Genomic DNA, 211,412 nt, shown 5'->3' with positions numbered 1-211,412 from the left:
GGTTACTAGCCACTTGAAAAGCCTAAAGCGTGTTTAGAATGCTATAAGGTATTCTTGGCCTAAGGCAATTCGTATTTTATAGAATGCTATATAAATGTCTAGCTTTATAAGCTATTTCGCTTCTAATAATAATTACAGTATCTCCTTAATAAGGGGTAAAGGGTATTAGTCCTATTATATAACCTTATTAAATGCTTTATAGTCTATATAGAATTGCTATCCTCCCCCTGGTTTTTTTACTAGCAGGATAGGTACTGCAGCTAATAATAAACTAGCCCTGATTTATCCTTTATCTATAAGGTCTATAACTTGTTTATAGAGTTTAAGTAAGTAGTCTCTTGGCATATTATATAATAGTCCCTATAGTAGGTCTAGGGGCTCCCTATCTGGTCTAGGTTTAAGTTAAATATAGTAATCTTATATACCCTAAGATAGTAGTAAAGCAAGTGCCTTCTCGGGATTAAATAGGTCCTTATAGTCTAACAATTCTGGGGGTAATTGGGTCTAGGTAGGGTCTAGGTAAGGCCCTGGTATATATTCTATAGGCGCTATAAGATAGAGGATCTTAGTTATTTTATTAAGGCTAGTAGCAATAAGGGTTTCTGGTTATTATATACCTTTTGCTTATCGTTTTATAAGTGCTATAAAGATAGACCTTATAATAGGCATAACTAGTCCTGGCATTATTCTTATTTTAATACTTTGAATTACTATACTGTCTACAGCTCTAATAATAATCTCGCGCTTCTTAGCGTAAACTATAATATTGCAATATATTAACCATAGGAGTCCTAGTATTATATCCCGGGATAGGTTTAGGATAATATAGAAAGCTATAGGGGACTGCTAGCTATTTAGGTCTATTATAGTTTATGCAATATATATAATTCGTGGTATTATTATCTGTGCTAAGTGACCTTATAACTGTATTTCTATGGCCATTTTAACTTTACAGGGGTATATAAGTCTAGTTAGGTTTAGTTTAAGGCATTATACTAATTGTTTATTTATGGCTCCGTAGTAGTTATAGCCGCTGTTAACTTGCATATTAATAAATAAGTATAAATTTAAGAGGGTAGAGATTATAAGTAGGGGACTATCTATAATTATATCTATCTCTTAGAACTGAGTTCCCGTTCTAGTTTAATATATATTTATTAAGCTATTATAACTGACTATTAACTCTTGCGCAAGACTGCGCTTAAGGGTCTTTAGTTTCCCTGGTTATCCTCTGACTAGGTGCTATTGTTATCCTGGTCCCTAGCTTAGAGTACTTAGACTTGCATCTAGTTAGCTGGTCATTATGCCAGGCCTAGATAGCATAAAGCCGCTATATAGCCCTGGGAACTGCAGCAAAGGCATAATCCTAATGTGCATTGCTGTTAAAGTATCTCCGTTAAGACCCATTAGGCTCTAGGCCTAGTATCCATATTACGTCTAATGCAGGGGTTTCGCTTATTATAGGCGGCCCCGGTAGAGGCTAAGTTAACTCCTAATATAATAGTATCGCCATTCCCGTTAACCCCGGGTTAGGATAGCGTCTAGGTTAAAGCGTAACAGTTAAGGAACTTCTCCTTAAGCTTATATAATTCTAGCTCAGTAGCAATAGCCCGATATTAGGATACTGCTTTATTATAATTATTACAAGGGATGCCTTAGCCAATTAAGCAGTTATATAACTGCTTATTTAAGGCATAGTATAACTTCGCAAGCTTAATGCTATTATCCTAACTTAGTCCTCTTACCGTTATAAGCTTTTAGTTAAAGTAAATATAAAACTTAGTAAACTCCTTGTTAAGGCCCTATCGGATATATTTAAGTTCAGTTTATGCAATTTCTTATTGATACTGGTTACTATATATATTTTCTAAGTAGTTAAGAAACTTCTAGGGGTTATAGTATTAGGAAAGTCTGCCCTTAAAGAAGGCTACTACTTCCTATTATATCTTTTCCTTTAAGTTAAAGAAGATATAGAATTACTAATCCTTATAGTCTCCGATTTCATAAGCTAAAGTGCTAATTGCATACTTAACTATTATTCTCTATATAGGCTATATATTCCTATCTCCGTTAAAGGTATAGATTATAAGTAGTTGCTTTCGTTAGTAAGTCTTATTAGTTCAGGGTATTATTAGGACCGTTAGGTTTGCATATTAAGGCATTGGCATTAGCGGGTATAATAGTAGGAAGGCTTTAAGGCATGCCTCTAGGTTGCCTATATTATTATAGAAGGCTTTTTGCTAATCTTGTATTAACCTAGCTATAAGGGCTTAGATATCGTTAAATAGCTCTCTGTATTTAAGTTTAGCTTGGCTAGGTATTACATTTAGCGCTACCTCTGGTTATTATTCTTTCTCTATGTTAAAGTCTAGGGGTATTCTAGTTAGGGGGTTTTCTTAGCCTTAAACTAGAAGAAGCCAAATAATTATAATAGACTGGACCTAAGCGGCTACTTATAGGCATTAATAGATAGTATTATTTAGCTTAGAGAGAAAGAGGGATTTCTAGATAATTACCCCTCCTTCCTCCTTATATAGAGATAAGATAAGCCACCTAGATTCCTTATCGGACCAGGGCATAGGCATAGCCTAAGCCTATAATAATAGGTCTAGAAATATATTATAAAGAGTAAGAGAAGCTTATAGCTAAAGGCAATTAATCTAATAAGGCTATAGTTATTATTATTATACTAGGTCTCTTAGAGGTACCTAGCCTTATATTTTAGCTACTTTAGGCCTTTACTATTATTATTAAGTAAAATAGTATTAATAGTATCCTTTTTACTAAGGAAATAGCTATTAGAATAGTTATAAATATTACTATAGAGGCTTTTTCTTTTAGGAATAGGAGGTATAATACTATATAAGTCCTATAGATTAGTTAGCTATATAATACAGCTAGTAGCAGATAGACTAGGGATTAATTAACTGCCTTAGTATTTAGATAAGTAATTATTTAAAGGTACTTAGTAGGTTATAAGAGAAAGAAGCTATTATATATATAGAAGCTTTTTTTATTACCTTTTTATTATAGAGTTTAGGTTATATTAATTATCTTATTAGGAAAGTTAATTATTAAGAGATATTTAAGTTTAATATATTAAGTTCTTAATCTATATAAATCCTTTAGTTTTAAATTTATAAGAAAAACCTTAAGAAGACTTAGGCTCTAGAGAGTATAGAGTAAAAAATAAAATAAAAAAAGCAGCTAAGATTTTATTTACTATATAAGATTTAAAATTACTTCTATAAGAAATTAAAATATATAATAAATTAAAACTTAAATCCTATTACTATTAATATTAATCTCTATATATAAGAATTAATAAAGATAATCTCTTTTCTATATTTAACTTAGCTATTTAATAAGCTAAAGGTAGAAATTAAAACCTAATATTACTATAGGAATTAGAATAAAGATCTTTAGCGCTAAGGCCTAAAGCCTTAATACTAAAACTAGAATCTTTAAATTTAGAATATAAGTAAAATACTATACTATAGCTATAAACTTAAATATTTCTCTAGGAAATTATAAAATAAAAATATAAAATATAAAATTATTAGCTTAAACTCTTAAAGAGTATACTAATATTACTAAAGTAAACTATAGTATTAGCTATTAAACTAGCTAGCTAGATATTAATAATTAGTAAAACTAAGAAAAAGGCCTAAATATTAAACTTTAAATTAAATTAAAGAAATTAGCTATTAGTTAAAGTAATATAATAGAAAATACTAAATATTAGCTTATTACTAGAAACTCTAGAAATAAATAATAAATACTAAATATTACTTATTAAAAGTAATCTAATTAGCCTAGAGAACCTTATTATAAATAGGATATATTAAATACTAGATTTTAAGAATAAGTTTATAGATATAAAAATTTTCAGATTTTAATAAATATACTTAGCTAATTATAAAATAGCCTACCTAATAGCAGATAAATAAACTTAAATAGATAGTATTAAACCGGGAATTAATTCTTTAAGTTACCTTAATACTAATAGTATTAATTTAATAAAAACTTAAAAATTAAAAATTAAATTTCTAAATAGTAATAAGAACTTTAAACTTATAAAGCCTAATAAACCTTAGAACTTATTAGCCTAGAATATACTAATACTATATCTACTTAATATAGAAAATAATAAATATAAGTACTTAATCTAGTAAAGGCTAAATAGTAAATAAATAGACTAAGATATAAATAAACTTATTTAAAAATTTAAAAAATTTTTAATTTTAAGATCTTTAAGGTCTATTAATAAATTATAATACTAATATTAAGATATACCTAGAATAGACTTATTAGTATTTATTATAATAAATTTAAAAATTAAGGCTAATCCCTTAAGATTTTAAAAAATAGCCTATTTATATTAGCTTTCTATATTACCCTATAAAACTATTATTTCTTAGTTTACTAATAATTATATTAAGGCCCTCTTATTATAGAGTTTAGGTTGCATTAATTATCTTATTGGGAAAGTTAGTTATTAAGAGATATTTAAGTTTAATATATTAGGTTCTTAACCTATATAGATCCTTTAGTTTTAAATTTACAAGAAAAACCTTAAGAAGACTTAGGCTCTATAGAGCATAGAGTAAAAAAAATAAAATAACTATATTAAGATTAAGAATATAATTAAAATACTAGAATAGAAATTTAAGGTTATATAACTATATTATATATATAGGGATTATTTTATTACTAGTATTAAGGAATTAAAATAAATTAACCTTATTAAATATTATATATCCCTAAAGAATAATATATTATTATAATTAGTTTTTAATAAGAGGTATAGCTGCTAAGATATTAAGGCTACCTAGGAGTTCTTATTACTAATAGAGAGATATAATTTAATTACTAGAGGAGATAGCCTATAGGTAGTATCTATTACTTAAATACTAAAACCTAATATACTAAAGCTAGGATAATTAATTTCCTTATAAATAGTTTATAATTACTGCCTAATTAATAATAATACTATTAAATTAAATTACCTATATTATAATATAGATATTAATCTTAATTCTATTTACTATAATTATCTAAAAGTCTTCTTATAGATAGATATTTTATAAGGCTTCTAGGGAATCCTTATTATAAAATAAAATAAACTAAAAACTAGGTTCTATACTTTAAATAGCCTCTTTTATTATAATAATATACTAATAAGACTAATAGGTTTATTAAATACTTATACTTACTTTAAAGACCTTATATTTAGCTATCTTTACTTTAAAGATAATATAAAACTTTCCTCTATATTAAAATACCTTAATAAACTCTTTATTATATTCTTTATTTATATTAATAATTATAATATTACCTCTAAAACCTTTAATAAGCACTTTAAATTTCTCTAGAAATACTATTTCCGAAGAATTATATAAGCGCTAATTAGCCTATTAAAAAAGAAAATAATATTATTTAAGTTTAATATTAAAACTCTTAGATTTTCTATTAATATTAATAGTATATAACTATTATTAAAATACTAAGAGAAATTTAAATGCCTATAAAAATATTTTTAAGTAAATTTACCTTATACTTAGGAAAATATTTAATAACTTCTTTACCTTATACTATTTATCTATAAGTTTATTCTAGGTTATACTAATTTAATATATATTATTAAATTAGTATTCTTTAAATAAATTTTAAAGATAATAAAGATAGGTAAGACTTTATTATAAATAACTAAGGTTTTATAAAATAACTTAACTTAGACTACTAAGGTATAAATAATACTTAAGATAATCTATAATAGTATTTAGTAAAATATAACCTTAAATATAGATTCTTTAAAATAATTCTACTTAGCTATTAATACCTTTAAGATAGGTATAAGCGCTATACTCTATTAACTTAATAAGATATTACTAGGAGATAAAATCTCTATAGTAAACTTTAATAATATAAAAGTAATTATATAAATTAGTAATAAACTTAATAATATTAAATAATACTATATAATACTAAAAAAAGAGATATTTATTATTATTAAAATACTTAAAGAAGTAAAGTAAATAATCTTATATTTTACTTATCTAATAAAAGTTTATACTAATTATAAAGGTATTATTAACTTAATAGTAAATATTAGCTATCTTTATAATAAGGTTAGCTATTAAATTAAAATCCTTAGTAAATTTAACTTAGAGTTTATTTATTATTCTTATTAAGATAAATTACTGCGCTTAGCTAATAGAATATTATAGCTATTTAATATATTATATAATAAGGCTAAACTAATTAAATTAAAACTAGGCTTTAAGTAAGTATTAAAATAATTACTATCTATAAAACTTATAATCTAATCTATAGAATTTTATATAAATATAATTCTATTAAAAGGTAAACCGCTAGCCTTTTTACTAATTTTACTTTTATACTTATCTATAAGCTACTAGTAGAATAAATTATAATACTCTAAGATTATTTTTATATTATTTAGTAATCTAAATATTATAAAGAAAGGCCAGTAAAGACTTATAAAATAATATATCCTAAGATATAGGATTATTAATTAGATTTTATATTATATTAAGAGTAATAAAACTTTAGCAGTTTATATAATAAAGACTAAGGTATTACTTATTCTTTAATAAGTATATAATACTTATAGATACTTTATAATAAGCCTAATAATTAAAAAGCTCTAAGGATAATATTAATAGCTATTATAATCTAGTAATACTAAAAACTATTATTACTTTTATATAATATATTAATAAATAATACTATAAATTCCTAGAATACTACTATTAAATATCTTATACCTTAGGCTATAGGAATTAATAGGTATAAACTACTTAAATCTTATTAACCTACTATTATTTAAAGGATATTAATATATTCTTTTTACTATAAATTATATAATAAAGTTTATTAATAAAGCTTATTATTTTATTATTAATAAAACTAAAGTTCTTAAGACTTAAGAATTAAACTAAGGTATAATATTTAGCTAGCTATAAGTAATTTACTATAATAATAGCAGTTATTTTACTAATATAACTTTCTAGGCTATTATATTAAAATATAAAACTTAACTTAAGTTTAATTTAATATTATATCTATAGAATATAGGATTATTAAAATATATTATATAATTAATAAAAATATAATTATAAAAATAAGCTATAAAATAAAAAAAGATTTTATTAAATTAGTAATATTAAGCTTTACTATTAATCTTAATAAATATAAATTGCAGATATATTAAAAATCTAGGAATATCTCTAGCTATAGTAATATTTAGCTTTAAGCTATTCTTAAGATACCTAGGTATTTTAAATATACTTTTAAATAATAAATATATAGAAAAGATTAATTTAATATCTAGAGAGTTAAATTTAATATATATTAATATTAAAAAAAAACTAAGAATAGAAATTTAAAAGTATTAGAGTTTATAAGTAAATATTATATTATTAATATAATATTAATATCTTAGAGCTAATATAATAGTCTAAGAGAAGTAAAATAAGCTAAGTAAATTATATATAAAATTTTATAAAACCTAGGGAAACCTCTCTATAATTATTTAATAAAGTTTAAATATTACTTACTTAATATAAAATCTAATAAGACCTTTAAAGGTCTATAAAATCTATATTAATAATTTAAAACTATATATCTTAAGGCTAGATTATTTATATTTATTATTACTTAAAGATCTTATAAAGTATAATAATAATCTTAATAACTAATAAATAATAAAAGACTTATTATAAAATTACCCTAAGGATATTAATTAACTTAGAGTATTAAATTAATTATTAAACTAAGAGTTAATATATCTAGCTTTATAATATTTATATAATAATAATAAAATATACTAGGATTATTTAAGAAATTAAAATATATAAAAATAGTAATTAAAATTAAATTCTATAATTTAATACTATTAAATTAAGGTTTATAAATAAACTATAAGATATAAGGTATTATAATTAAGGAAAGTAATTAAGATATAAGAATATAAGATATTAAAATAGTTAATTAAGAATTAATATATTATAATTATAAAGGATAATAGCTAAGAGAATCTTAGTAAAGAATTAAAGCAGTTTATTTTATATTATAGTTAATACTATAAAGAAATAAAGGCAATATATTATAGGGGTTTCTTTATATTAGCTTAATTATAATTTTAGTAGGCTTAATATAGCGCCTTTAGGTGCTATACCCTGCTGCAGTAACTTAGCCTAATTAATAACCTTCATATGCACACGCAACCTTTGCATTTTCAGGTCCGTCCGGCCATGACACCATGGCAGGCTGCCCGTATCATTGGTGGGGCGAGCTATGTGGCCGTTTAAGCTAGGTCGTCAGCGGATGAATCGCTACCGACTCTGAGGAACTGGCCTGTAAATGTTAATTGATGCCTGCGACTTTAATCTTTACATGAAGCATCAACAATCAGCATTTATTACGAGCGGTTATATCAGCGGTTATTGTTCTCTAAACCTATAATCTTTTCATTCTATTACACCGCAGCATGGCGCTACTCACAATGACACCCTCCATCGTGGAGGCACTGTCGACTGTTCAACCACCAGAAACACCAGTCAGCGAAGATCACGACAACGAAAACGAGACCCAAGAATCACCACAACCTACAAACGAACCTTCTCTAGACGATCCTCAAATCGGAAAGCCCATATCTCATGGCCAAATTGTCCATCTATGGAAGCGCTCACAAGAACACGACGAAACAAATTACTCTCTCGAACAACTCCTTCGCGGCGCATTCGTCTACATCCCCCCACCACCTCCCAAACCTGAACCTGTATGCCCATCGATGCAGCTCTTATTTTGCAAAGCTAATCATACGCAAGTCTCCCGAATACAAAGCCCTTATGGCCCGTCTCCGCCGCCAAGAAGAAGCCCGCTCCTACGAACGAATGATGAATCCTGCCCCCAAATTCGAAACCTTCAAAGACCGCTTCCCTTCCAGCGCCGCTGCCTTTGCAGAAGCCAATCGTCCCACATCAGCTTCAGATATTGGCGACGAGGATATTGCGATGGAGGAAGTGCACAAGCAGGTAACGCTGATCATCAACTTTTTGGTCAGTATAGCTGGTGTTGCTGGAACACTATGGGTTACGGCGCGATGGTGGAGTTTACCCGCGAGATTATTCTTGACTCTGGGTGGGAGTATACTTGTTGCTATTGCGGAGGTGGTGGTTTATAATGCATATTTGTGGAAGATGGACGAAGGGAGGAAGAAGCATGGCAAGGTCAAGGAGGTGAGGGAAGTTGTAGAGAGTTGGACTGTGAGTAAGATTGATGATGAGGACGAGAAGACCATACTCCTTAAAGAAAAGGATGATACGGGGATCAGCAAGTCAGCGAGTGGAGGTTTGAACAAAAGGTCGAGACATCGACAAGATACAGAATCTTAATAATGATAATACAAGTAGTAATAGATATTGATGCTTGCTTTGGCAGTCTCAAACACACTGCATAACGGCGAGATGTATCAAGATGTAAAGCTTTGTATTGGTCACTAATGAATAGCGAAACCAGAAGCATAGGTATTTCGCAATTCTTTAACGGTGATATCATGGCTCAATTTAGAGTACAGTGACGGCATGTGACTGCGCGACAGACGCGTCTCGACGCGACTTCTTCTGGTGGGGGATCCTTGTCGCATTAAATGACTTTCTTTCTCTACTCTGTACGGATACCAAGACCCGAATTCTAGGTCGACCATTCTTCGCGTTCATTCTTCTGCTTCTTCTTTTAATATTGTAATTAATTACTCACCTCGTATATAATTATCCTTCTGTATACAGAATTTGTTCTGTTTGTTTACATTGGTATACTGCCACATACCGCAGCAGCAACGATATTGTCAACCTCTGGAATAAGGCTTGAGAACTTGTTGAAGCGCGAGTAGCTAAACATGTATGTCCAAATTGCCAATGTGCATTAGATAAGTAGAACTGACTGGCGCAGGTCTGAAACTACAACACCATCCACATCGCGACCACGCGCCAAACCACTTCGAACATATGGCAAACGAAGCACAAGGGACGACTCCCAACGCGAAACGAGTCTAAAGAAGCGACGCATCTCGGTAGAAACAAGTCCTACCGAAACATCGGCGTCCAAAGACGCAGATAAAGAAGCACAATCTTTGCCAAAGATAATCCCAGAGGGAACCAAGAACGCGGTAGAGTCTACGAGCAAACCCGTCAAGAAGGGCTCAATCTTGAGTTTCTTCAAGCCTCTTCCTTCTTCATCCACAGCGGCGTCAAGTCCAAAGAGCGACGAACCGCAACCCGAGTCACCTCCATCTTCACCACCACCAAGAATAGAAACACGAAAGAAACCACGACTGTTGCGCTTTCGAGGTACTTCACTACCTCTACTAGACGGCGAGAACACCGAAGATGATGATCAGACGGAAGGAACGGAAGGGGAGAGTGGCGCGAAACCTTCAACAACAGCTCCAAAGGAGAGCTCGTTGAATCGAGAGTCTAGCAACGAAATAAAAGCAGGCAAAAAGAGAAAGGCAAAATCATCGACTGTACAAACGACGCTCAATCTTTCATCCCAAGCGGCGTTTTCTGAGTGCAAGGTGTGCAATACAGTTTGGAATCCTCTGTATCCTGACGATGTTAAGTTTCATATGAAGCAGCATGCAGCGGTTTTGCGAGCGAGGAGAAAGGAAAAAGAGAATGAATTATAAGATTTGATACCCTATTTACGAATAATGACACAATATCCTACCTTCAGTTGTTTGTGTGACTTGATGTATCTGTATGCAAAGTAAGCCTGCATGGAAGGATCTATCTTGGGATGCTCTGAGTTGAGCCAAGTTGGCCGTCATTGGTGGAATTAGATCCCATTTGGCTTACTGAGAAGAACAGGACCCTGGTAATAGGGCTGAGCCGAGCAGGCTAATGTCGATCATGGTTGTCTTGTTCGTGGCACCCGAGAAGAATTGTTAAATATATTTTCCGACATTTCTTTTCCTGCATTTGAAAGACTTAGAAAGAATCGAGATCGATCTCTTGATAGCTATGATTCATGGCTAAAACTCAGGTAGCATCGAGTGATACTCAGCATATTACCCTGGCTATAAGGTGGCTGTGCTTATAGTGATAAGTGAGACTAAGGGCGCAGATGTTGCGATAGAGTCATTTCATCATCTGTCAATTTCTCAAGAAAACAATCTGCACTTTTAACATACTACGATATAATGGCGCGAAAAGCTGGTAACGGGTGCATCACCTGTCGGTAAGTCATGGTTCTTCTCGACCAGTGACACCCACTGATTCATCTCACCAGCATACGTCGTGTCAAATGCGACATGGCCAAGCCTGCGTGCCAACGCTGCTTATCTGGCAAACGAAAATGCGATGGATATCTCCCAGAGGACTCAACAATAACACGTCGTCAACTCGCCGAGGTAGCTTGTCGCATATCAGTCATAGGGCCCATTTCACAAGCTCTATGCCAGTATCCCATAAGTGCAGGCACCAAATCTGCGAACTTGACGCTTTTCGACGTGTTTCGTACACTTACGGCGCCTTCAACTGCTTCATTTATACCGTCGCAGTTTTGGACGAAAGAGATTTTGCAGTTGGCCCATAGTGAGCCTGCGGTGTGGCACGCTACGCTTGCGCTGGGAGCGATCCATCAAAGACATGAGTTGTACTTTCAAGGCTGCAATGACAAGAGCGAGGAGATGTGGCTTGAAGCGAACGACAGCTATGGACGCGCGATATCTTGTGCGCGACAAGTGAAGGATCCTGCCAAGCTATTATCGCTATGCCTTGCCCTCGTATCGATCGCGCATCTCATAGGGCGCTGGTCTGATAGTCAGGTGCATATTATGGCTGCTCATGGTTTATTGAACCAAGCAGGATACAGCGTTGAAACGTCGAGCGCAGCTGAGATGCTGACGCGGTTGGATCTACATGCCATGACATTCTCTGACTCGAGTGCGCCGTATCCTTACAAGAGCGTTCCTAGTAGAGTGTGGATCGATGAAGATATGCAGCGCATTGCTGGCTTCAAAAGTTACGCACAAGCAGGGACGGCACTGTTTGGGGTTATGAGGAGACTCATGATGATGGGCCAGAAAGGATACGATGAAGATCAAGAAACCATGGGTGAAAATCACGACATGTTGGCAGTTACGAAAAGGGATCTTGCATCTTGGGAGTACAAGATGGCAGAGTTTGAGAGGAACCACGCCAGTCCGCACGATCAGAGAGGAGCTATATCCATCAGGCTATACCACACTCTCATGCGTACGTTCCTGGCAGGAGGAGCATTCGGACCAGAAATGCGATGGGATAATCTTGTTGGTCTTTACGAAAGGATCCTCACACTTGCCGAGACACTATGCGCCGACACACAGAGCTTCCACGTCAATTCACCTTTATCCCTCGAACCAGGTGTTATCGTGCCAGTCTTTATGGTTGCTCAACGCTGTCGTCACCCATGGCTGCGTCGTCGCGCGATTACACTTCTCTACAAGCTCAAACGACAAGAAGGCATGTGGTTAAGCGACGGGGCAGCAGCAGTGAGCAAGAAGATAATGGAGCTTGAAGGGCAGACGTATTTTAGAAGCGATCTTGCTAACGATGACGAGAATGCATCATCAGCTCTTGCTTCTGGTGACATTCCATGGGAAGTGTGGGCGAATGTCGATATTGAGGATTTGCCTGCCAAGACGAGCTGGGCGGGTATCGAGAGAGTTCCTGAAGAGAAGAGAATGCGAGAGACGATGGTGATGGTTTTTACCGAGGAGAGAAGAATTGAATTATCGCTTATAATGAGTGCTGGAGATGAATTGGGGACTTATGGTGAAGTGAGGACAGAATCGATAACATATTAATTAGAAATCAGTAATTTGGCGTATTCGGTGATGGTTTGTCTAAGTGGTTGTTTTTCGCGTTCGTATTCGCATGCTCCAACAACAATATCATCAACAACGGAGCTCGGGACGTCCGAAACTCCAGATCAATAGGGCAAAAGGGTCCACCGCTTTATATACATTTTCCCTTTTGATCCAAATCATTGCTAAGCAGCCAATGGAATTACTTATTTTGTAGTGATTTCTTTGAATGGTACGACTCCGGATCTCAGATTTCCGATTGCCAAGGTCGTGCATTGAAGATGATGTGTAATTTGTGGTAATTACGATTGTCATGGAAGGAATAAGGCTGGCTTGTTGTGTCGTTGTTGTTCTGCTGAAAAAAGTACTTAACTCAACGTTGGTGCTCAGCTTTCGTCTTACACCAATCAACTCTACCACTCTATAATTCTCTTATTTGAACTTAACAACACGCATAATCAACGCCATGGATACTCTTGTAGAGGCTGTCAACGCAACTGCGAAAATCCCCCTTCATCCATACTCGCCTCTAAGCGCAGTTCTTCCAGAATATGCCACCAACACATTATCCTCTCGAACTCTCGTGGGTAGCTTTGTCCTTGGCTCTATTGCCATTTTCGCAGTGACGCTGCTGTTCATCAACTCGGCGCCGCGAAAGTTATCCAAGGGAGAGACCTTTGTGACATTATGGTTCGCTCTCTGTGGATGCATCCATTTCTTCTTTGAGGGTAAGTCCCATGTCTATGGATGTATGAATGATGCTGACTACAGCAGGTTACTATGTCGCCAACTTCACCGATCTGTCCAGCAGACTCAGCCTCTTTGCCCAGCTCTGGAAAGAGTACTCCCTCTCTGACTCGCGCTATTTGACCCAAGACTCATTCCTTGTCCCTATGGAGGCCATCACCGCTATTCTCTGGGGTCCAATGTCGTTCTTTTGCGCGTGGAGTATCGTCAAGGAGCACCCTCTGCGACACCCCATCCAGCTCATTATCAGCGTTGGTCAACTGTACGGCGACGTGCTGTACTTTGCGACTTGCTACTTTAACGAGGCGGTGTACAACGTTGTCTACTGCCGCCCGGAGCAGTTTTACTTTTACATGTATTATGTCTTTTGCAATGCCATCTGGATCGTTATTCCTTCCGTCTTGGTGGTGCACAGCGTCGTGGCTACCAAGAGGGCCTTTGCAAAGGTGCAGGCTGCTGAGATGCAGAAGAAGGCTTTGTGAATGAAGGCTGAGAAAGGCGTTCACAGGAGGGAATAGACGCGTGTCAGGTGGGTTCCGATTGAGTCGGCCGATTACAAGCGATAAAAGTCTTTGCACTTAAAGATGTATAGAAGAATCCAATTCAAGTTCTTCCAAGCGTATCACACTATCTACACATATGCCCTATGCCAATCGAGTCTCTTCTCAGTCGTATCGGTCGTCAGCACGATTCTCCCCACATCTGCATCCGGATCGACATCTCTTATTTGGACTCGAATTTTGTTCGTTGCCCGCAATCGATCCTTCGAACTAACTCCGCTTCCTGTTACCCAAGACTCTCTGGGGATCTTGACAAAGGGAGAATCCCGCGTTAGCCCGTCGACACTGTCTAGAAAGTCAGGGGCCAGGATCAGCTCCCGAATAACAGTATTGGCGATAGCGCAGCCTAATAGTATGATTGTTGATATAATAAAAGTGCAAAACCATGCTACATCTATGACATAGATGCTCTCTGTAAACTCGGTCCAAGTAGCAGTAGTATTCTGCCACATGTCGTTACCATATGTGCTTTCATTCGTGGGGTTTCCATATTCATCAATACCATCTTTAAAGCCACTCTCAGCACCTGTTAGAATAGTACTATCGTACGAGGCCATGAGGAACGTATTGAGAGCTGTGGCGAACCTGGCCTCGAAGAGTGCTGAAGATAAATTTGAATAACAGGCCGGGAAGGCAACTCCTTCACGAACATCAGCAGTACTGAACGTCGACGAAGGTTGACGAATGTATCGTTCAAGGAGACTAGGTCTGTTTGGCTGGTAAGGTGCGGTTGTGAATGGCATTTCGTATACGAGACGTTCAGAGACAGGCGAGTACGACAAGTCTGACAAGTATATCGAATATACTGGGTGAGGAGAACGTCGAATTCGATCAGCCTGACAATTGAGGTCATCTTTGCTGCTCAGCCGTTTGCAACCAACTTCAACATCTACATATGAAGTAGTGATGTTACAAACGCGAATCATCTGACCATTACCGCAGTCTCCACCTACTATCAACTGCAATGGAGACTCAAATGTTAAGTTAGTTTTGTTGTTGAAATGCGAATCTGTTGCATTGTTTAAGACAAGATCCATCCAAAGGCTTGGTTTGGTATCCAGTCCGTATTTGAGTTTCTGCTGTTCCAGTGGGCTAGAATCTGTGAAATTTGTGTTGTGATAAAATACCAATGACTCGTCATCTTTGAGTTTCAGCCAAGACGTCCCATTGAATGCATCGTCGCAGCTGAGAGTTTGATAACGGGTGTGTAAAACCATGCTCGAGTTCCCCGCCGCTTCAGGATGAGATCCTCTGCGGACTGGTACGCCGATAAACGATGAGTATGGCACAACAATTTCAGAAGGTATTTGAATCCATGACTCAGGAACACGGTGATCATATTCGGGTAGGAGTTCCATGAATGGAACACGGACGTTACGCCATATATCTTGCTTCCCAAGACGAGCTGCCGGAGAAACCCCTCCCAGCTGCTGTATCACGGTTTTATAATCATCAGCCGAAACATTGGGGTGCGATACCAGAACGTCCGGTCGCGCGAAAGCAGCGTTCACGGCTCTCCGAAAAGCGGGAAGCAATCCTGGTAGAGATGTATGTTGGGCAAATGCGCTTCCACACCCATAGTACTGATAGAAATCGGATTGGTTTATGTTATGGCATAATGTCCTGAGGGGTACTTGGGAAAAGTAATGCGTAGCGTCGATTGTCTCGTTGTGCGTAGGCGACTGGAGGTATAAAGACCGAACAGCGGCTTGACCGCCCAATGGACTGAAACACCATATCGCTATAACGCCAATGGTCCATATATGTATATGACGAAAAGCAAAGAGATTCTTGACAGCAGCAACGGTGGTCTGGCTGGTCAACAAGAACTCGAGAGACCCAAGAGTCGCCCCTCGTTCGGCGCAATAGAGAGCCAGGGTTCTGAGGAAAGGCCCGATGACTGCTGCGAATGAGATAGGCCAAAGAGTAGAAGCAAGTTGGAGGACCTCAAGAATGTTGTCACCGAAAGAACTCTGTTTCTTTCCATAAAGGTGGGCGACCAATTCAATAAGTACTAACAAATGATTAGCTTGGCGAGTAAATAGGTACATACAGAGGTTTATCAACTTACCCAAATACACCACAGGGACTGTTAACAACCCTACGGCCACGCCAACTCTCATCAACCATGAAGGGGAGACTTCTCCCAGAGTAGGACGTTCATTTCCATTTAAATCATGTTGGGAAATACACAAAGTGTGTTTCGATTCGGACGGAGTGGGTGCTAGAGGCTGTGCTTCAGAAATGGTCGGTGAAGTCATATCTGTATGCGGTGGTAGGAATCGAAATGAAACTGCCTGGGGTTTCAAAAGACCATGGAAACAGAATCAGAAGTCTCGGGCAAGATCAACTGAATGTTGTAAAAAAGAAAACCGTAGGAGAGCCTGATTATATTCAGTGGGGGCTGTGTTGGAGTATTGGTTGTACAACATCCAGCCACCAACACAAATAGTTGTTATGGCCAAAAGCTAATTACAGCCCAATTATTCTTCTTCCTCCTTCGGCACAAGGTCAGGAGCTAATATTATGCATGTCTAGGATTGCTCTACCATAGCAACTGCCACCGCCACCCTGAGATTGACAGACAGACAAGTAAGAGAATCTCAGAGCTGAAGGTTAACGGAGTACATCTTGGTGATGTTGTCCTTCAGAATGAGTTAATGCCCAGGCGTTTATGAGAACAGCACTGTTATAGGAACTTTATATTAGTGGTAGTGAGATATATGCCGAGAGTCCCTCTATTTTGTATGCTCTCTCGTTTGATAGCGACTTCCAAGAGGATCGATGCATAATGGTGTGTGTAGATGGACTCTTATTACAATGCTCCTCAATTCTGACCAAACTTCTAGTAAAAGGTCAGCGTACCTTAGGTTTTTACGTCCTTGTATATGAAATAAATAATAACTATTATACAGCTGTAAACCCGTTAGGAGATAGTTAACAAGTGGTGGATTTTTGTGACAGAAATGCTGTTCTGGTGGGCTCTTGACTTGGTTGTATGTGTCAGAATGCTAAAAGAGAATTCCAACCCGTTAGGGTGGCCTGCGCGAACCCGTTTTGGCGTTTTTCCTTCTTCAAAATAACCTTTTGGGTCATGGGGGGAAGTTATCGCGAAAGCCACAAACTAGATCGAACAGTCCAGACAACCTTGTGGGAGAGTTACTGCGAGTTAGCGGCTATAAGACTCAGCCTTAGCCTCACATTTTGAACTTAAAGCTTCAGAGCGAGGAAAAAAGTCGGTGTTAGACTTTATAAATAGAGTAAAACCTTCAAATAGGACTCAGCCTTATATGGATGGGAGTAACCTACTATGCTCCATTGGCCCAAAATTGCAAGTAGGGTGCCGTTAAGGTTCAACGGATTATGGCAACCTCGCATTAAAGAAAGTCACAAGCTTAATGGGTTTGGCTAAAGTATCATGACTTTTTCAGCGTGTAGTTTATTATAAAAGACAAGGAAATAAGTATAAAGGAAGGGCCCAGGCTCAAAGGGAAAAGAAAGCAGGAATAAATTATCATTACTGACTAGTACCTATTTGCAATATAATATCTGTAAGAACCTCTCTGCAAGCTAACGGCAACGATGCCACTCCTTTTGATTATCTTAGATTTAGCCCTGGACATGTTTACCTTATCTCAAGATTATGCCCTTATAAACGTTGATATCTGAAAGACTTGTACATACGACCAAAGCTCGTAGAGAACTCGGGATCCCGTCCGCTCTCCCATAGATAAGCTGCGAAGCGCTGGATTAGTAGTTGGGTCGGTGACGACCAGCGAATCCCCGGTGTTGTATGTTTTTTGCCTCTTACTACTTTTTATCTTATCCTTTTTTTTATCCATAACTAGATATTATAACCAAGTCACGAAAAGAATACATTATAGTATGAGATATGGGCAAGAACGAATGGAAATGAGGATGGGTTGCGGATGAAGCTTGGCTATTGTTTCGCTATGTCAACGAATTCATTACTCGGAGTATCCCACTAACTCCAATGTCCAATTGTAGAAAACTATTATGGAATCATCAAACTGGTAGCATTCTTCCTATTCCTCCTTACTTAAGCTCTCTCTTCAGGCTTTTTAGCATTAGAGTTACCAGCATCGCCAACAATCTCAAACTCATAGAGAGGTTCTTTGATAACATCCTTCTTGAAAAGCACCCACCGCTTAAACCAATACGGAATCGCGACTCGAAGCTGATACGAGGCAAACTTGCCCGTAGGCACAGCAAACACCCAATCCAGTTCCTCAAGAGTACGTTGTTTCGTCTCAGGGACCCAGAATAAAATCATGATGAAAGCGACCATGTTAAATGCTGCGTACAATCCGAATGCGCCAACAGTTTGTAGACGGTCTAGAATGAAAGGGAACGATATTCCGAGAACACTGGCCCAGAAGAAACAAGTTGCGACGGCGAACCCCATTCCTGTCTCGCGGTGGGACAGAGGGAAGACTTCGGCGGCGTATGTGAATGGGACGGGTCCTTCACCAGGAGAATAAAATGCCCCAAAGAGGAAGACGAAGAGACACACGAGAGCGGTACGAAGATCGCCCGTGTCCTTGGAAATGAGAGTGCAGAGACCGGCAGCAAGAAGTGTCCAAGTCATCTGAGGGAATGTAAAGAGTAGCAAACTCCGGCGACCGAACTAAAAGATGTCAGTAAGTATATCATGAAGAGGAACAAGGGTAGCAACTCACAGTATCAATAGTCCAAAAAGCAGGGAAAGAAAATAGCCAGTTGACCAGACCAAACCCAAAAGAACCCACCATAGCTTTAAAGTCAGACATACCAGCCTCTTTAAACACAGTAGTAGAGTAGAACGCGATGATATTGATACCACACATCTGCTGCGCAATCATAACTGTAAAAGCAGCAAGTGTCGCCCTTCTGACTCGTGGAACTGTAAACAACTGTGTAAAGCGCGTGGCATAATTCGTCTTTCCAGACAAGTGCTCCTCAATCTCAAGCTGGCAACTGATGTAGTACATGTCCCGCGCAACTTGTATAGGATCATGTCGAAGTTTCAACATTGCGTTCCAGGCTTCTGGGTACCTGTTCTTCTTCATGTACCAGCGCGGCGACTCAGGGCAGAGATAAATGAGAAGCATGAGGGGAACTGCAGGGATAAAGGGGGCGCCTAGCATAAGACGCCAGTTTAAGCCGCCCTCGAGGTGGAAGATTGCCAAGTTGAAAGCTGTTCCGAGGAAGATGCCAAAGGCTGTCCACATCTGCCAGGACATGACGAGTGCGCCGCGGACAGATGCTGGTGCATTTTCAGCGGCGTATATAGGGACCGTCGAACCTTTGACACCCATACCGATGCCCATGAGGATGCGGCAACCAAGGAACTGCTGCCATGTTTGACAAAAGGTAGAGCCGATGGTCGGCCATATGCAAAAGTGCGCTGCAACAAAAATGACACCTCGGCGACCTAAGAGGTTATTGATAGGATCGCATAACCAACATCCTATCAATGCAGAACCAAGGTATGGCCCCGCATTCACGAGACCAACGAGTAGTTTATCCCTCGTGCTCTCACTCCCTATCCCAAAGACTTTGGGGAAGAAGATGTTTGCGCCATTAGAACCGGTTTGGTCCCAGCCTTGGACAGCAGCACCGATGGAGCATGTTATTATTGTGAGGATAAGACGGCGCGGTAGATCCCATCGATGTGTAGTTTCGCGCTCGAGGCGATGTAATTCTTTTGCTGTGAGTGCGTATTCGCCGTCAAGAAGAGCTGCTCCGCTGGGGTTTTGGGCTACGAGGGCGCCTTTTTTGAGGAGGACAACGTGTTCTGTTAGGTTCTTTCGCTGAGCCCATTCTTCAACATCGGATAGGAGTTGGTCTCTTGGGATCCCGTGGAGGGGATTCTTGACCCTTGCAAGGACTGTTAGATCCTGCAGATTTGAATGGACAAACGGACGTACTTGGCTTCGAGGTTGATTTCGGTATTATCATTGGTGTCTATTCCTGTTATTTGACCTTGGGTTTTGTCTTTGTCTTGCGTGTGTTTCTTTGTAGAATTGGTAGGGGCCAAGTCTGCGTACTCGATCTCTTCAGCCATGATTGGCAACTTATCATGGGAGTTGTCTGAAGTATTCGTTCAAGGAAAGGGCATGTCAAAAAATCTGGACAACAAATTCCATAGATAATGGTGGCTAAAAAGAAGCTACAGAGGTCCATCCTTATATGCAATCATCCTCATCAGTACAGGGGCGCCTTTATCTTGAAGTCATCTACAATACTACTGGCTGACCCTTTCGTTATCACGCCATAGATCATCAGGAGGCTTCATAATGGCTCGCTTCATTGCAAGATCTTTTGACAGGGCTTGTTATCAGTAACAGGCTTGCGATGGTGTCGTTACCATTCGATGAGCAGTGGACTTCTACGCGTCCATCACTGCTCTAATTGGAGTTCATCAATCTCCATCTATAATTGAGTTATCAGGAACTGGGTGTATTCTACTTCGGTCCGATACCTCATGTATTGGAAGCCAATAACGGTTAATTTTATCTTTGAGCGAATGGTATATTTCGAGTGGTTATCAACTGCGGTATTTTGAGTCTCTCTCTCGACGGAACAGCGTAACTACCTTTCCAGCAGAAACGATGACAATATACTGTCCAACAATGTCGCGATTCCAGTGAATACTGTCTTCAGCCTTAAAAAGGGGGACCTATGTCTGATCGATTCGACGACAACTCATGCATAACAGCAGAGAACGCCTCAAATCTTAAGCAACAAAGTCGCAACAGAAAAGAACGTAACTAACATGTGATAATCATAAAGTAGCTGTATCGAGACTTATACGGCCCTGAGAGAAATAGCAGCTCCCGTCCTGGTCAATGCTTAGTGTCCCAGTGGTCGATTACCTTGTGGCTTTGTCGCACTGCATAGCTATTTGCAAGGCTATCGATGTCTCAGATGAGTGAACAAGACCCGGTATCTAATGCTGATCATTGTGGCACAAAGGGCGTGTAAGGGGCGGATTGAGGACATGCGACAAAGTATATATGCCCAAGACTCCATGCTAGATTAATAATTTCATCACGCCTGTTCGCACTTTTACTGAACCTTTTCTCATAAGCTTAAGTAAATACATTTGGGTCACTAGTTCGTGAGTCTTTTGCGTGCCGTAAACAAATAGTAGATCTCTCTTCATGTTAGTAACGCAATGTATGGAATAGCCAGCACAGAGGGATTCAACAGAATGTAACAGTGATATTAGAATAACTCCTGACTCCAGCTATCGAAAAATCAAGTTTGTCCTAGGCGCCATCCACGCCCAAATCTTCCTGATCCATGCACCACATTATGCATTGCTCGCAGAATCACTTCCAGTCCTCCAGAATAGTAAAATACAATCGAAGCAGTGTTCACCAGACCCAAAGTCAATTCAAGTCTCCATTTTACCAACCATCTTCAGCTCTTGCAGAACCAGAGGCAGACGACAGGCTTGCCATTGTCACTGCCAGTGCGATCAGAGGTCCATCCCACCTCATCCAGGCTCTTCTCCATCTCCTTCTCCTCGTCTCCGTTGAAGGAATATCCCTTGTACCACTTGCCATTTCCACCACTGTAGAGTTCGAAACACTTGTTCTTCTTAGGGTTTGGATTAGTGCAGCCGAAACCCTTGAGCAGATCTCCCAGCTTGGTGCTGGTGGGGACATGGGAGGCAATGAATGGGATTTGCGCGTTGGCATCGAGCTGCCAGGGCGGGGTCTCACTCTTGAAGACGTGGACTTTGGTGTGCTCGGCAGGGAAAAAGTAGTTATAGCCTGGTTCGCAGCCCACGCCGCCTGTAGAATTGGTCATCTGCGCGGCAGGCATTTGGGTATCGATCTGAGGGTAAGGCTGTGCCTGTCGCCCCAAGATGTTTCCGTTACCGTTAGGTTGGTTTGCATAGGTCAATGGGTTTTGAAACCCTGCAACCGGTCCTTGAGGGAGGACATAGGCGGGCTGGCCATATGCTGCACCGCCAGCATACATGACACCGTAAGGGGTAGGAACTAAACCAAAGTTATAGCCGGGCCCGCCGACATGAGGGATGTAGGGTTGACCTTGTGTAGGAATAGGAGCACCTGCAGGAGCACCATTGGGCCGAGTTCCTCTGGAATCACGGCCACTCAAAGGGTTCCATCCGCCAGACATGATGGATGTTCGTGAGATGGGGTATCGGGGAAAAGATTCAAAGTGATTGCCAGGTATGTACCCAGCGACGAACTTGGGGGTCGAAAGAAGCGTTCCAATAACCAGGAACTTGGCCTTGACGAGCTGGATCCCAAACGGGTGGAGCGCTGTATGCCAAAGTCTGGTTCCAATGAGGATAGAACTGTTGGGCTTGGAGTGTCTGGTTGTGGTATTGGTAGGCGAAGGCGTTATCACTACCGAAAGGGCTTGGTCGATATGGGAGATGGATGTCTAGAGGTAGTTAGAGAATGGGCGAGATGGCAAAGCTTATATAGACAAATTTGTAAATGAATAACTGCTACAAACAGCAGATCCTATACTTACTTGATGTACCGGTTGCCTCTTCAGATTCGCTTTCTGTCACTGAAACGCTGCCCTCGCTATCAGTGGTCTCGTCGTCAGAGTCCGTGTTGTCGCCCAGGTAGCCAAGAAAGATCTTGGTACTCCAAAGGGTGTTGCCGTGACGGTCGTAGAATGCTCCTACGATGATCCAGGCCCAGAAAGGAGAATCTCGAGATGCTGCGAGATGCTGCGTAATGATGAGCTTGGTTGCAGGTGCGGGAAGGTCGACGTCCTCGATTGTCCGACAATTGATGGGCCCGTTGTTAGACATGGAGGATCGTTCTGCAATACGACGTCCCTGACGACGAGCTAGGGAAGTTGGTAGACGGTTGGTTAACAAGCAGAAGGTCGTATGACAGCAACCTCTGTTATTTATGTCATTGGTTGGCTGAAGTCTTGACATGAACAACTGTATGTGCTTGGCTATGAATCAGATCCAAGGCATAGTCTACGGCATGTGACCGTTTAAACAGTCCTGATCAGACGTCTACAAACGATCAACAAACGGCAAACAGTCCCGTTTACTGAGACTGATTCACTAGACATGGCGTAAAATCTTGCAAGACAAACTGCGATGCAGGGTTTGTATAGATCAAAATGTCCGGGGAACAGAGCTGCCAGGAACAGCCACGACAATCAGCTGTGATGCGCCAAAGATGCAAACGGGACTTCATGACACTACACCCAGTTCGTGTGTCATGTGTCACACACGAACATGATACACAGTCTCAACTTCTGGCTGGTACCCAATCACTTGACTGGGATTTGGATGATTGTCAGCCTGCCAAAAACAGCGATTGTCTGATTCAACCAAACAGCTGAAGCAATGTATCAGATGGGCGAGTCATATCGCACGTGAACATACAACACCGACGAACTCAGCCAGCATCCTGGTTGTGAATAGCGTAGGTCCAATTGCTTTTCGGAAGTCAAGATGGAATAGTACTTCAATTCAGAAACTCCTTGCTGCTTCGCCAGTATAGTAATTTGGTAAAAATGACAAGAAATAGTCGGCTGAGGTAGACAAATTGTGGAGCATATCTGGTTCTGTAGAAACCCGTAGAGTTTTGCCCCTACTTCTTGTGCACTACCCCTTTTCGCATACTAGCCGAGATTATTATAATAACTTTAAAGTATAATATTATTATTAATTTATATATAAATTAAGTAATATAAAATAATATTATAATATACTTTTATTAGGGATTATAATAGTATTATTCTTTTTCTAGGATTTTAACTTTTTAATATCCTTTTTATACTTTTTCTTTAATTTCTCTAATTTAGCTTCCTTTAACTTATAGATCTCTTTAGCAGTTAGATAATAGGCTTATAGCTCCTAAATAACCTTATATTATTTCTATAGCTTAAGTAATTTTATTTTAGCTTTTAGATATATAGTTTTCTTATATTTAATAGTATTTTTAATAACTAATTAATCTAGCCTATTAGCTATCTTTATCCCTAGTCTCCGGAGATCCTTCTTATACTTATTTTACTAGGCTTTTATATTATTTAATTAGCTTAAAAGCTATATCTAATTCTATAGTATATATAGTATTTCCTTTAATATAACTCTTTAATATTAAGGTATTATAGGCCTAGGATTTTAACCTAATAACTTTATTAATATAATAATCTTAGAGAGTAGTTTTTCTATATTAATTAGCTATATTCCTATACTATAAAAACTACTAATAATATTCTCTAGTATAAAAGCTTTATCTTATACTTTTTTATATAGCTATAAGAAGTATTATTTTTTAATTATATTATTAATCTATATTAAGGAAAACCGCTATATAAGGTAATAAAAAGCTACCTTTAATAGTAAAAATATACCTATATTATAAGGTTATATAATATATAAAAAATATAGCAGTAAATATATAATTTATACTTTATAAAATAAAGTAAAAAAATAAAATTAAATTAATATATAACCTATAAAGCTATTAAAAATAAGAATTTACTAATCTATTAGATTTTCTAGCTTTATTTTTAATAAAAAAGTCTCTTTTAATTACTTTAAATATATAGCTTAAAAAGCCTAGCTATTCTTTATTATATTATATCCCTAGTTAAGAAAAATATTAAGAAATTACTATTCTTATAGATATTTTCTAGTAAATATTATAATAAGTAATAAAGCTACTCTTTATATATTTCCTAATTCTATTATTATTATTTAATTCCTATTATTACTCTTAGTAATAATAGATTTACTTATTAAAATATCCTTAAATACCTTACTTAATCTTAAATTAAGCTCTTAAAGGCTATATTTATTTATATTATATATTTAATTTAAATTAATTAAAAGGTCTAATATAGTCTAGGCTAGATTTTTATAGAATTTTTAAATTACTTTAAGAATAGTCTCTTTTAAATAAGTATATTTAAGAGGTTTAAAATTCTTTAACTTAATATCTTTATATTATTATAAGAATCTTAATAGCTAATAGCAGCTAACTTTAATATCTTCTAAATTAGAGTATATTATTATATTAATAAGATTATATAGCTTAAGCTTTAAAAAGGTATAGCCAGAGGCTTCTTTATACTTTATAAAAAAGGCAATTTCCTCTTTTTACTTTAGGGATAATAGCTATTAATTTTAATATATAATATTATATATTTAAATGCCTTTTAACCTATAATATAGGGTAGACTTAGGAATTTTAAATTCCTTTATATATTAGTAAATTAAGCTACTATTTTATAGGTAATTATAAATTTCCGTAATATTATTATATTCTTTAGGTTTAAGAGTATTTATATTAAAAATCTAGATTTTTTCTAATAATAATTAATATTATTTTAGGAAGAATAATTATATAGAGGATAGGAAATTACTGTCACGAAAAGTGCGCAAAAAGGGGTAATGCGCAGGAAGTGGGGACAAAACTCTATATCTTCTGCCAACTCGGGTCATGGTAACAAGGATGCCATACAATATGCAAAAGCCTCGGTATTGGGCGATTTTCCAATGGTAAATTCTGCCCGTCATCATTCCTCGTCGCTTGTGGATTCGACAACTCGAACTCCACCACCCTTCTTGGCCGATTCGATCTCTCGTTTCTGTTGCTGCTGTTGTAGCTTCCCAACCTCGTTGACCAAGCCCTTTAAATAGACTTCAGCCTGAACAGTAGCGCTGTATGCAGCTGGAGTCCAACTCCAAATGTTTCGTTTGTGTATGTCGGCGCCCGCTGCCAGCAGCGTTCGCAGTACCAGCAGGTTTCCATTTCCACTCGCAAAATGCAGTGCTGTGTTTCCTTCAATGTCCGCGCGACGGACTGCTTCATAAGGCCCACCGGGAACGTGAGTAAGGAGGAGTTGTAGTATAGTGTCGTGTCCTCCGAGACTAGCTTCCATAACGGCGTCGCGGCCTCTAACATCGCGACGAAGAATGCATGTTTTGTCGTGTTCGCAGATAATTTGGACGGCTTCGGTATGGCCACCAGCTGCAGCAAGCATCAAGGCAGTTTGGTGGCTTTCGTTGAGAGCAGGGCATGGATCTTCGTGGCCTAGCTTTAACAGTACTTCGCAGACTTCGTGGTGACCTAGGGAAGCTGCTAGGTGCATATTCGAGTTGGACTGGCCGGAAGGAGAGGAATCGGGGTTTAGGAGATAGTTCGGGTGTGTCTTAAGGATTCGGTGCAGTAGGGTCGCATCGTTGGCGTGAATTGCCCGACGGACACGAATAGATGGTTCAATCCTGAGGTTTGTTAGTCCAGTGCGATTAATATTCTTTCGGGTTGGTCTCACATGGTGGAGGATGACTGGTCATGACGGTTGCAGTTGGATCAAGAGCATATGGCGCTGTCGCGAAAAAACGAGATTCGCTATAGAAGAACAAAGGAAAAGAGTGTGTAGTGATTGAGTACAAAGGGAATAACTTTAGTATGAAACAAAACGCTGGATGAATTATATGAAAGAAGAATAAAAGAGGGGGAACGAAGCAACAAATTGTTGTTGATGATAAGTGAACGAAAGCTTAAAGCGTAGGCAAGTGCAAGTGCCCGCTTTCAGCTCCAGGAAGGAAGGCCTGCTGGGCAACTTCCTCATGAAACAGTGCACCCCACATGCTTTTGGTGCCACAGGAGCTCCAGGCCCAGGTCTAGGTAGGTTCTGTCTGATGTACATGACAAAGACCAGGTTCTTTCAAATCTTAACTGAGAGCAATCATGATAACTAGAAATTATCTAATTGAATATATCATTTTTTGTCATTACTGTAGCAATGTTCTCTATGATCTGCCTCATCATACCTAGTCATGATTGTCACTGTGGGTCTAGGGAACGATGAAGCTCATGGAAGCTAAACCCCACAATTCTAAGCGCTGTCACCTCCTGCTGCGCTTCGCATCTCACGATGGAGACCAAATGATGGGACCTTTACTCTCAGATCATGCATCAGCTCCTAGGTCTTGGAAATTCTTCCTTTCTTTTTTTGATCGATAGAAACGACCGATACCTTAGCAAAAGCTGCGATTTATCCAGACGTTGTTATTGCTCCTCATTTCACAACGCAACACGATTACGTAGCAACCAACGTCCTTATTTCCAGCCGCAAAACCTTAACAGCCCAGACTAGAGAATAAAAGGTAACCGTTGAACTAAAATAATGCTGACCAAACCCGAACTTTTCAGTACGCAAGCACGATCTCCCTTTGCATCGCTTCCCTCGTACGTGGCATCTCACCAGGGGGTATCATGATCTGTCAAGAGGAGAGGCGAATTGCTTGCTGAACATAATCCCAGCGTTGAACACCTTCTTTCAACAAATCGTAAGCACGCCCGGTTAGCTCAATCGGTAGAGCGTGAGACTCTTACGAGTACGCGATCTCAAGGTTGCGGGTTCGACCCCCGCATCGGGCTGTTCCTATACTACATATTCATTGATTGAGATGTGCTTTCTTTTTGACGTTTTAGCACATTCTTTTTGTGAAGGATCGATACATTTGATGTGAGACTGGGTGATCCAGACTGGTACAATGTCAAGTTCGAGGTTATGATATTGAGATATTAATGTTTAGGTACTAAATACAAAGGTATTACGGATACAGAAAAACCACAAATGAACTCTAGGTATTATCTAGTTCAACTCATGAGCCTTCTTGATGGCCTTGCTCTTGCCCGTATCCAACACAACCGCGGGATCCTCTTCATCTCCCTTTCTCGAAACCGTGTTACCATTCTTTGTTGTGATGGAGGTACTAGAATCGATGTTAGCACTTTGACCTATACGTACGTTTATAGCGAAACTTACTCTTCGGCCTTGACATCCAGGACCTTACCCTTTGGCTGTCCTTCACCCCAGTTCCAACTGACAGTCTCACCCTTCTTGGGGCCCTTCTTTGCACCAGAGTCATCACCACCCTCATCATCGTTCTGGTCGTCTTCAGCCTCTTGAGACTTCTTTGAAGCGCCATTGGTCTTCTTTCCGTTGGACTGCTTCTTCTGGGGCTTCTCCTCAGCATCATCACCGTCTTCTTCAGCATCCTCCTCCTCTTCTTCCTCATCATTGGACTTGGTAGACTCTCCCTTGCGAGTCTCTCGCTTCTTGTTTGAGCCAGTCTGGCTTCGTGTTGCTCTTCGCTTCTCGCCGGTGTGCTTCTCATCATCGCCATCTTCTTCTTGTTGCTCCTCAACATCATCGTCTGCTTCCCCTTCTTCCTTCTCTTCCTCCTGTTTCTTATCGCTGCCATTCTCCTTGCCCTGGGCCTTGAGGAAATCGTGACCCCAGTTCTTGAGCGAAGCATAAGATTTGGTCTTCTTGACCTCCTCGGGGGACTTGTCGTTGTTGGCCTTTGTCTCTTGGGCTAGATGGCGTTTGCTGTTTCTCATTAGTACCAAGTCGTGAACTGTGTATATATGTCGCATCGATTTCTTACCAGTAGGAGACGACTTTGCGCATGTGCTGAACCTGCTCATCGGTGTACTTGCTGGGCTCCTTCTTTGGGTTCTCCTTAAGGATCTCGACAATTTTGCGACCACTGTCGTGCCCGACAGTTTCACCATTCTCGTCCTCCTTTGGCCAACCTGCACTGTTGGAGTCGTCTGACTTGAGCCACTTTTCAAGCTCAGAGGCCGTCATGTTAACGACCTCGTTGAACTCTTGGATAACCTCGTCGTTGCCCTTCATGATTGTGATGGTGTTGGTTTACTTTAATTGTAGTTGAGAAGGTATAATGTTTTGCAATTTCGTTAGATGCGAAAACCAATTGATCAATTAGCAATCTACGCGATCCATCACCCGAGTTTATGTACATTGTTATTGCTTTTGGCTTGCGCCGTGTCGTCATGGCAGCCAGCTTACAGATGCTGTCTCAGCGTCATAGAAGAGCCCTGAGCTGTCGCGTTAAGATGGGCTGGAGAGCTCGGTCCTTTGGCGTAAAGTAGCTTGCAGTGATCGGTTTTGGCATTTAAGTGCCTGCAGGGGCTTAGCTGGACTAGAACAAAGCGCGATCTGGACTGGGCTGTCGTCCAAGGAACGCGATCCGATCTCATGAATGAACGCATCATTTTGCGGCGATCACCAAGATGGTGGTTGGGCGGCTGGGAAGTGGGCCAGGAACCCGATTTACGGCTGGTTTTATTCAAGCTAGAAATTAATTGATGCATCAATTTCATGGGAATTATGACGATATGCGTGGGTTGAAGAATCTGTCTGTTTCTTCGCTCTAATATTGGGATATCCACATTGAGTTACAAGACAGTTGAAGCTCCATAACCCACATCAGAGTTGCTGGGACTTAAACCTATGTATGGTATTATTCGTATGCGCTGTTGAGCTATCATGTTCTAGATATTCAATTGAAACAATTAGTGAGTCATTACAACACGTACATGGCTACCTTGGTTATTGGCAGCTATATGTAAGATTGAGTGCAAAGATTAGATAATTGTTAGTTCGAGCCTCCTACTCGCCATCTATACTCACATATACTTACACTCAGTCGCACAAACGTATATCTTTTCAACCGGCAGCAATGCAACACCAATCGGAATAAATAGTTCCCATGAAATAACCACGATGCCAGTGCCGGATCTATTTCCTGTACCTGGTCTGGTTTTTTTCTAGATGAGAAGGCCCAGGTACCCGTTCCCCTGCTATGTTTTGACCGATCGGAGCTTGTGAGTAATATGATAGAAGTGAGAATAAGTCCTTTGGGGAACTGAATACTGGTAGGTAGTCAGAGATCGAACATCTAACTAACTTTTTAAAATACTGCCATGTTCACTCTGGATGCATCTCAATAACTTGACTCAGACTGGCTGCCATCTTCTTCCTTATCCTCATGAGCTGACCTTTGAGACTGCAATGATGCAATCGAAAACTCCCCCTCGCTAAGCCTTAAAAAGAAGTCAACTTAGGTTTCTTCCCGTCCCCACCGCGGGGTTGTAGGGACTGTAATGCTGCTACTAGGTAACAGAAAAAATGGCCTCCTAAGTCTTAGAGTATAAAAATAAGTAGTCTAAGAACTATGTCCAAGCGGGCATAAAGTGATCTACTAATTTCGCTCCTTAGCTTCCAGCAGTCAATTTTTCTGATACCCTGGGGATGCTGCTGCGGGAGCGGGGCCATTTTTCGCCGGGGTTGCTTTCTTGACGCCGATGCAGGAGCAGGCGACATTCAGATCTTTACTTTTTTGTGACTCAGATTAAATATCATCCGATACTCTAAAAAGACAAAAGGTAAGTTCAATTCATCAGAAAAACTTTCATTGTATCCATATCCAAAATCAACAACTTTTGTTCTTGTACGTTTCTCGCCATGCAGTCATGATTGTGTTTCCGCCAGCGACCATTGGGTCGCGATTGAGTCTTTTCAGCCGTTGCACAGCTCTCCGCCATTTATACCCTGCATCTACAATTCAATCGCAATCGTCGAACCAATTCACTAATTCTTTTCGAAATTCCAGAATCGACAGCTCCAGAAGCTTCAGAACCGTCGCAATCATGTCTCAATACCCCCACATCCTTCTGCGCGCTGAGGAGAAGCCCCTCGAGCATCGATCTTTCTCTCCTTCAATTATCAAGACTCTTGTCGAAGCCGGATACCCCGTCTCTGTCGAGCGATCGTCTACAGACCCCAAGTTCAAGCGCATCTTTGAGGACTCCGAGTACGAGGCTGCTGGCGCCCGCCTTGTCGCTGAGGGCACCTGGCCCAACGCTGAGGCCGGAACTTTGATTCTTGGCCTCAAGGAGATTCCCGAGGACGACTTCCCTCTCAAGAACGACCACATTGTATGCACTACTCCCGCAAACAAGCTTTGACCGTATGCTAACCTATTTCAGTCTTTTGCCCATTGCTACAAGGTACAATGTTCGAGTCGAATATGCGAGATTTCCACTGACACATCCTAGAACCAAGGTGGATGGGAAAAGGTCCTCGGCCGCTTCCCTCAAGGAGGCAGCGTTCTATATGATTTGGAGTTCCTTGTCGATGAGCAGGGCCGCCGAGTTTCTGCGTGAGTAGATCACGAAGGCAAAAAGCTAGAACAGCATTTTCCTAACAAACTAAACAGTTTCGGTTTCCACGCTGGATTCGCTGGCGCTGCACTCGGTATCAAGACCCTTGCCCACCAGCTCCAGGACCCCTCCTCCAAGCTCCCCTCAGTGGAGACTTTCACCAACGGCCGTGGATACTACCTGAACGAAGAGGAGCTTGTCAACCAGATTCGGGAGGACCTTGCCAAGGCCGAGAAGTCTCTTGGACGTAAGCCCACTGCTCTCGTCCTCGGTGCCCTTGGACGATGTGGTAAGGGTGCTGTTGACCTGTTCCTCAAGGCTGGCATGCCTGATGAGAACATCACCCGCTGGGACTTGAACGAGACTAAGGACCGAGATGGTAGGCCCCCAATGTCTAATATTTGATAGCTTGAAACTAACAATTATAAGGTCCTTATGAGGAGATTGCCCAGGCTGATGTCTTCCTTAACGCCATCTACCTTTCCAAGCCCATTCCTCCTTTCATCAACGAGGAGCTCCTCGCCAAGTCCGGCCGTAACTTGGCTGTTGTTATCGACGTCTCCTGCGACACCACCAACCCTCACAACCCCATCCCCATCTATTCTATCAACACCACATTCGAGGAGCCTACCGTACCCGTCGAGATCAAGAACGACCAGAACTCCCTCCCTTTATCAGTTATCAGCATCGACCATCTCCCCTCAATGCTGCCCCGTGAGGCCAGTGAGGCCTTTAGCGAGGGTCTCAAGGAGTCTCTCCTCACACTTAAGGACCGCAAGACTTCACGAGTGTGGGCCGATGCTGAGAAGCTTTTCAACGAGAAGGTTGCTCTGCTTCCCGAGTCTCTGCGAACCAAGAGAGTTTAAAAGTGGAATTTATGATATAGTTGATTAGAACGGAATAGAATGCTGCAAAGAACAGCATGAGAACCACTCAGATATATGCCTCCGCTTGTGAACTTTGTGAAGTAGTGTTGTTTTTGTACCCGAGTTGATCTAAACAAGCTTCGTGTACCGTACCTATGATGTGATACCTAGTAAAATAGCTTAATGTTAGCGGCCTTGTTCACTAACACGATCTGGCTCATCAAGAACAATGAAATGCTGGGCTATCAACTGTTGATCTACGAGCCTTTAACGAAAACTTCTTCAACTAACGTAAATTCCGATAGAATATCCCAAAAAGCTGACATTCCATGAATTGGAAATATCACGTATTCATTCACTTAGTTGATAAAACTCAATAAACCCGGCCAGCTTAGCGTGAAGCTACCTTTCTCGGCTGACAAAAAGAGGAGATAAAGGTAGGCTATCTATGAGATTCTACCAATCAGCTTTATTAAAACTCTAAATTCAGCAGATTGTTACACAGGGAATGTCCATTTTTTACTGTTCAATTTCTCGATGTTTCCTCGAGGTGCTAGATATCGTTATCATTCAACCACGTCCCCTTCATTACAGCTACCTATATTAGACAATGACATCTCCAGAGGAAGAAGATACGCAGATGACTGAGGTCACCGAAGTTGATGACGCTCCAAGTAAGGATGAACAAGCTCAAGCTGCTGAGCAAACTAAAGCTGCTGAATCACCTCCCGTTGCTGAACCGTGTACAAGAGATCAAGGGACACAGACGATTCAAGATCTACCTCCACCGCCACACGCTGCTCGACATGTTCAAATAGCTCCTGCTCCTGGCCCCCATCAGGGCCACGCTCCTCCTTATCCTTACATGCCTCAGTGGCCGCACCATCCTATGGGATACGCACCTCATCCTCACATGGCACAACATCCGCCTCATCCTCATCAACAGCATCCGTATCACCCACAACATATGACCTACGCTCATCCTCACCAATTACCTCATCCACAGCATATGGCTCAATATCCTCATCCTCAGATGCCGCAGTATCCATATCATCCGATGACTCAGTGGCCTCATCCGCATATGGCACAAGCACCTCATCCACATGCATCTCCTTATGTGGGAACTCATGTTCAATATGCTCCCCCGCCGGGGTATGTTCCTCATCCTGGACATTTTCCTCAGGCTGGACAAGCTCCTCAAGCTGGACGTGGCCACCAGCCAAGACATGCTCCTCCTCAAGTAGGACATGCCCTTCCGAATGTTTCTCATCCTGGGCATGTACCTCAAGCCGGGCGTGGAAACCAGCCAGGTCGTGCTCAACCAAGCCATACTCCTCAACCAGGATATTCTCCTCAACCCATAAGTGTCCCTCAACCTAGGAACGTTCCTCAAACAGGCAATGCCACTCCTCAAGCAGGAGTTGCTCCTCAGGGAACTCCTTTACCCACACCACAATCTCCTCTATTTATACCAGTGACTACACCTCGATGGCCTCCTACGCCGGCTCCTGCGCCTCAGTCTGTTGCTCCTACTACGGCTCGTCAGTCTGGGTCTCCCACTCCGGTACCTGAGTCTGCTGCCTCAACCCCTGCACCCGGGTCTGCCCCATCTACTCCGACTCCCCTATCTGTCGTTTCAACTCCAGCTCCAGAGTCTGTTGCATCGGCTCCTGCTCCTGAACCTTCCTCCTCACGAACCACGACAACATGGGACATGGGACCTCCGCCCAAGAAGAAGAGAGGGCCGAAGCCCAAGCCGCTATCAGAACGCAAACCTCTCCGCACTACACCAATCGTCCGTAAAGAGAACAGCTACTCGAAGCAGAAAAGAAAGGAAGTCATTACGTGGATGGTTCATCACCGAGTTTCACGTCTAGGTGAAATGGTGCCTCCTTCTGCTCAGGATGCTGAGAACCACTTTAAGATCCCTCGAAGCACCATAGCTGGATGGAAGTTACAATTGTACGTATAATCTGTGATCTTGTGAATCGACACTGATACTTGACAGGCTGGGGAGTGGGCCTATTCCCAAGTAGGCGTTGGGTTGATCAAGAACTGGTTATTGGATATGATTAAGACAAAGAAACTAGAACGAATCTGCCTTGTATAAACCAAGTAATGATGCCGAATGAATGAAATGAAAATACAGCCGTGACATTAATAATCGCATACTGCTTTCATCAGATTTAAAAATATTTATCAGTATTTGACTCGTATATTTGACTCTATGTCTACTACTGCTTACTTATAATCAATCCTTCAATAGTGTTTACGTCACCTACCTATGTCCGTTAACCCCGCTGAAGCCACTCTTTAAGGCTGGACCATCCAGCGCCTTGAGTGAAAGTATTCAGTTCAACTCAGTCAAATCAACCGAGTATACAGAGTAACAACTTACATGATGGCATCAATCTCTAAAACAGTCGTGGCTACAGGCGTGTCTTCTGGAATTGTACCAATGTTCCTCTCTAATCTTAGCCGAACATGTGCTAATATGGACAGGGCCTGGAAGCTATCAAGCAGCTCCTCGACACAAGTCAACCATACAAAGTCATTCTTGGCGCGCGCAACACACAAAGAGCGCAAAAGTCATACGACGAGCTGAACTATGACCAGTCTGTCAGCGGCGTTACCATTCTTCCGCTTGAATTGAATGATCTCAAGGGTGTCAAGTCTTTCGCTGACCAGACCCTTGAGAAGCTTGGCCAGGGAAAGATTGATTACTTACTGCTTAATGCAGGACTCGGCGGTACCAGCGCCGATGGACCGGGACCTCACGGATCAAAGTGGTGCGAGCCGCATGTTGTGAACCACCTCTGTACGTTGAACCTGTGTGACAGGTAGTACAGTGTAGGGCTAATGTGTTACTGTTACAGCGCAGTTTTACCTTGTGCATCTCTTAAGGGAGAAGTTGGTCGAGTCCAAGTCTAGGATTGTCTTTGTATCTTCTGGTGCTGTGCGCAGGGTTCCGGATCCTAGTGAGTCTCCCCGTTCTTTCATCAACGACTGTTTATGAGGGGGTTGTTCTAATGGTGTATAGGCAAGCTTGATGAAGAGGTCAAGGCAGGCTCTGGAGCGGATGCCCCTACGACGTACTCCAACACCAAATTTACCGGTCTTCTCGGTGCGCATTGGTGGCGTCGTCAGCTAGCCGGTACCAACGACGTTGTCGCCGTGTCGCCTGGCCTGATTCCCGGCACGGGTCTTGCGAAGCAGATGGGTATTCAGAGCAGCATGCCTGATGCCAAGTCTATTCCTGAAGGTGGGTAGCTTTCATCCCTGGCTCCACGTTGATGTTGTTTTACTGAGAGGGGTATAGGTGCCTCGAGCGTGCTTGCTGCTCTCACCCGAAGTGACTTCCCTGAGGATCCCGATCGCATTTTCTTGACCAGTTGGGGTGAGTGGTGGGAGAAGGCCATGATTGAAAAGACTACGGATAAGGCGCTGCAAGATAAGTGGTGTCCCAGTAAGGAGGAGATTGAGAGGGAAGCAGGGATTTCCTCTTAAGTGTGGAAAGAAGATATTGATAGAATGATTGAATATAGGACATGGAATTTAGTTATGCCAGTATCAGGCAGTGACCGAGACTCACGATGGTGTGAATGCCCCTGACAGCCACACAAGATGGCGTAAACGGTCTCCGTCACTATTTGCGGCAGAGGCTGAAGCCGTCACAGTAGAGTAGAACCAGGATGACGCTGCCATTTGTGATTGGGGGGTTGGGCTCAGGTCAGTGCGATCGCATTTTACAATGTAACTGTTTTAGGATGATGCGTGGGAAGGAATGTATTGGTCGAGATAATCTACTCAAACTTGCTCGGATAGATAATCAGTCTTTTCGGACCCGAGATTGAGACTATGGATAGTCTACTATGAGATGATGCGTGCTGCCCCAGACTAGATACCAAGAAGATAGGATATCTCGATTCTGTGCTTGAACGCCATGACTGAATGATCTACAAACAATAGAAAAGTCAAGAGAATCGACGATGCAGTACTTCTACTCTCGGATGGTTTAGATACTGATAACATGTATTTGTCCACCACCTCAGCATAAATCTCTCGCACTCGCTCGCATCCATCAATATCAAGCTGTCATTACCACCCTTGGAATGACGATGCATCTCGAATAGGATTCCCCAAATAGTTCTAGCTCCAACATTCCTTCTCGAAAGGCTTCCTCGAACAAGCTTAGCCTTTGATCTGTCTACAGGGGTCGTTTAGTGTCCGAACAGCTAATTCACTGGAGCTGACACTGCTTGATTGGGCCCTTGACTCGCATTCGCTTTTGTCACAGGGCTGAAGGGGGAAGAGCTGAAGCTTGGCATTTGTTTAGCGAGTGCGACAGGAAGATCAGGTCAATTGTGAGTCTTGATATGACTACTAACTTGGAGTGCTGAGGAAAGGAACTAGAAAGCACCAGATAAATACTAGAGACAAGCCTCTTTTTGATCAGGTTAAATTCTGAGGTCAGACGGTTAAAGCAAACAACCTTGGCAAACAATATCTCAATAGGCTATTCCAGTCTGTCAGGTCGCATCATTGACTTTATATCAATCCCTCTTTATCCCCTTTAGTCCTTGTCAATCTCCCACAGACATCATCCTCAATAACACAATGTCGAGAGAACCGCCCAACAACCTCGTCATCTTTGGCCCAGATGCAAACTGCACCTTGGCCTTGTGCCCAGTAGAATGGAGCGTCTACCAATACCGACCTTCGCTCGCAGCGAACGGTACTTTTATCGCCCTCTACGCCTTCGCCATGATAACGCACATCATACTCGGCATTCGCTGGAGACAGTGGTTTTTCATGTCCTTCATGATACTCGGCTGCTTGTTTGAGATTATTGGATACATTGGCCGTATCATTCTGTATCATAACCCCTTCAACTTTGGAGGCTTCATGATACAGATTGTCTTTGTCACTAGTGGTCCTGTGTTTTACACGGCTGCTATATACGTGACTTTAGCCAAGACGTAAGTTGACTCTCCTCAAGATGATCATCACTTTCTAACTCACTCCTTCAGTATCAAGCACTTTGCCCCCGAAGTCTCTCGCTTTAGACCAGAATTCGTCTGGTGGATCTTTATTCCTGCCGATATCATCTGTCTCGCTCTGCAAGGTACCGGAGGCGCTCTGTCAACCATCAGCCAAGGCTCCAGCCAGATGGGCATCGATGTCGCCCTAGCTGGTCTCTCACTGCAAGTCGTCATCCTCGTTCTCTTCTGCGCTATGCTCGGCGACTACCTATGGAGATACTTCCGCAGCGGATCGGCGGGGGCACTAAGCAAACGTATGCGGCTCTTTTTTAGCTTTGTGAGCGCTTCTGTCATCCTGATCCTTGCGCGGTGCGCCTTTCGATGTTATGAGTTGAGTGAGGGATACCAGGACTCGGACCTCATTTCGGACGAGGGGTTGTTCATTGGTCTTGAGGGAGTGTAAGTTGTCTATTCTTTTGGATTGCTTGTGGATGATATACTAACTGTGATTTAGACTTATTGTCATTGCTGTCTTTTGTCTCTGCGTTGGACACCCAGGACTTGTCTTTAATGACAGGGCTACGAGAAAGATCTCTGCATCCTCGTCTAGTGATGTAGAGAAATAGTTTTTGGCGAAAAGTACTTGCTTGTTCACATAGAAGAGCAATTGTTGGTTTGGATATATGATCACTTATCTGGATATCACATTTAATAGAGGCATATCTTTCCCTTGAACTACCGACTTTGATTATAAATTCTGTGTGTCCTGATTCTCAGCATCCAGCCTCCTCGCTATATCTTATTGTGATGTTCATCTAATCTAGGTACGCAGTGTATTTTGATGTACCGTAGAGGCTTGAACAGGCACTTGAGACTTGTTCGCTACAAGCCAGAACTGAAATATGCATTGTTTATGAGCACGGCATTCATCATGTACAGAAATTGTGTGTTAATACGCTTTGTTAGGCGTTATTGGTCATCGACTTGCTAGCTATCTCTGCAGAAACAATTGATGCTCCAAAAGACCAAAGATTGGCAATCCTCAATGTCCAGATATAACCATTCCAATACCACCACCATGATTATCCAGCAATCCAGAAATGGATTCCAAACGCTCCATCAACCAAAGTGAGATGTTCAGATTGTTGCATGCCAAGTTGCGTTGTTCTTAGACCTTGGCGTCGCAGACGCACCAGCAGTTGGCGTCACAGTCCGGGTTCCAGCCGCGACGTCTGAAGTTACCGTGATCATCGCAGGTGTAGGCCCAGGGACGGAAGTAGCACTTCTTGTACCAAAGGCTGCAAGAGATGCTGCAGGATGCCTTGTCGTTGGCGTCGATGGCAGCCATCTCGGAAGCGGAAGCGGTCTTGTTGGCGGGGACAGCGGCGACAACACCGAGGAGGAAGAGGGCTGGGGGATGCATAGTCAGTGGACTGCTATCGTAGATGTAGGTATGAAGTGTTTATTTTTTACTTACCGATGGTAGCGATCTTCATGGTTGCGAGTGTTTGATGAAGGCAGGTAGCTTCAAGAGAGAAGGTTCAGTTCAGATGGATGTGTAAATGAAAGTGGAAGTGCAGAGTGGTTTGATGTTGATGGTGAGGAGAAAGGAAAGAATAAGAGAGAAGAAGGAGAGATGAAGGGAATTTATAGACTGTTTGGTTACTGCAGAGATGGTTGAGAGGCAGTGAAGAAGCATTGGCAGTTCTATGGCAGCTGGCAGGTGTTGCCGGCTGCCAGCACTGACGCAAACTGCTACTTTTCACATCAGAGAGACTAGCCAGTAAGGAATATTCAATTGCTGTTAGATAGATAATTTGATTTGGGGTGTAACACCTCCAATATCTCAAGTTGAGCGAACAATATGGTGCATGGTCTGAGAACAGCATCGAGTCAGGATTCATGCGTTGTACAACGTCGATATTGGGATTTAAGAACAAAGAACACTCGCTTCGAGTAGCTTTTCTCCTCTACCATTGGTATTTATTATTTAAATATAACTTGATCCTGTACATAGGCTGATGTGGCCAAGTGTTGTTGTAACGGCACAGAGAAAGTGTATATTTGGAACCAGCAACCTCCTACGAGAACCTGCATGACATTTGCAACAAATGAAGTCCTCCAATGATATGCTTCATCACCCGAAAGACTCAAACGAACTCAACCCGTGTGAAAGAAGAATAAAAGAGAGGCGACTTTATTTTAAGAGCTTTGAGACCAACAACCTACTCTTGAGAATAATTCCTTTGTGGTACATATGACATACACCTACCTAGTAAAGAACACGGACAGTTCGGAGTCGCGATACATATTCCAGGAACTGCCGTAATATAGGTTTCATGGAAAGTGGCTCCTCTAGAAACAGTTTATCTCATCCCGATCGCCAATGTAACTCTACGATCTTGCGCGACCTATCTCTTCAACTTTCTCTCCTTGAATTCTTCCGGCCTAGGTATTTTCAACAACCCATATCAAACCACCACTTCCCCAAAATGATAATACAACAACCCGATCAACACTCGATCATCAATTGGATCGAGCCACTAAACGGATCCCAGTTTCCTCTTTCGGCTTAACTGGCCAGTTGCTAACGTGGTTATCCCTGCAACCTCCCCCCAGTCTGACAAACCTGAAGTGAAATTAAAAGGATCATGAACCGTGTATCAGCCCTACCTAAATGGCCTCAATCTTGGAAGTTATCATATGTAAGACGAAATTGCGTGTGCCGGGGTGCCGAAAAATCTGCTCAACGAGGATTGTTTAAATAGGGATGGCCTCGCACTCTTGACTTTTTTTGTTTGAAGCTCAACACTCTTTTGTTTCAACTTTAACACATTCTTTATCGAGAATCTAGACGATCTCATCCATTCATTCAATTTATTAAACCCCTGTTGACTTTACTTCTTGGCAAGACCCAAGTTGACTCTATTCACACCCGTTTTTGAACATCTGAAACTCCTTACGTCGATCACTATGAAGTTTCTTCTTCCCGTTCTTCTGGCTGCTCCAGCTGTCATGGGTCGAGCTTGCAAGGCTCCGCAACCCAGTGCCGACGCTGTTGCCCCAGTCTACTCTGTTCCCAAGGATGCGTCTATCGTGCCCAAGCCTGTCGCTGACAGTGTTCCTGTTTATACCACCCTTGCGACCCATGTAGCTGCGTCCAGCAAGCCTACTGAAGTTGCTGTCAAGCCTCAGGCTGTGTCCAAGGTCCAGGCCGTTTCCAAGGCCGAGTCCAAATCGAAGCCCAAGTCTCAAACCAAGTCCAAGTCTGAGCCCAAGGCCAAATCTCAGACTACAGCCAAGTCCCAGTCCAAGGCTCTTGGTAATGGCGCGTCTGTCTCTGGTTCGTCCACCTTTTACGGCGGTAATCTGTCTGGCGGAAACTGCATGTTCACGACTTACACTCTACCCGCTGGTATCTTGGGAACTGCTTTCTCTGGCCAAAAGTGGGATAACGGCGCCAACTGTGGTGCTTGTATCGAAGTCACCGGCCCTTCCGGAACCGTCAAGGCCATGGTAAGTCTCATCCTCAGATATCGTTGGATGCAGTAACTAATGTTATCTAGATTGTCGACAAGTGTCCCGAGTGTGACGCCGGCCATCTCGATCTCTTCCCCGACGCGTTCAAGGCCGTTGGCGGTACCAACGGCATCGTCAAGACCTCCTACAAGTTCGTCGAGTGCGGCATCACTACTCCTCTTGTTCTTCACAACAAGTCGGGTACTTCTGCCAACTGGTTCTCTATTCAGGTAGTCAACGCCAACGAGCCTGTCAAGAGCGTCGAGGTCTCGGTCGATGGCGGCAAGACCTGGAAAACGACTGAGCGCAAGGACTACAACTTCTTTGAGAATCCTGCTGGTTTTGGCAAGGAATCTGTTGATGTTAGAGTTACTAGCAGCACTGGCAAGACTGTCGTTGTTAACAAGGTTGGGGTTACTGCTGATGCTCAGTACAAGGCCAAGTCTAACTTTTAGACTGGCTTCGGAATGTTTGTCTAATAAGATGGGATGACGGCTAACGGTTTTCAATTGTGATGCATGAGCTGAGCAGCTGGCTGCTTTGTTTAATGAACACGCTCAGGACTCACCGAAGAGTCATGCCATTTAACGACGACGAACGTAGAACTTCATATTCGTGTATATAGTTGACAGGAGATTTATATATATATAAGAGAAAATACGACTACTCAAGATCGAAAGTGACAAAATTCATTGGTTACCGAATATACCAGGCCCCAACACCAAGATTCTCTCGGCAACAGTAAGAGACCAGAGTCTCCTGAGCGTCATGTTCAATTTATCCATCAACAATGTTGGCCGTCTATGAGTGTGGAGTATTCGTATTTTGCCTAAATGCAAATGGAATTGTCATTTAAAACTCGACGCGGTAATTTGCCAAGTCGGGACTTTGACCCAAGGGGGATAAATGAGGTAATGATCAGAGGGACAAGCCTTGACTCAAAGGCTAGAAATGTCTCTTGTCATGCAAGATCAATCATGGAATTAAAGAGCGGGAGTATTTCTTCAAGAAGAACAAGCCAAGATGGACATAGTCTTGGTACATGCCAATTCAACGACATAATGTGATTCTTTACTGTTGGTTGCAATATGCGACACTCTAAGAGATAGAATCATGACTATCTCTTCTACTGCTAATCTATCCTCTGTGTTCATTGTTGATTGCCATCGTCACAGAGTCAACCCCATAAGATTGAGACTGGAACGCCCACATTTACCCCGAATAATTTGGGGATTTTGGAGGAAGAATTCGGGGAATGGAGGATCAATTTCGGTCCTTTCCCCGCAGCTGATGACATTCAACGCTCAAGTACTGTCACTGCCTTGGCCAATTGTTCCCAGTTACAGTGTGTTGCCATATGCGCTCCAATCAATTTTCAAGAAACCCTTCTAGAGGTATTCCAGGAATCGTATCGTGCGAGTAGATTCAGGTCGGTAATGGCGCTCCTCACCGGCAAACGAGGTACTCTAGGGTGACATTGCAGGGCCCCCTGTACATAAATGATATCATCATCGGGAATACCCTCTACTCTCGCGGAGCCGCTCAAACTTCCGTCGTCAAGAAAGTGTCTGTGATTTAGTCACAGTATATATCTTTTAAGAGCAAGTTGAAGTTTATAAACGGTTCAGCTCAAGGACTAGAAGGGTATGCTATACCGTACTCAATATACCATCATGAACTGACACTCACAAAGATATGATGAAATTAGATCAGAAGTTATCTACAATAAAACGAGCTAAACAAGCCATCCCAAGCCAAGACGCCCATCCCACAAACCCCAAGCAAGCCAAGAAGAAACCCCGGACAAAATCACCATCAACCGTTAGCTTCTGACGATCCTCCCCATGGGCAACCTAAAAGTTCCCTCCAGCAGAGTGAATGCATGACGTTGGGCCTCGGACCCATCCATTTCGCAAAACATCACTCGTGCGCTTCTAAAATGTTCTCCACGTCGATTCTTGTTTCAACCCCATGGAGTTGACAGTCAAGTTGAAGATCATCTTTATATAAAGACTATGTCTGAGACTCTCATGATCGTTGAGCTTCGATAGACAGACAGTTCTGTTTGCACTTCCTTACACAAGTTCGTCAAAATGTATCGAATTTGGAACATCTACGGTATGTTATCTCGTAATGAGTCCATGAAATGGCAGTCACTTACACATACCAGCCCTTGCCTCCTTTGGCACCATTGGAGGCATGCTCTTCGGTTTCGATATTAGCTCCATGAGTGCCTGGATCGGCTCAGATCAGTATCTCGACTACTTCAACCGTCCTGGCTCAACAGAACAAGGCGGTATCACAGCTTCCATGTCGGCAGGATCTTTCGTTGGAGCTCTTGTTGCAGGAGGTATCGCTGATCGTCTGGGTCGTCGCAAGGCCCTCATGATCGCTTGTCTCTTCTGGATCGCTGGTTCTGTTCTTCAGTGCTCCGCTCAGAATGTCGCCCATCTTATCGTTGGTCGTATCGTCAGCGGTGTCGCTGTCGGTATCACCAGTTCTCAGGTCTTGGTCTACCTCGCTGAGCTGGCGCCCTCGCAGATTCGAGGTCGTATTGTTGGCATTCAACAGTGGGCTATCGAATGGGGTAGGTTGCACACATTTCGGTACCGCTATCATTAGCTGACAGAGTCTAGGTATTCTCATCATGTATCTTGTCTCGTACGGTTGTTCCGTCGGTGTTGATGGCCCTGCTGCATTCCGAATCGCTTGGGGTGTCCAGGCTGTTCCTGGATTCATTCTTCTAGCATCTCTCTTCTTCTTCCCTGAGTCACCACGATGGCTTGCCCAACACGACCGCTGGGAGGAGGCTCACTTTAACCTTGCTCACCTTCACGCTGGCGGCGACCTTAATAGTCCTGTCGTCCTCGCTGAGATGGAAGAAGTTCGCGAAGCTGTTCGAATCGCCAATGAGTCCAAGGACATTGGCTACCTCGGTCTCTTTGCGCCTGGCGTCTGGAAGCGCACCGTTGTTGGTGTCAGTGTCCAGGTCTGGCAGCAGTTGCTGTAAGTTTGCTTATTGTTCGTTCTGTACATGATTGATACTAATGTGAAATTAGTGGTGGAAACGTCATGCTCTACTATCTCGTCTACATCTTCAACATGGCTGGTATGACTGGCAACACGGCTCTTACCTCTTCCATTATCCAATATGTCATCTTCCTCGTCACTACTGGTCTTGTCCTGCCTTATATCGATCGTCTTGGTCGCCGACCTCTTCTAATCGGCGGAGCTTTGATCTGTGGTGTTCTGCACTTTACCAGTGGAGCTGTCATGGCTGTCCACGGTTATCCCGTTGATGGCATCGAGGGTGAGTTGCCATTTACCCTTTTCTCTAATACGCAAAGACTAACTCTTTCAAGGCAACGATATCTTGACCTGGGCTATTCAAGGAGCTCCCGCAAAGGCCGTCATTGCCCTAGCATACATCTTTGTCGGGGTGTATGGCCTTACCTGGGCACCCGTCGCCTGGATCTATGCCAGTGAAGTCTTTCCTCTCAAATACCGAGCCAAGGGTGTCGGTCTGGCCGCCTCTGGTAACTGGATGTAAGCAGTTCTTTCTCCAACGACAAACCCAAAGATGCTAACATTGGCCCCTTAGCTTCAACCTCGCTCTGGCCTTCTTTGTGCCCCCATCCTTCACCAATATTCAATGGCAGACATACATGATCTTCGGTACCTTCTGTATTGCCATGACTGTACACGCCTTCTTCACGTATCCCGAGACGGCTCGCAAGACCCTCGAGGAGGTCGAGGCCCTATTCGATAGCGACGTTCCTGCTTGGCGAAGCGCCAAAGCTACTGGAGGCTTTGAGGAGAAGCTTGAAGCTGCTCGGCACGCAGATGGATTCAAGGGGACCGCCGATGGACTGGAGACGACACACACCGAGACTGCCTAGGCGGCGTGTTGGTAGTTTGATGTATTGTAGTGTATGGTTTAGAATGTATACCCAATTGTTTGTAGTATCTTCGGAATTAAAGTTTTGTTATATGGCTGAGGCGCGAAGTGGAAGGATTGGTGATTGGTTCAGGTACAAATGTTTCTCTCCAGTGATTTTTCGTTACTAACTTAGTGTTTAGATGATGTTCCCTCCCATGATTGACCTTTTCCTCCTACATTGTTCAATTGTTCAAAGTATGTTGTTCCTTCGCACTACATCATCGATATAGCTCGCATACCTCTTATTTGTCTTTTTAGTTTCGCTGTTCGCGGGAAGGTAAGTTGTGTCTTCCTCTTTTTTAGCGATATGCTTCTGCTATTACTTGGTCATAGAAACCTTTACTGGCAACACCGGTTTATTTCAATGAGGTGAGCGATATTCCCGGCCATCAAATTTGTTTTAACCAATAACGGCGACATTGATATATCAGATCACCAGCCTTTAGTCAAGGATATCAAATGCCGACCTTGCGAAACGACCCCTGCACATAATCTTCGGCCGAACGAGCCGGGTCCGGGTCAAGGAGTACGCAATCTACTCCAGAAGCAAAAGAAGCTTTTGTCAACGGTCGGCCGCGGAAAACTCTGGGGTCCCGAGGCCTACGGCTACTCCTATCATGGAAGGATCATGATGATACATGGCATGAATTCGACGACTCGTCCGACTTGGCGTGTTAAACTTCAACGCTCCGACGGAGTTCAAGGTTCCTGCTGCGTCAGCTTCGGGGCGACTATACCAATGGAGAAGATGCGAGACACGAATTGTCATAGACATTTATGACAAACCATAAAAAAGTTCCGCATCTGCGTCAACAGAATCCTACGTTGAGTCAAGAAAAGGCCCCAATTACCCCTCTGGTAAGCCAGGACCGAGCCTCGGCACTCTAAAGTTTGGTGATTACTACTGTCGGCCGGACACGTTTCCGTTTCCTCTGTTTGGAGCTGAAAGGCTCCCCCATCAAAGAAGGACGCCGGGGCCATAAACAATGTCGATCCCCGAGAACGCCGGTGCCGAATGACACCTTGGAGGGGCCGGGGATATATCCGTATGGGAATAGCGCCCGTCCCCGTGGCGGAATAGTGCCAGACCTAGTTTTGCTTTGAGAAGTCTTCATAGGTTTCATAGCCTTTTGGACCGGGTCTACAGACGGAGATAACAACCCCAGAGAGACAAGACAGACCGATTAATCATGGCATGCATGGCAAAGGGAGGGTCAAACTAACGTTAGTGAACCGAGTCTAGTCTAACGTTGGGGGAGAACAAGTACAAAAAGGCTGAGGCCCATCAGATAAATTAATAAGTTTCTCTATTATTCACACTAACATAGATCTTTGTTTATCCATTTAATCAGATTTATACTCTATTTCTTCACAAGTTATCGAGTGATAAGCTCCTTCCAAAACATCGTGAACAACAACACCCACCCCTTCAAACAGGTACAAAAAACCCACCTCCCCCCAGTGGAATAATCTGCTTTTGTCCCACAACAACCTCAGATCACAGAGACACAGCATAAGAATCTGTTGCTCAACACGACACAAACCAACTCAACCTTTAAAAAAAAAGACAAAAACTGACTCGACAAACAGCCCTTTTACCGTTTCACGATGACTCGCGACAACCTTGAGATCGTGCTCGCTGAGCGTCCTACCACAGACATCATCCCAGGCCACACCTTTACTCAGAAACTCGGCAAAGCGCCCACACCCGCTGATCTCCAAGATGGCCAAATCCTTGTTGAGACTCTCTACCTGTCTCTAGACCCCGCCATGCGAGGCTGGCTCCGAGGTAAACAGCCCCCTACTTCATAGTTCAGATCGTCAATAACTAACACAGTGTCTCAGATATGCGATCTTACCTCCCTCCTGTTCAGATTGGTGAGACCATGCGTGGATCATGCGCATGCCGCGTCCTTGCCTCCAAGAGCAAGCTTGCCAAGGAGGGCGATATCGTCGCTGCTACCCCCGGCTGGACCGAGTTCGCTATCGTCCCTGAGGGTCGTTTCGAGCCTGCCTCTTACTACCCTGGTGTCCAGGACCCCAAGGACATGCTCTCTGCCCTCGGCATGACCAGTCTCACTGCTTGGGTCGGCATGTCCAAGATTGCTGATCCCCAGCCCGGCGAACTTGTCGTTGTTTCTGGTGCTGCTGGCGCCACAGGCAGTGTTGCTGGCCAAATCGCCAAGCTCAAGGGTGCCACCGTCGTCGGTATCGCTGGTGGCGAGGATAAGTGCAAGTGGCTCACCGAGGAGCTCGGTTTCGACGTCGCGCTCAACTACAAGGCCGATGACTTCAAGGAGAAGTTCAACGAGGCTACAAAGAACTACATTGATGTCTACTACGACAACGGTAAGTCCTCCCCAAATCTTGCAAAAGTACGCACAACTAACATGTCTCAGTCGGTGGCGACATTCTCGACATGTGTCTCATGCGAGCAAAGGAGCACGCACGCTTCATCGAGTGCGGCCTTGTCAGCCAGTATAACGCCGCCAAGCCTCAGGGACCCCGAGCCTTCTCTCAGATCGTCACCATGCGCATCAAGATGCAGGGCTTCATCGTGCTCGACCACGTCAAGGACTTTGCCACCGCTCGTGCTGAGCTGGCCAAGTGGATGGCTGAGGGCAAGCTCAAGAAGACCGAGACTGTTGTCCGTGGTGGTCTCAAGGTTGCTGAGCAGGCTCTCGTTGACTTGTACAAGGGTATCAACACAGGCAAACTGATTGTCGAGATCAAGAACCACAACGACACACCTTCCAAGTTGTAAGGTGCTGTAGAGACGCAAAATTGAGGGACTGGGTTGTATAGATGGATTTCGGTTGCTGCTTATGATAGATACCTCACGTACATAATGATTATATCATGAAATTCCAAGAGAGTGTGCACTGGCTGCTGATTGTGGTATCAATCTGGTCTTCCAATGTTATCAACTTGGAGGCATATTGATTCGGATTGACATTTATCAAAGATGGCTTGCTTGAATTCTAATAACTTTTAGATCTGTCCCACTTGTCACTTCGTCATATATTAGTAAACATAGCGGAAGTAAGGGTTCTCCTTATCCGTCAAGTCCTGGAAAGCCAACTTGGCTCGCTCGCTCTCATCTCCCAGACCAAGCGCATCTCTCCTCCTGTTTTCATTACGAAGTACAAAGTAAAGTGTAGTTGAAGCGAGAATACAGATGATATAGCTAAATCAAGTCAGATGATGCAAGTAGAAAATATATGCAGAAGACTTACCAGATGATCAGACCCAACCACAGAGCAGGATAATGATCTTTCTTGGTCTGACTCCAAACAAGCTGAGGGCCAACAATGTTTCCAACACAGTATGCAACAAAGATCGTAGCCGCCATGAAACTCTTCTTGGTATGTCCAGCAACGTTGGACATTCCAATGGTGATGATTAGGCTGACCGTGCCACCAAAGAATCCCGTGATGGAATATCCCACCACAGGCGCAGCAGCCCGATATGACCACTCGCTCTTCCAAATAATGGCACAGCCTGCGATAACAGGTAGGCATGTAAAGATGAGCATGAAGATGCGGATGTTGTTGAACTTGGATCCCAGCCAGCCCGTCAGGAGAATAACGATAAAACATAATCCACCGAGGGGAAACTGGAACAGAATAGAGTGAAGCGTGCTCCAACCAAACGTTGACACGATGAGAGGCCCGAAACCACTAACTGCTCCGTTGACGGTGTATGCTGAAGCCATCATGAGAGCGATGAGCCAGATCTTGACATCAAGGAGAGCCTCTTTTAGCTGTGATCCTTTGAACTTTGTACATCGCACACCCGTCTGTCCATGCCTTAAGCGCTCCACGGCAGCGAATTTCTCCTCCGAAGTGAGAAACCATGCTGTAACAGGCGAATTTGGCATGACGAAGCAGAAAAGTCCAAACAGAAACGTTAATGATCCTGCGAGGAGGTAGATATACTGCCATCTCTTTAAACCACCGCCCGTGATCTGCGCAAAGCCATAGTTGAGCGCTCCGCCAATGATAGTAAATATTCCCGTCGATGAGAACCACCAGCTTTGTCGCAAAGACTGCTCTGCTTGGGTATAGTATCCAGAGACAATGCACATGAAACCAGTTGGAATAATACTCTCGACGAATCCGAGGAAGAAACGCTGTACGTAGAGACCTTGGTAGGACGTCACTGCGGCTGTGAGCATACATATAGTAGCCCAGACGACAACCACGCCGCCAAGTACACGACCGATATCGAAGCGCTGCAGGGCGAATGTCATGGGATATAATCCCGCCAACATGCCAAAGTAGAAGAGCGAGGTAGCCCAGCTGAGACGTCGCGTGTCTACGGTTGGGGGTGTAGTTGAGGCATCCACAACTGTGAGGTCCAGATCTGTTGTCATGCCGAAGAGGACGGCTGAGCCGAGAATAGCTTTGTCGTAGTATACGAGGCCATCTAGTTGTAGTGTGTCAGTAACTTGGCTAGAACATATGGTGTTGAGGAAAACGTACAGCCGACGATCATGGCGGGGATGAGAAATATGTCAATCTTTCTGACTGCGCGCGCGGCGACGATGGGATCAATGGCATGTTGCTGTTCGCCTACTATTGCGATAGCTTCATCTCTGTTTCCCGTTGGGGACGACGCATTTTCATCTGCTTGTCCCATTGTTGCGATATCGGAAAAGCGATCAAGATGTGGTGTTGCAACAAGAACAATGGTTAAAAGCTTTCACATGGGCTGTTTATTATTTTAGCGATGAATAACCCCAGCCAAGAGCTATTATCGTATAATGGCATCATCCCTAGTGAGCGAATTTTATTGCTATGAGCAACTCCAAGCTATCTCTGTACCCTTTGATAGCCGTTTTAAGCCTCAGGTGCATGTAGGAACCCTTGTAGTTCGTGAGCTAAAGTAAACTACAGAGTTTTTTTCTGCGGATGTGAACCGGGATTAATTAGAACTGGTTCGTGGATTGGCTGGTTAGCTGGATAATAGTGAGACTTTTCTTATATTAGCCATGCTCTGTTAAGCCAAGACAGTCCAGCCCATGAGACAGGATTTTCACCTTGTCGTATTGTTCATGATAGCAGACACGACGATAATGCTCAATTCAGCAAACTGGCTGACTGGGCCAGATGTAGCTATCATGCATACATATCTATAACCGAACCTGAATAAAAATGCCTGTCGCCCCAAACGCCTGGCTATGTCCTGCAATCCTCTCTTGGGATTGTTAAATGGTATCAGATCAAAAGATTCTCTTGATACTAGGTCCGACCCATTGCACTTCTGTGCAGTTCCTGTCCTGCCTCCACATCTCAATCCGGTCGGTCAACCATCCCGACTTGAAGTCTACCCATCGATCTTTTTGATCCGCTGGTGGAGGAATGATATTGCCCTTGTCATCTTTCGTAAAGGGCTCTACAATCTTCTCTGCTTGTCTTGGGTCGCCGACTCGGAAGGATCGTGAGAGGACGCATTTTTGCTCGTCTCGGCCTCGCCAGTTATACTGGAGACAGTCAATGTTGTCTCTGCAATACTTGTCGCATGCTTCGAAGGAATCGATTCTTGCTTCGGGTGGCGCAACCCAAAAGTCCCATTTTCCATTGTCCCAGTTCTCAGCAACTTCTCGATCGCCTGGGCGGTGGAATTTCCAGACATCGGAGTAGAGTAACGGACGCTGTTAAGGTTAATCAGTATACGAAACAGCTTCACTGGGAAGCAACTTACACCCAATTGTCGCTGGCCAAACTCCCATCGCCAGACACTAGTCATGTCTTCCGGCCGCGTCTTGTGTAGCGTCATGACAGGCTGACACCAGTACTTATCGCTGAACGGGATGCTATGGAGTGGATGCGGGTTGAACAACGGCCAGTATCCACGCAACGGCACGCTGACGTTCCACATAGCCCAACCCGTTACGCTGTCACCGCAGCAATCGTCCCGTAGCATGGGAAGCCACTTTTCCGCAACCGGAGGCTCGACGTACTGGCCGTACGAGTTGGTCTTACGAACCAGGAGTGCCCTCATTGCACCGCGGCTGAGTACAAAGCCCGGCCCGCCGTTTGCGAACCAAGTCTTGATGTCTTGTTTCACGTCATGTCTACCGGGTGACGGAGAACCCATGTACAACGGTGCGTCGGGGTCGAAGGTTTGGAGGAAGCGGAAAGCGTTGTCCCAAAAGACATATCTTTAGAAGTTTGTTAGTGGTGACGGGTGAAACCTTTAGATTGCTGCAAACTCACGTATCCGTCTCGAAGAAGAAGTAAAACTCCTTGTTGGGCTTCATCTTCCACGCTCTTTCAATCATAGGTAGGAACTTGAACTTGTCCATTCTCCAGCCTTGTATACGCGCAGTAGCTTCCTTGTCCACATCGAGAGTTCCATTCGCTCGCATCTCTTTCTGCCATAGGTAGTTGACGAAGTCGGGGTTATTGTGGTAGTAAATGGACGGCGAATCGGCGAGGACATCGATCGCTTGGTGGCCGTGGACAGTTTCGTCGAGATCCGAATAAACCAGCAACTCGTCCTTTTCGAAACACGCACTAACACTCTCGAACTGCGCGTCGAGTTTATCTTTTGTATCGGCGTGGCCCATCTTCAGAACAGGCTGGATCGTCTGGAGCATGTGTTTGGGAAAGGTAGCGCAGAGATCTTGGGTCGTCTTGCCGGTGGGATCGACGGATACGGGGTAAAAGGAGCTCGTCGTCGAGAAGGAATAGTATTCAGATACTCCATAACTACCGTGAATAACACTCCAAAAAACGAGGATGAGAAAGACGATGGTGCAAAGACCGCCGATGGCCATGCGACTGAAGCGTTTGTTGAGCATCAGTCGCCGGCTGGAGGAAGACCAGACTGGAGGCATCGCAGCTGGTTATCATGCATGGCACTCGGGGCCTTTTTGCTGCTAGAGATGCTCGTCCTGTCAATTAAGGAAAGATGTGGTGACGCAAGCTAGAAGGGACATTCATGATGGAGGAGAAGAGCAAGGATATTCCTTAGGGGTGACGCACTTGTCTTAGGGGTAGAGATCCACTAAAAGCATCCCCTGTCGCGGGAATGGACTCATGATGGGAGCTTCTGGGCTAGAAAGAGACAAGTCTCTTAGCGGCATTCTAATTCAGACGTTAATATCAAGACAATCGGGGTGTTCTAAGCTTATGAACAAGGTTCCTTATAGATCGTGTCCAGCTAGAACAAAACGTCACCGTTGAACCCTAAGATACACTACTCGGTTGAGAATAGGGTAGCCTTTGTAGTTTGAATGAATGTGCCATTATACTGGCCAGATAGAATTTCTTTATTAATAGTAGAATGTTTCTATTGACGAAATAAAACCCAATATACTTCTCTATCTATGTGGCTTTTGCTGAATGGTCGGAGTAAACGTCAGGACATACTACGTGGCTGACAAGGTGCATATTGAAGCTATCGAGAGGCAGCTCTCCAAGCCACTTTTCGTATTTTGTCTTTTCAAACAACTTTCACATGCGAACTGTTGATGATTTGTTCCTGCTTCAATATAAAATCAACTATATCAATGACATTTCTTCGCCAAGGAAGTTGCCGTCATTCGGCCCTTGGCCACTCCGTCTTGTGACGGGAACCTCTTGCTTCAGCCGTGTGACAGTAGACAGTGAAACATCAAAGCAGGTACTATATAAACCGTCATTGTAAAACTTTTCATCCTGTGATGATTGCAAAACAGTTCTAAATGCTGCAAGTCAAAATGCCTCACAGAACCGACACCGATGCAGACCTCCCCTACATCGAGCCTCCATCCCAAGAAGGTCTTAGAGCCATCAAGTTACCACCCCCATACACAGGAACACCCTCCAAGATCTTTATCTCCGACATAAAGCTCTTCTTCAAAAACTTCTTCTATCTTCCTTACCTCTTCATTCCTCTTTATCCTTGGCATTCAGGTGCACTGTGCGAGTTGTACCCTTCACGGGAGAATCTCACAGACATTGCACTCCATGTTATCCTTTCCATAACTCAACTGTGTTTTCTTGTCTCGCTTTTCGCCCTGGCATTCCTTCCGACTTTTACGTACATAGGTTATATCGCTGTGTACTTCACCCTGAATGAACTTGTTTGCTGGCATTTCAACAGAGGCATTCCCCGAAGTGGCCTGAAGTCGACTGAAGATGCCCTCTCTCAGAGTTGGCCTCGACATGATGATGAAGCTTGGATCTTTCTCAACGGTATCTGCGTCGGGTAAGGTATTCAGACCGTTTGATAATTCGGAACAACTAACAGGTGTTTAGCAAGAATTGGTTTCAGAAGAACATTGATCGCATTTCCAGGACCTTTCACAGACCAGTCATTGGTGTTCACAACAGAACGTAAGGACTCCAACCACACTATCGAAGCGACCTTCTAATGTCTCCAGCGCCGGCGTTGTTTTCGATCTCATCCAATGTCTTGTTCAGCGCGCTCTTCTTTACGCAACCCAAGACGTCAGAGAATGCTACGTCCTCGTCAAAAACGCCCTCCTAGACGACCAAAAGAAGAAAGTCATCTTCATCCTCCACTCTCAGGGAGGAATCGAAGGCGGTATGATCATAGACTGGCTCCTTGATGAAATGCCCTTCGATAAGCTTCAAAAGCTTGAAGTCTACACTTTCGGAAACATCGCCAACCACTTCAGCAATCCATGCCGCAGCAACGACCCAAGCACCCCTGTAATACCGCATATCGAGCACTACGTCAACGAGAAGGACTTCGCGTGCCGTTTTGGTGTTCTCAACTTTACGAGACACTACACGCAAAACGAAAACCGGTTCGCGGGCAAGGTGTTTATCAATCGAAGCGGTGGACATCAACTGAACCAGCACTACCTGGATGACATGTTCCCCCTGGACAAGACACTTCGTATGGCTCGGGATGCGAAACAGGGAGACTTTATGGACAGGAAAGTTCGGGTGAGAAAGAACGGTACAATCAAGGAGACTACACGGGCTGAACTCCCCTCGGGGTTCACAGTTACTTGGGATTCTGGTGCGAGGAATGGGTTCATTGCGACAGATGAGGTTCCAAAGATGAGGGATTTGAGCAGATTGTGGAAGTACCGCAATGGACAGCTTCCTGAAAGCTATAAGAGTGCTTTGGTCGATGGTATTGAGCATTGAAGGGTTGGCATGTGATGGCAAGAGCTGAGAATGAACGTAGCCTTATCAAACTGGTTGTATTACTATACATACACATAGATGAGCCCAGTATAGAAGTACTAGACTAGTCAATGTGCCAAAATTCTATCACTCAACATCCAGAGTATCACACCCCCTGGTGTTCCTCGCCCTTATACCCTCGTCTCTTGACGCAGTCCGAAACACCGAACTTGACGATACATTTTCACCCATCATGATTTCATTCCCTTCACGCTCCTCCCTCGTATCTCCTTCACACTCAACACCCTTGCCATCACCCCCAAACCTTGTCCTAACCCACGGCAACAGGTTATAATACCCACCACACGCAAAGACGCCACACCAGAGTACAAACTCGGTCGCATAGATGACAATACCCAGAATATCAATCTCAGGCTGGAAAAAGACGGATGCCAGAGAGAACACATCACCAGCCGCGTCAATGGCGACAAAGAGAAAAGAGATTCCGCGGACGGTTCGATGGGTCCAGATATCCCAGTAGTGTGTCAGCACGCCTGCTGCGAGAAGAGCTGCTGAAAGTGAAGCCATAAGAATCAAGGGCCATTCCAAATCTTTGGATTTCGCGATACGAAGGGCTATGATGAGAGAAGCTTGGATGCCGCCCATGACGATTGCGACAGGAACGACGAGGAGAAGAGAGCGCGAAACACTCCATTTCTATTCATCGTTAACATTCTTTCTTAGCACTTTGTCGGATACAACACGGACTCTTTCATAGTAATAACACTGAATCCACGTAACAAGACTCAAAAGTGTCAGAATCTGAGGCTGAATCCGCAACGCAACGTTGAACTCTTTGACGATGTTGTAGACACCTAATGGTACACCCGCCCACGCCCAGAGCATCATCATCGATGGTTGTAAGCCGGTGGCATTATGGCGGCGATAATTAACAATGATTTGAGGAATTAGCTACAGCGTGTTAGTTGTGTTTGCCTTGAGTATAGTCTTGATATAGGTGACCAACTTGAATTGACCAGCACACCTATTAATGTTAGTAATTTTTACTTTCCGTTGGAGACATGGAGACTTACAGCGCCTAATGTGCCGAGAATATTAGCAGCGACAGGAATATCCATCCTGTTGTTAAAAAGGTTGTACTAGAAGTTGTATGTTGAGTTGAGATATTGCTCAAAGCTCTGAATGGTGAAGCGAGATTAACGCGCGCCAAGAACTGTTAGGCTACACTAACAAACTTGGTGGCATGTCTATCAGCAACTCAAGATGCCATCCGGTTACCCGTCGACCCTTCTAGTATGGAAATCATTCAAGATCGTCAACAGTCAAAGTAACCAGTTCTACAAGGGCGCATCCTAGTCAGTAGCAGTAAAGTTGGCCTCCTAAGTTAGGGTATAGAATAAGTAGTCTAGAGAGCATAAAGTGACCTACTAATTTCATCTCTTATGCTTCCAGTGGTCAATTTTTCTAATACTCTGAGGGCATCATAAATAATTAAATTGTCTAATGACCTTGAGACAGGTCAGACCCTCGTCTATTTTATGTGATCGAACCATTACGTTGATCAAAGAACCCATTTCGCCACTTTTCCCATCTCAAATCATAACTCCTTAGAAAGTCGTCTGTAACTTAGGGTAATCCTTTGCGTGGACATGTAAGTCGGCATAGATAGCAGCTGACTGATCATCAGCAAGGTGCTTCATGCGCTTCACGTCATCATCCTCGAGGTGCTCAAGAACCGTCTCGGGCTCCTCCTTTCCATCCTTTTGATCCTTCTTCTGGGGTTCAACAGCTTTTTCAATACCCTCTGACTCTCCAATGAGAAGGATCTGGGCGTTGACATAGTCGAAGTGGGCTGGCTTGGAGGGTAGCCAACGAAGAGACCGGAACTCGTCAATAATTCTGGTCATGTCAGAATGGATCATCTGGAGAGAACGGGGTTGTACTTACTCCTTGGGGAAACCAGGTCCCTCGGGCAATTGGGCGTTCTGGGGTCCCGGAAATTGCGGGTTCTTGGTGCTGACAATGAAGCTTCCCTTCTCCTTGAGACCTAGTTCCTTTTGGACCTCACCCAGCTTCTCAGGCAGGGTAGTCAAGTAGGCCAAATGGCTCTCCCGGCCTGTTGATGTGATGGCGTAAACACCCTCGCCGACAGGCTTAGCAGGTGGTGTGCGACGTGTGCCGGCACTCTTGGTGTCATACTCGTCCGCAGCTAGGAACTCATTCTTGATCTCGTCAAATGAGGTACCGGACTTCTCGACAAACACCATGTATTTTTCTCTTCCGCTCTCGGGAAGGGTCTTCTTGGGAAGAGCGAGAATTCGGGTGTTACCAGCGTCGGCAATGGCACCATCGCCGAGACGAGCATCTTTGGCAATGGGACGTAGCATGATGAAGGACCGGGCGATGTCGTCGACGCTCTCAGGGTCTTCGAGGTTTACGCGGCCGCGGATGAAGAAGTAAATGATGCCCTTCTCTAGAATGCTGGAGGGAACATCTGGTTCCTCGGAAGGTTGCACGGCATCTTCGCCAGTCGAGTCTTGCTTGTTGGTGGACTTGGAAGTATCGTCCTCTTGCTTTTCAGCATCATTTGTCTCTTCTTTAGGTTCTTCCTTTGGTTCTTCCTTGGACTCGGACTCATCCTTGGACTCGGATTCATCCTTGGACTCGGCCTTCTTCTCGTCTTTGTCCAACCTGATCACCATATCATCAAGAGTGGTTTGACCATCATCCGTCTTAGGGCGCTTTGCATCGGGGGCTTCATGCTCGATTTGATGCTTCGCGCCTGTTTGTTGGTCGCCGTCGGTTTCACCAACGTTGTCGGGCTTAGAGTCAGTCATGTTGTGCAGTTGATGACAGTGTAAGAAATTTGATTGGAAAGTTTACAGACATCAAAAGTGAAAAAAGAAGCTGCACAAGTATAGGAATGTGCCTGAGACGTGGTGGACGCGTCGCGTGAATTGTCGCACAGGTGATGTCATAGACCAACCTCAACCCGACGTTAACTCATCATCGATATATTTCGTGCAGTTTTCGCGTCGTCTGGACAATCCGCACTCGGGTCGTCATTTGTCCCGGTTAGAACTAGACTAGCGTTTGGTTTGACGTCAATGTCTCTCGTGAAGCTTTTATGTAGTACCTTCTGTTGTCGACTTCACCATACCAAGACCACCAATGTCACGCTCCAAAAGCCGTAAAGCCTCTCTAGCGAATGGAGTCGCTGCACCACGAACTCTCAACGCCCATCTGAGTTCCTCAACTCGAGAAGCACACCATGCCATCTCCTCGAATGAGTCCGTGGTCGCCCATAGTAATCCTGCCAATGAACCAATCTGAGCTGCTTGGTATGCTGCAGCACTACCCCAGAAAGCAGCAGTATGCTCGGGACGTAGAGATCCCAGTAACTCAATGGCCGATTGTAGTTTGACTCGGGCGGTTGATCGTAAAAGTTCATACAAAGACGTAGGTGTGTCTGGTGTCGTAATCCGTACTAGAGCTCGATGTAGAGAAACCTCAATGGCTGCATGGGCCAGATGAAGAGCCCCATTGGCACATAGCTCTCTGAGCTGAGTACTCTGCAATTGAAGTCGGACAGGGAGATTGGCATGCCATTCCCTGAGACGAAACACCAAAGGCTTCGCAAGTTCAACAGCAGCAACAACTCCCATTTGGTCCAGGGTTCCACCGGCACGAGTAGCCTTAGCTCCGTAGAATGTGTTAATCACATCGCTCAAGATTTGACTCAACTCTATATGGCGTGTAAATAACTCCCACCCAATCACAACTGGCGAGTTATGCTCGGGATTGGTTTCCAGGTCGAATTGATCAAGCTCGGGGTAGTCTGGCGCCGTACATGGCCGAACGTCCCAATCGCTATCATGAATAAGGAATGGTCGTCCGTGAACGCAGGCGCCCCAGCGATCTTGCATATATAAAGCCCAAGCCAGTCGTCTTCGAAGGCCGACTTCCCATGCCGGGATCGACCAGTTACTGCAGTCGATATGGATGCCCAAATCCTGAGCCATGGCAATAATTTGGGCTGTGAATATCCGATTAGACGTAGGATGCGTATGAGACCTAGAGTCAACAACACGCCGGTTCCGTTGTAGCAAGAGTAAACCAGCCTCGAGTGTGCTGAGTTTGGGTCTTCGCATATCCTGGGCAATAGTACGCTCAGCCAATGCCTCGAGAGCTGTTGGGTCTGGTATTGACTCGACCTCACGACCGGCGAGTGAACTATCATAAATCTGCCAGTCAAGAGCTATCAGATAGACAGCAGCCAGCAGAGAAGGCGCAAAATGTCGATGTGATAAACGATGCTTGCTTATAAAGACATCTTTGTGTAATATGGGAAAACTGGGGTGAACTATTCGGAAATAGAGGTCGACTAGCGTGCGACCGAGTGGATGAACTGTCGCTTCAATAGCATCGAGGTCTGCGATGCGCATCTTTTCGGACGCGGTAGACTCATCGGGATGGACGAGGAAAACAGTCTGATAGTCCAAGTGTCGAGCAAAAGTGGAAGTTGTGGGAAAAGGCGAAGGTTCCTGGTTCGAAAGATTCGGAGGGTGTAAGCCGAGCAGGACTGGATCACGATAGTCGGTAGGCCCGATATACTCAGCATGAGTCTTCAAGTCTAAACCAAGAGTATTGCTAAGAATACCGGGTCGAGTTGATTCAGCAATGTTATTCTCAAAGCCCATCACTTGCTGCATCTGCGGATTGCTTTCCGCGCTGGCTGGAGTATAAGCGTCACCATGTCGACTTGAAGGAGAAACTCCCGTCTCTCCTCCTGCGAATGGAGGTGAGGTTGTAGAGTTGTTTTCATCCACGCCATCACGAGACTCATTTTGCTTTTCTCGATCTCTTTCTCGATTCTGTCTTCTTTGGCGAGGCGTTGGACCACGCAAGAATGTACAGGGTTGGTTGTGAAAGGTACATAGAACACATCTTGAATGGCCCTCTTCTTTTACACAGCGCGTCTTCCTAACACGGCATGTGTCACAGGGCCTTGCGCGGACGTTGGAGACAGAAGGGGCCGATGAGCCGGCGCCGCTACCGTTACCATCGCCTCTATCGTCCGGACCGATCGTCATGAAAGACTGGCCACTTCCGGAGCCGGCCCAGACTAGGTCAGATGAGCCGGCGTCGGTTTGAGGAGATTGAAGCTGAGGTAGCTGGGAAAACATGACCCCACACTGTCGGAGTCTGAGTCGGGTCAGCTTTGCTTTAGATCTGGGTCTGCATCTGCATCTGCACCACGATAAGGGACATGGGGTCCATTATCGACTGTGGGCCAACTTGATCTTGAACTTTTTGGTGAAACGAAAGAAGTTCTGCTATTGAAGAAGCGGGCGCAGAGAAGAGGGAGCGTGTTGCATGGCCGCCATCGGAGGGTATTCGTTATCACCAGTCCCATTGACGCTAAGATGCCAGGGCGATAAGGATCCATATCGGGGATAAATAACCGTGGGGTTCTTACTCTTCTTTCTACCAGGAGAATGTAAAACAATTCATCCTCTGCTATGCTCTCTGGTCTTATAATAAGTCATAATACCAGTATTATTCACCAAGTGGCCGGTCAAGCAAGAGAGTACCGGATACAGCCATATCAACAGTTCTGGTGCCAGTATCTACATCAGTAACATCAAGACAGCCACTGTGCCAACCAATTACTCAGACAAGAGTCCAAAATATGGCAGAAATATCGTTTTCTTTTACATTGAAGTAACTGGTGACTTCTGGAACTTTGACAATTCGATCCGTCCATTCTAGAGCACAAGGTCCTCTGATGCCCAGTTATATGCCTCTTACATGATAGGTCGATTGGAATCCTTCTTATCGTGGATTATCAAAAGACATCTCTAATTATCTCATGGAATGTATCAAGTTCGGTAAATGAAGAATTGGCTTACGAGGCGTTTATTCCCGCGCATAATAGCCAAACACAACGTAGTAGAAAAGACCGACTTATAAACGGTTTAGACCCGGCGATAGCTAGCGGGACTTTTCACTCATGGACTCTCGTTCCTCATGACTTATTCATCGTCTCCTTCCTCCATACGTGATTCAGACGACCAGGACTTGCCTTCACTGTCCAGACATATTTGTCTTCCATAGCCTGGTTCACGAGGGTTTGTTCCAATACTTATCAATCTTACCTACCTACACAATATGAACCCATTTCGCTTCTTGATTCGCCCAACCAAGCAAGTGCATATATCGCCGGACTTCAAATCAAATTGAGACGTATTGGACATTACATTCAGTTATATCTAATTCGGTCTGCCAAGCACCGTATAACCTTGTATCGACTGAGACATTGCCTTTGGCGGCATACCATTCTGTACGTTTCCGTCAGACGTCAATACAGCTAGACAAGCTTCACAGTGATATCAAACTTATTCCCCGTCCTGCCTTAATTTACCATGGCTGCAAATTTCGAACATACTGCTAGAGGGACTGATCCGCCAGCTCCTCTGACAATACCTCAGTGGAAGGCTGCCCAGGTCACGGCAGGTGGCCTCGAACGGCTTTTGTATATCGTCAAATCTGAGGGAGAAGCGAACTCTACTACTCATGCCTGGATCTCGTTAGCAACCTCAGAGCAAATCAAATTGCAGTGGGCGAACCTCGAAATACTTGGTCCACAGCCCACGTCACTTCCCTTATACGGCGTTCCGTTTGCCGTAAAAGACAACATTGACGCTGAAGGTTTCGTTACAACGGCAGCATGTCCAACATTTCGTTCTACCCCAGCCGTCTCAGATGCAACGGTTGTCGCCAAACTCAAAGCAGCTGGCGCAATCCTGATTGGAAAAACGAATCTTGACCAGTTCGCTACTGGACTTGTCGGAACCCGGTCACCTTATGGTACTGTTCCAAACTCGTTCGATCCTACCCGGGTCAGTGGTGGTTCTAGTTCTGGCAGTGCCGTCGTTGTTGCCCGTGGTATTGTACCCTTTTCACTTGGCACCGACACAGCTGGTTCCGGTCGAGTCCCAGCTGGATTAAACAACATCGTGGGCTTGAAACCAACTCGGGGTGCGATAAGTACCCACGGGGTTCTTCCTGCTTGCAGGACTCTTGATTGTATCTCCATCTTCAGTCTCAATGTCGCTGATGGGGAAACCATACTATCCATTGCCGAAGGGCATGATACCAGCGATGTATACTCGAGATCCCGCCCTAACCCGAGTAGTACCTCATTTCATGGATTTGGAGGCTCGGCTAATTTACTAAAACCACAGTTGGCGATTTGTGATTCTCCGAACTGGTTCAATCATGATGATCAACATACAGCATACGAAAAGTCTCTGGCAAAAGCAGAAGCTCTAGGCTGGTCCCTTGTCCCGATGGACTTCGAGTTCCTGTTCCAACTTGCACGGTTGCTGTATGACGGCCCGTGGGTTGCCGAGAGATACGAAGCCATTCGCGACTTTATAGAGGCGTGCTCTCCAGAAGACATGGACCCTGTTGTGCGAAACATCATTGTCAGAGCTAAATCCCTTTCCGCGGCGGATGTTTTCCGAGGTGAATACCTCCGTAAAGAACTTACACATAAAGTTGAACGCGCACTCGCCGATTTCGACGGTCTGCTTGTGCCAACTTCCCCAATATTTCCCACTCTGGACAAAGTCCATAAGAGCCCAGTGGAAGAGAACTCCATTCTGGGTACATATACCAACTTTGTCAACTTCCTCGACTGGTCTGCACTCGCCATCCCTGCTGGGTTTCGATCGGACGAGCTTCCGTTTGGTGTGACTCTCATTTCGAATCGTTGGAAGGAGCATTGCCTTTTTTCTTGGGCTAGGGTGTGGTTAGGTGAAGAGAAAAGATACTTGGGCGCAACTGGTGTTACAGCCCAGGAACCTCAGACCCTGGTACCTTCAGCTTGCCTAGACCTCATTCCTCTGGCCACCTTTGGTTCTCGGCTCTCTGGCTCTCCGCTCAACAAAGATCTTGTATCGTGTGGTGGAAAGTTTTGGAAGAGGGAGAGAACTTCCTCTTCATATCGTCTTTACGAATTGAGTACGCCGCAAGGCGTGAAGGAGCTTGGGTTGAAACAAGTGGCCGCCAACGATGGTGCAGAGATAGAGATTGAAGTCTGGCATCTCCCCAAATCTTCCCTCGTTGACTTCATTCTGAGGATTCCCTATCCTCTTGCGTTCGGCTCGATCGAGCTCAGCGATGGATTTTGGGTTCGGGGTTTCATTTTGGACCCTTGTGGCGTTGACAGCGCTATCGATATTACCAAACATGACAACTGGAGCGCAAGTCATGTATCATTGGAGACGCAGATAAAGTCGTTTTCGTTATCGGATGCCAACACAAATCGTTCTATCTCGACAATCCTCGTCGCCAATCGTGGTGAGATTGCGGTCCGAATTATCAAGACGATACACAGTATGGGTCTTCGGGCTGTTGCCATCTACTCTGATTCGGATGCGGATGCTGCCCACGTTAGCAAAGCTCATCTTGCTCTTAAGCTTCATGGGTCTTCGGTCTCTGACACGTACCTAAATATAAAACAAATACTGGAACTGGCTGTACAGTCGTCTGTCGATGCCATTATCCCGGGCTATGGCTTCCTCTCTGAAAATGCAGAGTTTGCTGCCGCTGTTGAAGATAGAGGCATGATCTGGATTGGTCCAACCCCACAACAGATGGCTGACCTTGGGCTCAAGCATCTCGCTCGCTCAATCGCAACCAAGGCTGGTGTTCCTGTCATTCCCGGTTGCGAGAGATTGCTCAGCTCCCTCCCCGAAGCCATTCTGGAAAGTAACAAGATTGGGTTTCCACTCATGCTGAAGAGTACCGCTGGAGGTGGTGGTATCGGTCTGAGTTACTGTGAAGACGTCGAAAGTCTATCAGCAACATTTGAGAGCGCCCAACGGCAAGCTGTTGCAAACTTCGGTCACGGGGGAGTGTTTCTTGAACGATATATCGCGCGAGCGCGGCATGTTGAAGTCCAAATTATTGGGGACGGCACTGGTCGTGTAATCTCAGCAGGGGAACGGGATTGCTCGCTACAACGCCGACACCAGAAGGTTATCGAGGAGAGCTCTGTGAGTTTCATCCAGAACAATGTCTTATTGGAGATGAGGGAATCTGCCATTCGTCTTGCGTCTTCAGTCAGGTATCGAAACGTTGGTACAGTCGAGTTCATGTATGACCTTGGAACGAACCAGTATTATTTTCTGGAAGTCAACACTCGATTGCAGGTCGAACATCCTGTGACCGAATTAGTAACTGGCTTAGATGTAGTTGAATGCATGATCAACATTGCAAAGAGGAATGCAACTCAGCTGTTCGAAACAAGCTCTCAGACCACAGGAGCGTCTATCGAGGTCCGTGTATACGCCGAGAGCCCTCTTCAAAACTTCCGCCCTTGCTCCGGTTGTATCACAGCGCTCGAGTTTCCCCCTGGCCTTCGGGTCGATACTTGGGTCCAAGTCGGCACTGGGATCACCACTTCCTTTGATCCATTGATAGCGAAGCTTATCTCGTTCGGTTCGGACCGTGACGAAGCTACCGATAACATGCTCAAAGGTCTCGCAGCTACTCGTGTAGAAGGTGTCCAAACCAACCTTGAGTATCTGTGTCAAGTCGTGTCATCTTCAATGTTCAGATCCGGCCAGTACACCACCAAGTCTCTAGATACTTTCTGGTACAGATCCTCCTCTCTCGAAGTCCTCGAGCCGGGTGCCTTGACCACAATTCAGGACTATCCTGGTCGCACCGGGTATTGGAATATTGGTGTTCCTCCTAGCGGCCCAATGGATTCTGTCTCGTTTCGACTAGCAAATCGAGTAGTGGGTAATCCTCCCAGCGCTGCCGGTCTTGAATGCACTATCAAAGGACCGACTCTCAAGTTCCATTGCGATACTGTCGTTACAGTTTCTGGTGGTGCTTCTCCTGTTACAGTCGACGGCGAACCCGTTCCTCAGAACCAAGCCCTGTGCATCGATGCATATCAGATTCTGAGTATAGGAACGGTCGAGAAGGGCCATCGTGTCTATCTTGCGATTCGGGGAGGAATCGATGTTCCAGTCGTGATGGGCAGTCGATCAACTTTTGAATTGGGTAAACTGGGGGGGTTTGAGGGCCGCAAACTTCAGCAGCGTGACATTCTTTCAATTGGTGTTAACGAACATCGGCATTCCACGTCCCCAATCCCCATTTCAGTTTTGTCTGACCCTCCCTGGGCATGCGACCCACAGAAACACCCTCGGGGGGTATATGAGAGGGAAGCAAAGCAGCCCGGCGCAACGGGCTCGTGGGCCACAAAAGGATCTTGGGTTGTAAGAGTTATCCCCGGTCCTCATGGTTCTCCCGACTGCTTCTCACCAGAGAGTACCAAGTCTCTGTACTTGAGCGACTGGAAAGTCCACCACAACAGCAACCGTCTTGGTGTTCGTCTCACTGGTCCCCAGCCTGAATGGTCACGCAAGACTGGCGGAAAGGCTGGCTTGCACCCTTCAAATATACACGATGCCCCTTACTCCATCGGTAGTGTCAGCTTCACAGGAGACGAAGCTGTTGTTTTGGGCTGTGATGGTCCTAGTCTCGGCGGCTTCGTGGTATTTTGTGTCGTGTGCTCCACAGACTTGTGGAAGATAGGGCAGGTTCGACCGGGCGATACAATTCGTTTCGTTCCTATCGAAGTTGGATTTGCTATTGAGTTGAAGAAGCAACTTGACCAAGCCATTGAGACTCTGTCCCCTCTTCCGGTCTTCGAAGGAGCGCTTCCTGATGGAAACTCAGTGGCACAGATATTAGAAACCATCCCGTCTGTCGTCGGTGTCATTGAGCACGATGGTGAAGTAATATCCGCACGCCAAGCTGGAGACCATGCTTTCCTGTTGGAATTTGGGAATGGTTCGATATTCAATCTTCGCCACAACTTTGCAATCTTTGCTTTCTGCGAGAGTCATCGGAAAGAGTCCATCGCCGGGGTTGTAGAACTTACCCCAGGAATGTTCAGTCTCCACGTCATCTATGGCCAAGGCCTTTCTCCGTCCCTCATACTGTCGCGTCTTCGGGAGCGTATGTGCTCGTACACAGTCTCATCCAAGATCTCTTCGAGGCAAATACGCTTCCCTATCGTTTTCGACGATAGTGTCAACCACGCAGCCATCGAACGATACACAGCGACGATCCGAAGTGATGCTCCCTGGCTTCCGAGCAACATAGACTTCCTAGAGAGATTGAATGGTATCAAAGACTTGAAAAAGGTCCTGACTGATGCAGAATTCATTGTTCTCGGCCTCGGAGACGTGTTCATGGGTTCCCCGTGCGCAATTCCTCTGGACCCGCGCCACCGTTTGTTTGGAACAAAGTACAATCCATCGCGCTCTTTCACGCCTCGTGGCGCTGTTGGCGTCGGTGGGCAGTACATGTGTATCTATGCCACAGATTCGCCTGGTGGTTACCAGCTCGTCGGACGCACAGTCGAGATCTGGGACTCCAGTCTTGTAGATGCTAAAGGCAACAATGCTTGGTTCTTCCGCCACTTTGATCGTATTTCCTTTTATCCTGTTAGCGAAGATGTTCTCAAGCACACACCGGGGTCCGATCTTGTTCAAATTATGGACGGTGCTTTTGACTTGCTAGAGTACGAGGCGTGGCTTGAGGAGAACAGAGAGGACATTTCGGTCATCGCATCTCGGCAAGAAAAGGCCATTTCTAGCGCATCGTTCTTGGAAGAGCTACTTCTGCCTTACCAAGTCGATTCTACTCCAAACAGCCAGAATCTCGGCCTTTCGGATGTCTCAGGTGAGCGAGTCAAGGCGACGATGCCCGGGCGTTGTTACAACGTGACGGTGAAGGAAGGCCAGACTGTTGAGAAGGGAGAAATCATTGTGAGTCTCTTTTCAAAACATCGGATATGAAGATTGCTTATTACTGACCTGTTTGAAGTTGTGTGTTGAGTCCAGCAAGATGGAAGTGGAAATTTGTAGCCCCATCGGTGGGAAATGTTTGGCGGTGATGGTGAAAGCGGGCGATCTTATCCTTGCGGGAGATGACTTGATCATCGTTGAACTATGATAGCAGGACTTGAGAGATCTGGTCATAGCTACTGTGAATCATAAGAGACGAAATTAGTAGGCCAGTTTATGATACTTGGGCCATAATCTTAGGCCATTTATTGTTTGTGGTCTAAAGATCACAGGTCATCGTTTCTGATACTTAGTCACTGAGAAGCATCATGTTTTGGTGTCAAGTGTTTGATTGGTTTCTAAGTATATATGAATAGGTAATGTCCAGTCTTCAACTTCCAGTCCATCCTAAACCTTTCCACCTCCACCTCCCGTGGACTCCGGAACCGGTCGTGAAAGGGCGCGTATTCGTTCAAGCTTATAATCGCAGGAATGCCCATCTTACCATGAACCAGAGATTCATAACAAGACGGCCAGCCCAGCAATTATAAACTTGAACGAAACGGGCCCTTCCACGCCCGGGACCAGGGGTCCACAATGGGAGAGAACTTGAACGGTCCCTCGCCAAGTAGGCCATTCATGTTGCCCACATGGGTCCTCGGGAACTGCGTTCATTCCATCCACAGTTCGAGGATCCAAGTCCCCCTTTGCCTGGATGAACAGTTAGTATTTTAATGGGAAGTTTCATGAAGGATAACTTACGTACTGAGGAGTCCATTGGTCGCTTGTATCGTGTGGACGCTCATCGGCGGGACCGGTGTCAATACGATAGACGTCGAAAGGGCCGTCCATCGTACGGGATGTTGAAATCCAAAAGAGAGGCGTAGGCATTCCGCACTTTGCTACCATCCCAACATTCTCAAGGTCATCTTGTCAATGTTGGGATGGTAGCAAAGTGCGGAATGCCTACGCCTCTCCTCCCACCGACCCGCTGATGACATGAGAAGGAACCTGTTGAAGGTAACCGACCCGATGTCCGGAGTCTTCTCGTGAGAATCCTATCTGTTCAAAATGTGGTCAGAGAAATGTTCAAGTCATGGTGCTGGAAGTGCATTCACAAGAGGAGATGGAAAGGAACTTACCTTGCAAAGGTACACGTGAGACCCGTCGGTCTCAACGTGATGCACCAAAGATCATTCCTCCGGATTGGAGATCCTGATTATATGTTAGAATGGACTCGAGATGTAGTATAGGTGTCAATAATTACCTCCATAAACGCCTGTACCTCCTCAATGTCGGGAGTGGGAGTGTCACAGAGCTCAAGTCGGCGAGAAATGCCCCTCTATATAAAGGTTAGTCAGGAAGCGGTGATGGAAAGAAAAGATGGAAAAGAACTAACCGTGTAAGCTTGCTCGAACACATCATGAACGTCGATGATGCCGCGGAGGTCCTCGAAGCAAACGTACACGTGAGACCCGTCGGTCTCAACGTGACGTGCACCAAAGAAGGACATGCCTTGTGATGTACTCATCCTCCGGCTCTGGAGTAGGAGTATCGCAGAGCTCCAGTCTGTGGGAAATATCCCTCTATAGGGGATAAGTCAGAAGGTGATGAAGGAAAAACAAGATGAAAAGAAACTAACATTATAAGCTTGAACGAAACGCACGTGGCCGAGTGGTTGAACGAACTAATTAGCCGTTAGCATCTTACAATAGACTTAGTATAGTGAGAACTTACATCAATGATGTACTCTGCTTTGACGAAATTGATAAAGGCATAGCCAATACTATCTAATAGTTAGTCAAGACCTTATAAGTGATCGGCGAATATACTTACTTGCAGTTATTGGCAAAGTCGATTCTCAGGTACATAAAATCGTACTTCCCGTAAGAGGAAGCATCAACAATACGCTTCAGGAGCGGCTGGCCAACCTTGTTCGGGATGTTTCGGAGCATGTCCGAAACCAAGAAGGCAAAGGACCAGTGGCCCATCTGTGCAACGTTGTCAGGAGAGCTCAGACTACTGCACAGGAAGTGCGGTTAGAATAAAGAAACAAAAAGAAACTAACATTATAAGCATGAACGAAACGCGACAATACGAAATTGATGTAACGAGCAACGAACTCGTAGATCTTCAAGTGATAAAGAAGTCTATCACCGGGATGGGCTAGATCCCGGTGGTGATAATGATGATGAATAAAGATATTTGATAATAATGATGTTGATGAGGAGGAGGAGGAGGAGTGGTAGGGTAGGGGGAGTGGATGGTTTGTAGGTGTTGAGGTATGAAGAAGGAAGAAGAAGAGAGAGACAGAGATTTGGAGGAGGAGAGAGGATATAGTAGGCAAAAAGTGGGGGCAGTTTTGCAGTGATTGTGTGTGCAATGGCCGAGTAACAAGGAGGGCTAGCTGACAGAAACCCTGACGCGTTGCCATGGACGCGGAGGGCGAGGAGGGCGAGAGACCGAACCAATGGGATCTGCATCGAAGATTCTAGATGCGAGTGTTTGTTGGAGATTGGATGCATGGATATCTGATTCACGGTTGTGATGTGGTGGTGGTGTTGCCTTGCTTGACGGCCAGACTGATCCGTTCCCCTGAATCGAGCCACAATGATATTGCTCGACAACCACAATTCCCAACCAAGAAGTAATTGATGTTGTAGCATTATTGACATGATTCAAACGTTCATAGAGTTCGTTTATTGTAGAATTGAAACTATAGTTAATACAACATTAAATCATAGATGCTCTGTCCATTATACATGGACACCCCAAACACTCATTAGTTTTTCAACATGCATCACTATTTGCACTCTCTTGTGTTGTTCCAAGTGTCTACCCACGATGCAGTTTACTTGGTGTTGTACTTGGCACTATTGAGGCATTCGTTGTATCAAAATACCTGGTGGACGCAGATGCGGCTCAAGCTGCCCCCGTTGAAAATCTCAGGGCAGCCACCACAACAATTAAAAATGACATTCCAGATATGCTTCGGAAGCTAAAAATCGACTCATCATTCTAAAAATGGTGATCGATTTTTCCTAGTGTTCTGGTTCGCAAGATCACAGCTGAGTGTCCGGAGCGGTCGTTGGTATAACGTCCATCCACCCCCACACTCCACCAAAGATACCCACCAACTCCCCTGGTCTGACAGCTGTCACTCCCCGTAGATCGATCCATGACTTGCAGAATCTCTCTGCACCCCTCGCTTGACAGGGGTGGAGGATCGACCGGCAGCTAGGAGGAGCGCGGAGGAGCTCAGAGCGGCAGATCAGCCAGAGGTTCACCGCCCTGGCCAGTCCGTCTATATAATACTCTTGCTCTCTCCCACCACCGGCTTTTTTCTTTTTCTTTCCTCATTCATGGACTGATTTCACCGGTGGTCCTTTGGAGATCAAAAAGTCCAAAGGACTGCGACGCATGTTGTCCCCTTTTATGGACTTCTGTGTTACCTGCCTTCTCGCCAGGCAGGCGGCTACCCAATTTTTGATTTCAAACCCCCTTTTTTTCATTGAGATCTTGGCCTTGTGCCGGGACTTGAAGAAGAAACTGCTCTGTGATACTTGTGATCTGTGGGTGTCGACCCGTCTTGGTGGGCTGGATCTAGTGGGGTGTTACGCTTGTTGACATTGCGATGGAGCAATGTGGTCTTTTTCAACGTGTGCTAAAGCATGTATTCTTTCCTCATATTATGTTGATTTTATTTTAGTTTTTATCCTATTGTAGTCAAGTCACGTATCTTGTGATGATCTTGTAGCATCCCATCCAGTGTGGGTACGGATGTTTGGTATTCTTTTCCCCCCTAGCGTTCATAGCACAGTCCAGAATCCCGATACAAGCGACAATCGTAGTATTTGACTGGCCAGAATTCGTCACGATAGCAAATCTTGGTGTTTCCACTCGACACGCCTCGCAATTCCTGGCAGTTGTTGCCCCCAGCTCCGCCATGGCTTCGCATGTCACTCCTTGATATTATTGCTACTAGACACTAATGACAAGTTTCGAATATTTTGTTTCTTTCGTTTCGGTCGTGTTTATTATTGTTCGTCGTTTTTCGTTCGCATCGTAATTCGAAGGTGGCACCGTCCGAGATGGTTCATAGCCCATGCGTTGTAGAATACAAACATACTCTTTATAATTATGATGCACATAATAATACATATTAAATTTAGTACATTCTCGAGTATTTCGTCCTGTAGAGCGTCGAACATCGTGCAGTCGTTTTAGATGTTTTCATTTCAGAGGGGCAGTTCTGGTGCTTCTGCGCGCGTTGACAGCTACCAAGGCTCCAGCAACATTCTCTGCTTTTCTGTTTTCTTCCCTCTCACCTTTTTAAACCAACACCAAAATACTGTATCGTTTTGATTTCTTTGTTACGCTCGTTTCGAACATATTTCTGTCTCTACTGTTCTCATCAGAATATCTGTTCGAGTTAGTTCTCCCATCTTGTTCGCATTCTGAACACTGAACAGTGCATTCTAACACCATCATTTGTTCTCAGTCTACACTCATTTTATCCTACAGTCTCTACCGGAACAATCTATGTTATTTACTCCAGTCCCTATCACAACGTTCGACCTCGAAATCAATATCCGCTATCCAACTGTCGCCATGTCTATCAGAATACTACTCCTCGTTGAGGAGGGTCGTGAAATCACCATGCATCTGGGAGGTTTCGAGGCCGTTATCGTCTACTGTATCTTGCTTGTCATCGCGCAACGCTGGGTCAAAACCATAGACTATCAAGAGGGTTGCGTCGTTCACAATGTCTGGCTCTATGGGCCCCAAGAAAGAACCCGACATCGTATTCCTACCGCAAGGATGCTTCACATTGGTCCTCGATTCTAATTCTCGTCGAATTCTCGTCAACCACCACCATTTTGACCGCTGACAGAAGCTGATATCGTTGGCCGGGGGTTTCGCAAGACTCTGTCATACCAGAGTCCTGCACCGCGCGGTGCTTCCAGATAGTTTTCCTTGCGACTTGAGGATGATTGAGTATTTGGAAGACTTCGTCGAAGTCATTGGATGCAGAGTTGTATCACTTTGCAAAATCGATTTTGGAGGACATGGCCATGTCTCCCTAGTAAGTACATTCTACAGCTTGTTCTATGGACAGTACAACTTACAAGGCTATTGTTCCGATCAGTCAGGATTCCCTCCACTTTCTTGGACCTGCGAGAGGATCGTCCCTGCAGTACAATCCTTAATTTGTATCCTCGCATTTATCTGGTACGTCGCGAGCAACAATAGATTCCATCACCTTATCCCTAACCGTATCCTAGGCCTTCTCTGCATCTTGAAGGGTGCAGAGCACATCTTGGCTCGTGGTGGACAAACACTCTTCCACTAAACTAACAGACGGACTCGAAACGAGTCAGGGCCAATCTTTTTTGTTATGTATCGCCGTCAAAGGGACAATCTCCACGGACTATTGTCAATGAAATTATGGCTTGATCTATTATGTACGGATTTGGAACGGGATAAGTAGCTGCTTAATTCTTATCAAGAATCAGACTCTGTTCTTCTATACAATATCGCTCGCTGTCCAATGTTTCCTTCCCAGTTCAGTCTGATCGTCTAAATGGCATAAATCGTTTCCAAGGTGGTATATGCATCTCCTCTTACAGTCATCCCCCAAGATAGCACTCTGCTAACCTATTGACTCTCTTTAGATTCTACGAGACCCTCCAGAAGCTCAGAAGCTTTATCCGCACCCCCAAGCTCGTTTAGTTCGTCGCCCAAGCGTCCCGCTCTCTCGACATATCCTTTATTGCATAATATCGCTCTCGCAGCCTTTCGAACCTGATCAGCCGAAGGCGTGTCTGTCTTCAAGTCGATGCCTGCCCCAGCCCAGTCGACACGGGCCGATGTGTCCTTCTTGTCCTCCGATTGTCCCGCACATATCAGGGGTACCTTATGGGAAAGCGCTTGCGTTATACTTCCATATCCGCCATTGGTGATGAGAAGACAGAGCTGCGGTAGGAAGAGGTGGTATGGAATCCACTTGACGTATCGTACGTTTGGTAGGTCTCCCACTCTGGATGTTACCTCTTCTACGTGAGGGGTCGCCACGACCAAAAGGAGTTGAGGATCGTTGGAGAGAGCCTCGATGGCTGGGATGATCAACGATGTAGGATCCATGGCCAGTGTTCCTTGTGTGATGCCGACAACACGAGGGTGAGCAACGATTTCGTCCCATTGAGGAGGCAGTTGGACATAGTCAGTCTGGATCTGGGTAACTGTCGGTCCAACGAATTTGGTGTGCTTCCTTTGCTCTTCTGGCTTGGGGAGCAGCTTGAACTCCAATGACGGAGACGACGCTTGAATGTGAAGAAAGGGGCTATAGGTGAAGGACTCGACGGGGTCGCCAAACGGCAAGTTCTCCAGCCCCAGCACTTGTCTTTGCGCATTTATCACGGGCCTCAGCAGAAATGGTAAGAGAATCCATTGGCTGATGAGATGATGCAGGTAATTCCAGATCAACCAGAGCAACGATGTCAAAGGGCTCTCTCCTGACACAGCCTGCGGCGCTCCCCAGCTCGACATGTACATTGGGATCACCCCGAGAGTCACATAGGCCGGGATCTCGCCCAAATCGTACAAAGCCCTCGCTCCGTATGGCATCACATCGACGAGCAGCAGATCTGGTTTGAAGCCGCCCCGCAATACCCGACGATAATCGCTCACTTGAGCGAGTAGTCGAATCTCCAGACGATGGTACATCTTGTCGAGGATGCCAGTCTCGTTGTTTTTGATTAGGGGCTCATCGACAATGGCAATAGCTTCTGTTGCGACAAAGGTGGCACCCACTGCTCGAACGCGGACTTCATTGTCGGCGCTGGTAAGCCATACTACTTGATGGCCTCGACGAATGAGGGATTGCGCCACAGCTTGCATTGGGTATGCATGGCCGGCTGGGAAATGAGAATGGAGAAGTATTTTCATAATTTATATAATAACAAATGTTGGACGACGTAGAGATTGTGTAATGTTGAGTCTGTAATTGGGGGTCTCTTGGTGAGGTGTTGCTTGCTTACATGGCATCTTTTAGTGACAGTGCACTCTCTACTACGTGGGGCCAGAAGAACATGGGGTAAATAGTAGCCGGAGTCCTGTCTAATTTTGGAGTAAATTGATGAACTAATTGGACGTTCAGAAGGATCTTGCCAACAGTTGATCATTAGGTCAGTTCAAAATCAAGTTTGAGGAAACTGATCCCTGTTTCTTTAGAGTTAGACTTAAGGTTCTGATACAGGATATTCAACACCTCTGAAACTACCCTATACTGTGCTACCTGTACTGGCTGAAGATCTATTACGATGTAGTCTATTCATGACTCGTATTTCCCAAATACAATTATTCAGATTACAAAATCTATTAAATATCTAATATTCTATAAGTTAAACTGAGTTGAACAACATGGTCTGTTCAATATGTTGTGGTTTTTGAGAACAACATTGAATTTCCGGAACACCGAGAAAAGACCCGTTTTGACGGCCTCAATTTCCTTTCATCCTTGACAACCATAAAGCGGGTAAAAGGACAACAACAAAGATAATGGGGTTTCATTACTGTGATGAATGTTGCAGGATGGTCACTTTAATCATCGTTCTGATGAGAATATCACCCGTTTGAGCATACAGATTATTTGGTTTATGCCTCTAGAAGTGGTCTTCTCTGAGGAAACCCAAGCTCTCTTCCACATTAAACATCTACAAAAGTTGGATCTACGGCAACCACCACGAAACATCAACACCGCTTTATTCTACTCTACCCAAGATTATTTCACTATTTACTCTCATACGTCCTTCCTATTTCTATTAACCGCCCCATACTTTACCCCGGCATCTCGCCGAAATATCTCCTTGTTCCCCTCCAGTGGCTTCGGCAACAGCCTTACGCGACGAACCAGTATGACGTGTGAAGTCCAGGGTCCGGGTCTGGAGTCCGCACTGAGTGCTCCTCTAATGTGTGTTGACACCGTGTTTACGGGGTTGACTCGTGTCAAGTTACCGTTAGTCTAGTCACTAGCATTACCGTTGAAAGTAATGGCGCTTACTGACCTTGGCCGCATAGACACGGAGCACAGGGGAGGACCGCCGCGGCGAAGTACGGTTGACGCACATCCAATACGAGACCGTTGATTTATTAGAGCGGTGTTCATGATCACTGCGACTGTACCGTAATGTAAGTAGCCTTGGACAAGTCAGTCGAGATCATACTGATCAGTGCCCAGTAATCAACAATGATCCGCAAATTGGATGGCCTAGCAAAGAGGGCAAGAAAAAATCTACAGGAACGTTTAAGGAAGTATCAACCACGTCCGCAGTTTCTTAACGACTACTATCGAGCAAGACCTCCTCGGAAAGCACAGCCTAGCGACCGAAGACGCTGGGGAGAGGATCAGGAGGCAATGCCCAGGAACAGATATGCCGACTCAACACTGGTCGGTTTACTTATATCTCAGCACCCTTCGTCGGCAAAGTCAGATTGGGTCCGAGAGACTGTGTAAGAAGAAGATACGAATGGTCAGCATCTTTCAGGAACAAGCAAGGAATTGCCCCAATGGGGCTAGCAGTGACAGCGAAAGGAAGCTCCCTTTGCCAAAGACAAGACAAGTTTGCTTAATCAAAGGGTCTAAATACTGATGCTGATCCGCTGCCATTAGACACATATACTTTGAACTGTCCGTTGTCGCCACTGAGCATTATCCCAGCCTTCCGTCAACTACCCCCAAGATGGGAGCGATGCTGATCAGCCTCTACCCAGGAGCGCCCGTGGTTCTTACGGAATACAGAAACTGTACGCTTAGGCCGCTGTTCACACTAAGACTCGACTACTAGCACATCAAAGCGACGCAGGGACATCTACAAGACGTAGAGATATCCTTTTGGTGATCTCCCCACCAGAAACTTCAGCTTGAACGCAATCGGCCTTTAAGCATCAACCAAAGATTTAAAATTGTAGAATTACCAAGCTAGGTTTGTGGCAAGCCTTGGGTCTTCTCGCTGACTCTGTTAGTAAACCGTGCTACTACATGACTGCCACCAAGCTCCTCCCATGCTAATATTCTAGTAACCTCTTCTTCTGGACTATTTGACAGGCGAGACTTTCCTCCACCTAGCCCAAAGCTGATTAGGGAGCCATGACTAGTATTGGGTGTGGAAGTTAAACCGCCTCCTCTCAACGCTACCTCCCGGTCAACATCCAGCCAGGTTACAAGCACTTGGTCAAAGAAGGGAGCCAGTTGCTGTAGGCCATTCCGCATCTATGCATTCGCATTTCTATCATAGACACCAGATAAGGTCTCCTCTGGTAGCTAGTTGTGATACACTGGCAGCAGGAGCGCGTGGTTTGTTCGACAATACCATGTGGACGTTTTTAAGTTGGATGTATTTCGCCGGTCGAGGGCTTCTTGAGCTGCTCTAAGGTGTCTTATTTGTCACCCTGAACCCGTCAAGTACAAATCTTCCTAGCAATACCGTGCGCTAACGTCAGATTAAACAGGACTCCAATATGCGATCAAGACGAACAAAGCGCCAATCTTGGCACCCCCGAGGCACGAGTTCTTATCGTTGACCCCTATCCAACACCCGCCTTCCAGAGTCATGCTTCAGCCGAACCAGACGATGTCCCGTTTTAACGTAGCAGAGGAGCTTGACCACATCGTCGCAAACAGTAGGGTTGACTATAGCCCATGATATGGTAAACAAGTAGTCTTTTGTTATTGAAAGCTTTCTTCTTTTCCTGATCTCGACCACAAGGTAACTCTACGTCATCCCAAGAAATACGACAGTATTCATGCGTGCTTTTGTTCTCCATCCCCAAAGATAGACATTGCACGATAATAATGTTTAAGATTCTTTGATATCTACCACGTCAGTAGCCAGTCAAGACGCCGTCCTTCTATAGCCATAATAAATACTCTTTTTCTTAGTCCTTCTTTTGTTCATCATTCTCTTCCTCATTCTTCTCCTTTCCATCTTCTCCAAACATCGTCTCCTGGGCTGAAGGAAGGTTAGCATAAGAAATCTTGGTCGGGGCGTATTTACTTACCACTCCACAACTCAGCATAAACGCCATCACGGTCAATCAACTCCCGGTGTGTACCCATCTCCGCCACATGGCCCTCCTTGAGGACAATAATAAGATCCGAATCAAAAATAGTACGCAGACGATGAGCGACAAAGACGCTTGTTCGTCCCTTTTCGCGAAGAATGCTGTTGATGTTCATCATGAGAGCTTGCTCGGTGTGGGTGTCCAAAGCACTGGTTGCCTCGTCGAAGAACAGCAGAGGAGGGTCCTTGAGTAGAATACGGCTGACAGCAAGGCGCTGCTTCTCACCACCAGAAATCATGAGTCCTCGCTCACCGACCTTAGTCTCGTAACCTTCAGGGAAAGACTGGATGGTGTTGTGGACATGGGCACGCTTGGCAACAGCAACGACTTCGTCATGAGTAGCATTGATGGATCCGTATCGGATGTTGTGCTCAACTGTATCGTTGAATAGAGGAGTATCCTGGGGAACAACACCGATAGAGCGACGCAGAGACTCGACGTTAACATCACGAATATCTTGGTCGTCAATCAAGACTCGACCACTCTGAACATCATAAGATCGGAACAAGAGGCGCAACAGAGTAGACTTTCCACATCCACTGGGACCGACAACAGCGACCTTTTTGCCAGCAGGGATGGTCAAGGACAAATCACGGAGAATAGGGCGGCTAGGATGGTAAGCAAAGTTAACGTTCTCAAACTTAATCTCGCCACCCTTGGAGAGAACCAAAGGCTTCGCATCGACCTTCTCTTTAATGTTGGTGTTGACTTTTTGGAGGTTGAACAGAGTCTCCATATCCAGTAGAGACTGTCGAAGCTCACGGTAGACGGATCCAAGGAAGTTGAGAGGGACTGAAAGTTGGAAAACAAGCTGGTTAACCATGACAAGGTCGCCGACCGTCAAAGTACCCTCAGCCACACCGCTGGCGGCAAGGTACATCATACCGGTGAGCGCCGACGAGAAGATGATGTTTTGTCCAGTGTTGAGAAAAGCCAGAGATGTCGCAACCTTGATGGAGTTCTTCTCATACTGTCCAAGAGCCTTGTCGTATCTCGCAACCTCGAATTTCTCGTTGTTGAAGTACTTGACAGCCTCGTAGTTGATGAGCGAGTCCACAGCCACAGTAGAAGCCTTGTTGTCCGCCGCATTGGCTTGTCTTCGGAACTTTGTTCGCCATGCAGTAGTCCAGATAGTAAATGCCGTGTAGCTAACCATTGTCAAAACGGTGAGAGCAGCAAATTTGGCGCCGTAGTTGTAAGTGAGAATTCCGCAAACCATGCTGATTTCAAGCGCAGTTGGCATGACATGAAAAACCATACTGGATAGAATAAAGCTGATTCCCTTGGTACCGCGATCGAGAGCCCTTGTCAACCCGCCGGTTTGCTTGGAGAGGTGGAATGTGAGATCGAGTCGCAAAAGATGATCAAAGACATTGCAAGCGACTTTACGAATAGCGTTCTGGGCGACGGAAGCAAAAACAGCGTTTCGAACTTCCTGGAATACTGTCGCGCCAATTCGAGATGCGCCATATGCTAGGATCATGGCTCCAGCAACCGTCGTCGCAGTACCTCCAGCAGCAGCAACATCGATGTTCATTGAATCAACAATGCTCTTGAAGTAGAATGGAACTTGAACATTGAGGACTTTGGCACCAATCAACAGGGAAACAGCAAGACTGACTCGGAGCTTGGTGCCCCAATCATCCTTGGGCCACAGATAGCGAGTCATCTCTTTCATGATAGCCCAGTCAGCCTTGCGCTGCTCCGGAGCAGACTTTTCGACCGTCACAAGAGGATCATTTTGTTTCGTGGGTTGCTTCTTTGCGGGAAACACGGCGGATGGCTTCGTAGTCGTGGATTTCGAGTCTGTGGGTGCCCGAGGTTGTTCGCGACGCGGGGCAGAGGTCCAGAAGGTCTGTGTTAGACCAGGTCTCTGGTGAGAGGCCGTGGATAGTCGGTAGAGCGCTGGGTTGTACCGGGGACATGCCCTCGATGAACGCTGCAGCAATTGAGGGATCATGTTGGCTTTTGGGCTCAACGCGAGCTCATCATGGGATGTCTTGGGGTTGGTGGGATGGCGGGGAGCTGTAGACAACAGAGAAGAGGGACAACAAGGTACCGGAGCTGCCAGGAACCTGCCCTTGGGAGGGAATGTCTGGCTGCAGTCCGGTAGGTTAATGTAGTTGACCAAAAAGGTGTCTGGCAACCTAAAGGGTTCATAATAAGCAATAGGGTAGACTAATGATGAAGCTCACATAATGTCCTACCTAAATGATGCAACCAATTGAGGCCTGAGGCAACAAATGATGATCAGGGGTGTGTCTATGGTGGCATTGCAAAACTATCAATCAAGTGAATACAACTAATATTGTGTAGACCTTTGGAATATATGTTGAACATTGTTTTCATGACTAGATACATTTTTAATATATATAAAAACTGATTGAAGTACGTAAAGATAGAGATTTGATGTCAGTGTTATAGGCTACAGCATACTAAGCCTACCTCTATACTCAAGCTGCCTTGGTATCTATCTAGTAGATACTGAGATTCAAGACAAGATAATAAAATATAACGATAGGATAACAAAAAAAATATAAAAAATATAAAAAATATATATAAAAAAAAGATAAAAAAAAAGATAAAAAAAAGCAATAACAACATGCAAGAGTCCACTTGAACTTCTTGTAAAGGGCTCAGTTTCTCTAACCCTGCAAAGTATGCAGGGTTCGGATATCATCATTGCGCTGCTGTAGTATGTACTTTTCATCGCTGTTATCCCACACGAATACAAGAGTTCAGTTGAACTTTCGCATTAGATATAAGTTGTATGGGCTCAGTGTCTCCAAACTCGCATAATATGCAGTCTAGATACCATCATTGCTGGTAGTGGTGTACAAAGTGATGGGTAAATCCTTATCCGCTGCTGCACTCAACGAATGTACGAGAGTGAACAAGTCTCGTACGCAGGATGTAAGTTAACAGGTCCATACCCTTTGGTGCGCCGGGAGGTGAATGCAAGCGTACCAACGAGTGAGGGCTCAGATCCCCTAAACCTACGGAGAGTGCAGTGCTTAGATATCATCATTGCGCTGCGTACTTTCATGGTTTCTGTTTCCCCCTGGTGCCCAAATAATCTCCTCACCGTAGGTACAAAGGGGAGACATCGAAGTTGACTTGGAATGTTGTGGGAAAGTTGGCAGGTTTTATACTCGTGTTATGCAGGCCTTTTCTTCACACAGCAAGCCCTGACTCTACAAATATTCCAAGATACACTTTCGATAGACAACGCTGAGTCAACATTAATCAACAGATAAGAGGAGGCCTCCAGGGTAGAATCGTGAACACTGTTTGAGGCTCAGGTACGATATCAGCGTAAAGTTTACCCCGTTACCGAGTGATCAAGTTCATTTGACGAAAATACAGTTTCCTTCATATCTATGAGTCAAATGTGAGCAACAATCTCTCAGAAACGCATGATCTAAGGTTCAGATTAAAGATAGAGAGTTGACATAACTCTCCAATGACTCAACTTCTAAAGCATTCTTTGGGTATTTTTTCTGGTTAGCCCTATACCATACGTGACCTTGATCAACTATATTTTGGCTACCAGCAACAGGAAATGGATTGTATTAGCCTTTCTTTGACATATACATTCACTTTGATACTCAATTTGGCTGTAATTGTTCCCCGAAGAGAGAGGGGCATCTACATGGCAGTTGACATCGCGGAGATACTATGTGGAAGCAACTTCTTAGGCAGGATATGTTTGATCAATTTAATTATGGTGAGATATTTCTTGTGTTTTTCCAACTTGAAGTTCCCGTTTATATTCCATCAGAATATGAATAGTTCAATGCCAAACCCATAGTGTAGAGCTGCACCAACCACTGTAACACTCCAGCTAGCACAGCCTTACAACGTACGCCAGTCAGCATAGGGCGGGTCTGGTCCATACAAGCTCGAGCTTTGCACTTGAACAACAAAATTGACAGATTACCTCAGCTTCATCACATACTTCATCCATATATTTCCAACATAAATCATTTCTATAGCTATTTCACTTACTGAAGCCCATCATGGACAGCCTCGAGGCTCTCCGGGCTTACCTCGATGAGAACCTCATTCCCCACGCCCAACGCTATCCCCTACAAGCCATCCTCGTCACAACAATAGTCCTCTTCATCACAACGAGACTCTTCACTGGCAGTCCTTCGTCAGTCAGAAAAGATGGATCAAAGACGCCTCCCCTTGCACCTTTCTGGATCCCTCTCTTTGGCCACGCTCCACGCATCTTTCTCAGTCCTTCTACAGCCTTGACGCGCTTCAGAAATCGATATGGCCAGGGTGTATTCTCTATTCGACTATTCCAGAGTATTCACTCTTTTGTCTTTCGTCCTTCTCTCGCTGCTCGTCTACTTGAGCAGCCAGAATTCGTTGCTGACAAGGAGTTTATCGCGAGGCACATTATGTTGACCAATTTTGGTCTCTCCAAGAAGGACCTAGCAGCTTATGACAAAGCTTCTGCTGAAGTTCGTCAGGTTACCAAGGAGTATCTGAGCGGTTCTCACTTGGATGATCTAGCCAAAGCTACCCTTCGAGATCTAGATGACAACGCTGCCGATGTAATCTCCTTCAACAGCTATTCTACCGACCAGATGGACTGGGAGAGACTGGCCAATGCTGAGCTTTTGGAGGACATCAAAGACGAAAACGTCATGGCTGTCGACTTTTTCGAGCTGATCAAGACCTTCATCGCCAGAACTGCCACAATCTCTGTCTTTGGTACAGACTTTGTCGAGATCTATCCCGACATCTGGCCTCATCTTTGGATCTTCAACAATGCATTCCACTCTTTGGCCATGGGTGTTCCTGTGTGGGCTCCTTTCCCCAGCTCCCAACGAGCTAGAATCGCTCTTGGAAGATTGCTCACCTTTATGAGAGAGTTTCACGACGAGTTGGAAAAGTTTCTCAGCGATGAAGAGCCCGGACAGAAATGGCAAGACTTCCATACAATCAGCCCTCTTGTCCGCGCCAGAACCGAAGTTTATCGAAAGCACGGCTTGTCTTCTAATGTACGGGCTGCATTCGACGTTGCCCTTCTCTGGAGCACGACTGTCCAAACTACTTCGCTCGTCTCATGGTCTCTGTTCGAATTGTATCAGGATCCCGTTCTTCTATCGCAAATCCGCGAACAAATCAGTCCACATGTCCAGATTGTTCAGCCCAATCACGATTTCGGAGGCGCCGTCTGGATTCCTCCTCAAATCAAGAAGCTCGAATTGGAAGGACTATTGTCCAAATGTCCTTTACTGGAAGGCGTGTACCTCGAGACACTGAGGCTCTATGGTGGAGGATGGTCTGCAAGGTATTTGAAGGAGGATATCACGCTCAAGGACAAGGAGGATAGTTTCGTCCTGAAGAAGGGAACGTTTGCTCATGTCATCAACGATATTCACCACTCTGATCCCAGAAGCTTTACCGACGCCAAGGTTTGGCAGGCTGGACGATATTTTGAGGACACCGACAAGAAGGGGGTCAAGACACAAAAGGTCAATCCGTACACTGTCCAACCATCAGGTATGTTCGTTTTCCTTCACCGACATCAAGTGCTAACAACCTGTTTTAGATGGAACATTGACCATGTGCGACGACTCGGCATTCACCTTGAGAAAGGTCCTCATGTATGTGTCGGTCTTTATTTCGCTCTACGATCTTGAGCCCGCAGGAAGTGAAAGATGGCCTTCGCCATCTATTGTTAAGGGTGTGGCTTCAGCACAGCCATGGAGGTCGGTTAGGTTATGGGTTAAGAGACGGACGCCTCCGAAAGACAATTGAGTCACTCAAGGCGAAGCAATAGGTGTACGATACGAGAACATTCTGATCTAATAAGATACATTTTGTCGGTTGTTCAAAGAGCTCCGGTATCAATTCGACCTTTCACCAAAACTATATCCAGATACCAAGGCCTCAAGTTTTCCGTATCCACAGCCTCCAGACTACTCATGTCTTCTCACCCACTGAAACCAATCTCACTCACTCGATGTCACTCAACCGGTTTCATGATCCCAGCCCACCAAGTGAGCCCTAGTGGGGCATAGTTCCAACCGTGTCTAGCAAAAAATATCCACAACATCAAAAAGATATCTCGGAGAGAATCTCTCCCCCGGGAAGGCTCGAACTTCCGATCTCCCGATTGTCTGCAAGTAACAGTCGGACGCTTTAGCCAACTAAGCCACAGGGGATGAGTTGATTTGATGATGGCCGCTGTCAAGTAGAGGTCTATGTTGATGTGCGTGATTTTTCACGACACTCGGGTGGTAAGACTGGCGATTGTAGCTAAAGCATTCGATACATCAAGTTGTCAAGAGGCAGAGTGAAGACCTAGCGAATAGTGGTGAAGTTCTATACAGTGGCAGCAGTCTTGAGGCAGATGTTATGAACATTGAGCCAACCAGCCTAAACAGACTTGTTGCAATCAAGCTGACCTAATATTCTTTCAAAGGTAGCTTTAATTGAATACTAGTCCAATGAGTCTTTAACTAAGTATGCATCTATTTATTAAAAGTTATGCGCTTGTGCTATGAATGCAGGTTGTCCACATATGGTAACTCCTCTAAATAACTCGAGAATAAAACCTCATAATCAAGGAAAGAGAAGAGCCTATAGTTACCTCCAGCCCTTTACTGGTATATAGCATGTAACAGAGCGAGCTACTTCAAGAATCAACAACTCAATGGCAGTCATAAGGAGAAAGGCAAGGCAAAAAGTCAGGTATGGAACTAAAGTGAGTAAAAGATCAGACTGGCAAAAGGTAACTCCCCCGGGAAGGCTCGAACTTCCGATCTCCCGATTGTCTATTCAATAACAGTCGGACGCTTTAGCCAACTAAGCCACAGGGGATGCTGTAGTTGCTGTTAAAATGCGAATCTCTAACAAGGCTCCTGTATCCTTGACAGTCGATTTTGCGAGCGTTGGAAACAAAAAGCATAGCTCTATCCTGGTTACATTAAAGAATTGGTAAGATATTTCGCAATTGTATCGAGTCTGTAGGCAAATAGAGGAGTGGTATCGTCCAATTCTGCAGGCAAAGCATGCTGGCTTCAAGCTTTGCCTCCAACACTTCGTTTCGGTGTCGACTACCCTGCACCTTTTTTGCTTTAATGCCGACATCGCTTTACCATGATGGCCATCCCTCAAAGTAGAATGCCTTGGGCTGTGAAAACCTAGCCTTTGTTTTCAGTTTCATAATAATATTTTTTAAATTCTGACATTCTTACCTGATGACTATCAGTGGAAACTTTTGAATCCTTCTCAGTGGCTGTGTTTATGGAAGGATGCGATCATCATTAATAGCGGCGGATGTGGCAGTCTTCTGGAAAAGTTCAGTGGACCTGCATGTAGAGTGCTCGGAGTTATTTCATCTGGAGAACTTCAATGATAATTTCGTCATTTCTGCAGTATCACGACGATCGCTTGCCCGAAATTGAGGAGACGTGATCAAAAAGATATGCACGGGGCCGAATATCTCGGCTCCGGGGCTTCTGTAGATTATGTTCGGGCTGTGTAGAGGCTGAGTCGTGAGGGTCTCGTAGAATTGTCATTTGTTGCCTTTGGTTTGATAACTCTATGAGATTAGCGGTCTGTCTTCTTCTGCCTTGTGGAGTAGAAAGCCTCGACTTTGAGGCCCAGTTACTTCTTACTGGGACGACCAATATTTCAATATCTGATCAGCCAATAGCTTGCTGATTTGCCCTCCTAGGTGGCAAGATGGATTGAGGCACTGTTGCAATGTCCAACACGCGATAGTTTAACAAGGCTGAGAAGCATTCTAGAACTCTGCCGATCCCAACAACATCATTGCTCGGCAGACAGCTCCCGGTCATTTCCAGATCCAGATAGAGCTTATGCATGGCTGACCATCAGTCGTGTCATATCATCTCGGCATACAGTATGGTACAGTACAGTACCCAAGTCAAAAGCCACGACCAACAATGACAAGTGGACATTTGTGAATTGACAAGAGGCAGTGCACTCAGGCACTCCAACAGGTCACATGTCCTCTAACCAATGACATAACATGTCTGCCATAACCCTGGAGCTCTGCTTTGTGTGAGAAGTATAATGCGCTCGAGTCCTCATTGGTCGAGATTATGCAGTAGCTCTGCCGAGTCTCCGTGAGCAACAAGTCCAAGGGTCATGGAAGCCAACTGCAATCGGGCGAAAAGACAGCTGCTAGCCAAAGTATCGTGACCCTTCCGGCGCCGTTACCGCCAAATAGGCTGAGTTGTACATACTATTTGCCTCTAGGTCCTGACCTAGTGCACCATCCCTGTGAAGCTTTCAATGGTGCCAGCGGTAATACGAGACGAGAAGAATCAAGAGACTGCGAGGCAGAAAAGCTGTAGTATCGCGATTCTGTCGAAGCCGCTAGAGTGCTCAGTGTTGTAACGCAGATGCTACACTGCTTGGCCAGCGCGCATCGTTACCGGGTTCGCGACATACCGAGCGACCAAAAGGCTTGGCCATATCATGGACTCGAGCTAAGCCGTGCTATTCCCACAGAAAGTGGTTGATGCTTAGCGAGGTAAGTTTGGTTGTAGACTCGTAGTGACAAAGATATGGGTACCAATCGAGGGTGCGAGTACGCGTTAGACAAGTCGCTGATCTGATACTTCATGTTGTGTCGTGTTGGCCGTATTTCCGTGGATTGGAAGTTTATCACAAAACCACTTTCTCGTGCAGATGCTTAGCGGCAAACCCAAGCCTTGCGCCCTGCAAGTCCCTGGTCTTTGTGACCAATTAATGATTGTAGCCAAGGGCATGGACCCCACAATTTGTGGGAGCAGATCACTCCTTCCCCAACTTACCCGTGTCACCTGCTGCTGCTGGTTGCTGGTTGCTGGTTGCTGGAGCGGTGCTGAAGGAAGGAAACTTAGGTTGTGTTGGGTCGGATGTTACTTGCCAACATGGTAAGACGTCACCTTAGGCCCTTGGCGTTTGTAAGAACCAATTCAATTCTAATTCAACGAAGGAGGGTGGCAGTGGTCACAAACAGATTAAATATCTCCCTTCCCCCCGCCCCAAATCTCGAAACACGTTGTCTCTGATCATACCAAATCATCAAAAACATCTGATCTTTCAAGTATCACCCAACCTTCTTGATCAGTAGCAAACAATCACTACCAACTATCAAACATTTTTCTCGACTAAACACAACAAAAATCATTCACAATGTCGTCCACTGAGGGCATGATCAATGGCGGAAGCTCATCCGCAAAGGCTCCCGCTCCCGCCTACGCTCCCGAGCATACACATGCACCTACCGACGGCAATGGAGGTTTCATCTCCCAGAACAAGATGTCCGTCGAGCCTCCCAAGAAGGAAGATCTCCAGCGCAAGTATGCGACTGTTGTTGAACACGAGGCCGGTACTAACGACTGGTACGGAGGCATGAGTAAGTACAACAGACTATTCCCATAGAGCCAGAAACTTACACAAATGCAGTGAGCGTTCTCGGAGGTATCGTCGGAACCATGGGCGCTATTCCCTGCTGCATCATTTGTCCCAACCCTTACAAGGAAGTCCACCAGGGCAACGTTGGTCTAGTCACCAAGTTCGGAAAGTTCTACAAGGCTGTTGACCCCGGTCTGGTCAAGATCAACCCTCTCAGCGAGAAACTTCTCCAGATCGATGTCAAGATTCAGACCACCGAAGTCCCAGAACAGATTTGCATGACCAAGGACAATGTTACCCTTCGCTTGACCTCCGTCATCTACTACCACATTGTCTCTCCTCACAAGGCCGCTTTCGGTATTAACAACGTCAAGCAAGCTCTCATGGAGCGTACTCAGACCACTCTCCGCCACGTCGTCGGTGCTCGCGTTCTTCAGGATGTTATCGAACGTCGTGAGGAGATTGCTCAGTCAATTGGAGAAATCATCGAGGATGTCGCTGCCGGATGGGGTGTTCAGGTTGAGAGCATGCTCATCAAGGATATTGTCTTCAGCCAGGAGTTGCAAGAGTCTCTCTCCATGGCTGCCCAGAGCAAGCGTATCGGTGAAAGCAAGATCATCGCCGCCAAGGCTGAGGTAACCACCCACGTCAAATTGAGCCTATTTCACATTGCTAACAAATATTCAGGTTGAATCTGCCAAGCTCATGCGACAGGCTGCCGACATCTTAAGCTCGGCTCCTGCCATGCAGATCCGATACCTCGAGGCCATGCAGGCGATGGCTAAGTCTGCCAACAGCAAGGTTATCTTCCTGCCTGGCGCCAACCAGACCATGGGCAACGCCCTCAATGCCGCCATGGCCAACGAAACTGGCGAGTCCAGTGGCAATGCCTTTGGCGGGCAGCAAGACTTTGGAGGTCAGGACCCAGGTTTCCAACAGGCCATGAACGCCCGCGTCGTGGAGAACATCTAGATGCTCTCCCCTCGTGCCTTTCAATCTTGATGTGAAGGTCGGCTAACGCTTGAGGGTTTCCCGTTTCGGGATTTAGCCTGGTCTACTTGATTTCGAAAGCAACTTCGACTGCTCTCTTCTGATCTTCATCAGTGCTATGCCCCGGCTTCGACCTTCCAACTCAGCTAGTTAGCCTGACACGTTTTTGCTTTTTTACCAACCCTACTCTCTGATACCCATCTCGATAACTCGCTACCACTTATTTGGTGATTTTAACCCCAGTGTATGTATTTTATTCTTTTCTTCTTCTTCTTTGGACAAAGTGGCGTGGAACGAGGTGGTGTAGCTTTGTGCTTGTTATTCAAGGATACCCTTTGTTTGCTCAGATGAGCGCTTAATGAGGACTGGAACTCTGGATGATGATGGATGGCTACAATACCCAATCGCTATGAATAAATCTTTTTTATCCGACTTCTTGACGTGCTGTGAAAGTGCTGTGTGGTGTAATGTGTTGGACGAACAGTAGCTAGTTGGCAGTAGGAAAGCTGCTTCCAAACCTTAGGCTACAAAAATAAACAGCGAAGTTGGATCTGAATGGCATAAGCTATCATAAGAATTTCGTCTCCTATGCTCCTAGCAGCAAAATTTTCTGGTACTAAGGAGTATTGTTTGGAATTGAAACCATCTCAAGACAGAATGTCAAAGCAGGGAAGAAGTCAGTATTGGACCTTGAGAATTGTCAAAAACCACTAAGTGCCAGTTTATGATATCTAGACCAGACTCTTAGGCTATTTATTTCTGTATCCTAAAAATGCCACCTAGCTCGTAGTTTATTTATTTATTTATCCTAAGTAGGGTCTCACTTCAGCAGTCACAATTTTGACGGAGCAAGGCAATCAGGATTAACTTTTAAACTTAACAAATTCTTTATCTTCTAGATCCCCTCTGTTCAGCCTCCCAAAAGATACATATAGGTAGTTCAGTACCCTAATCCAGCTCCTATAATCAGTGCGCACACCACCCAGAACAGAGGGTCAAGTAGAGAATACGAAAAATGAGTAAAACCAAATCACGCCAATATGCCCTCCGCCCAAACGCCAGCCAGCCAGGAAACAAGGTGCGGGCAGTAGCTGCCATGCCAGGAGTCTCTCAGGTATCACGAGTAAAGCAGGTAGGTTGAGAATTACTAATCTCGTAGCCCTACGATTGTGTCCAATTCAGCATCATCACGACTTGCGCCGTGATAAGGTACTCGGAACCATTTAGGCATCAGAGTGACGCTTCTTCTTCTTCTGCTTCTTCTCCTTCTTGGGCGTGGCCTCATCATCTGAGTCGTGCTTGCGCTTCTTCTTGCCTTCGGCCTCTTCAGGTTGAGACTTGGTAGGTGTAGCGGTAGCCTTCTCTGCGGACTCGGCAGCCTTGCGCAGCTTCTTGAGCTCCTTCTTGCTGACAACCTTGGGTGTACCATCGGCGTTCAGCTCGACATCGCCTCGCTCGTACTTGCGCTTGAACTTCTTGACAGAGATACCGGCCTCCTCGGCGAGGCGCTCGTAGTCGGCCTCGGAAAGCTTCTTGGGCTTGGCAGGAGTAGCAGCGTCGTCGCTATCGTCATCGCTGGCATCCTTCATCTCCTCGTCAACCTCCTCGATGAGCTTCTTGGCCTTCTTGATCTTTTTGGCAGGGGTGGCTGCGGCCTCGTCGTCGTCGGCAACACCATCAGCGTCACCGTTGTATCGGCGGGTCTCCTTGACAGTAAACTGTCCGGCACCAACGATCTCACCAGAGGGGGTAACATTGGCACCCTTGGGCAGGAGAGGCTTGCCCTCGAGCTTGCGAAGGTGGTTCTCGAGCTTAATACGGTTGCTGAGACCAAGGATGGCGCGCTCCTCCTCATCGGCATCATCCTCGATGTCACCAAGAGCATCAACACGGAGACCGAGAGCAGCCTTAGCAGACAGCATACGGGCGATCTTTCCCTTGTTTCGGCCGGTAGCCTGACCGATGAGCGAAGAGTGGTAGATAAGACCGTACTTGGGTGTGTCATGCTTGGTCTTGAGAGCACGGAAAAGAGCCTTCTCGGCACCGAGGATCTGGACAGTGGAACCAGGAGCCTTGGCCAAGCTGATGAGAGATCCAGCGTGGGCAATGAGGCGGGCACCAACGAGGTAGCCGACAAGGGCAGTCAGGTTGGGGGCGATGGCGCGCATGCGGCTCTCGAGGTAAGAAGAGAGCTGAGTTCGGTAGTTGGAGTAGACGATGACCTGGTCAGCCAGGAGCTTAATGTTCTCAAGATCCTCATCGGTAATCTCGGTACCCATGCTGATCTCGGCGGCAGCCTTCATGGAGACCTCAATCTCTTCGGGAAGGATCTCAGACAGGTCGCAGTCGGCAATGTTGGTACGCATGCCAACAGCGAGAATGACGCGGGCATAGGCCAAGTTGTCGTTGAGAATCTTGGCCATCTCAGGGAAGTGCCATCCGTACCACTCCTTGGTTCGCATAGCGTAAACGTTGAGCTCCTTGTCGAGATCGTCAAGAAGCTTGATAGCCTGGATGATCATGGAGTCGACCTTGTCGGCGGAGAACTTGAGCTTGTGACGCGACATAGAGTGAGAAAGACCCAGGGCCATGCGGTCAAAGTTTTCCTCAAGCAGACCGGGGATGAGGTTGGCCATCTGGCCTCGAATGCCTCGGAAAAGATCCATAGTGTTGGAACCAGAGACAGGGGAGATGTTAAGACCGGGCAAGTTGGAAATGGCTGTGCCCAGCTTCATGTCGGCAACAGCGAGCGAAGCCTTCTTCTCGGACTTAAGGTCGTCGAGGAGTTGGTTGAGAAGCTCAGGGACCTTGCCCTCCTTGAGCGAGGCAGCCTCTTCGAGAGCGGTGGCGGCACTGTCGAACTTGACAAACTTCTTGAGCTTGAGCCTGTAAGGTAAAGATGTCAGTAGATGTGACTTTGGCGTCGTGCCATGTTTGCGACCGTCCAATGTTTCTGAAAAAGACATTTTCGGATGCTCAATGGCTAAGTTTTCGCGAATGAAAAATGTTCAAAACTTACATCTCGACGACCTTCTCGGGTCGGCCAAGCTCAGCGGCGAGTTCCTCGTTCTTGAGCATCTTCTTGTCGGTAGCCTTGAACAGGCCATAGCTGCCAATTGTTAGCCAATGCCTTATTTGACTTGCACCTTCCTCTAGATCGAGGTCGAGGCTATCGGATCGCGACTTACCCTGCCGGCGTCTCGGCAAGCACAAAGAGCGACATTGTGAATTGTTTAGTTCCTTCCTTCCTGATAGTCTCTCTTTAATCGGTTGGCGTCGTGGCTTCCTCGCGAGGCACAGTCGGTTCGTTGAGCGCGGCTGCGGAAGGAAAGATCGAAGATAAATAAATTGGCGATGGAAAAATTTCAGAGGAAGCTTAGGAAGGACCCACTCAACTTTTTTCGGTCCAAGTTAGACTGGCACAGAAAGTGTGATGCATGCTCATCGGCTTCCGGCAGAAGGAAAGTCCGGTCCTCGTCCATCCATCCTAGCCACACATACTCCAACGCATAAAAACCGGCACAGACTTTGGTTGACGGAAACACTAGATCACAATTAGTGTATAAAAAAACTAAAGCTACACTAATAAATTAGTCTAGCTCTCCTGAGTCCCCATTCTTTTGTGACCAGCCTGCTACAACAGAACAGACTCCTAGCCACTCACGTGTGGGCCTCGATACTCGCGACGTCTAGCTTGCGTTGCGGCTTGGGAATGTTAGGCGGCCAACTTTGTTTGAGGATAGACCTAATTCATCTCCTCAACCACCAAAACTTCCGCTTATTTATCAAGACCTCGAATACGATACAATAGTGCCGAACGAAACGCGACGATCCATACTACAAGATGGAAGGCCTTTACTACAACGTCAACAACGGGTGCGTCTTAGCCTGGATTGGAGATGGGAGCTTCATGCGAGTTAGTTATGGAGACTAACCCCAGTGAACAGTTACGTCGAGGGCATTGTCCGAGGCTACCGCAACAGCCTTCTCACAGGCGCAGCCTACAACAACTTGACCCAATGCGAAACCATTGATGGTACGCGACCTGACTTCATCGTCGACCTCTCATGCTAACGACGTCTAGATCTCAAGCTTCAGCTTGGTCCTTCCTACGGCGACTTCCTTGCTTCTCTACCTCCTAACCCCTCGACCTCGGCTCTTGCGGCTAAGACGACCGACAAGCTCATCTCAGAATTCCGATATGTTCGTGCCCAGGCTGTTGGCTCCCTCGCTACATTTATGGACTACGTCACATACGGCTACATGATCGACAATGTTGCTCTTCTCATCACAGGCACCCTTCACGAGCGCGATACCCGCGAGCTGCTTGATCGATGCCACCCCCTGGGCTGGTTTGAAACCATGCCTGTACTTTGCGTTGCCACAAACATCGAGGAGCTCTACAACAGTGTACTTATCGAGACCCCTCTTGCCCAATACTTCAAGGGTAGTCTGAGCCATCAGGACCTCGACGAGTTGAATATTGAGATTGTCCGAAACACACTTTACAAGAACTATCTTGAGGACTTTTACAACTTTGTTAACACCCATCCTGAGATGGCTGGCACCCCCACTGCTGAGGTTATGTCTGAGATCCTTGAGTTTGAGGCTGACCGCCGCGCCATCAACATCACACTTAACTCTTTCGGCACGGATCTGTCCAAGCAGGACCGCAACAAGCTCTATCCCAGCTTTGGCAAGCTTTACCCCGAGGGAACTCTCATGCTTTCTCGTGCTGACGACCCTGATGGTGTTCGTCTGGCCGTCGACGGTGTTCATGACTACAAGTCTTTCTTCGATGCCATCAATGTTGGCGGCGGCCCATCGGGACCTGGAAACATGGGCGGTGGCGCTGGTGAGACCAAAACCTTGGAAGATATGTTTTACCAGAAGGAGATGGAGATTTCCAAGAACGCATTCACTAGACAATTCACGCACGGTATTGTCTACGCGTGGGTAAAGTTGCGAGAGCAGGTTAGTCACTCCTTTTGCCCCAGTGTTTTGCATCAACTAACCTATAGATAGGAAATCCGCAACATCACTTGGATTGCCGAATGCATAGCTCAGAACCAGAAGGAGCGCATCGGCAACTACATCAGCGTCTTTTGATTTGAGTTCGTCCGGCTTTCCTTTTCAGCAGAGTTTTGTGTTAGTATAGCAAATGCGAGATCGTAATGGCAAGGAATTGTTTCCACACTGGCGCAAAGGGAAAGATGTGTTGGTGCAAAAGGCGGCATCATCGCTCATCTTTCAGGTGGCTTGTATTGTACATAAAGAGAAACAAGTTATTCTACAAAAACAGCTCCCGCCTCCTCTTACAACGAGATCTGATCCTTCCAGGTTGCAGGTGTAAGGCCTAGCGTCTCAACCATGTGAGCCCATCGCTGACTCCCTCTCTCCTTACGATCCATGTATTTCATGAGCTTCTGTCGGCGATGCAACAGCAATCTTAGGTTACGCTTGTTGTGTTTGTCCTTATAACCTCGGTTGATTTGTAGGGCATTTGAGAGGTTATGGATTTTGGCTGTCAAGATGGCAATCTGGACCTCAGAGCTGCCAGTATCAGGACCAAGTCGTCCAGGCATTTCCTCTCCGAGCATAGTTTTGGGGGGCTTGTTGGGCATAAAGATGGAGTCGGTGCGGTGACGACCAAACTCGTTGATGATGCGCTGCACGTTGGCGTGGAAGCGGTCCTTTGAACTACCGTTCTCAAGCGACGTAATTCGGCTTAAAGCTTCGATAACCTTCTCGTGGTTCTCGTTGTGCCGCTTCATCGCATCCTCCTTGGTCTCAGGTTCTATCTGCGACTCAACAGCACCAATCATGGGCTCGGTGAGTTGGTAGGCATGCTTGGTGGCTGCCTCGACCTCGGTATCCGAAAGGAAATAGTTGCGGATTCCATTATCCGTCACAGATTGGCCCTCAGTATCTCGCACGCCAGCTGTTGCAAGAGATTCGATGAAGGGGGTCTTCTTTCCTAGGACGGCATCACCCCATGACTCGTCTCTCTCACGAGATAGCTCTTCACGCCGTTGAACATTGGCGGCCTTTCGTTGCTGTGCTTGAGCCCATCGATACGGGTCTTGCTTTGCCTTGCGCTTCTTCTCGCGCTGGGAAAGGTTGGCCGTCTGGACGATGGGTAGGAAGTTGGGAGTTACGGACTTCGATGCGGGTCGGAGGCAGACTGAACAATTGATTAGCATTGAGGAAGTGCACAATTACAGCAAAAACATACGGTTCAATGAGCCTAGGCTCGGCAGCGCCGGTATTCTGGGGGGCATGATTAAAGCATCAATATGTTTCTGCTTCTACACCAGAGAACGGATTGTCGTCCAATGCCCGCCCCAAATTTTCCATGACCCGGCCGCCGATACCGTGACGGGCCACAAGATGACCCCAAATTGGTCTAGCTCATCCGTCACGTGCTGATAGTCTTATCCCCGCACTAACCCTGAAGCGGACAAGCGTATCGAATCAGGGCTTCCCACCACACACATTTTGGCAAAATTCCGTCGCGAACTTTCGGTTTTGTGACTCTTTGTACGCAACACCACAATCCTCTTCGCCGTCACTCTCCCAAGCCATCCCTTCGTCAATCCAGACAAGAGAACATATCCGTCAAGATGGCTCCCTCCAACCTGCCCTCCGTCATGAACGCCACCAGCCAGGACATCGAGACCCTGCTGGCCGCTCAGTGCCACCTCGGCTCCAAGAACCTCCAGGTTCACATGGAGAACTACCTCTGGAAGACCCGTCAGGATGGTGTCAACGTCATCAACGTCGGCAAGACCTGGTATGTTTAAAACGGTTGTTTTTTGGTGAATTATGAGCTTCAATATGTGTCGAGACCGGGTCCAACAAGCGCATCTTCAAATCTGCAAATATGAAGCTATTCGGAAGAGGGGTCGAGACACTTGAGCCAGGACACCACATTTTCGTCTGCAGATTCACTAACAATGCATTTATAGGGAGAAGATTGTCCTGGCTGCCCGTGTCATCGCTGCCATTGACAACCCCGCCGACATCTGTGTCATCTCTGCCCGTCCCTACGGTCAGCGTGCCGTCCTCAAGTTCGCCGCCCACACTGGTGCTACCGCCATTGCTGGTCGCTTCACCCCCGGTTCTTTCACCAACTACATCACCCGATCTTTCAAGGAGCCCCGTCTGATCATCGTCACCGACCCCCGAACCGACGCCCAGGCTATCAAGGAGGCTTCTTACGTCAACATCCCCGTCATTGCCCTCGCCGACACTGACTCTCCCACCGAGTACGTCGATATTGCCATCCCCACCAACAACAAGGGTCGCCACGCTATCGGTGCCGTCTGGTGGATGCTCGCCCGTGAGGTCCTCCGCCTCCGTGGTACCATCTACAACCGCGAGACCCCCTGGGACGTCATGGTCGATCTTTACTTCTGTAAGTTTTGTATCCAAGCTAACATAAAAACGCCCACTGACTATCTACAGACCGTGACCCCGAGGCTGAGGCCGAGGACAAGGTCGAGGAGGAGAAGCTCCCCGGTGCTGACGAGGAGGGCCCTGCCGCCATCGAGTCCGGTTTCCAGGCCTCTGCTGGTGCCGACTGGGAGGCTCCCGCCTCTGGCTTCGCCGGTGCCTCTGGCACTGCTGCCGCTCCTGGCTGGGACGGCGCTGCCGGTGAGGAGTGGGGTGCTGCCCCCGCCAACACCGAGTGGGCTGCTTCCGCCGAGGCCCCCAAGGAGTCTCAGTGGTAGGGTACTGAGGCCCAGGAGGGTTCTGGCGCTCAAGCTTCCCTGGAGATTGAATGGTAAAGAAATCAAAAAAGAGGATACCAAAAAAATTCAAACAAGTGAATTTGACACAAGGTCCTGGAATGGGAGAGCAGAAAAAGCATTGAAGGATGTGTGGATGTTGTGGTTCAATCAAACTATTCGACAAACATGTCCTGTTTCTTCTACTATCCCCCTCACCATCTTACGACAAAACACAATAACTTGCTGACCTTTTCTTACTACGAACTTTGCATGGGGATGAAAGGTTTTTGTTTTCAAAACTTGGCGGTGCTAATGAGGGAAAGATACTCGCCTCCTTTTCTCACTGGAAAGGATGGAGAGGGAAAGCCCTGCGCTGCTGAGGGGATGGACTTGATCGTTATCCCGCCTTTGTTTCTGTGGAAATTTGTATTGATGCGAGCAGAAGTCAAAATATGAGTCGTCTAAGCTGGGTTTACCCAATCAAGTGTGCCGTAAATAATTGTTGACCGTGATGTATCATGTCTGCGTGTCGAAGGTTGTGTAGTCAAGTCGTCGTAACATTGTGAGGGTCTGTCTGGCATGCACGCGTATCTTAAGTCAAACCTGTATAAGTATCATAGACATTATGGCAGCAGTACTCGTCCCGTTAGACTTGACTTCAATCGTGTTCATACTTACATGCAACTCAGTCATGCTACATCATTCAACATGATTGAGCATCGCCGTCGTTACTTGGAAACCATTCGACACATAGCACCAGAACCAAAAGGCAACAGTTGTTCATCGTAGACGTGGTATCAATTGTGTAAATTCTTTACTACATCTGCTCGTTTCACTAATCCTCCAGTTTGTCAACTCCATTGCTCCCAACCATCAGTAACCACTTATATATCAAGTGAATCCAAATAGCCCATCCATCTGGTTACTCGTTTGCCATCACCCTCCTTCCATCCCGCTCTATGAATTTAAGAAACCAAGAGTAAAAAAGGAACAGACGCAAGTTTGACACCCGCGCTGTGCGGGTATGATTGAAATTAGACCTAGAAACCCCAATGAATTTCCTGTGAAAATGGAAACGAAAAGTAAAAAAAAGAAAGTTTCCCAACTCCTTGCTGCAGTCCCAGATGCTTTGATGATGATTATGTTGTATGTAGTAGTTGAAGAATGAAATGGCTTTGTTGTATAGCCAGGTGATGATTATACGATGTAGGAGATGGGGTATAATGCAGAGACATGCTGGGTATGCTCTTGTGATGATTTTGAGACATAGGAGATGAAACGCCGTCGAGTCGGTGTGTCATAAATCGTAATTATCGTTCCCATATGTGTGATGTGTTGTGAAAATGTGGGTGATCGACATGTTTGTGTAGGTTTATTCAAGCATCTCCGAGTGGCGTCGAATATCCTCGTCGCTCAAGGCGCTCATCCAGAGACAGCGCTCTGTGATGCCCTCGATGGGCTGGAACTTGTATCGAGTGCTGGCTTCCAACAGTCTGAGAAGTGTCTTGACAACAGAGGCGGCGATACGGCACCGCTCAAAGTTGATCAGAGGGGGTGTAGTAGGCGAGCCAGCCATCTCGGATGGACGCTGAGCGTTGTAAAGAAGGTCATGGGTGTAAATACCAACGAAAGGGATGCAGCCTTGATCTGAGCCAGTCTCCATCGCAGCGCGAAGGTTGTAAAAGTTGCGCATGGGAGTGACCAGTTGCTCAAGATCTTGCAGCGTCTTCAGATCCTGAGGAGAAACGTGTCGCCAGGTCTCAGTCAGGCGGGCAACCTCATTGCTGGACAGAGCGATGGTAAGTTGTCCAAGGGTGGCAAAGTTGCGGTATCGGCGGCAGTGGGTTGCGATGTGGATGAACTTGGTGGTGCATCGCACTCTCTCTTCAAGGCCCTGAGTCAGAACAATCTCAGAAATGGCCCATTTGACCATGATATTGAAGCGAGCGATGACAACCTCGACACCATGGGCATCGGAGTTGCGGAGGAAATCAACCCATGAGCGAGAATCGCTGTGAGCGGCGTCTTTCCAGTTCATGTCAATAAGCTCCTTCCAGTCAATTTCATTTAGGGCGTCCTTCTCGATGAGAGTAAACTGCTGTGCAAGAATCTCCGAGTCAAAGGCCAGGATGAACGGCAAATGAGCCGAGTACTTATTACTTTCGATGGACTCGGGCTTAGCAGCTTGGCGGTACCCATCGATAGTTGCTCGTTCCGGTACTTGAACATAAGGGGCAGTCGGTGTTGTCTCGGGGGTTGGAGGGAGTGGTTTCTGTCCCCAGACCTGTTCTTCATGCAATGAAGGAACATGGACGCAAGAAGTTGGGGACATCTCAAGAGCTTGTACCAAAGTCATAGGAGGCGAGGGAGGTTTGCGATTGGGAGGGGGCGCTGGAGATCCGAGAGGATGAGCAGGAAGTTTAACTCGAGGAACCACACTTTCGCCAAAGTCAGACTCTTCGTATTCAAGAGCATCGGCAGACATCTCAGACGAGAGATCGCTGTCGTCGTCGAGGAACGACTGGTCTTCTTCAACTGTTGGAGAGGTATCGCCCGGTTTGATACCCTCGATGCTCTGTGTCTTCTCCACGAAATTGAATGATGCGTACTCAGGGTCACCCTCACCACCAACATATGGAAGCGTTTTCCGTGGACGAGGTGTAGTTTCTTCGTCTGGGCCTTCCAAGATTGATATGTTGGTCCATGGGCGACCCTTAACCGAATCCCGTTCGAGAATTGGCACAGACGAGTAAGAGTTGTGGGAAGAACCAGTCAAGAACGATATAGCTTCAGTAACCGGTCGTTGAGGTGTGAGATGCTGGTCCTGCGACTCGATCATAGGTTCAGGTTCGCTATCCTCGGCATCAAACATGAACGTCCCCCTAGCCCCAACCTGCTGCTCGTGGTGGTCTCTCCTGTGCTCAGCATCCAATATATGTGAGGCAACACTGTCACTGACCGCTCGGTTCATCGGAGGAGGCCCAACAGCTGAGTTGTGGGCTCTTCTCTCGGGGAATTTACCTTCCAGCTTGGCCAGTGCGGACTCAATACCGCCGTCATCATCATCGTCTGGAATTTGTGCCAGCTTCTGTGCCTCTTTTTCGAAAGAAGGACGCATCGCTGGTTTAGATGAATGGGTACTGAATAGGGAAAGGCCTCGTCTCGGTTTGTCGGCAAGTTGTCCAACAGAAAAGGCTTCGCTCTTAGGCTGTGTGTAATCGATGGAAACAACTTCGCCATTACCGTAAGAACCGCGGGTGTAGGAGCCTCGGCCGAAAGAACCATGGCCAAACGAATTCATGCGGGGACTTTGAATGAAAGAGCTGCGAATTGACTCAGAGTATGTTGTCAGTGACCCAACGGAATGCGACCTTCTCAATGTGTTGACAGGATCCAACTCTCCAACGTTCGTAGCGGCTCGAAGATCTCCTCCTGGACGTCGTCGAAGGATTCGTAGGGGCTTCGGCATGGGCTCCTCAGGCTCATGTTCCGCAACGGACGGGGCGGAGATTGTAGTGGCGTCGAAGCTCTGGACGGTAGACCGACGAACGAGGGCATTGGTAGCTGAACTACGGCGACGCAGTAGAGAATTTAGAGATCGGTGTGTTCTGCCCGACTTCAGACGTCGATGGTTCTGTAACGATACTGGGGGGTGGTTGCGTGAGCTTCGGGCTGCATTCGAGTACGAAACACGATTACCATCTTCGGAGATGGGAGCGCTGGTAACGGGAGCGAGGGTGGCAAAGTCGGGAATGAATGGCGGCAGAGGCTCCTCATCCAATGAAGGACGCACAAGATGCTGGTTGAGCAGGTATGAAGAACGTCTGGGTGTACCTGTGCTGTGGCCGGCCGGGGGGGTAGATGGAGGTGTTGGGTCAGCACCGGTCAGCTTAAAAGCATCGGCAAACGCTTCAACAGAAGCATTGCTGGTTGGAGCTCGGTGTAATAGGGATGGATCGAAGGGGGTCGTATCATCCACGATCACGATAGATTTGCTGCCTGTAGTAATTGCCATGTCACTAGTAGGTCGGTGCCTGTGATCATGGGGCAGGTGCTCAAAGGCGGTTGGATCCATATAAACAGCCGCCGAGCATTGGAAATCACGGGTAGGCGTTAGAGATGGGTTAGGAGACATCGGCGGTGGCAGTCCACGACGGTCAGCCTCAGCGGCGGCCTCGTCCCGTACCGCCTTCTTGAAATCTTCGACCACCTCCGCACCAAGCAAGTCGATTCTGACAGGCGGTCGAGGGAGGCTAGGCCTTTGTCGGCTCTGGGGCACAACAGCTGTTCCGGGAATTCGATTCGTCGTGGCACCTCGGGGACCAATATTGTTGAGACTAACAAGACTTCCTTGAGTCGATGACGTTCCCTGTCCTCTAGTACTGAGGGCTCTTCGCACACTGCCCAGAAGCTTCTTCATACCATGGCCAGACATAGCACTTCCAGGCGTTCTCTGCTTGATGAGGCTCTGGCTGTCGTGACTCATGCTGGTGATTGGCAACAAGCCGTTCGTGAACTCTTCTGGGTCGATATCGACAAACGCCTGGCCTGGAGGTAGCAGGTTTCCACGAACAAGGCTACCCGCATAAGGGGCAGTCATCATGAACTCCTGGTCCTTAAATGACAACTTGTCCGTACTATGCTCCCGCAGAGAATCAGTCAAGCTGTTGTTGCGTTTGTGAGCGCCCTGGGGTCGGACTCGCTTGCCAACGAGTGCGCGAGGGGTTGTTGCTACAGGTCCTGAGTGAGGATTTGAAGTGGCTGTAACGGGATGAGCAGCTAGGGGGTTTGTCTGGTGATTTCGGGCTGTTGGCTGGGTGGTAGATTTGACCTTGGTGGGAAACGAACAAGAAACAATATCCATGCTGGCCATGCTGATCATGCTAACTGGTGAGGTTTGTTGTCCCTCCATAGAATCTCTTGTGATCTGCCCATCCGGTGTGCTCGGCCGAGGCTCCACTACGACGGAATCTCTAGCACGACCGGCTCGAGAAATATCTGCGATGAAACTAGTTCGCTCGGCGAGACTCTTCCGGAGTGGTAATAGACTCTCAATTCGGGGTGTTTCGACTCCATCTTGCTCCCAAAATGACGGGTCCAGACTGGCATCTCGGTGGCCTGCAATGCCACCAGGCGTAACAGGCACGCTGGAATCGAGAGTGTCATCAAAATCAGGGCTATCCCAATAAAGTGCGCAAACCCTTCGCCAACACTTCTTGAGCTCTCCAAGAATCTTAAGCTGGACTTTTTGGGCTCGTTTGCATTGTGAGAGTTCGTCCACAAAGTCGTTAAGGAGCTCGCAGAAAACAAGTCGGAGATTATAATCCACAACGAAATCATCCATGAAGTAGTTGAGAATCCAGTGTCGAAGAGCAACGAACGTGCGCACGCGAACAACCATTCCTGTTTCATCGTCGCGAGCTAGAGCCCACCGCAATCTCGCTATGAGCATACGACACAGATCCACGGGCTCGAGAAAAGCTCGGAAGGTCAGGAAAAAGTCCGAGATGAGTTCGTAGTCGAGGAAACTTGGTGAGGTGATTTCGGCAACGAGGCGTGGGGGCGTGGCAGCTACGACAGCACCAGTCGCTGCAGAATATTTTACTAATGTTCGATCATCGCAGGCTGGTTTGAATGTGAGGTCGTCGAACATGGCAGGTTCAACTTTTGAGTTTGATCGCCAACTAGGGCGGACGGGTTTGGAGAACTGTGCACTTGAGGGAGTCTGAGTCAAGGCGGACATTGTTCGTGAAAGTCGTAGCATAGGTATAGTCATGGAATTCGGTCGTCTTGGAGATGCAATATCAGGATGAGAGCTGTTGAGCACACCCTGAGGTCGGCTCAGCAGCGAAGCGCTGCTGGAGCGGAACTCCTCGGTGGGAGCGTACGAAGATCCTCGAATCATTGGCGTGCCTCTTCCAGTAAAACGTGGGACACCGATACGCCAGGAAGGAATAGAAATGTCGAGAAGAGGGTCGTTGGAATCCAAATCTTCCATAGTCCGGGGCCGATGTTCCTCCAACGGTTTAGATATAACGATTTTGAAGGCACCCGGCTCCGACTCCTTCGTTACGGTTACTTCGTGGACCGTGCTGTCGGAAAGGGCGCGTCTGTGCCTTATAGGACGGAGCGGATAAGACTCGTGCTCGAAATAGGTTCGGTTGCTGGTGTCATAAGGCGATGGTTCGGTCGGGGTCCACTGACTGACGTGAAGCTCGCTGGTCTCGTCTTGAACCTGCTTATTTTGATAAATTGCATCCAAGCCTGCAGTACTAGGTGGTGTGATGGGAAAGACAAATTGAGGCTGAGGACATCGCTGGTACGCAGGGCGAACGGTCGGCCTAAAGAATGAGAGTCAGTGGTTTGTGGCACACAATTAACAATACGAGCAAGTGTCGTGTCTTGTGCCAGCCACGTTGCGATATCCCCAAGGCGACGTAAGATGAGATCGCAGTATGGAAGCCACTAAGACATCTCCCTACAAGGCGCGAGCAAAGACTGCAGAGTGAAGGGAGAGTAGTAGTGTGGCAGGAGGTTTCCCAAGGGAGACCCGGGTTGACAACAGGAAACATGAGATGATTCAGATCTCAACCTACCTCAGATATATGCGACCATTGTTCCCCACGTTGGCAACAGTGAATTGACGTCCCTCTCGGCCTGCCGATCCACCATCGGGGGCAATTTCCCATCGAGCCTGGTAATCAGCGCTGGAATCTGAGTCCTTGAGACTTCGAGCCGTGTGCTTGGTTTGGTGAATTCGTCGTTCTGAGAGAGGAAGCAAAGGTTTCGCAATAGCTGTAATGGTCGTAGGCATGCGCGCGGCGGTGGTAGTGGACCTCACAGAAGGCCACTTGGTGGGCGTTGAGAAGCTGGGGCTGGTGTTTTCCCTTTTCCTGAGTCCAGTGACGATTGCTGTAGGGGCTGCGACAAGGCCTGACCCTGAACGAGACCTTGACTGATGGGTTGTTTTGGTCGACGTCGGATCCTTGACAGTGGTTGCAGCTGGGGGCGCAGTGCTGAGACCAGATGCTGGGGGCAGCGGGTCTGCAGACGCAGACGCAGACGAAGCCTCCAGGGCCTCCATGGCACGTCCTCTTGCAGGCGCGTTGCCTGTTCGTCAGGAGAGTGCAGAGCTGACGGTGCTCAAAGCGATAGAGGAACTGTCAATCAAGGCATTGAGTTAGCAGCGAGTAATTTGGAAGCTGTCGCGCATGTCGTGGTTTGTGCTGTAACTGATGGACCCTGGTGCGGTGCGCGCGGGCTACAGTGGGGTAAGGCAGTCCAGAGATGGAAGAAGGGAAGGAAAGAGATTCAAGAAGAAAGACGGCGAGTCCGATACGAATATGATGGGATATGGGATGAAGGAAAAGATGAAAGTAGAAGTGTTGGCTTGGACCAAGCACCATTAGCAACGTTAGATTGCCTTGTTATGCTATGCTAGTTCCAGCCTGGTTGCAGCGTAGTCTAGGTAATTAATTAACCACCCAGACCAACCTGAGGCCTGGCGAGACGACCAGCATGGGATAACCTGGTTGATTTTCCACCACGGACAATCTTGAAGTGTGGAGCTGATGTCATGATGAGAGAAAAGCAATTAAATAAAGAGACTTACATGATAAAGACATAAAGTAGAGAGAGGTTAAATTGTTAGCAGAGTATTGTTGTTGACATTGGAGTTGGTTATGTCGGAGATATGTTCGTTCAACTGCTGAGTGATCGTCGGCAACGGGACAGACAAACACTGAGACAGGGACAGAGGGGTCATAAATAAAAGAGTCACGCTGTATGCGAAAGAAAAAAAAAAGAAGAAAAAAACAGACGTGTAGTTTTCTCAGCAGAATAACGGCACGCGATACGACAATAGGACCCTGGCCAAGCCCATTCGATCTGTCTCATACAGAAAAAGCAAAGAGAGGGAAAGGTCAAGGTCAAGAAAGAAGGACACTTTCAAAAGCAATTGGGGGAGACTATCTTTTTTTTTTTTTCGAGCCGAACCTCTCTCGAACTCTCGAGGCCAGACCAAGAAAGCCGCTTGCTCGCGGGACCGGGTTCTGGCTCTGGACTTGGGGGCTTGTTTGCGGTTGGGTTGGCACATGGGATCGTGGGAGAAGAAGAGGGTGTGTGGGTCATTTGTCAACCTAGCACTTAAGAATAGCACTTATCGATTCAGGTCGATTATGTAGCTATACTTATCTATACACCAATTGAGGATACGGTGTCGCAGTTCCTGTACCTTGGACGCTGTATCGTGTGCCCCAAGTTGACCCAGCAGAAGGGTCAATGGCGGGCTAGTTCCAGCTCTCTCCCAGCTCTCAAAGTCCTGTTCGGCAATCTGATTGGCAATGCATTTACAGCTCGGCTTGACACGAACTGTTTGCCTCCCGTACTAAGAAGAGGATGGGAGTCATGAATAGTGATCGAGTACTAGCAATCATCAATTCATCATGTTTCCATTTCCTTACAAAACTCATACATACGCACATAATGAATAAAGTGAGGTAATTCATACACAAAAGTTCAAAGCACATTACAGGGATGGCCTTGGTATTAGCACCTACAAATTGAGGTCAATTGGTGCGTTAGAGGTGAGATATGTACTGAGTACCTGCAGCTGGACCTCCGACGGTTCCCAGTTCTGCCCGTTCTCGCATACCAACATATCCCTGTACTAACCAACCATTGGACTAAAGTCAGGTACTCTCTACTTTGCTCCTCCGCCATGCTTCGATGTTGCATCCAACAGACTTTAGAAGAGAGAGAGGCACACACTTTAGGTCAAGTCCGGGACGGGACATTAGAGAGAGCGAGTCTAGAATTCATGCCCAGTTCTGTCGATCTTTTGTGTAACTGACTACAGTATGTCATTTTGGGTATCAATGGGTTCTGATAAAGAAAAAAGCTTGTACGTACTCAAAATCCCCTCACAGCACACCTTAAGTACCTAGGTATATACTATGCAATAAGTGATTGCTTCGGAAGCGGGGGGTTAAGGTCCTGTCCTGTCCTTAATCGTTCCAGAAAGAGAATCCCATGACCAACAATGCAGCGTAACTAATGCACCATGCATGATCCATCACGTTTTTCCCTCTTGGCAAAAGGTATCCTCACTTTCTCACTACCACAATTTTCTCAACATCTTCTCTTTTCTCTGTATATCTCATTCATCTTTCAAATGTCACTCGCAGCCTGGAGATGTCAACCACCCTCCACGTGCTGACCTACAGTAGCAAACCCAAAAGGATCCATGGCACCCGCCAAGAACGACGTAGTATCAGAACCTTTTAGACTCAAAAACTGGGTCAAGATTTGAGACGTGATTCGACACCAGTTAGTCGGGTGCCGGGGAACCATCCGTGGTCTTTTCCTGTCTCGGTAGTCTAGGTACCTACTCCTCGTCTGTGTCCAGGGTAAGAAGCAGAAAAATCCATGGTTATGGTCAACCCTAGATAGACGGGCAGACGGGACACAGATACGAGAAATCTTGTATCATAGTTGCATGTGCTTATCCAAAGTTCATGTAAACAATCCTGCAGCCCTGTTCTGGCCATCCCACAGTAAGCCTCATCTTACTTGCTTGGCTTGCAGTGATCAAGCCTCATAACTCTCAGTGACCTCTATTCATGCTATGGCTAGTATTATGAACTACATACTCGAACGAGACAAGGCCTGGCTCAAGTGATGGCCTTGCATAAGTGTATCAATCGATGTGTCCATCCCTCAAAAATTCATATCATCGGACTGTACAGAGGCTGTGTGGTTTTCGGCACCGAATCCAACAGTTGTTGCGCCAGATCAACACAAACTCCAACCATTCAGATCCTCAACATCACCACAAAGAACCCAATGACCTTTCCCTTGACTCACTAAAAACGCCTTTAAATGGAGAATTTATAGCGTGACGTTGGCCGGGATCCCCGCTGGAGGGGAAATGGTTGGGCGGCAAAGGTATAACTGACTCGTTATGATGGATTCTTTCTCAACTTCTTCTGTTGACCGCCTATCGGTTCGACAAAGATTCTTGCCCTACTACTACTACTCTTTGTCGCTGCCCCGGTCGAGTCAAGTTAAGCTAGACAAGATCAGATCTGGAAAGTCGTTCGTGACAGGCAAAAAAAGGCCCGCGCCGATGAACCACTCCAACAGCAAGCCCGTGCTTCCAGCCACTCTGTTTTTGATCTGGTAGTTTATGTTGCCCGCACAAAATCTAAACATGGACGGATCCATTCTCGCGTATTCTCTCTCATGGTTATCCTAGGAACCTCACTAAAAACGCGTTTTTTAAACGCTTGCAGCGATGGGCATGTAATCAGCCTAGCTCATGATATCCATGTTCTCCACGATTACACGCTGTCGTACATAATCCAAGACGATCAGAAGACGATCAAGACGATCATGATGCCCAATGGTAATGTTACAGTGAGAGTAACGTTGAGCATGTTGCATGAGAAAACCTTGTAGTTCCACAGATACTGATACGGTCCCGAAGAACCAGTCCCAACTGATCCACGACATTGATGGATGAATTCGTTTAGCACTGTGATTATGGTATTCGTCTCGACGAGCCTACCCTATATTGGTATGCTGTACACGCTTTTGTGATATATTTACGAAGACATCTGAGTATTGTGACTGGAATCAGAAAATTGTTGACTCGGGGCAATCAGTAATCGTAACGAGCTTGGTTGCTGTAATATAAAACTTGTTTGAAAGATCTCGTTATGTTCATGGCTATTTCTTCAAGTACTACCATGGTGACTCCAACGCAGTAAACCCTGAGACAACATAAAGACATATATAACAGCATGCGAGCACAAAGATCATGTACAGTAAATGTTCGTGTGGGCAATATAAGACTCTATTTGGTGACCATAAGGAGCAATCTACATCCTCAATTCCTGAATCTTGCCAACAACCAACTCTACAAAGGCCTCAACGACCTGTCCATTAGGGTCTCTCTTGGACTCAAAAATACAATCCAAAATTGTCTTAATACCCACTCCAACGCTGTCCGATCCTGTTTGTCGACCGATTTCGTTGACTGCGGCATTGACATCATGTTCGAATTCGGGTGACTCCTGCAGGACTGCCGCCAGCTCACGCAGGTTGGACACGCCAGGAACGGCGACCTTCTTTGCGAAATCGCCGTCGATCTCGAGCATCTTCAGTACCGAAGCCTTGGAAGTGGTGACGAAAACCAAAAGGCGGTGGTCCTTGGGAGGCCGAGAGACAATCAGAGTCGTCAATGCTTCCAGCATGGTGTTGGAGAAGCGAGGTCCAATAGGGTTCCATCCGATGAGACGTTCAAAGTCGTCCAGAATTAGAATACTGGCGGGGGACTTGTAGGCATCTGTAAAGGCCTTGTGAATATAGTCCTTCTTGGCAAAGTCATCACGGTATCCGACCAGGTCTGATGGCGTGATCATCTTGACAAAGGGGAAACCTGATTGCATAGCGATGTGCGCAGCCAGAGCAGTCTTGCCAGATCCCTGAGGGCCGTGAAAAAGAACTGATGTGCTGAACTTGTTCGGGTCCTCCTTGACCATGCCCACGACACGCATCATTTGTTGAATGTTCATGTCGATATGAGGTGCGTAATGATAGATACCCAAGCGGATAGCCTCCATCAACTCAGCCTCCGAGACACCATAAGCAGGTCGCACCTCGGTGAGAGCTACCATGAAATCCTCACGTTTCACGTTCATGCTGGCAACATCCTGCTTCACAGCAGCAAGCTGACCGACTTCAGTGTGTCGTGAAAATGCACAGGATGCAGCTGCCTTGACCAGACCACTGATCTCGGCCCCTGAAAAGTTCTTGGTCAAGCCAGCCAATTCATCCAAATCAATGCTGGAGTCCAACAGTCCGTTCGCGGCCATTTTGGCAGTGTGAATCTTGAGAATATCGAGTCGGCCTGCTTCATCAGGAAGCGAGATCTCGAGGTGCACCTCAAGACGACCGGGTCGCAGCAAAGCATCATCGATCATGTCCTTTCGGTTGGTCATTCCGATCAAAAGAATGTTGTTAAGCTGGTCCACACCATCCAGCTTGGCGAGAAGCTGGTTCACCACGCTGTCACCAACACCAGTACCTCCACCAGATCCGGAGCCTCGCTGCTTACAGACAGCGTCAAGCTCGTCAAAGATAATAATGTGCAGACTACTCTCGTCTCCCTTCTCTTTGTATTCCTTCTCTGCATCTGCGAACAGCTTTCGGATGTTCTCTTCAGACTGACCAACGTATTTGTTGAGAACCTCGGGACCGTTGATGACCTTGGGTGGGTTGGCGTTCAACATCTTACCAATCTGTCGAGCAATCAAGGTCTTTCCGGTACCTGGAGGACCGTACAACAGCAATCCCTTGACGTGAGTAATACCCATCTTGGCGATCAAGCCAGGGGGGAAAATACGGGATGCAAATGCACGACGGAAAATGGTAGCGAACTCATCGTCCAGACCACCAATGCCCATATCCTCGAACTTGAAGTCCGGAGCGAGAATGGCGTTGGAGTTGGGTTTGTGCATTGAGGGCTTGAGGTTGAAATCACCCTTTGCATCACGATGGAAGACGACTTGACTCTGAGTCGTCAGGATACCCCTGGCATGGGATTCTCGCTGGGCCTTTTTGGAGTTGTCTGAACTCATGGCCAAATCTGTCAAAGAGACCGTCTTGACGACGACAAGAAGAGGAACATTTCGGACGTCCATAAGGATGCGCTGTCCAGGAGAAAGCACCTGATTTTGATATGTGTCGATAAACATCTTAGATAGCTCGTCCTCGTCATAAGGAACGTCTGTCTTCTTGTTGGGGGAAGCGAAGCCGATTTCCAGGTCGACTGAGCCCAAGTACGCCTTTCCTCCGGCCGCAAAAGGGTCATAGATTTCTCCTCTAAACACGTCGCGCATAGTGATACCGGCCCATGACCGCTGGGGGTCTGATAAACTGATACAGCCCGAGGGAAACCCATCTACGGGCTTTGCGGTGACAACGTATTCGCCCATGGGCTGGCCTGCTTGAAGCAGAATATAAAGATCGGATCCATCGCGGTTAGGAGGGAAGTCATCGGGAGAAACAGCGCACCTGGTAAGACGTCAGCCAGGGTTCAATGATACAGGAAGACGAACACATACAGGTTGCCGTAGATCAGTCTTGACTGAAGGGACTTGTCTGTGACCTTCTCGACTCGAAGGTTAACCTGGCGCCCGCCAGATCGCGAGGGCTTCTCCGCATAGCCACTACCACCACCACCGCCTTGATGACTTTGATAGTTCTGAGGAGGCTGCTGCTGATGCTGTCGAGGGTCGTTGTATCGAGGGCCGCCGTAGCCTTGCTGTTGCTGAGGTGGAGGAGGCTGTTGGCCTCGAGAGCCACCCATGAATCCGCCGAAAGGTGTTCTAGACATTTTGGTGATGTATATATGAGGTTGCAAAGTCCAGATTCAGTGGGTGAACTTGGGTTGGTTGCCTTATATACTGGATGGGTAAGTACAAGTGTCTTTGTCAAAGTTATGGCTTGGAACTGCGCCAGGTACAAGTTTATGCTGACACTGTAGGTGTAGCAGTGTTGAATCAGCCAGGAAGCTCTAGGCCAATAAGAGAAGCGTATGTAAGCTCGGGACCCATAATATACCTAATTCGGTAGACTATCAGGACAACTCAACAACAGTGTCTTCTACAGTTGAAAGAGCTATAGTGGTTCTTAAAGAACAGATTGAGCTATATGGCTTCTGAGTCACGTATGGGATGTGAAAAAATTGTTATCACGCGCATGGGAGCTTCTAGTCATTGCTCTACCAATCTTTAAACTAACCTCATGATTAGGTAGACATGGAGAACTTGAGTGAGAAGCTGACGACTGGAGGGGCAACATGCATCCATTTTCCAGGGGCTTAGTAGCGCCTATGTCATCTTTCGGCCCCGCATTCCGGCGACGGAGAGCTTTTGCGCAGGGTCAATGTCCTAGGTACTTAACTCATTCCGACCAACTTTCAAGATGCCACTGTAAGTTCAAGATGCCAACAACTGTGGCGCATAAATCTAACTTATGATAGTCATCTTCTAGGCAAGAAGTCGTGGAACGTCTACAATGCCGATAACATCGCTCGCGTTCGTCGCGATGAGGCTGCCGCGAAGGCCACCGAAGAAGGGGAAGAACAGCGCATGCAGGAAATTGATGCGCAACGTCGATTAGCCATTCTACGCGGCGAGGAGCCTCCTTCTATTGAAGAACCCGAATCGCCCCAACCAAACGAGACAGCCATTGGTGATCGCGATGTTTCGCATAAAGGCACGCGACGAAAGCGAAAGCGACCAGGCGAGGATGACACCGATTTCGAAATGCGAATAGCCAGAGAGAATGATAACTCAGCCCTCGTGAAAGTCGAACCTGAGCGCAAGAGTACAAGTTCTGCGCCTATAGTGGACCACAATGGACACATTGATTTGCTCGGCGATGAGAAGTCAAGGGCACATGCAGAGAAGAATGACGAGGCCGAGAAAGAGGCGAAGAAAAAGAAGCAGAGCTATGAAGACCAATACATGATGCGCTTTTCGAGCGCTGTAGGGAAAGATGGTGTTCTGCGACCATGGTATTCGCAAGCTGATGCTGCGGCGCCTGATGCTTCGTCCAAGGACGTATGGGGCAATCAAGACCCGAACCGTAAAGACCGGGATGCTAAACGCATATCATCCAACGATCCCCTTGCCATGATGAAGCAGGGAGCTTCCAAAGTTCGTGAGCTTAAACAGGACAGGAAGCGCTTCCAAGAGAAAAGAGAGCAGGAGTTGAAGGACATGCGTCGCGAAGAGCGACATCGCGAAAAGAAACGGCGACGACATGAAGGTAGGGACAGAAGTAGGGACCGTAATCGTGACCGGGAGAGATCATCGGATCGCCATGAGCGAAGACAACGGTCCAAAGACCGGAGGCATGATCGTGACCGACAACGTGATTTATCGAGTGGAAGACGTGAGCGTCATGAAAGAGAAAGGTCCCGGCATGAGAGAAGGCGCCATGACGAGGACGAGCCACGAAGAGAAAGGATCAAGAGGGATGAAAAATATCGCGAGAAACAAGATCTGCGATCTGGAGAAAGAGGGGATGAAGAACCACAGAGTCGACGTGAACTATGATAGCGACCAACATGATGCCCTTTTGGGCTACCTTTTATTTCATGCTTCATGAAGCAGCTTTAAACAAGTTTCTCTTTAGTAATCATTAAAATAGATATGGATATTATGACGGCACAAACATGAAAGAGCTTACCAGCAGATTGAAGACAAGTAGATGACTGACCCTGTAAACAACTTTCACGGCGGTTCTCCGGGAGCCTTCTTTTCTCAAATCACAGGGTATATCGCATTCAAACTATCAAATATCCTACCCAACCTATTAATCCTCCACTCTGATATCCAAAAACAACATACAGCAATATTAGTTCTCAATCCATGGTAGTCTAATCTCAACAGGCTGCATATTAGCCTCGACCAAGTCAGCAACCTTCTTTGCCTCTGATCCCTTCAGCCCCTTCAGAGCCTCCAGAATTCTCGCATACGTCTCCTCACTCAAACCCTCTCTTCGATCACAGTAAACATCCAATCCCTCCTTGCTAAACACCGTAGGAGCAAACCATGTAACCGCCCACCGCTCCTTGACGCCCTCGGAAGTGACGACCTCGCCCCAGCCGAGTATCTCCCAGTGCGAGTGAACAAGGGTCAACCATCCCTTGCCGCGCCAGTCCCAGCCGATGGAGGACGCTTGCGTGTCGACGCCCTCGACGGTCTTGCGAGTACCGTCCTTGTTCAAAGGCTCGTACTCGACTAGGTCATCCATGCGGGGACGGCCGTCTGCAGTTCCCGGAATCATCTTGTATGTGATGCGCACGTTACGGGCGTCGCGCCACATAGAAAGCGTAGAGTGCGTAACAGTCCATGTTGTCGTGATCCAGTCCAGAGTGGGGGGATCTACGGGAGGAGATTTCTTGGTGGATGGGCAGTATTTAGTCGGAGTGTTGAGTTTGATGGGTTGTTGTTCCGCCATGGTGATGATGTCGATGGCTTTAGTTGGGTTTCAATAGGTATCCCTCAAGGGTTTATCTCTCAAGTCCGTAATAACAAGGCTTGTTAAATGTGATGTAAAATGTTTAGATCAAGAAGGTGATAAAGAAGAAGAGAAAGAAAAAGAAAAAAAGAGCAAGGAAACTTCACATGAAAATTCAAGCCCTTGACAATAAAGGGCCCTGTCTGGTACTGGTACTACTTAATTTTATCCCGCCCGAAGAATGAAACACGCCAGGCCTCAGAAGCCGCAGATCCGTCACGCAAACACTAGGGAAAGGTTAATATCATTCGCTGAATTTCGTCCAATGCTCCGAAGGCTCCTTGTACTGCATAAACTATCCGGGCCATTTTATGTTTTGACCGATACCCTTGATATTGGTCTGATGTCATTGATTTCATGGATGCATTAAATATCATTAAGAGTTAAAGCATAGTAGTTTCGGAATATTGAAGTACTGAAGCATATTCTGACGAAACAATGAATACTTCCATCACTTCATCGGATATCGAGAATCTTTAATTATGCTACTGAGCATAAAACCCATGCCAATTTTTGTAATCCTTGCTGCTCTTCAATTGCCGTTGCTTGGCTAATTGCGATTACGAGCTTTCAGCCACAATCGATGCCCAACCGCCACAACTCCACAGTCTCAACCCCAGATTCTATTTACGCTCGAGCCTCAGTCATTCTTTTCATCCCATCGCAGTTTCATCCAACTTCATCTCATCCACCTCAAACATTGCTTTTAGCAAACCATCCTAGTGCTATTAAGCTATCTCATTATATACCGCCACTTCTATCGAGAACAGCCAGTCTCACTTCTCTGCGATGGACCCCTCAGATAACGACGTCGAAGCTGTCGACGAAGACCTCATGGCTCAGATGGGCTTCTCATCCTTTGGCGCTGCTTCACCACCCTCAAAGCGTCGTCGCTATAATCCAAACGCAGACGCATCACTGCCCTCAAAGTCCTCCGCTACTGGCGCAAACTCCACAGCCCTGGGCACTGGTTCCAACACTGATGAGATCGCCCTTGATGATGATGACAACGAGGACGAAAAGGAGAAATCTGGACAGAAAGCTTCAGCTCAAGCACGCCCGGCTAGTCTCCCTCAACGGCCTGCTCCGGCGTTTGTACCACGACAGGGGCAACACTCGGTGCCACATGAGCGCAGGGATGATTGGTACATTGGGTACTATGACAGTCTGTCTAATGCAAATCCCTGGGAGAGGATTGAGAAGGCCCGCGGCCTGACGACACGAGGAATGTGGGTGCCCCTGGAAAAAGCCAATGCTACGACGACAGCTGTTGCACCAGCTTGAGATATCAATATTGGAAGATACGACATCGAGGGATAAGGGAGACGAACGGAGCATATCTACTGAATCAACAGCTCACTTCAAACACCCAGCATGGTGTTTTAGAGCACGACCACTGTATCCTCCCTCACCTTTATGTTTGATCATCGAGATGGATGAGTGTTGATATACGAGGTTATATCACGTGTAAGATCACGTGATATTGAAAAGAAACAAGGGTCTTCCAACCTCCTCAAGCATTACGGCGACAGCACAGCGACTCACTACGCCAACATACCTCAGACCACACGTGCTCCCTCACTTAGACTGGCTCAGAAATAGCCTGGAGGGGTGTGGGAAGCATATCAATCACATCTACGGGGGGGTTATCACATCAGTTACGGAGACACGCCATCAGTCAAAGAGGGGAAAAGAGATGTTGCTTGCTATGAGAACTGGTAGACTCCATACTCCGGTTGAGATACCCACAAAGAAAACCTTCTTACAGACCCTTGCCTTGCCCAATACGGCTCCATCAGCTCTCCAGCTCCCAGTGTTACCCAATGGAGCAGTTTTCACATTGCTGCCTCCCCTGATTAGGGCAAGCGTCCCAAATACACTGCAATGCGAGCCCGCTACTATTTTCCAAACCGTCATCGTCTTTGTAGTGGTTCCCTGGATATATCACTCAATACACACCCCTCAATGAACCCGACAAGTCGGTCGACTTTGCAATCCTCGGCTGTTCCCGCGTCACCCATACTCCAGAGATGCTGCCAACCCTGCTGCCCTTGCAGCAATCGGTGCAGACACATCATGTTTTGTTGCCAACCTGCTGACGCTATTCCCTAACACCCCCACAGACGCTTGGGAGGAGGTGTACTTTTAACAATCGCCCCTAAATCGTTCAGTTCATCCAATCATAAGCCGTAAGTCGTGAAACAGCCGCCCATTCTCGCTTCCTCTGCGTGTTTCCCCCACACTGGCCCCAGTGGCCACGAGGTTGGCGTTCCTGGCTAAATGCCACCCGCATAATTGCCCTGCTGCTTTTAATAAAAGTAACAAGAACCTCGCGCCAGGCGGCTCAATTTGCCGCGCTTAGTGCCCCTGATTCCAACGTCACCTCATATTCCCCTTGCATGAACGAGTAGTTCATGCACGTTGAATATGTGGGTGTCTTGGGACGCTCGTAAAATTAAATAGTAAATAAGATCTCAATTGAGATATCAGAAATCCGATCGTCTCGCGTTCCGCATTCTCTGCGGAAACGTGTTTTATGTGCGAAACTTTGGTGAGTTGATTGCGAATAAAAAGTTGCTCGCTGGAAGGAAATTTTGTTGTAAAAGTAAAGATGCCGCTCCAAAGAAAGTGAAATCTAGAAGATTCTAGTTCTCAGGAGATGGGTATCGGGCGCGAGCCTTGCTGTACTCCTTGCCATGTTTGCGAGAAGCCTTGGTCTTGAGTGAGCTATGGAAATGGGTTAGTCGCCAGATCACAAATCTGTAAGTGATGCATTTCAAATTCGTTGCAATAAAAAGCTGCGCTTGTATTTGCAATAAATGCCCGAAAATGCATCGGTTCAGTTTTGACTTACCTGACTTTCTTTTGTGTCCATTCAAGGTCGCTGCGGACCTCATGAGCATCGCGCATACCCTCCTGGAAGCGCTCTCGTGTCTTTGCAAGACGAGCCTGCGCCTTCTTCTGCAGCTCCATGAGCTCTCGGTGCTTAGCGTTCATCTTTCCGGATCTGTTCAGGAGTCAGTACTGCATCAATGGAATCCCGTAGACCATTTGCGGTGAGCTAGTGTATTTCACATGCAGCTACCGATAGCCAAACAAGGATTTGCTGTGGGATTGATGGTGGGATAGGTCCACTTACGTCTGAGCCTGCATAGCCATGCTGCGGTCAAGAGGGATTGGGTCGAAGGAGTTGGCAAAGCGGTCCTGCATGTACTCCTGGAAGTCCACGCCGCTAGCAGAGCGAGTGCTCTCATAGTCGTTATATCCGCCAGAGTATGTGTAGCCGGACGAGGTAGCCGAGTACCCACCATTGCTGTAAGAGGGGATGCCAGAGGCGGAGCTAACCGAGTCATCACATTCCGGAGGCGAGACGGAATATTGACTGTAGGTGGGGTATTGCGAGCCCTTGGAGGGGACGGGAAGAGGCATAGAGTAGCCCACAGAAGTGTAATGAGAAGACATGATGATGATTGAGAATAGAAGAAGATGTGGTTATGCCAATTGGATGTTTTGAGAATTGGTTCTGGTGATTGCTCAACGTTGAGTAGGTTGATCGTGAAGAAGTGAAGCACAGTTGAGGTAGAGAGTTGTGTATCAAGACAACAAGTCAAGGGGATTGTGTATGAGAACCGGGCAAGTTGGGACTTCAGTTTGAAAGTTGATTGAAGAGTGATGAGAAAGGAAGAAGAAGAATAAACCTTCAACTCGATCAACTCTCGCCCTTTTATACTTTTCCTGGGACCCTCAACAGCCAGACCGGAACAACTTGAGGATAACTCATCCTGACACCATTCGTCAACAGACGATGAGCAACCCCGCCCATGAGGGCGTGTAATGGGATGTTACAGGATAATGGCATGGTTGAGAGGTGATCGAGGGGCTAGACGAGACGATCACGACGAGATGCAGAGGTGTGGGCCATTACGGACAGCAACGACAAGGTCGTGAAGGTAACAAACCTTCAAAGCTAGGACTAATAGGAGGGTGACTAGGGAGGCTAGGAGCGGCAAAGGAGTCTTGGAAGGGTCATGAAATGGTACAGAGACTTATCCGAGATGAATGGCTGTTTGACAACTGGGCCAACGAAAGAGAAGAGTAAGGAAACATGGTCGAGATAGGGCTTTACGGGGAGGGTGAAGTTAGAGAAAGGAAAGCGGTTGAATATGATAAAAAGCGTAAGAAATGAAAAGGAAAGTGTGTGGCTTCAACATGCTTCGGGGTCTCTGCTTTAGCAATGCAGTGACGTTGAAATTGTAAACGTTTTAAGCTACGCCGTTGGCTGAGTGTAACAAGGCCAGCCCAGGATGAGCAAGGGCATGTGCATATGCCGAAAGCAAAGACCGCAATCATAGATGTAAGATGTAACAATTAAAAAACTGGAAAAATGGAGACCGCCTTGAGGCCAAATCGACATATACCGGAAAGATTTAGGAACAAGACTGGGATATTGCTCGAAAAGGCAATAGCTCTGTGTCAAAGACATCAGGCAGGTACATGACGATGGCATGGTGGACAGTTAACGGAAAGAGAAAATACATCTGTGTGCTGGAGCGGAGACCGACAAAAGACCCGAAGTGAAAGGGAACGACCTAGACCGTATGCTATACCAGTAGAAAGGCTCAAGAAAGTAAGATGCTACTAATATGCCATGCATATCCGGGTCCATCAATGGACACAAGTGGCTGCACTAGCCCTTGGACCCAGGTGTTGAGAAGGGATAAGAGCCATGTATAGAACTTGTCTGGGGGCAAAAAAAACGATCGGTGCGTTTTCCCACCGATATTTGCTTGACGGGCTCGTTTAAACCCGGCGTGTTGGTCGTCTGAGCGTAGAGGTACAATAAGTCGGTAGTTGGGCAGCGGAAGATGCAAGTCGAGGCCAGGCATGGATTGGGTTCGTGACCGAGTGACGTGAGGGACCTGGCCGGCGTAAACTAGGCTGGCTCGCTTTTTTGGTGATAATTAGTACATACATACAGTACTGTAGCGTGCTGGAAGCAGGTAGACGGATCGTGGTGAGAACGAGCCAAACGGACAGCGCAATGGATGATGGGACTGACGCTGACTGGCTGAGTGTTAGGCTAGATGGACCCAGGTAAGTTGAGTAGACACCAATGCCCACACCCTCACCATACATATATCTGTACCATATAGAACACATCTGAATCGGCCGGCTTCCGGTACCGTTTGGAGTAGCGGGTAATATTGGTGGTGGGCGCTGAAAGAAAAAATACATTGGTTGCCTCACCGTGTAGATGGACATCCGTGAGAGATCACCAACCGCCCACAAGACTCTTGGCATTCCACCGCCATATCAGATTTCAGCTTGTGAGCGACGATGGACTGAGCAGAAACATTGCGGATACCGAGAACTGCAAATTTCCTGATTGTATCCGCTGTGTAATTTTGGCATGCACTGAAACTGCGCGTCTTGTACCCTGTTACAGGGGAACAGGCAACACCGTGGATGGAGACGAGATAGAGCGGAGAGAGTCGCAAACAAGCGCGCTGACGCTAAGGAAAGCCAAAAAGACCAAGTTGAAGGAAAAGCAGCCTTGGATTTCCATGTTGAAGCGCAAAGTTGCCCACACCCCCCATCCAGTTGCATTTTCCCTCATGGTTCGGCGTTTTTACCAGAAAAGCTCGGGCGGCCATGTCGACAAGAGGAGAAGAGGCGATGACCTGCGATGGTCAAGATAGACACCATGCAATGGACTAGGCGAGGATTGGTCCACGAGAAGTAGTTTACATGGTGTGGGTTGAGAAGCGAACGCAAGGCGGCGGGTCGGGTAGAGCTGCAGCAAGTCGGGCAATTTTTGGCATTGTCCTTCTCTACAATTATACAAAGGAAGTACAGTAAGGAGTTGATGCGTTGTCAAGATAATTACCAGACGTTGCTGTGACGGTGGGAAGGATTAATGGATTGACTGACATTTGACAAGGGACGGTACTGAATTCCAGGGACCCGATCGAGGGGTCAGGGTAGGTACATAATGGTGGATGTCAAGTCAATTGACGGGGGGCCCTGCCTCCTGCCCTGTTTGAGGGAAGGTGCTTCCTGGAAATGGTGTGCCATTTTGCTGGCAGGAGCAATCTGTACGTAGTGGAAGCCTTTAGAGAACCTTTAGCTAAGGCGGGATTGAAGATGAAGGGTGGGGGAAGGTACGTATGAGCAACGTACCTACCGTGTGAGAACAAGTATCTCTTTGATGCTGATGCTGATGACAGAATGAGCAGGCATTCCTTCCATCTGTCACCATTTTTGGCTTGACTTGCTTTTTCTTTATTGCTACTCCAATATGTTCCACGTGCCTTGTAAAATTTTCAATTAAGCAGAGCCTCATTGACCTTTCATTCTATTGTTTGACATGACTCTGCTCAACAATTGATGTAATTACTAGAATTTGTACAACTGCGAAATCCATTGCTCAAAAACACAACTCCAAGGATCCACTATCACGACTGCAACACGACCTTCAACATGCTTCATATTCTGAATTCTGTTGTTTCTGTCCTTCTCGCCTCTGTCTCGTATGTTTTTGCGCCGAGTATCTTCTACTCCAATTGTGGAAAAGACCGGTCAAGTCTTTCTGTTCTAATTGGACAATGCTCAGGCAAATATCATGATTGCATCCAGTGCAAATTACAATGGTTCTTTTATCTTTCTCTGCTCTTACTCGCCCCTCCCCCGCTTCGTCACTAACAACCACTCACCACAAGGCAGCAAGGCGAGATCCACCATCCACCACCTCAATTAAGTTGGTGAGCAATGACCCGGCTGATTTAGGACTTCTGTGACAGGGTACATGCCTGGAGGTTTCTCCAAGCTGTGTCTATTAGCTTCAAACCTGTGGGCAGTAGAGTACGGACGGACTCTATGACCGACTTTTCGTACACTTATGAAAGGGATAATGTTTATCGAGGTGTTCCGAGGGTCAGCACCGGGCACTATGACTACCAGATATTCCCAGTCTCTTATCCGATAACGAGACCTTGACGGCTTGTGATGGCAGATACTTAGGTATCTAACGCTCGATTGACGTCTTCAGATGTCTCATGATAACCTACAACATAAGACATGCAAACAGCCACTGTAGCACTTGATGTCGGCATCTTGGAGCAGTGGTATCATTGACCATGTATCAGGGAGCAGATAGCTTCCTGCAACGGACCCGAGCCCTGCAACAAAACCAACATCCTGCGCAAGGTTGGAGCTCCACGGCCTGTCCGTCTAGTTGACTGACACCTACGAATGGAGACGATGCCCCGTTTCTGTGCAGCTTCAAGGCTGCAACTCAACGGTGGCAGTTCTGGACTCTGCAGCAGCGGCACCTCCTGCCTTTGTCCATTCCCACGGTACTTGAAGCCACCGTGACACGTCTTCCAACGGTTCCTGTGGCCACCCGCTCTTGACAATATGAAGCCATCACTAAGCTCTCAGAAGCTGTCACGGCTTATGCACACCCGATGCGGGTTGCTGCTTTAATCGCGAAACACAGCGACTCGCTCTCCTGTCTCACCATTACTGCGTCCCCGGACTTGGAATCCTTTTGCGCTACAGCCGATAATCATCGGTACCAAACGAGCATCATCCCAGTTCCAACATCTCGTGATCTTATTAGCTGTGTGCGCTTCTGATGATCGCGTCTCGATACTCTTTGGAAAGCCAGTCCTACCATCAAGCTCGGGAGCCCATCACCCAGGTGGCATGACTTGCGAGCCCTGTGCTGGAAGCTGTATGTCAGATCGAGCTCAAGATGCTGTGCTTTGATGACTTGCTTTCCCGGAATCCACTGAAGTCGTCTGATCTGCCCGCCTTAAACTGATCGATTTGAGGTAATGGCCACGAGATGAACCTGTAGACGAGACTGGAGCCGAATACTGATGCGAGATTCGTTGAGATTGGAAAGAATCGAAGCACGGGTGGCTCGTTCCTCCACAAGAAGCCGAGTGCTTTTGTCCTGCAGTGCATCGCATTGCATTTGCATTGCATGGCAGGGCGGGTGTTGTTCCTATGTACTTTAACAACGCATCCACAATCTCCGCTTGAGGAAGCCATTGGTAGTTGATCATGTCACTTACTCTTTTTTGTTCTTGGTCTGGAAATACTCGACAGAAAGTAAACAAGTTACAGAGAGCTTTATTGCAACATAGCTGTCCAAGCGTATCTGTACATGTCCTGAGATATTATAAATCTACACGCCTCCCCTGCTTTGATACCCTCCATCACGCACGGACAACTCAGCGCCGTTGTGTGCGGCAAGGCGTGGCCCAGGCACACGGAGGGGAAGATGCAACACTGTACAGGGGGGTTTGATGATGGGGCACCATCTTATAGGATGATAGTTTAAAGAGAGAAGCAAACTAGATGGATTTTTCTTCTCATTAAAAAGATGGTGTGAACGGATGTGAGGCTTTGCCGCCGGAGGAATTAATATCCAATCTACCTACTCTTAACTACTGTCAACGACAAGCATTTCTATCTACACATGCCCAGCTACATAGGTAGTATTCACTTAATGCATAAGGGGTTTGGTTAAAGAAATCACTCAAAATCATCTTGCATCTCGTCTGATAATTCGTGACGTAGGCAACCATCTTGTAAGCAGAGCTCGCCCCCTGCCATCATTGAGAGAGACTTCTCATGCTCCCATGCTCCCGTTCTCCCTCCCCCCCGTCATGATCAATGTCGTGTAAGTCAACTCTCAACGACCGGACTTAACCGAGAGACAAAATACCATGCCCAGGGTAATTCTCCCGAAATGCCAAAAAAGAAACCTTTTTAAACATTCCTGTGCAACTCAACCCAATCTCGGATGATTGGCATCCCGAACTCTTTTGTCCATCCTGTTGAGCCTTGGACGCATGCGGTGAAACGTACTCCCAGCCTAGGCGGTTGTAACTATCACCGGAATCCTTTGCTTGGATACCTCGTGGTACCAACGTATCAGTCAGACCGTTGAGCAGGGAGAGACTGAGAAGAAATACGAAATGTCGTACGGCGTTCGTACAACAGACGTCAAATGTGGCAGAACCTGACCGTTCATCACAGGATTGTCATGATGCCTGACCTTTGCAGAAAAAAAAAAAAATGAGATGCGTTTCGTCTTCATTATTTAAACAAGATACCTATGTAGTTCCGTTCGATCTACCTGTACCTAGGATATCACACCAGACCATGCCCGTTCCGTTCCCGCTCCAGTTTCTATTCCAAAGGTTTCCCACCGTTGCTCCAAGGAATATATGTAGTATATATATATTCTCCCGATGTAACACCGCATGCAAGCCCCAAAACCAAGGTTTGCGACCACGTACCCAAAGCGGATAACAATGATGAATGTTCTTGTGTACGGGGGATTAGCTTCCCCTTTCTCTTCCGCGCATCATCCTCATCTCGCAAGCTTAGCTCAGAAAGTACAAAGAAAAACAAAGTTCCGAAAGACCGATGTAAACTCCATCTCCAGCAGACCCATGCTAGAATGATCATCGTTTCCACAGGGAAGAAGGAGCAAGAAAAAAACGGATGGGGAAACGAGGGGAGAGAGTAGAGTATATGCGTATGCCCCTGATGCATGCACAATGTCAGACTAATGCGCTCCATGTATGCGTTTGTCAATGTCTCATATGCGCCGTCATCTGATAAGAGAGAGAGAACGACTTGTGTATGCCCATAAGATGCTGTCGTGCCCTCTATTGGCAAGACTTGATAGTCTATGAGAAAACTTTGAGGAATCCCCAGATACCAATACCACTAAGGACGGGGATCGTGAGGTTGTCATCCCAGCCGAAGATGTCTACGACTTCGCTGGCAGAAGCCACGAAGCCAGACCAAATGCTCATAACGCCAAGGGCGACTGCGCCAGAGATGGTGGTTTGCTCCTGCGAAACGCCGACAGCCTCGCAGATGGTCTTGGGCAACGAGAGAATGCCCTTGAACATGAAGTTCTCGTCGCCAGGGAAAGGGCCGATGGTGGGCACGAGCCAGCCGTAAAAGAAGTACGATGTAGCGACGCCAACGAGGAACGCAGCGGTAGAGCCAGCGAGAGACTTGCCCTTGCGAAGGCGAGGAGTGTATCGGCCCCAAAGTCGACCAAAGGTGCTAGCAGCAGTATCGCACCAACTGAGAAGGAGAACACTCATTATACCAATATCCTTGGGGAATCCGTAGAGAACGATCCAGGCACCCAAAAGGTAGAAGATGACACCGTTCCAGCCGGAGTACTCGCTCTCACGCATCAGAGCACCCAAAGCCTTGACGTAAAAGCGGTTGAAAGAAGCGTATCGGTGTCTGAGCCAGTCGACCGTTGTGATAGGAATGAGCGCTGACATGAGCCATGGAGTCACTGAGATTGTCTGGGTGCCAGTCACGTAAAGCCAAATGACGAAGAATCCAATCGATACGTGCAGCACCTTGCGGGGTACCTCGTGCTTGTGCACAAATGTTCTCCAGTGTCGGTGGATGGGAATCAAACCGAGTGGACTGGGACTGCGACTGAAGTCGCGCCAGGACCATCCTATTGGCGTTGTGGGTTGAGGAGGCGCAAGATGACCGTTTGATGTGGAAGCCTTCCCATTGCCGTTGCCGTTCAGGGCGCCGTTTGAATCCTGCTCTTCTGGAATGGCATCCTTGGATATCTTGCCCGCCTTTGCAGCAGTGCTTGTCCGCTTTGTCAAGCGCGTCACGGCGTTTGTATCGATCGGCGAGCGGCTGCGGGTTCGGGCCCGTCGAAACTCGGGAGGCTCGGGCAGATCCTCATCGGGGTCTTCTTCAAGCAGCTGGGGAGTAGGTGTCCGTCTCCGGGCTGCGGAACGTGTGACAGGGCCCATGTAGTCGGAGGCGTCGCGCTCGGAGGGGGTGGGACTTGGCGAGATGACACGGGGCGTCTCCGGGATTTTAGATCGGGACGACATGGTGAGTGAGAAGGGCGGGAGCGCGGAGCAGTAGATGGCACCGACAACTATACGTCGGAGACTGTTGAAGCCAGGAGGCCAGAAAGTATTGGGTATTGTAGAGTGGAGATATTTATCACGGCGCGATGAGCGCTCCGTCGTAATGGGTTCTGATGGGGAGGAAATGGTGAAGGTGTTTGGGGTGTCGTAGTGGGAGGATCCGTGAGCGGGACGATTATGTTGTCGCTTTCCAGGGTCCAGAATGTGATCGTCCGTGTCGTCGTGGCTATGTCGACGCTGGTTGTGGCGTAGTGACTGGCCGTTATGCTCAGTACCAAGATTGTCTTGTTGTTGTTGTTGTTGTTGTTGTTGCTGCTGCGAAGGATGATGCTGATGATGTAGTTGGTCTTGGTAGCCGTAACCCTGACTCGGGCTCAGGCTCTGACTCGAATTCCTATTCCGCTTCGGGGGACTCGGACTACGTTTTGGCCGAGATTTTGATTTGGGAGATTGAATATTTATTGAATCCAGATTGATTAACAAGGGTGCAACGGAGGTTGGATCCCCCGCCGCATGATGGGTTCGGAGGTATAAGACGTCGATGACCGGGGCACGCACACATGTACAGTACCGTCAAAATAGTACAGTAGAGTACTAACGTGGTGGGCGTGCGTGTGAGAATGACGGCTGATTCCAGGTGACGGGGGCGCTGAGACAAGCAGGAAATGAGAGTCGGAGAGGGTAAAGATAAGTCGCGTGACACTGGAAATGGGTTAAAAGAGGATACTGGAACTAACGCAGAAGGGCGAGGTTTCTGTTGGATAGTATTCGTCTGTATCGATCAAGTTTGGCTTTGGCTACAACGGTTGGAGATTTTTCCTTCATTCTGGGTCTCGAGAGATACGTATCTGTGGCGTCCAATTCCGTATCCCGTTCATAGGTACATACTAGGTAGGTAGTAGTGGGACACCGCCTTTTACAAGGTATAGTAGCACATGTATACAGATAGATTTAAGCATGTGATGGTCTACGAGAGGGTCCCCTTTTTGAAAGATCACCTCGGTTTTGAAGTTATACTCATGTAAAGATTTGGTAAAGTATTGATTTACAAGTCTCGCCAGCTTCCATGTGAAAAAAGCAAGCATATGAAATTAAAAACAAGATTAACTGTTTCCACCACGCATTCAAGTTGTATCCCGTCCCGGCTCTTCCGTCATCTTGTCTGGCTTGACTTTTATCCAATACTAATTCAGATGTCAAGCCAAGTCACGCCACCTGTCTCCTGCCAAATCTTCACCCTAGATTAAATCATTCATTTTCAGGTACCGTGTCAAATCCCACGTCATCTGAGCTGTAACGCTTCTCTAAATAAGCACGTGCTGTGACAGGGAGATGGCAAAAACGCCACAGCTTGACCCCGCCTGCGCCACAGACATACTCGCATTGAGATCACGTGGCGATAAGATAAGATAAAGATTTCAAGAAATGTTTCGCGCAAAAGATGAATGTTAAAGATGGTCCCTCGATGCGCCTTGGATTTGTGATATACAATCCAACTGATAATCTTCTACAGTAACCATATATTGGTCTTGTTGAATCTCGGCTAATTATGGCTACCGAAAAACCCAAGAAGAGAAGCCTCAGAGCTTGGGATAATCTCAATCCTCCTCTTTCAGAATGGATTCGAGATGCTGTCGCAACTATGGGCTTCGACCAGATGACGCCCGTCCAAGCTGCAACAATGCCACATTTCATGGGAAACAAGGATGTTGTAGTCGAGGTATGACCAATGCGGTCTTTTCAGGGTGTAATTGACATTCTGACATCTTTATAGGCTGTCACTGGTAGTGGAAAAACCCTTGCCTTCCTCATTCCTCTCGTTCAAAAACTTCTCCGACTTAGCGAACCTACGAAAAAGCATCACGTCGCCGCTATAATTGTATCTCCTACACGAGAATTAGCTGCCCAGATACATACTGTTCTTCTCAACCTCTTGAAGTTCCACGAGGCCTCTGCCGAAATCCTTCCCCATCTCAAAGACGACGAGGAAAAGCGACCTTCAACTACTGTACCTGCGATTGTGCCCCAATTGTTGGTTGGTGGTACAACGACTACCGCACAAGATCTTAGGTTTTTCATTCGGCACAGTCCCAACGTTCTTATTTCCTCGCCTGGTCGACTTGTCGAGCTCCTATCTTCGCCTCACGTCCATTGTCCCCAATCCTCTTTTGAGGTGCTCGTCCTCGATGAAGCCGACCGTCTCCTTGATCTTGGCTTCAAGCCTGACCTGCAAAAGATTCTGTCGCATTTGCCGAAACAGCGAAGAACTGGTCTCTTCAGCGCTAGTGTAAGCGAAGCTGTTGGGGAGATTATTCGAGTTGGTCTGCGAAACCCTGTCAAGATCGAGGTCAAGGTTAAGATGAAGGGCGGTGGTATTCTCGAGGACAGAAAAACGCCAGCCAGTCTCCAGATGACATATATGGTTAAACCTGCCAGCCAGAAACTTCCTGCTCTTGCTGAGCTTTTGCGACAATTACCTGTACGACCCCAGCGGAGTATCGTGTTCCTATCCACTTGCGCCGCCGTCGACTACTTCCAGCATGTTCTGCCTCTGATACTACCTGAGGGTTTTGCGCTGGTACCCTTGCACGGAAAGCATGCATCTAAAGTACGAGAGAAGAACTTCAACAAATTCCTCAACTCTGTTTCTCCTACGATATTACTTACTACCGATCTGGCTGCTCGTGGTCTGGATATTCCTCAGGTTGACCTGGTCGTTCAAATCGATGCTCCTTCAGATCCCAAGGTCTTTATTCATCGCAGTGGACGAGCTGGTCGCGCCGGCCGAAAAGGATTGGCGGTGGTGATGTTGCACCCTGGAAGGGAAGAAGACTACGTTCAGTTTCTGGAAATCCGCAAAACACCAATCGCACCATTGGAAAAACCTGCCATCACCACATCAGAAGATGATGCCGTCGAAGCTGCCAAGAAGATGAGAGACCTCGTATTAACCGACAGAGGTCTGTTCGACAAGGCTCAAAAAGCATTCGTGAGCTGGGCTCGAAGTTATGGCGCTCACCAGGCTACATCTATCTTCCGTGCGGCTGATCTCGACTGGGCTGATCTCGGCAATGCGTGGGGATTGCTACGTATGCCTCGAATGCCTGAACTTAAGGGCTGGACAGGCGACAAGATGTGTGGTCTTGAGATCGACTGGGACAACTACGCTTACAAGGAGAAGATTCGCGAACAACAGCGAAAGGCTACCCTCGAGGAGGAGAAGTCTGGCGCAAAGAAACAAGATAAGAGCGAGGAGATTAAACGTAAGCGCAAGAACAACGAGGCTTGGAGCGCTAAGCATGAGAAGGAAGACGAGCGAGTGGAGCGAAGGGAGAAGCGACGCAAGCGTCGTGAGGCTGAAGCAACATCTAAGATGACTGATGACGAAAAAGTCAAGCAGACAGAGCTGAACGATCTGATCGCTGAGGTTCGGAGACAAACTCGTGAAAAGGCTGCTGCTGAGGCTGCGGCAGCCAAGGAAGGCAAAGACGATGAGTTTAAAGGGTTCGACGATTAGACAGAATATACCCCGAATTTTGGAACAATAATGTCATTTGGTTACCTGAAGGCGGAATGCATTGGAAGTGTCTTTGTGATTGTGGGCAACATAAGCATGCTAGATATTACACCGTGTTAGCACAGCTATACGCGTATAGGATGAATTGTTGAATACGAAAATTCGAGCTGAATCCGACAAACGCGTATTCGCTTTTCCTGTGTAAGTGATGGCTGTGCTACCTGCAGATATATTTAACAGCAGATAAGAGCCTGATCAAGTGAATGACTACACAAACAATGGGTGATCAATCCCTTCATGATGCTTCCTAATGTGTTCACACGAAGTTGATGGCCAATGTGTAAGTTCTAGATAAAGCAACGACTTCGAGAGCTTGGGTCTTTCTGACAATGCTCCGAAGAGTATGAAATGGCAGGAAATAACAGGGATGTTTTGGTTGTTTTGTGTTTATATCCTAAAGAGGCTCTGCTACTACCAGTAACTGAACTTTAGTCAATGCTGGCTCACAGGCATACGTGGTACTATTGCGCCTCACTCAAAATGGGTATCTGCTAACTAGATCCCTGATCGCTAGCACCATCGTTTTCAAGCGAAAAAAAATAGAAAACCTAAACCTGGACAAAACAATCAGAACGCTTCATTTATACTGATCAGCGAATCTATACAAATTTTCCGAGAGAGTCGTTGACCAATCACAACACACAATTCAAGGTTGAACTACTAGTCATGATACTACCGATCTGATCTGATCTAAACAACCAATTCTCACTCTAGACCACATCTCATACTCAAACTGTTTTCTTTCCGATGCATCCGAATCCCCATTCTAATCCCGCCACCGAGGACAAGACCTCGGTGGCCAAGCTCCGAAGACGCCATCGCAAGTCCCGCAATGGTTGTTTGGAGTGTAAGAGGCGGCACATCAAATGCGATGAAAAGCGCCCTGTTTGCGGTAATTGTACCGTTAGTGAGAGGAGTTGTTCATTCCCTCCTTCGGCCGCACCGGGATCTACTTCCGCGCAGCCTGAACCGTCTGTATCTGCTGCCACTCCATCCTTCAACGAGGCTTTGACCAGTACGAGTAATAGCGGTAGTCGGCTGCAGAGTCCTGTTGATAGTGTCTCGAGTACAGGGGCTTTACATCCTCCCTCGTTAATACCGCTCCCATCGTATATCGGATATGGCCTAAACGCCACTGAACGGGCCCCTTCGACGATATTGCCTTCTTTCACAGAATCTTTTGCCCCGGATTTTGCTGAGTCACCTATATCAACACCGCAACCAGATAGTACCCAAGGTTCTTCTGCTTTTCCTCGGCTCGTCTTCACCAACGAGCATCTTATCCTTCTACATCACTTCCGCAAGGCGGCACTTCTCGGCACTGATACTATAGACACTATTCTCGATATTGCTCTTGAATGGTCCTCACAAGCTCCTTATGCATTGGACCAGGTACTCGCCCTATCAGCAGACCATCTGGCTGTGCTTCACCCCGAAAGTGCAGCTTCATATCGTCGGATGGCCACGGAGCTTCAAACACGTGCCCTCACATATTTCAACAAGGATGCTCAAGAGCTAGCTAGCCATGACACATACTACATCCCCCGGTTCCTCTTCTCCTCTCTACTAAGCTTGCATATGCTATACGACACACTCACTCAATATCGCTCCTCCTTCCACATCTTTATAGAGAGGTTCTGCGAGTCGGTTTACCTACATCGTGGCGTTCGGTCCACAACCTCGGACCGTTACAACGACCTCCTTGGAACCCCCTTGGCAAAGTTCTTTCTTGAAGTCAGAGACGCAGCAGACGGTTACAAGGGAGATGAGTGCACTCCATTGATAGACCTCATCCAGCACTCTGATCTAAGCCCTGCGACAGTGGAAGCATGCAATAATGCCGCCAACTCATTGCAATGGGCTTACAACGTATATCGTAACCTACCGCCAAATAGGAATGTGCAAGCAGTGTCAGCATTTCCTGTCGTCTTGCGCGAAGACTTTGTAGAAGTTATTCGCAAACATCGACCGGAGGCATTATTGGTATTGGCATACTACGGTGTCTTACTCCATCGGTGCCGTCACGTCTGGATAGTTGGAGATTCGGGTGCATTTTTGATACATCTCATTGCTGGCCATCTTGGAAGTTACTGGCAAGAAGCTTTGCGGTGGCCGCTACAGGAGTTAGAGAACGATCAAGTGTGAGAGGATCCAACAAGGTTACGGTATTTATTGTATATACACGTACGCAGAAGCGTACACTTGAACTCGTATGGATCCTGCGCTTTCTACCTGGGCTGGATGACCACTACGATGGATGCAGAATTGAAACAGCACCAACACAGCTAAATGTCTGGGATCGACTTGAGAGACACATCCTATTGAGCAAAGACAGATTACTTCATAAGCTTCACAGTAGACAGTGATTTGGGATGAACAGCTCAAATCAGTGGGCGAGACATTCGTAAACACAATTAACAAAACACTCTCGCCCTTTTTCTTTCTCTTTGACAAGATAGTTATCCATAGTATAAGCTATAACAATATCTACATGTGCCATCGTCTTTTTTCCGCCTGCAGACACCGTATTCTGGATCTGTATCAGTATATCATTTCTCTTTATTCGATTCACAACAGAGCGCAGGTGACAACTTCGTCGGGCGCTGAAATCATCGGATCGTGGACTCAAACAACTATCGCCAACGAGAAACTCAAACACGGCCCATTGATCTTTTCTCTTTTTTTTTCTCTTTAATTCTCCCCCTCGAGACTTTCAAGGGGGTGCCGATTTAGACTAGGGCGTCGCGCTGGGCATGGGCAGGCGGCTGGCCACTCTTCTATGGAAAGAATATGGTATCATAACAGGAAAGAAATTCGCTTGGACGAGGTGCTTCGACGTGCGTAGGGTGGATGAATCAGCTGAAGGGCCGCGACTCTAGCAAAGTCTTCAAAGTCCATAAAACTCCCATCCATCGCCAGCTGCATCCGTCGACCCCGCTTCATCAGCAATTTGGGGCGCAAACTCAGTCCGTAGTTCTTCGTTGAGTCATAGCTCCTCGTCGTCCAGCTCTGAGGGCTTGAGGAGACCTCCAACCTTCTGTCGTCGTTCCATATCGGCATTCTTAGCCTCCTGCTCTTGTTGCTCCTTCTCGACAACGAACAGCTCGGCATTGTCGCCGGCGAACTCCTTGAGGGAGACGAGGAAGTCACGAAGGTTGAGACGAAACTTATCGTACTGCGTGTTGAGCGTGAACAGGCCCTCGACAAAGCTTTGAATCTGGTTTCTGTTCAAGTGTTAGCATTGCAATATGTCATGATGGAAATAGAAAGATGAAACGTACGCTTGCAAGTTGCGGAAGGCATTTTGCAAGAGGTTAGCAACGAAGTTGGCAACAAACTCTCGGTTATCAGTTCCGGCTTGTGCCTGATCAGGGCTGTAGATGGGTCCCTGAATCTTAGGCTGGGTGCCGTCGGCAGGGTTGATGTAGTAGAATAGCTTCATCAGCAACATGGATTGTGTCTTAAAACCGGCCTTGTGGTCGTTGTCGGTCACGACGAAGAACACATCCTGAAGGATGGTGATGAAGAATCGCTGGAAGAAAGCGTTGGCGGTCTGAACGTCGGTCTTCTCGGCAATGTTGTTAATGAGCTCCAGAGCCATGTTGAGACCGGCAGCCTCGACATCTCGGTTGTCGTGCTTGAAAGCCCACGAGCAAGAGTCGATGACAAACTTGAACTGGTTGTTATCGAGCTTAAGAAGCGCCGGGAAGCAGTGCAAGTTGATGGCGCGGAGGAGGTTGAAGAACTCCACTCGGTGCTCAGGGAACTCTGAAAAGTCCTTGTTAATCATTTCCAGGGTACACTCAAAGACGTTCTGCATGATGGTAGGAACCTGGTCTTCCATCAAAGCGGAGAGCTTAGTGATGATGGTGGAGCAAGCCTTGAGCACCTCGGCATCTCGAGCACCAGCAACATTGCGGTTGTAGTCGACTAGAACAGAGTCCAGCAGAGGGGGGACCATCTGGGCACGGACAGCCTGGAGGTCTTCCGCCTTGTCAACATACACCTCAATGAGCTTGAGAATCTCCTTCTTGATAGTTCGGAGACCTCGGACCTTGGGCATCTTGGTAGCCAGTTCACCATCGCGAGCCACAGCCTCGGAAATCAGTGTACTTGTAGCATTGTACATCTGGAGCATGTCGTGGTAGATACGGCCGATTTGGGGATAGAAGTAGGATCCCACAGATGAACAAGCCGAAACGTTGGTCTTCATGATGTTTCCGATAACCTTGATAGTCTCTGCATCCTGAAGGATAGAGGGGTTAACTGTTGCTTGCTTGATAATTTCGTCCCAAGCGGCATTAGGAATGGCCATGAGGTCGGACAAAAGTCGCTCCTGCTGATGCTTGTTACCCTGAGCAGCAACCATGTAACCACAAGCCTCGTAGAATGTGTGGACTTGCTGAGGGGTCAAATCGCAGGTAATCTTGCCCATGTTACGGACAATCTCCTCAATGAAGGGCTCCTGCTCGCTAGGCTGGAGAGCAACAAAGTGTCGTCGACACTGCCGGGCAATCTTGATAAAAGTATCACAAGCCATGTCTTGTACACCTGTAGTATTTTATTAGCGTGCTTCAAATGACGCTGACCCAAGGTCAACAACGTACCTTCATGCGATTCGTGCATGAACTCGAACAGCTTATTGACAACTGTCTTGAGGAACTTCCAGTGCGCCTTGAGGAAACGAGGATACTGGCCGACAATATACATGATGTTACTGGCGACAACAGCCTTGTTGTCCTTGCCACGTTTCATCTCAGTGAGGCCTAGCAAGTCCTTGATAACCGTGACCAAGAATCTCTTCTCGGTCTCCTCGTTCATGGCCAGAGAAATGGATCCGATAGCCCAGCAAAGAACGTTGCAGTTGTGCCAAGACCACTCGCTGCCATCAACCTGTCTAGCAAGCTTTTCGGTCATAATGTTCTCTGTGTCGACGACGTCCAAATGCGTCAGGTACACCAGACACTCTCGGATCGTCTTGTAAAGCTGCACGGTGTCGCTCTCCTTGACGAATTCTCGGACAATTTCACCCTCGTCGTTCTCGACAATCAAGACTTCCTCGGGTCGGACCATCTTCTCAATCATAACAACTCGTAGGTTTGAGAGAACCTCGTTATATTTATGCTTTCGGAGAGGGTAGTTGTTGAGCATGGTAGGATTGGGGGCACCGCCACCAGACATGCCTGCGCCGACAGCCATGAGGGGGTTTAGATCCGTAATAGGGAGCGCTTGCATCTCCTCGTAAAGCTCCTGGACAAGCTTGAGCCAGTAGTCGAGGGTAATCTTGAAGATTTCTCGATCATCGATCTGCGATATCCTAATAAGATAGTAGTGACCGTGAATAAGGAAATCTCTGTTAGGGAGTTTCTCGACAAGCTATTTCATACATGTTAGAATCACAAAAGCAGCAAAAATAGCGTGTAACCTACGTTCAAGTGCATTCCGAAGAAGTTGCAGAGGAAGAGTGCCAGATTTTGAATAAACTCCTGGTCCCTTGAGTTACTGCTGGGATATGTGCTCTTCAGATCGAGAGAGACCGGAATGATGTTAGCAATGGTGGTCAAAGTCTCTGTGAACATCTTGACCAGCTCCTCATCATAGGAGTTGGGTTGCCCGGGGCCTCCAGTCTGAAGACCTCCAATCTCAGTAAGGCACTGCATGGTGACGTTGCGGAACTCGGGGGTCGAGAGGAATCGGGTTCGCAGTGTGTCGATAAGTGGTGTCTCGAAGATGTATCCTAGGGGGATCCAGTTGCAGAATCGCAGGAGGGTCTCGAGAGTCGCCTTGACCAAGCTGGGCTGCGTGGCCGTGTTGAGGACCTCTTGGCAGAGGTTGAAAATTTGTGAGAACTCGGCGCACATAGTCTGCTTCAGGCTGCGTGTCTTTGTCGATGTCATTTGCTCAGCTGAGTAGTCGAAAACTTCCTCCGAAAGGAGGCGAAGAATGATCATGTTGTTCTCGCAGATGGCCAAGTTGGAATGGCACGACTGAATGATTTCGTTGATAAAGGTAGGCCAGTTGTGAGGCCACTCCTGCTTGAGGACGGAAACGAGAACGAGGTTGAGCTTGTTGAGTAAGGTCTTTTGCTGGCGCAAAGACTCTTCGGTGCTTGAGCACTGGATGATGAACTGGACAATGAAGTTTCGGATTCCTACATGAAGAAACTGGTGAGACAGGGTAATTGTGTTGTCATCATAAGCAAGACGAACCTTGGCACTGTTCCCGAGGGAGTACCTTCCACCTCGTCATGATCACATTATCCAGGACCTGCAGACCCAAGTCTGTCAAAAATTTGTTAGTCAAGTGGATTCAGAATTCATGTATTCGCAAAGATCGAAGGGAACAAAGCTAGCTTGAGTGCAGCACAGCGTGGAAAGTGGCGCAAAGCCGAGGCAACGCACATTTGGTTTGCGGGTACTGCGCATCCGAGAGGATCTTGTCGACCATAAGCCAAGCATCGGGGTCTTCTTTGAACTGCGGTTGGGTTAGTGAAAAAAGTTCTGTACGAGCCAGGAGTTCAAGAAATGCACGAACCTGGTTGAGAGCAGCTTGGGCGGCTTTTTGCTATACGATTGACGAGGTTAGATTAGCTCTTGTTTCCCATATAGACGCGCGGGGTCCGCGGTTGGTGAAAACCGAGAGTCAAAAGATAGCCTACCTGCTCACCGCGCCCCTCGTAGAAGGAGCGGACGAGGACGTCCAGCTCTTCAATGGAGGCGGCCATTTTGTGTTTGTATGTCGGGTGTTCACGAGGGGTTCGTTACGTGGGAGAGATGGAGATGTTGGTGGTTGGAGAAGGTAGTTTGTGGTGGGCGAACGAAGACGAGGCGAGGCGGGGGGATAGAGAGAGAATATACAAGCAAATGCTAACCCCAGGCAGATAAAGCAGTAGCGTAGCGTAGCTCAGCTCAGCTCGGCTCTACAGTAGAAGGGATATGGTGGATGTATGGTGACCGGGAGGGAAATGCGTCGCAAAGGAAGCAGTGAAAAATGAAAAGAGGAGAAATGCAAAGTTCGGCTTTGGCGAAGCAAACTAAGGTAAAGTGGACGACGTCGGTGAGGTGAGGTGAAGCGTGAAGAGATCCATGAATGGACTGGACCTATGCGGGCGGCTCAGGACGAAGTGGACCTAAACGCCAGCGCTGTGAATACAGTACAACGGACCCGACACCTTTAGTGGAGTTCCATACCCAGAAAATGCCCCGCAGTGTACCTAGGCTGCGTCACTTGTAACCACCAGTAACCAGACCTATACCTAAGAGCTTCAATTCTCAGATCTTACCTACCTACCTATGCTCAGGTACCTTAGCCAGGTTTGTCAGCAGCGGGGCACGACACGCCACGACACAGGCAAAAGAAAGGATGAATATCATGTCAATATCACATAAAGAAACATCACAAGTATCTCTACTTATTCCGTCACAACGGTCGATGCTGTCATCGTGAATAAGCCATTCAAAAATGCAGTGCACCTGCCATCCATCAGACCCATGACGCTGGGATTTTTGTAGTGGTACTTCAATTCCCAGCCTCCTGGGCGCAACATAACCGTAACCGATCGATCTCATGATTCGCTGTGATTTCACAACGGCGCATGTTGGTCACTCTTGTCAGTTATGCACCGTTGATTAATGTTACCGGATGCAGCAGTCCGAATATTGGGATCGTGTTTGAGTTGTTCTTAATCACGACAAACTCGTCGTAATCTTTCTCAGCTGAATGTGTTCACTTAATACCAATATAGCCTACCGTATAACCATAGCTTTTTAGTATGGTTGACTCTAGCTGCATTCACAGTTGACACGATGTGATATCACATTTCCCTCTCGGCTGAAAACAGCGCCGAGGGGTTATTTTGATAGTCTGGTCTTCTTATTCATCACCTGAGGGGACAAGCTCATATTCAAAGTGACAAAACAGTCTGGAATCTTTGTTCTTATTGACCACATACAATTTAGGCATGATAACTTTCGATAGGAACAAGACCGAAAGACATAAATGTGTAAACTGATAATTCACGTAGCACTACCGAACAAGGGTCAAAGGGTATTTATCAAAGTATCATATTTTTTAAGCTCGCTTTATCAATAAAAGACAATACAAGCCAACCCTCTATAGTTGGTTCCATCGTCTATCCAAATACCAATCAATATGGCCAGACATTGCTTTCATTATATACTGTTGACTTCAGCACGGCCCAGAGCTTTCGCTAGGTCGTTAATAAGTTATGTTGACGATGTTTTCTATTTTTCTTTATGTCTCATGTTTAAGGCTTGTAGCCGGCCTCGAACAGGCTCTCCTTAAGAGCATTAATAGCCTTCTCCATGTGGTTTCGGCTAGGGTCCAGCTACAAAACAAATTAGTCACAAATTTTGCAAAAGATAGCATAAATTAAACTTACAGCGCTGACACCCATGTGACCGAATCGGATGTACTTGGAGGCAATAGCCTTGTGAATACCACCAGCAAAGATGACACCTCTGCCAGCCAGCTTGGGCAGAACATCAGGAGCACCAACGCCCTCAGGCAGGTAGATAGCAGTCATGGCGTGAGCCTGATCCTCAGGCTTGGCGGCAACGATCTTGAGACCGAGGTCGGTGACGGCCTTCTTGACCTTGTTAGAGACCTCGATGTGGCCCTGGAATCGCTCGGACAAGGGTTTGGAGAGGATCTGGCTCAGACTGGTGTGAAGGGCGTGGACGAGCTGAGGAGAGGGAGTGGCGAAGTAAGAGGGCTTCTTGGCCTCGTAGTTCTTCATGACTGCGCAATGTTAGCAAGATATACGTATTTCGATGACGTGCGTTACTAACTGGGAGTCCAGTTCTTCATGGAAGCAAAGTAGGCGGGGATAGGAGTCTTGCGGTTCTCAAGAGCGGCAGCAACAGCTCGGCCACTGAAGAAAGAGATAGAGAGACCAGCAGGAACACCAATGGCCTTTTGACTGGCAGTAACAACACCGTCCAGACCCCACTCATCAAAAGCGATCTCCTCACAGGCAACACTGCAAACTCCATCGACAATAACAAGAGTTTCAGGTGAGACTCGCTTGACAGTAGCAGCGAGGTTCTTGAGCTCACTCAGGACACCAGTTGATGTGTCGACGTGCGTAACTGTAAGGATCTTGTACTTCTTCTCGGAAAGTGCCTTCTCAATCTCGGGGAGCTGAGGACGGCCACCAACCTCACCGTCGATCTTGGTGACGTTGGCACCGTAGGCGCGCAGGCAGTCGGCGAAGCCATCGCCAAAGTAACCAGTGCTAAGAACAAGGGCGTCCTCACCAGCCTCGACAAGGTTGGCAGCGACGATATCCCATCCTAGAGTACCGGAACCGGAAATGATATAAGGCTGGGCGGAGGGGTCGGTCGATTGGAAGAGCTTGCGGGTCATGGAGAGGGTCTCGCCGAAGGTGTTGACGAAGCCAGGGCCGACGTGGCTCTCACTGGAGGATAGGTATTAGCAATTGATTTATCATGAATGATATATTTCGCATACCTGTAGTGGCCCATAGACTTGAGGACATCATCGTCGAACTCAATGGGTCCGGGAATGAGCAGAGTAGCGTGTTCAGGTTGAGAAGACATGTTGGCTGTGGTTGTCGATAGAGGTCGAGCTTGGGTGAATGACGAAAGAGCAGGGGAAGCTGCGTTATAAGAAGAGGTCTGATGCGATAGATGGCCCGAGAAGAGAGAGATCCTATCGGCCGACGTAGCGGCCGAATACGTAGTGAAGGCCGCCGATGAGGGGCCTTCGGCGGACAGCTCCGGAACGCGGGGCACTTTCTTTCCCTCCATTATGAACGCCGAACCAAGCAAGAGCGACCGACTGCGACTGGCTCCTACCCCCACTGGCAACGACAACCGCTGGAACCGCTGAAGGGTCGCCAGGTTGGCTGTTATGGACTGATGACTGCCTGAGGCAACCTAAAAAGAGCAGAAAGACACGGAAGAAGCCCGAGGTTTACTGCAAGACAGTAAAGATCGGTAGGGCCTCCGAATGTGGGATTCAAAGCCGGTCTTTTCGGGTCTTTGAAGTACCGATATCGAATCTTGGTAACCAACAAGTCTCGGAGGTTATTTTCCTTTTGTTTGATGATGATGAATTGAAGTGATGAATTGCCTCAGGGGAAGAGACAAAAGAGACACCGCCTGACGAACGCCCTGTCGAACTCGCTTTAGCACCGGAGTCCCCTGTCTCTTCGTCCGGGCCCTCTTTTTTCTTCTTCCAGTACAGCTAACGAGATTCACCGGCACATTTAGAGGCCGCTACCGGACCGGGAGTTGAATAATTTAGTGGAGGTTCTATCGGGACGCGAACCGATTATCTACGATGTCCTTGGTAGCGGCAGATGTTGACGGGTATTGGACCGAAGGTCTTGCAGTACAACTTTATCACCGAGTCGATTGAAGAAGAGATGAAACGAATAGTATACAGTGGAGTCGTGAGCGCCAAACATATCCACCTACACACAGGTACTCAAGCAATACCTTTGTAAAAGTCAAATAACTTCTCAGCACCATCTTCCCACTGCACATCATTCTGCAAGTGATGTCCAGCACCTTCAACAAAGAGCAATCTCACACCGTCACGCTTCCCAGTCCCGGCTTTACGGTAATAACTAGCTGTCTCTCGAGACACTGACTCTGTCATCAGCTTATCCTGAGTACCTGCCATGACGAGAACCTTTTCATTACTTGTCCCGTCGTTGCGGATGTGTTTTAGAATAGTCGATGCAGATGTGAATGAGTACATCATGCTGAAAGGCCATAAGTAGGCCTCGTAGCGATTCATATGACGCTGGAAGTCGACAACAGCCGAGAGAGGGTATTTGTCGCCAAAGAAGGCGCGTTGGGTGAGTTTTGGATGTGAGAGAGGTGAGTTGGAGTGCCAGAGATGGAAAATCATTCGAATGGTGAACCAAGGATCCATTTTCCACCAATTCATGTATACGCCCATTCTGCGAAGTGGTGTTAGTGTCTCGAATGGAGGCCAAGATATGATGGATCGACTTACGACCCGAACCCTGGAACAGCACCGAGCAACGCAAGGGCCTTGATATTAGCCAGGCCATCACTGAGAATACCCTGGCTTAACCCTCCACCGCTCGAGTGTCCAACAAGCATCACCTCATCCTTTTCACGGATCTCCACCCAGTCAATCACTGCAACTAGATCAGACGCCAAAGCACTTCGAGGTGTTGCAAAGACCATACGGAAGTATGACGGATGCCATGACTCTCCATGGCCGCGTAGCGAGACTGCATAGCATGGAACTCCACGAGCGGCTAGATGTTGCATGTATTCTGTCCACACCCATGCACAGCCCATTCCGCCATGGCAGAATACTATGGGAGGGCCATCTGTTCTGTCAGTGATCGAGGGATAGTTGGATAGGACTTCAATTTGGCCTTGAGGTGTGTCTACCCAGTGGCGTTCGAGACCATCTGGAACAGGAGACGGAGGACCTGAAGGTCGGGTAAAGTAAAGCCACTGATAGCTAAGGTTGAAACCAAACATTGGTGTTTGTATTGATCAAGGTATGTTGAGGTGTAGAGGTGTAGGTGGTTCTTTTATCAGATGAGAAAGGTAGTCCGCAACAGTATGGGCATTGCTTTCCTCTTATACGTGACAAAGCGATAACACAATAATCAGCTGGGGCCTCAGAAATTACCACAAATAGCGAAAAGTCCTCTCATTCCGGCAAATGGTCGTGTTTGTCACACATGAATATTCCATCCAGATTCAGCCAGCTTACTACAAGCCACCAAAGAGTCATAAGCTTCAGCCGCACTAGCCCAGAGTCTTGGACCATCCACAACCAGTTGCATTCACAAACTCGGAAGAATCGGGAACGAGAACACTAGTACCTATGAAGTATCTATTTCGAGCTTTACAGCATTTGCTCTTGCTGAGTGGCTTCCTAGGTGAGGCCAAGAGCCCAATATGATGGGTTTTGCGACTGGTACAGTCTGATGAATGCACCTGAATCCAAAATGGTTTGTTTCTACAGAATGGGAGAGGGGTTTGCAGATGCCTCTTTGCAACGTTGTAGCATGTGGCTTGCATTAATCAAGCTGAAAGGCCAATGTCTATCTCTGTTGAAATTGTCTGTTCTGATGTCGTATCAAGAAGGTTGTGTTATTATTGGCAATAAACGGACTTTTGATGGTGCTTCAAACTCAAGACTTTCTAACGCAATCGGGCAGGGTAGACGATCAAACATGCAAAACTCTCCGCCATCAACTAAAGTCAAGAACAATACCCACACCTTCTATCTAGTTAGAGCCCTTCTATCCTTTGTCTTCGGCTTTGGATCCCTATCTTTCCCCAATCTACCCCGCTCTTTGCGCGGACACTTGCTCGCTAGACACGTCTTGAGACTGGGCACGGATAGTTACTGGCGTGTTACTCATTCACAACAAGATACACAATTTACTATCAATCAATGGTATCCAACTTAACTACAGCGTATCTCTCGAACTGATGTCAATGTCTACGCGCTCTAGCTCTACACGTCCAAACAATGCCAGAAAGCGTGCTCCCAAGGCGTATGTTATTACTGGATGGCACTCAAGTTGAACATCACTAACGAGGGCTGATTAGTTGTGTAAGATGTCGCGATCAAAAGATCAAATGTTCGGGTTGTCAACCCTGCCAACAATGCGATAAAAGAGGGTTGCCGTGTCGTTTCGACGACGAATCTCGCAAAGTAGTTGTTTCAAGAGGGTGAGTTTGACAACAAGTACAGTTCACGATGACTAGCTCAAGTCCTTCAGGTATATCAACAATCTTCAAGAAAGGCTCGCGTTGTTGGAGAGAAAGGCAAACCAGCAAGATGTAGCTGGTCAACCGAGAAGCCCACAGCTAGGTGAGTACATGTGATCCTTTTATAATGCGTGTTCCTATACTGGGTAAATAAGGTGAATCAATATGGGTATCTGATGCAATCAACGACATTCCAGATCTTGTCAAGGTTCCAAGTTCAATATCACCGTATGCATCAGCCCATACACAAACTCATCAGTCTAATAGCCAAGGCCAGGCTCCTCTGATAAATCCTCTGGCCTTCCATACCTACGACTTTGTCCCAGGTATCAAAAGCCATCTTCTCTTCATGGGAACATCTTCAAACTGGTCTTTCAACAGAAGAGTCTTGACCATGACACATGAGCGCATCAAGGGAACAGCATTGCCTACCCACAACCTTCATTTCTCAGGGCTTGAGGGGAAACTGTTCGACTTCAAATGGGATGGCACAAGGAGGGTGGCACCAGGAGATGCACTCGACATGACCGCGCTACCAGCCAAGGATTTTGCTCTGTATCTCATCAATTCAGTCAAGTTTCACTGTGGATGGCTATATACTCTGTTCGACGAGGACAACTTTATGGAACGATTCTACCGTTTCCATGATAATCCTACAGAGTACTCGCGAGCCGAACCTCTCTGGTTTGTTCATTATCTTATTGTTGTAGCACTTGGAAAAGCGTTTGTGGTTCAATCTGCCAAATCTAGACGTCCTCCTGGCGGCGACTTATTCATACAGGCTATGAAACTTATGCCAGACTTTAGCTTCTTCGAGTGCGATATCATAGATGAGATGCAAGTCCTTTGTTGCGCTGCTATTTACCTACATTCTGTCGATCACATTCAACAAGCACACCGTCTGGTAAGATCTGTCCAAGTACACAGAGGCATAATGGCCACTGACAGAACTAGGTCTGCAATGCTCTTCGTCATGGTTTAGAACACGGAATACACACCGAGATGCATTCCAGTGCTCTAGACAAGTCTTATATAGATAAATGCCGACATATGTTCTGGACCATCTACACCCTCGAACGACAAATGGGTTCTTTAATGGGTCTCCCGTTGAGTATATCCGACGATGTCATAAGCGCGCGTTTTCCTGCCTTTCCAGGACAACCAGAAAAGCTGGAGGCTCTCAAGATACATGTCGACTTTTGTAGGGTGCTTGCCCAGATAGACCAAAGTAGGTGTATTTCACCCAGATATGAAGATGTGCTAATTATATGCGTGTAGCTGTGTATGGGCTCGAAGGAAAACTCGACAGTCGGTATCTAGAAGCCACTCAATCAGTGCTCAAGAGTATTGCTGTCGTTACTGAACGGTTGAATAAATCGTTTGAGATTCAATCGAGCGAAGGAATGGCTGGCATCTCACGAATATCAGCCCACCTTCATCTTCTACAGCACCAAGTGAGCTCTCCCTCTACACTCTTGTTCGACGGACAATTCTGACATGTTAAGTGCATTATTCTCACCACACGACCATTGCTTTATACATTTCTTCTTTCCAGGCTAGGCCATTTAGAGGTTGCTTTGATGCATTGGCTGCAATCCGAGAGCGTCATGGGTCTTGTCCAAATGTGTACCGAGTCTGCTCAGCAGATTCTCAGAATTCTTTCGAGCCTGTCTGACCAGGGGCTATTGGGTATGTTGTTCACTCACTGATAAGACTTGTTCAGACTAACGCCTGAAAGAAACGTTTTTGCGCTTCGATCATGATGCAAATTTTACAGCTACCATCGCACTACTCATGGCGGCTGCGATAGACTCATCATTATTACCAGATCATACTCCATGGACACAACGTGCCTACGCCCTCTTTGACGAGATGTGCTCTCGCGGTAACCCCGTGGCTACCATGGTTGCGTCCGAACTACAACAGCTGGAAGGATTATTACAAGAGTTTCTTGTTAACAACGAGTCAAGAACTTTGGTCGTAACACAGAGTCACGACACTCCACGAGAAGGGCTAGCTGATGATATAGATACAACCGCAGCAACTATTTCTGGATATGCCGATCCATTCAACCTTGATTCAGGTGATGATTTTGGGCTGGGGTTGAGCTATGAGCTCAGTGCAGAACAACTGCTCAATATTGCAAATTCCCTAGATATAGATAGTTTGACATGGCCATGGCCTGAAGCCCCAACGGCAGAGGATATGGAGGCGTCGTAGATGCATGGAAAGACGTATAATATTGACATTGGAAAGGCTTGAGATTGTTGACAGGCAGGATTATACGAGTGCAACTGGCTAATCCACCTAAGCATTTCTACAGAGGTGTCGGCCGAGGGAGGGCCCCATGGGAAACAAATTGGACCAAGAGGTAAAGAAACGTTCATAATATTTTGGGAGTACTTTAGCAAAACCTATAAAATGCATCCGTACCCAAAGTATCGCAGCTACCAGGCCTTGTAAAATAGATTCGGCACGATGGATATCAACATTAACAGACTATTACCAGAGGTCAAGTATTTGATCTCCATACATAAGTCCCCGAGAGTACCTGATTGTTCTGTGCTTTAAGAGCGACGTGAACACGAGGATTGGTGGAGGAAATGATGATCATTGCTAAAGAACGACCAGTTCAGAGCATTCGAACCATCAATTTTACCATGAACTAATGGTATTCTCAACAATCGCCAGGTCATGTTCCCCAGACAACTAAATTTAGGACAGCAGATTAGCAACCATAGAAGTAATTATTAGAGCAATTCTAGATTGTCCATCAACATCAACCTTGGCGAGAGGAGTCGAGGCGAGGCCTTAATGAGAAGTTGTTTCAACACTCTTGAGGGGAGATAGATAGACTCGTCAGCAGCCTTTGGAGCTAAAAGCATATGGTTTAATGTCAGTTTCAAATAAGAGACAAGCGAAAAGAAACCTAAAGTTGCAGAAACATCGTCAACTGTAGCCACGTTCTTGACTACCACAAGTCTACTTAGGTTACTCCAGATTATGACCCTGATTTCGGCTTGACCCAAACTTGCTAGAGAGTCAGATCCTGTCAATTCGAGGCTTGTTGGGGATTTGTATCACAGACTAGACAAGGTTGCTGGTGGTCGTACTTGGATGATCTCTAGCATATCGTTGCCTCCGTTGGTTGTACTATGCTGTTGGTATTTCATGAATACTGGATAGAGTAGCGACCAGTCAAGATTGGCAGGTCTTTGGTCGCTTCTTGTGAACTGATATCGGGATATACGTTTCAGAGTTATCTTTCACAATATACTATAAGTACATTTGGATAAGGATGGGACAGAATACAGCTGCTTAAATATGGTAAGCATGTTATCAAGTAGTGTTTATTTCAGAGTGCGCCGAAGATGGGCAGTCTCAACTGTTGAAAGTTAAAAGTCCGTTGTTAGCATTGTAGTAGAGTTGACGACTAGTCGAAATTGCGTCCGAATAGAACATTCCATCCTTCTAAATATCTCGGCGTTCTGGGCATCCAGATGTGGCTGAAATCAAATCCCTACCCTGCAGTACCAAGAATTGATCTTGATTCTCTTGCACCAACATCCCGTCTTGGCCTGCAAAGTGCCGAGGCCAAGCCACTAGATTCGGTAGACAAGGTGACGAGTCTCTCGAAGGCAAAGAATGATATAAGTCAATCAACAGTAGAAACATAGAATCTTGTCTCCGATACCAATTCTCAAATGCCTCAGAGACGATTTGTAGCATCACTCGAGCTATGGGTAACATAACGGGGCAAACTGTCAATGTGAGGTTACCATGACACTGGACCCTACTTTCAAGAACCTTGTTACGCCCGCAATGCTCAAGGTCAACAGTAATGAACCACAAGAATGGACCCTCTTATGGCTCGTGCCGTCTGACCGTTATGAATTGAATACACCCATCAAAGACCCTGGAATAAAGATCCCGTACGATAAAGGACTCGTTTAGATAAGCTCAGAATGTCGATGCAATGCATAGACTCGGCACGAGCATCGTTGAAAGGTACAGCACGGTACAGCTGCAAGCTGTGGGATCGATGAGGCCAGATACAAGAGGCGAGTGATGGGGGCAACCAGATCGACGGGAAAGACTGGAGGTCGAGTGGCCGGGGTAAAAAATAGGATGAGTCTCTCGAGTTTCCTGAAACGAAGCACTAATAAAATTCATGTTGTCAACATTCTTGACAAAAGTCTTGGCGGAACGGGGGGGTTTTATATGCGACGGCCCAGTCTCGACAAGTAATAGTCCTCTATTGCTCTCTGCCAAGTGATAAGGTCTCAAAGCGCGGCGTATCGGAAGACAGAAGCGCAGAATAGCCCCCAGAATGGAAGGTCAGAAAGTTCCGTTGTCCAACTGCCGCATTGAGTATTTTGTGAATGAGCGTGTGCCAGACTCGGATTGAAGATCGGGTTTGTATATATCCCGTGACAATTGTTTTTCTGCATCGACGTCTTCTCGAACAATGGCCAAGGCTGACTTGCATCGTATCCATTGCGTCGGAATCTTGATGGTGGTTGCAGTGACCTTCTTGGTGGGATAAAAAACACCACTCTTGTTGTAACTCGGATCTCATGATACTTGGTGAATCAAGTAATGACTTGTCACTGTTATTATTCCTCAATTTGGCCTGTCTTCTCTCACTCTATTTTGGTGTGGCTCGTTGCTCTAAGCTTAACAGAAACCTTAGTAGACTGTCCAGTCAGGTAAGAATGTGCCGCAGGCCATTCATTAGAGACCTAGGCTTCCTCATCGGCCCGTAGAATATGGCTGACGGTGCCGTGCTTCCAAGGTCAGGGGCAACAATTGATAACGCTTCAACTGGCTTTGCGGGGGCTGCAAGGGGGCCTAGTCGGTCATGTCCGAGCCCGTCGATTAACTTGGGGCCATGCCCTGTCCTGCTTGTTGCACGATGTCAAAATAACGGGTCCCAAGATGAAGTGAATTGTATTACGTACAAACGTTTGGGGAATTTCCTCAATTGACTGTTGCTCGATCCCAAAGAACGGGCCAATTTGTAGGTATGGAGACGTGCCCCAGATTGTCGGCGATTCGCCCACGGGGTAATGGCAGTCGAGAGCAAACTGTTACGTATTACCCCGTAGTTGAGATTCAACGTCTGCGGATCTCAGCATCTCAACATTGAAGCGTTTTGTACTGAACGTATATAATGGCACGAATTCTAATGGAAGTTTTCTAGAACAAAACCATAGCCGCGGCGGCAAAAAAAAAAAACTAACGCGGACCGTAATCAGTTGCTCGCCTTTGATTGTAATCGTTCGGCCTTTCTGTTATCTCAGTCCCTCCCCATAAGATAACCGTCGCACCATGGCGAAAATAGATAGGGTGCGTAAGCTGTGACCAACATACTCAAGAATTCAGCTGGGCCTCATTAATTGGCGCTTGTTTGATACGCCAAGAACAGCCAAATTGCAATGCAACACACACCTTTGCCGTGCGCCACTCTTCTAGAAGAAAGCTGTTTTCTAGGCATGTCTTTTCCCCTGTCACAACCTGCAAGATGGTGTGCGAGGCGCCAAATGAGCCGCCATGCCGTACTATGCTGTGAAAGGATGGCTCGTAAATTCGCGGGTGACTATTTCCGAGTAGTCTATGAATGGCACCACGAAACGCCTCGGAACCACACCAGGTGCGCAATATGATGTTGTTGGTGCCTCAAGGAGGCTGTAATCAGATACGGCGAGAAAGTTGGTGGGTCGACATACGCAAGACAAGATGGGAAATCTTGCAGTTGTGGTATCATCGACACAGATTGCCAAGGTCCCTGAAAACCTGGTATGATATCGAGCCACAGTTTCGGTATCAGCACTGAGATGTGGCCAGAATGCTATCTGACCGATGTGGCAATGCGGGCACTGACTTGACTGAAGACTAATTTCTCTGACTTTTGCTCCGCAACGTTTACCACCTAGTGTTGGTTGGTTGCCTTATGGGGGCCCCATTCTCAAGCATAGTAATAGTCTTTGAGCGTGGGATGTGGGAGTAGGAGTAGGAGTAGGAGTAGCGACAAAAGTTCGCCTTTTGCGCACGAGTCGTTGCATGTTTCGGGGTCTCTGCTTACTGGGAGATAACCAATGCTTGGCAACTGAAGAATTGTAGCATGAATGGAAGCACGGGCAGGAGAATACCGTGAATGCGCTGATGTTTTCGTACGAGGACCGTCTCGTTGGTATTGACCTCCTCGAATAAGACTAGACAGAAAGCCAAATGGGATTAACTCTGTTATTAACCTTAGTGCCTAAGTGTGTACAGAGTAGGCTGAGGGAAAATGGAAGGAGAAAAGAAGCGCGTTCCTGCCTTGAGCAACCATGATGAACGAGTCCATGACGGAAGGAAGGAAGTACCTCTTCCATGTATCGGTACCTGTACCTTCCTCGAGTGGAGTAAGTATTAGCGTTGGACCAGGATTAGAGTCCTCTCTCCAAATTCTCCACTTTGCCTGCAATTAGGTTGATCGTCCTGTAATGGGCTTGAGCTTGTTGTTACCTAGTTTCCCTTGTTACACATTGGAAATGTCGCAGATGTTTCGCGTGTTCCAATGAGATGGGATCGTTGAACCTCTCAATGACCGACCGCTGAGCAGGAACCGGAAGGTCGCAGGCTGTAGCGAATGCAATGCATGCGTGATGCAAGGCAATTCATCCATACGCTTTGTCCAAAGACACGGCACGGAAAGCACAGGTATCTGCAAGTCCTCCAGTCCCTTCACCTCTTTCTAATGCTCATCTCATTGTAGCTCTCGAGGGTCCAACCTTTGGTCCCACGAAACAAGCAAGGGGTGCGCATAACCAACCGCGACATCGACAGCACTAAATCTGTCGAATCGGCTTCCTCGTCCTGCTTCCTGTCCATCGCCTGGTCCTAGTCCCATGTCCGTGATAGACTCCGCTCCGCCATCTCAGACTTTGGACCTACCCCAATTATCCATGTTCCTCCGTCCGTATCGCGCTTCTTGGCATCCAAGCCCTCTCGTTCCTCGTTGATATCCACACGCTTACTTGCCCCAAGCTTGACAGCTTCTTGTTGATCGGCAACACAACGGGAAACTAGGGGCCTCACAATGATCGAGTTGACCGAATTGTTCCCGCAATGGCGGCCCTCTTGCCTCTAGCCCGTCAAGTCGAGTGCGACCCCAGTCCTCTTTGACTCCTGTCCTCCCCTCCTGGACTCATACTTAAGAACCGTTGTTCCCCTCCTCGTTCGCCCTTGGTTTCGATCATCACCGCTCCTTCTTTATCCTTCTTTAATCCCTACAACTCTTCAAGAGTTACCCAGCAAGGGAACATCCAACATGGAAAAGAGTTCCAGCGATAACCCGACTAATGTCAGCCAGGAGAAGGGCAACACGGTCACTGAGCAGTCTGGAGATGTCCAGACTGGCGGCGGCTTCGCCTTCAAGGAGGAGTCCTACTGGACCCGAAATGGTCTCACCCTCGAGTCTTTCCAGCGACGCAGGGACACCACCAACGTTGAACTTGATCGTCGTATGAAGCCTCGCCATCTTCAAATGATTGCTATCGGTGGTTCCATCGGTGCAGGTTTCTTCGTCGGCTCTGGAAAGGCTCTTTACAATGGCGTAGGTCGATCCTATATCTTCTCAATCGTCGTCATAAGTTGCTAATCGTGTGTTGTAGGGTCCTGGTTCTGTTCTTATTGATTTCCTTCTGATCGGTGCTATGATCTTTAACGTCGGTATGTTAATATCATCCTGACTGGGTATATGGGAACGATACTAACGTGGTGTGATTTTTAGTCTTCGCTCTTGGTGAACTTGCCGTCATGTACCCCGTGAACGGTGGTTTCTACATCTACTCGTCTCGCTTCATCGATCCCTCTTGGGGTTTCGCCATGGGTTGGAACTATGTCGCACAATGGGCTACCGTTCTGCCACTCGAATTGACCGTCTGCGCTGTCTGTATCAAATATTGGAATGAAGACCTTTCAGCCGGAATCTTCATTGCCATCTTCCTCGTTGCCATCATCATCATCAACATCTTCGGTGGTATTGGTTATGCTGAGGAAGAGTTTTGGTCGTCCTGCCTGAAGCTTGGAGCTACTGTCGCCTTCATGTTCATTTGTGTTGTTCTCGTTTGTGGTGGTGGTCCCGACAACGGCCGCTACAATGAATACTGGGGTGGTAGGCTTTGGAACGAGGACCCCGGTGCTTTCAAGAACGGCTTCAAGGGGTTCTGTTCAGTCTTCGTTACTGCCGCTTTCTCCTTTGCTGGTACTGAGTTGGTTGGCCTTGCCGCTGCCGAGTCTGAGAACCCTACCAAGGCCCTCCCCGGTGCCATCAAGCAGGTTTTCTGGCGTATTACCCTCTTCTACGTTCTCGGTCTTACCTTCATCGGTCTCCTCATCAAGTCCACCGATGAGCGACTTAACATTTCCGGTTACGCTAACGCCAAGGCTTCACCTTTTGTCCTTGTTGGCGAGTACGCTGGTCTCAACGGTCTCAACCACTTCATGAACGTCATCATTCTCGTGTCGGTTCTGTCTCTCGGTGTGTCGTGTGTTTATGGTGGTTCCCGTACCCTGACTGCCATGGCTCAGAACGGATATGCTCCCAAGATTTTCTCCTACATTGACCGTGGTGGTCGTCCCCTTATCTCCGTCTGCGTCCACATCCTCATGGGTTTCATCGCCTTTGTGAACCTCGACCCCAAGGGTGGAGAGATCTTTGACTGGCTCCTTGCTCTTTCTGGTCTTTCAACCCTCTTCACTTGGGGCTCCATCTGCGTTGCCCACATTCGGTTCCGTAAGGCTTGGGCCCGACAGGGTCACACTTTGGACGAGATTCCTTTCAGGGCTGCCTTTGGTGTCGCTGGCTCCTATTTCAGTCTCGGTCTGATCATTCTCGTCCTCATCGCTCAGTTCTATATTGCCATTGTTGCCCCTCCTGGTTCCGATGGTATGGGAACTGTCGAGGGCTTCTTCATCTCTTACCTTGCTTTCCCTGTTGTTCTGGCCTTCTGGGCTGTTGGATACCTCTGGAAGCGCGAGGGATGGATCTCGATCGACAAGATCGATGTCGACACTGGCCGACGTGAGCACAATTGGGATGAGATCAACGCTCACCGTGCCAAGATCGCTACTTGGCCCGCTTGGCGACGTTTCCTCAACAAGATCATGTAAACATATGATTTCTTGTTGAGGCCTGTTCTTTTAGTTTGTGTTTGAGTTGGAATATGGCATATTGTACATCCGCTCTTGTATATCTTTTATAGTACAACATGACAATAGTATATATTGTGCATATCCTAAGTAGCCTTTTTGTCGTGAATCGTGTCATGTTTTTGAGTGATGATTTGGTTGAGTAAGCGAGCACCCTGGTCCTTAGTGATTCGATTGGGATTACGTGCAGCCGATGTTTTCTTTCGTAACTTTCGGTGATGGAGCTGAGACAGACAATGAAAATAGTTGCAAGCGTGTAGTAACGTCCTTGAAAGCCTTTTTATCTAGTCTTGAGAACATTTTGACATGTAGTCAACCGCGCCCTGCAACGACTTGAATTTGTCATTTGTGGAGATGATCACGCCCTTCAGGTGCGCCCTACAAGTCAATTCAGGTTCATGGTGGAGTTTAGGAGATTGGACAAATATTGATGATAGGAGTCGCTAGGTTTTATTACTGCCGGAGCTATAAATTCGAGCTGAAGAGAATATACATATAAGACAGGAAAGCCAACACTGAGACAATGTAATATGGTGTTGAGTCAAAAGAAGGTTAATTGCCAGCCTACATGTAACCTCGGCCGGGCCCAGTGTTCACAGAGGAACGTGAGTCTTCTGTTTAGACTTTACTGCTTCGTTCCAGGAGCCAATGGTAGAGTATGGGGTTCTTATTACGCTCTCCAGGCTGAAGCGGATCTTTTTACGTACAAAGCCAGATTCGACATGAGAGAGAGTAAGGCAGGATCGGCAACCGCGGATATCTGGGGTAAAGCAGGAGAGTCCACTCAACACGGATACTGTCTATCCAGACTCATCAGTGTACGCGTCTTTGTGTGTCTATTACGAGAGAGAAAGACGGTAGAAGTGGAATCATGATACCATTGCGGCTGTGCCTTGTTTCTCCAACTCGCGCCAGAGCAGAAGGAAGACACGACGGCGTGTCTCCTCCAGCCAAGACTGTCCAAAAGTCACTCAAGTTACAGTACTTGTGCTCCGGAGCATGCACCCCAGAAACAGTCTAGACTCAGGAGTTCCACACGATAAACTATCAAACCTGGATAATAAAGATACGGGTCCTGGGAAAGAGAGGATAAGTTTATTCCGTGGTAGGCCATTGAGAGGAATTACTCGTACGTATTTTTTACATGATGGAAATTGGAGATTTGTGCGGGGAAGCAGGGGGGTAGGACGTTATCATTTTTGGAGACATGCGGAGAATGCAGAGAGAGGGAGTGAAGAATGAAAAGAAAAGGAGAAGTGTCTACACCTTCCTCTTGGGTAATTCTCGATCGCTTCCCCGGTTCTCTTGATTTCAACTGCATTGCATTTACGAAGTCTCGACTGGGTTTCAGAAGCTTTGACACGGTGAGGCTTTAATTGCGCGGCCAAGTCCCGAGGTTTGTATGGCGTGAGATGTTCTGCTCACATGCCATGCCTTCATATGGCAATTGTACGGTACACAAGACTTTGCCTTGCCTAGGTAACTAAATTCTCGGCGTTTGTCTCCAACTGACTGACCCCAACCGTAAGTGTGGCTGAAGTTCTCTCATTCTTCTGGAACTCCTCACCAAAGTTGACCATCTGGATATACTTCAAAACACCAGATACATTCTTTTATACAAATCTCGCCAAGGAAAAGCAATACCGATACAAGATTTAAACTATCATCCACTTCCCCAGACTTTCGAATCTGTAAATTACGAGATCTAATAGAGGGACCTTTTCTTTTCAGCTAGTTATTACTCAACGGTTTGAACATCCCCTGCTTTCAGCCGGCGCAACCCGTCTATGCCGACGCTTTCCACCTCTAATCGAACCATTTTACGTCTTGCGATCTGATTCAAACTCGTGGGCCTTTGCTTTTCTCTAATGCGGCTTGTTTATCCCTAGAGGATGATCATTCTGGAGACGGAGGGCCCGTTTGTAGGGCTGCTGGGATGATGTCGTGATCTAATAGAAACTATGGGTTGTAAGTGTATCATAAGTTTTGTGGAGTGTGATACTATTGTGAGATAGACATCGTGGATTTTGTCCTTGATAAGCTGGCAGTTGTTGCTTTTATACAACGGCATCTATAGGGATGTGAAGAGTAATTACAGATGTCATGTCAAGTGTTGCAAACAGACGCTGCAAATTTGGCCTTTGCTTGGTGACTTATTTGCAGAGTTCATCGCTCGAAAGACTGCTCTTCTACCATTCCGGAGTCATCTATGCAACCATGTTTCATATTTTTAAATACATAATTGTGTCTATTCTTGACATGAATCATTAATACTTGCTGGAGGATATATAATTCGAGAGACTTCAAGTACTCTAATACATATTTAACCATATATTTACTAGATCCTTAGTCGCATTAGAAAGAATATAGGGGTCACCGAGAACGACATACAGCAAGTCAAGCGAGACCATCTCCTGTCCCTACTGATGAAGAAGACGAGAGTGATAGACGCAGCGACAGAGAGCTAAACAAGTACACTAACCCGAGAGCTATCAGCAAGACTGACTCGTCTCGAATAAATAAAATGCGATGAAACAAGACCTGGATGTCCAAGATGTGTATGGACGCAGTATCCGTCGAAGGAGATGAATGGACTGATGTAACCGGTGCAGCGATCCTCAAGATCCATGGCTACATGCTTAACCACCAAAATTGGCGAAACTCGCCAGAAATGTACGGGATTAACACGATGAAGACGGATCTTCAGTTGTCGACGAATCTGAAAATCGATACCGGATTACGGGGTAGTCATGACGACAAGGCGCTCACAGGAGTATAGCAGCCAGAGTGCCTTTGAGGATGTTGCTGTGCAATATCTCAGCAATGGCTTGCCTCCTCGGAAGTCCAAAGTAAAAGGATTCTACTACTTGCTATCAAAATATCCGTCTATCGCACTTTTCACAATTTACCAAACGACAATGCATTGAAAACTGTATCAGCCCAGGATGGATCCCTAACTTTTATGATAAAAAATGGACCACGTAGACTAAGAGTTTGGTCAAATAGCATAAACTTACCTGCCAGTTTCGTCTCTTATGCCTAGAAAACTCCGATAGGCGCCTTCGAAAACAAAAGCTGCGCTTGTTGTGAGATGCCTCCCGAGATGAGTCTTTGCTTTCTTAAAGACTATCAATGTAACCAAGTTTCCTGCTGTGTTGTAATTGATCCATAGGCATCGCCGTGTTATCAACCATTGCCCGAGACCCAAACACTCCAAGGGTCTCAATAGTACATTGTCCTTCAGAGATGCTTCATTGACATGAGAGTCCCTAACTGGTCGTACGGTTCTCAAGTTCCAATTATCGTCAGAATCTTCAACAACAAGAACCAGCGTAATTGGTTTAGTGGTAAAATTCTCCGTTGCCATTCAGCAATCATCGGGGAGCCCTGGGTTCGATTCCCAGATTACGCATCAAATCGGGCTCGACGTCCGACATCTTCTTTTGCTCGTTGAATCTTTTTTGTCGTGGTTGTGTATCGTATAGTGGTTGTGTGTGGTGTTGAGGCATTGGTAGTGACTTGCCGAGGCAGGAAGCGGATGAGGGGAGGGCACTGTCGAGTGTTGGCAAATTGTCTTCACTAATTGAAAATCCACTTGTAATATGATTAGCTGGCTGTAGTAGATTGGCAAGTGTGTTTTCACCCATCTCCGAGGAGAAACGTATGTGTTGTTGTCGAGTTACACTCTGGTAGAACTCCCATGCCGAAAGCTATTCTGGTATCTCCCGTATATGCTGCAATGCTTCGACCAGCTCTCTCTCCTTCCTGGGATTTCTCCCAATTGACTGGAACGACATGAAAGGATCCCTGAGGCTTAGTAAGTACCATGGCAAAGAAAGACTCGGGCTTGAGCAGTATGACAATGTGTTCGAATGAGTTGTGGCCCTGATATTTGAAGGAAGCCTGATTGCAGTTGAGAAGTGATTTAGTAGTTCTTTGATGCAGCAATATTTAATTTCACTTTGGCATCAGGTCAGGTCCGAGTTACTTTCAATGGTCTCAAGTGTTGGGATCCCTCTTCCACCAACCAATGTCCCAAAGGCTGCTGTCTTGCAATATTGTACCTGAAACCTAGTTTCTGTGCCTATCAATCTGCTAAGAGGAAGACAGAGCTCAAAATTCTACTTACTTCAGCAGGTAATAGAAAAACTACCTTTTGGTTATCTAAGAACAAAAGCAACACATTACGACACGCTCAGACGAGCACTCAAAATTACACTCTTGTGTTTCTCAGCATCGAGACTCTCCAACAAGATCTTTGGCTCACTGTTAGTATTGGAGTAGTCTTCCTGTTATTTCTGTTTACTATCGCATGCGTATTCTGAGGGGTGCCATGGTTGCTCTCTATGTGCTTCAAAACGTTTATCCAACATGACACTTGCGAAATATCTCTCTAATCAATTTCGATTCTGGCTACAAGTTCCTGATACTCTCTTTAGATTAAGTCAATAAAGGGAAATTTTGGTCGTCACTTCTTACTTGGGCCGTCTTTAATCTGTTTCGTCTTTATGCCCCATCACAACGCACACGGCACTGTCGCTCGAGTTTACCAATGATGTGAGAGGCCAGTATCTTTAGAAGCGGGCTTTAACACTGTTTCAAACATGAATCAAGGGTCTGATATGCCATGATGTACTGTCACTTGATGGCTCTTTCCAGACAAGTCCATGTAGCACCTTGGGGTCGATGTTGGTGGTTTATGTAGATGCAATATTCCACTTCAACCAGTGGCTTTATAGTTTCTTTCTTTTTTGGCGGGCAAGCATGAGTTTTGAATTAAAAATGGGCAGTTTCTTATGTAGTATTATCTCACAGCCGTATGGTTGGTAGTAATCGAAAGAATTAAACTGCTTCTGGGTTGATAGTTTCTTCGTACACAGCTCACCCATTACTTACACTGAGTCTGTCATCAGAGTATATCAACCATAACCCTAAGCCTGACACATATGATCTCCCCTCTCTCTATCAGTAAAACAACTGATGATTTTTCAGTAGAAATAAAATGTTTGTTCAAAACATTGTGGTGGACCAACTTAAACGCCATGCGTCTTGTATAAGTGTTGGCCACCCTGGAGACATACCACCAAGATAGCCTCTCTTTGACATGTCGCAAACCTTTGGAAGTTTAGAAAATAACTGTAGGATGCAACCTCAAGTTTCAATCAATGCTCATCGTAATACGACACTCGTAATTAAAGTACTTCGTAAAACAGCGATTACGCAAGCCACAGTCTCGTAACGAACACTTGTCCCTGGAATGCATTGTGAGACCTTTATTGGGGGAAACAATTTCATCGTCTCAAAAAGACTTTACACCTTTTTCAATTGAGAACAAAGAATAATTCAAGTTATAATAACCACTTTCGGTGTTGAATTGCTCTATTGTTTACAGTTTCGGGATATCAATAGAAACTACACCTCCAACTTCTTGTTAACCTACAGCGCGCACGTGATAAAAGCGAACATGGCCCAGTTCTCTATCGCAACTCGGTCTCCTCTCAAACTATCGCAGCTCGTAACATTCAGCTCCCATCCCATGGAAGCGTCACCGCTCACTCGTCAGCCTCAGCCCGAGGTCTTTACCCCGAAGGTCATACAACTGTATGATTCTCTCTTCAAGGTAAGCCACCTCTGTCCAGCTCCTCGCCTCATCATGAACTAAATTAGCTTCCTTTAGGTAGATATCCGTACAACCTCCAACTATGCGCCCGCCCCTCGACTGATCCGCCCTTGTTCCGAATTAGGATGACTACGATGACGAAGAGAAGACCGACGGCTTCTGGACCGAGTTTTTTCTCCTCAGACCCGATCGTGCTGCCCTGAAACGTATCCTCAACGACCTGAGTCCGAGCCATGTATTGTCCCTCGATGTTCGCACGCAGGAGCTCTTTGCGAGAGCTGTAGCTACTGTCAAGGGCGCGCATAGCCTTGCGCAGCTTCACGCGTTGGACGTGAGTAACATATCAACCGATTGCAACACATATATTGGTCCTGACACCTGCTAGACACTCAGTGTGTTTCTATCATGCCTCCTCTCCAAGAGGTACCCTCAACCTAGTTCCGACATCATGGTACTGCTCGCAGGACTCGACCATATCGATTCCGTCTTTACCGAGTTCGTCAGTGCTTTGGAGGCTATAATAAGGAACAGCAAGGACTGTAAGAACTCAGCATCTTACAATACGGTGACACAGCTGACCCTGGTGTAGTGGACGTTCGCTACAAAGCAGTCGAAGTACTGTTGGCGGTTACAGCTGGAGCATACCAAACAACACTATTGACATACCTCATCCAAAGAGATCTCTTCCCTGCAGTTATGAAGGTACGGCAGCATACCGCAAGACGACATGTCCCAAACTAACAACATTCAAGTTCATCCAAGACTCAGACACGCCGGACAAAGTACTCCAACCGTTCACATTAGTCGGCCTGTTGGCCAATTACAACAAATTCGAGTTCCAGAATCCTTACCAACAACGACTGAACGACTTTGTCAACGAGGCTGTCATTCAAAAGATAGTTGGTGCCGTGGGACAAGCTTGTTCAACAGTTCGATCTCGGTACATCACCATCCAGGATGATCTTCCAGAAGGCTGGACCTTCAGCGCTACCCTGAACATGATCGGACTCGGTGCAATCGCACCTGGACCAAAGCCTGTGAACAATCCAGTATACGATGTTGAGACCGCTAAAGCTCTCTTCACGCAGCTGTAAGTCTCATCATCTCGGCTTATACCGCAACTCAACTAACCTATGCTAGGCCTGAGGAAGAAGCTGCTGTTCTACTAGCCACATACGATTTCACTCATGCTAACAAGCTCTTTTGCTTCAACCTGGTCACAATGGCAGCAGAACCAGGTGCTGAGCAGCCTATCGCCAGCTACCTCTCTCTTAGCTCATACCTTCTTCAGCACGCCTACCTCTCACCTAGAGCTACCTACTACGCCCATCTCAACCTCATGGTATTCCGCCTCCTTATTGAAGACCCTGCGATTTGCAAACGTATCTGTAGCGACGATTCCCGCGTAGCAGTCCGTCTATGTCGTCAACGTCAACCTTACCTTCCCCTTATCAAAGGCGAGCGAGTTCTCGCCATCTCTCTCCTCGACACCATGATCGATGCCGTGAACCATAATCTCCGACGTCGTCTTGATGTCAGCCTTTACACACTCTGCTTCGGTATCATGCTTCGCATCATCTCGTATCTCTCTCGCACACGTACACGCTTGGAGTATCACTGGCCTGAGTTCTTCCGCTCCCTGCTCTCTATTGTCCGCTTCCTCGCCACATATACCGCCGACCTCAAGGACCTACCGCACATCGACACCCTCCTCGACCACGTCGTCAACCTCATCGCTCTGTCCCTCTCCGCCGGCGAGGCCTTCCTCCCTACGCCCGCTGACTACGACGACCTTTTCTACAAGGTCGTTGAGTCAGGCGAGGTGCTTACAAAGTTCAAGGAGAACTACCGCTTGGCTAACCGCCACAGCAACTCCATCGACACTCTCATCAACGTCAGCGCGCACTACAACCAGATGCTCTCTGAGGGCGGTGCCAGCCGTCGCAAGCCCAGTCTTTTGACGACGCAGGAGGTCACAGAGGTCATTCGTCAGGGATACGAGACGTTGAGTATTCAGGCCAAGGAGGGCTTGGACTCATGGGAGCGGTACAGGGAGGCAGATGAGAGAACCCTGCTCAAGAAAATGGCGAGAGCAGCAGTTGGTGACGTTCGTGTTATGATTGAACGGTAGTGCAGGTAGCCGAGTGGTCTAATGACATGATGAGACTAGTTCAGGGATAGAATTCTAATGACCACATACGTTCCTCGTGTGATTACGGAGGCCATTCTGTTCATACTTCTTTGTGAACCGCATCAACACTCTACCTTCGGGTTGTACCTCGATCCGAGGCACGACTTGTACCATCATGGTTGTCGTCGTCATTGTCATCATATCAATATAGCCACGACTCATGACTCAAAGATTCCAGCATCTGCCGTCTCACCTGAACCCAGATCATCTCGCCTAGTTATAATAAGATCCACGTATACTATTTTCTGCCCTGCATCATGCCTGCAAAGCCTGCCACGAGACCAACGTGCCTCTGTATACATACAGTGTTCATGCGTCATGTCAGCGGCTCTAATTACATTGTCGTCAAAGAGAGTTTCGGCTACACCGGGTCTATGGGTCGAATAGTGTTAATGGAACATGAAACATTGATTATCCGTAGCATCGTGCTGTCTTCTAACTAAAAGCCATGTCCAAGTCTGAGCCTCATCAAACTAGCCACAACAAGAAAGCAAATCGTAAAGCATAAGAAGGTTGAACCTTGTTAATTAGTTGAGATTAAAAGGCCGAGATAGCCTATGTAACGCAGCCTTGGGAAATAAGTCAGATAGTTGTGTGTCGTGTGACGCTCGTGGTGTAGATATTCGACGTCGACGTTCCAGTGTATGGTATCCATGATCTGCTACAAGATGTCCCTGTACGGCGATATTCAATGAAGATCATGTTCGACGCATTCGTCGAGTCACCGTTGGACTTGAGACACAGTTTCACCGCACGAACCAAATGACGAACCAACCGTCCCGCAAAAAACGTCCCACTAACAACATTTTGACAGCAGACAAGGGTATTGTACACACATACATAAAACCACGTGGGCGGCATTGCAAGCACTGCAACGTTGTTTTGGCCTCAGTAATGCGCCAGACTACTAAACAAATGACTGCTAGTTTGCGAGATGGTCATATCCAACTTCCAAACTGACTTAGTGATGTGACTGTTTATCACACATAGCTGGTACATAGTAGCAATTGTTATCGTAGTATTGCATTGTGACACCGGAGACGCCGCTGTATGTACACCCTGTGACTGGAAAGTCTTGGTTCCGGTTCCGTGGGAAGGGCACAGTTAGGGTGTGTACTATTATGATATCTCTCATTTCTCCTCATTCGCTTCGCCTGAGGTTCCGACAATATGGTGACGAGACGAGGCTCCCATGCTTAGCCTGGAATCACAAGCCAAGTTAAGGCATCCGGAAGTGTGTGTCTGATCACAATAACGTGAAACCCATCTCTTTCTTCAAGTTTCGGCCATGTTCTTTGCCGAAGTTTATCTATGCGACAACGTCTCATTTCAATGGTAATCTCTCCATGTGCAAAACGGGAAGAAGGGTTTTCTCCATCACCAGCCAAGATCAAAAGGTCTTCAAGTTACAGCCCAATCCAACCTAATCTGCCCAAAATGTACCACTAAGTGGCCCTGCCCAATTGAGCGATCTACCTAGCTACCCCAATTGCTGTAACGACATCCCAATTCGAGGGTTTTCAAAGGCCGATCGTCATGTAACTCAAATCGTCAAACAGGGTGTAGGCTGATTGCCAGGCATCAGCTTATCCTCGTCGAGGTGACATGGGATAGCGGTCGAGACGGTCGTCGCTTATGAGCCGAGAGGAACCATGCCCAAGTTGGAGCGGTCATTTGGCTGGATATGGCCCCGGGTTCAGCGGATAGATTCCCGCCAAGTTTGACAGGCCCACCAAGTATGTAGGAAAAGAAGAAAGTATCAATGAGACCCAACATAACTGAAGGTTTGTATCGATCCAACTGTGGGTAAGGACAGGCCTTGATGGGTGCTCTTGAATTGAGGCACGGATCATCGAGCAAGGTTAAGCATTTATGTAAGGTGATAATCAGGACGTGCGTGATGGCAAACTGGGTAATAAGCTCTCGCTCTCTTCTTGAGTATCCATCTCATCCCTCGTGGGTCTTTTCTCTTGTCTCTCGCTTCGCGTTAATTACCTTGTCGCAACCTGGTAGTTATAAGTAGGGACCGGCGTGCGTCCGGGGTGCTGCAACGGTGAAGACGAGGCGTTACTAGCGCCGGCATGTCTGCATGTCTCTTTTCACCCATGCCCACGTCTTTTTTTTCTTCTCTTTCTTTTTCACCCAGCAATGCTGAAGCAGCTTGAGTATACGAAGCCAAGACTTAGCCCGTACGCAGAAATTGTGACAAATGATAACTAGAAATCCTAGTATACTTGCAGTCGAATTGATATGTGAGCCGAAGATATAGCCTCAAAGATCAGTCCTCAAGAGTTGAGTAAAGGGAAAAGTACTAGGTCGTGGTCAGCATCGCAATGTAGAGTAGATTAATCAATCGTGCAATACTCAAACAATTGGTTAATCGACGGGTATCCCATGCAGTGCAATGTGATAAGACGTACAGTCTATAGGGCCTCATCACCTTAGCCTCCGTATTTCCTGTATGGTGGCTTACCTGATCTTGATCTGCAGATATTGCACTTTGCTATGCTTCAGCTCCATACCGGCGTGTGAAGCGTATGCAACCCAAGGTACTCTGTACAGTATCAGAGTATAGGAAGAGGGATTGCTCGATCTAGTCATGAATCCACGGAGCACCTGATATACAGAGTATGCCTCAAGGATTAGACTATGTTTCCAGCATTTGTGTATCTCCGCAGTCTTGGTTTTTGCCCAGGTATCAAATGACGTGATTCTTGTCTTGAAACGAAGCACAGCCTATCCGTTCGTAATGCCGATAACGGGCTGTTCAGTCAAGCAAGGGAAAGATCCGAGCTGGCGTAGACAGATGATCCCTTATACGATGCAACGTGATGTGATGCGATGCAGGGAAACCCTTAACATGCTGTGTGTCAGTGAGTGAGGCCATTGCATATCCACCGAATGGGGAAAATGCCACCTCGCTCGCTCTCTTTCTTCTTTTCCGTCGATCAATCACACCACAATTACGTGACTGAAAATCACATGCGATTGGATTGTCGTTGAGAAAGCGACAGCTCCCCTGCATCTTACTTAGATCAATGCAGGAACCCGACCAAGTCTGCAATGCGTCAATAGCCTCTCGGGCCATAAGTCAACAAACCCGTGTCCTCTGATTGAAACCGCGCTTAACGCGTTGACACATAATAGACCTGGCGTTCGAATGCGAGGCCGTTGAGCGTCATGATACCAGGCAGGTCCGCGCGTCTCCCTTGTTGGACGAACACTGTCGCGTTGGTAATTGGCACGCTGATTACCGTAATCATTAATAATCCCCCGCTTGTACGCTTGTACTCTGTGGAATACAACGGTCTGTCAGAGATCCTTGCTCTTTCACAATTAGGCTGTCACCCTCGTCTGCTAGCGACGTCGTATTAATAGCCGCTGCTCCCCGTCAAGTCTGGATCCTGGGTCGAAAAAAGCTGTATACAGAGCGTTCCAGAGGGTTTTCTAGAAACCGTAAGAATAAAGTCGTAAAAATCACTACCCGGCCTGTTACACATTGTTTGGAGGATTGATAAAATCTAGAGCAACTTTGTGTTGGTTAGTGTTGCCAAGTCTCGGCACGGATTGAGGCCGATATTCGCTGACGATAGGCGTTGCAAGACCTTAACCTCGCATGGTAGCCTGCGCATCATTCATGAAACGCACTTAGAAACAAGAAGAACGGACTTCTTGGCTACCTCTCAAGATTCGTTGATGCATTCGAAGATAGTTGATGACTGGTTGAAAAAGTTCAAACTGCTCGTCGGCGGGTCATCTAATCACCTCATCATGAGCCGGCACTAGCATTTATGTGCTCGGGCCATACTAAAGTAGACTGTGTCTACCCGTGTCGTTTTGAAATGGTTCACCTACTGGGAATCACCAGTGCTGAAGTTCCTAGCAGCTAATAGAGTTCAGCTACACAGCTTGGATCGTAGCGAAGCATGCCAGCGCTCTCTTGTGATAACACAGACTAGTTATGCAGTGGCCATGACCCTTTAGTTTCCTTTTGTGGAAAATGAGCTGAGTGGCATGGATTCACTGTTCAGTCTGTCGATCACAACAACATGCCGCCCGAGGCCCAAGTAAACCTCGGCAGTTGAACAGACACTTCTGCCAGCCCTATGTTTCCAAAGAGCCCCGTAATACCTGTCCTCTCTGTTACATTTGCGGACCGACTCGGATTTTGACACGCTTATAACTGTGCCGGAAGAGTTCCTCGCTAGGCGATGATTGGCACTGTACCTGATGCCAGGCCATTGATCTCCAATCTGATATCATAGACACGGGACAAAACGCCGACTGGGTGTCTGCCATAGACAAACTTGGATCCGTGCGTTGTCAAGCACAGTGATGGAGCATACTTGTTGTGCGAATGCTACTAGTAGTGGTTATGCTATCCTGGCAAGTAGATTGATTGCGATGTTGGAAAAGACCGTCAGGTAGGCGGAACTGTTGAACAGGAATCGAGCCGCAACCGTTTGGGCTAACCTCAAGCCCTCAATCACCATGAACGGCCTCCTTTAGCGGCTCTGGGAGCTGTTCCCCGGCCGGCCGTGCCCTGAGAGTTCAAATAATAGCACCAGCCAGCGAGCGGATAAATTCCACGATGTCTTGGAGGCTATAAAAACGCTCTACCGTACCAGGTTCCTGGTGTATGTTGATAGTGTACTGTACTGTACTAACTAGCTGAGGCAGTATCCGCAGGTCGGTATTATTCTTGTCGGGGCTGGGAAATGCCGTATTAGACTCATTGCTAGGTAGTGCACTAGTGCGCGAGTTTTGCTTTTGATTCTCTTCCACCCGCTGTCTGTCTTTATTACTCGTAACTGGCACGGCCCTCTTCGAGGATTGTGCGCGGCTGGCATTTCGAGACTGGAGTTCCTATCCGCAATATGCAATGCTACGCTGCCATTGCGTGTAGATCAGGCAAATAACCATAACTTTCGCAAAGACTGCAGAACGAACAAAGCCATGTTGTCCATTGCCGAGGTTCGTATAAGTGATCCCGCCAGATTCGCTGATCGCAACGATCCCCAACAGGATCCTAAATTCTTTTTCATAAACTCCACTACAGAGTGGTTAACATATTGATGATCGAGCGCCATGGGCGGCGCCTCCAAGTTTCAGGTACCATCACCAAATCCATCCAATGGGCGTGGTTCCCGTTCTCTAGATTGGCAATCAGTGTCAAAGATGGCGCACTACCGCATGAACTAAGACGCTGCCTGCATGGGTAGCATAGCAAACTTCAGATCCGCGTCGTGTTCCTTTGCTCAGCTTCACCATCATTGTATCCGTAGATTGCTTCCATTCACACCCAGAGTTGGTAACCCACTCAATATTTGTTCGTGCAGAGTGGCGGAACATCAATCTCTCGTCACGCCCCAGATCTAGATCCGTCTCTACCAGCCGCACCAGGCCAAGTTTACCGAACGGTATGAGAAGAAAAGCACTGGATTCCTTGATTGATTGTACACAAACCAACCTTGTGCCGAACTGTTGAACAAAACGGCTCACCGAAGCTAATGCACAATGGTCGTATAGCAGGCGAAGTAATGCTAGTAGGAGACGAAATGCTGTGACGTACTTGCTTACGGCTTGAACGACTGTATTTGCTTTTTTCTCTTCAGCAGAGTTAGCGTGCCGTGGGGGTAGGGCACTATCCCTGTTGGGCAGTCGATAGGGACCTCGCGGGCCAATTCTTTTCTCGGGCATGGGAAGCGGCCCGGTGCAACTAGAAACCACCATAACTGGTTGATTCAAGCATCATTATCGTGACAGACAAGAATATTGTAGATCAACGTGGGTTACGGAGACTAGCGTAAAGCTTAGTACGTATCCCCTGCGTTGAGAGATGAGAATCGGAAGCGTCCAAAGCGTTTTGCACCTGGCTCATTTGGTGAACCGTCACTAACAAACTCTTATTCTCGTATGGTGCTTGTATATCCGTAGACGGAAGAGTAACAAATTGGACGGCCCGTTCACTATCAGCGCCATATGTTTGTCAGTGTCCTGTAACGTTACTTGTATAACGGTTAATCAAATATTATCCTTGCTGGAAGATCATATCCATTTGCTTCGGTTTGATCTGACGAGAAGAGAGAAAGTCTTCGGATAATGATGAGAACATTAGGCAATTCAGATCCTGCCAGCCCAAGTTCATCGTGTATTTTGGGTCGAGGCACGTAGTTTTCTCACCATGATGTGCGGGTCCGGATAGACACTAGTGGAGTCTTTTTATCCCCAATGGAGCGCTTTTGATATGCCGGTTGTCCGGTAACTCAGAGTTCCATGTGGCTCAAATAGACACGAGCTTGATGCACTGGAATAGTTGGATAGCTAATCAACCTGAAAAATCTTTAGTAAGAAGCTTTGGGCTTGCATTTCAGACTCCGCAATGATACGCACAAGCATGCAGCGTTGTGGAACCGTTCTTCAAGAGTGCAGGAGTGAGCAATCAGCCAAGGCTTTGCTGGAACTAGATTTGAATCTGTAACTAGCGAATCAGATACCACTGCTCAGAAATGAGAATGCAGTTCACGAAAGGCGAGTATCGATGCAAAGAGCCCGTTGTTATTCCATGCCGTAAAAGAGTCACAGTGACGAGATGACTGTTGGCTGGGTAAAGGAAAGAAGAAGAGCCTGAAGATAAAAGCTGGGTTGGGTGGAGGCACCTTCAGGGCGGAATCCCTGTGGCTTGCTTGAAGTAAAGCAAACTACTCCCAAAGATGCCTGCCTCTGCATTCGTTGCACAATCAACCAACAAAATACCCAGGCAAACATATGCGCGTTGGTGGTACGTATGGCCTTGGCCTCGGTTACAAGCAGTTGATGGTGATAACGTGATCTCGACCTTCTGCAAGGAGATCTGCGGACGTCGATTTACGTCCATTTGCAAGAGCTGGGGTCAACCAACTGCTGCTTCTTCACTCCCCCTGTTAGTGTCCAGACAAGCATGGAGAAACCTCGGGGGTCAGCCGAAAGATGTAGGTGAAGATGGGTTTCGGTTTTCGCCTGTTATTTCGCCTAGACTAAACCACCAGATTTTGAAACCGAGACTCGGTGTAATCAACAGGCCAACGGTAGCTGGTTAAATCAGAGGTCTGGCTGGTTCTGGATTGCCAGGCGAGAGAACGTCGGCAACCTGCGAGGTGAAGCATGATACAATAATGTTCGTTTTGTTGAGTGGGGCTGGATGCGGAATTGCTTGCTCAGGATAGTATCATAGACTAAGTAGACTGTGAAGAAGGATTCACAATCTCGATATACCGGAGGCACCCCATCCGTAGATCGCTCTATGCATCGAATATCGAATTTGTGTAGAGGGTGTGTTTTGTTCCTGTCGTTTGTTATAGTTTCGACTTTTGATCGGTTGTTGGATAGCGTATATCAACCGAAGGCATTGCTACGCCGCGAATCGACAGGCCACAAGGGCTATGTTTGCGGGGCGTTAGCAACAGATAGACGGGCGATCCATTCGTTAAGTTACGCTATGTAATGTTGATAGTCAAGGTACGACATCGACGCCTTGTGCTTGAGTGCCAAGATGATACAGGTCTTTGGTGGATACAGACGATGTGCCTCGCAAACAAGCACAGCAATGGCAAGGCGTTCGGCCGGAAATACCAATGGAAGTGCATGGGAGGCTGAGAGGTTTAAAGGTAAGGCTGGATTTAATTGTTGAAATAAGGACGCACAGCCGCAAACCGACAGTGTGATTGGACTGGCGGAAGTTCCGTTCCAATCCGTGATTGACAATGAGATCACTAGTCTAGTTGACGATTGATCTGGTGCTCTTGCAATCTGCAAACAAGACATCTAGACGATATAACAGGGTCGGGTATAGACAGGGGTAAAGCCGTCGTTGGTACCGGGGAGGCTTCGCGGAAGCATGGTCGGTACCCAGGAGTCAGGGATCGGGTCAACCCCTGGCCTGGCAGTTCTGGCAATGGCAGTTGGCTTGGACATCAACCGGTCCCTGTCAGAATATTTGAAAGGGGTTGATGTCACTAGTCAATCTCTAGTGCAAAGATCAAGGTTAAGGTCCGACTTCCAATAGTGTTGGAGCTGTAAATTGAAAACATGGAATTGCGACAAGCGAAAGTGAAGTAAAGAAGCAATGACGATACAGTACTGGGTCTTATGGGTCTGCAGCGTAATAACCTTGGAGATGATCTGAGAGGACTCCGTGTCGGCCCATTCGACGAGACAAGTGAGAATCAGGGTCCTTTGTCGATCCATGCTCCGTTGTCAATGACCCATTGACGGCGAGAAAAAGAAAGGTTTTGCGGAGAATATTGGATGAACCGCTGCAGCACGGGTCGTGCCATGGTGATGCTTGGGAGTAAGCCAAGCCAATCACTCAATAAAACAGTCAAAGCCATCAGCTTACAGGAGCAAAAAGTCAAAGCGAGGGGGGAAGCAAAAGTGAGGCTTAACTCAAGTGCAAGGCAAGCGGCAGGAGGTGGTGTCTGCTTCCTACCATAATGATTCATGTGACTAGTAGTGACTTAGTACTCTGTAGCAGGCGCAGATTTGGTGACATTTGACAGAAGGTGCACTCCGGGCTCTTTCCATTTGCGTTCATCTGGCCGACCTACCTACTAGGTTACCTAAATTTGGCAGACACTTGGAAAATCTAGAAGCCTCTCCCCCGTTCTTTCCCCATGGACCCTGCATTTTCAGGAAATACGCATACGATATTTTGTGCCGATTAATTGACGTTGACAGTCTTGCGCAACAAGAACACCCATCGCCAGACGCCACATCGTGTGGTTTATCGTTCTCCGCGGGGATTCCAGAGCATTTAGAACCATTTTCGAAACGCCAGATTATCTACTATCGCTGCAATGGCGCCGCCTCAAACAAGAGTCTGCAATGTCAAGATGTTGATCGCTTCATACGAGTAATTACTCCATGTATGCATACTGGTTACACCATCATCGCGTGTCCAATGAGCTACCTACCTATGGAGTGATAGTGTCATTCTGGCATCCTAGCGAGAACCCTGGATTTTTTCTTTTCATTTTCCTAATCTATCTTGTTTCTTCTTTCGACGCAATGATCAGCAGCTAGTGGATGACGAAAGCATGACAGGAGACAGATCGTCCTCCGGGAGAGGCTGTGTCGTGAGATGAGCAAGCAAACTTGGCTGTACTTAATGTCACGAATGACATCGAGTTCTCGGGGACCAATCGCTTTCGAACTAGAAGAACAGGAGAAAGGGGCGCAACGTCTGCCAGCAAGCATTGTCTACGCCATAACCGAACCATGGAAACGCCGTCTTGTTCGAATTGTGCGCCGAGTGGCAGACTAATTTGGAGCCGGCTCTTAAGTTGAAGCAATTGGGGTGTTTTTGGTGAATCTAGACGCTCGACGGCGCCGACGTAGTCACGAGGTGTGCGGTGATCCTATTTTGGTGCAAACAAAGTACTTGCTAGGTTTACAGGCGGAAACATTCAACATGCCGTAATTATTGGTCCATCTCGTTCCGACGTTGGATTTCAACGGGGAATTATCAGACACGGATTGATGAATTCAAGAATTGGCAGTAAAAACACAATAGTAGATCTACCATGGTATAGCATGTCATCAGAGACTATGCCCGCTTTTGATGAGGCAGCCTCTGCTCTGTGCGCGCTCTACTATCCAGGCTTTCCAGGCATTGTGGCCCAAGCTGTACTATCAGCTCGTTCGGCGGTTTCGTGGGGAGTCGGTGACAGCAATAGCTTGCGGCTGAGACGGTCTCGTGGACCCAGAACAAATCGCTGCCCGTCGTTGAAGATCCAAAAAGGGGACTGGGATATCTCCACAGAGGTTTGTTTCTATTGAGTCATTGCGGCAATTGCTAAGTCGGTAGATTCCTCGCTCCAGGCCTGGCTGACTGGCCAGGTAGGCTGGTCGAACTGTAGCTCCATTGTGATGCTGAAGCGAGACGCAGGAGAATGCATTGGCTCGCCCATCTTGCATATCGCCTGCAGCCCAGCTCAGGAACAAGTGAACTAGGGCTCGACTAACATTAGAAGAGGAGGCACAAAACAGGGTCGAGGGAGCCAATCGCACCAAATGGTTGAATAATAAGTTCGTCAGCTGTTTCTTGCGTTGTCGCCCTTTCCGCTGCTGTCGCGACCTACCCGGCACTGCTGATATTTTACACACATATACGCTTAGCATGAGTGATAGACTCCCTGATGTTGGGATCGTGGCTGGACCGTTTACGACTCTGCTTCGGAGTCAACGTAATAAGCATGCATTTTGCCATTATCGTATGGCTAAAAACATTGTTTATACTATAGCTGCAGTATAACTACTTTACCGCAACAACAGCAACGGTGGCATCCAATCCGAAAATCTGTCACGCTAAACTAGAAAACGAAACCGGCAATAGTTCGTGTGATGAGGGCTCCCATTATCATTATGCCAACCCGCCAGAGAGGTTACGTATTCTGACTCGTGATCAATTCTCCGTCCAAGATAGTACTTCTGTGTTGCAAATTCTCATGTAGAGTCCGGTACGATAACAACCCCTCTTCTCTCTTCCGAGGCCAGTTATTTTACGAGCTCAACACGACGCGACACGATATGCACAGACGATGCATGAGAGAGGAGAGGGAACTTGTGGAGCGGAACCAAGGCCGTTGATATCTAACGTTATTCGATAATAACTGAAAGTATATTCCAAGGTTATCGTATTTTTACTTTTCTTAGAAAATTCACTTTTCTTTCTTTCTTAGTTATTAATAATTATTATTCTTATTTTGTACCACAATCTGGCCTAACTTGACAAAGTGCTGATGTTGGTACTTGACACGAAGCCCTTGATCTCAGAGACACCTCTCTCCCTTGGTGATGATGGATGGCCTCGATGATTTACAGCACACACACGCAGGCTCACGTATGTACTGTAACAGGAACTCATTGTGAAAACGGGTCCCTTGACTCTCTCTCCCCAAGCCAAGCTCAAGGGGTCTCTCTCTTTCACCCTAGAGTACTTGCTCCTAAAAGCTTCGTCGTGGCCTGGTCGAGTCTAACTCACCTGCCGGACCACCGGGCCCTTGACATCGGCTCAGAAGCATTTTTTTCTTAGCTGCCCAGACAACAGGGGATGTGGGCAGATATCTCTCTGGCTCAATCGAGCGAGAGGCCCCCCAAGCCCCTGGCAGCTGTACCGAAGTGGGAAAAACCCCACTGTCTACTACGGTGATATGTGTGTATAGGTGCAGCATAATCATAAAGTCGGGTAGATAAAAGTTATGCCAGGTTATAGAGCGAAGCCCCCACTGAGACCGGGCACAATGCCTCCCGTACCTGCGTAGTTGCTCTTACTTTAGTAGGTATGTATGTACAAATGTACAGTAAAACGCCACTCGTCACTTACGGCGCCTTTTACTCCACTTCTCTTTTGAGTGATTGTGACTGTTGCTCTGTACATACAGATGTACCTTGAGAGGTCTTTGCCCCCTGATCAGTTTCACTGGGGACCTGACCTGGGATTGGGCTTGGGGGCGTGGGATTATCTTCCCGTCGACCTTGCCCTGGCTCCTTCAACACCAAAAAGCCCACTTCGACCCGTACGCTATCTCCTCCACCCCTGGAACTTGGGACAGACCGGGGGGCCCCTGAGCCGAAAAAGAATCCTAGACATAGAGAGAGAGAGAGAGAGAGAGAGAGCAGAGCCAGAGAACAGAAAAGAGGTATCCACTTGACTGACGAAAGACGTGGGTGTGGTGTGGCCAACAGACCTAGGAACTGAGAGAAGAGAGTCTCGCCAAAAGACTAGGAAGAGGAAGAGTAAGAGTAGGTACTAAGACTACCAGGTCTAATAAAGTGAATGTGATAATACCGCCGCGTTCCCCAGACCCCGACGTTTTGTTCCCATCTCTTCCTCCTCGACTTTTGACTCGATTCGATTCGACTTATACCTATTTCAACTTTGTCTCTTCTCATTGTTTGTTGCTAGTGTGTGCTTGGGTTCGGTTTACGGTCTTTTGATTTTACGTATTGCTTCTATCATTGCTTCCGACAAAACTCTCCAGCACAAGCCATATATAATTCGTCATCGCCTGTTTTGGTATCGAGCTCTCTGTCTCTTACTCACGCACTACCTCGACGACAGCGACAACAAAACCCCTGCCGGTCCGCCTCAACCACTTCATTCCATCAAACTCTTGGTCAACTCGACGAACGACCGCACTCAATACCAAACGACGATATCTCGACGACATTGAAAATTGATTGCGATTGGCCAGTTGGACTGAACAAATCCACACATCCATCACTCAGTGTCAGGATAAGGTAAGCTTATACGAGGAAAAACCCCAGCGCGCAACAGCAATTTGTCTCTTACACCACACTGTCATTATCTTGTTTTTGTCGTTTTTCTTTTTCCACCGTTGGTACGCAGGTACCGAGTGTTGTCCGCAGCGAGGCATATGCACAGGCATGTTTTGGACGACGGGTAAGCAAGTATGCATCACAGGCTACATACAGCCTGCATATGGGCGGATCGTGCCGTATGTATGCATGTATGTATGCTTCAGGCGAGCGAGAGGAGCGGGTTTGCGTCTGTGTCGTATCGTGTTGGCTTGATCTGATCTGACCTGATCTTACGCGACACAATACGAGACGAGGCCAGAGGAAAGACTGTATTGTTATATGATATGTGACAGTATAGGATCAGATGAGGAAGGGCATGTAACTGTCCTGGGCAGTCCACCAGGATTGGATGGCTGGACTTCCAGTGGTTCCCTTCCCTATCCCTACCCTCTCCGCACTGGAACGACCTACCTGCCCGGCCTCAACGTCTTGGGTCCTTCTCCGCCATAAGCCCCTCCATTTTCCAACGTCTATCTACCCGACGCCTCGCTGCGGAGCAGGTCCCCCCCTGCCATCGCGAGCATTCCTTGACACTCTCCATCTTGTCTCCCTTCATTCCATTTCTGTTCTTGTTACAAACAATCAACTCACTCATATCCTCCCATGTGACTTAATTGACTTGACCGACTGACATTCTTCCTCTTTTCCCCAGCCAACCGATTTTCCCTTCCTCGATTCTTTTGTTGCCGTGGTGCAATCCCATCAGACCTGATCCGAACATCAGCACGACTTACACCATTGACATCGACATTCAGCAAAGTACATCAACTTTCGGCTCGCACGAATTGTTCTCTTGGATATTCGACACAATTGATTGTTGAGAAAAGGTTAGAAAGGAACCGGAATAGGAACAGAAAGGGACGGATCGATACTCGGATCGAGTGGTTGTGTAGACCAACCCGGCCGAAGTGTCCAATGATCTAAACGACAACATCGATTGTCAAAGGCAATCGCACGCAATGCTAAGCAATCAATCCATGCGAGCCAGTCTCAAGGTGGCCCCTCTCATTATCACCAAATCTCGAACCGATTTATCTGGAGATGCTTCATCGACCTCAGAGAACGACACCAGCCTTTACTCACAATCACAAATGACACCACCCGCTACTCCAAACGGCTCGCAGGAAGACCTTTCACCCGCCCCTTCACCTCAGTACACTCCACCTCCAGTCTTCCACAATTTCCTGCGAGCCTTTTATCCTTTCAACCCCAGCTATGTTATGACCGACTCGAGCGTGACATTGCCTCTTAACGAGGGTGATGTCGTGTTAGTGCACTCTATCCATACCAATGGATGGGCTGATGGTACATTACTCGTCTCTGGTGCCCGAGGATGGCTACCAACCAACTACTGCGAGGCCTACGAGCCTGATGATATGTGCAGCCTGCTGAAGGCTCTTTTGAACTTTTGGGATTTGCTTAGAAGCACATCCGTCAACGACAAGGAGATCTTCGGTAACCAGGAGTTTATGAAGGGTATTATTGCTGGTGTTCGATTTTTGTTGGTAAGTTCATCCGAAACACAATAATTAATTATTCTCTAATAAAGTTTACAGGAACGAACAAACTGCCTTAGCAGAGATTCCTTGTGCATTACAAGGAGCGATGCATTGCGCAAGTGCCGCAAATCTCTTCTGTCAGAGCTTTCATCACTAGTCAAGACTGCCAAGCGTCTACAGGAAACACAACGTCTAGAAATCACTCCCGTTGAAGATGTAAATGACATAATCGACGAGATGATTCTCAAGGCGTTTAGAATCGTGACAAAAGGTGTTCGCTTTTTGGATGTGCTTGAAGAGGATCGAAGGGCACGTGCACCTGCAGCTGTAACTGTAATGGATACAGTTCAAGAAGAATCATGCGTTCCCCCAACACCACCCGCGGATCAATCGTCCTTTGATGAACAAGGCCAACGAAGCCCCATCGATAGTGATTCTCAGACTGCCGCTAGTGTCGCTGCTTCTGAGTCGAGCGATGCCACACAGATATCAACATCAATCTTCTCGAAACGACTGTCGTCACTCAGCTCTCGTACAGGCCCAAGCTCGCATAGATTATCTCAAGGAAGTCTTGCACAAGCGCACCGCTTATCAGCCACAATTTCCCACAGAGTTTCGCTCGCTGGACCTTCATCGGTATCGCGAGCTCATCATCTTGTCACTGAACGTCTTAACCGCAGCCACGATACCTTCCTTTCCCATTTGGGCTCCTTCATCGGGCGCCTGCATCTTCAATCCCAATCCCGCCCCGAACTAGCTTCAGCTATCCGCCAGTCTGCATTATCCGGTGGAGAATTACTTGCAGTAGTCGACGGGGTTTATGACCACATCAACTCAAGCTCAGAGGCTCTCGCCCAAGCTCGATCCACCATGTTTGCACGAATCCAAGATCTCGTCTTTTCAGGCCGCGATACCCTGGTCAGCGCTTCCTCCGAGGATGCCGATTTGATCATGCCCCATGACAACACGATGCTTCTCGCATCCGCTACGGGCTGTGTTAGAGCCGCTGGTGACTGCGTTGCCAAGGCAAAGTCAGCGATTGAGCGCATTGGCGATTTCGAATTCGAGCTCGAGTCTAGTAGCCTCGGAATTGACCTTAGTATCTTGGACATCGATATCGATGAGCGAGCGAGGACACCGTCTGTCTCGGAGCCCAATGCAGAGCAAAGCGCATCCGACACAGCCAGCGTCGCTGGATCAAACCGAACCTCGAACTCCTCCCGACGCCTCACTGTTGTCGCAATCGACAAGCCCCTCCCCGAGGTCCCCCAGGTAACGACACCTACCGACGAACAGCCCATTCATCAATCACCTGGCTCTTCTCGACGCTCTTCAGTTGTCGATGACAACATCTCTAGCGTTGCATCCTCTATTTCCTCACTCCGACCCTCTCTTCCTCCTCTCCCCAAGCTTTCCACCACTATCCTAGCAAACGAGGATTACAGTCCTGTCGATAACCATGACAGCGACTTCAACTCGTCTTCCCGATTCGACAGTATGGTTGCCTCCAGTGCCGGCAGCAGCGCCACTTACCTTAGCCGCGACTCTGAAGTCAGCATCGTCTCGCAGTCATCAACACGGGCTACTACGCCTGACCACAGTCTTGCTCCCCAAAAGCAACCGTCATTGTCCAACTTGAGCAATGGCGGCGGTTCATCGCACGCGGAGGAAGTTGACGTTGAGTCAAGACTCATGGAGAAGACCTTTGCTCACGAGCTCATGTTCAACAAGGAGGGTCAAGTCACTGGCGGTTCCCTGCCAGCTCTTGTCGAACGCCTCACCACTCACGAATCTACTCCTGATGCCATGTTCGTCTCTACCTTCTACCTTACCTTCCGCCTTTTCTGCACACCAATCCGATTCGCCGAGGCTCTTATTGAGCGATACGACTATGTCGACGACTCTCCTCATGTGGCCGGGCCCGTCCGCCTGAGAGTATACAATGCTTTCAAGGGCTGGCTTGAATCCCACTGGAGGGATGAGACCGACCGCCACGCCCTCGATTTGATCATGCCATTTGCCGAGTTCAAGCTGGCCTCTTCTCTGCCTTCTGCTGGTCGACGTCTTTTCGAGCTCGCTCAGCGTGTGTCCGGCGAAGGCTCTCTGGTGCCTCGTCTTGTCTCCTCAATCGGCAAGACCAACACATCTGCTACTTCGTACGTCCCCGCTGAGACCCCTCTACCTATTCCTGCGATCACCAAGGGACAACTCAGCCTTCTTGCTTCTTTCAAGATGGGCAACGCTCAGCCCAGTATCCTTGACTTTGACCCTCTGGAGCTGGCCCGTCAGTTGACTATCAAACAAATGAACATCTTCTCTTCTATCCTCCCCGAGGAGCTTTTGGCTTCACAGTGGATGAAGAAGGGTGGAGTCGACGCCCCCAACGTCAAGGCCATGTCGTCTCTGTCTACAGACCTGTCCAACCTTGTCGCTGAGACCATTCTTCAGCAGCAAGAGGTCAAGAAGCGTGCACAGGTCATCAAGCAGTGGATCAAGATCGCACACCAGTGCCTTGAACTCCACAACTACGACGGTCTCATGGCCATCATCTGCAGTCTTAACAGCAGCACTATCAGTCGCCTTAGAAAGACATGGGACACCATCTCTTCCAAGCGAAAGGATATGCTTCAAACCCTCCAGGATCTGGTCGAGCCTTCCCAGAACAATAAGGTCCTGCGAACCAGACTTCATGACCACGTTCCACCCTGCTTGCCCTTCCTCGGCATGTATCTGACCGACTTGACATTTGTCGACATTGGCAACCCTGCTACCAAGCAGATGTGCCTCGGTCCCGAATCTGAGGAAGATGGCGCTGGTGGCATCACTGTCGTGAACTTTGACAAGCATGCCCGCACAGCCAAGATCATCGGAGAGCTCCAACGATTCCAGATCCCCTACCGGCTTACTGAGGTCCCTGACATGCAGGATTGGATGTCCTCGCAGATCAGCCACCTCCACAACAACGAGGAGGGTAATGGTAACGTCCAAGTCAAGTACTACCGCAAGAGTCTGCTTCTGGAACCCCGCGAGACTGCCAGCCGACCTGCGGTCGAGTCATCAGCTGCCTCCATCGTCGGCGTTGCAGGTACTCGTGCCGATCTGTTCAGCTGGATTTCCCGCGATCGGGGCACCTCTACACCCACTCCTACCCACACATAAGACTTCATGCCTACCACTTCCGACCCAATCCGGGCCATCACTATTTACCGTCATCATCACCACATGCACATACTACCTCCCATCAGTAACTACTTCATCTTTGATACCCCCCATTTTGTTTGAACTTTCAGCAGATGGGAAACATCGTCATGTTTCTTATGATCTCTACATCCATCAGCACAACGGCGTTATCTACATTTTGGGTTCCACATTTATGTTTTACGGTATTCAGTCCCCATCGGCGGGAATTGATAAGAGAGATCTTATCACCAAGCGCGAGCACTCAGTCCTTTGTGGCTCGAAGCATCCATCGAAATTGCGTTCATGCCAAACGCCTCTGTTATTCCTACAACAACTTTCAGGGTACAATTTCACGATGCAACAACTTGCACCTTTATCTTCTATTTCTCAACCTTCTTTCACTTCCAGTTTTCATGGCACAGGTGCATTCGGAAACGTCCAATAACGATGGGAAAATTCGCGGGGTGCCTGCTGATTTTCGGGCTCTTTTTTTTTAATGTATTCTCAATGACGGAGGGCTGGAACTGTTTAGTCCGCCTACGCAAAAACGAGTGTATTTGATTCTCACTGTATGATCAGGGATGGCCTGCCGCCTATGGTTTTTCTTCATTTTTCTAAATCCATCATTGTACTTCTGGCAAAGGAGTCTGGTGATACAGGACAGGACTGGAGATGGACGGAAAAGAAAGACAAAAAGGGTGTATTCTGCAACAGAATAGGAAGAACAAAAGAATAATAAGGATTCATTTTCCTTCAACTTGGGTTCCTTTGCGTAATGTGACTTGGCTAAAAACTGTCTATCTTGATGTGATTGTGTAAACATATCCGAGCTTATGTGTAGTCTTGAAATGCAACACTATAAGACGATTGTCCTGTATACCACACACCTACAGCTTCCATCACCACCATGATTGGCATTACGGAACAAGTTTCAATAACCAGACGCCAAAGGCCATGTGTGATAATCCATATCCATCAAACCTAATTGACAAAACTGTCCGTGTCATGTAATGCCATAAATCATCACAAGTCAAACATAGCCCCCTCTAACTCCACTGATCCAATGCCCACACCTCAAAACGCCATGCATAGTTACAATATTAATTAAGTATTCTTATATATAGTGTTTTAGCTTTTGGTTCAAGATTCAATGTCTGTGGTCTTCTGGGTCGTCGGCGCCACGACAACGTCCTCGATCTTCTCGTCGCTGAACTCAAGGTCCTCCTCCATGGAGATGGAATCTTGAATCTTCATGAAAATCACTGGTGCGGCGATGACGAGCGAGACGCCGAGACAGGCCCATGTTGCGGCAAAGATGGTGTCGAATGGCTTGCCGAGACCATCCATACGCCAGAAGATGGCAGCGCCGGCGGATTGAATTCCCTTGTAGAAACCTAAAATGCCGAGTTAGCGATCTGACTTGGAGTGAGAAAAGGAGGCGGAACTTACCAGCAAAGTTGGCGGTCTTGCGGCCAGAGTTGGAGAGAGCGCCCATGTACCAGTAGATGCAAGTTTGCCAAGCGGCATCAAAGAAGCCGTAGAAAAAGTAGAGGAACATGGGAGCGACGAATCGCTTGGCACCGTCGTCCCAGTCGATCTTGTCATCTTCATTGGCGGGGTTCATAGCGATCTCGCGAGGTCGCTGATCCTTTTGCCAAGCGTAGCCGCCACCCCAGATGGCGAAAGTCAGAACAAACAGGACGACGAGCGAGATCTTTGCGCGGACGCTGCGACGAACGCTCGAGATGTCGAGGGCATAGCCAATAATGAGAGCACCGAAGATCTGGGCTAGCCAGTAGAGCAGGTTGTTGAGAGCGCGGGTGCGGACGTTGAACTGGGCGAGATTCATGTTGACGTTCTGGTACGTGTAAAAGATGTTGGAGGAGAAGAACATGGGGAAGAGGAGGACGACCCAGGGTGCGCTGTAGAGAGTCTCCCAGAGGCCCTTGATCTCTGTGCTCCACGAGGGGTTCTTCATGACGATGACCTTTGTGTTGTCCTCCCGGACGATCTTGTCGGCGTCGCAGATCATGAGAGCGAGGATGGCACCGATGGCCATGAGGGCGATGAAAGCGGCATAAGTGCCATCGGACACGGGGCCTGCCTTCTTGTTGATGTTTTGGGCAAGGGGGATCTGTAGCGTTTATTAGAAAGTTGAAGTGGATAGGTTTTAGTGAAACTTACAAGAGAACCAATAACGGCGCCCATGTTAAAGATAACCCAGAACCAGGAGATGTATCGTCCCTTGCTCTGCTCAGGAGGATAAGACATCATGATAGAGCCCTGAGCAGCCCACAAGAGTCCAGCACAAACACCAAGCAGGGCACCAGCAAAGACGACAAAGGGCATGTTCTGAGTATGTGTGTAACACAGGAATGAAGCAGCGTAAACACAATAACCCAGACCTCCAATGGATAGAGTGAGTCTCAGTCCCAGTCTATTGGCAAAAGTTCCGGCAAAGAAACCAACGACAGCAAATGTGCTGTAAAGAGCTGTGTTGGCGTGATCTTGGGCCTCGTTAGAGACCTGGCCGCCACCACCGAGACCCGTCAAGGCGTTGAACATGCCGGGACATAGGAAGCAGACGATGGAGACCATGAAGAGCTGGACTTTGGGCGAGGCGTACCAGAGCTCTAGACGGCCGAGGCGAACAGTCTTGTACATCCATCCTTTGGGACGAAAGCCGGGAGCAGGTGAGTCTGAGTCTGCGGTTTCTGAAGACGCCTGAGCGACGTTGTTTTCTTTTTCGTGTGTAGACATTGTGCGTGATGTGAAATTGAAGTGACCAAGGGTCAATTTCCTATGTATGCGAGAGTGGTGAACCCCAATTGAAGACGAAACGAGGAATGACTATAAACAGATAGAGTAGAAAGAAAGAGAGATTGTCGAGATGAACGGACGTCGCGGAATTAAAGTAGGGAAAAAAAGATGGAGAGATTCAATCCGTCAAGGCACGCGACAAATGGTTATCCGTGTTCCCCAAAAATAAATCAACCCCTGTTTCTTTTCTGTTGAAGTTTATCACGAGAAGGCGAAGCAGTTGGACTGATGGAACGAATTGTCCAGGGGTCTAAAGCTCGTGAGATCAAAAAGTTGGGTGGTGGGACTGCGACTGGAGAGAGAGATGGGGGAAGAGTAACGCTAAGAGTAGAGGGTGGTGCGGGTTAGTTACAGGGGGTGGTGAATGCAACAATGGCATGCCGATCTGCTTATTACAGTTAAAGACGGTGGCGTTTAGTCAAGATTGCTGCCAACTCTAGGTACTACTACTACGTAGTAAATGCGAGTATCTCTTGTGCTTGAGGTTATGACAACATTGTGGCTATCAAGTAGATGTCACTCACTACCTACATGTACTCTATGCAGAGTAACAGTGTAATGAAACAACTGTTCTCGGCCGAGTATAACTGGAAACAAAATTCAACGTATTTGCCAAGGACAAGTGCCGCTTAAACGAGAAGCTTTGTTACCCAGAATCAGACCGAATAGAAGATATCCAATCTCAAACGTTTCCATTATCCCCAGATTCAAAAACCAAATCAAGCCTCCTCATCCTGGGGTAACAATCATCGTCGATGAGAGGCTGTTCACAGCATCAAACTTTAGTGGCGGCCCTTCTAACGGTAACGTCCGCCGATGGGTATGCCCTAAATGGTAACGTTCAAGTAAATTTAGCTCCGGATGGACCCAAGAAGAGAAGGACCCGAGACGTTGTATGGATGCTACAATAGCGAGGTGTCACGGAAGGGAATGAGACACCGAAGCACTCGGTTTCTGTTGCATAGAATGAATGGTTTTCTGTCAAGGTCATTCATCGCATTGTATAATCCTGTCTCAGCTCCAGGTAATCAGTAATCAGCCTCTTTTGATATTGGTTTCATGCAATGTAACAGACGCTACAAGTCAACTGCTTGGGCCCCGAACCCCAGATCATTTCTAGAGCTTCTTTCAGGGGAAAGGCCCGAATATTAAGCTCCGTGATTGGTTAACTGGTTCCAGAACTCGGGACCCTACAGAAGGGAACGAGTTGAACGGATGATTTTTTGCATCTCGCCAATGATCAAGCCTTATTGTCTGACAGATCACAGCATCTTCTATAGATAGAATTAAGATGGCAATACGAAGATGCACGTTTAAGTACGAGAATTATATCATGTTCATATGTTCCTCATTCTTGTCATGTTACCAACCCGGGTTACTTTTGGGTCTCCTCTCCTCTCTTTTCTTTTCCCCCTCTGAAGACCCGTAATTCCCGGCATGCCTTCTTGTTCTCGTAACATCCGATATTACTGTTTGAGTATTGATAAGTCTCTCAGTCTAACGCTATTCTAGGTAGGTAACTTGCAGGCAGTCCAGTTGAATAGCTCAGCTTTCTTTATCTCCATCTCCATCTCCATCTTCAGAGCTATGACCATACCCAGTTTAAATTTCACCCACATGTAACGTTTCTTCCCAACTGCGGATACCAAGATACTACATAGACTACAGTCAATATCTTGTCTTGCTCTCCTATTATCAACTGGTTACGGATCATCCGTCATTGTTACCAACCGTCTGAAACATGCATGTTTAACTCAGCCTTGGCTTCCGTCAGCTGCCATTTGTCCAGGCCAGGCACCAAGATAAAGCTGCTGGTTATTTTAACTGTAATGTTGTGATTGCAGTGGATCATAGATATAGGAATGGAGCACTTTTTATCCATTGCCCTGATTGTAAATACTGCATGTTGCATTATCTTTCGCGATTATGATCTGATTGTTTATGGCTCTGTCTCCAAGATACTGCATAAACAGCTGGGGGCATGCATGTTCCTGCCATCATGACATATGTATTCCGAGACATTTAATGGTAGTCATGATCAAAATTCTTTGCTTGCATCTTGGATTTTCCCTACTCTAGTCTTCATTCTGCTTATGGGTCTAAGGTAAACAGATTGACAAGATTGAAAGGACAAAGATAACTTGACGTGCCTGATAGAACCCGCGCTTATGTTCTTAAAGCTTTCTTTTCTTTGTTGTCATGATACCAGAATCGGTACTGACCAATTGAGGTAAGACTTGGCCAGAGTTCTCTTGCGACAGCTCAGACATCATGATACTCTTTTCCAACCTTTATTTAGTTTTGTATGGTTGTCAAAACTTGCTTTATATAAACGAAAAGCATGCATATATCATAAGCAAGATCTTGATGAATTATACGTAACAGTCAAGGCATTATAAGTGAGTTTGTGAACCCGCCTTGTAAACCGCCCTGTAAACTCTGTTGGAAGTAGGATTTCATGTCAACATAGTGTGTCAAGGCATTCCTGATAGTTGTTAGGAAAAACCAGAAAGAAAGAAATAAGTATAACTATAGAGGCATAAGAAATGTCATCTATATATATAATGGATGAGAACGACATTTTCCTAATGCCGTCTTCTGTCATGATTTCTTGTCATGCTTGAATGGTCATATAATTACATGTCCATCACGTGTACCTGACAAATTCTTGCGTTCTGATTGGCTAGGACAAGACCGGGCGCCACCCTGACGTACCAGCGGTTTCCGGGAGCAATCGCCTTTAGCACCGAAGAACCGGGGCACTGGGTTAGAAATCATACTTACTGGCCTTAGCCTGTGTAGTCACCAATTTACTTCTTCTCAACACTACAACCTCATATGCGCCAACCATGTTCACTTCAAGATCGGTAGCAAGACTCGTCCTACGACGAGCATGCTCTCATCTCCCTCTGACCTCCTCTCCTCTGAGGCAATTCTCCACATCGAGACCTCTCGCCGTTAGCTACCACTCCTACACTCTTCCCACCCACACCTCTACGCCTCCCAGAAACGACGATGTTCCCGAAACATCAATAACACAACCTGATCCTCTTCCCAAAGTCCACGAGACTCGTCCTCCCCCTCAACAGCCTCAGCACCCCCAGCCCCCGAAGCAACAAGAAGCTGCGACGACAACAACGACGACGCAGAATGACGTTCCCGCCACCTCGGCATCAGCGCCGAAGCTAAACGAGAAGGAAGCCCAGAAGCCGAAGGCCGCCCGGCCACGATCCAAGCTACGCCCACGCAAGGCCGCTATGAAATTGACGCCCTCTGCAGTGGAGCAATTAAGAGAGCTGCTCGATCAGCCCGAGCCGAAGCTCATCAAGGTCGGCGTAAGGAACCGAGGATGCAGTGGACTAGCGTATCACCTCGAATATGTCGACAAGCCTGGCGCTTTCGATGAGACGGTTGAGCAAGATGGCGTCAAGGTCTTGATTGATAGCAAGGCTCTTTTCAGTATTATTGGAAGCGAAATGGACTATGTCGAGGACAAGCTCAATCAGCGCTTCGTGTTCAAGAACCCCAATATCAGTAAGTTGTTACTTTATTCAAAGACCTCGCCAAGATACTAACGGGTGTCTCAGAGGAGGAATGCGGCTGTGGAGAATCATTCATGGTCTAGAATGGAATTGGCGTAAAGACATCACATATCATTGATACATCATGAGATGAAAGCATCATTACTCACGAGACGACATCATTTGTGCTCAGACGCGGCATCACTCGATGCTTGTGTCAGGATTACCCTGCCACAATCAGTGCTGTGTCGGAAGTAGGGCAATGAGCAGCATGCGTCTGCATGTCTCTGTCTCGTAACAACCGAAACATCAGCCGGCGGGCAGAAGGCACAGGAGCCAGTACCTCGAATTGGCATAATCAACGGCGTTGGGTTAGACTGGAGGGAGGCATCATCTCCCCTTGTTTTGAGAAAACACATTATATATATACCATTGTACTTCTTGGGTACAGTATTGAAGATACAAGTCATGGCGTAATGACATAAATAAATGAGAAATATGTTACTGGTACATTATAACAACGATATACCATGGAATATTTGATTTGAAATATAGCCTTGCTTGCTGAATTTTTGGCGATAGCTCGGTGACAGCAACGACGGTTCTCAATATACTTAGTTGAAGGCAGTGTGAAGGCATGGAACTATGGCATTTAGTTTCTCATGTAGGTGTTATGCTGCAATTTTAATATCAGTTGGTGGCCACCAGGAGATTAACCTTTCCTATCTAAAAGACGTGTATCTTGTTCACTTTTTTCTTCATAATGTTTACCTACCTAAGTGTCGACGTACAAGAGGATTGATAGGAAATCACATGACTTCGTGATGTGTGTTGCTCTAGATGTTGGCGTCGACCGCGCCCTTTGACGCATCGCTCTCGCACATTTAATAGACTTCCATTTCTTTCAATCCTTGTGTTTTATGATCCAAAAACACATTGTGACATCCCTAATTCACTACATCTTATCATAAACTTACCGAAAGCGCATCAATCACAAGTTTATACTCTCACCCTTACTGCACGCTCTCCTATACAGCCATGGTGACTGTCGCAAAAAGACCCCTTGAGGAACCACAAAGTGACCGAAAGGCTAAAACTTTAAAGACTAAAAAAGAAACATCACCTACCTCATCCACAACCGACTTCACTACAATCATGGCTTCACAACTCGCGCTCATTGAGTCGTCTACACGCACAACATTTGAGAAGCAAGTGTGGTCGCTACTATGTCAGATCCCGCGGGGCAGTTTCTCAACATACGGCATCATGGCTGCACATCTCAAGTCTTCCCCGCGGGCTGTTGGTAACGCGCTGCGTCGAAACCCATTCGCGCCAGAGGTGCCGTGTCATCGTGTTGTGGCTACGGGTGGTGCGCTGGGCGGGTTCAAGGGGAAGTGGCCTAAAAATGGAGAGGGTATTACTCTTGATGAGAAGAGGAAGTTGTTGAAGGGTGAGGGAGTGAGATGGGATGATAAGGGTAAGGTTATTGGGACACCATTTGGAGGGTTCGTTTGATAGAGGGATGAACTGAGAGAGGATGAGATGTGTGTGTCTGGAGGTTGATGTGTAATATGTATTGTGCAATAATTTAAATAAATATCAAGTTGGAATTGAGTTACATAGACAGACAGTAATGAGACAAAGTCCGTATTGCCTATCATTGCATCACTGGATGTCCATCTCCATGAAAGGATGTGGGGTGGAATACTCGGTCAACGATTGAGCACCTTGGAAGTTGAAGATGCCTGTTGTAGCCGAAACCCGGAGACGATGGAGTACCAGCATGAAGTGACAGAAACGGCTCCCATTCGTTGCTTCACCTTGCAAGTTCAAAACCACTCCCGACGCGGATTTACATCACCGGTTTACGATGCTCGGTGGTCTTGTGCCGGGGTTGAGTGGCTCGAATAGGTTTGGCGGTTAGTCAAACAGTGGATCTGTAAAGCCCTGAGACGAGACAAGGCAAAGCTGGATCGTGTCGACCGCGGGAAGGATGTTGCAATGTGACTGATGAGGTCGCGGGAACAGAAGGAGGTGGTGAGTGTTTTGTATGGATTTCAGTCATGCGCGCTTATGGGTATTTGCATTTGTAGACGAGTAGCTACATAGTAAACGTCTAATAAACAAGAATAAAGTAGATTAATAATTTGATTTATTTACTATCTAACGGGTAAAAAAGGCTTTACTGCTACAGTTTGTCATGATCCAGTTCATTCGGTCAATATCTTTTTCCGTGATAATAAAGCCTCTACCAAAATTAGCCCGACAAATCCCGTGGCCAAAAACAAAATAGTGGACCTCAACAACCACAGAACAGACGGGATAGGCCCTGGTCAACTGTGGTCAGTTTGGCTGATTTGATACGGTAGCGTACCTTAGCTTCTCGTCATCCGAAAACCTCTTTTTCTACCTCCTGTGACGAACGATACAAGTTTATACTCTCTCCCCTCCCTCCTTCCCCCATACTCTCGATCTTTGAATCCCCTCATATTCTTCTTTTCCTCCCCCCCTCCTCACAATCACAATGTTCAAGCTCGGCCGTAGTCGCGCTGTGGCTTCGGCCCTCAACGCCTCAAAGGTACTTTTTTATCTATTCGCTATCAATCAAATCAAGCTTGGTTTGCTTGGTTGGTTCAATCCACAAGAAACCCGTTGCTAACGTTGTTCGTTTCTATAGTTCGCTGCCCCCGCTGCTCGATTCCCTGGCGTTCAACAACGACGAGCTCTCAGCATTCACGAGTACCTCTCTGCCGACCTCCTCCGACAGGTAAGGTTTTATCTACTCAACCCCCCCTTTTAGCGATCATCAATCGATATTGCGAACGAAACCAAAAAAATAATGGGACCGGTGTTATCACGATTCTCATCACCAAGTTGCTAACCACGATTCGCTTCAACAGTACGGTATCGGTGTCCCCAAGGGTTCCGTCGCAAAGTCCGCCAAGGAGGCCAAGGAGATCGCCGAGAAGATTGGCAACGATGATATGGTTATCAAGGCTCAGGTCCTTGCCGGTGGCCGAGGAAAGGGTACCTTCGACAACGGTCTCAAGGGTGGTGTCCGTGTCATCTACTCTCCTCACGAGGCTGAGATGTTCGCCGAGCAGATGATCGGCCACAAGCTTGTTACCAAGCAGACGGGTGCTGGCGGCCGTCTCTGCAACTCTGTCTACATCTGCGAGCGCAAGTTTGCTCGTCGTGAGTTCTACCTCGCCATCCTCATGGACCGTCAGAACCAGTGCCCCGTCATTGTCTCTTCTTCCCAGGGTGGTATGGACATTGAGGCCGTTGCTAAGGACACCCCTGACGCCATCAACACCAACTACATCGACATCAACGTCGGTGTCACTGACGAGACTGCCCGCGAGATCGCCACCAAGCTCGGCTTCAGCGAGCAGTGCATCGAGGATGCCAAGGACACCATCCAGAAGCTCTACAAGATCTTCCGCGAGAAGGACTCTACCCAGATTGAGATCAACCCCCTGTCTGAGACCTCTGACCACCAGGTTCTCTGCATGGACGCCAAGTTCGGCTTCGACGACAACGCCGACTTCCGACAGAAGGAGGTCTTTGAATGGCGCGACACCACCCAGGAGGACCCCGATGAGGTCCGCGCCGCCGAGTCCAACCTCAACTTCATCAAGCTTGACGGTGATATCGGCTGCCTCGTCAACGGTGCCGGTCTTGCCATGGCCACCATGGACATCATCAAGCTGAACGGTGGCCAGCCCGCCAACTTCCTTGACGTTGGTGGTGGTGCCACCCCTGCTGCCATCAAGGAGGCTTTCGAGCTCATCACCAGCGACGCCAAGGTCACTGCCATCTTTGTCAACATCTTTGGTGGTATCGTCCGATGTGACGCCATCGCCACTGGTCTTATCAAGACCGTCGAGAGCTTGAACCTCAAGATCCCCATCATTGCCCGTCTCCAGGGTACCAACGTTGAGAAGGCTCACCAGCTCATCAACGACTCTGGTCTTAAGATCTTCTCCATTGATGACCTACAAACCGCTGCTGAGAAGTCTGTCCAGCTCTCCAAGGTCGTCAAGATGGGTAAGTCGCATTGAAACACTATTCTCTGTCAATTCTGATCGCTAACATATCTGTAGCCCGTGACATCGATGTCGGTGTCGAGTTCACCCTCGGAATCTAAGCAAACCTAACTGCGATCCCCCATTGCCAAATGAGCATGGGTGAGGATATGATATAATAAACAAACAAACATGTGAGACTTAGCTCTAGAGAGGCTACGGTTCCAAACAAAACCGGGAGTGGGAATCAAACACTCATGGAAGAGTGGGAGATGTGGGTGGATATTCCTGTTTTTAATTTAGCATGCATCGGTCTAGGAGCCCATGGCTCTTGAGGCGTATGATTTCCAGATGCACTCGAATATGTCCGAATGGTTCGATAGAAAGGACGGATGGTTCAAAGGATGAACGGGCGATATGGTCTCCAACAAGATGATTTTTCGCGTATCCACGCCCTGCAACTTTGTGCTTGTTTCCTACTGGTTCTGTGCTGTGTGTGAACATTTCTAGTCCATTGAAGTGTAGATTTGGGATCTGTCAGAAATCGTTGGGTTGAACGTAGAGCAAGTCCAGATAGTATGATGAGTGATGGTTGACCATACAGGTTCGAGTGTAGCAGAAGAGTTGAGGTTGTAAAAAGAAGAAAATCTCCTTTATTAATCATGTTCCAGGATCAGTATTGAGTCAGACAATGGGCTGATAAAAGGCTTCTATAAACACGATTCGATTCTTCGGTCCAGACTCGGCTAATCAACATCTCGGATGTAAGGGTCCCATTTCATGCATCGTCTCAAAACCGTTGACCAGCCTTGAGCGGGTATCATGCGTTGATTTGCCAACTACTGCGTATGGTGTGATTAGAAGCTACAGGTGCTGGTGTAATCCGAATTCTATGAGAAAGAATAAGTTTTAGTGACGAGGTAAACTTAGACTAGGTATGTTAGATATAAATGAAGCTGGTAGGCACACATCGAGAGCAAGGCTTGGCGATCTCTTGTGTGCATCATCGGCCTATGTAGAATCTCAAAGTCTGACCCCCTTTTACAACTCTTGCAATTCACTTTTACTCAATAGCGCCCACAATAATATGTATGATATAATCATGAACAAACTATCAGATCAGACAAGAGCCTGCTTTATCATATCACAATCTCACTTTTATCCTCGGTTATTGCTCCCAGACGGTCATGACCCATCAATATGACGGATACAAAGGAAAAAGAGAGAATTTTTACATGTACCTGTACCTGTACTTGTACCTTTTAATGAGTTGAGCCGCAAAGTGGCGAGCCAATAGGTTGTCATTCCGATGTTTGGGTCGGGAATTGCGTCGACGTGTGTCCCATTTCCAAGATCCACTGCGGAAGAGCCGCATGCAAGTTATAGAAGTGAAGGGAGACAAGGGTTAGAAGGAGTTGCGAATGCCGACGGAAGACCGATCGATGGTGAGCCGTATCTGAGATGGGGGTTTGTAGATGGAGGCGAGTCTCGTGATTTTTGCAGACAGGAGAAACCAGGGAGTTGAGATCGTGAATGATAATGAGATAAACGGGAGTTGATCAAGAGATTTATATCTGATGATTCCTTGCATTGTTTGTTCGGCGTGATTGTGTCATGAGTTGCAAGTTGACGATGGCTGAAGACTACTAATATTTGATATCATCACTATACCCAATAGACAACCCATGATTGTGATAGACCGGAATGGTGTTATGATAGAAAGCAATTAAATACTACTGCATATATCACTTATCAATGTAGGGGTTTAATCGTCCGTTTCTCACATGTGCTCCCATCATCACTAACACGCAGCCATAACAAGAATAAGCTGCCTCATGTGAAGCCAATCCTTTCCCAACTAAAATAACTTTAATAAGACCACTCTTTATTCACGTGTCCCCTTGCATATCCCCCCCCTTCCAAGCCATTGGTAGAAACCCCTTCCTCTTCTCACAGAAAACGCGGGGAAATGGGGATTTTTTCCTCGGTGAGGGGAAGGACTAGACTACCTTATCCTCATTAGAGTGCGCCATTATTGACCCCAAAAGTCTTGGCTCTGGGGAAAAGGAAGGACGAGAGAGACAGAGAAGAAGACGCATAAAACGAGTTGGAGCAAGCGGTAAAAAGTGAGGGCATCGCCATGTACAGCGCAGATTTCCGAACCCACTTCTTTTCCGGACGTCTCTCGGTGTCGAGCAGAGAAGGCTGCGGGAAGTGGGACAGGGGGTCATGGTTGCAGGGATGAGAGTCTTGGATGGCTTCTTCTTCTTTTCAGGTCCACATGCTTATTGCGAAATGTTAGGATCAAGTCGGAATGTCCAAGGGCATAAATACCCAAGAGACCGCTCCTTTGTTTTATTTCTTTTGGTCTGTCATTATTGCAGTTCAGTTCTCAGCTCTCAGTTATTACCCAGAAAACAAGTCGATCAAGACACTCACTCAGTCTCGTCTATATCTATTATAAATACTTCTACAACTCATCATGCCTTCTTCTGTCAAGAGCTGGTTTGCCCGCCATTGCGCTCCTCCACCACCTCTCAACAACAACTCTCAATGTCCCTGCACAACCTGTTTCAACGGAGGCTCTCACTCCAACAACTCAGCCGCATTCTCTGTGTCTTCGACAAGACCTTCAGGACTGTCAAGAGTTGACTCGGACAATGCTTCTCTCAGCAGCGCTACAACCGTCGCTGCTTCATCATATATCGAGACACCCACCAAGCAATGATCGCAACCAACTAGTCATCATGACTGATCGATTGACCCCTGGTTCTTTGACGAATTACTACCGGAACGAATAGCGAGTTTTGTGCTTATCTTTTTTGCCCTTTCTTCATCCTTAATCTATACCCACATCATCTTTACGTTTGGCGTCTGTCGGGAAACAAACAAGGATAGATAGTCAAGTATCTATACTTGAGACACGCATCCTCATCACAGCTGAAATCTTACGGGGCCGAAGTGGGGAGTTTGTCGATTCGGTTCGGTTCCGAGGCGGAGACAAACCCATCATTAAAACTGGATGGACATGGTCCTTATCAGTTCAGTTGCATGACAGTATTGGACAGTTTAAATTCAAGCTCAATTTTTCAAATTTGATGGCTTCTTTCGTGTTGTGTTTGATTTGTAGACTCATAAGATACATGAATGAGTGGGAAGTGGTGACATCCGACTCTTGTTATTGCGTTTCAAGCCAAGTTCATTCTCTATTCTTTCAAACTGCTTTACATATACTTTTCGTCGTTATGTGCTATTGTCTAGCTGCTACTTGACGCCTTGCATATTGCTTTAGACGTGCTCCCTCGCACTTAAAGTACATGATCGCATTACTATTACGTCTAATTGTATCGTATGACCTGTCTGGCTGTGACGATTTGTCCAAACTTATTCATATCATTTTCTAGTTCTAATACAACGGTGTCATAGTATACCCATCATCGACCACGCCGAGATCTAGTCGACATAAAACATTTTCATGATCTCCGGCGCCGAAAATAACGGACTTGCTCCTGTCCCGTGCGGCCCCACTCGACTCCGGGCCGGGAGTTAATTCAGTCTCAGCATCAGATCATGGAGAGCGTGAGCTGTCATGACAAACCAATGTGATACTATTAGAGCTATATCAAGCCTTCTATAACCACTGATCTTGTTTCACCCAAAGAATTATGAAACAGAAGTCTTTTTCGTAGGTCCTTTAATCCGATGCTTGATGTATACAATCTGGACACGGGAGTTTAGCATTATCTCTCAGACATGCAAAACGATGAAAACATAACATCATATGTCCTCTCTCTCATACTCCTTTTGGCACCCATGTTATGACCTCTACAGTGCCTTGGGTTGCAATAATCTATCTGACCGTGCATAGATACTGTAGCTCTGCATTACTAACACGCTCAACATCCCCCAGTTTTTGACGTCACCCCATCTCGTCCCCGTCTCATGACATCCTGACCATCCTCTTTTATCAGCCACATCAACTAAGAAACCATCATCAGCGACCTCTATTCTCTTGTTCTGTGTCTCTTAATATCCTTCTCTCATATTCATCTCATTCTACGTAATCATGCCACATACCAAAGTTGACCCCGCCATCATCGAGGCACTTGGCCTTGACCCCACCAATGCTGTTATTCACTCCCATGGCGGATCAGGCTTTGCGGGCACGTTCAAGATAAAGGCCGAGAAGGATGGAAACCCAGTCAACTATTTTGTCAAGACGGGTGTGGGGAAAGAAGCAGAGGTCATGTTCAGAGGTAAGCCACTGCTACTGTATCATGATGATAATCTAACACGACTCAACTCAGGTGAACATGCCTCTTTGAACGCCATAGCTGACACGGTACCTAACTTTTGTCCGCGATCTCACGCTCACGGCGCCTTATCCGATCGTCCAGGCCATTACTTCATGGCGACTGACTTTCTAGATCTGGGTTCTTCAGCTCCTGGTGGTTCAGGCAAGACTCTCGCATCAAAGGTTGCGCAAATGCACACAACGTCCGCGCCTATCCCAGAAGGTCATGATAAGCCCATGTTCGGATTTCCAGTGCCGACTTGTTGCGGTTCTACAGAACAAGACAACTCCTGGCGAGCATCGTGGGCCGAGTTCTATGCTGATAACCGTCTAAGACATATCACTCGTCAAGCAGTGCGCAACAATGGTGCTGACCCCGAACTGGAAGAGGCTGTAGAGCAAGTTGCTGCAAAGGTGGTGCCGCGACTGATTGGTGATGGTGTTGTAAAAGACATAAAGCCTGTGGTCATTCATGGTGACTTGTGGAGTGGAAACCACTCCAAGGGGCAGATTGCAGGACAAGGCGGTTGCGAAGAAGTTGTTTATGACCCCTCGGCTGTGTATGGTCACTCCGAATTCGAACTTGGCATCATGTCGATGTTTGGCGGTTTCAGCAATCACTTCTGGAAAGAGTATCACGAGTTCATACCAAAATCTGAACCTGTGGATGAATGGCCAGACCGAGTAAGGCTGTATGAACTGTAAGATCACCCCTTGCCTCCAACATCACAGCACGCTGACTGACTCATCCTAGATACCACCATCTCAACCACTTTGCCATGTTCGGCGGAGGCTACAGAGGAGGCGCAATGTCCATCATGAGGAAACTCATCAGCAAGTACGCATAAATTAAAACAATATAGAGCAATGGCAAAGATAGTGTGTTGATGATCTAAATGCAAAAATGCCGCAACGCCTTGTTGTGCCCGCTGTATAAACTCCCCAAGTCTAAGTATAGAAAAATCCCTTGCAAAATGCAAATGCTCTCTATCCAAAATGCTTTAGAAAATAAGATATCTGGTCTGCATCCATCGCTCATGCTGCAAGCATGGCTGGCTGCTTTGCCCTTTCGGCCTGTGCTTCGATCTTCTGTTGTTCTGGCAGATCGCTGATGGGGACATCAGGTAGTCGCTCTGCAGGTGCTGGGCCAGCAAGTTCGGCTTCGAGAGCTTCCAGCTCGTCTTCCACTTCTTGCTCGTCCTGGTTTGTCATACGCCCACCGAGCAAATCGCTAACTTCCTAGAAGCGTGTAAGCAAGATATATTCCATCTCACAACATGATCATGGAAACGTACCTGTTGGTATGCAATAGCATCTGCCGTTTCGCCCATCAACTTCTCAACATTCTCTATACCACCCATCTCTGCATGAATCTCCTTAAGTACCTTGGTACCCTGCTGCAATCCAAACACAACATCCTTCTGTATAAGCGCAAACTCGACGTCCGATGTTAACTTTTCGAGCTGGGCTAGTTGCGCATCCGTTTTGGCTAACAGGGATTCTTGATACTTCTTGCGCCGCAGAGCCAGCAGAGCGCGCTTCTTGTCGCCCTTTGCTAGCATCTGCCTTGCGATATCGGTCTCCTTATCTGTCAAGACTGTTATCTTTCGCTGGTACTGATGGAGTCTATCGCGCTGATTTTTCATATCCAGGATCGCCCTGAGAGGGTGTGTTAGCCAGACTGGTAGTGGACGAGCGGTCACGAGCGCGATCGCGGGGAGGTAAGAGATGTAATTGACAGGAGGGACTTACTTATCCTGGGCTGTGACTTTACTCGCATTTCCGCCCATTGTGATGACCGCGATGGTAATATTCGCCGTAAACTCAACTTATTGGGATTATTGGAGAGTCCACGCGACAATTGTGTTATTGTAAAGATCGAGGTTGGCTTAGTATGTCACTTCAACGATAACGTCGGTAGCGATTGTCACGAGGAAGACCATCGTCATCGGCGCGGGACCGGGGTTCAGGGTCTTATCGATAAGCGAGACCTTTCTAAGTGGACAAAATTCAACCTCCAATTCTGTTTTTGGGATGACGACCTAAAACAAGACTCTCAAGACAATTTCACGGTACGGAGGTCTATGGCATACAGTATTTATATATGTTGTAATTACATACCTCTTGAATTCGATTGTGTTCCAAATCTCGGATAAATATATAACTAGCCAAATGCAGGCCTCAGGGGATTAGAAAAGTTGCTGGAAGTAAAAGAGACGGAATTAGTGGGTCAGTTCATGCTTAGTACTTAGACCATATTCCTTGGGCTGTTTATTTTTGTATCCTAAGACTTATGATGATATTTCTGTGCATGATTGACAGCTGTAGGTAGCTACTGTGTTAGTCACGTATGTCTCTAGGTCATAGTCGAATATTGTTCATGCAGCAACTTTAATCTCACAAATATGTACAAAAGAGCTGTGACCTGCTCAGCAGCCAGCTTCCACTTCTATCTCTTGCGGCCATGAGATCGTCTTCTGACCCACTATTTCTGTCACCTAACAGTTAGTAAACTCAGCTTTTTTTTGCCGATCATGGCATCGAATCTTGAACCTGACATTCGCCTTGACTCAACACCAGTCATGACAATCGGGGCCAAAAGGCCACGGCCGGCCCTCCAAAAGGGTCTGGACCGTGATGTCTATCTCGTATTGAAAAAGCTCGAAGACACCAGCAACGACGGCAAGCCTTTCAAGACGACAACAGCCGTGTACGAAGCCATCAAAAGGTCAAATTCAAGCCTTAGCCGACAGAAGAAGCGCCCTCTCGAAGATTCGATCGATCGCGCGCTTCAATACCGCAAAGATGAACTAGGGAACGATTCGAGCGATTCAGAAGCTGATCTCGAAGAGCCGCCTAAGCCCGACGATGACCGCTTCCTTCTTAATAGGCAGATGACGAAGCATTGGCACCAAAACTCCACCACAGCAGTCAGCACAGTGGTAAGCACTTCAGCTTCTCAAGATGCCGCGCCTCCGAGCGAGGTAGCACGCGCAGTCAAGAAGCGCCGTGTGCAAGAAGATGGGGAGGAACGCGCAAAGGACGGCGCTGTTACACCCAAGGGCGCATTGACGGATACCGATGCGCCGGCAGCGGAAAAACAAGACAAAACGCCCTTGAAAAAGACGCAAAAGTCGAGCCGCTACAAGATCGAGCATCCCTCCAATGCGCTACAAATCGGGGGTGTGAGAGATATCTACACAGCACTCTGCAAGCAAACGCACTTTCTCCTAAAAAAGCCGGAGTACTATGTTCACCACAACCTGCGCAATGTGCCGGGTATTCTTCTTTCAGGTCCTCCAGGAATAGGAAAGAGGTCTTTGGTTAGATACCTCGCATCAAAGATCGAAGTGCCAATCGTGTCACTCACCGGATGCTTTGAAGATCCTGAGCGCATGGAACGAAGCCTGAATGATGCGATCGAAGAAGCTATGAGGTTGGCTCCTTGCATTATTTTCATTAGAAAATTAGACTGGTTCATATCAAACCCCGGAAGCAAAAGCCATAGCGACAGCCATCGCCGAAACTTGATTCAGTTTGAGCGACAGATGGAACGAATCCAAGCGGAACATGACAAGGATAGACCCATTCTTGCCATGGCTACGACATCACGAGTCACTGATGTCGACCCTGACGTTTTGAGGGCAGGTTTATTTGAACGCACAGTTCAAATGAGAATACCAGACCCCGAGGGCCGCGAAGATATCCTTAGACTGCTTACGAAAGACAAGAACCTGTCTGAAGACGTCGACTTCAAAGAGTTGGCCAAAATAACACATGGGTTTGTCGGGGCTGATATCCTCAATGTTTTGACCCTCGCAGAACAAGAGGCGACAGAGCGCGATATGGATCTCAGCCTGTACCAGCGACATCTCGACGAAAGGTTTTCTATGGACCAACCGCTCCCGGACCTTATGGAGCTTGAGGATACGCAACCCTCTGGCATCGACCCAGAGCTAAGCATTAATCATATCACACAGCAAGATTTTAAGGCAGCTATCAAAAACTTTGTGCCTTCTCTACGAAAGGACGGTTTCACCGTTGTGCCCAACATCACCTGGGATCAAGTCGGTGCCCTTCAAGCTGCCCGCAGACAGCTCGAATTGTCTATCATCGGCCCCATTCGAGACCCTGACCGTTACCGCCGTCACGGTCTTCGCCGCCCGGCAGGCTGCCTTCTCTGGGGTCCTCCAGGATGCGGAAAAACACTTGTCGCCCAAGCTGTTGCCAACGAAGCTCAAGCTAGTTTCATTCTGATTAACGGACCGGAGCTTCTCAATAAGTACGTTGGTGAATCAGAGCGCGCTGTGCGTGAGCTATTCAACCGCGCACGCTCGTCCACTCCCTGCATCCTCTTCTTCGACGAGATGGATTCCCTCGTCCCTAAGCGTGACAACGCCTCCACCGAGGCTGGCACCCGCGTTGTCAATGCTCTTCTCACTGAACTCGACGGTGTTCAAGACCGCACAGGTGTGTACGTTATCGGCACAACCAATCGCCCGGATATGATTGACCCTGCTATGCTCCGCCCTGGTCGCCTCAACGTTCGACTCTTCCTCGATTTGCCCTCCCCCGACGAGCGAGTCGATATCCTGCGTGCCATCTACCGCACAAGCCACCCCGATGCAAAGCCCATTGAATTTGAGAGACTCGAGGCTGTAGCTCGTGACCCTCGGTGTACTGACTTTAGCGGTGCCGATTTGGGAGGGCTGCACGACAAGGCAGCCGAGAGCTCACTTGAGCGAGAAGAAGAAAAGCCCGAGTCGGGTATTGACGAGAAAGACTGGGAGTATGCACTGTCAACGACTTATAGAAGTGTGACAAATCCAGAGACGTACAGGAAATTAGAAGCCAAGATGAGGAAGTCATAATAGTCTAGTACTTGGGCAAAATTACCTATTTTATGAGCCACTTTATGATACTTAGACCACACTTCTTAGACCGTTTATTTTTATATCCTAAGACTTAGGAAACCAACTCAGCCATCAGAATTTCAGAAAAGATGGCTAGCCATCAGAAGCACAAGAGACGAAATTAATAGGCCAGTTTAGGCTACTTAAACCACACTTCTTAGACTATTTGTTTTTGTACCCTTAGACTTTGGATGCCAATCTGCCACTCGGTCCGACCCCACCATCTTATGTGGCTCAACTTCTCCAACTGTCAACCCAAACCGTTGCATGGCAAACCAGGGGTAAAAGCAAGATCTCCAAAAGATGAGACAATATTTCCAGTATATTCTTAGACAAGGAATAAATCAAGAAAGAAAACGACCACACCGCCCGCCGATCGCCGCAGGTCCCGCATACGCCGCCCGGAGCAACGGAGTGATGCGGAAATAGCTCGGCAACCACATTCATGATAAAACTTGCAAAATAAACCTGCTCATGCGAAGAGAAGGTGTCCGGCTGGTAGGGAAGAGGAAGTTGGTCCTAAGCTTTAGGTTATTAAGTGAAGTCTGATCTAAGTAGCATAAGCTGGCCTACTGATTTCATCCCTTATGATTCCTGCGACCAATTTTTCAATCCTGAGCACCGACTTGAACTTGAAGGACCCATTTTGTATATGGACCGCTCGGCTATCGGAGGGGAAAATTAAAGGGCTAGTGGGATTGGAATTGAGCAACCAATCTTAGGAGCGTCAATTACCAAGACAGATCAGATACTTGTCATGGCGGTCACAATTGCATATCTATGAGAGTAAAATGCGGTAAGAGGTGGGAATTCGAGAAGCTTTTAATCTCTGTCTAATCATAATAAAACATAATCTCTGAATGCAAAGAGGCGGACATCTCATGTTCATTCCCGTTTGCCTCATCCAACGCCGGGCTTTCTTTTAAAAAGTGTATCGGACGGAGACGCATAAAGAGGAGGGAGATAGGAATGGGTAAGCACGTGGCATGTCTTAACAAGTGCTGTGTAAAAATCTATAGTACAGTCGCCCCTTGGCGGTTCCCATCTATCGAAAGTCGTAACATTACACGCGATTTGTAGTCGCTTATTTGGTAGATTCCTTGAGGTAGCTGTTGAGAGAGTTAGTAACTGTTTAGAGATGTGCTGATTGCAGCTCGGGGTTGCAGAAACTTACGCAATGAGGTCGTTGCGGTCCTTCTCCTTCTTCAGGCCACCGAAAGCCATCTTGGTACCGGGGATGTACTTCTTGGGGTTCTCGAGGTAGTCGAAGAGGGTCTTGTCGTTCCACTCAACACCCTTCTGCTTGTTGGCATCGGTGTAAGAGTAACCATCGACGGTACCACTCTTGCGGCCGAAGAGACCGTGCAGAGCAGGTCCAATCTTGTTGCCACCGTCCTTCTCAACGGTGTGGCACTGAGCACATCGGGTCTTGAAGAGGTTGGCACCCTTCTTGAGATCGCCTGAAAATCTTGAGTCAGTACATGAATCGTGTGGTTGAGTGGGTTGACGAGGCCGACGCAGGCAGTGCTTGAGAGCAAAAGAAGACGTAGAGAAAACCGATATGGTGATTGGAGATGTCGCACAAGGGTGGTAGTGAGCCTTGGTTGCGAATCATGATCGCAGGAAAACCTGTTATGGGTAAATGACGCAGGCAACTGGGTCAGCTGGCAGACGGCTGAAAGGTGACCACTGCAGTAATCGTTGCCATTGTCATGAAACCAAAATTCCTCAACAGACGAACTCAAGTCGTGATACCGTATCGGCGAATTGCTTCTTTCTCCTGTTCTTCAATTGACCCCCCGAAAGCCGTGCGATGCCGTCGGGCGCAAAGCAAGGAAGTGTGCTGTGAGAAAAACTTACCGCCAGCCATTGTGAATGTGGGTTATTGATTAAGAAGTTAAAGGTAGTAGTGATTACAACGAGGGGCGTTAGCCAAAGACGTGGAATAGATCGTTTGGTAGCTGAAAGTGTGGATGAGGAAGGAAGAGAGAAAGAGAGAGAAAAAAAAGTCCAAGACAAGACAAGAAAATAAAACTTTATGACAGCATGACAAGACCGGGTGAGGATCGCTGGGTTTGTTGGAACGCCACAAGTGGCTGAACTTGATTACAGCCAATCACAAGCGAAACGTAAGTAAGCCGTCATTCTTACCCCTGCACTGAGCGATTGTGGCTCCGGGTAAAGTCGGACCACAACTCTAAAGTGGATCTCAATCGGCGATGCTCATTGTTCCGGGGTGTCTATTCCATGACAGCCAACGTGCAAGGACCCGCGGGTGACCAAAAAAAAATTGAATCCTCTGCTGGGATAGAATCTGGGTTCAGGTCTTTCACCAAGTCCTGCTTTTTCAGGCTAAGAACAAGCTATACCGACAAAGGCTTAGTCTCCCCCGTCAAAAGAATCGGAGTGGAACCTACGTAACGGCTTCGGAAAAAAGATTCTTCTTTGAGGAGCAAACGTGAGGGCATCACGATACTGTCACCACAAAGAAGCTCCAAAGTTGTAGGAGGAGAGAAACAAGGGCAATTCTTTTCCTTTCTTTCTATGAAGCTGTATATATCGACAACATGACATCCCGAGCTGTCATTCCTCGCTTCCTACTCCCTCTTCAGGGTCCCCTCTGGCGCGGTATCAGCATCCCACTTTCTCAGAACAGCATTCGAATTCGCTTTGCTTCTTCTTCCTCAAAGGACAAGCCTATTGTTCTCGAGAAGCCCGCTCGCTTCAATCCTCCCTCCCATGGCTCTCGTCTCAAGAAGGGCAATGTTCCCAGGCACTATGGTCCTGAACTGTCTGCCTCCGAGATCGCTGTCCAGAGCAGGAAGCACTATCCTGGCATGATGGCCCCAGAGGGAACATGGGAGCACTTTTTCTGGCACAGCAAAATGCTACATACCTTTATTACCATGGTACGTTTACAGTCTACAACCTGATTGGTCTACCCACCATCAATGCGCTTTGATTATATCGCCAACTAACTCTTGATAGGGAACCCTCTTCGCCCTAGGTATTTTCACATTCTTCATGAACTACGCCTACAACTCCCCTTACAAGGAGCTCGTACCTCCCATCTCGGACCTCTGGACACAACCCGTTCACTTCTTTGTCGCCTGGAAGCACGTAATTACGCTCCACGAACAGGACAAGGCCGTGAAGGCCAAGGAGCACCGCACCAACCACCTCGACGATGTCGCCAAGCGCCGTATGTTTATGAAGATGCATGGAATCGAGACAAAGGACCCTGTGACTGTCATGTTTGGCAAGGGCGAGGAAGAACCCAAGCCTGAGCAGGAGGCTGCTGTGGAAGCAGAGCCTACACCCAAGATTGAGGCTCAGGAAAAGGTTGAGGAGCCCAAGAAGAAGTGGTTTGGTGTTTTCTGAAATCTGTAAAACAAAGAACAAAAATCTACATGTACCATATATATCTATACCATAACGCTCACCATTTTACGAGAATCGTGGGTTGTAAAATGACGTGGAATATACAGCCCCGCAGGCCTCGACGTTTTCTATCATGCCCTTATCCTGACCATACAAAGTATTATGAGAGCTCAACACCCTCCAAGCCATCCAGAACCTCGTCTACAACGCCGCCTTTTTCCAGCACAGACTGTATTATACCATCCATTACTCCAAACTTGGTTCCACCTAGTGGTGCCTTCCAGACGCCCTCAGTCGTTTGGGCTTCACCCTTCTGAGCCGAGTTATTTGTGATATGCGGTACTCCAGGTGGGGTCAATCTCGATGGGGGATCGACAGTTCGAATAGACAACAACTTGAGCTCGCGGCCCTTCTTGTCAACATCCATTTCACCATCTGCCTTGATTTTGCGGACTTCTGCCACGGATACAGCCAGCGCACTCTCTGCGACAGCGAGTTCCTCCTTGGCAGGGTCGAAAATAGTGTTGTCGCCAATCGCAACGACAAGTAGCGTGATAGGTGGTCGTGAGCCCTCTGCTTCAGCACCATCGCGAGGGTACAAAAAGGCTGATGACTCCCAGTCATCATCAAACATGGGGTCTTCGTCACCCTCAGACTTGAGTCGGGGCAGGCGCGTAGCCAAAAGGGCGAGATGTGTTGTGAGGGAGAGTAGCGGAAGAGGGTATGACAGCGGAGGGGATATTAGAAGGACCTGCAATATCAGTTAGTAAGTTTCCCCCCATCATATCGCGATTCCACATACATCAAGGTATAGTCTCCAGTGAAACCGCCTGTTGATCCTCAGTTTCTTGGCAAACTCATTATCAGCCAAGAGCGCCTCTCTCAACATCTCGGCCAAGAACACTGTGGAAGAGTCATCGTCCCTCTGGCCCGGAATCTCCACTGCTAGCTCAAGCCAATCGTTCCTTGATCTGTCCTGTTCATCTTGCTGCTCCTCGCTTCCTCCTGTCTTTTCGATCTCAGCCTTGACTCCTACAATGGCCTCCGTGCCGTCCGCAAAATGCACGCGCGCACTGCCATTTGTGCCGGGAAGCACGCCTGTCTCGGCTGTCAAAGGGCGAAATTGCGTAGGACTGCGTCCATCGGGTCGGATTGGGGGTCGTAGAGAGAGCGACTGATGCAGATACGCGAGTTCGGCGGGCGAGAAGAGGTTTTGTTGCGACGCCATGGTGATAACAATGGCAACGTATGCCCAGTGATTCAGCTATACGATGCGATACTCTTACAATAATAGTGCGACGGCTCGCTAAGTCACTAAATAAGAAGTGCGACGCGAAAACGGCAATGACGCAGGTTTTTGGTGTTGAAAAGGCTGGTTGCTCACCGAGGTGAATGATAAGATAAAGCAGAAAAAAGTGTGGTGGGCTTGCTGGTTGGAGATGGCGGGGTGATAGCTAGTAAAGCATAGCTCTGCGTCCAATCACAGAATCGCATCTGACTATACCCAAATACTACAGCGTTTATATAAGTCAAGCGTCGTAGGGTGTTTAATTGATACGCATCTTTCAGTCAATAAGCATTCCCTATTCTCTTCCTAAGTGACTGCATGACTCAGAATATGACACATGATGAACCTTTGTATTGAGGCGTTGGAGCAGTTGTCATAAGCCAGCATAAAGATAAAAGCAACACCAGAACACTGTGAGTTGTAATCTTCTCCCATTTGATATCCGTCTCTATCGTTTCGGAGCGAAATCTATACAAATTCGATCCATCAGGTCTGGTCCTGTTGCAGCGACAAGCTCAGCCACTGCAGACTTCAGTCCTGGGTGTTCTTTGACACCACGTTCGTCCCAGCTGACAAGGTCCGAAGTTTCATATAACGGACCTTCAGGAGCGATCTTTAAAGCAATGTGATCCATATCCCAAGTCGCCGCCAAAGTGACCGGAGGAATGCCAGGCATCCCAGAGGTAAACAGCCAGTCGCCGTCCTCTTCGTCGCCAGAAAGCGAAGAGTCGGATCCTTTAGCCTCAGAACTGTCGCTCATCTTTATCTCCTCGCTGAGCACCGGAAGCTTATTATCTCCACTTTCAACGGCCTTTTTCTTCTCGAGTGAGAGGCTCACAAAAGGCTTCTTATCGAGAAGGTCCAACATGTCTCGATCCAATGGGTCCCAAGTCAACGACTCGGGATCAAGAACAAACTGTGGCGAGTAGTCGATCTTATACCTCATCTTGGGGCAACTGTGTATATAGAAGCCAGGATACCACCAACCGTAGCCCTCTTCGATAGCCAAGGCAATTTCGTACAGCGCACCGAGTTTACCTGGTGCATGCTGATGTATGCTTTCGTGGTAGAGAAAGTAGACAGAGCTCACACACTCTGGCAAAAGGTCGAGAACACCAATAGCGACCAGCTTACCATCCAATCTATAGCAGTGATGGTAAGAACCCAGGCGACGTTCGCGTCCATCTAGTGCTACCATCGTCTCTCTCCTCAAGGGGGAGCTACATAGAAATCGTTTGAATCCGCTTTTACTTATTTCACTCGGAGAGTCCTTGTGAACCACCCGCTGGTAGTTTTCGTAGACGGAAAACTTCTCTTCTGTGAAGTCATCGTGTTCCAGGGTCACAACAAGTTTGTGCGCAGCCTCAGGAGGCTTTTGCACGTTAGCATCCTCAGCTTCGTGGATTCTTTCAACAAGGTCGAAGTGGTTATCGCGCTTCTTAGCCTCATCGCGCGACCTGGGGTACAGCCGGGAAGCTTCCTTCATATACGAACCTCCCAAAACAAATTTGTTGAACCTGTTGATGGTTTGCCGCTGATCTCTAGATGGTTTGAACTGGGTAGAATCGAGACGGATAGTATAATGAGGGCAGCAAGATCGACGTTGGTCAGGTCGGTACATGAGTGTACCTGAGCGTCTCCAGCATCTGTCCAGGAGAGTCTGATAGAATTCCGGACCCAGCGATGATGTTGAAGCATAGTAAGAGTAACCTGTTACCCATGTACGAGTCAGCCTTCCGTTTGTAGAATGGGGTCATTTGATATAGCTTGTTGATGGTGGGCAGAGTGAGAGACCAGTTGTGCACCTGTGTTATTGCAAATGTCTCATGATGTAAATGAAGACAACTTGGGTGTCATCGGAGGATTTGGGAGAGATGCAGGGGTTTTGTTCACGTTTTGACTGACTCTTGCCACGACTTCCACAGTAGCCACATCTTGATGATTTCGAGTATCCTAGACGATAGTTAGCTTCCATTGGAGAAAACGTTGTGAACAGCGATCGCGTGGGGGTGAGTGATCAGATTGGATGGCTGTTGTCAGATGTCATCTGCTGGGCGATGAGGCGTGCGTGGGGGGGATGGCATGTCTAAGTGGGAGGAGAAGGGTCAAAATAGGACGCTTTGTATAGCACAAGAACCATCCACTTTGGACAACATCCGTGATAAGCCTCATCATATGATGATATCATCCCAATATCATGTCAAGTCCTGACGGGCCTTACTCGGGGATGCGTCAGTGTGCCTCGCCATCAACTTGTCGTGCAGACTTGAGCTAATGAATGGCACAAAGATACAAGTGATGGGAAAGATAGAACTGATGAATCACATGTTGCTGGTTGAAAGTGGACAAATCAATGCACGATGACAACGTCTAGTTAACCAGTACCAACAACAAACCCATGACTACATGGAATGTGAAGCGAGAACCCATGTAAACGAGACAAAGTACCCAAGGAACTTGTACTTGTGAGCAGGTATAAGCGTAGGTTCTATCAATATTGACACTTGACAGTAAGATTAATCCCTAGCGTAGAGCATTGACATGCGGGACCGTAGGACATGGCTGTGATCAACTATTAAGGACGGGATTGGCAGCCGTTACCAGCCTAAATTGAGGGTCGATATTGACGTGGGAGTTGATATGGATATGGGTATGGGCATTGGGCGACTTGGCCCGGACGGGGAAAACGGGGGCGCCACGGGGACCGGCCGCAGCGGAGCTCAAACGCAGGCGCCGGCAACCAACGACAAGCCGGCATTGGACCACGGGGACGATCGGTTGGAGAAGAACGTGGGAATAAGCACTCACCAATTGGCGAAAGAAATTCGTACTGCAACGACGCATCTCCAGGGATGCGCATACCATAGGGTTCCATCGCGGAACTCGAAGCTGCACAACTGACTGGTGCTGTGTTGCTGAAACTGCGTTTGGTCAAAGTGCTTGTGTTCTCACAGCGAATTGTCAGAGACGGGAGGACAACGGTAGTGGACGGACGAGAAGCGCCGGAGCCTTTTTAAGCTGTGACAAATTGGAGAGGCGGTTTGTCCACCAGACTTGCTCAGTGTAGTCCAAGTTGGGCAAGTGAATGCGTGAGGTAGATAGTTGCCGCGTACGGATGTCAATTCAAGCTCAAACGAGATGGGGACAGAGAGGGGCGGATTCCCAAGACCTGGAGAATGGAGGGGGCGTGCGAGTTTGTCGAGGCGAGGTGCGATCGCGTGCCTACTGATTCCCCTTTTGAAAGCAAGGGCAGGCAGACGTAAAAGAGAGGTGCGTAGCGTGGGATGTTGTGTCGTGTCTGACAGTTGATGAATTGGCGATTAGTTCAACTGTTTTTTGGCTGTACACGAATGATGATGAGACGTTGGCTGCGGGTGATATCCAAGGATTGGCGCTGAAGGACAGTGATCGTGTGCGCGCATGTGCAACAGAGTCGACCAAAATCGAACGGCTTCGATCTAACTTTAGATGACTAGACCAGGGTGATCAAGCAGGGGGTTAGAGGCTACTCCCAAGGGACCTGATGGGTAAGGGCGTGTAATGGCAATGGCGTAGAATAGATCAGACCGTTCTGTAGGTAGTCGAGCAACGGTTGCAAGGCGAATAGTCAGCGACTGCACGGCTATGTTCCGACGTCGAAGGCCTGAATGATGGGAAGCAATGTCATGAGCGTGTTGTCGAGATGTGGTCCAGCAACTGGTCGAGAGACGAGCAATGCACGCTGACGATTCTGAAGGAAGATGAAAAGGAAAGAGAAATATCGGAGCTTTAATGGTGATGAAGGAGATCTGCCAGCTCCAACCAAGGCAGCAACCACGGGGAGTTGCAACTTCCAACCTAATGGCGGGGTTGACCCTCTACGCTGCCTGACTGGACTCTGAACTGCATGCCACCTCACTCAAGCCATTCACCTACAATTCGAACTCATGATGAGGAGTCTTTTTACTTTTTTTGTTTCTCTCTTTAAATGACATCTTGTAGATTGTGTATGGTTTTATATAAATCGCTATACAAGTCCAAGTAGCACGAGGGCGTATAGATACACGTTGTGGCTCCTTCTGTTGTGTAAATCAAGAGTCTGTTATCTCTATCTCTAATGACACGCTACTAAGCTATTTGGATCACTGGATATACAGAAACTGAAGAGGGAAATAATGGCTAGTAGTAGCAAATATATTTGTCCGATTCGTTGCTTCCTATGTATCGAGGGTTTGCACACGTATCTCTATGACACGGTATAGTACCTGGGATAAGACATCAGATTGTTCGAGACCCGGTTCGATATCCAGTAGGAAACGTTCCGATCTCTCCAGTATTTACAGAGCCAGACTTATAACAAGGCTGAGTTTGTGTTACCAACCTTGACAGAAGTCATCTCATCTGGTTTTGGCAGTCTGGCAAAAGCACCTGTCTATTCGAGACAGAGGAAACAGAATGAGATTGGAGGAAATAGTTGCCCTGACTCTTGTTGGCCAGTCCATCTACGCTGATAATTTTAGTCTGCCAAGTCGGTAAAGCAAAGTACATGTTCCATTATTCCTTGCATGCTGCAGCTCAACTTGTGTGTAACGAATGGGATGAAACGAAAGGAAAGAAACCTACAGGACTAACCTCGAGCCGACGGGTTCCAGGCCGGGATAACGAATCGAGGTGTCGTACGAAAATCAGTGCAGGCATTTCTGCACGTTTACTGTATCTTATAACTGGCCCGGAGGAGACTCCATTACTCTGCAGATTTTTTGCATTTTTTTTACCTCGTCTGGAGGATCACGACACCAATCTTTTTATCATCCGACTTGCGGGCCTTTTCTCGGTGTCGTCTCCGAAATCTGGTTGTGGAAGAGAAGCTACACCAAAGACGCTACGGCTCAACCAGTATAAGGCCAAGTATTTATTGTTGAGGATATGGAACAGTCCACTGTTAAAAAGAACGGGCTAATAACTAAAGCAATGCGATATTCGAGTTAGAATCGGCCAACTAACATGACGTCTGTCGAGATAGTCACTGCAGGTTGAAAATGTTGAAACGAATGCTAAAAAGGAAGCTTGTCAATTAGACTCGAGTCCAATTGGATGTTTTCATGGGTTATCCGCACTGCACTTCTGCCACTAATACTTCAACAGAAAAGATCGAGGGCTCACGCCTCGCTTTCACGATGCTCCATCCCACGGATGGATCCAATAGTTAACTAATGCTTGTTTGCTTGCCTGTCTGCTTGAGCTACTGCTGTAAAGGTATTCTACCCCTCCCCCTCACACTATTATGTCCGTCCCCCTCCGATGAGATGCGGTACTACTGTTACTTATTGTTACTGTTGCTTCATGCATTGTACGTCAGGGTTGATGTGTTACAGCGTGGGAGCTATTCTGTCCGTGGGCGACGATGAACCTATCATTGTGGACATGTGAATTAAGAAGAGGTCCAAGTTGAAGCTGTCGCGAGTATGAAGCTACACCCTATGTCGATTAACCCAATTATCAAGGCCATGGGGGACTCCGTGCTACGAGTAAAGAAACGCGCGTGCTTATATATCAACCGGATACTGTTAAATAGGTGTGTGATAATAATGTATCACGTTTCTTCTAGAGGCTCAATTGCTGTATAGTGCTGTACAACGCAACGAAAGGCTCTCTTACATTGCAGTAATCCAGGGCAATCCTTCATTACCTGCCAAGTGCGAGACTATAATAATTACTCGTCCAGGCTCTTTCGTTCTGGGTATTCGATTACACGATTTTGTGTTTTTCTTCAGTGCTGTCGAGCACAATAGCTTTGAGGCTTGAACCTAGTGTCTTATCCCGGATACTGCTGCATCAAGGATTCCATTGGAACGTTTGTTGGTGGCACCATTCTGCATCTCACTCCATCACAATCCACAAGCTGGGTCTATAGATATGTAGTTTTCTATTCAGAAATTCGAGTATAACAATATTTGCTATTGGGTCCATGTTGTGCACTACAACGGGAACACGATCTCCCTCTATATTACCAAACACCAGTAGTCCTACATATTCACCCGTCATTCTTCTCCATCCCCAAGCCTTTTCTGATTGGAAACTCAAAGAAGCGTGAGCCTGCCGCGAAGGGGAGAGAAAAGGCAGGCAAAAGCCTCCCAGTGATACATATCCAATTCCGTCACTGATACATGAGCAGCCGGCCACCCCTGTTGCCTTTCTACAAAGTACATTGTGGTGATACAACAGGTCAACCTTGCGCCGTCTTGCAGAAAATGGATAAAGAAGCATTTTTGGTCTGGCATTAAGCTAATTAGGTCATTATTGGTACCAAAGGGAGATGATCAGCTCATCTCAATTGACAGGCCTTCACTTATACAACTAATTTACCTTGCCCGTATTCTTTCAACCCCCGGACTATGGAAGACAGTTTAACGAGTTAATCAATGCTACTTTGAAACCGGCTTGAAGGTTATGCATTATGTGCACTGTTAAGCACAGAGGTAAACTCCCCTGAATATCACTGGGCAGCATCAACATCACCAGTCCGGCCCTTACCCTGTACTCTTGACGCTCAATCAGCAACCTCTTAATCACTTAACAAATATTCACACAGATCGGAAATCTGGCTCGTGGTTAGTCAGAGGTGACTCTTTCCCGCCGATTGCCTGGCGATAGTTCCGCCTGTGTCTCCGCATCACCATCGATTTAAGCTCCTGCGCAAGCTTTTTATGCATATGAGTAGTCGCTGCAAAGACATAGGCGTCAGACGCCCAACCATTCGAGTCAAGCCTCTCCTATTACAACTCGGCCACAGTCAGCCAACATATTAATGCAGCAATCAGATAGGGGGGTAACCTTCGTATCTCCCATCTCTTCTCATCAAAGTTTGCCTCGCATCGGTTGACCCAGAGAAACAAACCCTCGGTTCCACACTCTTCCACCGCCCGCTCAATAGTAGACAGGCACATAACGAAAGCGAAAGCTGTCCGCTGCGTTGCCGAGTACAATTCCGACAGTCTAGGCCTAAAGCCCACTACAAGCACAACCTTCATCTGAGTACAGTGACTGTCCGTACCTTTGGCACGCTACGCATGCTCCATTAGATCAGATCCAAGCAAGGCCTGGCCAGGAAAGACGAGGATCCAACTTTCACATCCGCCTCCAGTCCCTGCTTGCTGTCACTAGCTCGTTGAAGGCCTGTCCGCCGAGCGCCCAGTGCATCCGGTACCTACACGCCCCCCATCCTCTCTGCATTCTGCACATACATTAGTACATGCCCACGTACAGTGCAGTGCTACGGTACGTACTTTACTAACCCAGCAACTTACCTGCTCTGTGGGTTCCGCCAGAGACAGAGATCCGCCGAGTCGCCCGCTGCCCCCTCGAGCTAAACTTGGGACGTTTTGCGCGTGCGCGCCCACACCTCCATCATCTCGCAGTTTATATCACATCGCCAGCCCAGCTCTCTGGAGCGTCTGGGCTCTCCCCGACCAAAAACCAAGCACCAGCACCTTCTGGCGCAGGCCACGGCCATTTCTCTTCTCGATTTCCCCTTCACATAATAACCAGACCTCAACTACCACTCACATTATTCAACAATGATGGCTCTCAAGGCTCTTTGAAAGTCACCCATCCGCCCGTCGCAAGTTCTCTCTTTCTCAACCCAGGGGTGAACATCCGTTCTATTCCGCTACCTCCGAGGACCTTGAAGCTTTCGTGTCCGCATCATCGCTATCTAAGACTTGCGAAATTCCTTGTTCTTGTTGTCGCCCGACCAAATTCCCCGACATTACTCTCAATTCCCGTTTTCCGTCACCCGACTTACCACTAACATGTCGAGTTCTGCCTCTGGCGACTCAGGCGGTGGCCGTTCGATGGAGTCACGAGTGGGTAGAACCAAGCAACGTGAGTCTTTTACCCTATGCGCCATGCATGGATTATTGTCTGAACATGTTTGTTCGGCATGCCCGTTCGTCATTCATGTTTCTATGATGGTTTTTGTCTTGGCGTCGTCTATTCCAGCTCCATTTATTGCCTGTTACATGGTGTGATGGCCACTCCCATGACTTACCACCACGGCGAGCAACAACCTATTTATAAATACCACATGGCTTCATCAACGCACTTAGGGCTTTCTTACTGATATGGTTCTCGTCACAGGCTACAACACCAAGGGTGAACGACTCGTCGCTGGCATTGTGCCTCTTACCTCCGATCAGAATTATGTGCTATTAATCCAATCTACACGACGAAAAGGTTGGGTTTTGCCCAAGGGCGGCTGGGAGTCGGACGAGACTTGCCAAGAGGCTGCCGAACGAGAGGCTTGGGAAGAAGCTGGCATCACTGTGCAAATAAGTTACGACCTTGGTGACATTGATGAAAAGCGTGCACCAAAATCGTCAAAAGATCGGTCAAGATACCATTTCTTTGAAGGCACAGTAACCGGCGAGTTTGACGATTGGCCCGAATCCCATAAACGAGAACGCCAGTGGTTCACGTTTACACAAGCGTGGGAGGCATTGTCGACGAGACCAGAGCTTCAGGAAGCACTGCAGCGGTCAACTGTGAACCGTCTATAACCGGCGGGTCATTCTTTCACAAAACAAGCGGACTTGGTGGCATTATCGAGGCTGTACAGATTTCGGTCTGTGGTAAACCTCGCATAGCAGAATCCTCCGAAATTTGACGAGGATGCCGGCCACCAAGACTCCGCCGTTCTCTTTTATGAGAGGAAAACACGCGCTCGATTTGCGAAACCATGGTCGTGGGTTTTGATGCTCTATTTCTCAATCTCCTCTTTTACAGTTCTCTACACAGAGACTTTACATCATGCATCCATCCAAAGGCGTTTAGGCTGGACTATGATAGAGTATTTGCTTTCTTTCTTACACTACTAAGAATTCGGACGGGATAGGGTATCTGAGCGGCGTACTTAGGTGTATGCATTGAGACCAGAGGGTTATCGTATTGCAATATCACGGTTGGGACCGAAAAAGCGTCACAGAAAGGCTGGTTGCTATCTGAATCTTGCTTTTTTTTTTTAATCTGGCACAGCCCCAAAACCAACACAATGGGGAGGCGATTATGCACGCAATTTATCCCTTAGAATGGAACGAAATCTTAGTAACTCGCCTGGTCATGGTGGAGTTGAATAGACTTGGCGAATTCCCTCACTCAGACGCATCAAAAAGACTTCAATTCAAGCCTTGATGTGAGAAGGGAGTCCAGATAATGATCGAAGCACAGAAAAAAAAGAGAGAACCCTTTTGCCGGACGGCATATAATGACGCACAGTCTAAGTCACTGCTGCAACCTCAGGCGTACACTAATGTACTAAACCGTAGTAGACCGTGGCCAAGACCTTGTCATGAGTGCTTATTTCTTTCCTTTCCTGCGCCCTGTCTTCTGTCCGACATTTTTATGTCTGCCCCGCCAAGAGTATGTACATGTAAACATGCCCCTCCTTTCTCATTCGCCCCTCCATACTTTACCTGGCTTGTGCCTCAGAATCTGCCCCGCATTGAGGTCAGAAAATTGATTTGCGTTTTGCTGAATCATGCTGTGTATAGCGATATGTGGCTATCAGCTGTGAATCGCTGTAGCGCTGTTTTGCCGTAATGGGATCCGCAACACCTTAGATCAACGTCAAAGCATCAACGACTCAGCTCAATATACCATCATTCCAGACCGACGCATAGCATTTCACGCGATGTTTATGTCATGAGCCATACCACACAACACTCCATGGATCAATAGACTTCACTTTAATCACAGACTGCACGACCTTCCACAAAATATCCTCCTCCGAACGATATAATGGAGAACCTATCCATCAACGATTCCCCTCCACAGGGCCGTGGTGCGCCGCAACCGCTACCTCAGCTGCCGCCGCAAATGTTCACGACTGCCGCGCAGCTTTTGGACCTCACAGACAGTACGACTCCGCCTCGGTACCAGTCCATTTCTGTTCCCGGTTCCACATGCAGATGAGACGGATTGGATCGTAAACCAGGAGACGGGAGGGATTGTTTGCTGACGACTGTAAAACTGCAGAGAAGCTCATGGTCGCTTTGCGCGATGGGAGAAAACTCATCGGAGTACTAAGAAGCTGGGATCAATTCGGTGCGTTCTAAAAGAAAGACAATGCCCTTAGACACGCCCTTTTCTCACCCTCTACTGCAGCAAATCTTGTTCTCCAATCCACGATCGAACGTATCTTTGCGCCCTCTCCCGACTCAGCAGGTAGCGACCGGCCAACTGGTCTCTACGCAGACATAAACCACGGCACATTCCTTGTCCGAGGCGAGAACGTACTACTCCTTGGTGAAATCGACCTCGACAGAGACGACGATCCCCCGCCTGGTTTCGAGCTGGCCGACTTGAAAGTCGTCAAGGAGATCGCAGAGGAGAAAAAAGCGGCTGACAAGGCTCGGGATAAGGTGCGAGTGAAGAAACTCGCGAAGCACGGTTTCGAGGGGGAGAACATTGGCGAGATTGTGCTGTAGGCGAATATTTGGATATACAGCAGAAATTACATACGGCCTGAGACAGAGCGAGGGCTTGTGTTTCTCGTTTCGGCGTTCAAAGAGCCCTGGCCAGGGTAGCGGTCTCTTGGGCAGAATATTGTGAAATGCCCATTTGCCGTCAATAGAAGGAGCCGGTTCTGGGTAGAACGAGATGGCTTCGCTGGAAAATCAGTTTCGATCCTGTGGGTTGAGAGATGAACAGTGTGCAAAAATACACAAATTTCACGACGCTGCACATAACAATTTGCTATCACGAGTGTGTAATTTGTTTATTGTGTCACTTGGCTTGCGGTGGAGCTACTTACACAGTCATGCTGTTCCAAAACCATGGATCTATGCTTTATCTATCTATTGGTAAGGACTTTTCGGGATCAGGGTACCTTTATATATCAAGCTAACTCTATATACCTTTTATAAGGAGTGGTCGAGTGGTATCCGTCCTAAAAACTTATAATACTTACAAACTCTCTAAACTGCGAACCTAAAAAACCCCTTCACCCATTCGACTGCTCCTTATCTTTTGCAATTTTGGAGCTCGAAATCTGTTATTGATGGATATCCACTTACTTCGTTACAAAACCGAGATTGTTAATCTCAACATACTGGTCGACCCTAATTTGACGCCCTCACTTGACCCTTGCTCACAATAGTGCGAGGTTTATGGAAAGAACGAGCTTTTGATAACTGCTATTTTACAATGCTATACATAGTCAGGATTTGTGTGGAGTCTTTCGTCGTTGTTTTTGTTTTACATTGCCGTTATGAATATCCCAAACGACTCAACCCAGCTCAACCTGGCGGATGATGATCAAATGCAACCGAAAACGCCTCTTATAATGCCATACCGTGTATCTGCATGAAACTCTCTGGTATAGAGGGTATTGCCCGACCCTATTCCATTGTCTTTCCTTCTTTTACGGATAGTGTCGACTTAGATGGACCGTCGTCTTCGTACTCGCTCAAACATTGGTATGGGAGTACCGGGATCCTTGCATCCCCCAAGAAGCCAATCAGTTAGGCCAACGACCTTTGCACCAACTCCAGCTTCCCAATCGCCACCTGCTTGCGCCTGTTCAATCGTGTGGCTCAGAATTCGTCCCTCAGAATCGAAATCGAAGACAAATAGTCCCGTGAAGGCCTTGTCTGGATCGACTCCTCGACCAAACGGTAGCGAGCGTGCAATGACGCCACGATTCGAAGGGCTGGAAGTGTAAGAGCCCTTTCGCTTCTCGCACCAGCGGACAACAAGCTGCTCTGGTATAGCTCCAGCACGGCGGGGTAGGAACGTGAGAGGCTCGGTTGTCATGCGCTCTGCAAGAACCTCGATACAAACGTTGCCGAGGATGGGAACACGGTTCCAAGCTAGAGGTGATGTCCAGAGAGCGGCATTGTAGGCGACTCGACCGGAGACGGTCGGTAAGTGAGGGTGTGTCGAAGGGAAGAGATGAAGGGCGATGTTTGGCGCAAGGATGTCGTGCGGTAGAGGGTGCAGAAGTAGGGTCGGTAATCTTTCCTGAAGAACTCGCAAAGCTGTAATGAATCAGTATTGTGCTACTCCAGAACTCTTGTAAATTTCCCCAGTGACGTACTTTTACCTAGCTTTGCCTTGTTGGGGTCCTTTGACCCGTCATTGCCAGATCCAACAAATCGGATGCCTGTCGCATCAAAATATGTTGTTGACAAGGCATCTCGCCTTATGTAATTCGTGAGTTGGCTAGCATCGGAAGTTGGCGAAGAAGTGTTTGGCTCGCGAACAGTTATGGGCTGGACCTGTGCCTTTGCTGGATGGGCGTTGGAGAGGTTGCGAATAGAGGCAACACAAGGCCGGCCGGAGCGGCCTATAGTGGATCGAATTGGAGCGGCCATTGGGGTGGTCACCGCAGCAGGACGAAGAAATTCATTGATCAAGAATGTGTTTAGCTGGAATAGTTGATGCGCATTAAATATTAGAGGTAGGATCGTATAGAGTTAAAGTTGGTTGGAGAAGCGCACTTGCAACCCGAATGCTCAAGAAAGTATGCCCACTTCTGGGACTTTCTTTTGCAGGATCTCCAATGATGGGGTGTGAATATGGGTAAACTCGGAAGTATCTTGCAATAGAAAAAAAGCGTAAAGATACAAGATTAAGAAACATATTTAGTGATTGGCTGAGCTCTCAGGACTCCACCGCCACAGGCACAGGCTTGACAGCGGAGCGGGATGTGGCGGGGCGGGTCTCATCCGTTGCGATGGGACAAGAAGTAAAGAAGAGAATGGGAATCTGGAGAGAATGGCTCAAAGTGGGAAAAGATCCACTCATAAGATTAATCAATTAACAACTGTCGTATAGATTATACGGGATATGCAGAGCACAACATTACACTGTCTGTTTGTCCAAACCAGCAATCCGTGACTGTTTGTCCAGGCGGTGAAGCTAATCTACGGGTTAGAAGTCATTGCTTAAACTTGTGACGTGCAAAGTCACTTGAATGGTGTTAATAATGGCACAAGACCAGGACTTGGTCGATCCTAACTGCCTTGTGATAAAAATAGAGAACAACTGGTCAACTCCTTATATCTGTCTAGCAAATACAGTGCATCGGATTCAAGGACAGGCATTCTTGTACATTCCAATCTTTATACTTCCAGTACCAAATATTAAAGACATACTGCTATTCGACTTTCAACTGGCAAATATTGACCCGCTTTGGGATAGGTTAACTTTACCAACGTTTTCCAAAGTAATAGCAGCATTACAGGCAGGCTAATAGGCGATACATCGCCATAACTCACATCACTATCACAATCACAAGGACAGTACCACACTGTGTTACTTTACCTCGTTTCACATGAGAGCAACCCGAATAACAGATGAAATTTGATCCAGGCAACAGACCAGAAGATGCAGGACTTGAATTAACACTTTGGGTCCTTTCATTTAGTTTACTTGATACCCAATGTACCATCTAACTTAGCTAAATTAATTACCGCCAAACATTTCACCCAATCTTACCCAAAGTTTGGTCTTTGTTCGTCCTTCTTCAAAGTATCACTCACGTGACTTGCACTGTCAGCTGCCCCATTCCCTCCTCCTAGGCGGTGCTGGCGTTGCCTGGCGTTACGTTTCTTCCCTGACGTACTTGAGCCTCTCTCTCAACTCTCTACATCTCATTCCCAACCAAATCTCCACGTCTTTTGCAGCCTCCTATTCCATCACGCCCGACGACCCATTTCTACCGATCTTATTGACTTGTCTCACCGCGACATAACGAGCAGCCGCCATCATGAACCCCGAGTAGTACGCCACTCTCCGCTTCTTTGCGATAACCTCCTGATGGAAATGTTGCCCATGCTGACTATCGCTCCAGAGTTGCACCTTCCATCGCTATCGCCTACACTCACCCCCGCGCTCGCTCCCTCTTTCTTTCGGCGTTGAGAGACGATTGCAGGATCACTTTTCTGACTCAAACCCTCCAGATACGACTATCTCTTCAAGCTCCTCCTCATCGGAGATTCCGGTGTTGGAAAGTCTTGTCTGCTTCTGCGATTTGCCGACGACACCTACACTGAATCCTACATCTCCACCATCGGTGTCGACTTTGTGCGTTCCTTACAGACACTTTTCCACGATATCCTCTAATTCTTGTTAGAAAATCCGAACGATAGAACTCGATGGCAAGACCGTCAAGCTTCAGATTGTATGTGCCCCCGTTGCGCGGGCATCGGCTTTGCCATCAAAATACTGACTCGTACTCTAGTGGGATACCGCCGGCCAGGAGCGTTTCCGAACTATCACCTCTTCCTACTACCGTGGTGCCCACGGCATCTGCGTCGTCTACGATGTTACCGACATGGACTCTTTCAACAACGTCAAGCAATGGCTCCAGGAGATTGACCGATATGCCACAGAGGGTGTCAACAAGCTGCTGGTCGGTAACAAGAGCGATATGTCAGACAAGAAGGTCGTCGAGTACAGCGTAGCCAAGGTAAGTTTATTCATACCTGGGATATCGCATTTCTGGAATCGCGGTCACATGCATTTAAGCGCCTGAGCTCCCAAGTGCCCCTGTCACCAAATTTCTCCCTCGGCTGCGATATCCACCCACAACAACCCAGTCACTGACACAAATTACAGGAGTTCGCCGACAGCCTCGGAATCCCATTCCTCGAGACTTCCGCCAAGAACGCCAGCAACGTCGAGCAGGCTTTCTTGACCATGGCCCGTCAGATCAAGGAGCGCATGGGCACCACCACAGCCAACAACACCAAGCCTAGTGTGCAAGTCGGTCAAGGCCAGGGTGTTGGCTCTTCTTCCAACAACAGCTGCTGCTAAACGCATTTGCGCTCTCCTTTCTCAGTGAAGCAGGATGACGGAGTACAGCCGGAAAGATGGATCATGCTAGGGATACGACCGGACAAATTCAATTACGATGTTTGCTTTCTACCTTTTCTCTCGTCGTTCCGCATAGACCAGATCATAATCGCTCGGATTATGTATTTCGTTACTGCAATTACGACTCTTGTTGCCTTCAGTACCTGGAAGAACGGCTCTTTCCCTCTCTACGCCTGCCACGGACCCTGACGCTAAACGAGGTGGAGAATAGACGGAGCGATATTGATTGTGGGGATGGACTTGAAGAGGGAGGTTGTAGATACGGAGGCAGGTCCTATGTTCCTGGGCGGGTGGCTGTGGAAGGTTTTGCGCACGCGCAAGCTGTATTTTCTTGCTTTCTTCCTTTGCCGTGCCTTCTATCACGGAACGCAAACATCGAAGGGCATCTTGTCGGTTCTTGTTCTTTTTAACCTGCCATTCATTCGCTGGAAACACCATCAAGCACCTCGTTCTCCCTTTTGCCATCTTGCTCTTCCGTTATTTTGTAGTCTCTTGAGCCAACAAGAGTTACAAGAGAAGGTTGTGCTTACCGTCTTCTCTTACCTGGGCTCTGATATCGGTTGTTATGTTGTTTCTTCTCGTTTACCATCCTGATTCGCCTGTGGTTTTCATTTTTGGTAGCTGAGATCAATTTTATGTATGCGAGAAAGGGTATTCTTAATAAAGGCGGAATATTCTTTTTTTGATCTATGTCCCTAACAGAGCTTGCATGACTATGTTCATGTTCCCGTTGGCCAGCATCAAGGTACTAGGAAAGTTGCCTGCTGGAAGCATAAGAGACGAAATTAGCAGGCAAGTTTATGCTACCTAGGACTTCTTAGACTACTTAGTATTTTGATGCCCTAAGACTTGCGATAATATTCTATGGTGTTGGGTTTGATGATGGGATAGGCACTGGTGTTTTGCGCTAGAGGGCCAACTCAAGCTGTCTCCGACCAACAAGCCGGTTAGAGCGTCACCTACGGCAAGCAAAGAGAGAAGGGCCTGTTTACAATGCATTGTAAATTGGAGTACAGCTACGTTTAAGTTACTATGTGTTCAAGTCAAGGCTTTTGATCAAAGTGCCTGGTCAAAATGCCGTTATGGGTTGTTGAGTCCGACATAGGTTCAGGCTTAACCACCCTCAACTTCATGGTCGTCACTGA

The 211,412-nt window shown here is 46.9% G+C and overlaps 67 protein-coding genes across 67 annotated transcripts; 35 read left to right on the top strand and 32 right to left on the bottom strand.

Moving 5' to 3' along the window:
- Positions 1 to 8,515: 8,515 nt before the first annotated feature.
- Positions 8,516 to 9,422, top strand: FSST1_012324 (endoplasmic reticulum-based factor for assembly of V-ATPase-domain-containing protein; the record flags this gene model as incomplete). The annotated part of the gene is made up of 2 exons (XM_083235538.1): positions 8,516 to 8,806; positions 8,856 to 9,422. 2 exons carry the CDS (start codon positions 8,516 to 8,518, stop codon positions 9,420 to 9,422), a joined length of 858 nt encoding a protein of 285 aa, XP_083082020.1.
- A 72-nt stretch (positions 9,423 to 9,494) lies between these two features.
- FSST1_012323 (C2H2-type zinc finger protein) lies at positions 9,495 to 10,714 on the top strand (the record flags this gene model as incomplete). Its single annotated transcript, XM_083235537.1, has 2 exons — positions 9,495 to 9,506; positions 9,956 to 10,714. 2 exons carry the CDS (start codon positions 9,495 to 9,497, stop codon positions 10,712 to 10,714), a joined length of 771 nt encoding a protein of 256 aa, XP_083082019.1.
- Positions 10,715 to 11,227: 513 nt separating this feature from the next.
- On the top strand, positions 11,228 to 12,874 carry FSST1_012322 (Zn(II)2Cys6 transcription factor; the record flags this gene model as incomplete). Its single annotated transcript, XM_083235536.1, has 2 exons — positions 11,228 to 11,265; positions 11,317 to 12,874. The coding sequence occupies 2 exons, from the start codon at positions 11,228 to 11,230 to the stop codon at positions 12,872 to 12,874; spliced, it is 1,596 nt and encodes a 531-aa protein (XP_083082018.1).
- Positions 12,875 to 13,340: 466 nt separating this feature from the next.
- FSST1_012321 (EXPERA domain-containing protein) lies at positions 13,341 to 14,103 on the top strand (the record flags this gene model as incomplete). The annotated part of the gene is made up of 2 exons (XM_083235535.1): positions 13,341 to 13,602; positions 13,649 to 14,103. The coding sequence occupies 2 exons, from the start codon at positions 13,341 to 13,343 to the stop codon at positions 14,101 to 14,103; spliced, it is 717 nt and encodes a 238-aa protein (XP_083082017.1).
- A 149-nt stretch (positions 14,104 to 14,252) lies between these two features.
- FSST1_012320 (uncharacterized protein) lies at positions 14,253 to 16,442 on the bottom strand (the record flags this gene model as incomplete). Its single annotated transcript, XM_083235534.1, has 2 exons — positions 14,253 to 16,195; positions 16,253 to 16,442. 2 exons carry the CDS (start codon positions 16,440 to 16,442, stop codon positions 14,253 to 14,255), a joined length of 2,133 nt encoding a protein of 710 aa, XP_083082016.1.
- Positions 16,443 to 18,241: 1,799 nt separating this feature from the next.
- On the bottom strand, positions 18,242 to 20,248 carry FSST1_012319 (sugar porter family MFS transporter; the record flags this gene model as incomplete). The annotated part of the gene is made up of 3 exons (XM_083235533.1): positions 18,242 to 18,829; positions 18,882 to 20,061; positions 20,112 to 20,248. The coding sequence occupies 3 exons, from the start codon at positions 20,246 to 20,248 to the stop codon at positions 18,242 to 18,244; spliced, it is 1,905 nt and encodes a 634-aa protein (XP_083082015.1).
- A 1,361-nt stretch (positions 20,249 to 21,609) lies between these two features.
- FSST1_012318 (uncharacterized protein) lies at positions 21,610 to 22,990 on the bottom strand (the record flags this gene model as incomplete). The annotated part of the gene is made up of 2 exons (XM_083235532.1): positions 21,610 to 22,571; positions 22,702 to 22,990. The coding sequence occupies 2 exons, from the start codon at positions 22,988 to 22,990 to the stop codon at positions 21,610 to 21,612; spliced, it is 1,251 nt and encodes a 416-aa protein (XP_083082014.1).
- A 2,738-nt stretch (positions 22,991 to 25,728) lies between these two features.
- FSST1_012317 (ankyrin repeat-containing domain protein) lies at positions 25,729 to 26,997 on the bottom strand (the record flags this gene model as incomplete). Its single annotated transcript, XM_083235529.1, has 2 exons — positions 25,729 to 26,437; positions 26,990 to 26,997. The coding sequence occupies 2 exons, from the start codon at positions 26,995 to 26,997 to the stop codon at positions 25,729 to 25,731; spliced, it is 717 nt and encodes a 238-aa protein (XP_083082013.1).
- Positions 26,998 to 27,816: 819 nt separating this feature from the next.
- FSST1_012316 (uncharacterized protein) lies at positions 27,817 to 28,866 on the bottom strand (the record flags this gene model as incomplete). Its single annotated transcript, XM_083235528.1, has 3 exons — positions 27,817 to 27,937; positions 27,991 to 28,557; positions 28,616 to 28,866. The coding sequence occupies 3 exons, from the start codon at positions 28,864 to 28,866 to the stop codon at positions 27,817 to 27,819; spliced, it is 939 nt and encodes a 312-aa protein (XP_083082012.1).
- A 1,817-nt stretch (positions 28,867 to 30,683) lies between these two features.
- Positions 30,684 to 32,062, top strand: FSST1_012315 (saccharopine dehydrogenase (NAD+, L-lysine-forming); the record flags this gene model as incomplete). Its single annotated transcript, XM_083235527.1, has 5 exons — positions 30,684 to 30,971; positions 31,023 to 31,043; positions 31,092 to 31,195; positions 31,253 to 31,575; positions 31,626 to 32,062. 5 exons carry the CDS (start codon positions 30,684 to 30,686, stop codon positions 32,060 to 32,062), a joined length of 1,173 nt encoding a protein of 390 aa, XP_083082011.1.
- Positions 32,063 to 32,672: 610 nt separating this feature from the next.
- On the top strand, positions 32,673 to 34,098 carry FSST1_012314 (uncharacterized protein; the record flags this gene model as incomplete). Its single annotated transcript, XM_083235526.1, has 2 exons — positions 32,673 to 34,024; positions 34,071 to 34,098. The coding sequence occupies 2 exons, from the start codon at positions 32,673 to 32,675 to the stop codon at positions 34,096 to 34,098; spliced, it is 1,380 nt and encodes a 459-aa protein (XP_083082010.1).
- Positions 34,099 to 34,463: 365 nt separating this feature from the next.
- FSST1_012313 (sepiapterin reductase family protein IRC24) lies at positions 34,464 to 35,569 on the top strand (the record flags this gene model as incomplete). The annotated part of the gene is made up of 5 exons (XM_083235525.1): positions 34,464 to 34,514; positions 34,565 to 34,880; positions 34,939 to 35,040; positions 35,103 to 35,324; positions 35,382 to 35,569. The coding sequence occupies 5 exons, from the start codon at positions 34,464 to 34,466 to the stop codon at positions 35,567 to 35,569; spliced, it is 879 nt and encodes a 292-aa protein (XP_083082009.1).
- A 1,110-nt stretch (positions 35,570 to 36,679) lies between these two features.
- FSST1_012312 (RTA1 like protein-domain-containing protein) lies at positions 36,680 to 37,670 on the top strand (the record flags this gene model as incomplete). The annotated part of the gene is made up of 3 exons (XM_083235524.1): positions 36,680 to 37,041; positions 37,093 to 37,503; positions 37,559 to 37,670. The coding sequence occupies 3 exons, from the start codon at positions 36,680 to 36,682 to the stop codon at positions 37,668 to 37,670; spliced, it is 885 nt and encodes a 294-aa protein (XP_083082008.1).
- A 542-nt stretch (positions 37,671 to 38,212) lies between these two features.
- On the bottom strand, positions 38,213 to 38,540 carry FSST1_012311 (uncharacterized protein; the record flags this gene model as incomplete). Its single annotated transcript, XM_083235523.1, has 2 exons — positions 38,213 to 38,454; positions 38,522 to 38,540. 2 exons carry the CDS (start codon positions 38,538 to 38,540, stop codon positions 38,213 to 38,215), a joined length of 261 nt encoding a protein of 86 aa, XP_083082007.1.
- Positions 38,541 to 40,017: 1,477 nt separating this feature from the next.
- On the top strand, positions 40,018 to 41,018 carry FSST1_012310 (RlpA-like double-psi beta-barrel-protein domain-containing protein-containing protein; the record flags this gene model as incomplete). Its single annotated transcript, XM_083235522.1, has 2 exons — positions 40,018 to 40,560; positions 40,611 to 41,018. The coding sequence occupies 2 exons, from the start codon at positions 40,018 to 40,020 to the stop codon at positions 41,016 to 41,018; spliced, it is 951 nt and encodes a 316-aa protein (XP_083082006.1).
- Positions 41,019 to 42,656: 1,638 nt separating this feature from the next.
- On the top strand, positions 42,657 to 44,462 carry FSST1_012309 (general substrate transporter; the record flags this gene model as incomplete). The annotated part of the gene is made up of 6 exons (XM_083235521.1): positions 42,657 to 42,681; positions 42,734 to 43,150; positions 43,200 to 43,569; positions 43,623 to 43,873; positions 43,926 to 44,109; positions 44,165 to 44,462. 6 exons carry the CDS (start codon positions 42,657 to 42,659, stop codon positions 44,460 to 44,462), a joined length of 1,545 nt encoding a protein of 514 aa, XP_083082005.1.
- A 1,649-nt stretch (positions 44,463 to 46,111) lies between these two features.
- Positions 46,112 to 47,267, top strand: FSST1_012308 (MDR family NADP-dependent oxidoreductase; the record flags this gene model as incomplete). Its single annotated transcript, XM_083235520.1, has 3 exons — positions 46,112 to 46,292; positions 46,349 to 46,852; positions 46,903 to 47,267. 3 exons carry the CDS (start codon positions 46,112 to 46,114, stop codon positions 47,265 to 47,267), a joined length of 1,050 nt encoding a protein of 349 aa, XP_083082004.1.
- Positions 47,268 to 47,527: 260 nt separating this feature from the next.
- On the bottom strand, positions 47,528 to 49,144 carry FSST1_012307 (major facilitator superfamily domain-containing protein; the record flags this gene model as incomplete). The annotated part of the gene is made up of 3 exons (XM_083235518.1): positions 47,528 to 47,690; positions 47,740 to 48,931; positions 48,988 to 49,144. 3 exons carry the CDS (start codon positions 49,142 to 49,144, stop codon positions 47,528 to 47,530), a joined length of 1,512 nt encoding a protein of 503 aa, XP_083082003.1.
- A 583-nt stretch (positions 49,145 to 49,727) lies between these two features.
- Positions 49,728 to 51,347, bottom strand: FSST1_012306 (uncharacterized protein; the record flags this gene model as incomplete). Its single annotated transcript, XM_083235517.1, has 3 exons — positions 49,728 to 50,159; positions 50,210 to 50,669; positions 50,725 to 51,347. The coding sequence occupies 3 exons, from the start codon at positions 51,345 to 51,347 to the stop codon at positions 49,728 to 49,730; spliced, it is 1,515 nt and encodes a 504-aa protein (XP_083082002.1).
- Positions 51,348 to 52,211: 864 nt separating this feature from the next.
- FSST1_012305 (uncharacterized protein) lies at positions 52,212 to 53,616 on the top strand (the record flags this gene model as incomplete). Its single annotated transcript, XM_083235516.1, has 3 exons — positions 52,212 to 52,702; positions 52,753 to 52,830; positions 52,878 to 53,616. The coding sequence occupies 3 exons, from the start codon at positions 52,212 to 52,214 to the stop codon at positions 53,614 to 53,616; spliced, it is 1,308 nt and encodes a 435-aa protein (XP_083082001.1).
- A 126-nt stretch (positions 53,617 to 53,742) lies between these two features.
- On the bottom strand, positions 53,743 to 54,734 carry FSST1_012304 (PQ loop repeat-domain-containing protein; the record flags this gene model as incomplete). The annotated part of the gene is made up of 4 exons (XM_083235515.1): positions 53,743 to 54,312; positions 54,364 to 54,567; positions 54,623 to 54,640; positions 54,690 to 54,734. The coding sequence occupies 4 exons, from the start codon at positions 54,732 to 54,734 to the stop codon at positions 53,743 to 53,745; spliced, it is 837 nt and encodes a 278-aa protein (XP_083082000.1).
- Positions 54,735 to 55,223: 489 nt separating this feature from the next.
- Positions 55,224 to 56,453, bottom strand: FSST1_012303 (uncharacterized protein; the record flags this gene model as incomplete). Its single annotated transcript, XM_083235514.1, has 2 exons — positions 55,224 to 55,515; positions 55,564 to 56,453. The coding sequence occupies 2 exons, from the start codon at positions 56,451 to 56,453 to the stop codon at positions 55,224 to 55,226; spliced, it is 1,182 nt and encodes a 393-aa protein (XP_083081999.1).
- Positions 56,454 to 56,741: 288 nt separating this feature from the next.
- FSST1_012302 (transcription factor domain-containing protein) lies at positions 56,742 to 58,802 on the bottom strand (the record flags this gene model as incomplete). The annotated part of the gene is made up of 1 exon (XM_083235513.1): positions 56,742 to 58,802. One exon carries the CDS (start codon positions 58,800 to 58,802, stop codon positions 56,742 to 56,744), a length of 2,061 nt encoding a protein of 686 aa, XP_083081998.1.
- Positions 58,803 to 60,041: 1,239 nt separating this feature from the next.
- Positions 60,042 to 65,664, top strand: FSST1_012301 (bifunctional urea carboxylase/allophanate hydrolase; the record flags this gene model as incomplete). Its single annotated transcript, XM_083235512.1, has 2 exons — positions 60,042 to 65,477; positions 65,536 to 65,664. The coding sequence occupies 2 exons, from the start codon at positions 60,042 to 60,044 to the stop codon at positions 65,662 to 65,664; spliced, it is 5,565 nt and encodes a 1,854-aa protein (XP_083081997.1).
- A 350-nt stretch (positions 65,665 to 66,014) lies between these two features.
- Positions 66,015 to 66,347, bottom strand: FSST1_012300 (uncharacterized protein; the record flags this gene model as incomplete). The annotated part of the gene is made up of 2 exons (XM_083235511.1): positions 66,015 to 66,206; positions 66,258 to 66,347. 2 exons carry the CDS (start codon positions 66,345 to 66,347, stop codon positions 66,015 to 66,017), a joined length of 282 nt encoding a protein of 93 aa, XP_083081996.1.
- Positions 66,348 to 66,461: 114 nt separating this feature from the next.
- FSST1_012299 (uncharacterized protein) lies at positions 66,462 to 67,486 on the bottom strand (the record flags this gene model as incomplete). The annotated part of the gene is made up of 5 exons (XM_083235510.1): positions 66,462 to 66,553; positions 66,683 to 66,710; positions 66,763 to 66,837; positions 66,895 to 67,081; positions 67,332 to 67,486. 5 exons carry the CDS (start codon positions 67,484 to 67,486, stop codon positions 66,462 to 66,464), a joined length of 537 nt encoding a protein of 178 aa, XP_083081995.1.
- Positions 67,487 to 70,106: 2,620 nt separating this feature from the next.
- Positions 70,107 to 70,343, top strand: FSST1_012298 (uncharacterized protein; the record flags this gene model as incomplete). Its single annotated transcript, XM_083235509.1, has 1 exon — positions 70,107 to 70,343. The coding sequence occupies one exon, from the start codon at positions 70,107 to 70,109 to the stop codon at positions 70,341 to 70,343; it is 237 nt and encodes a 78-aa protein (XP_083081994.1).
- An 810-nt stretch (positions 70,344 to 71,153) lies between these two features.
- Positions 71,154 to 72,395, bottom strand: FSST1_012297 (uncharacterized protein; the record flags this gene model as incomplete). The annotated part of the gene is made up of 1 exon (XM_083235507.1): positions 71,154 to 72,395. The coding sequence occupies one exon, from the start codon at positions 72,393 to 72,395 to the stop codon at positions 71,154 to 71,156; it is 1,242 nt and encodes a 413-aa protein (XP_083081993.1).
- Positions 72,396 to 75,431: 3,036 nt separating this feature from the next.
- FSST1_012296 (ATP-binding cassette Fe/S cluster precursor transporter ATM1) lies at positions 75,432 to 77,577 on the bottom strand (the record flags this gene model as incomplete). The annotated part of the gene is made up of 2 exons (XM_083235506.1): positions 75,432 to 75,505; positions 75,555 to 77,577. The coding sequence occupies 2 exons, from the start codon at positions 77,575 to 77,577 to the stop codon at positions 75,432 to 75,434; spliced, it is 2,097 nt and encodes a 698-aa protein (XP_083081992.1).
- Positions 77,578 to 79,636: 2,059 nt separating this feature from the next.
- Positions 79,637 to 81,395, top strand: FSST1_012295 (cytochrome P450; the record flags this gene model as incomplete). Its single annotated transcript, XM_083235505.1, has 2 exons — positions 79,637 to 81,137; positions 81,187 to 81,395. 2 exons carry the CDS (start codon positions 79,637 to 79,639, stop codon positions 81,393 to 81,395), a joined length of 1,710 nt encoding a protein of 569 aa, XP_083081991.1.
- Positions 81,396 to 84,791: 3,396 nt separating this feature from the next.
- Positions 84,792 to 85,985, top strand: FSST1_012294 (slipin family protein; the record flags this gene model as incomplete). The annotated part of the gene is made up of 3 exons (XM_083235504.1): positions 84,792 to 85,014; positions 85,065 to 85,648; positions 85,701 to 85,985. The coding sequence occupies 3 exons, from the start codon at positions 84,792 to 84,794 to the stop codon at positions 85,983 to 85,985; spliced, it is 1,092 nt and encodes a 363-aa protein (XP_083081990.1).
- A 1,241-nt stretch (positions 85,986 to 87,226) lies between these two features.
- FSST1_012293 (RNA-processing protein NOP58) lies at positions 87,227 to 89,226 on the bottom strand (the record flags this gene model as incomplete). Its single annotated transcript, XM_083235503.1, has 3 exons — positions 87,227 to 88,889; positions 89,023 to 89,112; positions 89,192 to 89,226. 3 exons carry the CDS (start codon positions 89,224 to 89,226, stop codon positions 87,227 to 87,229), a joined length of 1,788 nt encoding a protein of 595 aa, XP_083081989.1.
- A 621-nt stretch (positions 89,227 to 89,847) lies between these two features.
- FSST1_012292 (H(+)-transporting V0 sector ATPase subunit d) lies at positions 89,848 to 91,112 on the top strand (the record flags this gene model as incomplete). The annotated part of the gene is made up of 4 exons (XM_083235502.1): positions 89,848 to 89,879; positions 89,951 to 90,039; positions 90,088 to 90,977; positions 91,029 to 91,112. 4 exons carry the CDS (start codon positions 89,848 to 89,850, stop codon positions 91,110 to 91,112), a joined length of 1,095 nt encoding a protein of 364 aa, XP_083081988.1.
- Positions 91,113 to 91,318: 206 nt separating this feature from the next.
- Positions 91,319 to 92,284, bottom strand: FSST1_012291 (mitochondrial 37S ribosomal protein uS15m; the record flags this gene model as incomplete). Its single annotated transcript, XM_083235501.1, has 2 exons — positions 91,319 to 92,187; positions 92,239 to 92,284. The coding sequence occupies 2 exons, from the start codon at positions 92,282 to 92,284 to the stop codon at positions 91,319 to 91,321; spliced, it is 915 nt and encodes a 304-aa protein (XP_083081987.1).
- Positions 92,285 to 92,626: 342 nt separating this feature from the next.
- On the top strand, positions 92,627 to 93,736 carry FSST1_012290 (40S ribosomal protein uS2; the record flags this gene model as incomplete). The annotated part of the gene is made up of 3 exons (XM_083235500.1): positions 92,627 to 92,796; positions 92,972 to 93,420; positions 93,471 to 93,736. The coding sequence occupies 3 exons, from the start codon at positions 92,627 to 92,629 to the stop codon at positions 93,734 to 93,736; spliced, it is 885 nt and encodes a 294-aa protein (XP_083081986.1).
- A 1,372-nt stretch (positions 93,737 to 95,108) lies between these two features.
- On the bottom strand, positions 95,109 to 100,820 carry FSST1_012289 (mitotic regulator LTE1; the record flags this gene model as incomplete). The annotated part of the gene is made up of 2 exons (XM_083235499.1): positions 95,109 to 100,077; positions 100,333 to 100,820. The coding sequence occupies 2 exons, from the start codon at positions 100,818 to 100,820 to the stop codon at positions 95,109 to 95,111; spliced, it is 5,457 nt and encodes a 1,818-aa protein (XP_083081985.1).
- A 3,796-nt stretch (positions 100,821 to 104,616) lies between these two features.
- Positions 104,617 to 107,135, bottom strand: FSST1_012288 (AAA family ATPase SEC18; the record flags this gene model as incomplete). The annotated part of the gene is made up of 2 exons (XM_083235498.1): positions 104,617 to 106,813; positions 106,864 to 107,135. The coding sequence occupies 2 exons, from the start codon at positions 107,133 to 107,135 to the stop codon at positions 104,617 to 104,619; spliced, it is 2,469 nt and encodes an 822-aa protein (XP_083081984.1).
- A 590-nt stretch (positions 107,136 to 107,725) lies between these two features.
- FSST1_012287 (uncharacterized protein) lies at positions 107,726 to 108,864 on the top strand (the record flags this gene model as incomplete). Its single annotated transcript, XM_083235496.1, has 2 exons — positions 107,726 to 107,733; positions 107,784 to 108,864. 2 exons carry the CDS (start codon positions 107,726 to 107,728, stop codon positions 108,862 to 108,864), a joined length of 1,089 nt encoding a protein of 362 aa, XP_083081983.1.
- Positions 108,865 to 109,165: 301 nt separating this feature from the next.
- On the bottom strand, positions 109,166 to 109,771 carry FSST1_012286 (uncharacterized protein; the record flags this gene model as incomplete). Its single annotated transcript, XM_083235495.1, has 1 exon — positions 109,166 to 109,771. One exon carries the CDS (start codon positions 109,769 to 109,771, stop codon positions 109,166 to 109,168), a length of 606 nt encoding a protein of 201 aa, XP_083081982.1.
- An 849-nt stretch (positions 109,772 to 110,620) lies between these two features.
- Positions 110,621 to 111,115, top strand: FSST1_012285 (uncharacterized protein; the record flags this gene model as incomplete). The annotated part of the gene is made up of 1 exon (XM_083235494.1): positions 110,621 to 111,115. One exon carries the CDS (start codon positions 110,621 to 110,623, stop codon positions 111,113 to 111,115), a length of 495 nt encoding a protein of 164 aa, XP_083081981.1.
- A 1,361-nt stretch (positions 111,116 to 112,476) lies between these two features.
- On the bottom strand, positions 112,477 to 113,293 carry FSST1_012284 (KxDL motif-containing protein; the record flags this gene model as incomplete). The annotated part of the gene is made up of 3 exons (XM_083235493.1): positions 112,477 to 112,558; positions 112,686 to 112,838; positions 112,971 to 113,293. The coding sequence occupies 3 exons, from the start codon at positions 113,291 to 113,293 to the stop codon at positions 112,477 to 112,479; spliced, it is 558 nt and encodes a 185-aa protein (XP_083081980.1).
- A 6,248-nt stretch (positions 113,294 to 119,541) lies between these two features.
- FSST1_012283 (diacylglycerol kinase) lies at positions 119,542 to 121,605 on the bottom strand (the record flags this gene model as incomplete). Its single annotated transcript, XM_083235492.1, has 3 exons — positions 119,542 to 121,198; positions 121,518 to 121,552; positions 121,582 to 121,605. 3 exons carry the CDS (start codon positions 121,603 to 121,605, stop codon positions 119,542 to 119,544), a joined length of 1,716 nt encoding a protein of 571 aa, XP_083081979.1.
- Positions 121,606 to 122,329: 724 nt separating this feature from the next.
- FSST1_012282 (ATP-dependent RNA helicase SPB4) lies at positions 122,330 to 124,297 on the top strand (the record flags this gene model as incomplete). Its single annotated transcript, XM_083235491.1, has 2 exons — positions 122,330 to 122,500; positions 122,555 to 124,297. 2 exons carry the CDS (start codon positions 122,330 to 122,332, stop codon positions 124,295 to 124,297), a joined length of 1,914 nt encoding a protein of 637 aa, XP_083081978.1.
- An 807-nt stretch (positions 124,298 to 125,104) lies between these two features.
- On the top strand, positions 125,105 to 126,502 carry FSST1_012281 (Zn(II)2Cys6 transcription factor domain-containing protein; the record flags this gene model as incomplete). The annotated part of the gene is made up of 1 exon (XM_083235490.1): positions 125,105 to 126,502. The coding sequence occupies one exon, from the start codon at positions 125,105 to 125,107 to the stop codon at positions 126,500 to 126,502; it is 1,398 nt and encodes a 465-aa protein (XP_083081977.1).
- Positions 126,503 to 127,343: 841 nt separating this feature from the next.
- Positions 127,344 to 131,081, bottom strand: FSST1_012280 (exportin CRM1; the record flags this gene model as incomplete). The annotated part of the gene is made up of 8 exons (XM_083235489.1): positions 127,344 to 127,581; positions 127,639 to 128,908; positions 128,965 to 129,733; positions 129,787 to 130,508; positions 130,567 to 130,638; positions 130,759 to 130,831; positions 130,892 to 130,921; positions 131,016 to 131,081. The coding sequence occupies 8 exons, from the start codon at positions 131,079 to 131,081 to the stop codon at positions 127,344 to 127,346; spliced, it is 3,240 nt and encodes a 1,079-aa protein (XP_083081976.1).
- Positions 131,082 to 132,623: 1,542 nt separating this feature from the next.
- Positions 132,624 to 134,148, bottom strand: FSST1_012279 (alanine--glyoxylate transaminase; the record flags this gene model as incomplete). The annotated part of the gene is made up of 4 exons (XM_083235488.1): positions 132,624 to 132,704; positions 132,759 to 133,117; positions 133,168 to 133,796; positions 133,850 to 134,148. The coding sequence occupies 4 exons, from the start codon at positions 134,146 to 134,148 to the stop codon at positions 132,624 to 132,626; spliced, it is 1,368 nt and encodes a 455-aa protein (XP_083081975.1).
- Positions 134,149 to 134,830: 682 nt separating this feature from the next.
- Positions 134,831 to 135,870, bottom strand: FSST1_012278 (Alpha/Beta hydrolase protein; the record flags this gene model as incomplete). The annotated part of the gene is made up of 2 exons (XM_083235487.1): positions 134,831 to 135,311; positions 135,368 to 135,870. 2 exons carry the CDS (start codon positions 135,868 to 135,870, stop codon positions 134,831 to 134,833), a joined length of 984 nt encoding a protein of 327 aa, XP_083081974.1.
- Positions 135,871 to 136,842: 972 nt separating this feature from the next.
- On the top strand, positions 136,843 to 139,338 carry FSST1_012277 (uncharacterized protein; the record flags this gene model as incomplete). Its single annotated transcript, XM_083235485.1, has 8 exons — positions 136,843 to 136,901; positions 136,957 to 137,079; positions 137,130 to 137,221; positions 137,274 to 138,022; positions 138,073 to 138,346; positions 138,397 to 138,572; positions 138,624 to 138,807; positions 138,857 to 139,338. The coding sequence occupies 8 exons, from the start codon at positions 136,843 to 136,845 to the stop codon at positions 139,336 to 139,338; spliced, it is 2,139 nt and encodes a 712-aa protein (XP_083081973.1).
- Positions 139,339 to 144,433: 5,095 nt separating this feature from the next.
- Positions 144,434 to 146,277, top strand: FSST1_012276 (amino acid permease/ SLC12A domain-containing protein; the record flags this gene model as incomplete). Its single annotated transcript, XM_083235484.1, has 3 exons — positions 144,434 to 144,718; positions 144,777 to 144,834; positions 144,896 to 146,277. The coding sequence occupies 3 exons, from the start codon at positions 144,434 to 144,436 to the stop codon at positions 146,275 to 146,277; spliced, it is 1,725 nt and encodes a 574-aa protein (XP_083081972.1).
- A 5,503-nt stretch (positions 146,278 to 151,780) lies between these two features.
- FSST1_012275 (ARMH3 family protein) lies at positions 151,781 to 154,067 on the top strand (the record flags this gene model as incomplete). The annotated part of the gene is made up of 6 exons (XM_083235483.1): positions 151,781 to 151,936; positions 152,061 to 152,267; positions 152,322 to 152,475; positions 152,526 to 152,638; positions 152,689 to 153,026; positions 153,077 to 154,067. The coding sequence occupies 6 exons, from the start codon at positions 151,781 to 151,783 to the stop codon at positions 154,065 to 154,067; spliced, it is 1,959 nt and encodes a 652-aa protein (XP_083081971.1).
- A 9,689-nt stretch (positions 154,068 to 163,756) lies between these two features.
- FSST1_012274 (uncharacterized protein) lies at positions 163,757 to 164,074 on the bottom strand (the record flags this gene model as incomplete). The annotated part of the gene is made up of 2 exons (XM_083235482.1): positions 163,757 to 163,936; positions 163,997 to 164,074. 2 exons carry the CDS (start codon positions 164,072 to 164,074, stop codon positions 163,757 to 163,759), a joined length of 258 nt encoding a protein of 85 aa, XP_083081970.1.
- Positions 164,075 to 167,446: 3,372 nt separating this feature from the next.
- FSST1_012273 (ras guanine nucleotide exchange factor domain-containing protein) lies at positions 167,447 to 171,145 on the top strand (the record flags this gene model as incomplete). The annotated part of the gene is made up of 2 exons (XM_083235481.1): positions 167,447 to 167,992; positions 168,044 to 171,145. The coding sequence occupies 2 exons, from the start codon at positions 167,447 to 167,449 to the stop codon at positions 171,143 to 171,145; spliced, it is 3,648 nt and encodes a 1,215-aa protein (XP_083081969.1).
- Positions 171,146 to 172,306: 1,161 nt separating this feature from the next.
- On the bottom strand, positions 172,307 to 173,926 carry FSST1_012272 (major facilitator superfamily domain-containing protein; the record flags this gene model as incomplete). Its single annotated transcript, XM_083235480.1, has 3 exons — positions 172,307 to 172,560; positions 172,616 to 173,300; positions 173,351 to 173,926. The coding sequence occupies 3 exons, from the start codon at positions 173,924 to 173,926 to the stop codon at positions 172,307 to 172,309; spliced, it is 1,515 nt and encodes a 504-aa protein (XP_083081968.1).
- A 2,909-nt stretch (positions 173,927 to 176,835) lies between these two features.
- FSST1_012271 (Fe-binding Fe/S cluster assembly protein ISA1) lies at positions 176,836 to 177,611 on the top strand (the record flags this gene model as incomplete). The annotated part of the gene is made up of 2 exons (XM_083235479.1): positions 176,836 to 177,520; positions 177,574 to 177,611. The coding sequence occupies 2 exons, from the start codon at positions 176,836 to 176,838 to the stop codon at positions 177,609 to 177,611; spliced, it is 723 nt and encodes a 240-aa protein (XP_083081967.1).
- Positions 177,612 to 178,545: 934 nt separating this feature from the next.
- Positions 178,546 to 179,022, top strand: FSST1_012270 (methylated-DNA--protein-cysteine methyltransferase; the record flags this gene model as incomplete). The annotated part of the gene is made up of 1 exon (XM_083235478.1): positions 178,546 to 179,022. One exon carries the CDS (start codon positions 178,546 to 178,548, stop codon positions 179,020 to 179,022), a length of 477 nt encoding a protein of 158 aa, XP_083081966.1.
- Positions 179,023 to 180,031: 1,009 nt separating this feature from the next.
- FSST1_012269 (succinate--CoA ligase (GDP-forming) subunit beta) lies at positions 180,032 to 181,657 on the top strand (the record flags this gene model as incomplete). Its single annotated transcript, XM_083235477.1, has 4 exons — positions 180,032 to 180,085; positions 180,185 to 180,274; positions 180,408 to 181,557; positions 181,614 to 181,657. 4 exons carry the CDS (start codon positions 180,032 to 180,034, stop codon positions 181,655 to 181,657), a joined length of 1,338 nt encoding a protein of 445 aa, XP_083081965.1.
- Positions 181,658 to 184,017: 2,360 nt separating this feature from the next.
- Positions 184,018 to 184,263, top strand: FSST1_012268 (uncharacterized protein; the record flags this gene model as incomplete). The annotated part of the gene is made up of 1 exon (XM_083235476.1): positions 184,018 to 184,263. The coding sequence occupies one exon, from the start codon at positions 184,018 to 184,020 to the stop codon at positions 184,261 to 184,263; it is 246 nt and encodes an 81-aa protein (XP_083081964.1).
- A 1,338-nt stretch (positions 184,264 to 185,601) lies between these two features.
- Positions 185,602 to 186,677, top strand: FSST1_012267 (Fructosamine/Ketosamine-3-kinase; the record flags this gene model as incomplete). Its single annotated transcript, XM_083235474.1, has 3 exons — positions 185,602 to 185,791; positions 185,843 to 186,530; positions 186,584 to 186,677. The coding sequence occupies 3 exons, from the start codon at positions 185,602 to 185,604 to the stop codon at positions 186,675 to 186,677; spliced, it is 972 nt and encodes a 323-aa protein (XP_083081963.1).
- A 187-nt stretch (positions 186,678 to 186,864) lies between these two features.
- Positions 186,865 to 187,619, bottom strand: FSST1_012266 (ESCRT-III subunit protein VPS20; the record flags this gene model as incomplete). The annotated part of the gene is made up of 3 exons (XM_083235473.1): positions 186,865 to 187,068; positions 187,125 to 187,488; positions 187,582 to 187,619. 3 exons carry the CDS (start codon positions 187,617 to 187,619, stop codon positions 186,865 to 186,867), a joined length of 606 nt encoding a protein of 201 aa, XP_083081962.1.
- Positions 187,620 to 188,363: 744 nt separating this feature from the next.
- On the top strand, positions 188,364 to 190,700 carry FSST1_012265 (protein RIX7; the record flags this gene model as incomplete). The annotated part of the gene is made up of 1 exon (XM_083235472.1): positions 188,364 to 190,700. One exon carries the CDS (start codon positions 188,364 to 188,366, stop codon positions 190,698 to 190,700), a length of 2,337 nt encoding a protein of 778 aa, XP_083081961.1.
- Positions 190,701 to 191,826: 1,126 nt separating this feature from the next.
- FSST1_012264 (cytochrome c549) lies at positions 191,827 to 192,612 on the bottom strand (the record flags this gene model as incomplete). Its single annotated transcript, XM_083235471.1, has 3 exons — positions 191,827 to 191,851; positions 191,917 to 192,202; positions 192,603 to 192,612. The coding sequence occupies 3 exons, from the start codon at positions 192,610 to 192,612 to the stop codon at positions 191,827 to 191,829; spliced, it is 321 nt and encodes a 106-aa protein (XP_083081960.1).
- Positions 192,613 to 193,309: 697 nt separating this feature from the next.
- FSST1_012263 (uncharacterized protein) lies at positions 193,310 to 194,123 on the top strand (the record flags this gene model as incomplete). The annotated part of the gene is made up of 2 exons (XM_083235470.1): positions 193,310 to 193,651; positions 193,731 to 194,123. 2 exons carry the CDS (start codon positions 193,310 to 193,312, stop codon positions 194,121 to 194,123), a joined length of 735 nt encoding a protein of 244 aa, XP_083081959.1.
- A 160-nt stretch (positions 194,124 to 194,283) lies between these two features.
- FSST1_012262 (exosome non-catalytic core subunit RRP42) lies at positions 194,284 to 195,351 on the bottom strand (the record flags this gene model as incomplete). Its single annotated transcript, XM_083235469.1, has 2 exons — positions 194,284 to 194,874; positions 194,926 to 195,351. The coding sequence occupies 2 exons, from the start codon at positions 195,349 to 195,351 to the stop codon at positions 194,284 to 194,286; spliced, it is 1,017 nt and encodes a 338-aa protein (XP_083081958.1).
- Positions 195,352 to 195,859: 508 nt separating this feature from the next.
- Positions 195,860 to 197,032, bottom strand: FSST1_012261 (arginyltransferase; the record flags this gene model as incomplete). The annotated part of the gene is made up of 1 exon (XM_083235468.1): positions 195,860 to 197,032. The coding sequence occupies one exon, from the start codon at positions 197,030 to 197,032 to the stop codon at positions 195,860 to 195,862; it is 1,173 nt and encodes a 390-aa protein (XP_083081957.1).
- A 6,169-nt stretch (positions 197,033 to 203,201) lies between these two features.
- On the top strand, positions 203,202 to 203,948 carry FSST1_012260 (polyphosphatase DDP1; the record flags this gene model as incomplete). Its single annotated transcript, XM_083235467.1, has 2 exons — positions 203,202 to 203,274; positions 203,530 to 203,948. The coding sequence occupies 2 exons, from the start codon at positions 203,202 to 203,204 to the stop codon at positions 203,946 to 203,948; spliced, it is 492 nt and encodes a 163-aa protein (XP_083081956.1).
- Positions 203,949 to 205,185: 1,237 nt separating this feature from the next.
- On the top strand, positions 205,186 to 205,874 carry FSST1_012259 (U6 snRNA-associated Sm-like protein LSm1; the record flags this gene model as incomplete). Its single annotated transcript, XM_083235466.1, has 3 exons — positions 205,186 to 205,303; positions 205,423 to 205,491; positions 205,552 to 205,874. The coding sequence occupies 3 exons, from the start codon at positions 205,186 to 205,188 to the stop codon at positions 205,872 to 205,874; spliced, it is 510 nt and encodes a 169-aa protein (XP_083081955.1).
- Positions 205,875 to 206,826: 952 nt separating this feature from the next.
- FSST1_012258 (uncharacterized protein) lies at positions 206,827 to 207,761 on the bottom strand (the record flags this gene model as incomplete). The annotated part of the gene is made up of 2 exons (XM_083235465.1): positions 206,827 to 207,425; positions 207,485 to 207,761. 2 exons carry the CDS (start codon positions 207,759 to 207,761, stop codon positions 206,827 to 206,829), a joined length of 876 nt encoding a protein of 291 aa, XP_083081954.1.
- Between the last annotated feature and the right edge of the window lie 3,651 nt (positions 207,762 to 211,412).

This window comes from Fusarium sambucinum, chromosome III (genome assembly GCF_050947815.1).
Source record: "Fusarium sambucinum isolate potato_lamoka chromosome III, whole genome shotgun sequence".
NCBI classification, from domain to species: domain Eukaryota; kingdom Fungi; phylum Ascomycota; class Sordariomycetes; order Hypocreales; family Nectriaceae; genus Fusarium; species Fusarium sambucinum.
The sequence above is the reverse complement of the archived record's forward strand: the minus strand, read 5'-3'. Positions and strand labels throughout refer to the sequence as shown.